A 210,979-nucleotide genomic window follows, 5' to 3' on the forward strand; every position below is an offset into this window, starting at 1 on the left:
CCTCACAGCGCCTTACCCGTCCAGATACCTGTGGTGACCAGAGTGACTCTGAACGACCGCAGTCCAGGCTGCCCAAACCTGTGTGACACACGCAAGGGGTCCTGCTTCTAAGCTCCCCGCTCACCTGTGCCTCCCACGGACCAGCGCGCGTTCTTGAGCCAGATGACGCTGCCCGCAAGTCGGAGAGAAAGCCCCCAGACCCCTTCCCCATCACTGCGGCCTGGCTTTCCTGACTTGTGAAGCCAGAGGGCCCAGAGGGCTCGTGAACTGACCCAGAATGTTTTTGTTTATGTTTTCTCCTTCCTTTCTCAATCCAACCTTTATATCATCACGTTATTCGCAGAGTACTAAAGACCTATGCTATGGGTGTGCCATCTGTCCCTGCAAGGGCACTAGGCCTGCGGGGGTGGCGGGGGGCGTCGGGTCGCTGGCGGCGGAAATGCGCTGCCAGGGGGAGGGGTGCCCGTCACGCCCGGTAAGGCTGGGGGCTGGGCGATCGGTGGCTTGAGAAAGTGAGGATTCCAGTTGATTCCGCCCGTGGCCCTGACTCCCTTTTAGATAAGTGGCCGGGCGGCGGTGCTCTACTGCGCCGTCCCCCGCAGCTGGAAGGGAAAAGGCGGTCACGCTCCCTCGGTCCCGGGCGGGGTCCCCGCTACCTCCCGGACACCGCCCGGCTCGCATGCCGGGGCGGCTGGGAGAGGCCGCCCGGACCCACCCCGCCCCGCGCGAACTGGGCCGCACCCACTTCCCCCGGGAGGCGGCCCGCCGCGGCCGGGGCTGACGTCACAAGGCACCCAGCTGCCAGCGCCCCGCGGTGCGCGCCCCGCGCCGGGACCCGCCGCCCTCTCCGCGCGACAACTAGGCGCGCTCGCGCGCGTGCCCGTGCCCGTCCCCGCCCGCCAGCGCCGCCGAAGATGGCGAGCCCGGCGCCCCCGGAGCCCGCGGAGCAGGGATGCCCGGCTCCCGCAGCCGCCGAGCAGGCGCCGCCGCCGCCGACGCCGCCGCCCCGGGCACCCCGCGAGGAGCAGGAGGGGGAAGCGCAGGAGGAAGGGGCGGCAGCGGGCGCGGGCCGGCAGGTGGAGGAGGCCGCCGGCGGGGCGGCCGCCGCGGTGACCTGGCTGCTGGGGGAGCCCGTGCTGTGGCTGGGCTGCCGCGCCGACGAGCTCCTGAGCTGGAAGAGGCCGCTGTGCAGCCTGCTCGCCTTCGTCGGGGCCAACCTGCTGTTTTGGTGAGAGCTCGGGGTGGGTGGGGACGCCGGGGAGGGCAGGTGACCTTGGGGTGCTCGGGGGCGGGCGGAGGGCGCGCCCAGGGCCGGGGGGGGGAGGTGCACGCCGGACCCCGCGGAGGAAGGTGTCAGTCCTGGCCCACTTTCTCGGCCACCTTTCTCAAACAGGTAGACACACACTTCAACTTTCCTCCAGACCCACCTCCCTGTAAACAGTTATCCTCCGTGTGTGTATGCAGCCTCGCGGGACAGGTGGTGGGCTGAGCCCACGCACCTGGACCGACAGGTGTGCCCGGAGTGCACTTGGCCTTCGCTTTCCGAAACTCGCAGGTCTTGGCCTGCTCGCCCAAAGCCTGCCAGACCACGAACACTTGAACTTGCATTCGTTCTTGCACCCAGAGCGGGCCTATCTGGACCAGCTTCGGTACACGCTGAAGACTGAGCCTGTGTCCGTCAGCCACCTGAGATGGGCACTGAATGATTTGTTTTTCCGTTCCCTGGAGGGTTGGGTTTACTGTCTTTACTCCCTGATGAGAAAACAGGCGGCAAACAGGTGGATTAGGTACATCACCGCGCCCCGCAGGTGTGCAGTGTGGAAAACAGTCGTGTTTTTAGCTGAAGAACAGAGAGAATACACAGGAATGTTCTGTGAAAAGCCCCTGATCAACAGGTTTGTCTCTTCAAAAAGCACCCTTCACCCCTAAAGACAGGGGAAGTGTGTGGCTCCTTCATTGAAGGTTGTGCCCTGTTATCTGTTACCAGTCTGATGGAGGGTGGAGAAAAACCTTCTTTGTCTGCGACTGTGTCCTCATAACAAGCCTGACCCACACACTGCAGAATAAGCAGAGCTTCAGCAGTGGATACTTGTTACAGGACATAGATTTCTTAAGCGTAAAGTGAGGAAATAAATGACCGAAACAGACACAGCCTGCCACTTTCTAGGTTAGCTCCTTTAACCTGAAGGTTTTTCTGCAGATCTGTGCTAGTCCTGGTTTTTCTCCTGAAATGAGCTGTTTCTTTCTTTCTTTTTTTTTTTTTAATTTATTTTTTTGGCTGTGTTGGGTCTTTGTTGCTGCACGCGGGCTTTCTGTAGTTGCAGCGAGCGGGGGCTACTCTTCGATGTGGTGCACAGGCTTCTCATTGTGGTGGCTTCTCTTGTTGCGGAGCACGGGCTCTAGGCACGTGGGCTTCCGTAGTTGTGGTGCGTGGGCTCAGTAGTTGTGGCTCATGGGCTCTAGAGCGCAGGCTCAGTAGTTGTGGCGCACGGGCTTAGTTGCTCCGTGGCATGTGGGATCTTCCTGGACCAGGGCTCGAGCCCGTGTCCCCTGCATTGGCGGGTGCTTTCTTAACCACTGTGCCACCAGGGAAGCCCGAGCTGTTTCTTATTAGACCCCCGAACGTGAATTAACCACACTTTGGGTCTCTTAGCTATCAGTGTTTCTAGAGTTTATTCCATAGTTCTGCAGCCTGTTACGAAGTTACAGTGGGCACTCAAAAGAAGGACGATATAGTGTCTGATGCTATATTGGGCAACAGTCCCGTAGTCTTAGGGCTGGGTCTCCCTCATTTTACCAATGAGGTAAAATTCTCTTTCTTAATTTTAAATTTTATTTATTAAAAAAAATAGCCAATAGCCTCAGAGTTCAAAAGTTTAAAGGTACAAAAAAGGTTAAACACTCTGTAAATCTTTTTCCCATGCCTGTCTCTGGCTACCCACTTTCCTACCAGAAGCAACCAATGTTACGAATTTCCTGTGTATCTTTCCAGATAATGCATATTTCAGCAAATACAAAATATTCTACGCAAATTGTGGAATACTATCAGGACTATTTTTCTTCTTAGTGTACTTTGGCGATCACTTCCTTGTTCTTTTCCAGCTGCACAGAATTCCACTGTATGGATGTCACGGATTAACCTGTCTCCTACTGATGGACTAAGATTGTTCCCAACTTTTGCTATGACAGCATTATAGCTAATGGCCTAAACATGCATTATTTTGCATATAAGCAAGTATTGCTATAGGATGAATTGCCAGAAGTGGAATTGTTGCATCAGAGGGGATGTGCACTTGTAGTTTTTTTTTTTTTTTTTTTTTTTTGCGGTACGCGGGCCTCTCACCATTGTGGCCTCTCCCGTTGCGGAGCACAGGCACCGGACGCGCAGGCTCAGCGGCCATGGCTCACGGGCCCAGCCGCTCCTCGGCATGTGGGATCCTCCCGGACCGGGACGCAAACCTGTGTCCCCTGCATCAGCAGGCGGACTCTCAACCACTGTGCCACCAGAGAAGCCCTTGGCACTTTTCTTGATGTTATTTTTGGGGAAATGAACTTTTTAAATGCGTATTTTTGATTGTTTAGTACCTGGTACCAGCACTAGCGTTCAGGATTTTGAGCCTGGGTTCAAAAGCTCTAACATTTATTACCTGCCCATTATCTGCAAGATTTTAGTGCTGTGCACTGAGAGCATAAAAGCTGAGACTTGGCCATAACAAATGGGTATAACTCAAGGCTGAGTGGAGCGAGTGTGGTAAAGAGTCAGAGAAGGGATCATTCGTTGATGCAGTTTTTTGGGGGGAGGTGGCATCCTGGCTAGAAGGGACTGTGGAGTCTTCATAAGGAGATCATGCTCGAGTCAGATTTGGATGGACAGGCATGATTTGGGTAGATCTAGTATATGGTCGACAGCTTTCCAGTCCTAAGGAATTGTACTTAATGTTTCAACCAATATATTCGACTGATGCAATGCCACATGAGTTGGTGGAGAAAAGTAGGGGAGATGAGAGTGGCTGGGTGTTTTGGAGACACATCTGGGGGCAGTAGTTGCTTCGAGTGTCATACTTTGTGTTTGGACCTGTTTTTTTCTATAGGCAATGGGGACCCAAAAATGCCTTGTAAAAGTGCTCATGAATATTTTAATGGGCAAGTAAGTTGTGGTACATTTATTCCTACCATAAAATAACATATAGAACAATGAAAATAAACTACAGCTGTAGGCAACAACACAGATGAGTTTTACAAACGTAATTTTGGGCCAAAAAAAAAAAGCACACAATATGTACAGAATGATTTGGTTTTTTGAAAACTATGCAAAACTAAACAGTATTGATCAGGGATATATTGATAGAAGACATTCTTACCTGCAAAATCAAGAGAGTAGGGCCTCCCTGGTGGCGCAGTGGTTGAGAGTCCGCCTGCCGATGCAGGGGATACGGGTTCGTGCCCCGGTCTGGGAGGATCCCATATGCCGCGGAGCGGCTGGGCCCGTGAGCCATGGCCGCTGGGCCTGCGCATCCGGAGCCTGTGCTCCGCAACGGGAGAGGCCACAACAGTGAGAGGCCCGCATACCGCACAAAAAAAAAAAAAAAAAAAAAAAATCAAGAGAGTGATTATCCCTGGGAGGAGGGAGAAGGTTTGATGGCAGAGGGCATGTGGAAGGTTTTGCAGTACAGGCAGTGTTCCGTTTTTTGACTTCAGTGGTGGAAGTTACCTGGTGTTCAAGTTATAATTATTTTAAAACTATGAGTGTGTGTGTGTGCATTCTTATCTTTGATATGTTTTTTGAAAAATACTAAAATACTAAATAATGCTTAAAAAATTGGTATTCACTCAGAGCTCAGAGGAGTTTGATAAAATACAGACCATATAGCACCTGTCTCAAGGAGCAGGGTTTCCACAACCTGAAATAGATTGCACAACAGTCTAATAGTCCTAGGGTTGGGTCTCTCATTTTACCAATGAGGGACATGTTTGTGAATTCTTTTTCTTAATTTTAAATGTTATTTATTAAAGAATGGTCAATACAGCCTCACAGTTCAAAAGTTTAAAAGTATAAAATGGTAAACAGTTTGAAAGGCTCTTTCCGACACCTGTCACTGGCTACCTGTCTCCTTCCAGGGGCAACCAGTGACACCAGTTTTAAGCACACCATCAAACAGAATGAACCCAGTGAAACAGAAAATACCCATTTGCTTTTGTTTTTAAAGAATTAGCTGCTGCTGTTTTTCCTTCTTATCCTGTTGTGCGTGAATGTTTTTAAGCTGCCTGATTGATCGAAATGAGTACAAATAAATGAGGTGTATCATTATCACTAGCTGCTGGAATACAGTGATGACTGAGACACATTCTGATCCCTGGTGAGAAGCACAGATTAGTAAGCAAGTAATTCTCAGGTTATGCTGCGAGCACTAAATTATCATACATGGGCCAAGGTGAACCAATAGGATTTCCTTAGGCAGCAAATGGGGGCATGGAGATTGGGGAAAAGACAGGATAATCAGTATGGAAAAAGTGGAAGAGGGGCTTCCCTGGTGGCGCAGTGGTTGAGAGTCCGCCTGCTGATGCAGGGGACGTGGGTTGTTGCCCCGGTCTGGGAGGATCCCACATGCCACAGAGCGGCTAGGCCCGTGAGCCATGGCCGCTGAGCCTGCGCGTCCGGAGCCTGTGCTCCGCAACGGGAGAGGCCACAACAGTGAGAGGCCCGTGAAACGCAAAAAAAAAAAAAAAAAAAAAAAAGTGGAAGAGAACTAATACATATTGAGTAGCTGTTATGTGCCAGGTACTCAGTTAACTGATGGAGGCTTGAACAGGGCACACAGGAGCACTCAGAACTATTCATTTGTATAGAGAGAGAGGGGAAGGGAAGGGGAGAGGAGGGGTGGGACAGGTATTTTATGTTCTAGAGGGAATATCCACAGGTGAGTTTGGGAAGAGAAACATTGGGGTCAGTTTCTGAAGAGTTTACTCTTGGATTGTGCTAAGGAATTTGGACGATATCAAATAAGCCGTCTTTGTCTATTACTTTTATGTAAGTGCCATCATATATATGCCGTCATATAGCCATAGTCCCTTTCTCTTAAGACCTCCATTCAAAAATTCAACAAATATTTATTGTCTACTACATGCTGACACTGTTCCTGGTGCTAGAGATGTAACCGTGGACAAGAAAGCATGAGACCCCTTTTCTCATGGAGCTTATATTTTTGTGGTGGAAATGGTGGAAGAAAGACAGTAAACAAATGCACAAAATGCTGGGAGAAGCTAGGTGCTGTGGAGAAAACCAAAGCAGGGACAAGGGACAGGGAGGGACAAGGAGGTGCTACTTTTCTGGGGTAGTCAGTGCAGGCTTCTCAGAGGAGTGACTGTGAGCTGACGCCCCAAGAGCACATTACGGAAGGATCCAAGCAGCTACTTCTGCAGCAGAATGCTCCAGGCAGAGGGAACAGGGTGTGCAAAGGCCCTGGGGTGAGTGGGCTGGGGGTGTTTCCAGAACGGCACGGAGTCCAGTGTGGCTGGAGCTGGTTGAGCAAGCAGGAGACACCATTAGTTTTAGCTCAGAACTTCATGCAGCAAGTGTGCCAGACTATGCTTACCGGCTTTCCATCACCCCACCCGCCCCGGGTGAATGAGGGGAGTGAGAACCTGGGGCCAGAGGTGGGGCAGGACACCTTTGCAGGAACACACGGTGGTGAAGAGAGGCAGCGGGGTGGGGAGACTCTGGCGATACAATCAGGACGACTGAGTGATTTCTTGGATGGGAGAAGAGAGGGGGTCGGGGAGTGACTCAGCCTCCGAGGGTAAATGAGGAGTGGCTGGTGTTAACCATTCTGAGGGTCCCCCAGCAGGGGACAGGTTGGGTTGAAATACAGATGTGTGTGTGTTGGGGGTGGTGAAGTTTCCTAGGGACCACCTGCTGGGCTGTATGAGAAGAGAGCCTGGGGAGAGTGTGAGGAAACCGACCTCAGCAAGGTGGTGATGAAGGAGCATCTTTGCAGGAGGGTCAGAGCGCGGCGAGTCCCAGAGAGCGGGGTTCCCCGGGAGCCAGGTGAGGTCTCAGCCGGGTCCGCTGGGGTTCCATCGGCAAGTGCCCCTTCCTGGCCGGCATGAGGGCCTGGCCTTCCCAGTCACACCAGAAGGGGGACCCTGCCTTCCTCGCAGCCCCTCACCACCTCCCCCTGCTGCAGCATCGTGGCTCAGTCTCTGTGGAGGACAGAACTCCCTACCCTGCCCTCCAGGGCCCCTCTGGGATTTGGTCCTCAGGCCAGATCCTGACTTGGCCAGCGGGAGTTCAGACAGTTTAGGAAATCCGTTCTCTCCCCAGTGCCTGCCTTTCATGCCTACCAAGATAGCCGATTTTGAATGTCAGAAGCATTCTATTGTTAGCTGTTTCTGTTGAGTCCAGCTGTGGAAGAAGGACCTTGGTCCTTGTCTTTGAGGAAGGAATTCAGCAAAGGGACCAAGACTGTGAAATAGAGACAGTGCTTATTAGAAGCAAAGTACATGTGGAAGAACACACAGGCAGACTTGGAGTGAGTTGCGTGCAGTAGGGGTGGCTTAGGTTGCTTATATGGGGGCAGTTTTCCGGGTTGTCTCTGGCCAGTCGTCTCACTTGTGCTTTCACCTGATCCAGGCCCAGTGCTCCTGCTGGTATCTTATCTCGAAGTATCAGCAGGAGACCAGTTGCAGCCCCTCAGCGTGGAGCCAATCTCCTACCTCACTGTGTTCACTCCTTCTGCAGAGTCCTGAGCCCGCCCCCATGCCGTTCTCCACCTGCTCTGCTGATGCCCGACGGGTCCTCTGACAGGTGCTGGCATTTGTGAGGATGGGGGAACGGAGAGGGAAGGGTGGAGACAGGGGAAGGGACGAGGGACAGCAGGGGGCTCTGGGGACATGGGGGCTGGGCTTAGAAGGACACCTCCTCCTCTGACACCTGAGGACCAGGGGGACAGGTGGGCACACCTGGAAGGCAGGTGGCTAGGGGGTCACCTGCCAATGGCAGCTGATTTCTCTTTGAAGGAGGAGGATGAGTTCCTGAGATTGAGCAGGTTGAGGGCGGATGAGACTGGCTGTCGCTTTCGTGGGGAAGGAGATCCGTGTTTACAAGCCCTTTCTTGTACAACTCTTTTGCTGTTGCTCTTAGCATTTTTTTCTGTTCGATCTTTCTAACTCTCCAACATTTCTGGAAAATTCCTTTTGATAAACGTCAATTCTATAGACCCACACTTCAGTTTCTCTTCTCTTTCTTTCCCTGGGAGCCACCCTTCTTGGAGTCTTCCTCCCCCTGTTCTGATCTAGTCTGATTGTCCCCTGGGTCTGGTGTCCCTGCAGGACATCTGCATCGTCACCCCATTCCCCCTCTCCTGTGTGAGAGCCTCTGTTACTGAGAACGGGGTTAGGAGAGTCAGCAGCACCCATTTCTTCTCCTTGAGATTATTCATGATGGTTTAAGGTTTAAGGTTTTCTTGTGTTTGCTCTGAGTTCTTTGCGTCTGTCTGTTTTGTTACTGGACTCTTTCTCGGTGGACTCTTTGGTATCGAGAGAGTACATCCTCTAGCATGTTTTGAGAACTTGTGTGCAGAAAATATCTGTTTCCCACCCTTCCAGCTGATTGCTGGTTTGGCTTGGTTTAGAATTCTGGGTGGGGAATAATTTTCCCTTAGAATGTTGAAGCACTGCCCTCCTTTCTCGCTTGCTTCCAGTGTTGCTTTTCGCAGATGGATACCTTTCCAACGCCTGATCTCTTATAGATGGTCTGCAATTGGTCCAGCTATTGGTTTATGATTTCTGGTATTTGGGTAAGGAGTCAGTCTGACTGCTGTGTTATTATAGCTTGTGCTTTAGATCTTCGGGGCAAGCTTAAAGCATTTCTTTTTGCCTTTCTTACTTCCGGGACTCAATGTTTTCTTGCCATGTAAAGGCTGCATCTGACTTCCGTGGTCCATTCTCGAGATGGATGGAACTGAACACAGGGCTTCTGTGTGCCTCCAAAGGTGACTCACGCAGAAAAGAGCCTGAGTGGCACCTCCCCGCCCCCCCGAATCGTGCAGGGATGCTGCCCTGGCTGGCTCCCACGGGCTTGGCTGAGTCGTGCCCCGGGGGGTGGGCGTCAAGCCTGGCACCTGGCCCGGCTTTGCGGGAACTTGCGATCCTAGGATAGGCTGGGCCTAATTGAACTAAAAGGCGGAGAGAATTCATACCTTGACCTCATTAGCACAATGCTCAAAACAAGTAGTGTCCTAACTTGTCATAGACCGGGCCCCTTAAGTCTAGAGTGTCACTGTTTACATTCGAGGTCTGGTTTGGAGCCAAATGCTACGTTGCTGCCCCTTTCTGCTTGTGTGCTTCCAGAAAGCCACACTGGCACTTCTGGGTGTGTGTTTTGCTGATCTGTGTAGCACTGGATGAAATGGACATCCAGAGTCTCAGATTTCAGCCCAGGAGTCCTAGCATGAATCTATTAGAATCACCTAGGACCCCGAGCTCCCCAGTTCTTTGAAGGTATTTCAAACAACTGGGGAAGAGGCTTATTTCCGTGACAAGGTTACACTCACTCTGACCTAGTAAACTGTGCTGTGTATTTTGTTAGCAGCTAAAACCTTTCAAAAGAAGGCACCTGTGTGATGAAATAAAAAGTAGGGAATCCTTGCTTTAGTTTTACCACCTCATTTTATAGATGAAGAAACTGAGTCCCAAGGCCCCACCATGAGCTGGTGACAGCGCGACCCTTTTTGAAAACTGCATGCCACCAAGTGTGGAAGCCGTGAGCACGAGGAAACTTAGGAAGGTAGAATCACAATGTTCCCAAGGGCAGAACTGCCCGCCACGTGATTTTAAGGCCTGTGTGGAGACTCTGCTGAGTGGTTCCAACGACACCTCTGGGGTTTTGAGCGTCTGGAGTTGGTGTGTTGACAGATCTCCCCAAGGCTCAGCAGAGGCCCCTCCAAAGCTCCTAGCCGTGAGCTTCAGGCCTTCCCCCGAGACTTCACCCTCCCTTCGTCCCTGCTGTTCACATAAGCCAGAGTTTGTAAAAGTCACTGTTGACAAAAGGAGACTTTCTACCGCCCTCAGTACTCATGGCTTGCGTTTGACTTGCACATCTACTCAAAGCAAGATGTTTACCGTCCAGCTCATGGAGTACCACCTTCTTTCAAATGATGAGGGTAACTCGATCCTGGGAGACCTTTCCTCGGGAGGATTCTTGTCACTAGAAAATGTATTTATGTTTCAAAGGAAATATTTTTATATGTTCCTGAGCTACAAATGGACAGTTATGTTTGCTCAAACGCCACCAAGACCTGTTGAAATGAACATCGACCCGGTCCGTTTAATAGCTGTACTTGTTGTCAAAGCCAGCTTAAGGGCTTTTTTGTTGTTAATAAAATCTCTTGAAAAGAGCTGTTGATCTCTTCTCTTCCAGCTCTCCTGTAGCTGGTACACATAATACGGGGTGATCACAGACAAAAAACATGCATGCCCTCAGTGTTTAAAAAAATGCAAGCTTTCCTGGGAAATAACAACAAAATATAAAAGCAAGGACTAAAGCTATCCATTCAAACAGCAGGGTTTAGGGTCGGTGGTGTGCAAGACTGCAGCCGCTGCTGACTTGCCCATCCCAGGTCTCCCAAGGAGAATTTCACCAGGAGTCAGGAGGCAACCCTGTGGTCTCTAGCCCTGGGGCTTGGTTGCTCATGAATTTTACAAAATCCAAATCCATCTTTGTATATGGAGGAAATGGCTCATAAGCTGGAGGAAGGGACATTATATAAAATTCCTCTTGCCAGCTGAGCTCCTGTTCCATGAATGGATATATCTTGGGGGTATTGACTGTAGTTTGGAAACCTTACTTCATCTATTAAATCATCTTTTTAGGAATGAATATATATTTTCTTGGCATACCTTATGAATTTAACTTCCAAATACCTTTGGCATAAATTCAAAACAACAGCTTGCATTGTCACATCGTGTAGAGTATCAGAAAGCTTTGGTGAGGGACTTAAACCAGTTTATTTTCATAGTTTATGAAAAAAAATGGTACATATGTTAAATTTAACCATTTTCTTATAAATGAATCTAAATATTTAAAGATATTGGACAATAAAGTTTCACTTTTGCCTCAAGTTCTAAGTTCATTAGAATAGATTTTAAAATAGAATCTAGTGGCAATGGAAAATATGATCCTAAAGTTGCTTTTTCTGTTTTTTAATTAACTAGTATGAATGAATACTAGCTTTCATTTATCAGCGTGGAAATGGATAATTTCCATTAAAATGTTTCACTTTTAATAATATCACTGAATATTTTAGCTCTGATGTTGCCCGTGGAATCTCTGCTGTGAATGGGTTTGCCTGGCGCAGAAGGTGGATGTCTTAAGGCTCATGAGCCCATGAGTCATGACATGCTTGCCGCGTGCCTGTGGCATTCAAAAGCATGGCTGTTAACAAAAGAACCATGGTTGGGTATTGTCTTTAGAATGTCAGTGATGGTCTTTGGCTTCTAGTTAGAAGAACTCCCAGATGTGTAGAAAGAAGCCCAGACATGTATTGTGTATGGGTGTGGCTTTCACATAAGCATGGCTGCTCCAGTGATGAGGATGCCTGCATCGGCCAGGGCACTATCCTCCTTGACCTGACCAATCACATCGATATCACAGTAAAGCTCGCAACAGGGCTTTATTCAGCATGGTGGCAAGTTGGGAGAGCCAGACTGACTTCCCTTTAAAGAGATACAAATTAACTTAAGCCGAGGTCCCAGGGCCATCATGTTATCCGTTGCTTCTCAAAAGGTCTTCAAAAACTGTGCAGAAATTTTCACGCTCCTCATGCAATTCCCCCCCCCATTTTGGCAAGCTGTTACTGTTATGATAGTGTGCTTTAGGAAGTTCATGATTAATGATGACGTTAATTGCATGCATGATTATTTAATTACGTTAATTGACTCATCCATTCAACAAACATGGAATGAGCCACAGTGCAAAAACGCATTACTGAGCACCTGCTTTTGGCCAGGTGGTGACCTCATCCGGGGGTGATGCTGGTGATCTGGACAGAGTGGGTCCTCCCCTCATGGAGCTTACAGTTTGGTGTCAGCAAAGGATAAACAAGTGAACAAGCAAATGATATACAGGTGGGAATCAAGATGAGTGCATGAAAGGAAAAAACGTTTTTCTGGGGAAGCAATGGGATGACACAGCTGATCACAGTCGGCCAAGGAGACAGGTTTTCAGGGTTGTGTTGCTACTGAGTGTGGCCCCAGGGCAGCGTCTTGACCTCGTGCCTTTACCAAGCTTTTGAAATGCCTTTTGCCAAAGAACTCCTGTCCTCGTTCAGAATAGCCAGTCCCTTTTGGGGAAAGCAGGTTTGAAGTTCTGATATAGCTGACTGCATGGTTGGGGTCATTCTAAAAAGACATGTTAAGAACTGACCAAAGGCACCTCTCTGTCATTTGTAAGCAGCGTTTTACCTCACATTCACTTCTCGTCTGATTGAAATGCCAGCTTACGACTGAAATGTGGATCCTATTCAGTGCCAGGGTCCTGGTGCCTGCTCTTTGCGGCTGCGTCGAGGCGTTTTCTTTTATTGTTGGTGTTTAACGCCAAATGTTACAACCACAGAAGCTGCCTCGCTCTTTTGGAGAGCTTAATGAGAAACTGTCGCCTTTGCTCATCACGTGTGCGTTTACTCTGCTTGCTGGCATTGTTTTTCACGGGTGTTGTCTGTTTGTTTGGAGAGTTAATTTGGCCCTGGGAATCTCAGATGGAATTCTCAGGAGGACATTTGTTTTCCTCTAGAAGTTGGTTCGGGCTGTGCTAAGGGATGGCTTTGTTTCCCTTGTTTAATTAGAGAGAGCTGTAGGGCTGTTCCCGCTGCCCTCGGGTGTGCACGGGAGGGCAGGCCTGTTGGTGATGCCCCCACCTTCTAGCACAGCCATGGGAGTTTGGAAACTGCGGGTGTTGGAGGGGGTGGCATTACCCCTTCTATAACACTTGCAGTCGCTATTTATCTTGTCTTCCTCTTTTATTGCTCCTTTTTGGCAAATGGTGAAAAGCATTAAAAACAAACAAACATCCCAAGAGGTTCACTTTTTTTAACCATTTTTTAAAAATTGAAGTATAGTTAATTTACAGTGTTGTGTTAGTTTCTGGTGTGCAGCAAAGTGATTCAGTTTTATATATATATATACACACACATACACATATGCATACATATATATGTATATGTATCTGTTCTTTTTCAGATTCTTTTCCATTATAGGTTATTATAAGATATGGAATATAGTTCCCTGTGCTATACAGTAGGTCCTTGTTGTTTCTCTGTTTTATATATAGTAGCATGTATATGTTATCCCAAACTCCTAATTTATCTCTCCCCCATCCCCTTTGGTAACCATAAGTTTGTTTTCTTTGTCTGTGAGTCTATTTCTGTTTTGTAAGTAAGTCCACTTGTATCATTTTTTTTAGATTCCACATATAAGTGATATCATATGATGTTTGTCTTTCTCTGTCTGACTGACTTCACTTTTCACAAGTCAGGGTTGCATTGTTCAGATCATTATTGCGGCTCCCAGGCTCTCAAAGTGAGCTTGGGGTGGTGGTCTGTGACCTTCACTGCCTCGCCTACACACTCGCTGTGTTTTATTGATTGATTCTTTTCATATTAAGAACATAAGGAAATGTTCACTCTGTTAGTGTGCCTTCTTCTATTGGGGTGAAAAAGGGTTTTCCTAATGATGAAATATCAAGTTCTTACCCCAAAGAGGTCTTCTCAGGACCAACTTTGTGGCTGTCATTTTGCATCTCAACTCATGGTTTGAATTCCTGTGGGCTAAGCTGAAACCTGAGTAATCGTCTTTTATTTTCTCTTTGCCAGTTTCCTTATCTTTTTGTATTTATTCCGTGTTATAGTGGACATTTAAGCTCTCTCAATTGCTTTTTGGACTGAGATATAGTAGAAATAAGTGCTCTCGAAGGCAGGCTAGCGTGTGTGTGTGTGTGGTGGTGGGGCTAAGGAGGAGGTGAACTAGAGGTGAACTAGCTTCTAGCAAGATGAGCCCAGTTAAAGGACTTAACCTTTCTGAGCTTCGGTTTCCTCATTTGTCAAAAACAGTAAGAATTGTGGAGCGAGCTGCCTCACGTCTGTGGCACCCCAGCTGTGAACTCACTCGGGCCAGAGCCCTTGCCCTGTGGTTCTTTTTCTGAATCATAGTTTCCCACTTAAAAATGTTCCATTAAATTTTATATTACTACTTGTGTGTGCTATATACTGAAAGTTAGTTTTAAAATCACAAATTGTAAAAGAAGACATTAAAATATTACTTTGAATAAAAATAACTTCTTGGGCTTCCCTGGTGGCGCAGTGGTTGGGAGTCCGCCTGCCAATGCAGGGAACACGGGTTCGTGCCCTGGTCCGGGAAGATCCCACATGACGCGGAGCGGCTGGGCCTGTGAGCCATGGCCGCTGAGCCTGCGCCTCCAGAGCCTGTGCTCCGCAACGGGAGAGGCCACAGCAGTGAGAGGCCCGCGTACTGCAAAAAAAAAAAAAAAAAACCCAAAAAAAACCTTCTTAGGTGCTAGAAGCCTGATTTGCGAATTGCCTTGCACTTCCGGGGCCAGGCTCCACTAATCCACCGGACAGGGCGGTTTCGTTAGAGGGGGAGCTCGTTCCCTCCCGTGTGTTCACACACGCCCTCCATCTGAGTTGGTGGGAGGGGCTCTGCTAGGTTTGGTCCTCAAACCCTGCCCAGGGGTACTGGAGGTCCTGGGCTAGGAGTCGGGGACCCTGAAGAATTGACAGCCATCAAAGGAGATTCATTCTCATCCCAAGTTTACTCTTGGTTTGGAATGTTCCAGAAACACAGTCTGGGGAATTTCGAGGACTGGGGTCCATGAGGCAGCTACCAGTCCTCTCTCATGCCTTGTGCACGGATGCACAGGCATCTCTCTCTCTCTCTCTCTCTCTGTATTTCTGTCTCCACTTCTGTTTTCTCTTTTTGACTGGACCCATAGGAAAGAACCAGAAAGGGTTTTCCGACCTGGATGACACAACCAGTCTTGGGCCTTGAGGTGGCACTGCCAGTCACAATCCAGCTGGACAGTGGCCATTGGCATGTGGACCCAGAGTGGGCCTTCCTGAGTCAGAATACTGGTGCCCAGATATTTGCTGTGCTTTCTCCTGCGCCTCAGATTTGGAGGTGGAGTTTCCAGGCGTCGTGGCTCCCCGTGTACTGGAGTGATGACCTGCGTCCCCCGCCCTGTGCCAGCGACTAGGAGGACATCCAGTGGACCTACACACACCCTTTCTATTTTTACTCAAGTTTTGAAAACATTTCCCGCCCTGTGTTGGTCAGGCAGCCACACCAAGTAAGACTGTAATCTCCAGCTTTGACTGACCTGTTCCTGGTGTTGCCTTTTGGAGGGACGGACGCCCACGTGTGTCATCACTGTTCTGCCCGCTGAATGTATCTGTGGAAACTGTGACGACAAGAGTCCACATCCCGTTCTGGGTGTTATGTGGGTTTGGGGGAATATTTTGGCATCAAATAAGAAACGTAGGTGATGTTCTTCCTGGGACAGCTACTGGATATGGTGTCCCTGAGAGTAAGGGAATGTTTGTATGGGGAGGCTGCTTGCCCATGTCTTAGGGAGCCTGTGTTCATAAACGGGGTGACCCTGGGTCAGCCCTGCTGACCCGCACGGCTTTGGTACACTGATAAAGGACACTTGATCTTGGCCTTCCGATAAGTGGCCCTCCCAGAATGGCAGAATTACTAACTCAGTGCTCAGTCTTGATGTTTTGGACATTTCAAACAAATTAGATAGCTGCTTCTCTGCATTGTGTGTTTGTTTGGATCTTTAGTGGGTGAGTGTATAACTTACTGTCCAATCCTAACTACGCCAGACAAGGTGTCAAGCAGGATACTGTGGTCTCTCTGATCTGAAGTCACCTGTTTGTTCTAATCCACACAGTTTCTTATAGTTTGTTCAGCTATTTCAGCCTTGGTCTCTTTGGCAGCCTGAGAGAATGTCTCATTTTCTAGCAGGGAGTTTAGGAGAGACAGGATGGTCCTCAGCTCTGCGGGGCTGACCGGGCCAGCTGCAGGCTCGTGCACCTTGATGTAGAAGTGGACCTTGTGGTGGTCAGTTCAGTCCAGACACTTGGCTCAAGGGGTGTAGAAGCCTCAGTCCTAGTTCTGGAACATCGTGGCCTCAGACTGGGAGGGAGAGGGTCTGGGCTGTGTGAATCTTGTTGCCAAGCCTAGGATCTTGACAGAGAATGGTCATTCCAGGAGGCCCATATCTATGAGCCCGTGATCTTGGACAATGTGTATTAGAGTGTGATCGGGGTTCATTCACCTGGAAAGGGATTGGCTGGAGCTGGGGAGGCACAGCCCTGGCCGGGCTTCCCATAAAGAGGGGGAGGGTAGGGTAGGGATGGGCTGGACCAGGCCAACCCACAGGGCAGAGCCAAGGTGGGGGCGGGCACGTGGAAGCAGCGGGGCTGAAGTCCAGTTGCTTGCATCCTTGGGTTTTCACAGTGAAGGAGCTGGAGGCACAAGAAGATCATCGACAGCTGTGGCAACGCTGCCAGTCTTGGAACTGCACAGTGGCTGAATTCCTTTTGGGGGACCCTGGACAGGGTCAGGTGCATTGGAATGGGGTCCTGAATGGAATGTGGATGTGAGCTGATGAGTGGGTGACTACAACTGAATGGGCATTTAAAAGGCAGGAGGGGCTTCCCTGGTGGCGCAGTGGTTGAGAGTCCGCCTGCCGATGCAGGGGACGCGGGTTCGTGCCCCGGGCCGGGAAGATCCCACATGCCGTGGAGCGGCTGGGCCCGTGATCCATGGCCGCTGAGCCTGCGCGTCCGGAGCCTGTGCTCCACAACGGGAGAGGCCACAACAGTGAGTGGCCCGTGTACCGCAAAAAAAAAAAAAAAAAAAAAGGCAGGAGCCCATATGACAATTGCTCTTTCAACCCTGCTATCTAGAACATTCTGGTGCTTTAGATTGGTTGGTTAAAGTGGGATGCCAAGGGACTCCATAAATGGTGTGTAAATAGGGAAGTGGACTTGGAGTCAAGAACACCCAACTCTTTCAATTAGAGGCTGGACGGTTTTAGACAAATTGTTCTAACCTAGTCTATTTTTGAGTGTATAATTGCCACATATTAACTTCATCGGGTGGTGCAGGAGCATTAAATGAGATGAAGATGTAGAAAACAAACTTATGGTTATCAAAGGGGAAAGGATGGGGCTTCCCTGGTGGCGCAGTGAGAGTCCGCCTGCCGATGCAGGGGACACGGGTTCGTGCCCCGGTCCGGGAGGATCCCACATGCCGCGGAGCGGCTGGGCCCGTGAGCCATGGCCGCTGAGCCTGCGCTTCTGGAGCCTGTGCCCCGCAATGGGAGAGGCCACACAGTGAGAGGCCCGCGTACCGCAAAAGAAAAAAAAAAAAAAAAAAGGGGAAAGGAGGGAGGGATAAATTAAGAGTATGGGATTAGGGGCTTCCCTGGTGGCGCAGTGGTTAAGAGTCCGCCTGCCGATGCAGGGGACGTGGGTTCGTGCCCCAGTCCGGGAAGATCCCACATGCCGCGGAGCGGCTGGGCCTGTGAGCCATGGCCGCTGAGCCTGCGCATCTGGAGCCTGTGCTCCGCAACGGGAGAGGCCACAGCAGTGAGAGGCCCGTGTACAGCAAAAAAAAAAAAAAAAAAAAAAAAAAGAGTATGGGATTAACAGGTACAAACTACTATACACAAGACAGATAAGCAACAAGGATTTACTGTATAACACAGGGAAATATATTCAGTATCTTTTAATAACCTATAGTGGAAAATAATCTGAAAAAATATATGTAACTGAATCATTTTGCTGTACACCTGAAATGAACACCTGAAACTCACAATGTTGTAAGTCAATTATACTTCAACAAAAATTGAGAAGAAGATGTGAAAATATCTAGCAAATGGTAAATCCTCATTACTCCTTTCTTTCTCAGGCATGCCCGTAATGGTTCATTGAATTCATTACTGTATGTCTGGCCCCCCACCCCCTACCCAAGAGCTAGTCTTCTTAGAAACCTCTTTAACCCCTGCCGCTGTGTCTTGTACCCAGTGTATGCATTTATTTATTTATGAAGGAAGAGGCCCCAAGTTCAGCTGGGATTTGGATCAGTTGTGAGGTATTGCTTCTAGGTTTACGGTTCATGGACTCAGAGAATGTTTGGATGGGAAATGCCTGGGGAGATCATTGCAGCTCAGTGTTTGCAAACCTAGCTATTAATACGTAGATTCCTGTGCCTCACCCCAAGGATTCATCTCTCCCAGGTCCAGAATGGAGCCCAGGAATCTGTGTCTTGAAAAATGTCCTGAGTAATGTGATGGCCAGTCAGTTTGGGGAAGGACTTATCTAGCCAGTGTCCACTTTACAGATGAAAATACTGAGGCATAGAGAGGAGGAGGGAGGTGTTTCTCACCAGCTGTGTGATTGGGGCCAAAACTCAAACTCTGCAGGTGCCACTGGGCAGACACACAGTATATATCTCATTGCCATTTGCATACAAACCCATGTAAACCAACCGGGCTGCCATGACAACAGCTGCTTGACCTCGTATTTCTTTCTTTTTCCCCCTCTGTGCGTCTGGGTTTCACTGCCCCTTTTCTGCACACCGCCACCCCGCCTTCGTCCCTCTTCTCCTCCTGTGCTCCACTGCAATGCGTGACTTTGATCAGATCTCTTCTTTCTTTTTCTAGCTCTGTTCTGTGATGGAATCTTGGAGTTAGTATTTAACTTACTGGTAACTCAGCCGAAAGGGGCAGCAGAGGTTGACTCACCCAACCCTGCTTGGAAGTCGGCTTCTACTGAGCTGCAGTGACCACCTGGGACAGGTGTGAGGCAAGGCGGATGGGCAGACATTATACACTAAGTGGCGCTAAAGAGCCCACCGCATGGCCCGGTGCTCCTGACTTGATTTGCCTGTGGCTTTTCTCTTAATTCCGTTGCAGAGCTGGGGTAAAGCAAGCCTGATTTCGCCTTGCCTTGACCTCAGATGGACTTGGTTCCACTCCAGCTGCGCCCTTGCCCCTCCCACTCTCCGGGCTCAAGAACGCAAACTCCCCGCTGCTCCCCACCACTGTCTTGTGGTTTGTCCACCATGCTTTGCTGAGCTGGGCACGTTCCCTGAATTCACTGGATTATCGCCACTGGTTTCTACTGGAGCCAACCTGACTCGGACCCTTTCTGGTTGCTGCAGTCTGACGCCTCCCTTGCAAAATTTCTCACCTCCCTCTGTAAAGAAGCTCGCCTCTTTATGTTTCTTCATGCTTCTCACCTCTCTTGCTTCTAATTCACTTCTCTGGTCATCACAGCTAAAGAAGTACTTATATGGTGAAAAAAAAGAAACGCTTCCGAGTTTAACTTAGTCTCTGGTTTGCAATGAATCGAGTCATTATCTTGCTCCATTGCATGATTACCCTCTTCTTTCTCAATTATTTAAAATCGTATATTTTGTTGATTCCTAAGAAATATATCCCCCTTCTCCTTGACATACCTTCATGTTTAAACAGGTATAAACAGGTATAGTGGTGTATAGTTCAGTTTCACATCGCATCTTCAGACAGTATTTTTGCAGGATCTGGATAAAAGACCAGGAAAAATTGAAGCCAACTTCAGTGAAGATTCAGAATTTTGCAATATTAAGGAAGATGGCTGCCAGTATGCACTTGAGAAGATGACAGAATTATTTTCCAGAAAAATGTGATCTGAACTTTGAACAGTGTTGGATAAATCATATGAGATCCTTCTTTTATAATTATAGCCACCATAATATTAAATAAAGCCAGTGTACACGAAGGACTCTATCTAGGCAAAGTCTGTGGTTCTATATATTTCAGTAAAGGAGAACTAAACCTCCTTTTTAGATCTCTCTTTTGAAAGAGCTACAAAGCAAACACTACAGATTAATTCCTGCATGGGAACTATGGAGGGTTCTAGTGCTTTTGTCCATAGACTTCCTTTCTCTGAAGACAAAAATGTGTATTTTAGCTGTTGACAGCCTTCATTTCATGGTACAAAGTGGGTTATGCTTTACCCAGAAATGAGGGTTAGGTTTTTACACATGGGATTAGCTAAATATCCCATGGGATGTCCTTTTCATCCCTTACCAGAGAAGTTGCTCTGTTTGTTTTTGTGAACTATCCCTTTCTTTGCTTTTACAAGAAATTTATCCTGTCGAGCCATTTAATTTGGCCTTGCAAAACTTATCATGAAGTAGTGGAAGATTTAGTTAGGCTTTCCTTGTGTATCAAATAGATACACAACTAGTCGAAAAAAAGCTTTTTAGAGATTTGTAGTTCGCCGCGGAGCGGAGGTCCACAGAAGGTCACTCTAGTGCTTTCATCTCCTTCTCCATCATGTAAATTGTCCATATAGCCCATCCCGGGGCTTCCTTCCTCCAATCCCAAGCCCCCCACACACCTGGCATCCTGAAACCAGTAAAGGGACCAGGAAAAGCTGTGGCCTTGAATGATGCGTGCACAGAAAGCTGAGACGATGGGTGACCTGAGTGTAATTTAGTTCCCAGCCTGTCATTTTCCTTGTTGAGCATCTTCGTGGAGTGGGTGTCTAGCTCTCCTGTCCGTGGCTTATGGGCAGCGAATGCAGACTGGTTTGATGTTAGTCAAAGCCCATAATTTTTTTAAATTAATTTATTTTATTTTATTTATTTATTGTTTTTGGCTGCATTGGGTCTTTGTTGCTGCGCACGGGCTTTTCTCTAGCTGCGGTGAGCAGGGGCTACTCTTCGCTGCGGTGCACGGGCTTACTGCGGTGGCTTCTCTTGTTGCGGAGCGTGGGCTTCTCGTTGCGGTGGCTTCTCTTGTTGCAGAGGACGGGCTCTAGGCGCATGGGCTTCAGTAGTTGTGGCACGCGGGCTCTAGAGCACAGGCTCAGCAGTTGTGGCACACGGACCTAGGTGCTCCACGGCACGTGGGATCCTCCTGGACCAGGGCTTGAACCCGTGTCCCCTGCATTGGCAGGCAGACTCCCAACCACTGCGCCACAAGGGAAGCCCCCAAAACCCATAATTTGTTAGGAAACTTTTCTGCTTAAAATCACAGCCCATTCCAAAATGGACATCATTTGGGGGTTCCCCAGTCTCCTCTATTTTTTTTCTTTTACAATTAGTAGAGGGTTTACCCTTACAGTTGTTTAGATTTTCTCTGGATCCCTACCTGTTTTCCTTATATCCTCCCTTGGCTCTGAGCATACAGTTGGGTCTTATTTCTTAGCTGGTCCAGGTAGCAGAGTAGAGACTAGTGGCATAAACCATCCCAACAATACCAAGTGGGTTCTGGCTATTGGTGACTTGCAAACTAGATTAAAATTCAAAATGATGTAACTGAACCAAAGAATGAGAGAAGAAAGTGTAGAAGAGAGAAAAAACAGGAAGAAAAAAGCAAATAGACAAATGTATCCAATATAAAAATGAATCAGAAATGACGCTATACAAGCATGGCTAGAAATCATCCGTGGACTGTAATTATCACAAGGTAAACATGAGTCAGCTGGGTAACGTGGTATTTTTTTTTTTTTTTTTGCCTGCACTGGGTCTTTGTTGCTGCGTGCAGGCTTTCTCTAGTTGTGGCGAGCAGGGGCTACTCTTCGTTGCCGTGTGCGGGCTTCTCATTGCGGTGGCTTCTCTTGTGGATCACGGGCTCTAGGCGAGCAAGCTTCAGTAGTTGCAGCACGTGGGCTCAGTAGTTGTGGCGCATGGACTTAGTTGCTCCACTGCATGTGGGATCTTCCCGGACCAGGGATCGAACCCATGTCCCCTGCATTGGCAGATGGATTCTTAACCACTGTGCCACCGGGGAAGTCCCAATGTGGTATTTTTTAAAGCAGTCATCCCACTGGGATATAGAATTGGACACAACTTGCTAAAAGAAAGTACACATAGCGAGTTGCAGAACTTTACCTTCCCAACAGCAGCTAAACCATACAGTATGTATTTATAGGACAAATGGGTATTCTTATATACATATGGTTTTATATGTGTATGAAACTTGTATATAATTTTATATATTTATATATAACATATAATTGTCATATGTAATGTTTACCTGCCATGATATGTATGTGTATATTATAGTTGTCCTACATAATGTTTACCTGCCTTGGTTTCCGAAGTCTTGATTACCCCTTGTCAGATAAATGTTATCTTACGTCAGCTAAAAAAGTACATGTAACTGTCTTAGTAAACAGAAATGGTATTTTAATTTAAAATGGTATTTTAATTTAATTGGTTATAAAAAGCCCATCTAGCTGCAGAAAGATATTTACAAAAACTGGAAGCTTGGGAGTTCACAGTGCTTCTTAATGTTCTCCCTTCCAGGATCTGTTGATGCAGTCACAGGTCCCTAGTCTAATTTGGAGAAAGGCAAGTGTCCATGGCCTTTTTATTGAACTAAAAGTGATTTTAAGGAGAAAAAAAGCCTTTATAGGGCTGGCTAAATGGACATGTGAGCTCTGCAGTCGCACAGAGCCTGGTGCTCAGAAGGCCTGCACTTGGGGATTAATGCTCTGAGGCCGCCATCGTGTAATTCTTAGTACTTCCATCGTTGAATATGTTTTGTCAGTGAAGCTCAACAGGACGATGACGCACATGCTGGGAGCGTGGGGCCTCAGCTCCCGTGTGAGGCCTCCTCCCCGGGATGGGGTTCGGGCCGCCTCCACCCAGCCACTGGGCACCAGCCCTGCCCACCCTCCCCATCTCCACCCCACCCTGCATGACTGCCCTGGGTCCAACGCCCAGGGCGGTGGCCACGTTGCATCGGTAGGGGGGGGCTTGTGTTCCACTGTGACCGCCCACCCCTCGCTGGGACCTGAGCACAGGTGTGAGAAGGGTCCTCCTCAGGCACAGATCACCATCTTCGCCCCGGCCAGCAGCGCCTTGGTGAGCAGAGTGACGAGCGGGCAGGGGCCTCTCCCACCCCCATCCCCCGCCCCGATCCAGGTCCCAAACACGCCCTAGAGTCGAGGCTGCAATATTGTGGGGGAACTCCTGTTTGTTGTGGGTTGGGCCTGCAGTCTGGTGGGGAGGGGAGGTTGACTTCTGCATCCCCAGTGAGGTCTCTGCATTTTCACCTTGCACCGGACCTGGAAAATTACATCACCCCCCTGAGTGAGAACGATGCCTGTCCACAGCCACCCGTCTTCAAAGTCTGTACTTTATCATTCTGCTTCCCATGACCTCATAGGCATCGTGCAATGGGACCCCAACCCGTCTCTGAATAATCGTTCTGCAGCATTCAGGAATCCTCTGGCCACCTGTGTGCAGCCACTTTTGCTTCAAAATTCCCCCCGTGGGTGAGGGGGTCACCACGTGTTTCTGTGAATTCTGTGAATGGCAGATCGGCAAGGTCACCCCGGGGCTTGAATCAGGCTGTGCCGTGGGATGTGCATGGGCAGGTCCTAATGGTGTTTGGTCCTTCTCCTGAGAGCTCTTCTATGCCTCAGCATAATTCTCAGCGTCAGCCAAGCAGGTCAGCACTCACAGGCACTCAGAGATTAGGAATGCAGCAGGTTTCAACAAGGTGTTTGAGAAAATCTCTTATTATGGCTTTATGGGCAGGATGGAGTAACATGGATGGAATGTAGCGGCAAACTGGATGGCCTGTCACATTCATAAAGTGCTGATTAATAAACTAGATCACTGTGGGAGTCCCAGGGCTCCAGTACCGATCGGTCTCCATCCACCTCCAGTAGTGTGGACGAGGACAGATGACACGCAGATCTCAAATGTGTGGGTGTCATGATGCCAGACAGGAGAACAAATGGGACTGATGGCACCATTAAGGGCTGTGGGTTTGAATGATGGACCATGTCAAACAAGAACCAATGTAATAGGACATACTGAGATTCAAAAGTCGCATCAGAAAAATGGAATGCTTGAGGGTTTTAGCTTCCTGTAAATTCAAAATAAGCCAGTATGCTGATAGAGCTGTTAAAAAAAAAAAAAAAGGCTGCGCCCAAATGAGTTAATCAGTTGAAAACCTAATGACCGCACAAAATCCTGCACACACATTTTTAGAGCAGTTTTATTTATTTATAATTGCCCAAAATTGGAAGCAGCCAAGATGTCCATCACGAGTTGAATGGATAAACGGTGGTACATCATATGACAGGATATTATTTGATAATAAAAAGAAATGAGCTATCAAACCGTGAAAAGACAGAGGAACTTAAGTAAATACTTAGTGAAAGGAGCCAGTCTGAAAAGGCTACATACTGTATGATTCCAAATAAATGACATTCTGGAAAAGACAAACTAGTAGATACAGTAAAATGATTAGTGGTCACCAGAGTTTATAGGCAGGGAGGGAGGCATGAATTTGTGGAGCACAGGGATTTTTAGGGCAGTGAAAATACTCTGTATGATACTATAATGATGGATACGTGACATTATGCATTTGTCAAAACCCGTAGAATGTATGACACAAAGAGTGAGTCCTACTGTGATCTATGGACTTGGTTAATAACATATCAACATTGGTTCATCAGTTATAACAAATGCAAGATGTTATAACACGGAAGCAAGATGTTAGTACTAGGAGACACTGTAGGGGGATGGGAGGATGGGGGAGGAGATATATGGGAAGTCTTTGCACAATCTACTCAATTTTTCTGTAAACCTAAAACTGCTCTAAAAAATACAGCCTATTGGGCTTCCCTGGTGGCGCAGTGGTTGAGAGTCCGCCTGCTGATTCAGGGGACGCGGGTTCGTGCCCCGGTCCGGGAAGATCCCACATGCCGCGGAGCGGCTGGGCCTGTGAGCCATGGCCGCTGAGCCTGCGCCTCCGGAGCCTGTGCTCCGCAACGGGAGAGGCCACAACAGTGAGAGGCCCACGTACCACAAAACAAACAAACAAACAAAAAAAAACCAGCCTATTAATTAAAAAAAAAAACTGTATAAGTAGAGCTATGGAGTCCAGAACAAATGGATTTAAGGCCCCTCCTGGTCCCCCCCACTCTGTAGGGACCAGATGCCAGTGGGAGCATTTGGTCTGAAAGGAGTCACACCTGGAGCCTGGCCAGAGGAGGGATGGGACGCCTGGGGAAGAGGTGAAGGGACCAGGGATGTGTGTCCTAAAGAGGTGTGAACATAATCCTCGCTTTCTAAGTCTTGGTGGTAGTGGCTGGTGTCTTCGAGGAGCGCTCCTGGCATCTCTTCAGTCAGTTCATCCCACCCTGAGCAGACATACTCTTGAAAATTGGTGACAGCCCTTCCAGCTATTTTCCTGTGATAACAGGAGGTGGAAGAGGCAGGCGCTTGTGTCTGGGAGGTATTTAGCAGAGTGGTGAGAGAGTTGGCTTAGAGCCAAGCTGTCTGGATTCCTGGATCCTGGCCCCGCCTCCCCTGATCTTGGGGCCTTGGGCAAGTTTCTGAACCCCTCCCTGCTCATCTGCAAAGTGGAGTACCTTCCTCATGGGATTGTTGTAAGGATGAAATGAGGGAATACATTAAATGATGTCTAGAACCGTGCTCGTGCTCACTAGACATCGGCGGTTTTGTTCACTGCGTTGTGGTCTGGAGGGCAGAACTAGACGCCGCCGGGCCAAGGGAAGCCGGCGTTAGGGGCACCTTCTCACTCTTCTGTTTTAGCCTCTCGCACTCTTGCTGTTCTCTGTGCTTACCCTGTTCCCGACCTGGAAGGCCTTTGGCGCCTTCCACCTGGCAAAGTCTGACTGCTCCAGGGAGGCAAAGCTTAAACACCCACCTTCTCTCGAGAGCTCACTCTGCCTTCCTTATGCAGCTCTCGGCCCTCTTTCCTGTTCCCACTCCCTTTTGGAAAGTATTGATACTTGGGTTAAACATAGTTGTTTACTTGTCTGCTTCCCGGCTTCACAGGGTTTTAGTCATCAGTGTGTCCCTGCCGCTAGCCCAGTGTCTGTTAATCACTGGTTATGGAATGAAAAGGGAATTTCCCCTTCCCCCAGTAATAAAAGGATACAGTAGGCAACTGGATGCCGAAGACGTGCTGAGCTCCCCGATATGAGATGTATTTCAGTAGAGATGGGTGATTCTCACTGAAGGAATCATGGGTTGGATGAAAGTATCGTCTTTCTCTGAGTGGTGCCACAGAACACCAGCATCAGAATTGCTTACGGCACGCAGACAGGGATTTTTTTTTGATGTCCTATGAGACAGTTTTCATATAAAAAAAAAGATTGGTTTGAAACAATTCTGTTCAACTACCTTTTTTTTTTTTTTTTGCGGTACGCGGGCCTCTCACTGTTGTGGCCTCTCCCGTTGCGGAGCACAGGCTCCGGACGCACAGGCTCAGCGGCCATGGCTCACGGGCCCAGCCGCTCCATGGCATGTGGAATCTTCCCAGACCGGGGCTCGAACCCATGTCCCCTGCATCGGCAGGCGGACTCTCAACCACTGCGCCACCAGGGAAGCCCTGTTCAACTACCTTTTAAAAAATAAATTTTGATTAAGTAAGGTTGAAACCCTTGTTTTTCTTTGAGCTTTCAATGTTAGCTAATATAACTTACTATTTTGTTTATAAATCGATCAAACTTGAACAAGCATTTTCAAGAGGGTCTTTGGTGAATGACTGGTTTTATTAAAAAGTTTCACTGTACTCCTTTCAACATTTTAAACTGCATTTGTAAATTTTATATTTCCCCTGTCCCTTTAAAGTACTTCATTATCAAAGGTTACTAAGGTTATTCTAAGAGACTCAGAAACCAACCTGATTACGCTTCCACCAGCCAAGATGGGCCACTTGATGGTCAGTAGGGATGAGACTGCAGCGGGCTGGAGCACATCATTCACAATAACACTAAAAAAAAAAGTAATGACCCAAACCAACTTTGTTGCCTTTAGGGGATACTAAGGAACTGTCTCATTATCTTGAAGGCTGGTAAATAAAGAGAAAGAATCAAGCATTGATCCTGCCTTTCCCATGAGATGCGTCTCTTCCGGTCAGTTGATGAAAGGAAGTTTCTCTTTATAGATGTGACCCAGCTAATACCCGTAGCAAGAATGAAGGGCTCCTACCCCTGGGTAGTCCCTGAGGAATTAATGTCAGGCAGTCATCATGAATGGCTGCTAATGTCACAAAAATAGAGACACCAGACAGTATGTGCCTCCTGATGGGAACACACACCTCCACCTATCATGTAGCTCTATAGGAAAAAAAATTGAACCTAAATCTGGTCAAGACTCTAGATGCAACTGCCAACTTTTACAGTCTGCAGAAGAGGTAAAGGAAAATGTTAAACTAAACCACAAGGGTACAAGGAGTGATTCTCAGACTCTGGAAAACTTTATTGGACAAAATGAGTCTGTTTCTTCCACAGAAATTTTAAGCAAAAGAAATAAATAAATAAAAAAGAGAGAGAGATAGAGAGATGGGGGGCGGGCAGGAGACCTATAAATTACAGGAAACTTAAAACTCACATCTATCCGTTTCAATGTATGACTTTTTCAGATTCTGTTTCAGTCTTTTACTCTGTGTGTGTGTGTGTGTGTGTATATGTCACGTGTGTACACATGTGTAAAAGATGACTGGGAAAATGTGAATGCTGACAGGTATCTGATGACACTAAGAAATTAAAGCAATTTTATTAGGTGTGATAGTGGTATTGTTGTTAGGTTAAAAAGTGCTTTTTTGTTTTTGAAGATAAATGACAACACTTACAAGTTAAATTATATGATGCTTGATATTTGCTTCAAATAATTTGGGTGTGTATGTGGTGAGGGGAGCTTGGTGGGTGGGAATATAGAAGAAACAAGATTGGCCATGAATGGAGAATTGTTGAGGCTGGGTTTATTATACTTTGGTCTCTCTTTTTGTATATATTCGAAAGTTACCAAAATAGAAGTTTTTTAAAAAATGACTTTGTCTAACAACCAAGATCTCCCAATATTAGGCAGTTCCTGTAAAATAAATAAACTCATAGGTATTCCTAAGATCTTTATTTCAAATCACAACTCTAAATTATACTACATATTTTAAATTGGAACCATGAGACGAATTATCGTAGGCAGTAAAAATAATTAAAATACCAAATACATGCAGGTTTTTCTAAGTACAAATTATTACTATTAGGACTTAGTTTCTCAAACATGTCTATGCTTAATTCTTGGGCTTCAAAGATGCTCATCTACCAAGGAGACATGCAGTCCCATACAGGTATGGCATTTCCATCCCAAGTAGTTGTTGGGTTTGCTTTCTCATCTGGCTGAGGATTCTTAATGACCAATGAGACCCTTGGGCAAGATGCCAACTATACCCTGGCCCAGGGAACACGGGGGGTGGGCATGCCCAGTGCTCTTGGGAGTTGCTATGGCAACGTCCTCTAAATGAGGGCTTCCGGCAGCCAGGGCGGTGGGTCAAAGTCCTGTCATTCCCTAATTTTTCTATTCCTGGAAGATTGTAATTTCCACTAAAAGAATAACTAATGACCTTCATTGCTTCAGTTGGTTTTGCATTTCTCTGGTTTTTAAAAGATACTTAAATGGCTTCCTGGCTAGCTCAAAAGACCTTTAAACTTGTGGGAACTTTCTCTCCTAGGGTTTTGCCTGACTCTGCAAAGAAGGCCATTCTAATGAAACATACTAATCTAATAGTTGCAGATTCCCTGTGATGCCATGTGAGTCACACTGTGAGTTATAACTCGCTTGTGGAGTCACTTTAGTGAGCCAGAGTCGGCATTTAAAAATATAATGGAATTGGAGGAAAGTATCAGAAGGCATCACACATTGTAAGGATAAATATTATTTTTGAAACTTTGGTTTCATTTGTATGTATTTAGAGATAAATGAATTTCTTATGGTGGATCACTATCAAAACTTTTGAAAACTGCCACTTCAGTGTGAGGTGGGGAAAACAGAGAGACTGGCACACAGACAAGCACAATAATTAATCATAAACTGACAGCCAGGAGGTAAGCCAAAAAGAAAATAAATACCAAAAAAAAACTCCGGTTAAAACAAACATAAGAGCTCAAAAACAGAGCAAGTGTTAGACCCATAGTGGAAGAACCAGTTATTGTTACTGAAGATGTGGATGTTGGCATTGTGGGTTGTCTTTTAGGTCTGCTTCTTACTCTGCATATATTGTTCACCATTTATTCCTTTTTGGTAGCACAGTGCCTGGCACAATGTAGGCCCTCATACATCAATGTTTATTGAATGTAAACACTAGTAATTAGACCACCTGTTTCAGAGGATCTGGTGGGGGAGGACCCTGGGGTCTGGGAATCTGTATTTTAACAAGCTTTCCAGGCAGCCAACCTGCTGGCAGTTGCAGACCAATATTAAAGAAGCACTGACCTATTCTACCCACTCTGGCCCAGGTCACACACATAGGTAACATTAGAACCAGACATGGAAATTGGGTTGTCCGCATGCTGGGAGAGGTCTTACCCACAACTTCACCAGCATCTCACGTTGACCACTTCTCACCAAGCACATTGCATAACCTTCTAGTAGACGTCCTGGCCTCCCTGCTTCCTCTCTACTCCACCTCATCCTCTCTGCTGCCCCCAGGCATCTCCCTAAACCACTCATCATTTCATTTACCTACCCTATACCGTTGGCTTTCTCTCTGTTGTCAGTAGTGACGGCTAAACTCCTTACATATCCTTCAGGGCTTGCCGTAGTCTGCCCCCAGCCTCGCACCTCAATTTCTTCTCTCTGCCAGTCTCCCAACTCTCTTGTTGTTTATCCCTCTGCTTCCGCAGGGGCCATCCCAGACCACTTGCATGCCCCAGGCACACCTCACCCTTGCCTGACTCTTATCTTCCGCTCATGTTGTATCCTCCAATTGGAACAGCTTCTGTTTTCCTCTGAATTGCATCCATCCTCCCAGACCAAGTTCAATGCCACTTTTTATAAATCTTCCCTGATTTGGAGCTAATCATTTCTCCTCCTTTGCTTCTCTTGCTCTTTGCTCACGTCTTGCTGTAGCACCAAGACTCATTGCCTTGGACTTGGTTAGTGCAGCCTGTGTTCATCTCTCTGATGAGGAAGTAAGTTCCTAGAAGGCAGTATTCATGTGTTCTCTGCTTCTTTATACATCCCACACTGCCTTACAACTAGTATTAAATGACATTTCTGTTAAATTGATTTTTCTAAGTTATGATTACACCAAAGTCAATATTAATTGGTAGCTTAACCAACTAATTTATGTAGAATGGGCTTCAGCCTCTATATGAAGGCTCAAAGCTCCTTGTGACTTCCTTGCCATTCCATTCCTTTATAAACCCAATCAAAAACAAAACAAAACAAAAAGTACTGTAGGGTTTGTGTGCTGTTCATGATAAAGAATTCTTTGTTTCCCTCTGGAGACGAGGTGGGCAGATAGACAAAAGGGCAGTGATCTTAGAAAGGGCTAGCAAATTGGATCCCTAATAACTGCTATTTTTAAGAGATTGGTGGGGTGGGGGGTAGGAGTTAAAGAAGTGGATGTGGCATAAGAGAAAACCGTAAGACAGAGGACAGCAAGTAAAGGGCATCTACTCTAGCTTCTCTTGTGCGTGAAAAAACCCTACTGCTCTGCCTTTTTAATTTTAGCCCATCATAATTCTGCTGCAGGTCAGTTCTATTCCATCTGTTAGCAGAGTGATATTTGGGCCATACCCAAAATAGCAAATCTTCTGCCCAGATTGGAGGTTAGAGCAGAAAGCCTGGCACAAAAGTACACATGGCTCCAGTGCTTTTATTTCCCTGACTTTGATGCCTATTAAGTAACTTTCATGTGGTCACGTTGAGGGTGCTTTTGACAAGTGAAGTCATTATTGAATGTATTTTTTTGTTTCTGTGGCAGAAAGTAAACCTAATTTTTAAAACAAGGTACAATCCTCAAGTTGAAATAATGATTTGTCTGTTTTTGCTGTGATAGGTTCCTTGCACTGACTCCATGGAGAGTGTATCACCTGATTTCTGTCATGATCCTTGGACGTGTTATTATGCAAATAATAAAGGATATGGTTTTGTCTAGAACAAGAGGTAAGAAAACTCAGTATTCATTTTTATGGTATTTAATTTTCTAGACCCTGAAGGTCTGACCTTTGTATAGGCAGATTAACTGAGCGGTCTTTGAAATGGAGCAAAATAACAGATTATATAGGCACTGACTATTCTATTTTGAATGTTTGTTAAATATTATTTTTAAATTTATTAAACTTATTTACTACCTATTATTTATTTAACTGATGTTGTCCATAGTCATAGCTACTGCTGCTGGGCAAAAGGTTTGTGTGTGTTGGTTTCTCCTTTGGCTCTAAGTGCTGTTATTTTAAATACCATTTTGGTATTCAAGTAGGCTGCAGTGAGGATAACAGTTAAATATTTATTACATCCCACATGATGAAACTGGGCCATTGGAAAATGGACTAGTTTATATAAATTTTTTCTCTGCCTCTGTGGAGAAAAACAATAAGTTCAGGGCTTAGAAACAAGTAACGGTTAAATTCATTTTTAAAAATGAATTGAAAAATAAATTCATTTTAAACACCAAATTTTTCAAAAAATTCAAGTGAGAACTTGAATTATTAAAAAAAAATGTGCTTAAGGTTTTCTGAGTAATTTAACTAGATCATAAATCTGAGTCAAGCTTTTCCGTCCTTGGAGGAGCTTCTTTCTACCAGGGTTTGAGCTAGTTTTTGTAGATAGACAAGAATCCCTGCTTGGAATAATTGAGCCCCATGAAATTAAGTGAAAGAAGATTGATTTGATCAAAAACAGCTAAGAGGGGGTTACAGTGAAGCAGTTGATTCCACTAAATGTAACCCCAGATGAAGGGATAATTTTGGTAGGGGTCCATATAGGTGGATGCACAGAAGAACTGTCCAGGGTCCTAGCCCTGGCGGGGATACTGAAGCTGCTTGTGAGAGGCACCCTTTCCTCCCTAGCACTGACCCTGGGACCAGGGATATTAAGTTGTTATGGATGTACCATCATCTGTTATGGATGTACCATCATAGTGTTCTATGGTGCGCTTTAAATCTGGTTTATATTTTAAGTCTTTATGGTTCTTAAACTAACTCATGTGTAAGCCATTTAGAAAGATTGTTTTACACGGGTGTGTTTCAAGGTTTGAAGGTGATTCCTTCATTCACTGTTCTGGGAAGGTGAACAGGTGGGTTTTGCCCGGATATTGCTTTTCTTGAATCTGTAGATTTAGTTTATATTCTTGTACACATTCTTCCTTCTCTCCCTCTCCTCCTCCCACCCACCTCTCTTCTGTTTCAGAGAACAGACACCTAACTCTCTGCCTTCTAACCCTAACAGGCACCTGGCCTGCTACTTTCTATTTACTCCAGATGTATTCATTCTGCCTAGAGGTGGGACATCTCCGAGCTGTAGGGCTTTGTGCTGGGGTTGGTGAGATCAACGCATGGCGATACCTGTGTTTCTGCCTTGATTCATAACTGATAAGAGGAGAACCTGTTTCTCTCAAATAGACTTGGTAACATTTTCACCCTCTAGGAGCTCCCTCCGAGGAATCTTAGAAGAAATAGCCACTTAACCTATTTTACCTGCAGTCATTCTAGCTCAGTAGGGCAAGGGACCTCACAAAGCAAGCTGAGCATCTCGATGTTTTCAGTGGTGTACAGATTTGGTCCCAGTCTGGGCACAAGTTATAAGGAAGGGAAAAATGGCGGGGGGGGGGCAAGGATGAAGTGGAAAGACGTCGTGACTGTCCTTCTCTCACTCTCACGAGGACTGTTCCCTGCGTTGCCTCACCAGCTTGATGTTCTTGCAGGTGTGCAACTTTCATATTAAGTTGCAGGAAAGCTCTCCACTACAAAGATTCAGTCCTTTAAAAAATTAGGGTGGTAGGGTGGGAAGCATACCAGTCTTCTAGAGCTAGTTGGCTCCATTTCTCAGCTGTGGAGAGGCCCCGTCAAAGACCGTATTGGTTTCCTATGGCTGCGGTGACCAATTACCACAAGCTTGGTGCCTCAATACAGCAGAAATGTCTTCTTTTACAGTCCATAGTCAGTACCACTGGGCCAAAATCAAGGTGTGGGCAGGGCCGCGCTCCCAGATTCCTTGAGCATCCAGCTTCTGCCAGTTCCTGGTATCCTTGGCTTGTAGAGCATCTCTCCAGTCTGTGCCTTTGTGGTCCCATCGCCTCCTTCTCTGCCTGTGTCAAATCTCCCTCTGCCTTCCTCTTACAAGGACACTTGTGATTCCATTTGGGCCTCACCTGGATAATCCAGGATGGTGTCCCCATTTCATAGCCCATAACTTCGTCACGTTTGGTAAATCCCATTTTCCGTATAAAGTAACGTGTTGCAGGTTTCGGGAATTAAGACCCGATACCTTTGGGGGCCATTATTCAGCCTCCTACATAATCCGAACCTCTTTATCCTGTGAAATGGCAAATCCTCCTGATACCACAGGGTTGTCTAAGGGTCAGACAAGAGCATGAAATAGAAGCACCTCAGTCAGTAACGGGCCCCTCTCTCCAGCTCCGACCTGCGGCCGGAGCAGCACGGGTCTGTTCACCCATCAGTCGGCCCGTGTTGAGCGCCTTCCTCTCACCAGTGCCTCTCTGCCCGAGTCCACCTCTCACGCTCCAGTCCGTAGGGTGGGCATTTGTCACAGGCCAGTCTTTCTGTCTGGGTTTTCAACAGGGGACATTGCTCTGAATACAGTGTTTCTACTGCATGAGGAAAAAAGAAGCAGGACTCCTGGCTGTGGTCTCCCAGCGCTCCCGGTCTGTGGCCGAAGCATCATGGGTGCCAACGTCGTCCTCTGCAGTCGAGTCTTTTAGGACAAAGGCCCATTGAGCCCCATGCGTGGTCGGCAGAGCCTGGCTTTGCAGGCCCTTCAGCCCAGGGCCCTGCAGTGATGACCTGATCTCTGGGAGGCGCAGAACCAGCTTCAAGTTGGATCCAGATGCGGGGATGGTAGCTCCATGGCTTCATCCAGAACTGCCGGGCTCTCACAAGCTACCCCGGCCCTATGGCAGGAGCAGTGAGGAAAGGACCCCCAGGTCATCTGGCCCCTCGCCTCTCCACCAGCTTCCCGGCTTCCCACAGCATTTTTGGCTGAAGGGATTAAGATTCTCTTGTTAAGATTTAATTGTACCCCTCCCCTCCCTTCATCATATCCTTAATATCGTCTTAGGTACTTAATATGAAATAGGTGAGCAGAAGTGTGGCGATACCTTCTTGGGACTTACTCGTTGCGAAACCCAGGGACCCCGTGTCTCTGGTTTCTGATTCACCGGTGTGGACGCCCTCGGCCGTGATGGATTTCTCTCTCACGGTCTCGCTGTTGTGCGCTTGACTGTGTGCTCCCCAGAATTAACCCCTTCCTCTGGGCTCTGGGGATGCTTCTGCGGTGTGGGAAACTCCTCCCGCGGCCTTCAGTTTTTCTCGACCACCTTCTCCTTCTCTCTCTTTGCCAAAGAACCAGTAATTTCCGCACCCCACTGTCTGTGAGATGCTCTTCAGTGACTGCACTGGGCAGTGGAGGAGGGCTCAGCAGGTTCCTGCATGCCACCTGTGGAGGCATCGCCAACCACTGTCCCTTTATGCCTTTCCTCCTGCCAAATCTACACCATCCATTTGATGCCGCCTTCCGGTCGCGGTTGAACGTGGACCCACCTGCATTCGTGACCTATGAACTGTAGGCCTTTGTGCCCACGCCACGCTCTGTCATTCCCGCTTGTGCCCTGATGGCTCGTGTGAAGCCCGTCTTCGGTCCCCGAGACCATCCCTGTGCCTTTGACCTTAGCCTTTGCAAGTTCTGTCTCCAGCCCCTGCAAGGCTGGCAGTCAGTCCTCGGTGCTTCCTCCCGTCCGGCCCCACCCCCCGGCCCCTCACTCCCATTGCACTTGCTCCGTGACTCCAGTTCAAGCGCGCCCCTGCTCAGCCTCTTACACCCCACCGTCCTCAGCCCTGTGCTGCCCGGCCCTGGTCTACGTTCAGCGATTACGGTGCTGCTGTCCTCACCATTCTGACGTCCTCGCTCCCTTAGCCAGCAACTGTACTCATTTTTCCAATGCTTTTGTTATAATTAACACGATATTATTCAGATTTCAGGTGTCCCACATAGTGCCTCAATATTTTATACATTGTGAAATGATCACTGCAGAAAGACCAGTTACCATCTGTCACCATACAGAGTTGTTACAATATTATTAATTAGATGCTGTATGTGTGCATTACATCCTCATGACGTATTTATTTTATAGCTGGGAGTTTGTCCCTCTTAATCCCCTTCACCTGTTTTGGTCTATCTCCCCACCCCCTCCCCTCTGGCAACTATCAGTTTGTTCTCTGTATCTATGAGTCTGTTTCTATTTTGTTTCTTCACTTGTTTTTTTAGATTCCACATATAAGTGAAATCATACAGTATTTGTTTTTCTCTGTCTGACTTATTTCACTTAGCATAATACCCTCAGGTCCATCTGTGTTGCCACAAATGACAAGATTTCATTCTTTTTTATGGCCAAATAGTATTTCATTGTAATATATGTATACACTACATCTTCTTTGTTTGTTCATCTAGATAGAAAGCAAAACCAGATCCATGGCACAATTCTAATAATCTGATAAAAGGATGCAAGCAGTTTGGAGAAACTTTTTCCTGCGGCTGAATTTTAAGAAGAATTTATCACATGCATCTTTACTAGGGGACACTGAAGAACAAAAGGGACAACATCTTTGGCTTTTGTTCGATGGAAAAAGCAGAAACCACCTCTTGGCCATTTCTTTTCTTGAACTTCATTAAAGCTGGTAGCGGGGAGTATAGTGTCAAGGCATAGTCCAGTGAAGAAAGTCATTGGAGAATTAAGAAAGCAAATGAGATCTAGGTGTATGTGTGTGTGTGTATATAAATGTTGGTTTCATTTGAGCATAGATATAGGCTCAAAACACCTAAAGAATGAACAGATAAAAATCTCCTTTCTCAAATAGCGGTTGTTTCAGTTCTCCTTTGTCAGTACCATTTCAGAGTTCCCCTTGAATACCACCCCTGATATTGCTGCTTTCTTGACCAGCCACATTTTCTCTCCACCCTGAACTCCCATGGCTTATGTTTCTTGTAGAGTTCCTACACCGCCTACCTCGGTTCAGATTTGCTTGAGTGCGGGTTCGGTCTGCCCCATTGGACAGTACAGTCCCCGAGGCAGGACCATGTGTTACACGGTGCTCCATCTTCCGTGGTACCTATCCAGGTGTTTTGCATATAGTAGAATCTCAATGGATATTTGTGGACAACTTCCCTGAATGAGTTATGGTAGCAGAAGTATACGCTGTATGAACTGATCGTTTCTAGAGTTTTAAGATCTAAGCGGTCCATTTCAAATAGCTCAGAATATTTCTAAGTTGAGAAATGCCTCAAGAGGAAAATAGCTCCATTAACCTTTCACATTTACTTCTCCTATTGCAGGTGCACAGTTGTGGAGAAGCTTCAGTGAAAGGTAGGGAACCTTCTTTTCATGTTATGGCTAATGGAGGGCAAGTGGGAGAGGTGACCGGGCCGCCAAGATGCATCTCTGAAACCATAGTTTAGTGACAGGATTGATCATAGTAATCTACAAGAGTGGGAACATAAAGAAAAATACAGTCAAAGTGAGGCCAAGGATAAAATCAGGACTCGTTCTAGGAAATGGTTCACGTCTTGCTGTAATATTGGGCCATGTGCACGCGTGAGAGTCATAATGTGTGAAGATAGGTGGGGGAGATGGGGGTGTTTTCATTGGGGATTTCCTCTCAGACCTCATTTTGGGGCCTGAGCAGCGTGCGGTAGTGGGGGAAGACCAGGGCAACCCCATGTCCTGGAACTCTGCAGGAACATTCCCGAAGGCTAACCAGGCTGTCGGTTCAGAGAACTCTGGGGTAAGGAGACGAGGAAGAGGGGTGAGAGGCTTGTAGGTGGGAGGGTGCAGCGAACATCCACAGGACTCTGGGTTCCTTGTGCAGCCACAAGCAAATGAGCCCCCTTTTCATTTGCCATCCCCCATCCTGAAGTAAAGGCTCTCTTCTCACATGGAAGAGAAAAGAGGTGGGGCAGGTGATGAGAGGATCAGAATTCACATCACCAACTGTGCATATGAGAAGTGGAAAAGTGAAGAAAATGTAAGGGTCAGTATTCCAGTAAAATGAATTTTTGTAGTTATTTATTTGTTTAAATTCTGCTTTAAGAATACCCTTGTAGGACTGAAAGAGGGATGGTTCGGTGCTCGACTTACATCAAAGTGGGCAACGTGCACAAAGGAAACAAAGTAATGCCTTTAAAAATCCATGAAAAAAACCATAACTTGGTATATAATGTACTCTTTTTTTAAATAAATTTATTTATTTTGTTTATTTATTTTTGGCTGCGTTGGGTCTTCGCTGCTGTGCGCGGGCTTTCTCTAGTTGCGGCGAGCGGGGGCTACTCTTCATTCCGGTGCGCAGGCTTCTCATTGTGGCGGCTTCTCTTGTTGCAGAGCACGGGCTCTAGGCACGTGGGCTTCAGCATTTGTGGCACGCGGGCTCAACAGTTGTGGTGCACGGGCTTAGTTGCTCTGGGGCATGTGGGATCTTCCCGGACCAGGGCTCGAACCCGTGTCCCCTGCATTGGTAGGCGGATTCTTTACTACTGTGCCACCAGGGAAACCCCTATAATGTACTCTTAGAAGCTGTGCTCGTGAAAATAATGCTTACTTCAGGTGTAAAGGCTAATTTTATGACGAGTTTACTTCTGAGTGCTTGTTCCTTCATTTTGGAGCCCAGATTTTCATGGGCAGAATGTAAACTTGCCAAAAACTCAGCAGAGGGAGATATTAGCTATAAGAAGGGAAACCTGATCCTCCAGACACAGACCCACCCCTGGCCTGACAGTCCAGGTCCTGGCTTCTGTCCTGCCCCTGCAGACACACTGGGCCTCCTTGGATAAGTGTCTTAAGCTTTCTCTGCAGGTGTTTCCCCATTTGTCAGGTGAAGAAATTGAGCATGCTCCCTAATTCTGGTTGGAGGAAGAAGATCTGACCAAGTGAGTTAGTGTAATTTCAAAGAAATTTTAGGGCTTCCCTGGTGGTGCAGTGGTTGAGAGTCTGCCTGCCGATGCAGGGGACACGGGTTCGTGCCCCGGTCCGGGAAGATCCCACATGCCGCGGAGCAGCTAGGCCCGTGAGCCATGGCCGCTGAGCCTGCGCGTCCGAAGCCTGTGCTCCGCAACGGGAGAAGCCACAACAGTGAGAGGCCCGCGTACCACAAAAGAAAAAAAAAATAAATAAATTTTAAAAGCTCTTCAAAGCAATACTCTTTCAGATTTACTGATATTCAGTTTGACCCGCCAAGGGCTTTGCTGAAGCCCTTGCTGTCCACAGCCCTTCTGAAGTAGTTATAAGTTGCCTGGGAGAATTCCCAGTGTGCACTTCCTCTTAACATAGAAATTATGGGAATGTTTGATAAGGATCTGGAAGAAATATTAGCTATTAGTGAGCACAGCAGGACCAAGGCTCTCACTTTGCCAATGTTGGGTTTGGTCAGGGAGTGAGTAGCTCCTTAGAATGCGGCTTTTTAAAGATTTATAATATTCCACTTGTTTGGGGAGCTGCCTCTGTACCCCCAGAGAAGCCATGATCATGGAAATAATAGCCTTTTTTTAGGGAGGGTCTCATTTACTTCAGGATCACCCCGATGGATGTTCAGATGCAGCTCTTTTTTTTTTTTTTTTTTTTTTTTGCAGTACGCGGGCCTCTCAGTGTTGTGGCCTCTCCCGTTGCGGAGCACAGGCTCCGGACGCGCAGCCCCAGTGGCCATGGCTCACGGGCCCAGCCGCTCTGCGGCATGTGGGATCTTCCCGGACCGGGGCACGAACCCGTGTCCCCTGCATCGGCAGGTGGACTCTCAACCACTGCGCCACCAGGGAAGCCCAGATGCAGCTCATTTTCCATCCTGGTCCCAACCCTGCAGCTAGTGATCTTGCCAAGTTCACTTATCTCTTGGCCTCAGTTTTCTTATCTGCTGAGTGAAGAGGTGAGAGAGAATCATCTTGAATATCTCTTCCAGCCCTAAGAAGTCTATGATGTGATTTGAGGGGGATTAGTGTTCCTTTCATATTGTTATCCATTTACCTTTTTGTTTGGCCAGTGCCTCTTTCAAAGTGATTTAATTCACACTAGAAAGGATACTTCCCAAAATTTCTTCACTGCACTTTCCATTGTGTAATTTCATTCTGATTTGTTGTTCACGCTGGAGATGTGAAATTGAAATATGTTTTCCTCTAGTTTCTTTGACGATGATTTGGTTTGTTATTTACAGTGACTCTTGGCATCTGGTACTTGCTAGTGCCGTGTTTTTAACATTGAACAATTCAAAACCACCTTATTTGAAGAATAAAATACAGTGCTGGATAGGAGGATCTTTGCAGGCAGGAGGAGGTGCTGTTTTGCTCCTGTGAGGCAGGTGGGATTAGGATCTTTCCCCTTACAAGGTCTGAGGTGCTTAGCTCAGAAATCTCGCCCTCATTTGGCGGGAGTTAGAAATCAACATTTCTAAATCCTAAAAATGATACAGTATGATCTCAACTACAGTACCTTGCTAAGTGGGTAAACCCTAGGCATACAGCAAAAGAAGTAACATCAGTGCAAACACTTTCCACCTTAGGAAACTAGATGTTTCTTCTTTTCTAATATACGGAAATTCTCCTTAATTACTGGTGGGAATGCAAAACGGTACAGCCACTTTAGAAGCCAGTTTGGTGGTTTCTTACAAAACCAAATATGTTCTTATCATACAGTCAGGCAGTCATACCCTTTGGTATTTACTCAAAGGAATGAAAACTTGGGTCTACACAAAGAGCAGCACACAGATGTTTATAGCAGCTGTGTTCATAACGCCCAAACTTGGAAGCCACCAAGAGGTCCTTCAGTAAGTGAATGGGTAAATAAACTGTGGTCCATCCAGACAATAGAATATTAATCAGCACTAAAAAGAAATGAGCTCTCGGGCTTCCCTGGTGGCGCAGTGGTTGAGGGTCCGCCTGCCGATTCAGGGGACACGGGTTCGTGCCCCGGCCCGGGAAGATCCCACATGCCGTGGAGCGGCTGGGCCCGTGAGCCATGGGCGCTGAGCCTGCGCGTCCAGAGCCTGTGCTCCGCAACGGGAGAGGCCACAACGGTGAGAGGCCCGCGTACAGCAAAAAAAAAAAAAAAAAAAAAAAGAAATGAGCTATCAAGCCATGAAAAGACATGGAGAAACCTTAATCATATTACTAAGCAAAAGAAGCCAATCTGGAAAGGCTACATACCCTATGGTTCTAACTGTAAGACATTCTGGAAAAGGCACAATTACGGAAACTGTAACAAGATCAGTGGCTGCCAGGGGCTTGCGAGGATGGGAGGCATGAATAGGCCGAGAACAGAGGATTTTTAGAGCAGTGAAAATAGTCTGTATGTTACTCTCATGGTAGATACAGGTCATTACACTTTTGTCCAGACCCATAGAATGTACAACGCCAAGTGTGACCCCTAATGTAAACTCTGGCTTTGGGGTGATTATGACGTGTCAGTGTAGGTTCATCAGTTGTAACAAATGCAGCACCCTGGTGGGGAACACTGATGAGGGAGGAGGCTGTGTGTGTCTGGGGGCAGAGGGTATATGAGAAATCTCTGTGCCCTCTGTTTGATTTTGCTGGGAACCTAAAACTGCTTTAAAATAATAGAATCTATTTTTAAAAAGTTAAAAAGGGAAAAAAAGAGATCAGCACTTCTCCCCCTCTCCCCCCTCCCCACCCCCCATTACAGCCTGCACAGCTGGGATTCCCAGGTCTGTCAGCCAGGCTTAATTGTCCCTCTTCCCAGCATCGCGTTAGTGGTTTGCTCTCAGGCTCAGAGTGAACCAGGCCTTTTCTCTGTAGGGCTTGTTTAAGGGCCGTGAAATTCACTGTTCAAAAGGTGGATGCAATCATGGACCACTCTGCCTTCATTATGCTGTTGTAGAGCTTTTCCATTAAAAAGGGGCTCCTTGGGGCTTCCCTGGTGGCGCAGTGGTTGGGGGTCCGCCTGCCGATGCAGGGGACGCGGGTTCGTGCCCCGGTCCGGGGGGATCCCGCGTGCCGCGGAGCGGCTGGGCCCGTGAGCCATGGCCGCTGAGCCTGCGCGTCCGGAGCCTGTGCTCCGCAGCGGGAGAGGCCACGGCAGTGAGAGGCCCGCGTACCGCAAAAAACAAAAAACAAAAAAAAAAAAAAAAGGGGGCTCCTTGAAAAGGGAACTCTGTGCACTGTTGGCAGGAATGTCCACTGGTGCAGCCACTAAGGAAAACAGTATAGAGGTTGCTCAAAACACTAAAAATAAAACATTCAGACGGTCCAGTAATTCCACTCCTGGGTCTAGATCCAAAGCGATGAAATCACTGTCCTGAAGAGATGTCTGCACACACCTCCCCCATGTTCACTGCAGCACTGTTCACGATAGCCAAGACATGGAAACAACTCAGCATCCACCAGTGGATGAACTGATAAAGAAAACTGGTATATATACACAATGGAATGTTACTCGGCCATTAAAAAAGAAGGAAATTCTACAACATGGATGAACCTGGAAGGCGTATGTTAAGTGAAATAAGTCAGACAGAGAAGGACAAATACTGTGGGATCTCCCTTTTATGTGAAATCTAAAAATGTTGCTCATAAAGAAACAGCAGATTGGTAGGTGCCAGGGCTGGGGGTGCAAGTGAGGAGGTGTTGGTCAAAGGGCACAAACCTCCAGTTATAAGATGAATGGATTCTGGGAAACTAATGTGCAGCATAGTGACTCTAGCTAACAATACCATATTGTGTGATTTAAAGTTGCTAAGACAGTAGATCTGAAATGTTCTCACCCCCACAATGACAAAATGGTAATGATGTGAGGTGAAGGAAGTGCAAACTATCCACTGTGGTAATCAGTTCACAATATGTACATCTATCAGATCATCATACTGTGCACCTTAAACTTACACAAGGTTATATGTCAATTTTATCTCAGTAAAACTGGAAAGGAAAGTAATTTTTTCCTTCCTATAATCCTAATGGCTTATTTCACAGACTCTGGGAAAAGTTGCTTTGGTCAGCTAAGCTTAAAGCATTTCCTCCAAAATTTAGCACGAAGATGGTGATGTCTATGTACAAGAAGGGTATTCACAAGTACAACATGTTATACCTAACTAGTAAATGACAGTAAATCCAGCATCAAATTTCTGATGTCTTCAACAATAAAAATTGGATCATTTTAATCAGATGCCATTCACATATCAGTTTTTGTACCTGGAAAGTTCATTTTGTGCAAATGTGATTCTCAGTGTGTAAGTCCTGAGAAGGGCTGGTGCTTGACCTTTTTCTTTACTAAACAGTAAGCCCCAGCTCTGCGATATGAACAGGATTTATGCAGAGCAGTCTGTCAACTGAACCAAATTAACATCTTCTATGGCTCGTTCCTAGTCTTGGCATGAAACCTGACCCGTGCTATCATGGCTCTTAATCCTCGTGTGACTGTGGCCGCTGACTGAATAATAGCCTCTGTTAACAAAGGAGAAATTGTGCCCATTACCTTTAAAAACATAAAATTGGTTTCAGTTTGGCCTGGTTTTTCTAAGGAAGTATAAATTAGAAAAAAGTACTTTTACTTACGTATATATCGATCATTCAAAATTTCTTTCCCTAATTCTTTAATAGTTTTGTACATTATAATCCAGATGAAGGAGCTCTTCTCATCATAAATCCTGTTTTACTGTTCAGTGTCAATTTACAGAAAATACACTTCTTTCATCAACACTACAGGTTTTGGAAATTACGGCTGAGAACTCTGGGATTTAATAACAGACATCGCCAGAATCCCGATGCCTCAGCCGGTGTCTTTCACAGGAAGTGGGGAGTGGCTTTCCAAGAATGTAACAAGGGCATCAGATCTACTTTGCCTTACCTTGAGCTGACTCTTGGGGTGGGCACAGCAGAGAATTAACAAACGCAGTCTTTCTAGAGCCAGCAGGAGTTAGCAGGAGTTGTGGGCTTTTTGCCTGCAGCTTGGTCAAATCCTGGGACTCCTCCTCTGAGCTATCTCTCTCTCTCTCACCTGCTCTTAAGAGAAGCAGTTCTGTGGCCCTACTTGGTGAGATGAAATGCCTTTTTGTCTTGTCAACTTCCAGATAATTGCCAAAGTGTTCTGTTTCTATTTTTTTCTGGAGAAAAGGAGCCAAGAATTGTTGGTTGAAAAGCACAGTCCCGATCTTGCCCCAGCTCATAGGCCCAGAACCAATGTGGAAACTGGAGCATGTAGGTAAGAGCCGTCTAATTAATTAAATCCTTGAGCGCAGCACCATGCTTCCGGTAAAAGTGAGAAGTCATCTAGCATTTGCTAACTTGTCTCCTCTGAGGAATAGAATTTAGTATGAAAACTGCGTATTCTATATTTATGAATCGTCATCACTCATCAGAATTCCACAGACGGGATGAATCACCAAGTCAAAAGCATTAAGTAGTCACATGGCAGCCTAAAAAGTTTTCTTTCTTTCTTTGTTATTAGGCACAGCAGTAATTCTGACTCACGCATTGAAACTACTAGATTTTACAGTTTTAGTATTTTCAAAAGTGTCTAAAGTCACCTTATAACTTGTATTTTGTAACCTTTCTGAGAAGGCATACTATTTGGAAGCTTTATTTTTTAACTTCAGCCAGAACAGCGGTTAGGGAGCCACATCTCCATGAGTTTTAAAAGAAAGTCTTGCTATGAAGGCTACATTTGATTGGATTAAATGAAAAATTCTTTTCCTCGGAAAAAAAAATTCACTTAAATTCAGAATATGCTGGATTTTAACACAAGCATATCTGGGCTTGGGGAGTCTTTGGCTGGAGATGCCTGGGCCAGCCTGGAGGCAAAGCACCACTTTGAAAGTCTCTACCCTGCCAACATAAAAATCCGAATAGGCCTTTTATTCATTTTTTCAAAAATAATAATTGAGCACAATTCTGTAGTCATATATCGCACAATGGAGAGTTGAAGCCCTTTTATTCCTCTCTCTCCGGAAAGAACGGACCCATTCAGCCACCGAGAGATGGTGAGCTCTTAGGCAGCACGGCTGCGATGTGGCTTAGAATTCTTCACCCAGATTCCAATCTGTTGTGTTCATTTTTAAAAGTTGTACTTTGACAATCAGACCAGTTGAAGACAAGCGCGGAACAAAGGACTACAAGCCGTTTTGAAAGCTGTTTGAGGACGAAGGGGACCATTCTGCTTCTTATCTCTTCACCATCAGTGGGGTCTCTACATAAAAAGTGTTGACTTCCTAAAAATGCCTCATGCTGGAACTTTAAGGGCTGTTTTTTCCCCTCAGGAGCCCCTCAAGCTAAAAGCCCTCCCTGAAACTGACGGCCATCTTCACAACAGCAACTGATCTATTTCTTAGGTGTTAAAAATAAAATGAAACAGGAAGTACAAATTATTGTGTATAAAATAAATAAGCTACAAGGATATATTGTACAACGCAGGGAATATAGCCAATATTTTCTAATAACTGTAAATGGAGTATAACTTTAAAACACTGTGAATCACTACGTTGTACACCCGTAACTTACATAATATTGTACATCGACTATACCTCAAGAAAATCAAGGAAGAAGATGAAACAGGAAGTACATTTCATAGCCCACTGGCTTCACTGACAAGGGAGACAAATAGTTAGACCTGTTCCTGGCTGTACATTGCTTTTATGAGTAACGTGTTCTCCTTATATTCAAGCAGATTTATCAAGTCAAAACGTGGGCAGGAAACCAGGAGTCAGGCTCTCAGTGAGGCTGGGAGCAGCAGCCGCCTGACTTAATACTCAGGGCTCCTAAGTAAAATGCACTCAATATTATATTTTATTATAGTTTATAATTTTCAGTTTTGATAAAATGGGACATTTCTTAAAGTTAATGTAATTCCATAATCTGATTCAATAACGAGTCCAGTCAGCTTTTTCCCCCCATTATTTTAGCTCTATTTCATCTTTGCTTAATTAAAAATGTGTGTACATCACTGTTTTCTATGGCTTCACCATGGCTGTCTACAGCCACTTCATAAGAAACAAAAATTGCAGCTTTGATCATTTTAATCTATGTTTTCAGATTCTCTTAGGCTCCTTGCTTATTAGGTTTGATTAGGTACTGGATCCTGCATTACTAAGGATTCGAGAATGTAGTTCACTTATAAATATATCAAGTAATTAAGCTAGACTAATTGTTACCTAGTAGCATTCTTGCTTCAATAAACTTAAATTACCAAGAAGGAAGAATGGTTAGTAGTTAATACTTCTCTTAACTTTCCCTGGCCTATGCTGTGATTATTTGAACATAAATTAAGACTTCACAGGTATTTGAAACTTTTTGTCCTCTGTCCGTCTGTCTTTCTGTCTCTTTCTCTTTCTCTTTGTCTCTCTCTCTCTATTGTTCCTAAACAATATTTATAGTCATATTTGCCTAATAGCATTTAAAACATAACTTTTTTCTTGATTTTAAAAGTAATACATGCTAATTTAGAAAACTGAAAATATAGGGAACTTATTATAAAAAGGAATACTCAAACCTTATAAACCCATCGCCCAGAAATTAAACTCACTTTCAATTTTATTTTTTCCAGTCTTTTTGTAAAATTCTATCTGATTTTGTTCATTCATCGTTTCAACAAATATTTATTGCGTGCCTTTATTGCCAGTACTTCTAGGCATTAGTAGAATTAAACAAAAAGCAACAACTCTGTCCTCCTGGAGGTCACATTCTAGTGAGTGAGCCAGAAAATAAATTACTACAATTTATAATGTTAGGTGGTGAACGATGTTTAAGGGAAACTGAAGCAGGAGAGGGGATCAGGGAGTGTGAGGGTGGGAGGTGAGGGTCAAGTTGTATTAAAGTGCTCAGGAAAGCCCTCACTGAAGAAGAGTTTTGAGCTAAGACTTGACAGAGGTGAAGTTGTGAATCATGTCTGGTTGAAGAGTTTCTAGTCAGAGGGAACAGCAAGTGCAAAGGCCCTGGGGCACGGTGATTTTTGTTTTATACTAGTAAGTTTTTTTTAATGCAACTGTAGTAACTAGAATAAATGGAATATTATGTAGCTAATTAAGATCGTATTGTGAAAGTATGAAAATGGGATATGAGATATGAAAATGTATCATTTATTGCTAATTGTAAAAAAAATTGTAGATTTAAAGCACTGCAGCGAGGTATAATGCACAGTACCTTACAGTTATGTGTTGAACATGTCTGGTAGCTCTTGCGAAGGGAAGACAGGTGGTTTTTGTTTTCTTGATTTTGTTTATCTTTATTATCAATACATTTTACTTCTATAATGAACATGCATAGCCTTTAACACGAAGAGAGACGAAAGATACTCAGTAAAAGGAGAGAGCATCCCGCCAGTCAGGGTGAGGCCTGTGACTTTGGACATGGGAGATGACACACCGCTTCAGGTATTCAGTTCACGTAAGGGCTCCGGCTCCTGAGCTGCTGACCGGAAATGGGGCTCTGGTTACGCAGAAGGCACAGCCCAGGCCTTGGAAACAGGTCAGGGTCAAAGTGTAGAGAAGCAGCGGGGCTCAGAGGAGGGGCGGGAGCCTCAGGAATACGTCAGAGACATTACAGGGGGGCCCTGGCCAGCCCAAGTGTCACTTGATACTGAGCTTCATAGGATTGGGGCAAAGCAAAATGACTAACGTGTTACTGAGTAATACATTAAAAAGATGAATTTCCAAGGTTAGGTGGTGTTCGAGGGGTGGGATAAAAGTTCTTGATCCCTTCCTTTCTGAGGCTCAGTGACAGGTCCAGGTGAAGGGCCTGCGTGCATATCCTCATGATTTAGATGCCCCCAGAAAGCCTATCTAAGTAAAATTTGGAAACTCTTTGTATCCTCCAGAGGAAGATTTATATCTCTATCCTTATACTCCAAACTGTAGTCTTTGGGCAATTCAAACAAGAATGAACCTGGGAAGACAGTGTGTTCTCCTCTGAACATCCCATCCCTGGGTTCTGTAGGTCAGCCAGCCAGTCGCTCTATCAGCTGTCAGTTGTCCATCGGTCAGCTGTCAGTCTATCCAACCTACCTACCTACACATGTTCCTAAATTATCTTTTAATGATCGGGTTTTTTTGTTTTGTTTTTTTTTGTTTTTGCGGTACGCGGGCCTCTCACTGCTGTGGCCTCTCCCGTTGCGGAGCACAGGCTCCAGACGCGCAGGCTCAGTGGCCATGGCTCATGGGCCCAGCCGCTGTGCGGCATGTGGGATCTTCCCAGACCGGGGCACGAACCCATGTCCCCTGCTTTGGCAGGCGGACTGTCAACCACTGTGCCACCAGGGAAGCCCTAATGATCGTATTTTATATATTGAAGAATATATGTAACATACACAGAAGTTGTAGTCATTATAATAAAACAGATAATCATGAACTTTCCCCCAAACAGGACTGATGCTCCTGCATCTCCCTTACCTTCTCCTGCTGCCTTCCCAGGCTAAAAGCAAGCACGGTCCTGATATTTGTGTTCTTTGTTCCTTTGCTTTAAAAAAAATATGTGTGTGTGTTTGTATACACATATAAATATATGTATATGTATTTATATGTATATATGTATATAAATGTATATAAATATATGTGTATGTATATAAATATTTGTATATGTGTATATATGTATATAAATATGTGTATGCATACAAATATATTTAAATTACATATACATGTATTCCTAAATAAAAATTTCACTTTTGAGGTCTATTAAAAATGGTTCCATATTTATGTAGTCTTCCAGAACTAATATCTTACCACTAAACTTTTACAAAAAGATAAATCCATGTTGCTGTGTATAACTGCGGTTCCTTCTTTTTTGTTGCTGTATAATATTCCATCATGTGACTATACCTCAATTGATTTATATGCTCTCTTTTCATTGGACTTAAGAACATTTTTTACCGGACTGTCTACTGCTCCTGTGAGTTTCTGAGTTTACTCTATGACAGTACCAACAATCACAAAAAGGGAAAAGGCAAATGCCTAACCCATAAAGTGAATGGTTTTCTAAGCCAGAATACTGTATATTTGAAAGCCTGTGTAAAGACTGCATCAACACCTGGGCTCTGACAGCTGGAATGATTTCCTTGCGCGCTTGGCAGTGTTCTAGGGCTGGCCGCCACTAGAGGGTGTGGGAGATCTGGGCCGTCAGCGTGTTGGAGCGGCTGAGGATAACGTGCCTGCTGTTGAAGCCTAGCTGCGTGGCACCAGTGATTTTAGTACGTGCACATTTCAGCAGGACAAAAACATCAGTGTCGCTTCAGTTACAATAAGAAGATCCAATTAAAGGTTACATTTCTATCTGTACAGGTCTGTGCCAGGTTACACACACATTTTAACGTAGGTGGGGTGAAAAAATGAACAAGGATGAAGAGTAGTGATAGGCTGCATCAAAGGAGAGTAAGACAGACTGGGTGGGGAGGAAATTCACATACAAATGGCCCAAAACAATGACAGATGACTCTGCTTCTCAGTTTAGAAATAGGCTGATGTTGGAGGCCTCCAAGAACTCAGTAGTATTTTGAGTGTATCGCCCTGTTGACTGCATATTTCTATCCAGTGTCTCAAGAAATCTTCTGAATGTTCTTTATTACGTGCTCTCCAAAAGTCTCCTTCCCTTGCTGGTCCCTGACTTAGTACTTTTCCCTCTCTTGGAAATGAATGGAAACCCATGGATTTTTCCCTCCCACAGAGCTCTAAATAACCTTGAATCAAGAATCCCAGAAAATGTCTTAGTTTGCAGTTTCATGGAGAGAGAACTTCTTGTGAGTTGTTTGTCCCAGGCCAGCAACTGACCTGTGAAATATTGAGGGCAAAGGTCCCTGCTTGTTAGAAACGTGTAGGAAAGAAAGGGCTGCCAAAGTATGTCCTAGACCAAATAATCCCCCTACCACCCACCTAGTGCTCAGCACCTGTGATTATATTCCTAACATGGCAGAAGGAACTTTGCAGATGTGATTAAATTGAGGATCTTTACGATGGGAGTTGATCCTGGATTATCCAGGTGGGCCAGTGTAATTATAAGGGTCTTTGTGAGAGGGAGGCAGGCAGGCAGGCAGAGAGGAGAGAGGATGCTGATAGCTTTGAAGATGGAGTGTGGTTCCATGAGCTAGGGACAGGCAGCCTCTAGAAGGTGGAAGAGCCAAGGAAACAGTTCTTCCCCCAGAGCCTCTAGAAAGCATGCAGCCCGGCAGACCCATTTTAGATTCTCATCACCAGAACCGTAAAATGATAAATCTGTGCGGTTTTTTTTGTTTTGGTTTGGTTTGGTTTTTTGCAGTACGCGGGCCTCTCACTGTTGTGGCCTTTCCCGTTGCGGAGCACAGGCTCCGGACGCACAGGCTCAGCGGCCATGGCTCACGGGCCCAGCCGCTCTGCGGCATATGGGATCTTCCCGGACCGGTGCACAAACCCATGACCCTTGCATTGGCAGGCGGAGTTTCAACCACTGCGCCACCAGGGAAGCCCCTCTGTGCGGTTTTAAGCCACTAATCTGATCATTTGTGTAGCAGCAATAGGAAACTCCCATAGTGTTCTTCCTTATGATATGAAAGACCCGGCTTGGTTTGAAAATGTCGAGGGTGGGTTTACCAACTCACATCTCCACCCACTGAGGAAAGGCAGTTGGACCCCCCAGTATGTGGGAGAACTGCGTCCTGAAACGAGGGTTAGAGTGATGCCAGGCGAGGTGACGAAGCACCGGGAAAGGACAGGGAGCCCAGGGTGGCCTGGGGGAATGTTCCCACTGGCACATAAGAGAGCTTGCAAAGAAAACACGAGGTCAAGATGGTCCAAAAGAGTCCTGAAGACGCCATCCTTGGAAGCCAGGGGCAAATATTATTTCAAGAAGGAGGCTATTAACAGTTTCCAAGAGCAAATTTTATTAAAACATCTGTAGAGACCTTTGTAAATAGTTGGCCATGCTTTTGTTTACGTGCAGAGGAAGAGGAGGTCTTTGGGGGTAAAAATACGAATTCAGGGGCTTAAGGATGAGATGAGGGCTGAGAAAATGGAGGTAGGTCGTGTGAACCATGTATTAGAAAATATCAGTGGTGAATGAACGCAGAGAGATTCAACAGTGGCCAGGAAAAGCAGCAACTTGTCTTTTGTTGTTGTTTACATTTTTTTATTGTGGTAAAATATACATCATGTAAAATTTACTATGAGTGACATTTAGTACATTCACAATGTCATGCAGCCATCACCACTGTCTAGTTCTAGAACAGTTTTGTCACCCTCAAAAGGAAACCCCATAATTATAATCTCCATAATCACTTCCCATGCGCCCCTCCCCCTAGCTCCTGGCAGCCACTAATCTGCTTCCTGTCTCTGTGGGCTTTCCCTATTCTGGATATTTCTTATAAATGGAATCATACAATATGTGGCCTTACTGTTCCTGGCTTCTTTCACTTAGCATGATGTCTTCAGGGTTCATCCATGTTGTAGCAGGTGTCAGTTCCTCACTCCTTTTCATGGCTGAATAATATTCCGTTATTTGGATGTACAGTATTTTACTTGACGGACACTTAGATTGTTTCCACTTTTTTGGCTGTTGTGAACAGCGAACAGCTTGGTTTTCTCTTGTGTGGTTTTGTTTTCGTGATAGAAGGGTGTGACCGTGTGGGAGAAGATGGGGAACACAGCAGGGCGGGACTGCTATGGTCCATGCTGCCCGGTCACTGGGTAGAACTTGCAGGGAGAGTCACTAGGGGGCAGGATGATGTCCAGGGGAGAGGTGGACCTGGGCAAGTGATTCTCTTTGCTTTTCATCCATAACTCTCCTCTGGAGAATTGAAGGTGGTATAATATAACTCAGCAAATGCTGGAATGCCTGCTGGGGAAGCTGGATTCTAGGCAGCCTCCGTGCCTCCGGCAGCGAGAGCACTGCTTCTAAAGGAGGAATCCAAGAATGTGCCCTTCACTTGTCATTTTAGTCATGTGTCCTTTTAAATTTTTTTTGAAAGAGAAGGGACCATACAGGAAGGAGGGGAATGGGAGGGTACCTTATGATTTAGAGGTACATCGTAAAAGGAGGAAAAAGGCCATTTTGTCGTATCCTTTATTGGGGTAGATTGCATTACTCATGTGCTGTTTCAGTTTTTTTGAAGGCTATTCTTGCTTGTGCCTGTTTTTAATACCTGGACAACTGGGAGAGAGAACTTATAATCCTGCAGTCATTTGGCTTGTATTCTTAGAAAGTATTTTTTTTTTTTTTTTTTTTTTTTTTTTTTTTTTGCTGTACGCGGGCCTCTCACTGCTGTGGCCTCTCCCGTTGCGGAGCACAGGCTCCGGACACACAGGCTCCGCGGCCATGGCTCGCGGGCCCAGCCGCTCCGCGGCACGCGGGATCCTCCGGGACCGGGGCACGAACCCGCGTCCCCTGCATCGGCAGGCGGACTCTCAACCACTGCGCCACCAGGGAAGCCCGAAAGTATTTTTAAACTCAACTTTCAGAGCCCTCCAACGTCATTTAAAGCACAGGAAGTGCTTTCAGTATTCAGTTCTCCTAAAGTGCAAGTTTTAGATTTTGAATAGGAGTTTTACTTCCACTGAAAACACATTTCAACATATCTTTTCCTTGGTGTTTGGGGTCTTTTTCGGGGGGAGGGGTCAGTTGTTATCTTTTTAAAATGAGTGATATTTTCAATCATGACTCAGGAGTCATCTGCTCTGGAAAGAAAACTAACTGAGCTCCAAAGCTTATCAAGCTAAACATCCCCAAGTCAGAAATGGATGTCTATTTTGAATAAATCACACTTCTAAATACTTTTTTCCCCCCCCTGGGGCTAAGCTGGAATGAAATCATCTTCCTTTAAAGGGCTTTTAATGGCTGCACCATGCTTGGAGTATGTAGTGAAACCTCAGTCATTGAGAGGATTTTTAAATGAAAAAGAAATTTGTATTTTTAAATTGAGAAATGGATCTGAAATTGACACTTGGGGTCACAACAGGATTGTCCCAATCTAAATCCTCAGTAAACTGGACTAGGAAAGAGTGCCCTTCTCCACACTCTTGCCCAAATGTGAGCTGTTCCATGGATACACAGGCGATTGAGTTGGACCGCTTCTGCTTCCCTAATGGAAGGGGAGAAGTGACCCTAGTTTGAGGAATTTGTTTATGCTCTTTGGGTAGGGCACATAGAAAGTTAGAGATCGACCTATAAGTTTGTCTCCGTTCCTTGTTTAAGGCATGAAAGTCCTCCAACAGTGAAAGAAGAATACAAGGCTTACAATAAATGAATTTTCTCCTGCTGGTTAGAATATGAGATTGATAATTTAATCAATCAATTTTAGCTAAAATCCTAGAGAAAGCTTTTCAGCATTTACTTACTACCTTCTTATTCTTCTGTCTTTGAAAACCAGAACAGTTTTAAGCAGTAATAATTTCAGGATATGAAATTGTTGGAAAACTTGACATGATGATGCCATATTTGTATGTATTCATATAGTCAGAGCTAAAGGGCTTTGGAAAACCTGCTGTTAACAGAACTGAATGTATTGTATACCTTTATTTTTTATGGAAGGGTTTCATTGTACACATTGAAAGGGGAACTTGGAAGAACCAGAGATACCCTTAGGCAAAATCATCCATCTATTTCTGTAGCCGAAATTAATGCTGCTGAAGCAAGAGTTACTCTTGTTTTGGGATCAAAAATTAAGTTCCCATTGTTGGTAACACAACCATGGTTATTATTCAAAGAAAGCTAATAGAGAGCCAGGCTCTGCGAGAGGATGGTGGAAAGTGAGTGTGGAATGTATTAAAAATGGTTCTTTTATTCTGAGGAAACCCAGTTTTCCTGTTATTTGTTGAGGAGGTCATTAACCCTCTATGCTTTCCCTCCACAAAATCTCTTTCATCTCGGGCCTGACTCTGAAATTCTTCACTTGAAATTCTTCACTTGAACTCCTTGTGGTATTTGTAACAGGATGCAACACTTTACAAATGTCAATCTTTTGGGTTGTGAATGGAGATGGGGAGGTGACAGTGTCCCTGGTCACCCTCTAGGTCTCTATAGGGCTGCTATTTTGGATTCCTGCTGAAACCCTGGGGCCACTTGCCCTGTTGGTGTCTTGAGCTTGAATCCATGGCTCCATTCTTCCAACATTTAGTAGATGCCTGCTGTGTCTAAGGCATTCTGCTGGGTGTGTGGCATAGAACCTCATATTCTGTCAAGATTTTATTGTATTTTCCTTGATGCTGGAACAAGGGGTAAAGTTCTCAGACATCAGAGAGGTGGTACAGATAATAAGAGAACTGTGCATTATCAGGCACGGTTGAAGCTGTGTCAGTTCACCTTTAAATAATTCTAAAAAGAGTCCATTGCTGTTTGCTCTACGTAAAGGGAGAAAGCCAGTGGCACCAGAACGAAAATGGCTGTATTACATCATCAGGAAAAGCTTTCATTGGTACATTATGCATGGAGGGGAGGAAGTCTGTGGTTATATTTAGATTGATTCTGTTTTGCTCACTGAAACGGTAATTTTAAGACAAAGTAAGAAAAAGGAAAGGGAGGGATACTTGAAGAAATCCACCAAATTTATTTTGTACACATTGATTAATATGATATTAATTTTTATGTATACTGAATCAGCACCCTATTTTATTCCTGTTTTCCAATCACCTGTTATAATTATATATCATTTAAACTATAAAAGCATCTTTGAAGTAACATGTTGCTTCTACCAATGCATCTTTTCAAATGTCGAATGTTTCTTTATCAAGAATATGAAACTTCCAAAAAAATAAAAAGAATATGAAATTTCAAGATTTCTGCCGTGGAAAAACAGAGGTATCAAAGGAAATTTTTTAATTTTTTTTTTCCTCTTGGGATATCAGTCATTTGACTCCCATAGCTTTGCCTTTTATGACCTGTGAAGACCAGACTTGTTTCTATGCTCTCATTGAGGGATAAAGGTTTTTAGCTCACTGCCTGTATGATGCATTTTGTTATAACCCAGCAGTGCCTCTGGCCCAGCACTCCTCCCGGCACCCCCGCCCAGGGTAACAGTGACCCCAAATGACCCAGAGCAGCGCGGTGGACAGCAAGAACCCACGAGTCTGGAGATGCTAATTTACCTGTCTTTCCAAGGAAGCTTCTGTGCTAACAACAAACAGAAACCCCTCCATCCAGCGTTCATGAGGGAGGGATTATTTATTTGGACTCAGTATCACATGGAGGCTGAAACCAAGAGATGTAAGGAACCAGGGGTTGGAAAGTGACCAGAACAGAAGTAGCTAGAAGGTGCCCCAGGAATCGGAGGGAGCTGGTGGGAAGCTTGGAGTACAGTGCAGGGCAGTTGAAGACGGGGAAGGCCCCAGTGATCATGCTGGTAAACTGCGGAGAACTCTTATCTGTTAGTGCCTGATATTTGCCAGGCGCTGTGTTGAATGCTTTCAGCATTACCTGATTTACCTTCATGACAGTTCACGAGGCAGGAAGTATTAGCTCCGAGACAAGGACACCACAGCCTGGTTAACGAACTTGACCACAGTGATGGAGGGAAGATTTCCACTCACATCGACCTCCCCTCCAAAGCACTGGGTTTATCTCGACGTTCTACTGCGTCCCTTACCAAACTGCTTATGTTTCCTCTTCCAGAACGTAGCTTCTTAAACAGTATATTGGCAAATAAGGGTAGAGTTAAGAATTTTAAATGTTTTCATCACGTGCCAACAGTGAAGAAGCAAATAGAACGTGGGTGTCATCAGTGCACAAGGGTTAGAGGCGCCGTGGCGGGGGCCTGAGCTGGGTGGAAAGGAGCCCTGACCGGGCAGTGGAGTGGGAAGGGGTCTCTGAAGTTTGGAGAGTTATGCTTCTTGTGACTGAAATATATTTCTTTGCTCTTGCTAAAAATTTATTTTCCATAGTTTTAAGCCTTGTTTTCATCACAAAAATGAGACTGTATTGTAGTAAAAATATGTTGATTTCTGTCATATCAACTAATTATTTTTTTGGCATAGAATTTCTCCTTACACGTAAAAGAATTAAATCTTAGGAGTTAATGTGTCACCAATGGAAGACACTTTAAGCAAGTAAGGTCAGCTCTTGGCCCTCAGTTTTCCTTACTGGCTAAACAAAGTGAACAGGCTTATTTTAAAGCTGTGCTAATCAAGGCAGAGTAGAGAGTCCAGAAATAGACTCACACAAATATAACAACTCCTTTTCAACAAAGGTTCAGAGGCAATTCAGGGGAGAAAGGATGGCTTTTTAACAAATAATGCTGGAAGTGTTGAATATCCGTAGGCAAAAACATAACTTTGATCCATACCTTGTACCACACACAGAAATTAACTTTAAGAGGGCATTAAAACATAGGCCTAAATATAAACCTAAGTCTGTAAAACTTCCAGAAGAAAACATAGGAAGTCTTCATAACCCCGGGTTAAGGAGGGAGTTTTTGGATATAATACTATAGACATGATCCATAAAAGAGAAAAATGATAAACTGGACTTCATCAAGATTAAAAAACTTTTGTTCTTTAACTGACACTGTTAAGGGAATGAAAAAATCGAGGCACAGATCGACAGTCTTCTGTAAATCATGTATCTGACAAAATATTTGTATCCAGAGTCTATAAAGAACTAAAACTTAATAAACAACCCACTGAAAAAAAGCTCAAATGATTTGAACAGATACTTCAACAACGATAAACACAGGAGAAGGTGCTCATATCACCAGTCACTAGAACTGCTCCTGAAACCACAGTGAGATACCCTCACACCTATCTGAATGGCCAAAATTGTATTTTACTTTATTTTATTTTTGGTTGCACCACACAGCTTGTGAGATCTTAGTTCCCTGACCAGGGATTGAACCCAGGCCATCGGCAGTGAGAGCTTGGAGTCCAAACCACTGGACCCCCAGGGAATTCCCTGAATGGTCAAAATTCTAAAAGACTGAACATACCCAGTCTTGCGAGGACGTGGAGCAGTTGCAGTTCTCATATTCTCACATTCATATAGTCTGAATGAGTGTCAGACTATATACAACTGTTTGCTAAAACAGCTGGGCAGTTCTTAAAAAGATAAACATATACCTACCATGTGATTCAGCCATTCCACTCCTAGGTATTTACCCAAGAAAAATGAAACGTGTCCACACAAAGCCTTGGACATGAATGCTCATAACAGCATTATTTGTTGTAGCCCCAAACTGTCCATTGACAGGTGATGGATGAGTGAGTTGTGTGTATCCATACAATGAACCCTGCTCTACAATGAAAAGGAATGAATTAATGGAGCAACATGGATGAATCTCAGAATAATTATGCTGAATGGAAGAAGCCAGACGAAACAGAGTACGTGCTGTATGATTCCATTTGCGGAAAATTTTAAAAATGCCAACGAATCTACAGTTACAGAAAGCAGATCAGTCCTTGCCTTGGAACAGAGTGGGGGGTACAGGGAAGGGCGAGAGGGAGGGAGTACCAAGGGCACCAGGAAGCTTGGGGAGGGCGATGGAATTGTTTATTATACCGATTTTGGAGATGGTTTCACAGGCATGTACACGTGCCAAACGTTATCAAATAGTGCTCCTTGTTTTTTACTTATTTATTTTGAAAGGCCCAAGTGGGGCCGTATGCTTTATTTATTTATTTTTATTTATTTGTTTTGCGGTACGCAGGCTTCTCACTGCTGTGGCCTCTCCCGTTGCGGAGCACAGGCTCCGGATGCGCAGGCTCAGCGGCCATGGCGCACGGACCCAGCTGCTCCGCGGCATGAGGGATCTTCCCAGACTGGGGCACGAACCCGTGTCCCTTGCATCGGCAGGCGGACTCTCAACCACTGCGCCACCAGGGAAGCCCTGCTTTATTTATTTATTTTAATTAATTTATTTATTTATTTTTAACTGCATTGGGTCTTTGTTGCCGCGTGGGGGCCCCTCCAGTTGCGGCGAGCGGAGACCACTCCTCACTGCGGTGCACGGGCCTGTCACCGCGGTGCCTCTCCCTTTGTGGAGCACGGGCTCCAGGCGTGCGGGCCTCAGCAGTCGTGGCACGCAGGCCCAGTAGTTGTGGTTCGCGGGCTCCAGAGGGCAGGCTCAGGAGTTGTGGCGGACGGCCCAGCTGCTCCGCAGCACATGGGATTCCCCCCCGGACCAGGGCTCGAATCCGTGTCCCCTGTATTGGCAGGTAGACTCTTAACCACTTCCTCACCAGGGAAGGCCCTCAAGTAGTGCTCTTTAAATAGGCACAGTTTATTATATGTCAAGTACACATCCATAAAGCTGTTTAAAAGAAAACAAAGCGGATAGAGCAATCGATACCAATACATGAGTGAGAACACAAATAGAAGTAGGAGCTGTTCCGTTTAGACGCCAGCAGGAATTTTCTAAAACTTTCTACCGGATGATTCCGGAACTAGTTCCGACACCCTTCCACGTGGCTGAGATGTCCCTTCACATGTGGTGTGTGGCATGTATTTCTTTTAGCCGAAATGATTAAGAGGTCCTTTGACTTTTGAGAATAATGTGTTATACATTTAAAAAAGAAAAGAAGTTGCTTTCTGGAGGCACAGTGCAAAGACAGACAGGGTAGACCTGAATTCTGAGCTGTGTTCGCTGGGCTGTGGCTTTCCGCCTTCTCATCTGCATGTTGTAAAAATATTTGCAAACGAAGCAACTGACAAAGGATTAATCTCCAAAATATACAAGCAGCTCATGCAGCTCAATATCATAAAAACAACAACCCAATCCAAAAATGGGCAGAAGACCTAAATAGACATTTCTCCAAAGAAGACATACAGATGGCCAACAAACACATGAAAGAATGCTCAACATCACTAATCATTAGAGAAATGCAAATCAAAACTGCAGTGAGGTATCACCTCACACCAGTCAGAATGGCCATCATCAAAAAATCTAGAAACAATAAATGCTGGAGAGGGTGTGGAGAAAAGGGAACCCTCTTGCACTGTTGGTGGGAATGTAAATTGATACAGCCACTATGGAGAACAGTATGGAGGTTCCTTCAAAAGCTAAAAATAGAACTACCATACGACCCAGCAATCCCACTCCTGGGCATATACCCTGAGAAAACCATAATTCAAAAAGAGACATGTACCAAAATGTTCATTGCAGCTCTATTCACAATAGCCAGGACATGGAAGCAACCTAAGTGTCCATCTTCAGATGAATGGATAAAGAAGATATGGCACATATATACAATGGAATATTACTCAGCCATAAAAAGGAATGAAACTGAATTATTTGTAGTGAGGTGGATGGACCTAGAATCTGTCATGCAGAGTGAAGTAAGTCAGAAAAACAAATACCATATGCTAACGCATATATATGGAATTAAAAAAAACGGTACTGATGAACCTAGTGGCAGGGCAGGAATAAAGACGCAGACGTACAGAATGGACTTGAGGACACAGTGAGGGAAGGGAAAGCTGGGAGGAAGTGAGAGTGGCATGGACATATATACACTGCCAAATGTAAAATAGATAGCTAGTGGGAAGTAGCTGCATCGCACAGGGAGATCAGCTCGGTGCTTTGTGATGATCTAGAGGGGTGGGATAGGGAGGGTGGGAGGGAGATGCAAGAGGGAAGAGATATGGGAACATATGTATATGTATAGCTGATTCACTTTGTTATACAGCAGAAACTAACACAACATTGTAAAGCATTTATACTCCAATAAAGATGTGAAAAAAAAAAAACACACCAAAGAGGGCTGGGTGCTTGGAGGACAACAGGTTCTACTGACTCTGAGACCGCCCCCCACTCCCAGGGCCTATCTTCTGTCTTTCTAAAGCCCTGTCACCTGCTACTGTTGTATATAGTTGACCAAAATAAAATATACTTGTGCTTTAACACCCCACCCGCAACTAAAAAGCCTTGGGGCAGGAGTCAGGTGGAGTTCCTGTTTTCCTAGAACCATTACTAATCTGTAGTGACAGAAAGCCGAGCAGTGGTTGCCTGGGCCAGGGTGGGTAGGTGCTTTGTAGGTGGGCGTTGGAAATGTTCTCTATCTTGCTTCTGGTGGTGGTTCCACGGTGTAATCATCTGTCAAAACTCACCCCATTTTATGCTTTAAACGCATGCAGTTTATTCTCTGAAATTATATCTCCATGAAGTTGTTGATTTAGAGCTCCATAGCTTTCTGCCCTCAGCTTTAGAATATAGTGGCCCCTGCACACACACCCTGATTGCGCGTGGGGTTTTTTTATTATTATTATTAATTATTTATTTATTTTGGCCGCGTTGGGTCTTTTGTTGCTCTGTGCAGGCTTTCTCTAGTTGTGGTGAGCGGGCGTTACTCTTTGTTGCAGGGGCTTCTCATTGCAGTGGCTTCTCTTGTTGCAGAGCACGGGCTCTAGGCACATGGGCTTCAATAGTTGTGGCTCGCGGGCTTCAATAGTTGTGGGCTCTAGAGTGCAGGCTCAGTAGTTGTGGCTCGCGGGCTCTAGAGCTCAGGCTCAGTAGCTGTGGCGCGTGGGCCCAGTTGCTCCGCAGCATGTGGGATCTTCCCGGACCAAGGCTCGAACCTGTGTCCCCTGCACTGGCAGGCGGATTCCCAACCACTGCACCACCAGGGAAGCCCCAGATTGTGTTTTAATAAAATAATCACATCATTTCCTCCCTAGGTAGTTCTTGAAACAAGAAACCACAGGCATGTATATTAGTTTTTATTGTGAAACTTGGATACTCTTCCTTTATATCTGTGTTCCTAAGGGCAAAGTCAAGTGTGAAATTGAGGCAGTTTGTTTTAGCTAATGAAATATGAAAGAGAGTGGTGATTAGTCTTTTCTCTTCAAACATGTAAGCTCTGGGACAGGACAGGGACAAAGGTGATGTCGGTCCTAGAATCTCTCAAGCGCGGTGATACCACGTAGTGAATGCGTACTTGTTTACTTGTCACTTGACTGAATGGATGCTTTTTTCCCCTTCAGTTGTTCCAAATCATCCCTGTTACACAACTGCTCTTCTCCCTCTTCCCCCCAAAACACACACTGGACGTATTAGCCAACCAGGAACAATGTCTTCCCAATCACTTGGCATCCCCGGTTCTGTGCTCAGAAAGGTCATTTCTGTCTGGTTCCCTGGAGCCTCGGTGAACTGATGGATGTGAGTGCCCAGCCCCCGTGCTTATCAGGCACAGACCCCCGCTATCCCTCTCCTTCCCTTCCCTTGTTATATAATCATCAGTTAGTTCCAAGTTATTCATTAACCAGCCTAAATCTTTCCCAGATTTGATTTTCCTACAGCGACCCAATGAATCATTCACAGGTATGTGCATTTCCTAAAGGGATCAGAATCAAAGAGTCTCAGATTCTCAGGGTTTAAGATCCTTTCGGTAATAACTGAATTTGTGGTAGAAGCAAACTCATTGTTTAGCCCTGGCCTGTGTCTGCAGAGATGGGGGCTTCTGTGTGACAGAAACATTAATCCTGAGTCCACACGTCAAGCCTCATCAGGTCCCACTGCCCCCCTCCTTAGGCTGGTACACTTTGTCCTCTCAAGTTTGATCCCTGATTGACTTCACAAATAACTCTGCTCATAAACAAACATAATGAGGTAATTGATTTGTTCTTAAGAAATTTACAAGTGCTTAAAAGGTATCAGTTAGGATAGAGGCCAGTGCCCTGGGAACTGAAACTTACCGTGTTGGTCATTTTTAGTTGGGGGATCCAGTTTGCACTGAGAAAGTTGTTCAGTTTGGTCCGATAGATCCCAATCAAAAGGAGTTCCCAAAGAACCGAGTTTCATAAATCTACTCACTGAACGTCTGTATTCTTGTTAGCAGCCACATCCTTTGTCCTAACCAAAAAGCAATCAAGAGTATAAAGAAGATACTCGTAAGTTTTATGTTAAAAAATTATTTGAATGTGCACTTTCCTTGGGCAGAATTCTTTTAAAAGTGTCATTCACATTCTCTACTCCGAGTAAATGTTACTTGGAAAAGAAACGTTATTTTACAACATGTCATTCAATTCAGGCATATTTGATACACAGAGAATCCGGTACCGGTAATTACTTGACATCTAAATGTATGGGGAATAAAATACTTACTAAATTTTGACAGTTACTCAAAACAGGTTGAAGGCCCGTCGAGGTAGCGGTGAGATCTGCCTTCACTGCTAGTGGAATGACATGGCAGGACACGGTGCCAGGACAGTCGGCTCTGCTGGTGGTTGTTGGGAAGGGACCTGGGGGCTCAGGGACAGGCAGCAAGCAGGGGCAGCTGCTGTGAGGCCCCGGCAGGCAGGAGATGAGGCCAGGTGGGAAGGACCAGCGGCTGGTCTTGACCTTTCCTGTCTGGCTCGCTGAGTCCCAGCTCTAGATTACGAAACATGTTCTGGAAATTATTTCCAGCGGGCACACATCCTTTTGGTGACAGCTTATTTCTGGATTCCCAGTGCAAATGCCTGTGCCCTGATGACATTCAGGGGTGTGCGTTATGGCCCATCACCTGATTAGGCACTGAATTCTGAGGACTCTCCCTGCTGGTGTTGGGACACAGCACATGAGTGCAGGACAAAATAACTTGTTTATTTCCTCCAGGCTCCTCCTAACAGACCATGAAGTCAGGGCCTCCCCTGCCTCGGTGTCCCCTTTATGGAGGTCCCTAGCCGTGTGGAAGTGAAGTGCTGGGGCCTTGCCCTGGGAAGTGGCCTGCAAAACAGATTTTTGAGCTCCTTAGAGGGATATTTCGAAGTTTATGTCTGAAGACATGATTTCAGTCATCTCTGAAAAATTTTGGAGCACAAAGTGAGCCTGTAACTGATTCTTACAAACCATCCTCAGTTTTCCTTTGAAGAAGAGTGCTTTCATTCCTTTTCAGTTCTAAGACGGGGCGGGCGACCTTGAGGGCAGTGTGCAGGGCGTCCTGGGAGGTCAGGGTCCTGGTTACAACAGACTTGAGTTCAGACCTCTTCCTACCTCACTACCATGTGTAAAATAGGCAGCTAGTGGGAAGCTGCGGTATACAGCTCGGTGCTCTGTGATGACCTAGATGGGTGGGATGGGGGGGAGGGAGGGAGGTCCGAGAGGGAGAGGATATAGGTACACACACAGCCGATTCCTTTCACTGCACCGCAGAACCTAACATAACATTGTAAAGCAACTATGCTTCAATAAAAAGATAAAAATAAATAAAACGGGTATAGCGACAGAACCCCCTCCCAGAGCTCTGGAAAGCCTTGACAGAGCAGCTCTGTGTACAGCATCGAACACAGAACGGCACGCACGTGGCTCGCTGGAGCTGTCCCAGCTGTTGTTATTTGTGACCATTTCTGCGAGGAGTACAGGAGGCCCCGATCTGAAGCCACTTCCCTGCTCAGAACACGCCTCCCCAGGGGGCCAGGAGGCACACTAATGAGAGCCGTCACCTCACAGGCTCCTTTTGTCCCAAGGGGTCTCTTCCCCTTCCCCTGAGGTTGGCGGCTGGGTCTTCAGCCTGGAGCCAGGGCCACCTGCTGTGGTGACGGATGGCCGCGGTGGGTGTTAACTTTCTGCCTCCTCTCCGGGGCCCGGGCTGCGCTGCAGCTCTGGGTGTCTTGCTCTGAGCTGGGCCCTGCTAGAACTCCGTGTTTGTCCCCGCAGACGTCAGTAAAATGAGCTGATCCCGGGCTTCCCTGGTGGCGCGGTGGTTGAGAGTCCACCTGCCAATGCAGGGGACACGGGTTCGTGCCCCGGTCCAGGAAGAACCCACATGCCGCGGAGCGGCTGGGCCCGTGAGCCATGGCCGCTGAGCCTGCGCGTCCGGAGCCTGTGCTCCGCAACGGGAGAGGCCACAACAGTGAGAGGCCCGCGTACCAAAAAAAAAATAAAGAGCTGATCCGAAGTCCTTCCTGCCAAGATCTTCCTCGAATAGACGTGAGAGCTGAATTGCTCCGTATCCTGTGAATATACTTGGGGGCTGAGAATTCCTGCGCTTGATCTGCTCCACGATTTGCTCCCGAAACAGCTGAGTTGCCGGGCGGGGACTGCGCTCTGCTAGCGGATAAAGGGCCCTGGGACGTGGAGTCACCACGTGGCCACCCATATCCACGCCTCACGCCATCCTTTTCCCTTTGAAGAACTAAAGCATTTGTTTGATCTGTGGTCATAGCCACACACCACGTAAACCCACCCCCAAGCCCCACAGTTTAGCCGCTGCAGATGTTGGCAGCTGGCAGCCCGGCTGAGGTTCAGATGTCCAGGCAGAACAGGAGAGGCATTTACAGAGCGGGCTCCGAGGCCCACTGCCTGGGGTTTCAGCCCAGCTCTCTTCGCAGGCACCTGGCCCTGGGCAAGTTCTAAAACCTCAAAGCCTCATTTCTTCACTTCTTAAAAGTTTTTTGGCCGCACCCCGCGGCATGCGGGATCTTAGTTTCCCGACCAGAGATCGAACCCTTGAACCCACGCCCGCTGCAAAGGAAGCGCGGCGTCTTAACCACTGGACGGCCAGGGAAGTCCCTCATTTTTTCGCTTTTGAAACATGGGAAATGCTATTTAATTCAGGGGTCGTGATGAGGATTAGAGCACGTGGAAGCTGCCAAGCGCCCGACCCCTCTGTAAGGGCTCTGGCACAAGAGCGGTTGTCTGGTTTGTGCAGCTGAGCAGGGCAGGGGGTCGGGCCCCTCCAGGGTGTTGGCACTGGTCCTAAGGGCCAAGACAGGCAGAGTGGGATGGGTGGGGGGCCCGTCAGAGGAAGAGCAGGTAATAATCCGGAAGGACAGTCGGCTGAGGTTGGATCTTTTGCCATCTTGGGACTCTTGTGGCCTGAAGCCCTTTCTTGTTTCCCATGGATATGCTCTCCCCGCTCGGAGGGCTTTTCTTGGGGGAACCCTCAAGCAGGTCTGTATTTGAAAAGTATTCTTCTGGCCTGCCAGAAAGCTCCCCCAAAGCAGGAGTCTGAGGTGAACGTGGAAGCCCATCAGCGATAAAACATTCCAACGCTAGCTTTAATCTGTCAAAACCTGCACAGTCTCAGGCATGCTTTGGCCTTGGCACCATCAGAAGTGCACACCAGCCCCTGGACGAGCCGTGGTTTTCCATCCAGCCGGCTTTGACACATCTGTGCTGTGACTGTTTCCTATCGGGTTGGGATGAGGGGATAAATGTCAGAGTGCTGAGGACATGAAACGGGAGACCCGTGTGTCTTGGTGGCGCCTTGGGAGGGGGTTAGAATCTGTCAAAGTGCCGGCATGTCGGCCCCAGGGGGGGACCAGCTTGGCGATTTCATGTTTCGTGAGGTGATCCTCTTACGTTGACTGACTTACAATCCTTGCCTCTCTCGTTGGCACTGTGGGCAGTCGGATTCTTGTTGCTTGAAGACATAAAGGAGTGCATTTGGGATCTGTCAACATTGTCCAGCTTCGGGGCATTTTGTGAGAGCTTCTCCCTGGGAATGAACAAGAAGGCGCATGGATTTCAAGGCAGGCTTCTTCGCTGGTGAAAGCGGGTCAGAAAATTGTCACCAATTCCAGCATTTGGCTGGTGCAGTCGAGCAAGAGACGTGAAATGAGTGGGCATGGGAGGTGGGCTGCAAAGGAGACAAAAGGACGCAGAAAGCTCTCGTGCGCTCCTGTGCGATTTTAGATGAGGCACTGACGCATGGCAGACAGCTCTGCGACAAGCCCGATGCAGCCTGCATCCCAAACCTACAGCTCCCACCGTGTGGAAGGGGCTTCCTGCACTTGTCACCACTGAAATCAAGCGAGCCCTCAGCTCTCCTAAGGACTGATGCCAGCTGAAAACATACTTGTGCACATTTGTGGGGGGTGGGGGGGCGGAGGAAAAGCAATATAGGTGGTCTGGTTTAAATCCTTCCTCATTAGAACCCAGCTTCTCTTAGCTCTTAACCAAATGGGCCTTTGTATTGTTGGTCTGTGTCTTCACTTGTTTCATATCCAGCTTCTGTACCACCCTGGGAGCTCCGTAAAACAGAGACCACGTCTCCTGGATCTGCCCCTGTGGCCCCAGGGCCTAGCACAGCGCCTGACACTTAATAAGTGCTCACTAAAACATGTTTGACGAGGGAATGAGTGACCTGAGGCCGTCATTTCCAGAAGAAAAGTGGTAGCAGAAGACATCGCCTTTTCGGGAGTTTAGCAGGGATATTTTAGCGATGCAGCAATCCCTGGTACAGAGTCTAATTCTGACGGGACTTCTACCCTGAGCAAATTAGGAAGATGGGGGTTCTGAGTGTCATGTGAAAAGCGGCTAGTAAACGCTCAGCAGAGGAAAATGAGAGCTGGCTGGAAACGAAGTGTGAATGTTGCTGGGAATGCAGAAATCCCCGGGCCACCCCTTCTGATTCATTCACACATTATCACATGATTGCCTTGGCCTTGATAAGGTTGGCTGAAATCCGCAGGGCAGTCTCTCCTCTCCAACCACGCTATACGTCTGTGCTCTCCAGCGGGGCTGGGCAGGTGTGGGGCAGTCTGCACCCTGCACGATGACCTCGGGGAGCAGTCCTTTACACGACATCAGACCAGTGGGGACCTCATATGTCGTGTTGTAGAGTATGTGTGGACAGTACAGTTCTCACACGGAGTCAGGGCCTCAGCTACTCGGAACATACTCTAATGCTTGGGTTTTTCATTGTTGTTGATAAAGTGTTCATTATTGTAAATTAGTGGGTGTAGAGAAAATGTGTCATTCCTTTTGGCTGCCAGGAACTTTCCTCTAAAGGAGAATTTTCTGCCTTATAACTTCAGGCAAAGAATTCATGCTGTTATCTTCTTGTTCAGGTAATTTATAGAAGTTTCTTCAGAAATATGCAGATAATACAGGCACGCTTGGTAAAAATGCTAAAAAATGTCATCTAGGTAATTGCTTTAGTCTTTCCCTTTGTTGTCTGCTTGGAGACCCAATGTGAGGAAACAAAAAGAAAAAAAAAAAGAAAAAGAAAAACTTTTTGAACACCGATGAGTAAATTGAGATGAAACCTCTGATGCCCTCGAAAACTGCATCACCACCCTGATACCCACAGGCTTGAATGACAGACAAGCTACTGATATTCAGTATCACCGGGTCTCCATTGGATATCAGGATGCATCGTTTGATCTCAGTGTCTGCCGTCCTGTGACTGTTTTTAAAGGAAGGTGTCTAAGGCCAAGGAGGACATGGTCCATGCCCTTCATCCCAGCAGTCAAGGACTTTAACAGGGCAGCAGGGCCCTGGAAGAGCCAGCGGTTCGCTGATGCTGTCTTAAGGGTGCCGCTTCCTCTGGTGTAAAGGAACCTTGCAGCTGGAGGAGGAGTCCAAACCTTCCTAATCAGTTTGCTGGCTGCGTGGGCTATAGGAGAGCCCCGGTTCAGGCTGTCCACTGCCTAATTTGTTGAAAGAAATTCTGCTTAATGCTTGGGGGACTTGTTCCCCCTGCAGTCCTCTCTAGCCACGCCCCCTTCTCGGTCCCCAGCCGAGCAACGAGTTGTCTTGTTTCCACCTGGAATCCCCCATCTCAACCGCAGCCCATCCTTTAGCATCACTAAAACGTCACCTCAGGGAAGCCTTTTCTACTCGCCGCAGACCCCACGCCTGTCTCCTGTGCTCGTACTGCGCCTCTCTGTCCTTCTGTATTTTCCCTGTCCTAACAGGGCCCATCATGTTGCTTTGTAATTGCTTCTTGGTTTGTCTGTGTTCCCCACAGACAAAGTCACCGAGACTTAAACTCGGTGATAACAGAGGAAACATCTCTAATCTTTGCCCTCCCCAAGTCTGGCCTACAATTGCCATTAATAGACAGTTATTAAATGAATCAGTCATTTAGCCAAACTATGTAATTAATAAGCACCTGTGATGAGTCTAGAACAGTGCTATGAGCAATGGGTGATTCAGAAGAAAAACAGCCCTGGCTCAGCCATTTCCAAGCCTTGGCAGTGGCCTTGGGCAAGATGCTTTGCTTCTCAATGTCTCTTCATCTGTGAAAGGGGATTAGAACAACACCTTCCCCAAGATGTTTCAAGGATTACATGAAATGATTAACATAAAGCACTTGGTACAGAGTAAGCAATCCTTGGTGCAATTATTATTATCTTTCATCAAGAGGTGAGCTGGCCAGCGATAATGAAGGATCGAAAGTGAAGGAATAGGAAATCAAAAACATAGTTTCATTCATTCCTTACCTGGATATTCTGCTGAACATTAGAGGAAGGAAAGATAGTTGTGATTGGAGAGAGCACCATGGAAAGCGTGAGGCTGAATCTGTGTCTCGTGTGTTCTTTTTAAGCCAACACATAAGTAAGACAGTCAAGATGCCTGCTCCGTCCTTGGTGTTTTGCATATGATGACATTCTCATTCTCTAATCTTACATACTTAATCTAATCCACTTACAACATTTACATATGCCTTAAGTCTTCACAGCAGCTGTTCCGAAGTGCCATTATCCCCATTTCACAGACGAGGAAACAGAGAGGTTAAGTCACTTGCCCGAGCTCACCCAGCTGGTGGTTAGTCGAACAGCATCAGAACCCAGGCAGGCTGTCTGCAGGGGTCACTCGGCAGAGCTGCGCCTCGGAGCATGCAGTGTGCCTAGCACAGTGAGAGGACAGGACACCAGAGACGGCCCTTCGGCAGTTTATTGCTTAGGCAAGGACTTACAGTCGCGTTGAGAAGTAAATAACACTTGGCTACAGAGGAGAGGACAATGGCCAGGGTGGGTCTCCTGAAATGGACTAGGGGATGGAGATGAGCTGCAGCGTGTCTGTCTGGATAAACACCTGGGAAGGGGGTGCAGGAGGAGGGGGCAGACCTTCTGGGGCAGGGAGGACGGGATCGGGTGATCGGAGACAATGAACCTGACCGAGTGCCGGATAAGGTGAATGGGAGAGCCTGAGGGCGATATCCGTGCACCACAGGACACTTAGGGTGAAATTTCACCCTCCACCCAGTTCCCCAGCTGGTGGACTAATAAGATACACAGTGATGCAGTGAAGGACATGCAAAAAATCAAAGTAGCTGAGACAGCTGGGAAGTCCTTAAGATGTTCCATGTTCTCTCAGGTTCTGCTTGCTATTGAAAAATGCGGCAAAACAACCCTTCTGGTGTCTTCGGTGGGATGGTGATACTATCAAATCGGATGTGGATCCAGGAAGAGAGTGTTGCTGGTTGGTTCAGTTACCACATTAACAGCAACTGCTGCTGCTTTGATTTGCCCCTGATATGATAAGAGGCTAATTATATGACAGGGTGACCCACATGGCAGGATGATTTCGGTTGTAGCAACACAATATTTACCTGGATTGCAGACAATCAAGCTGCTAATTCAAGATGCAATCTTTTCCAGAGATTCAGCCAGTGTTGCGAAAAACAGCCTTCCCCATTCCTCACATAGACTCTCTCCAGTTCTAGTTTCAATTACCGATTTAGAATTTATTTACTGATGACCTTTTTCAAAGTCTTTTTTTTTTTTTTTTTTTTTTGCGGTATGCGGGCCTCTCACTGCTGTGGCCTCTCCCGTTGCGGATCCGGACGCGCAGGCTCAGCGGCCATGGCTCACGGGCCCAGCCGCTCCGCGGCATGTTGGATCCTCCTGGACCGGGGCACGAACCCATGTCCCCTGCATCGGCAGGTGGATTCCCAACCACTGCGCCACCAGGGAAGCCCTCAAAGTCTTTTTATATTAAAAAAAAAATCTCCATTTGAAAGTATGATCAATGACAGGACACCAAAACACCAGGCTTTGTTTTTCTTTGTAGATTTTTAAAGATAGAATTTCACACTTTTGGGGGTAGATTTTATCTAATTACAACAAGAGTACATATGTGGGGGAATTTTAGAAAATAAAAACCATAGAGAGAATCGCTATAAATATTGGGGTACATAATTCCTTCCCGATGGTTTTCTTTAATCAATTACAAATAGCGCATGTTCTTTTATAATTGGTGGAGTGTGTGTGTGTATAAAATACAGAGGGTGGCCACCCGTGGCCCACATTCATTCCTTTACATATTGTCTGAGCTACAGCAGTGGAGTTGATTAGCTGTAATGGAGACCATATGGCCCACAAATTTGAAACTATTTAGTGTGGGTCCATTTTGCAGAAAAGTTCTCCAACGTGTTTTAATATGTCAGGTATCCCAGGCCGTTAGCTGTTTGTTAAAAATGTGCTTTTAAGGACTGTGGTGTTCAGGTGAGTAGATGGAAGCCGTATGTGATTTCACCTTGTCCCTATTCCACACGTTTAGTTCATCAGTCAACCTGCTCAGCTGCATTTGCAGAATGTGGCCTAGACCCTCAAGCCCTCACTGTGTCATCATCCCCTTGGACCTGGGCCAGGTCTCAACCCCTAACTGACCCCCATGCTTCCTCTTGGCCCCGAAGAGCTGGTCTCTACAGAGCAGCCAGGACTAACTATTTTGATGATTTCTCCTTCCACTCGGAATACACTTCATACCCGATGTAAGGGAACCTTGAATGTGTGGTGAGGGCCCTCCTTCCCATTGCCAAGATCCAGGAAAAGCTTTCGCCCACCTTGAATATATCGGCTGCGGGGAATGTAAATATAGAGGGTCCAATTTTCTACTCGTACTAATTGTAACCACTATAAAATCACTGTTAGCGCACTCTGTTGATAGATATAAAATCACAACGTATTTGCGTAACGTATTAGTTTTAAAATGCCGCTTTTCCTGTTCTCCCTTCATGTCAGTTTTATTAAAGTTAGGGCCACTTTTTGACCCTAACACATTTTCCAGAACAAGTTATTTCATTCCTAAGTTGTGATAGAGGACTTTACATAGTAAATTCACTGGAAATTGATCCAAGCTGTAAACAGCTATTTCAGTCAATCTTTTTTTCCCCTCAATTTTTATCCCCTCCCCCCAGTTTTATTGAGACATAACTGACATATAACTTTGTATAAGTTTCAGATGCATAAGGTAACGATTCAATACATGTACATGTTGCAAAATGATCACCATAATAGTTAACACCCACTACCGTACAGCTAGTTTTGTTTTCTTGTGATGAGAATTTTTAAGATTTACTTTCTTAGCAACTTTCAAATATACAACACAGTATAATTACCTGTAGTCACCACGCTGTATGTTACATCGCCAGGACTTACTTATCTTCATAACAAAAGGAGTTTGTACCTTTTGACCACCTTCGCCCAATTCCCCACCCACACCTCCACCTCTGGAAAACCATGTGGCTCCATCTTTATCACACGACCACTGAGGACAGTACTTCGGGAAGAAATTTGGGCAAAGCTTATTTTATAATAGCCTAGCCCACACCCACAAGTAATTAAGGAATCTGTGATATATGTCTTTCTCTTTCATTAGTATTGTTATTATTTTTTACCCATCCTATCAGGTAGGCTCTGTGACATCTGAAAGCTTCCCAGACCAGCACTGAGTGATGTCACTTCAGCCATCCTTCCTCTCCTAGTACTTTGCTCTTCAAAATTTTAAAACTGAATGCACAGTCCTGGTCTGTGACAGATTTGGTAAGATCATAAACATGTGACCACATCCTCTTCTGGAGGGATAATTTCAAGCAAAACGAAGCAAAGTATGTTTTAAAGGAACCTGCCCGTTCGGGGGCCTGTGGACACGCATCCAATGAAGCCTACTTCTCAGGGCGACACCCCCAAGAGGCGCCTCAGTTTTGCCTTTAGAGTTTGTAATCTCATGTCATTGGAAAGACCCTGGGAACAGCTGTTTCTCGTTGTGGGGGAGGCTCACTGTGATCCCCTGCCATGAAAGCAGTGGCTCTTTGATGGGAAGAGAAGGGGACCCGCTCACTCTGGGAGACACGTGTAAGCATGGTGTCCCCTCCCGCACGCCTGGCTGCAGCTGGTATGGAAACGCATGTTGTTTCCTGGCCTCTGTTACAGCTCCTGACACGGCCCGTCCCTTGCTCTTCACTGACTTTGGAATGAGGCAGTGTTTAAATTTCTACTGCACACGCTGAGCACAGAAGCTGGATCGGGGAGTGGGGGGGTCTTCAACTGTCACTGCCCTCTCCAGTTTTCAGTACAGCTTATGATTTCAATGAAAAAATGTAAAGTCAAGTTTGATATAAAAATTCCCATTGGTTATAAATAAGCAGATTGAAAGCGGCGTCTGGCGGCGTGAATCCACTGTGAAAACTTAGGATGAACTGTGTGTACGACATTGCCATGGTTTGATGCTAAAAGTAGGTGCAGGTGAAGTAGCCAAGTCTCGTTTCCATTTTTAAACTGTGCACTTCCTCTGTGCTCACAACAGGAAGGAAACATGAAACATCAGGACGCATGGCACACATGGAAAGGAAATTGGAACTTGGTTTCAAACCTGGATATTTTATCAGAGTAAGGAAAAAGGTGGCAGGTGGTCACGCTTTCATAGGAACACACTGGTGTGCGGATGGCTCACCTCCTTGCACACTGCTCACGGCCTGGGGCACCCCAAGGGGCGGGGCACACGCAGCGCCCCGTCTCTCCCATGTCCCTGGAACTGGACGCATGCGGGTGGAGCACAGGCCTTTGCTCCCACATCAGCCTGCCTCTGACTTCCAAATTCGTCCTGGTGTTGCCCCGTGGCAGGTGCTGACACTGGCTGGGAAGGAAGCGAGGTAATCTTGGGGCCTGGGCACACTGTGGTTAGCCCCGGGGTCGGCTGGAGAGTGGAGCCAGCCAAGTGCAGCAGAAAGGTGGCCTCTTCAGGGGTCTTAAGGGGCTGGAGGAGGGGTCGTGGAAGAGGGCAGGGTAGGCAGAGTTAGTGGATGGAACAATCTGCGCAACAAAGTCAATCATATAGGGCTTCCCTGGTGGCTCAGTGGTTGAGAGTCCACCTGCCGATGCAGGGGACGTGGGTTCATGCCCCGGTCCGGGAAGATCCCACATGCCGCAGAGCGGCTAGGCCCGTGAGCCATGGCCGCTGAGCCTGTGCGTCCCGAGCCTGTGCTCCGCAACGGGAGAGGCCACAACAGTGAGAGGCCCACATACTGCAAAAAAAAAAAAAAAAAAAAAAAAAAAAAAAAAAATCAATCATATAGCACTGGATTATAACCCAAACCCTAAGTCCTTACGAGTCCACAGAAGTCCTTATTGATGTAAATGATTGAATAGATAAGTCACTGAGGGAAGGAGGAGAGACAAGGCTTTCTGACAGAAGAATTCTGAGTAATATAAGTTGCAACCCCTGCATTCAGCAGGTGGACCTGTGTCCCTGGGCACCATCATCCCCCACCGCCCTGCCCAGAATGAGGGTTGGACTTAGATTTGCTTTCAAAGACTAGAGTATGGAAAGGGAAAAGTAATAACTTTGCCATGGAGAAACCTGGCAAACACTAGGAATCCAAGTCATCAAGTGACCATCACCAGGGAGAAGTCATGTGGATCTCAGGGAACCCCGGGTGTGATGAGAAGGGCCATTCTCCTCCATGGTTGTCTTCCCCCAAACCTGTAACCTCAGTCTAATCATAAGAAAAACATCAGACAAATCCAAATGGAGGGCATTCTATAAAATACCTGATATCTACAAAATACTCCTCAAAACTGTCAAGGCAGGAAACCAAGGGAAGACGGAGCAGCTCTCACAGACCACGGAGACTAGGCAGGTGTCACGACGGAAAGCACCATGATGCCCCGGATGGGATCCTGGAAGAGAAGAAGGATGTTAGTGAAAGTAACTACAAGTAAAGTCTGGAGTTTAGTTCATAGTAATCTACCAATGTTGGCTTTTAGTTTCGACAGACGTGCCGTGGTAACGTAAGATGTTAACCCTGGGGGAAACTAAGTGAGGGGCATACTGGAGCTCTGTGTACTGTCTTTGCAACTCTTCTGTAAATCTCAAATCATTGCCAAATAAAAAGGTTATTACGAGAAGACAAGATTGTTAAGCTTATAGGAGAGAGATGCTGGGTGCCCGAGGAAGCCCCTCCTGAGGGGTTATTGTGGAGGCAGGTTAACCCTGTCTCAATGCCCGGTTTCTTGGCTAAGGCTCTTCAAGGGTCACATTTCAGATTTGTTTCACTCTGTTTTTAAAGCTCATTGCTTTTTGCTAGTCATTGAAAGGGTTTTACTCATACCTGCTAGAAATGAACTCACTCATGGTCACCTTCAGATTGCCACCCCACCTTGGGGTGGCCTGCAGGAGACACACCACGTTTCTGAGAGGCTGGGTTTATTATCAGACAGTCAGACAGTGGTCGAGGCGGTATGGAGATGCTGGCCCACCACGTCACTGGAGGCAGCTGCCCGGCTGCAAGAAGCAGTTACAGGTCTCTGAAGTGAAGGCTTTCTTCTTTCCCACCCGATCCAGGCCAGCAGATACTCAGCTTTTCCCGTAGCAAATGCTTCTAAAAGGGCTGGCTCCTTTTCAGAAATGCCTGGAGGCTGTCGGATATTAGCAAGCCCTGGAGCACATTCCCAGGAAACACCCTTGCCTGGGAGGGGGGTGGCCCTTTCAGTGTCTGAGATCTCTCATCCCTACCCAAGGCCGGGTCATCAGGTGGAACTCATCCAGCCAAGGCCACAAGGGTGTCAGATGATGCATGGCCAAACGGGACTAGAAAGAGGCTTTATGGTACCCTCAAAACTAATAATGATTAACTATTACAAGGCTGTGGAGCTGGAAAGTCTCCATTTCAGTTTGGCTTCTCCACAAAATCCTGGGTAAATGTATAACCAAGAAGCATTTTATCAGGTGCTATTTAACGAATGAAAAATACTTTTTAATACTGACATAAGCAACACCTGATAAGGAAGATTAACAGATAACAAAAGTATTGTGTAATCCTTAAACATAAGTTGCAATTGCCCAATGTTTTGCATTGTAGTTTTAAGTGCAAGAGAAAAGTTTTTGTTTGAGCTGCGTGCCACTCTTGTGGGAGCCACTCCCGTCTTTACCGGCCACAGAGACCTCTGTGTCTGTGATCTGTGGCCTTAGAAATTTTCCATTTCTTTATGTTTGCTAAGAGCAGTGGGACCTGCCAGAGCTCTTTCTCTCCTGTGGCTATTTGTTCTGACTTTCTTGGAACCCAAGATTCTCTGTCAAGGACCTTCACCCCTGAAATACACATAGAGCCTTAAAAGAGAGCTTTCAGTAACCAAGAAAGCAGGATTCTTCAGAAACAAGATTAGTCTTCTTCAGGATTATTCTGCGGAGGGAAGCTTGAGCCAACAGTGACATTTCGCACCGTTGGGGATTTGATTTCTACCAGTCTCTCTACTCCTGCGGTTTTGTAGACGTTTTTTTTTTTGTCGGGGGGAAGGGTTTGGGAAGGATGGGAGGGAGAAGAGAGAAAGAGACAAAGACCCCCTCTTGATACAGAAGCACATCCACAGTTTTCTAAGGAGAGAAGGCATGAGGCAGTACGTGGGAATGAAACTAGTCACTGGTGACCAACAGGTCCTCAGAGGGGGGCGTCCCAGACAAGAGTTTGTAGAGACCCTGTTTAGCACAGTGACGTGGGTCTTGGTAAACACAGGACACACACACGCCAACCAGGCCAGTGATGCACGCTGGTGTGACTCGGGAGGTCCCAGCTCCTGCCGGTTTCCTGCAGTCCTTTTCTCCTCGCTTCCTTAAGCAGCTGCCAGACGGCCTCTTCTTCCTCTCCTCGTGTCCCGTGGCCACTCCTGTGCCCCTTCCTGCTGCTCTGCATCTGCCGCTCCCCAGCCGTGAGCCCACTGAATGAGTCAGCAGATGGGTTATTTGCGGTGTTTACACTTTGCTTCATGGATTCAAATGGTCATGAACTCCTAAATATCACCATTTAAAATTTAACGACATATAATGAACGTTTATTAAGAAACTCGTAAGAGGGACTTCCCTGGTGGTCCAGTGGGTGAGACTCCGAGCTCCCAGTTCAGGGGCTGTGGTTCGATCCCTGGTTGGGGAACTAGATCCTGCATGCATGCCGCAACTAAGAGTCCGCATGCTGCAACTAAGACCCGGTGCAGCAAATAAATAAATAAATAAATAAATAAATAATAAGAAACAAGGACCTACTGTATAGTACAGGGAACTGTATTCAATCTTCTTGTCATGTATATATATAACTGAATCACTTTGCCGTACACCTGAAACTAACACAACATTGTAAATCAACTCGACTTCAATAAAGAAAAATATTTTATTTAAATATTAGGACATCAAATATATGCCACAGAGATCAGCATGACAAAGACGCAGCTGGTACAGGGTCCACCTCTTGGAGGCTGTTGAGTCTTTCACGGTGCTCCCTGCCGGCCCCCCTGCCCCCCAGTTTCTCTCCACTCCTTCCCACCCCTCTTCCCCTTTGGACGTTTGCTGACTCTTCTCCCATATTTTGGTCTTTCCACTCCTGGATGCTGGCTTCTTCAGCATCCCTGGGGCAGCTGCACCCACAAGTGTCCAAACCACACTTTCCAGACAGCTTCACTCCAACAATATCTACTGTAGGAGGGGACACAGTTCGACCCAAGACGACAGGTCAGATAATGGGTATAGCATGGACTGGACTGGAAGGGTGTGAGAGGCACTCCCTGGCTAAACTGAATGGTCTGTGGCACAGATCTGGCTCCAGGTGGGAGTCCCTGCTGAGACCATAACAAATTATGTGATAATCAAAACAGCAATCTAGCACACGTTAGCAAAATGGAAGTTCTGACAAATAGGGGGAAGAACATGGTAATGTATTGGGTTATCTTACAATTGATGACCTAAACAGGTATACTGATGAGAGTGAAAGGGGTCTGTTATTAATTATACCAGGACAAGAGGTGAAACTGGGGACTGTCCCAGGCTGGGAAGTAGGTTGTCTACAGTGCCACCTCCAGCAAAAGGAAGGAGAAGGTTGACCAGAAAGCTAGAGGGGGGGTGGGGGGTGGGGGTACTTCAGAAGCTCTGTGCGTTGGTTGTAGAGTGCCAGCTATGCTTGGATGAAAAGAAATTTGAGGAAAACACTTCGTAACTCTAAGCTTGAAAAAGATAAAAGGATAAAGAGAGTAACTGGGTCGCTTCTGTTCTATTTATTAGAGAAGAGACTGGGAAAAGAAATTCCCACTTTCTCTTCCTAGCCGTCCAGATGATCCCGGTCACAGTTTTCCAACTGTAACTTGTGTAACTCTGGGTTTCCAAGGATCCGATTCAAGGGCTGCCTTTGTGCAGGACTGAGGCCACTTCTCAGTGCCCTGCTCCCATTTAAACCTGAATAAGTCTTTTGGGTTGTTTTGTCTTTTATATACTGAGGTTTGTCATAACATAGCATTTAGGAAAAATAAGTTTTTATTGCTTGAAAAGCCACCAGTCTAGGACAAGTCTCAATATGATTCCACCAACCAAAAAGCAAGAGAGAGGGACCATCTCTCTCAGTGTAGCACATCATGATTATTCATCACATTGTCACTACTGAATGGCATCATTCACATCATTTACATATATAATCATTTGAACCTTTTATTTCTTTTTAATCTAAGGGAAAAAAGATGTCCTTTTCCACTTTGCTCCAGAAAGACACTGGCTTTGATACTAATTTATACCCTTATTCCACTTTTGCAAAGTGCATAGTATATACTCTGAATTTTCATGGGAAAAAAATTCTGTATTGGCAACACTGGAAGTCTTCCGTGGGATATGAAAAAAGTGGAGAAGGGGAATTCTTATCCTCTCGAGTCAGTGGGTGGAGGGAGGGCTTGCTTCTGTTTTCTTTCTCTCATTCTTTCAACCAACACGTTTCTTTCTAAGTGGTCAAATCCTTGAAGGTAGGAACTCTTCCTGGTCTGGTTTGAGGGAAAAATCCTGAAGACCAAATGAAAGAATAGGGATTTTTTTTTTTCCTTTAGTGAGAGGAAACCACAGAAAAAGTTTTCCCCTTCCATTTAAAAGTAACCTTTTTTCTTTTTCATATTTTAAGAACATTTTCTTTGCTTACCAAAAGAGCAATTTGTATTTGTTGCTGAAAAATTGAAAATACAGACAGGCAAAAAGACTAAAATAGAAAATATTCATTGTTTTCTTAAGCCAGAAAAGAAAACCACCATCAATACCTCAGTGTGGGTCCTTTGAAACACTTTTCCTTTCTCTCCTCTCCCTCCCCTCCCCCCTTCCCCTTGTCCTCCTGGTTTCCCTTTCTTCATCCATATCTTTGCTGAGGTATTTTCATCAATATGTAAATGTATATTTTTACATCAATGGGATATTATACATTTTGTTTTCTAGTTTCTTGTTAAAGTTGACCATATTATGGAAAGATTTTCATAATAATCTCATCCTTTTTAGCATAGGATTTCATGGCACCGTACTTTAATTAATTCCTTGTTGATAGGGATTGTTTTGGTTTTTCTGCAGTTACAAAGAATGCTTATGTTTATTTTATCTCTACATGTTTTTATTTTGCATATGATTTATGAAGCACATACAGTATTTACAGGTCATATTTGTACACTGAAAATATATATGCATATAATGTATAAACGCACAATGTATTTGGACAGTGTGTCCTGCTAGGGGTGCTTTATCACAAGTATTTGGTGGCCCCTAGCCTAGGCAACAGGTGACGCTGGACTGATTGAAGACAATAACCACAGAAAGCACAGTCTCAGGGGTGGTTACAAGCACAGCTCAGTGCGTCAGGGTTGATGGCACTTGGTGAGAATCTTCTCTGGCTGGTGAGCGAGAGGGAAGAATGACTATAATTCCCATGTTTTTGCCTCAGTTGGCCATTTGGAACCTTTTTTCACTTTACTGATGTAACTAATATTGACTAATAGTATCACCCTAAAATAATACGGTGTGGGCTGTTCTAGGAGCTGGCTCTACCATGCTTCGTAGTATTGTTGGGAAACAATAATGAACAAGAAGATGAGGTCCCTGCGTATCTCCTAGTGGGAAGGAGGGAGGGATTCCCATAGCTGACATGTCAGCAAGTAGTGAAGATACATTGAGATGTTGCTAAATTCATTGAAGAAAATACTTGAGAAAAATGGGATTGAGAATGATATGGAGAATTATTTTTCCAAAGAAAGAAAATGAAGAGAAGAAATAGGAAAGGATAAGGGAGAGCAGGTTACTGAGAGTTGGTGGATCCTCTTTGGGCTCGTTTTTGGAGATATTTTTGGGACTTCCAAGTATTAAAAGAGAAACTGAGGCATATTAAAAATTTTAAGAGTTTATTTGAGCAAAAATCAATTTGAATGTGGTGGCACCAACCAGAAGTGGTCAGGATGCTCCATTGACAGGAGCTGGGGATGAGACTTTTTTCTTTTTTTAAAAAAATTTTTGGCTGCGTTGGGTCTTCGTTGCTGCGCCCGGGCTTTCTCTAGTTACGGCAAGCAGGGGCTACTCTTCGTTCCGGTGTGCAGGCTTCTCATTGCAGTGGCTTCTCTTGTTGAGGAGCATGGGCTCTAGGCACATGGGCTTCAGTAGTTGTGGCACGTGGGCTCAGTAGTTGTGGCTCACGTTCTCTAGAGCGCAGGCTCAGTAGTTGTGGCACATGGGCTTAGTTGCTCCGGGGCGTGTGGGATCTTCCTGGACCGGGGCTCAAACCCGTGTCCCCTGCATTGGCAGGTGGATTCTTAACCACTGTGCCACCAGGGAAGTCCGGGATGAGACTTTTATAGAGAAGATGCGGAAGCAAAGCGAGGAACTCATCTGGTTGGCTGTAGCCCAAGCGGTTGCCCTTATTTGGGAAACCCTGGTTGGATGCTTGTGGTTAGTTGTCCTTATGTTTCGGTTTCTGAACCTTGAGGCATTTGTAGGCTCAGGTTTTGGTTTGCTTATGTTGGCTTCGAAGGAATTAGAACCACCTCCATCTAATGCCCTCCCTATTTAATTAATTTCACACAGGTTAAGATGTCTAGTATTCAGTGTTGTATGGGTACATTTTTTTTTAGTTCTTTTTTAAATTTTTTTTATTAGTTTCTGCTTTATAACAAAGTGAATCAGTCATACATATACATCTGTTCCCACATCCCTTCCCTCATGCAGTATGGGTACATTTTTAACAACTGGCTCGGGGTGAGTACGGGATAACAGCTGATCTGTAGCATTTGCCAATTTTCATGCTGTGGCTGGTTGCAGACTAGCTCCTTCACAGCACTGAACGTGGAGTGGAAAGAGGTGGTAAGAATTTTCATGAGCGAGTCAGAGGCAGCTCTGGTGCACCACAGCTAATGGGTGACAGAAATACAGAGCCACCTCGACTTGCAATGGGGTTACATCCCGATAAACCCAATATAAGTTGAAAATGTTGTTAAGTCAAAAATGCATCTAATACACCTACGCTACTGAGCATCACAGGTTAGCCGAGCCCACATGCTCAGAACACTTCTGTGAGCCTACAAGCGGGCGACGTCATCTAACACGAAGCCTGTTTTATAACAAAGTGTTGACTATCTCATGTAATATATTGAACACTGTACTGAAAGTGAAAAACAGAATGGCTGCCTGGGTACAGAGCGGTCGTAAGTGTATGGATTATTAATCCTCGTCATCACAGGGCTGACCAGGAGCTGAGGCTCGCTGCCACGGCCCAGCATCACGAGAGAGTGTCACACCGCATCTTGCCCAGGAAAAGATCAAAATTCAAAATTCCAAGGGCGGATTCTACTGAATGTGTATCACTTTCACACCATCGTAATGTGGAAAAATTGTAAGTCGGGCACTGTCTGTATAGGTTTGGAATTCTGGAGAGTGTGTGACGAGCAATATAGATTTGGGCGTGGAGGTCAGAGTTAAAATTCTGGGAATAGAGAGGTTTCCTAGAGAGATTGTATAGCATGAAAAGGAAGGTGGCCAATGTTGGAACGCCAGGACTGGGCTCTCAAAGGGTGGTTTCCCCCCCGCCCCCCACGAGCAGCATCTTGGAAGCAAGTTCATGACCCATCACAGACCAGTGGAAGTAGAGAGTGGCTGAGGTTGGGACCCACTACTCTGTGTTGTTTCAGGTTTGGGAAGGCCGGCCCTAGAGATCACCAACGCTTACGACTGAAGAGTCAGGTAGAAGAGAGACACTTAGATAGACCAAGAAGGACTGTTGAGAGGAGTGGGGCTGGGCACAGAAAGTGGAGTCTTGGAGCCCAGGGTGGAGAGAGTGTCAAGATAAAGGCAAGCGGGCAGCCACGTAGGGCCCCACAAGGTCAGGGCAGATTAGATGGGAAGGAAGCATCAGCTGCATTTGAAGAGCATTGTCATAGGGCCATGGTAGGCGCAGAAAGCAGGCTGTAATTGATGAGGAGTGAGTTGAACATAGACTCCTGGTTAGGACCTTGGGCTGTAAAGGGCAGACAGAGGTTTGGGACTAGAAGAAGATGTATGGTCAGTGGTGGGGTTTCTGGAAAAGGCCTGCATATGTCTGTGGGCTGAGGGAAAGGTAGAATTTGGGAGGTCAGGAACTGGCAAGAACAGGCTGGGATACCTGGTGGTTTAAACCAGAGATGAGAGGAGGAAAGGGAATCAAGAACTTGGGATACAGCCTGGCCTTGAAGAAATTACTTATGGGCTCTTGTCTTCGGAGGCCAAAGGGAAGCAAGGGTGGGAGAGGGTTTTGGATGGAGAAAAGCAGAGGCCAAGATATGGAGGGAGAAGATACTCAATGGACTCTTCTCAGTATCCATTAACTGTCCTGTTAATTGCCTTCTGTAATTTGTACCCCTTTCCCTTCTGACTAAAAGTGATTCTGGAAATGTTTTTGAAACAATTCTTAAGATTGTGTTAGCCAGTGAGCTCTCAAAGGAACTTCTGTTGTATGTTTAGGCCAGTTTGGGCAGAAAAGTAGAAAATTGAGGCTCTAGAGCTATACAGGCCAGTGGAAACAGAATGCAGGCTACATATATAATTGTATATTTCTAGCAGCCATGTTTAGAAAAAGTAAACAGAAAGAAGTGAAATTAATTTTAATAATACATTTTATTTAACCAGTGTATCCGAAATATTATTATTTCAACATGTTATCAATATAAAAATTGGTAATGAGATATTTTACATTCTTTTTTCCTATTCCATCCTAAAATTCCAAACTAGCCACATTTTAAGTGCTCAATAGCCAGGTGCTGCTAGGGGCTACCATACTGGACAGTGCCCCTCTGAAGGGGCCATACATTTTGTAACACTGAGTGCTAATTTCAAAAAAAATTTGAAATGTGCCTTGTTCTTAGGAGGTGACAAAGACTCTCTCTTTGACCAAACTAGTCAGGCTCCTCTGGGCTCATTTCCAACTAGGCCCTGCCCTTGGGTAGGTCCTCGGGAACCCAGTTTTAGCAAGAAATTTGTCAAGTCAGTTTATCGAGAACCCTCTGCCCTTGATATTTGATCACCCTTAATATCTAACCAAATCCCTCATGTCTCACCATCCCCATCAGGTAATAGCTGATCACCCTGGCCTGCCTTCAGCAAGAATTCTGTTAGGTCAGTTTAGCAAGGAGTTAACCTACCCCTCTTAATAATTTTCTCTCCACCAACGAACCCCACCCATTTCTTAGCCATTCATGCTAATATTGCCCCGTAACCTACAATAGAGGGAGGGTCCCTCCTCTTGTCTCTGAAAGTTCCAGAGCCTCAGTCAACGCTGCCATAGGAGAGATGGAAAAAAACAAAACTCTTAGGCCAATGATTGTGTGAAGAGAAAAAAGGGCATTCAGAGAAGTGGACATTTAGCTTTGAAATGGCAGTTATTTTCTTAGGCCATAATACTGATGAAAACTGCAAGAGAAAATAAAAATGTTCACTTAAAGTATACTACTAAAATTAAATGCATACAAAGTTTGAAAGAGTATGGGTATAAGAGAATGTAAACCGTGTACGTGTCTGGCCGTATGTATGCACTTTTGCCAGAATGAGTGGGTTCTGCTCTCTGTTTGGCTGCAGAGAAGAAAAGAGCCCTCCACTCCTGCACTGGAGGCTGTTCCTGGCTCTGCCCCCAGCAGGTCACCTAACTTTGCTGGGCCCCCATTTCAGTGTCTGAAAATCTTGGATGGCTATCGTGGCCCTCAGGGTCTTTCTCACGGCTGTATTCTGTGAGTCCTTAAATTTGGGATGCCCGGTGGGTTTCCGGTCAGGGATGATGAGGGAACCCTTGGCACCCTAAACCCCCCGCCGGACCGAAGCTGTCACTGGAGGGAGGAAGCCACCCACCGTGTCCTACACCTGGCTTTTGTTATCTGTGCCATCCTGTTTTCCCTCCTTGTCCTTGGGAATTTCAGAAGTTAACACAAATATATCTAAAGGGGAATTTATGGTTGGAGCACGTAATTTTAAAATGCATGAAGGCATGCTTAAAGGAAGTATTTTTAAAGGAAATATTTTATGGTAGTAATGGGTAATTCATCTCTCACACCGATCAGTTAATTGTCCTTTAAAATTGAGAGGCAGATTTCAGGGATACAGTAGTCTGGTCTGTAGTCATCAGCAGCTAAGTTCAACAACAGTGGTACTCAGATATTCAAGAAGTAGTATAAGAGAAGCTTAAAAGAACAAAAAAGGTAAAATCAATGGGATAGGACTGTTAGAACTGAGAATTAGACCATAGAATTAGCATTGTTGTTGGTCAAGTGAAATAGAGGTGGTAAAATATTCTCATGGATAATATTTTCAGCGTCTCAACTTTTCACTTCATTAGGCCTGGAATTTCTAACAAGACAGCACGTTGCTCCAATCCTGAGAGGCTCGGGCACACCCTGATCTTCAACTCTGCTTATGACTGTTTTCTTTCAATGTCAACAGTATTTGAGTTATGTGTTTGAGCAGCAACTTACTTTTAGACTTTGAAGTCTAGAACTTTAGCTCTTGTGTGGAATACTAAAGAATTGTCGTGAATTGCGACAGGCATGTGCTACAAAATAGCTAACAGTGCCTCAGAGAAAGATAATATTTGTTTAGAGTCTTCAATTTTTTATTGCTCCAGAAATCACCTTAACACATATAAATGTAAAGTATACATTGAATATAGAGATATTGCTAGGATTAGCTATTACCAATCTTGTGACAATGGAACACACATTTTAAAAAGAAAAGTGGAAGGGTAAGCTGGGACAAAGTGAGAGAGTGGCATGGACATATATACACTACCAAATGTAAAATCGATAGCTAGCGGGAAGCAGCCACATAGCACAGGGAGATCAGCTCAGTGCTTTGTGACCACCTAGAGGGGTGAGTTAGGGAGGGAGACGCAAGAGGGAGGATATAAGGGGATATATGTATGTGTATAGCTGACTCACTTTGTTATACAGCAGAAACTAACACACCATTGTAAAGCAATTATACTCCAATAAAGATGTTAAAAAAGTGTATTGTTTCTTTTTTTAATGTTTTTATTTTTTATTTTATTTTTTAGTTTTAATTTTCATTGGAGTATAGTTAATTTGGAATGTTCTGTTAGTTTCAGGTGTACGGCAAAGTGAATCAGTTATACATATACATCTATCCACTCTTTTTTAGATTCTTTTCCCATGTAGGTCTTTACAGAGTACTCAGTTGAGTTCCCTGTGCTATACACTAGGTTCTTATTAGTTTTCTATTTTATATACAGTAGTGTGTATATGTCAATCCCATCTCCCAACTTATCCCTGCTCCCCCCCTCCTTTCCCCTTTGGTAACCATAAGTTTGTTTTCTACATCTGTGACTCTATTTCTATTTTGTAAATAAGTTCATTTGTACCATTTTTTAAGATTCCACATATAAGCAATGTCATATGACGTTTGTCCTTCTCTGTCTGACGTACTCCACTCAGTATGACAATCTCTAGGTCCATCCAGGTAGCTGCAAATGGCATTATTTTGTTCTTTTTTATGGCTGAGTAATATTCCATTGTACATATGTACCACATCTTCTTTATTCATTCATCTGTTGATGGACATTTAAGTTGCTTCCATGTCCTGGCTGTTGTAAATAGTACTGCAATGAACATTGGGGTGCATGTATCTAAGAAAAGTATATTATTTCTTAATAATTAGATCTTGCTTACAGCCTTACTTGACTTTCCCAATCAGGAAAAAAAAATGATTTCAAGTTTTTCTGCAAAGTTTTCAGGTTATATTCCTAAAGGGATCTCAGTAATGTTTCGTCCAGCTTTTTTGAAAGCAAGAAGTGAAGTGATTTTCGTCCTGCTATTAGAAGTTGCAGGGAATGAGGGTACCTGGTGATTGATGACTCCTAAGTAATGATGGGCCAAGCTATCAGAACATCTCACGCCCACAGCTTGGCCGCATTCCAATGTCAGGCTGGTCCCTGATGACAGAGGGAAGTCCCTCAGAAGAAACCGAGGGACAAAACCGTTGCCCCAAGGAACACATGGACTCGTATTTGTGTGCTTACTTCAGAGTTGAGAAATCTAGACCCAAAGGAAGATTTTCTTGCCAAACAATATCTCTCCAAACACAATTGTTTATTGGCATTTTCCACCTTTTTTTTGTGAGGAAGGGATCTTTTTGCTGAGTAGCTAAGCATTTCCAGAACAAACAAACCTCTCAGCTCTTGCGGTCCTGCCCACTTTGCTCTCCACCCTCCAGCCCCTCCTGTGAGTTGGAGATCTGATAGCCCAGGCTGAAGTTTCAAGCTCGCTGCCCTTTGGGGGTTCCTTGTCATGCCAGGAAAAAGCAGGAAATAGAAAGGGTAGGCTGGCTTAGGTGAAGTCATCCTGGTAAAGGTTAATAGCTGGGTGGTGACACCTCCTCATAGGACTGGAGCAAAAAAGCTGGGCAGCTGGGCAGCGCTTGCTCCCAGCTGTCTGTCACGGTCCTGGGAGTAAGAGGTGACCTCTTTATTTTTAGAAGGGGACAGTCATAATAACCCGGCTCCTAGCTTCATTCAAGGCAGGCCGGGGCTTCGGAAGTTTGTAAACACCTACTTTTCTGGGTAGGGGAGGAGTGCTTTTACTCCAAAAAGAAAAGAACTTGACTACTGGGGTTTTTCCCGCCTGGTAGTCATCGTTAGCGTGGAGGAGACACTGTCGTAGCACAAAAGTGCTGCAGCCTTCTCCACTTTGTTATTATTTTCAAAGGGCAGAAATGCCTGAAGGTGAGGACTTTGGATCAGGCACAAGGTAATTATGATACACATTTACTTTTGCTTGAGTCTATTTCGTTTGCTGGTTATCTTTCTAAAAATACTGTGACTAATTTAAAAGGTAGTTGAAATTAAAATTTAAAAAGGAGTGCAATCCCTTAATTCCAGGAAATAGAATTTTCTTTAGCATGAAGAGAGAGACATAAAATTAACTGAATACACCCGTAGAAACATATGCCAATAAGTGTTTTTCTTGAGTGAGGAAGTGACGGCCGGCCTGAAATTATCAAAAAGTATTTCTTCCTACATCCTGTAAAGTCTACTTGAGTTTTTTGGTGTTTGATTTTCAACTTCAGATGGTAGTTGTTAGAAATCGAAGCTAGTGAACATTTTGTAAATTGCTTGCATTTTAAAGACTTGAACATTTCTAAAGGTTAATAATTAGACCAATATACCCGTTTTGGTATTACAATACTTTTTTTTTTACCATAGATCTTATCTTTGAAAATGTGATCATTGGGCCCCCATATGCAGTACATTAACTGTATTAATGTTTTCTTAATATCTGGCTCTAAGAAAGGGGGATAGAGACGGGAAAGGAAGCAGGCAGTTATTTCTATTAATATGAGCACAACTTGTGTCCATACTGGAAGTTTCCATCTCTAGCCCCATTGCTGTGTTAACAAAATTTATATAAATCGGTGTAATTGGAATTCTAATTAGGGTCATTGAAATTCAGATATGAAGATGTAGAAAGAAAGTTGTTTAAAAAAAGGACAAGAGGTGGGCTTCCCTGGTGGCGCAGTGGTTGAGAGTCCGCCTGCCGATGCAGGGGACATGGGTTCGTGCCCCGGTCCGGGAAGATCCCACGTGCCGTGGAGCGGCTGGGCCTGTGGGCCATGGCCGCTGAGCCTGCGTGTCTGGAGCCTGTGCTCCGCAGCGGGAGAGGCCACAGCAGTGAGAGGCCCGCGTACCGAAAAAAAAAAAAAAAAAAAATAGGAACAGGAATACCACAATATTTTTTTGTCCTTGTATAAGCATTCCTTTTCAGCCATGGTGGTATGGTGTGTTTGTGTGTGTGTGTGTGTGTGTGTGTGTGTGTGTGTGTGTGTGTTGACTATAATCAGTTGTAATCATGTCCTTAAAAGCTACTTTTCTCTTTAGTTTTCTAGTTTTCATTTTCTTCCAAATTCCTTCCCCGTCCATCAAAGGGGACGTTAAGTTCACATTTAATTGAATAATGAAAGAACTGTCTATATAAAATGAGACATTAAATCAAGTGCTTGAAGATGACATTCACACAAGTGCCTAGATTTAGGACATGGACTAATTAAATAGTTGAGAAAACACTTTCAGAGAATTTTAGATGTCAGTCCTAGTTTGAGATGATGGGTGATCTACCCATATTGTACGTATCCCCCTTATGACATTTGAACATTTCTGACTTTTTCAGGACTTTTCTCTTTTTCACTTTACATCATGGCATTCCCACCCACTCTCTGCATAGAATTTTGCACAGAATAGGCACTTTTATAAATACTTGTGAATGGAAAGTATTTATAAACCATTTTAACACCTGAAGTAAGTATCTAGGGGGCCTGATCATTTTAGAGACTGAAGGGAGAGACTTGGAAGAAATGTAATAAGGGTTGCCTTAATGAAATGGAACATTCCCACAATTAAATTAAATCATAATTAATTGTGGATAATTATAAATATTTTGAACAAGTAGTTTATGATGTAAACTAAACAAACAAAAGTTTTTTTCTAAGAATGTTTTACCGGTTACAAGATAAACAGACACGAAGGAGAATAAATAAATAAGTAAATACACATGCACATACGCACACACACACACACACACTATACACATATCTAATAATAATTATTATTACCAAAGACTAATAACTTGCTGAAAGTGGGAAACGCCCTCTCACTCCTTTGAACTAGGCTACCCCTGCCTCACCTTTTTTATTCTGATGAGATAACTCCCAGCTCTCAACAGTTGGTAGTTTTCTATGGAATATACTTTGCTCCATACATTTGTTTGTTTTTTTACATATCTGTGCAGAAAGTTAGAAAGGGCACCCCAGACAGGGGGAACATTTAGAGCCAGGCTAAAAGTAAAATATTACATTTGAGAGGGAATCTTACTCTTGCTAAATTTGAGATTACATGCCATTGGACACATCTTTTGGTGCCACATCTAAAAGAGAAATAACTATTATTATAAGTCTCGAATCTGCTGGCCAAACATGTTTTTCAAGCTTGATTGCAGCCGGTTCTGGGTGAATGCCACATTCAGGCTTCTTCCTGTTACTTTAGTCCCATTTTGGAATTTGCTGAATCAAACAGCTCTGCAACGAGCAGTGAGTGAAATCTGAACTTAATCAGTGGAAAGCAAATGACGGGAGGCTTCGTTAGGGTATCCGGGTGCGTGCTTAGGGCACCTCACGGGCTGGCTGCTTCGTGTGCTGTGGTCCAGTGGCCCCGACGCACCATTTCATATTCACCAAGTGGACGAACGTGAAGACAGCTGCCTGGGGGGCCGGGGGAGGCGGAGGAGAGACCCTCCTCCTTGCTGTTTATCTCGTTGCCAGTAATAAACGCTCTTGGTAAGAACCTCCAAAGACTCTGCGCCAGTGTCACGGTCAGGAGGTGAGGGAGAGGGTGTGAGAGAATGCCGTTCTGACGCCGGGTGAGGAAGGCAGAAAGCCAAGCAGGAAGCATCGGGTGCCAAAGAAGAAGGAAGAAAGTAGGAGCCACGACCCGGGAGGCAGACAGGATCAAGAAATACGAGGAGAATCATCTCCTGGCCAGGGGCCTGGCTCCCTTGGTTTCTCATCCTGCCTCCCACCTCATTTTGGACCCCACCTTGGAGGCAGCAAGTGGGCCCTGGGATGTCTTCAGTAGCCCGATTTGCGGTGGTGGGGGGATGGGGACAGGTGAAACATCGTCCAGTCCTGCTGCCTTGAAGCAGGTGGACCCCAGGCTACCTGGACTTAGGAGACTATTACCCAAGGACAGTGTGCAGTTTTAGCATTTAAGAAGCAAAATGTTGGCTGCTAACGCAGGACTCTCTGAAGCTTGTTATTTGACGTCCATATAACATAGTAAAGATGCAAAAGTTTGAAAAAGGCCACTGAGCCTCTAAAACTAACTCTGTAACAGCCGTCTCGGCTGCTCTGCCCTGCCCTGGAGTGGAGAGGTTGCCCTATATTTGGGCTCTGGATATACAAAGGGCTATTGTATTTAAGAAGACCAAAGCTCTTTAAAAGCACAGTGGCCATGGGGCTTCCCTGGTGGCGCAGCGGTTGGGAATCCGCCTGCCAATGCAGGAGACACGGGTTCGAGCCCTGGTTCAGGAAGATCCCACATGCTGCAGAGCAGCTAGGCCCATGCGCCACAACTACTGAGACTGCACTCTAGAGCCCGCGCACCTAGAGCCAGTGCTCCAAGACGAGAGAGGCCACCGCAATGAGAGGCCCGCGCACGGCGATGAAGAGTAGCCCCCGCTCACCGCAACTAAAAAGAAGGCCCGCGCGCAGCAACGAGGACCCAACGCAGGCAAAAATAAATTAATTTAAAAAAATGTATTTACATTAAAATTAAAAAAAATAAAAGCACAATAGCCTCTGTAGTATTTGGAAATGGCATTAGCAATCGCACTGAATTCTAGTCTTGGAAGGTTTAAAAGAAATTGATTTAAATGTATTCTTTAATCCAGATGTTTTAATGATTCAGGTTGGCCTGATTATAGGCTTAATTTCACCTTGTGGATGAAGCCTATGCTTTGATAATACTATTTCTTTCATATATAAAGTGAGGCTAAGAAAAGCCTCACAAAGAAGTCTGACCAGCATGCCCCAGCTCAAGCTTTGTGTGTCTGGACGTTCGGTCGAGATGGGTTCCCACAGACAAGTGTATTTCAGCTTTCACAGGCCTGCCAAAGTCCTTATGCTGCCGTTGGTTTTGAAATAGGCACAGAGAGGTGAAGTGAATAAATAAGCCTGTGCAGACAGACACGTGTATCGTTATACGGTGGCGATGCACGAGGTGGGCTCGACACCCAGAAAGGTCAGTGCGGTCAGCACACAAGGAGACGGGAGAGCCTGGCTGGAGGTGAGCGGGGGCGGTGTATGGGGACCCCTCATTGGGCCTTGTAGGCAGTGGTGTGCTGGTAAATGTCTAGCAACCAGCTCTCTGCTCTTTGGCATTCTTGATTTCTGTGGTGTAAATACATCACTGTGGTCAATTTCAGGCCACCGACATGAGGTCAGTGAAAGCGGGGTTCAGAAGATATGGGAAAAACTGGTTCTTGCAAACCCACAGGGGTCAGCCCCAGAACCCAAGTGCTGTGGACTGGGGCAAGAGTTTGTGTTTAACTCTAAGTGTGCTCCATCTTCTCCATTTATACATCCCTAAGGCATACTAGACACTCGGGAAAGGTTTGTCGAAGGAATGAATGATTTATTTTTCTTCCACCCTCTAATGTGGTCGTGGAGAAATCTGTCTCAGGCATAGGCAATGTTTACCACTTTTGAAATCCTACTCTGACCCAGATGGGCTAATATTTGAAATTGATTAAGAGCATGGAGAATAACACAGTCTATCCTTGTTGCAAGAGAGTGTGTTTAGTGTGAGATAATCTTAATCACCAGTTAACAAGCAACGTGCTTCCCAACCCTTGTGGCTCCCCAGCAAGCTTCTGGTAAGCAAGCCCTGTTAAAGCTCATTTCTATTTTATCAACACAGGGTGACTAATTCTTTGCCATCCCTAAAATGTGAGGAAGGTGTCTTTGCTTTCCAAAGCCAAAGGAGGGCTGCAGCTGCTGTGTGGTGGGCCATGGAGAGGTCTGTCCCAGGGCTGCCAAGAGAAGCTGTCCCTGACAGAGGGAGAGCCCACTCAGGCAGGCTGCCCTACTCCTAGCCTTTGGTCTCTTCGTGGGCAAATCCATGTCTGGATCCACTTGGGGTCTCCTCACTATGGAAATCTGTGTCCCACAGAAGGTATGTGAGGGCACAGGCTTGCTTACCCTGAGGGTCAAATCTCGTACACAATGGTGTTTTCCCACTAAAAGGTGTTATGACTGTCCATTGGGGGAAACAAAAATAGTGTAGAGAAAAATGAATATAAAGAAGAAAGGATCAAAATAAATAAAATAAAATTCAAGGAAAAAAAAAAAGAAGGCAGGATCAACTGTAATCTTACTACCCTAAAAAAAGGATTATTATGTCTTGTCTTCTAGTACTTCTTTGGACAAATTTTCTTGGCAATGTTACAATACTTATATATGATACATGCAATTTTGTATGCTGCTTTTTCTTCTCATAAGCATTTCCCAATGGCATTAAACATTTGGGGAGCATTTTTATTTTATTTTATTTTACTTTTTTATTTTATTTTATTTTATCTTATTTTATTTTATTCTGACCATACCCTGTGGCATGTGGGATCTTAGTTTCCCAACCAGGGATCAAACTTGCGCCCCCTGCATTGGAAGCATGGAGTCCTAACCACTGAACTGCCAGGGAAGTCCCCTGGGGAGCATTTTTAATGCCTACAAAATATGCTATCCTTTGGATTTTTCCACCTATATTAATATTACTCTATTATTCCAGATTGTTTTGCCACTTTAATTTTTCTCATTAGGGTAATCATTGCATCAAAGGGTATGAAGTATGAGCTGGCAGTTTCCTAAGGCCTGGGTCCAGAAACTGGCCAAGCATCATTTCTACCATGTCCTGTTGGTCAAGCAGTGAAAGAATACAGATTTGAGGGGAGAGGACATGAACCCCTTTTTTCCTGAAGAACGTCAATGAATTTTGGGGCTTTATTTTAAAACTGCTAGAGAGGGGGGCTTCCCTGGTGGCACAGTGGTTGAGAAACCACCTGCCAATGCGGGGGACACAGGTCCGAGCCCTGGTCTGGGAAGATCCCACATGCCGCAGAGCAACTAAGCCCTGTGCCACAACTACTGAGCCTGCGTTGTAGAGCCCGTGAGCCACAACTGCTGAAGCCCACGCACCTAGAGCCCGTGCTCCGCAACAAGAGAAGCCACCGCAATGAGAAGCCCGCGTGCAGCAGTGAAGACCGAACGCAGACAAAAATAAATTAATTAAAAAATAAATAAATAAAACTAGTAGAGAGAGAAAAAATGTTTACTATTTTTATAAAATTTTATCACATCGTTTGGAAGGATATTGATGGTAAAACTTACCATTTGGCTCCTTCTCCTGTTTTTTTTTTTTTTTTTTAACAAGATGTTGGGGGTAGGAGTTTATTAATTAATTAATTAATTTTTGCTGTGCTGGGTCTTTGTTTCTGTGCGAGGGCTTTCTCTAGTTGTGGCAAGCGGGGGCCACTCTTCATCGCGGTGCACGGGCCTCTCACTATCGCGGCCTCTCTTGTTGCGGGGCACAGGCTCCAGACGCGCAGGCTCAGTAGTTGTGGTTCACGGGCCTAGTTGCTCCGCGGCATGTGGGATCCTCCCAGACCAGGGCTCGAACCCGTGTCCCCTGCATTAGCAGGCTGATTCTCAACCACTGTGCCACCAGGGAAGCCCCTCCTTCTCCTGTTTTTAAAAAACCTTGCAGACCAGTGACATCTCTTCCTAACAGAGGAATGCTCCAGTAGTCTTGATGAACTTACCTATATATATTAATAACTTCCTAGTTAGTTGAAGCTGACGTCTTTAGGCATAAACACCTAACTATTTTAACTGTTCTTTAGAGTGACTGCAGACATGGTCTGTGGAATGATGCAAAGCTGTTTCCAATCCTGGCGGCAAATCCCAGCCTCACCATTGACTAGCTGGGTGGCCTCTCTGAATTTCATTTTGTTATCAATAAAATAGGGATAATAATACTTCCTTTATAGGTTTGTCCTATAGATTAAATATAGTATTCCACATTAAATATTTAGCTTAGTGAATGGCTCATAGTAAGTCCTCAAAAAGTAGTTAATAATAATAATACTTACATAAGTTATACACTTCCTTAAGCAGCACAGAATATATGATAATACGGAGGATATTCAGTATGTGTAATCCATCCAACTCTCTAGACGGTGGGCTCAGCCACGGGTGTGTACAGAGTTGGTGCGTTCCTGGCTGGTTTGGTCTAGATGGTCTGTTTGGAAAGGGCCACAAGGGGTGTGTGTTTGGTTCACATTGTTTTGATCCTTTCTGTAATTGATTTAACCCAAGTGAGCATGGGTGTCATGCCAGTGACGTGTGTTGAGTCAAAGTATTTACGTCTTCTCTGGGGAACAAGGATGTCTGCCCAATGCATCTGACAGTGAGCTGAGTACCCACAGGAGGGAGTTCACGGCACACGTTGTCTCTTGTCTGATTGGTTTGTTTTAATCTTATGGGCACCATGAATCTTCTAAATGATCGTATTTCTATCTCTGATTTAGCCATTTGGGGGTAAAATTACAGCTCCCTTCTAGATAGTATATGGGACCCTCTGGATGCACTTCTGGATGCTCTTCTTCCCCTGGGCTTTCCTATTTTCTCTCCCATCAGGCCTTTTAGACTTGTTCCTTTGTAGGGCCACCACCCCCGTGGTGGCAGGGGATGTGTACAAGGCATCCAGCTGAGAGAGCCAGTGGGGGGTTGGCGTCCATCGCAGGCTCTACCCCCAAGCCCTGTGCCCTCGTGAGGGGCGGCATCTCCTGGACAAGGTGCACCATTTTGTACAAATACATCCTGTGGACTAATAGGCTCCGCTCCCTGAGGTGTTTATTTTAGCCCTGTTATCTATGTACTTTTATAAGTGACCTCAAACCCTTTCTGCACCAGAGTGAGATAAAGTGATTACCAAGAGAATAGCCACGGCTGCAGGCAAATCCAGTACATACATCGGTATGAAGAAACAGAAAATGAAGTGTCCCCCTCAGCTAGTTTTAAACTTAAGACAAGGGAACAAAAAGTGATTCAATTCTAGAGAAGGTCAGTTATAGGTTGGAGTTAAGGTGAAAGAAATTCAATACCTCCATTTTGTGTTTGAGAAAATGGGGCATCAGCTTGCAGTGTTTAAAGAAAGGTTGCTTTGAAAATCAGAAATTTTCTTCAGTAATCACACTTCTCTTTCAACTAAGGTCAAGGGATTTCAGTTGGTTTCTGGGGCTGGTTGGCCACATGGCAGCTTAGTAAGAATGTATAATAAGAACCAGCCCAAAGTCAGAGGAAAGACCTTCAGGCAGAAGTGAGTTAAAACTCTGTTTATGTTTCTTCAGCCGTTCTTGTGAAACCGCCAGTGAACTCTGAATACGGAGATAGACATGACCTCCTGGGGGCGTCCTGGCTTCTGGCTTTTTGGCCAGAGTAACCTCATCTCATCCAGTGTTTTGCGAGTGAGACGATCAGGCAGGACGTTTCTACCTGAATTTTTTCTGATTTCTCTCTCATCCTCTCCTGCCTCCATTCTCTCTCTTATATCTTCCCCCTGGTGCCTTCACACCAGGAACTGGTTTCTTACCCGTGGTACCCGCCACCTCTGCATCCCACATTGGCAAAGGCGAGGGGATACCTGCATGTAGCAACACATGGCAGTACATCTAGGTCACAGAATGTCCTGATGCAGACTTTGGGAAACAGTGGGGTAGGGAGTGTCCTGGCTGTTCCAGGGAGACACACACAAGCTCAGTGCTCAAGAGGACAGATGTGTTACCCTTGGGAGGAGGCTCCCGTGAGCCTTCCAGGCCAGAACACACTGCCCACCCCCCCACCACCACCGCCAACAGCCTCATTTTTACAGGATCAGCCTGCCCTGGGCGTGATTGTCGCCCACTGGGACAATGCCACCGAGGGCTATTAAAAGTGTTGCTCTGTGGCTTCAGCAGCATCTGGGGAGGAGTCACCAGATGGCAGAGTCTTCCTCTTGGAGGGGGGCTGCAGTTGTGAGTGCCTGATATGGAAAGAGGTGAGGGAGAGGTCGGACCCCCAGATGCCTCCTCTCCCCCGTAACTGTGACTTATGACGGGTTGCTCTGTTTCTAGGGTGGAGACTGGTCCCCCAGAGCTGGGCAGACACCCACTTGTGGTAGTGCTCAAGAGGTGCCGCAGAGTAATTACCAGCGCGAGGCAGCCTCTTTGCTAGCTGTGAACAGAAGGAGCGGCTGTGCACCAGTATGACCCTGTGACTCAGGAAGTGACATCTCCTGGTGGGGTTTTAGTTGAACTCTAAGCAAGTGTTTTATTTTGGAAAGCAAGCCCATCTATCAGTGGAGCATCTTCACATTATGCCTATAGAAGTTATACCTATAAACTTCATCTTCAGACAAGATGAGGGGATTACAAATGTGTTTCTATATTTTTGGACATTACTAGTGTCTACTACTGAGAGAATTCTATGCAGGGCTCACTAATTGTGTGTCATATGTATGTTTAAACGTGGCTCTCTTCTCTAAGAAATTAACTCAGTGTTTCTGGAGTAGCTTGGAACGTAAGTGGTGGATAACCTTCCTTCCAAAGTAATTAAACTGAACGTGAATTCTAAATAGTCATAATTTCCCCATTTTGTAATACTTTAAAAACTTCCTTTTAGAAGCGTATTTGTTTGTATGAAGGAAGACTTTGAGACGTAGATTTCGTAATAAAAGGAATACACACATCAATAGATTATAAACCTAGAATTAATCGACTTGCTTGCTGAAACAAGAAGAGATTTGTTCAGTAAACTAAGATACGACAAATGTTGGCGGCGACAATAAAGGAAGTAATCGATAATCCCTTTTTTGGGCACAGCAGAGGGGAAAATGGGAGACGGTTTGTTCCATAAGTGTTGAAGGTTTGATGGCAGATGACTTCTTTCTTTCTTGCCAACTCCTATAAACTGGAAATGGTGCCTGGAGCTCTCAAAGGGTTGTGAGGCCTCGTCAGGAAGGTTCTGGAAAGAGTGTGATGGTCTGCCATACCTGGGGAGGGTGGAGTGCTTATGTGGGTGAAGCCCACTGCACTAGGGTAAGAAGTCGGGGTGGGAGGTGGAAGGGGTGGGGTATAATCTTTGTTTATTAAGATAAACTTTGAAAGACCCTAAAAGTTTTCACTGACTTTGATGGCACCTTGACTTTTCCCCTTCCATTAGATACCAATGTTCTGAAGCTTGAGACCTTAGCAACTCTACCCAGGAAAAATCTGAAAGTTAGATGCCTTTTGCTAAAACCTGGATAAACTTTTAGGGCAAGGACTATTTTAAGATCAGAGGAAAACTTTCTCATTCTAATACTTGACAAGTCAAATCTGGCATACAACAGCTTCTCCAGCAATGTGACAGGAAATTGTGTGCTTATGTTTCATGTGTTATTGGCAAAAGGACTGTTTTTCTAACCACAGGCTTGGGAGGCTGGTGGGTTGGAGCTGGAAAGACCTGGGTTCAAATCTGGGTTTTCCTGGTCGTGTCTGCTTTCTCATCTGAAAACAGGAGCATTTTACCCACCTTGTCTGATTGTTGAGAGGATTAGAGAGAATATTATAAAGCTCCGAATGTAGTTCCTGGCCCTTGGTACATGCACAGTAAGTGAAAGGTGTCCTTAGACTAAAAGCTCTTGGAGTGGTTCCCGGTTGGCTTGCTGGGCTAATCAGTGATCCCCGTCACCGCTGTATAACCATATGGCTGAAGCCCATGACACCCTGAACCCAGCAGGTCAGTGCAGCCCGGAGGCCAAATCCACCCCACAGCCCGTTTTTATAAATCAAATTTTGTTGGAACGCTCTTCCATTTGCACATTGTCTGTGGCTGCCCTCACACTGTAATGGCAGAGTTGCGTACACGGACTGTATGGCCAGCAGAGCCCAAAATATTTGCCCTCCGGCCCTTTAGAGAACATGTTTGTCTCCCCGACTCTAGTGTAGAACCACTTCCACCGTTTGAGTCGTGTGCTTACTGAGTCAGAGCGTTCATTCTCAAATCTCTTAAGGCCCATTGCCATTGCTACTGTAATTACATAATTTTAATTATAAATTATGTAAACTGATGAAATAAGAGATCAAAAGGAGTATTGTTGTGGGAGCGTCTACTGGTTGTTCCCAAATACTCGACTTCCTTTCCTTCGATAGTAGAATCTCAAGTTTCAGCCCAATGATGGCCACCAGCAACTGAATTACATTTCCTAGGTTCCCTTGCAGCCAGGTATGACCATGTGACTACATTCCAGCCAATGGGAGGTGGGTGAAAGCTTTGCATGCAACTTGCAGGCCATGACTTCAAGGGAGAGGAAGTGCCCTCTGCTTCCTTTTTCCCCTCCCTGCTGGCTGCAGTGGTCCATGGGATGACTGTGTGATTTGAGAATATGGAGTATCAAGATGGAAAGAGCCTGGGTCTTCAACACTATAGACATCCTGTGTCAGCCCTGGACCACTGTGCTCTGCTGTCCATGAGGGAGAAATGAAGTGCTCTCTTGTTTAAACCCATCACTTAGACCTTTGATACAACGGGCAAACTTATATCTTAATACATATAGTTGTTTATCCCTAAGAAAACTGTTGAATGTATTAGAAAGAATCAATAAGGGCCAGTTGCTGATAAATAATGCTTTTTGAAAAAAGTGGACAAACAGCTAAAAAGGTTGGTGGGGGATAGGTATAACAATTGAGAATGATCCTTTATGTGGGTTGTTTGATTCGTCATTAAATTCTTGCTCCTCTTTAAATAAATGAAACTAGAAATCATGAGTAATTCATGGGGATGTGTTTTATGCCAGAACGCCAATCTTTGTTGCAAGCCCTAACTCAACTGGAACTTTTATAACTCCCGCAGCACGTATTCATAAGTTATATTTATTGGATTGAGTTGACTGCCCCGAGGGTGTACTGCTTGGTTTCTTAGTCTCCAGTCAGCATTCAAGTTCTACCCTGAGTCTAAGAATATTCATGCCAATTACTCATTAATATGGTTGAGAATTAATCACCTATACCAGCCCAGATAAGGGAATAGGAAAGTTATCTAATACTGAAAAAGCAGCTTAAAAGTGACCACTGTTTGCAACGGATGGAGATAGACTGTGATAGCTCTTTTAAAGCCCACGATGAAAATCTAAGAAAGGAAGTTGAATGACTCTCAGGTAATTAGGCCCTGACAGGTAGGAGTGCCCATTGTTTCTGGTAAATTTGCCTTTAGCTTCTGACCCCCATCTCTTTGGTCTCCTGCTCCACTGTTTCCAATGAAATCACGGGTCCCTGCTTTGACCAAACACAGAATTCCAGGAGTCCAACTGACTGAGCCTGCAGAAGGCAGGCCAGCTGGGCATCTGCTCTGGCCTTGCAATCCCCAGGGCCTGGAAATCAGCAACCCGTTGCAAAGCAAAGATGAAATTCCTTATATGGCTTTAAGTTTCTCCATTACAGGACCACAGATATTGACATTTTACATCTTTAATACCCTCACAGCCTCAGAAAATGGAAGCAGACTGGGCCTTCTCAGCTTATTAGGAGGTCTGTTTGCTGGGAACTGCTTTCGGCCTGAGATCTGACACTTTGACATCAGTACTTGAAGGGTCACTGAGAGCTGCTGGCTGAGATTCTCTTTCCCATCAGTACCACCAGGGATGTGTTAAGGGATATTGCCAGCTTTAAGTATTCCTCTCTCAAGTTAATATCAATTTCTAAATCAACTCTTTATAGGAGAAGATAAATGTTTATTTCATAAAAGTAGAGGACATATTTAGAGTTTTCCTCAATTCAGCCTTTTAGGTAAACGTGAGTGGGTTATAAAATCCTCGAGCAGAAGGCATCATTGATTATCGAATCCAGCAGCACTCAAACCGGGGCCCATGGACCCTCTGAATTCCCGAGGTATTTTGAAGGGGGCCATTATCCAAAAACAGTTAATATCCGATCTGGTCCAGCTCCTTATTTTATAGACTTGAGAAACCCGAATTCCTCCTGTGGACTAGTCAGAACAGCCTCCCAGGGACTTCTGTGGTTGCCGTGCCACTGATCTGTGGCATTCTTTCGCATAATTTGTTAAAAGAACATTAATTTCATTACCTCTTAGTATTCCAAAGAGTCAATTCAGAACAGAATTCACAGAGTTGGTTCATTCCTGGCCTCTTGGACTATATAATCGAAGTGAACTGAATTTTTAAGTGAACCTAATCATATTCTTAGCGTCTGGGGTGTCTAGTGGCTGTGGTATGTAGAGGAATCACTCAGATCATGTTGGCACTGGATAGTTTTGTGGAAGATTACATAGACTAGAAGGTATGGGCTTTGTTTGTAAGAGAAACAAAGGCAGATATCTGTCTTTACAAACAATTACCTTTTCTAGAACCCAACATTTTGATGAGCCATTTTTTCCATTTCTTGAAAATGCATTGTGGTAGCATGAGCTAGGGAAAAAAAAAAGCAAGAAGAATATACATAATAAATTAAGTTCTGATCAAAATACAATTCTAAACCTAGAACATCTTTCAAGACAATGATTAAAATAAATCGGGTTTCCCTGGTGGCGCAGTGGTTAAGAGTCCGCCTGCCGATGCAGGGGACACGGGTTCGTGCCCCGATCTGGGAAGATCCCACATGCCGCGGAGCGGCTGGGCCCGTGAGCCATGGCCGCTGAGCCTGCGTGTCCAGAGCCTGTGCTCTGCAACGAGAGAGGCCATAACAGCGAGAGGCCTGTGTACCGCAAAAAAACAAAAACAACAAAAAAAAGATATCTCACTCTGTCTCTCAGTGAATGTTTGTTTAAAATCGTCATTGTGTTGTTTAAGTATAGGTGATTTTCTTTGACCATTTGGCCCCATTGGTTCCCTTCTGGCTGTGGTCAGTTTCCTGAAGACTCATTACCTTTGTGGCTCTCACCTAGGATGATGAACTCACAAGGAGCTCAGGATGAAATATTTAGCACCACTTAATTGATCTACTTAACTGGGTGGAGACAACCCTTGGAATGTCCAGGCCCAGTTAAATGCCATTTCACAGTACTTTTGTCCTTGTGGTTCTGGATTGTTCTCACATGGGAAAAGTATTGGTTTGGCCAAAAGTTTCGTTCGGGTTTTTCCATACCATCTTAACGGAAAAACCTGAACGAACTTTTGGCCAACCAAATAAATGATTAAGGTTGATCAAAGAGCTGTTTCATCTTACTATATAGGCTCTTATCAAGTCTGTTTCATGTTAGTAGATGATCGTGTTGGGGAGGAAGAAATTTTCCTCTACCCTTCTAGGTTCTTCTGGCTGATGTAAGAATTAAATTGACACGAGACAGATTAACAGGAGAAAAACAAAAGTTTAATAACGTGTACACATGGGAGAGACCTAGGAGAACTGAGTAACTCTCCAGAATGGCCAAAACCCTCACCTGAACTACCATCTTCAGCTAAAGACAAAAGAGGTGTTGAGGGTAGTGGTTTGGAACTTCAAAAGCTAGGAAGGCAATTGACATGGAGATAGAAAAGCAAATGTTTGGTAAGTAAAGGTTTGCTGGGCCAGGAAGAGACAATGGGACCCAGAGTGGGCTCTGATCTCTAGGTCCTGCTGAGTTTCCCTCACCACACTCACCCCATATTCTTCGCAGATGTCTCTGCTGCTAGCTTGCTTCTTGGAACAAGCCCTCTATCTGTTGATACATTATTTTAGGCATTTAGGGGGAAGGTCAAAGTTTCTTCCTGAGTTTTTTTGGGCCTTGATTGTTTTCACCTCGAAATAATATGCATGCCAAAGAGACAACTTGGGGTGGCAAATTTTGCATCCCTACACTAGAGTACAAGTAGAACATGGGATAATAATACATTCTATATGTGTATAAAAACAAGAAGGCATTTAACATTTTACTGACTAGCCAATCCAGTAGACAGTGACCTAGAGGGAGAGGAGAAAGGAGTATGGATGTAACCGTGCGCCCCGGAGAGAGCTGCGGGAGTTGTGAACACACAGGCACTTGCCTAGGAGATTTGATTCAGTTGTCGGCGGCTTCCTGGAAATGGCTAGAAGATTGGGCAAGCAGATGATCTCCAATACGCCGGCTTGGCAGTTTACACATACAGAAAGCGCGTGCGGCAGCCGTTAGATTCTCCTGAACACCACGGACAGGAACTTGGACTCTGGGGGCAGGTGTGAGTGTCTGCAAAAATGAAGGAGGATGGGGGAGGTGGCAGGCGCCTCTCTCACTGGCATAAGGTTCAGCCTAGATCATTCCAACCTCATTTACTTTCACTGAACTTCACTGCACAAGGGAATACAAAATTTTAAGAAAAAGTTTTCCTGAGCGAATTTATAATGTGAATGGAAGTGAAATGTCAGAGGAACGCTTTAAGTAAGTGTTTGCAGGAACCCCTTCAGTCTTCAGGTATAAAATGCACAATGACGGTTATCAAGGTGGTGAGAAATGCACTGAAGGCAACTCCTTTTTAGTTAATTATCGGCCAGATTTTTATTGCTGTTCTGTGTGTATGAGAACGTGGGGGAAATGCAATCCCGTATAAACTCACTCTCTAAAGCAGACAGGCTCTATTCATTACTTTTTAGAATTTTGTTTTCCTAAAGAAACCATCACTAGGAGAAACACGTTCTTTTGACATTTGTCCTCACTCCGTAGCATCAACCACTGCACACCCTCCCTGGGCAGGAGATGCCTCCTCGGTAACCTGTGCCCAGATCCACTTCTCCCTTGCCTCCACACATACTCCCTTCTAGTCCGTGCCCTCCCCACTCCCAAATACATCCCCACCTTCCCCCATGCTGCTGTTGACTATTACATTATTTACCATTAAAACATGCAATATCCATACAATAGCTTATTGTTAGAAATCTGCTTTTGAGGGAGGCCGATGGCCAGTTTAGCAAGCAGTAAAACATCATAATGCGATTCTCATTGTTTTCTATGACTGACAACAGTGATCCTCTTGGTAAGGGTATATGTTCCTTTAAGAGTCACCCACATCATTCACTGGCTTTTAAATGGAGATAAACGGGAGATGCAGTCTTTAAAGGACTAAGGTGGAACCGTGGCCTATGATTTAACAATGTAGCCTTTTGAATAAATATCTCAATGACTGATAGTCACTGATTCCAGGTTTGCCATATTCCAAGGTACCCCCTTCAACACAAAGGCTGACAACAAATTCTCCCAACAAAATTAATTTTAGGGCTTCCCTGGTGGCGCAGTGGTTAGGAGTCCGCCTGCCGATGCAGGGGACACGGGTTCGTGCCCCGGTCCGGGAAGATCCCACATGCCGCGGAGCAGCTGGGCCCGTGAGCCATGGCCACTGAGCCTGCGCGTCCGGAGCCTGTGCTCCGCAACGGGAGAGGCCACAACAGTGAGAGGCCCGCGTACCGCAAAAAAAAAAAAAAAAAAAAAAAAAAAAAAATAATAATTTTAATTGGCCTTCATTTAAAAAGCCCTCTGGAGGAACTTTATCATCGTTCAGTCTGTTTGGGTTGTATATACCTGTTCCAGCCCAGTGTGATGGGTAAGGTCTCTCAAAAAACAAAATGAGGAACTATATTGTTAAAGAAAAATTTTTGCACCATAAGAAATACAATCTTCGGAATTGTCACAGAAGCTTAGGTTTCATGTAACTAGGCCAGAGGTAAAAAACAAGAAAAAAAAGAAAAAGAAAAAAAGGCAAGGAGAGGACATTTCCTTTTGATTCCAACTGCAGTAAATCCTGGACAGTACTTCATTGGAAATTGTGGATCCGAAACAGAATGCAAAAGAAAGGCTTATATCTGAATTAGCAAACTTGCTTTACAAGAACAATTTCTGTTTTCCTTGGGGAGCGTTTCCTGGTTCTCAGGTATTATCTGTCCTTCGGGGATAAAGTAGAAACCTTTTCTTCCCTCAGGGGTAGTGATTAAAGCAAACCTCCGTGTTCACAAATGAAAGGGTGTTTAATCTCCTGCAGGTCTCAAGTAGGAGCTTGTTTGGAGCTGGTAATGGAATTTAAATTGTTCATGCCCTGGGCTTATGGAAGTCTACTTGTTGAAAAGTTAACAAAATTGAAAACGCTGGAAAATAACTTCTACTGGCATCTATTCATGGAAACTAGAATCATATAAGAAGTAACGTGATGGGGGCCTCCCGGTGGCGCAATGGTTGAGAGTCCGCCTGCCGATGCAGGGGACATGGGTTCGTGTCCCGGTCTGGGAGGATCCCACGTGCCGCGGAGCAGCTGGGTCCGTGAGCCATGGCCGCTGAGCCTGCGCGTCCGGAGCCTGTGCTCCGCAACGGGAGAGGCCACAACAGTGAGAGGCCCGCGTACCGCAAAAAAAAAAAAAAAAAAAAAGAAGAAGTAACGTGATGGGCAGCTGAGTGCCAGGCTTCCAGGTGATCTTGGCAGATTGGACAGTTGATAATCTCTGCACCCAGGGAAGTGGCAGGGCAGAGACTGAGGTGGAAGGAAGCAAGGGGCAGTTTCACAGAGTGACTGATCTCTAATTCATTTGAGACTTGGTCTAAAAAGAACGAGAGAGCTCTAAATAAAACACCAAGTTGCCCAGAGGGCGGTGAGGCTCAGCTTCTCAGGGCAGGAAGAGCCAACACTCAGGTGGCGCCTCCTTGTCCCTGGCCGGGGGAGACGTTGTCCACGTGGTTAATTGGTCTGAGAAAGTGACAGCTTCACATTGAGTGGTCTGTAATTTCTTAATCTTGTGTTTGCTTATTTAATCCTCCAGTTGACATATCTTATTGGCTTTGTCACGGTTCTAATTCTGTGCGTGTTTGTGCAGGGAAACAGGATCCCTGTTTTTATTTCGTTGCTCTGCCTACACACAGTCACACGCGAACACGCCTGCACGCGGAGGAACACGACATGGGTCCAGAGGATTAAAAACAGTTCTAACACATCGCACTCAGAAATGTTCAAATCTGTAACTGGAGAATGACTGACCTTTCTAAGAAAAATTATGCAGGAGTTCATATCAACAGATATTCACTAGCAACAGAGAACATGAGACCTTTAGTCACCAGCCGAGAATGACAGGCAGCGAGGGCTCCCGGCCAAAGCATATTTATAGGTGCGATGGGTGAAGCAGCTGTTTGTCCCGGTTGCTAGGTGACAGCTTAGGTTATAGCAAATCCCCTTTTACAGAAGTTTGGGATGTTGTCATTGTTAACTTTCTGTAAAATATGGTTTGGCTTCAATTTCCAATTCCTATGGATTAAAAATAAAATAAATTAGTGTAAAATAATGTATTTTCTCTGGAGGTACTTTGACGGTTCTTCTAAACATCTTTGGAAATGGTTATTGCAATATGAGTTCTTAAGGATATGGAAAATCTAAAAAGTGACCAGAAAGGTTGTGTGTGTGTGTGTGTGTGTGTGTGTACGTGCACATGTGTTTGAGAGGAAACAGCAATAGCTGAAAATACTCTCCAGTGGATTGAGGTCACCTGACAGGAACAAACAAGGGACTGATTTTCCCTATCCCGATAGAAGGATGGATATTCATGGAGTTTCACATTCTGGCCAACTTCACAAGCCCCAGTCCTGTCTCCACGGGTCGCACAGGTGCTCGTGGGTCATGTGACAGTAATGTCTACAGAAGATGCTGGATCCAGGGATCTCCATGGAGAAGTCAGGTGTTAGGACCCAAGTTTTGCCAGAAGGAATTCCACACAAAATACTAATTTCCACCTCAGGAAACATTTGAAATAAATGAGCCCTATTTCCTGGTTACCTAATTTCGAAGGCAGTTTAATTCTGCATTTCCAAAGAAAAAAAATAAAGCTATTCCATATAAGTGAAAGTTGGCTTCCAAATTTTTTAGACTTTTTGCCTATGATGTATTCCTACAGATATAAAGGAATACACACTAATTACTGTGATAGGTAATGTATAGAAGCATTCGGATAAGTTCATTAAAAAAATCAATAAAAGTCACTAAACTATTTTTGATTTGTTTTTCTTTGTTTGATATCTGTTCATTGTTTATATCCATTCCTTCATTCGATATTTTATGTGCCTTATAGAAGTCAACTTCTGTCAGCTGCTGAAGACAGAGCCGTATCTGTGAATCCGTTCAGGGCATTTAAGTCTCATGAGGTGTCAACATTACAAAGGAAAGTAACTTCAATTGAAAAATTGCTGCAAAAGAAAATGATGTATTGGTGGAGGTGGGCAGGGCTCAGGAGGAGAGATTCAGGGAGGAGATGCACACAGTTCTTGTGACACAGTGCCGGCCTGGGAGGGCCCAGAGATCAAGGGTATCATTGGCACAGGGTATGGAATCACTTGAGGGTCCTGGCTTGGAAAGAGCTGAAGCAGTGGAGAGAGAAAATAGGAATCTAAACTCCTTGGTCCCAGGCTTCACCTGGGAACCGAGATGCTGTGTCGATATCTCTATTTCTGTAGCTCGGCCTTCAGGGAATCCATAATCTGTCCACGTTACTGCTCTAGTGTTCTTTCCCACTCAGCTTTGAAATGATACCAAGTTCCATTCCAGAGAGTTCTTCCGGTGTCTCAACCTCCCATTATAAGCATTCTCGGTTCCATTTATGAAGGCCCTATTTTGTGTGTATTTGTTCTGTGACCTCAGCAGGATAGTTAATGTATCTGAGCCTCAATTCCCTCATCTGTAGGACAGAATAAATCATAGGACCTCGCTCATAGGCTGACTGTAAGGATGGAATATGACAGTGAGTTCACAACATATAGGATGGTGCCTGGCTCCTGCTGAGTGTTAGCTAGAATTCTTTTCTCACATTGCCTGGAACCCCCATTACTTGAATTTTTCATCAACTGTCTTGGTGTGAAATTTGCACTCTATTAGCATCCTTCCATTCTACTAAAACCATCACCTAAATAGAACTGTTTTTCTAAAAAACACTAATTCTAAAAGATACATGCACCCCAGTGTTCATAGCAGCATTATTTACAGTTGCCAAGATATGGGAGCAACCTAAGTGTCCATCAGCAGATGAATAGATAAAGAAGATGTGGTACATACAATGGAATATTACTCAGCCTGTAAAAGAGAATTAAATTCTGCCATTTGAAGCAACATGGGTGGACTTGGAGGGTATTATGCTAAGTGAAATAAGTCAGACAGAGAAAGACAAATACTATGTGTTCTCATATGTGGAATCTAAAAAATACAATCAACTAGTGAATGTGACAAAAATGAAACAGATTCACAGATATAGAGAACAAACTTAGTGGTTACCAGTGGGGGGGAGGGGCAACATAGGGGGAAGGGAGCAAGAGGCACAAACTGTCAGGTATAACATAAGCTACAAGGATATATTGTACACCACAGGGACTATAACCAATATTTTATAAGAACTATAAATGGAGTATAACCTTTAAAAATTGGGAATCACTATATTGTACCCCTGTAACATATAATATTGTACATCAACTATACTTCAATAAAAATTAAAAAATAAAGTGAAAAAAGTAACAAACGAAACCAGGTACTAAAGACTAAAAAAAAAAAAAAAAAGTGAATAAATTGTCATGCTGATCTCTGTGGAATCTTCTTCCATAACTCTTTTTAATAGTTGTTTCTACCTTACAATTTAAAATATATTCTACAGTTCTGCATTGCCCACCCCCTCCCCGGAAAAATGTAGCACTTTATTTTGTATTGCAGATGCCAGAAACCAAACTGAAACCAGCTTAAGGCGAAAAAGGGAATGGGCTCCACAAAGAGGGCGTCCATGTTTGAATTTGTTTGGGGCTCAGCAGAACCCAGGAACTCAGACCCGACCATCAGGCTTCGTTTGTGCCCTCTGTCTCCACCTCACCCTCCTCTCCTTCTCTCTCCATCTGCTCCACGATTCCTGTCTCTTGTTGGTAATCATCTCTGCAAATCTAAAGCTCAAGAAATACGTGAAAGGATTTGAGCTTTGATATATTAAAAAATCCCTTCTTTTGCTTTGAAAAATTACTTTCAGTTATAAAAATACCTTCTGACTTTTAGGTTGATTAGTATAAGCTAAAAAGATTTATTATCCTGTAAAGTGTACAGTAATGCAAAGAGAGTATCTTATATTCAACAGGCTCTCCTCATATATCCAGTCCCCAGCTTAGTTTTTGAATGTTTTTCCCCCCAACAGCCCTAGATTCAATGAAATGTCATTTTGTAAACGTGAATTTAATATATAACACAAGCGAGAGAGAAATCACTTTGGGGTCGCTCACTGGTAGAGGCTGTGCCTTTAGTCATCGCGAAATCCCTGAGGCGGGACTGGTGACAGACAGACAACCGCACTCAGTGCGTGGTGATTGAAATGAACGGAAGGGAAATGACACTGAGACACGTTATCTGTTCTCTGCCAGGATTCATTTATTTCAGCATAATTTTTGGTTGTGCTCAAAGACACTTGGGGTGAAAGAGATGTAGCAGGCTGCTGGCACGTGTTCTCTCCTCCAGAATTACCGTCTATTTTTAAAGAGCACCCGAGTGTCACATTTCTTAGTCTCACAGAACCCCCTAACGGGGAGAACTGTGTGCTGCACCCTGAAAACCAAGTGCATTCAAGGTTCATGTGTGGAGCCCTTAAGCTGTGCAAAGGCTAATTTGTCTTTTAATATAACACTTAAAGACTGTTTTTGTTAAGCAGATTTTTAAAGAAAGAAGGTACACAATCATGTAAAAAAAGGTACTTTGCTGTACACCTGAAACTAACACAACATTGTAAGTTAACTATACTTGAGTGAAAAAAGGTTAATTAAAAAATTATTTACCCACTGAACTATAGTGTCATCATTTATTATCATGATTAGTTTGCTATTTTCTTGCATAAATACTGTGCAAGGAAATCACTATGCATATATTAAAAGAGTACATCATTCATGATAGCATCAAAACCCATCAGATTTCTAGGAACAAATGTCCTAAAGGATGCATAACCCTCTACACTAAAAACTATACACAAAAGATAAAAGAAAAACAAAATTATAGTTATGTGTTCATACGTGTGTATGTGTGTGTGTGTGTATTCAATAGCGTTTATAATAGGGCTTGAAATATGGTAGCATATGTCTGCAGCTTTATCTTCTTCAAGATTTCCTTGGCTGTTCTTGGTACTTTAAATTCCCATTTAAATTTTAGGATTAGGCAGCCAATTGGCATTATAAATTCTGATGAGATTTTGAATTTGTAGGTCAAATTGGGGAGAATTGATATATTTACAATATGCCAATATGTCTACTCCTTGAACATATTCCTCCATTTACTAAGGTCTTCTTTAGTTTTTCTTAATAATGTTCCATAGTTTTTAGGGTAGAGATTTATACATCTTTAGTAACATTTATTCCTAGGAATTTGGTGTTTTTTTGATGATATTGTAAATGACATACTTTTTAAAATTTCATTTTTGCAAGTTCCTATGCTATAAATAAATGAAAACTCAACTAAGAAAAAAGATAGGTATGAAAGAAAAATTTTAAAAATCATTCAGATCTCAGTTTGACCATGTGGGTTATTTGGTTCATAACAAAACTCACCACTTTTTATTCCTATGTTAAATTACTTAAATCACACAGTTAAATTACTTAAAGTCAGTTGGATCCTTTTGGACGTTGCTTTTAAGACGTGTTAGGACCACAGCAGCATTCAGTCTAGGGCTCATTATTCTCTGCTGCTGAGGTAGGACCCTTGTGAGTACTCTACCCGACGTGTGAATTTTGAGGCTTTCCAGTCTAGTCGGCAGGAAGGATTTCCAGGCATCCTTCGCAGCCCTGTGAGCACAGGACTCTGTTCCCTCTCGTCCTTTCCCATGCCTTGTTCCTCACACGTGCGCCCTCAGCTGGAGGGTCCAGGGGACCCTGCAGGTGGCCAGTGTTCTCTGTGCAGGCTCTACACCCCACACTCTGTCCTTCCAACTCCAGCCTCTTTGGACTGTCACTTCTGATGCTCAACTCAGGTAGTGGCCGGGACCCACCTGGGGGGCACCTCCCTGCTCTGTGGCCTGACACTTTCTCACTGGGTATTTCTTATTGTAACTCTTAGGATAAGAAACACGTGCCTCAGAATCACCTGGGACACTAATTCAAAAGGCAGATTTCTGAGGTCACCCCAGGCCTGCTCCACCAGAGTTTCTGGAGTGAGGCCATGACAGATGCTATTGAAACAGTGCCCTGGGGTTCACACACACTTCCCACGTGGGAACTGCCTAACGAGATTACTTTGGCCACATCTATCGTCTATGCCTGATTGTATTCTAGTAGGGTTATGGAGGCAGAAAGAAGGGGTGTTGGCTTCGGATTCTACTGGGAAGCAGAGCTCCCTTCTGTGCCAAAGCGAGGCTGCTTGTCTGAGGGGCCATCTCTCTAATTCTTATTCCCTTAGAACTTCTCGGACTGGTGGAACCATATCGGTTCTTCAGGAAACAGCTGCTTATCTTGACCATGCAGAGTGTCTCTTGTCAAGAATCTGTCCCTCTAGTTTCTCTTAAGGAGAATGTAACTAAACGGAATCTGCCAGGGCCTCAGTTTGGTAGCTTTTCTGGCAAGCTCTGCACAGCTGCAGATCCTTGGGCAGAGCCCATGTGAAAGATGCCATGGCTGTGGGAAGGTTGGGAGGTGTGGCTTCCCACTGGGAACCACGTGAACTGGATTCTCGGAGAGTCTGGGAAGTTGGAGCTGGTGGTCACAAGGGAGGGACGCTATAGAGGTCCTTATCTCCTGGCTGGAGGGAGGTAGGAAGGAGAGAGAAAACTAGCTGGAAGGGAGGAAGCAAGCAAGGGTAGAGAGAAGGGAAGGAAAGAAAGAAGGACAGACAGACCCACAAAAGGACCTTACTTCCCTTTGAACCTGGAAAATGCATGTTCTCTCTGAAACTATGGAAGAAAAAAACTAAGCCCTGGAATATTCATGCTGAAGCCATTGGTAACTAAATTTCTTCCTTGAATGAGCTTCAATCATAGAAGACTTACACTCTTTGGTGAAGAACTTGGTAAAGATTCACACTGTTTTTCAGCCTCCTTTTCTGTTTGTTGGGCCTTTCGTTGCATGTTGATCAGCGCCAAGGATGGTGGGAAGACAGCCACACACCATGTGAAAGATCTGTTTCCCTAGTATCGTCCAGTATTCACAGGAGATCCTTTCTCTGATTATGTGTTTTGCAGACAAGGCTCTCTAGGAAAACCTAGAGTTTCATTATGGAGCAACTCAGAGCCTCTGTGTGTGTGTGTGTGTGTGTGTGTGTGTACACATGCAGATGTCACTTGTATTAATCGTTGACCAACCATCAAGTATGAATCTTACTTTCCAATAAATATTTGGATTCTGCACAGGAAGTTCTCTTTTTTTCTGGAATGGGTAGGTCTTAAATGATGCCGTGTTGATCCTGGTCAATCACACCTCATTCCTCCTGACTCTAGAAAAGAGTGAGGAGAAGCATCACATGTTCCTTCTTTTTCTAAATTACAAGATGTGGTCTCTTCCAAGATGTCGTTGAATTTGTTCTTCCCTTGCAGAGGGCACATGTTTTAAAGGGAAGAGAACTGTGTTGGAAATCAGGAGCCTCCAGTCAGGCTCTGCCCTGAACTAGCTGAGAAAATGTGGGTTTCACTTTCCTTGTCTAGAAAAGAAGGGAATTTGAAAAGTTGACATCAATTGGCCCATCTTATTCTAAATTACATAACTGCATTATTCAAATATATTATGTAACTATAATACCTAAACTGAACTGTGGTGACATAAATTAATGGTAGACAGTATATAATGGAAGACATTAGAAATGTATGTTCCACTGGTCCTCAGAATTAGTCACTGGACAACTTAAAACTATTATGAAACTCCCGGAGAGTGATGGCTAGGTGCATGTTTTATTTAGAGTGTACATGTAGAGTGACACCTCTTCTTTGCCCTTGAATTCGGATTTTCTTCTTAAATCATACATATTTCCATTAAATTTTATTCAGGACAATCTATACATTTATTTTATCTCAGACATTTACTACTCTTCCCAAAACCCATTTGGTTAGATAATATTTTCATGATTTACACGATGCATTTCTCATTTCTGTTTGTGATGGTAACAGTAATTCAGATGTCATTAGAATTGTTCAAGGCGATTTTTAAAAAATGTTGGCCATGCCACATGGCTTATGGGATTTCAGTTCCCCAACCAGGGACTGAACCTGGGCCACGGCAGTGTAAGTGCTGAGTCCTAACCACTAGACCACCAGGGGACTCCCTAAGGCAATTTTGTTAAAAATAAATATAAGTAACAATGGAATTTATTGTCCCAAAGTACTGTCACAGGAGGTAACACTTGTGTTTTGACTATAGGATGTGAAGTGGGATATACTCGTGTAAGAATGTTACTCATTAAATAAAAAGAATGATTATACATTTAAGTATCCAGGAATTTTAAATCAAGACCATATGTGTGTACATGTATAGCTTTAGGAACAGAAATACATCGATTCTTGTGTACCCAGCACCTAAAAAAGATATAGAACATGACAAATACCCAAGAAGCTCCCACTTGCCATCTCAAGGCTCATTCCCTACACACCCCCATCTTAGGTATCCCCTCTCCTGAATCTTGGGTTTTTCTTTTAATCATTTCCTTGCTTAAATATCTGTTAGCTTAATGTGATTTTGAGCTTTATATAAATGAAATCATGCTGTGTATATACCTCTGTGATGTTTTTCTCAATATTATGATCCTGAGGTTCAGGTATAAACATGGAGTTTGAGTTCCTTCATATCCATTCCATCTTTCTTTTTTTTATTTTAAGGGAACTTTATTATTTTTATTTATTTATTTTTGGCTGCGTTGGGTCTTTGTTGCTGCGCACAGGCTTTCTCTAGTTGCGGCGAGCAGGGGCTACTCTTCATTGCGGTGCACGGGCTTCTCATTGCAGTGGCTTCTCTTGTTGCAGAGCTCAGGGTCTAGGCACATGGGCTTCAGTAGTTGTGGCACATGGGCTCAGTAGTTGTGACTCGTGGGCTCTAGAGCGCAGGCTCAGTAGTTGTGGCGCACTGGCTTAGTTGCTCCGCCGCGTGTGAGATCTTCCTGGACCAGGGCTCGAACCTGTGTCCCCTGCATTGGCAGGTGGATTCTTAACCACTGCACCACCAGGGAAGCCCATCTTTCATTTTTTAACACAACTCACTTTATTTTTTCATTATCCTAATGGAAGTATATTTTAAATTTGCTTCAAAATACAAAATGTTCACCCATTCCTTTGGAATTGTTAAAATAATAATAAAGTTCCATTATAAGTTTTTCATTGATTTTTGTTAGAATTATATTTGCCAGACAGGTTAACCAAATCCTTAAATACTACTCGATATGCATAGAGAGCAGAAATTAAAATCTGTATTTATGTCATACACTGAGCAGTAGAGTAGCCTACCCTTGCCAATTTGTAACAAGTCTATGTTGTTCCAGAAAGGAAGCCACAGTTCAATTTCAGTTTTTACTCTCCTGTACAAAATCTTTTCCCATTAAGCTGACATACTGGCAAGATTTTGTTACAGATAGTGGCCACTATATGTAACATAAAAACTTAGTGTTTCTTTTAATAGATCTGGAATCATTCGTAGGATATGCATAGTGCTAGATTTGGTCACCAATGTAAACAGGCTTGATCAGTGGTTCGAGCATGGGAAGAGTTAATGAAGGCATAAACTGATAGCTAAACGTCCCCAAAAGTTAATTTCTTACAACAGTCGGGAAATCATTTGGCAAATGTCTACCTCGTGGAGTAGCATCAGCCTGGACACCGGGCAGCTCAGTGACTCTCTGGCAGAGCATTGGTTGAGGCTGATAGAACAAAGAGGAAGGACAAGAACTACTTTTTTTTTTTTTTTTTTGCTTTTTTAATGCTATTGCACTCGTTTAAATATAACTTAAAATTTCTATTATAAAGGGAAATTGTATTATTTAATTTACAGTTTCCTTGATGTTGATTTGAAAGTTTATTAAAAGAAACAGAATCTAAATGTACACAATTTCTGCGTAGTTGAGCATCTAAGGGCCAAGGTAGTTTTAATTTGTCGCAGGGCTACTGGAGTTGCATCCAGAGATCAGTCTCACCCTGACACCTTTGCAGTCATAGCTCAGATGACACTTCACTAACAGTGTGTCCTCTACTAGACACATCTGTTTAAAATTGTCTGTGTAATAAATGAATTTGGGTGCCCTTAATAGAACTTGTTTGAGCTGGTATATTTATGTGATGACTTAGGATTGCAAGAGTGGGATTTGAACTTGATGGCATTGTAACTTCAGGAAATGCCCAGTATTTGCATGTCTTCTTCCTGGAGCAATTGTTACTAGTTTTTAGCTCACTACCATTCCTATGGGAAACTGAAGGCGGGGACCCACAGCACGTGCCTGGCACACACACCACATTCAACACCTTCTATGATGATGATCGGGAAAAGATACTCTAGACAAATACGGGGTATTGTGAGATCCTGTTGAGTTTGACAGTCTTCTACTGAGTTGACCAACATAGTCTACGGTCGACCCTTGAACAACCTGGGTTTGAACTGTGTGGGTCCACTTAGAGTGGACGTTTTCCAGTAGTTAATTCTACACTGCAACAGGGTCTGTCGTTGGCTAAATTTGTGGATGCAGAGGAACCACAGATACGAAGGACCAACAATAAATTATACATACGTGGATTAACTGCAGCATTGTACAGGATCAACTGTGGACTGAAAATGCTTTGTGTGTGTTGATGATGAGGATAATGATAAGATGAAAGCCAAGGTTTCTTTGAAGGTACTGTGGCTTTACTACCTTTAACGTTTAAAACATTTCTAACAATCCCACAAGGCCCTGTATGATCAGGTTTCTTCCTACCATCCCAGCTCCCTGCAATGCTATTCTCTGGTTCGCTCTACTGCAGCCATACTGGGACCAATGGTGCTTTAGCTCCTTCTCACAACAGGACCTCTTGCATATGCTGTACATTGTTCTGTCCGGAGCCCTTCCAAGCCTTTATGGTAAATAGTGCAAATCCAGATCATAGCATAAAAGTGACATCTTCAGAGAAGATGTCCCAGAGCCTCCACCCTATATTTTTCCTTCGTTGTGACCAGATAATCGTGGAGCTCATTGCTTGCCTTGGCCTGTGATCTTCCTTAGACAGGTGTCTGGCTTGTTCATCTCTGAATTCACATGGCTCTTCCAGAGAGTGTGGCCACTAGGAGATGCTCAATGAATATCTGCTAAAGCAATAAATGTTGAGTGAATCATCCAAAATTCAGTTAAAAGTTTTTGTTTTCTTTTTCTCTCTTTAGCTGGGAAGTTACCAATTCCAAACCAGATGAAAGACCCAGGCTCAGCCACTGTCTTGCAGAATCATGGATGAATTTCAGCATATTTCTTCAAGAAATGTCTCTGTTTAAACAGCAGAGCCCTGGCAAGGCAAGTTTTCTAGAGAAGAATGATGTGTGTGCTTTAAAATGTGAAATAAACTTGGAAACAAATGAATTAACCTATTTTATCAGCCTGTAAGGGTTCTCCAATTCTGAATATAATGCAGTACGAACACATGCCATAGAAACTGATATTAGCAAGGTTCAGAAATGTTAGTGTTCTTAGCACTAGAAAGCCCGTAACCTTATATTTTGAAATTGGATTGGATTTCTATTTTATCCATATTTATGTAGCTTATTAACTAAAATGAATGATGATTTGTCCTCTCAGCCAGACCAAGGATAAAAACATGTTATTAAGAATTTCAGTTTATATTATCTAGGCTGGTTCTCAAGTCAAAGGAACACATAGCCCTTTGAGGGTGTTTTTGGAGGTAACCGAGTCTCACTTTCAGTCTAAAAAGTGGAGATTCTTGTATGATTTACTTAAGAAAGAAAATCCTTGGCAGAAACATCCACAGTGATTATATAAATGGAATGAGTATTTTTCCAACAAAGATGAAAACCCACGAGGAGAGAGTTGAGTGGTTTGAAAGGGGTTACAAGAAATGCCCACTATAGGGTTTTTTATATGTAGAGGCAGCTTCCACTGTATCTTGACAGCACGGGTGAGCTACAGAACCATCAATAGACCCCTTCCCTTCCAGTGCTATGGAAACGAATGTCCACCTGTAGTTGAAAGGAACAACCTAGGAATGTCTTCATTTAAAATCCCTCTCTTTGTACCATGTTACAGGAAATCTAACTTCAATGAGTAATAGAACTATAATCGGACACATTCTGAGCATACTAAAGTTGCAACATTGTATATGGATAAATTATTTTAATCACTGAAGGTGATTTTTAGAATAGATATCAACATGGTAGCGGGGTGGGGTGACTTGTGTTTTTGATGCTTATTTTACTGAGATGATTAAACACATTTTTAGAAGATTCTGAACTTAAACTTCTGCATTGGGTTGCATTAATATGCCCCAAGTCAATTAACCTAAGATAACGATGCTACAAATTTAGTGGATAATATGAAATCCCTTTGCAAAACTGAATTCTGGATATAGTAATGCTTTTATTTGTTCTTTTAACTTTTATGGTCTTTCCTCTTCCATTTTGCTATTAGAATTCCATATTCTTCAAGGATCCCTGATGTTTGAGAAACAGCTCTTAATTTTGTTTTCCTTTTGACTAGTGAATTTATTAACCCTGTGCCAAGAATGAAAAATCAAAGTTAATCTGAATTTTAGACCCCCTTGCTGTTTCTCTTAATCAGTTATTGATCAGAGTTATGTATCCTTTCCTTGTGTGTCTTTTTGAAATTCCCTTAATGAATTTTCTTGGCTGATCAGTGAAATTTAGTACCATAATTTAAAGGTAAAGCAAAGAAGTACAATAGTTTATTTTAAATAATAGAGTGTGAAAAAGAAGTGAAGACTTTATGGGAGAATTTTTCTGTATTGATGTTTTACTTACTTAAAACGACCAAGATTCTTTTGGCTTCAACTGACAGAAAGAAAATAATCAAATCTCACTGGTGGAATTCAGTTTCATTTGCCGAACAGATATGGTTAAGAAGGAGGATAGTAATGGCCAGTCGATTTATCCCGGCTGCTTATCAGCTGTGCGAATTACTGTTATATTTATGTAAATACCTCTAATTTCTATAACATGTTTTGCTGTGTTTATGACTTTCTGTGGATTTATAGAAACAGTTTGAACCTACAGATTTCGTTACTGGGCTGCGTTGTTTTCAGCGAGTGACCCTGAGTAAAACAAGTTTCTGGGTACATACTATTCTTCAGGTCTCTTGCATCTGGTGATACAGCTGCAGGCATGATTAATGGGAGATGTTGTCCTCTGTGCCAGAGGTTAGCTTCTGGAACCTTCAAAATGATTATCACTTAATGTTAAAGTGGGCTAAGGCTGGTTGAACACAGCAGTCATTAGTCAGATCTAAGTGCAAAGAACACTGTTTGAAAAACATTTGCCTTAACATGATAGATGGCATGTAGATCAATAATTTTGTGTGTATCCTGTGCTCTAAAGTATCTTGATGTTATGTACAACTGTCACATGTTACTTCTGTTATTTTTAGTTTTGTCTCCTGGTCTGCAGTGTATGCACCTTTTTTACCATCTTGGGAAGTTACATTCCTGGGGTTATACTGAGCTATCTACTGTGTAAGTATAGTAGAACATTTGTCTAATTGATGTGACACATATGGTATCATTTAATGGTCTACAAGACGTTCCACAGTTTAGAAGAAGAGGGATGTGTTCTTGATTATAAAGCAAGTTGATTATTCTTTAATTTCCTGCTGTACAAAGTTTCTCCTTTTTCTAGAGACATGTTGCTATTTCAAAATTATAAGAATAGCTGTCAAAAAGCAAGGTTATAAATGATTCATTTTATTTTAAATTATGTCAATAAAGCTGTAAACAAGGTCTACTCTCCACCCCCCACAAATACATGAATACTTTTGCCATTGTGCATGATCTGCGGCTCAAAATATAATTAAAACCACAAGGAGACACCATTATATCCCCGCCAAAACAGCTGAAATTAAAAATACTGACTATATCAAGTGTTAGCCAGGATATGGTGGGTAGGTAGAATGGTACAACCACTTTGGATAACAGTTTGGTAGTTTTTTAAAAGCTACTGTGTGACCAAGGCATTCCACAGCTAGGTGTTTTCCCAAGAGAAGTGAAAGCATACACCTATACAAAGACTTGTCCACAAATGTTCATAGTGGCTTTATTTGTGTTAGCCAAAAACAGAAGACAATTCATATGTCCATCAACAAATAGGTGGGTAAACAAACTGTGGTACATCCATACAATGGATTACTACTCAGCACTGAAAAAGTGATGTATGCAACAGTCTGGATAAATCTCAGAATAATTAGATTGAGTGGGAGAAGCCAGGTAAAAAAAGAGTACATAATGTTTGATTCCATTTATATATAATTCAAACTAATCTTTAGTGACGAAGCACATAAATGGTTGCCTGGGGATGAGGCGGGTAGGGTGGGGAAAGACCAGAGGGAGGGATTAAGAGAAACATGAGGAAACTTTTTGGGGGGGGGTATGGTCACTGTCTTTATCATGATGACAGTTGCTTAGTTGTATGCATATGTCAAAACATCAAATTGTACACTTTAAAATATGTGCAATGTATTGTATGTCAATTTTAACTCAAAAGTGCTGTAAAAAAGTTTCGATTTCCTGCTTCTCCTAAAAAATATAAAGATCTGGCCCTGCCACCTTTAGATGGAGCAGTCGCTCTCCACCCAACCAACCCTCGTATTTCCCTAGTTTTCTTGCACCAGCCTTTAAAATTTACATATACCTCCTTGTCTTCTAGAGATATTTGAGTTTGCAACTCCTATTTAAAAGGTAAATAGTGTCCTGACAACAGCAGAGAAATAAACAGTAGGGAATACAATGCATTCCCTGTGTTGATCTCCATTTCTTTTTGTATTCCTAATTCCTCACATAAAGGGCCAATGGTCAGAGCTCACATCCATTCTCCCAAGTAGAACTCACGTGGAATATCAACCCTTTGATCTGCCTTGTTGAGGAGGGAAAGGAGAAGAGAGCTAGGGAAAGAGAGGCTAATACGGGCAAGGCATTATTCAGATGGTCTGTATTTATCTCATTTATCCTTTCCAGCAACCCCAAAAGATGATGTTATTATCCCAATATTACTGACGAGAGGCTAACAGATAGTTAATAACGTTTCTATGGAGGAATGATCATTTAACAAATAAGTAGAGTTGATACTTTAATCCAGGACTGTTGTCGGGAAAGCACGTAACCTTTGTATAAATGTTGAGGGTAAGAGGATTGAAGGGATGGAGTTATCTGTCTTTGAAAACCATGACTGTTGGATTGTGTGTATATAGGAGAAAATGGTTTCATTACAGGGGGAAGAATAAAAACTATGGACTTATTTCACAGAGGCGCTTCCTTAAGAAAAAAACCCAATTTGTCCGTAAGGGAACTGAAATAATTTTGTGACATACTAAGATGTAGTCTTTGGAAAGTAAGGTCACTTTCCCTAAACTCGCTTCCTCCTTATCTTGCAGTATTATGTGCATTTCTGTGTCCACTGTTTAAGTGTAATGATATTGGACAAAAAATATACAACAAAATCAAGTCATTTCTGCTGAAACTAGATTTTGGAATCAGAGAATATATTAACCGGAAGAAACGTGAGAGAGCTGGTAGGTAACGTTTGAATTTTAGATTCCACGCATGAGATGAGACAGCGGCTGGCTATTTATTATGAAATCACCCTTAATATATTTCAGGGTGTTTTAGCCTTTCACCACATGTTATTACCGAAGCAAATCCCCCCAAAGTAACATAGCTTTTTTCCTCTTTTAGGCTTTTATGCTTTTCTCGAACATACAACAAATCGCCTTTTTAATCCACATTGTCAGGGGAGAGAGAAAAGGCTTCAACACTTCTGTATTTGCTACTTATTATTTATTTTCTCTAAATCGTTTTCTTTGGGAGTGGACGGTTGCAAATAACAAATGACACAGGTGGGGCTGTGTGTGGGAGCCCTGTAAGAGGGGGCCAGTAGAACGGGAAGGAAAAGAAAATAGGGGGAAGACTAATGTGCTCCTTTTTCACTTTATATTTATTTATTTTATTTTACTTTTTCTGCGGTACAAGGGCCTCTCGCTGCTGTGGCCTCTCCCGTTGTGGAGCACAGGCTCCGGACGCGCAGGCTCAGCGGCCATGGCTCACGGGCCCAGCCGCTCCGCGGCATGTGGGATCTTCCCGGACTGGGGCCCGAACCTGCGTCCCCTGCATCGGCAGGCGGACTCTCAACCACTGCACCACCAGGGAAGCCCTCCTTTTTCACTTTTCAACGTGGCTTGTGACCTTACAGATTCTCAAACTAGAGGGAGCATCGGAATTGTCTGAGGAGCTTATTAAAGCTTAGATTGTGGGGCCCATACCCCAGAGTTTCTGATTCAGCTGGTCTAGGGGAGGGCCTGAGGATTTGCCTTTCTAAAAGTTTTCCAGTGATGTTGATGCTTCTGGTCCAGGGGCCACACTATGAGGACCACTGATATGGACCATTTTCCTCGGAAACCAAACAGTTGCAAATACGCGGACCTTGTTATGTGCAAACATTTAATTACGTGGAGGCGTTGGAGAATATGAGGAAGGTGGGGTAAGGATATATAATGGGTAAAATGACACTGTCTAAGCTGGCCAGGAAACTGAAAGCTTCCAAATTTTTTCCCAACAGAAGCAGATAAAGAAAAAAGTCACAAAGATGACAGTGAATTAGACTTTTCAGCTCTCTGTCCTAAGGTATTTTTTGTTTAGTTTTCAATTTGTTCCTGTGTGGTTTGACTGTAAATTTATCTAAATGTACCCAAACTGGAATGATATTCTTAATAGACTCCTCCTGTTTCTCTAAGATGATTGAACAATATTGAAAGGAAAATGTTTCAAAAGATTCCCCACAGAAGTTTGAAATGTGTCACTGGTATTTATATTAACACAGATTAGCCTGACCGTTGCCGCCAAAGAGTTGTCTGTGTCTGACACAGATGTGTCCGAGGTGTCCTGGACTGACAATGGGACCTTCAACCTTTCAGAAGGATACACTCCACAGACGGACACTTCTGACGGTATGCTCACACTTCTAGATGCTCTGATTTTTATAATTATGAGTGCATGCAAAGGTATTTAATCTGTCAACTGCTGACTGGATAAACAGCGTGTGGTACATCTACATAATGGAATCTCACTTGGCTATAAAAATGAAGTACTCACGTTTGCTACAACATGGATGAACCTTAAACACGTTATGCTAAAGTGGAGGAAGCCAGACACACAAGTCCACACATTGTGTAACTCCATTTCTATGAAATGTCCAGAACAGGCAAATCTATTGCAGAAGGAAAATAGATTAGTGGCTGCCAGCGGCTGGGGGAAGAGGGAGTGGTGGGTGACTGGTAATTAATATGTTTCTTTTTGGATGATGAGAATGTTCTAGAATTAGTGGTGATGTTGAACAGCTTTGTGAATATATTAAAAAACACTTAATCATATACTTTAAAAGGGTAAATTTTATAGTATATGAATTATATCTCAAAAGCTATTTTTTGAAGAGTATGAGAAAAACATCTAAGCTAATCAATGTCCAAATCTGCCTTTATTTTGAAAACAAATAATTGACGATGAAAAAAACTTAACTTCTGGAATATCTGGTGGCATTGATTATAGCAGTAATGGGATGGGGGAGGAGAGAAGCTAATCCCATATATCCAGGGCTAGTCCTTATTAAGAGGGACTAAAGCATGGGGGGCAAGTTTCCCAAATCCAAAGCTGATTCCAGGGTTTCTCATATACTTTTTTTTTTTAAAACTAACTTGTTTTTCTTCCAAGTTAGTTAAAAAAAAAAAAAAGCTTTCTTATCTTTTATAATTAGGTTAAGTACAATTTAAAATGAAATTTGAGACAAGTCTTGTGTCTCATTGGATCATTTCAAGTCATTTTTAACAATATACTGAAAATATAAGCAGGTTATAATGGAGGATTATGAATAAATTATTTTATATGTGTCTTTATAAGCAAGAACACACTTTCTTTTTCTAGAGGAAGGAAGAAGGCTGTGTAGTGTTGAAAAAATACAGGTTTGGAGATTGGGAGACCCAAGTGTAGCCTTGCTTTTGTCATTAATTTTACTGTATGACCTTGAACAGGTGACATAATTTCTGTGGATATCAATTTCCTCATCTTTAAAGTGCATTAGAACAAGAGGGTCACTGAAGTCCTCTCAAGCTCTACAAGCTGTAAATACCTACAAGACCAGGAAAACAAACCCTTTGTTCTTAAGCATCCTATCTCCGATTTACACAACAAAGGGAGCAACGATAATCGAACCCATATAGAAGGCTTTCATTAATTAAATTGAAGATTCCAAAGAGTTACTGAAAGATTTTCTGTGAAAAGTGAAAAACAATGAAATCACTGTCTGCCTACTAACCTGACATTGCTTTCAAATGTCCCAAATCTTAAAGCGTTCCTGTATGAATTCAGGACCTATGTTTTGCTAAAACGGTATGGTTAATTTCAGCTATATTCATGGAAAGCTAAATGTTTCCCCATAAGCTCTTAGGTTGAATATGGAATAGAAGGAACAATAGCTTCTTTTAACTCATTGCTTTAAACAAACTCAGTTACAGATACTCAAACAGATCTCCATGAATGAAAATGCAAAGGCTGGATAATAGTCACCATCTGCTGGACCAAAATCTATGAAAACGTCCAAATGAAATATTTTTTATTTTGGACTATACATATCCACACTGGCTTAAGCTAATCCCCTCCCCAGGAGCAGGATGAAATTTTGGTGAACATTTAAACTCTAGTCAGAGCCCCAAGCTGACATTAAGGTTGAATAGTAAGTCATTACACACTTTTTGTGTTTAAGAGGAAAGCTAAGGCCATCGGGGGACATGTAGTGTTTGTGTGTACTTGTGGAGAGAGTGTCCAAGACTTGGGGGGCGGTTCTGATGGGAGGCTAGATGAATGCCAGAGTGATTCAGAGGATTCCAATTAAAAGCAGGGATCTGGGGCTTCCCTGGTAGCGCAGTGGTTGAGAGTCCGCCTGCCAATGCAGGAGACACAGGTTCTATCCCTGGTCCGGGAAGATCCCACATGCCGCGGAGCGGCTGGGCCCGTGAGCCATGGCCGCTGAGCCTGCGCGTCTGGAGCCTGTGCTCTGCAACGGGAGAGGCCACAACAGTGAGAGGCCCGCGTACCGAAAAAAAAAAAAAAAAAAAAAAAAAGCAGGGATCTTTTAGACAATTCTCTGATTTCAAATTTATTATGGTTTATTACAGGGTCTTAGAAACCTTTGACTTTCTATTTTTTGTATATCTGAGATAGTAAAGGTTTATCAATTACTACTTTATAACTTAAAAGTTGAATCATAAAAAAAAAAATTTATTATGGTGCTTAAGCATGAACTTCTGTTCTACCTTTCACAGATCTTGACCGACCTAGTGAGGAAGTTTTCTCTCGAGACCTTTCAGATTTTCCATCTCTAGAAAATGGCACAGGAACAAACGATGAAGATGAATTAAGCCTTGGCTTGCCCACTGAGCTCAAGAGAAGAAAGGAGCAGTTGGACCGTGGTCCCAGACCCAGCTCAGAGAGGCAATCTGTGGCTGGTCTCGCCCTTCCTCTGAGCGGTGACCAAACCTTCCACCTGATGAGCAACCTGGCTGGGGACGTCATCACCGCTGCGGTGACTGCTGCCGTCAAAGACCAGTTAGCAGGTATGCAGCAAGCACTGTCTCAGGCTGCTCCCAGCCCAGGGGAGGACACAGACACGGAGGAAGGGGATGACTTTGAACTACTGGACCAGTCAGAGCTCGACCAAATTGAGAGTGAATTGGGGCTTTCACAAGACCAGGAAGCAGAATCACAGCAAAATAAGAAGTCTTCAGGCTTTCTTTCAAATCTACTCGGAGGCCATTAGTCTGGGAATCAGCTTGTATGACAGAGCACAGATAAACTACCAAAAAAAATTCAAACAAGCAAAAAAAGAAAAAAGAGGAAAAAAAAACTTTTAGAACTGTGAGCTTTACTGATTACTTTAGAATTTTTTTGGCCTTTTTTTTTTCCCCTTCTGCAGTGAGTTAATTGGATATATATCAGCTGACACTGATAGATTGATATTTCTCATAGTTATTTTTACGTAATGTGCATGGAAATGAACTTTATATATATATGTATATATATTTACTGTATTGTCAGAGTTGAATATTAGAGGTTGTTTTTAAAGCAAAATGAAAACACCCGATTATTGAGGTCCTCCCATTAGTATTCCGTATTTTTTCTTCACAATTAATTTTTCAAGCATGCAAAAAGTTTATTGTAACTCGCTGAAATATTAACAATTAATTGTGAAACATGCTATATTGGCTCTGTTCCTAATACTTGGAAACAGTCAAAAAATTTTGGTAGATTTTGATGTAAAAAAACAAAAATGATCAAGGTCACTTTAGTTGAAAGACTTGGGAGGTACTATTAAAATTCATTTCCTAGGAACAATTTTGAAAATATATTTAACTACGTTGGATGGGCTAGTCCATTTCCATGTTATTTTTGCAGTTATAGACTTTAGGCTTCCTTCTAAATGGTGTGCTCCATTGACTGCCAGCTCTAGTCTTGCAACAGGTGGTATTAACCCATCGAAAGCAAGTAATTAGATATCATGTAGGCGATGGTTTCGATGTAAGCAGAGATCGGGCTGTGCTTTGTTGTTCAATTGTCATATATTTGTGATAGGGATGTTGTGAGTACAGATCTAGTCTGCCTGCTCAGAACTAGGTTAAACCTCATCTTTCATATTATGGAAAAAAATCTCTTAAAATTGTGAAACTAGTTCCTGGCATGTTCTGTCAGCGATGTGGTCATCAGCCGGAGAGAAACAAGAACTGTTTTTGTAGTCTGACTCTCCTACAGGAGAGAAACTTGCTTGGTTTTCAAGTGTATTTATTTGCCATAGAAGTCTAAATCTGTAATCTGTTTCTTCTTAGGAAGCTAGAATATATTTTTCCTTTATTTTAAACTTTTTAGATCACTTTTAAATAACCACATTTCACTTAGCTGTTTAACAAAGGACTGAAGAGCAGAAATCAAGCTAATTTTGTTTTTTGTGATAGAAACTTTTAATAGTGTTGAGGGACCATGTCAGCAACTACCAACCATCTCTTCAATCTTCAGGTACAGCTGGCATTTTGACAGACATCTGAGCCCCTCAGAAAGGAAGGATAATCCAAGAATATAGGAAATCTGTGGTCCCCTCCCTTTACTTTATCCCTTCCCTTATATGTCTAAAGAGTAACGATAGGTCATCTGACATTTTAATGTAGCATCTCTTATTTATTTTTTCTTTCTGAGGTATTAAAGTGTCTAGACTGAATTTTGCCAAATATTAAAGGGAGAGACGTTACTGCAGACTCTGAACACTTGCTTTTCGTGATTGACGATGCTTCTGTGTCATTAGTGCCTCTTGACTGTGTTTGAGTCCTTTACTGATACAAAGTGAGCCTGTGCCTTCATTATCTTGCCCATTTCGGTACAAATGAAAACCTGGTGTTAGATCTATGAACTGTGTGGGTTTACAAGTAATATACCTGAATTCTGTTTCAGTAAGAGTTTCTGGACATGAAGAAAAATACAGTCACATATTTATAAAATAGTTTGTTACCAGGTTTATTTTTTTTATGTGTTTGTTTCTTCACTTAAAATATATTCTTGGCCATGAAGTCAGAAAGTTTAAAGGTCTTTTCAGTTTCTTCATTGAGGGGAAAATGAGAAGTTAAATAACTTAAGTAATTAAAGAATGTGTTCCAAGTCACTGGACAAACTTACAAGGAGATAAACTCACGATTTGATGGCATGAACAGTAAAGCTAGAATCAAAGGTTATAAACTATAAATTAAAAGGGGTTTGGGGAGGTTGTTAGCATAGAAAAAGGTGTTACAGCCCTACGGTGGAGACATACCAGCTCTCTGGACAGTAGGATTATAACCACACATGCACTTCAGTAGTATTTGTTCCAGAATATATGTGGCTATAAATTTACACAATGTAATAATGGTACTCTTAATACTATCAAGCTTAGGGATGTCAAGGGGTTTCGTTGTGTGTGTGTGTGTTTGTGTGTGTGTGTGTGTGTGTTTGGCGGGGGGTAGGGTGGGGGGAACATATATAGTCCTGTTTCTGGCTTTAAGATGTACTAACAATAAACCCTGTGATTGATTCAGTACAGTGGGAAACTACAGATTCCTTACCATGAGAATGTATGCAGTCATTAAAATGTGAAGCATGGCTATTTCTTAATTGTACAGGAGCTGTAGAAAGATGTTTTGTTCACTTCCTATAGGAAATGCTGGGCAAAACCATACAGTGGGAAAAGCATCCACTGATCATGCATGTTGATCTGAAGCAAAAAAGCAGGGCTGAAGTTCAGGCTTGTTTTGGAAGGTCAGTCCAGGCTTAAAGCAATATTTATATTCTCATTCTGAACACCTTTACTTTTTTTCTATCCTAGAAATCTTCAGAAGTGATTTTTAAAAAACTGCTCCCTCCCCAATTTAGTAGAATGTTAGGAAAAGAAACTTTTATGAGGTTTGGCAAGTGGCAAGCATCCTCAACGTATTTTGGCATCTCACTCTTATATTTGAAATAAGTGCGACTTTATTCCTTTTTAAAAAGTGGCAAGTGCCGGCATACTACTGACTTTAGGCCAGAAGCAAATCTACATTTAAGAAAAAAACGATTTAAAAGTTTTCCTTTTCTGTTTATACCTTAGGTTGATGTAGTTCCTTATACTGCTCTGGCTATGTTAGTTATGAGATAAGAAACTATTTTGAAAACACTTCCTAAACTACTACCCTTCCTAAACTAATGTGTCACAGGTCATGTGTATCACAATGAAGACACAGTCTCTGAACTATATTTTTGTATATTATTCCTCCTTTTCCACTGAAGCATGTAAGGTAGGATGGGATGTCAGAATTATGAGTTCTGGTTCTGATGTTAACATTATGACCCTAAGACACAATGTCAAGTCACATAGCATCTCAAAGCACCACCTCAGTTTCCCCAAACATAAAATTAGGAAGCTAATTGCTATCCTCTCACACAGGGATGTTTTGAGAATGAATGAAAAAAAAAACAAACTGTCTGAAGCATTTTCGGGGGGGAAAAAAGCTGTATAAAACGAAGATAGTGATCTTTTTCCTATTTCAGCGAAGCCATCTTTTTGATCATTAAAGAAAAGTCAATCAACAAGAACCTGCTTACAAAAAAGACTCTAAAGCTCTTTTAATGGGCCTAGCATGATATTGGCCTTATAATCCAATAAATCCTGTAGAATAAGAGGATAGATAGTGTTGCCAAATTGTCTGTTATTTCATTTGACTCTGAAACATGTGTAAGGTTCTACATTAGTCATTGTGAACGGTTCTAACACTTCCTGGCTGTGGGACTGAAAGTCACCTAACATCTGTACTTGTTTCCTTCACCTATAAAATTAAGATAATGCACCTGCCTCATAGTATGTTATAAGGATTAAATGTCTAAGACTAGGGTTGGCAAATTACCAACCATGGGCCAAATCTGGCCTGCCACCTGTTTTTATGGAATATTTAAAAATATAATTTTCTTTTTCTGGACTTCCCTGGTGGCACAGTGGTTAAGAATCTGCCTGCGAATGCAGGGGACACGGGTTCGAGCCCTGGTCCGGGAAGATCCCACATGCTGCGGAGCAACTCAGCCCGCGAGCCACAACTACTGAGTCCACATGCCACAACTACTGAAGCCCGCGCGCCTAGAGCGCGTGCTCCACAACAAGAGAAGTCACCGCAATAAGAAGCCCGTGCACCACAACAAAGAGTAGCCCCCACTGGCCGCACCTAGAGAAAGCCCGCTCACAGCAACGAAGACCCAATGCAGCCAAAAATAAATAAATAAATTTAAAATATATATATATAAATATTTTTAAATACTTCCAGAAAATCCAGAAGAATATTTTATGACATATGAAAAATACATGAAATTCAAAATTCAGCATCCATAAAGAACGTTTTATTAGAAGAGGGCCACACTCATTTATGTACTGTCTACGCATCCTTTTATGCTAAAACAGAAAAGTTGAATAGTTGTGATGAAACCATAGGCCTACAAAGCCTAGTATATTCACTATCTATCCTTTTATAGGAAAAGTTTGCCAGTCCTTGGTCTAATATGTAGAAAACACTCAGTTACAGTTAGGGTCCTGGGTAATCCTCATGACTACAATTAAGTGGTATTAAGAACTTTTCTCAGAAGGACGGGGTCAAATAAATTGTCCAAAGTCACACAACTACTAAGAGGAAAAGCCAGTGTGACCCCAAAGCCTATTCGCTTTCTAATATGTCACATTACCTAATATTTTTCATTTTTTAAAAATACATTAAGAATGACCATGTTTATGGGCTTCCCTGGTGGCGCAGTGGTTAAGAATCCGCCTGCCAATGCAGGGGACACGGGTTCGAGCCCTGGTCCAGGAGGATCCCACATGCCGCGGAGCAACAAAGCCTGTGAGCCACAACTACTGAGCCTGCGCTCTAGAGCCCGAGAGCCACAACTACGGAAGCCCACGCGCCTAGGGCCCGTGCTCCACAACAAGAGGAGCCACAGCAATGAGAAGCCCGCGCACCGCAACGAAGAGTAGCCCCTGCTCGCCACAACTAGAGACAGCCGGTGTGCAGCAACAAAGACCCAATGCAGCCAAAAATAAATAAATAAATAAATAAATAAAAAGAATGATCATGTTTGTAATAGTTTAACAGAATTTCACTAAATATTAAAGATTGATTTTATTTGACTTAGATTAATTTTTCTTTTTTCAAAGAATCCACAAATCAGCTGATCCAAACTGTTTTAAATGCTGAAATAACCAGATTTTGCTATAAATTTCAATCCCTTGTTAATTTAAGAAAACTTTGCATATCTAGATATCCAAAAACTAAGAGCTAGTAAAATGTTTTTAAATTGTTTATTAAAAATCATAATGCTTTACTTAACATTTTTATAAACACAGAAGTCATAGAAGTTGTAAATCATTTAATAAATATGTTTTATATTCTATATTTATTACCCCCTATAAGTTAACCTCAACTAATCCAATCACCTTCATACTTTTCCCTTTAAAAATCAAGTTGCCACTGCAATATAGGAATGTGGAAAGTAGTATCAACTGACTTGAAGGTGACCTTATTAGTTTTTGTTTGTTTGTTTGTTTGTTTGCGGTACACAGGCCTCTCACTGTTGTGTCCTCTCCCATTGTGGAGCACAGGCTCCAGACGCGCAGGCCCAGCAGCCATGGCTCACGGGCCCAGCCGCTCCGCGGCATGTGGGATCTTCCCGGACCGGGGCACGAACCCGCATCCCCTGCATCGGCAGGCGGACTCTCAACCACTGTGCCACCAGGGAAGCCCGACCTTATTAGTTTTTGTCTTAAATTTTGTAATTATCAACGATCACCATCCCAGTGTCATCCAAGCTGAAAAAGAACATCATCGGGGGTACTGTCAGTTTTACAGTGTGTAGAGTAACTTCAATAATTTGGTAAGTGAATTAGTTTTTAAGAGCTATGTCACAGTATCCAGAAGGAATTCTAATTTCCAGTATTTTCAAAGCTGAAATTTTTTCATGGGCAGACTCAGTTTAAATTCTTTGGAAGACTGATTAATTTGGTAATAAAAATTCTTGACAGTATTATCAGCAGAGTTTAGACACATTAACATAATACCCTAGATATGCCATGGAGAAATTTAACTCAAAGGTCTCTTGTCCAAAGGGCTTGCATTTACCAAGGACCTACTGGCTATAGACCTGCTCCTTTCTGATATTTCTCCAATCAGTTACAGATACTGCTGCTGGATCTATTCAAGGTCCAGTTCTATTCCTCATGCCCATAAAAACTGAAACACTCCTGGAGTCCCTACTGTTCACCAACTGAAAAATGAACAGCAAACTCTAGAATTCAACTCTTTACCCAATGATACCTTAAAACTTCCTAGTCTTCTTTCCCCTATCTTTTGCCTCAAGAAAACTAGACTTGTAGTCTTCCTAAATATGTCCCTTATTTTCTCTTCTAGGTGCTCCCGCCCACTTTTCCACTTGCAGATGAAGTCCTCATTGTCCCCTCTCTCTCAGGACCCACCCATCTGAGCTGTCAACTCCTTAATGAAAACTTTTCTCATCTCCCTAGCTGATGCCATTTTTCTGTTCTAAATACCCAGTGCCCCTTTCTTTGTATTTCATCTTACTTGACCCCATCTTTATTCTATTAGTTAATTGTGTATTTCATACCATCCTTAACAAAGCAGAAAAAAATCCCCTTGAAGACAGATGTTTTAATTTAGAACCAGTAGGATATATATGAGATACTGTGATTTATAATAAAATACAGATATTTGGTCTTCGTCCCATTCTGGGCATGGAGCTCCTAAAATCCTTGGAAGGTCTTAAGTGATGAGAGTGATAAAGGTGTCTTTTGTTATGTTGATGAGGTGACTTTTGCAAAGCCCTTAGGTAGCTAGCGGAGAGGGTGTCACAACCAAAACTCCAGAGGGAGAGAATCCTTGTTTGGGAACTTCCTGACCTCACCTTAGGTGTCTCTTCATTGGGCCGTTCATTTACATCTTTTAATATCCTTTGTAATAAACTGGTAATCTAGTAAGTAAATGAGTTTCCAGATTTCTGTGAGCTGCTCTAGTAAATTACTCAAACCTGAGGAGGGGGTCATGGAAACCTCTGATTTATATCCAGTCAGAAGCACAGGTAAACACCTGGACTTGGCATTGCCTTCTGAAGTGAGGCCAGTCTTGTGGGACTGAGCAGTTAACCTGTGGGATCTGACTTCATCTCCAGGTAGAAGGTGTCAGAACTGAGTTGAATTTGAGGACACCCAGCTGGTGATGGAGAATTGCTTGGTAGTCTGGAAAAAACACCCATGTTCCTGGAGGTAGGGAGCATGGGTGAGAGGTGATAGGAGATACTGAAAACCAGGCGAAGGAATTTAAACTTCTTCTATGGGCAACAGGTAACCATTCTTGAACAAAAGGAGTGACACAAGAGGAAACATGGCTGAGAGGAATTAATGTGATTATCTCTACGTGCTGTATGGTAGACTAAGAGTAAAGTAAAGGCTCTCCAGGAGACTGCAGGAGAATTGCAGCCCGTGGGAAATCTAACAAGGTGGAGGAAATAATGTCCCTTTGAAGAGGAAAAGGAAAGAACCCGTGGAGAGTTCAAAGATGCTGATATGGGTCATGGAAATGGATGGGAGGAGGCAGGGAGGAAATACTGACCTGAAGAAGGAACACATGCTTGAAGAACCATATGTGAACGATAGAGGGAAAGAGAAAACAAAAGTTCTTTACTTAATATAACCATTCTCTGCTTTACTTTTAGAGAAGCTTGAAAATATACATTATTTTGCTTATCCATGTTGAACAAATTACATTTCTTAAGATGGATATCTGTCCACAAGACTCAGCTATTTTAAAACATTTTGTAATCAAAAAATCAAGTTCTCTGGAATAAAAATCAGCAGGAGACTTAACTTGCACTACAAAAGATGTGTTTAACAAATACTGAACAATCTATGTGCCGGCACTGTTCTAGCTTTGGGGTACACAGCAAGGAAAGGAGTCCCTGTTCCCATGGAGCTTGTAGTCTGGAGGTGGATGACTAACCTCTAATGGGACTGACTATCCTGGTTTGCAAATGATGGAGAGGTTTCCTGGGATACAAGACTTTCAGTGCTAAAACTGGGAAATCAGGGACAAACAACAAATGCTCGTGGTGGCCCATTTCCCTAAATGGCCCCCAAATGACACCCCATTCATGCCCTTACAAAGTCCCTCCCACATTAAACAGAGCTGACTTTCCTAAGTAACAGCATATTGTAGAAATGACCCTGTGTGACTTCCAAGGTTAGGTCCTAAAAGATATTGTGACTTCTACTTTGCTTATTTTGAGGGAAGCCAGTAACCATGTTATGAGGACACTCAAGCAGCCCGAGTAGAGGTCCACTCAGTGAGGACCCCAAGGCTCTTGCTATCAGTGTGTAAATGAGCCTCTTCCAAGGGGATCCTCCAGCCAGAGTCAAACCTTCCAGCTGCAGTCACATGATCAGCCCTGTCCCCCTGCAACTTCATGAGACCATGAGCCACATAAATTTCCGACTTACAGAAATGGAAAGAAGCAAAGTTTGTTGTTTTCCTGCTAAATGTTGGGTAATGTGATATGGAGTACTAGATGGCTAGTACAGTGCTACTGAGAAAAGGTCTGCTTAGGAGAGACTGATGAGTTGGGGGTAGGCACTACTGTGAAAAGAGGGTGTGGACAGGCCCCTCCTGTAAACACATTTGGGCAGAAACCTTCAAAGTAAGGGAGCAAGACAGCAATAGTCGATCCAGGCATAATAGTAAAGAATTTCTGAGATTTAGTATGCACCTGAGACGAAAGATGCTTGCTTAGCCTTGTTAGAGCAACATCAAGTGTCAGTGTGACTGAAGTGGGGTGAGCAGAGTGGGGCAGGGGGTGTGACAGGCGGTCAGAGGAGGGGTAGGGCCTCCTAGAATAGAAAGGCAATCCTCTTGCTCAGTTTGTGCTGCTATAACAAAATATCACAGACTGGGTGGCTTATAAACAACAATTTTTTTTCCTCACAGTTCTGGAAGCTGGAAGTCCAAGATCAGGGTGCCAGCATGGTCCGGTGAGGGGCCTCTTCCTAGTCTCAGACTTCTTATTCGATCCCCTTTTGGGTGTCTGAGGCCTATGTGCTCAGAATCTAATCACCTCTCAGAAGTGCCACCTCCTAAAACCATCACTTTGGGAATTCGTATGTCAATATGATTTTTTTTTTCTTTTTGAGGGGGGTGGCACAAACATTCAGACCAGAGCAGGAATGTGTTTGTACTTTATTCCCAGTCAGGGGAAGCCCCTGAAGGTTTTCAGCAAGAAGAACAATGCGACTTAACCTACATTTTAAAAAACGTCGATATCTTCTTTGGTGCTATGGGCCGCTTGGATTTTAAACATGCAATGTCCAATTCTGAAAAAGGACGGACTGGTTCAGCTAGGCTGCGCAGACGAGTGTAAGAACTCCCTACGCCTTTAACATTCATGTTTCCTATAGAACCGGGCTGCTACGCATGACATGCCATAGTTAACTAAGTACAGGACACGAGGCTCCTCTGAACTGAGGTGTGCTGTTAATTGTAAAATGCGCACTGGAATGCCAAGATTTAGTCCCAACAAATGAATGTAAAATGTCTCACTAAATCTTCTGGCTTGATTACATGTTGAAATAATACTATTTTTGATATACTGGCTTAAATAAAATATGGCCATCTTACCTCTCTCTTTCCGCTTTAGTGAAAACGTGGCTACTATTAGATTTAAGAGGACCTACTTGTCTGGGATTCTATTTCTACTGGGCAGCGGCTGGGCTGGACTCTGCGCTCCTACGTGCAAACTATCCATCCAGGAGTTTCTCCTGCGCCCTTTCCGCCCCAGTAAGGCCGAGGCTCTGGCCGGGAGTCTCCGGTTTTCCTGTGAGTTCCCTCAGCCTCCAACCCGAGTCTCCGATCCGACTCCCGGGCTGACCAGCATCCCTGGCTTTCGTGACACCCATTCCCCGGCTGCAGGGGTGCAGGGCGCGGACCTCAGAGAATCCAGACGGTCGGGCGGTCGCACGCATCAGTCCTCCCGGTTCCCCAATCCTCCGTCCCGCACGGTGGTCGCCTTCCCAGCACCACGCCTCACAGCACAGCCAAAAAGGACAGTAACCTGCGGGGGCGAGGCCTGTCGATCACACCCAGCTCAGGGCAACACCCACCTCGGTCGACTCAATGAACACCTATTTCTTCTGGTCGACCCAGCTCACGCGGATTCACCGATCCCACACCTCGCGGAGACCTAAACAACAATCACCCATCCAATCACCACTCGTCTCAGGCTCATCCAATTACCACCTGCCTCAGGCCCATCCAGTCACAACCCTGCTTTCGCCAACCCAATCAACACCCACCTCAGGCCGACTGGGCGGGGCCGGATCCCTCCCAGGCTTCCCCACATACCAGGGGCCTGTGGCCTCTCCGCAGCGGGGGCGTGGCTACAGGTCGGGAGGCGGGACTTCCTGTCCGGCCGGGAATAATTCGATCCAGTCCGGAAGTCAGCTTGCAGTCCGGCTCTTCGTGGGCTTTCAGGTTTACGGTTGGAGTGTGTGGTGGGGTCAGGGCGCTCAGTGGTCGCTAGACTGCTGCCTCGGTTCGCCTCTTATTTACTGGCTGGCGATGGCGACCTACACCTGCAACACCTGCCGGGCGCTGTTGGACGACGCGGAGGCGCAGCGGGCCCACTACAAGACGGACTGGCACCGCTACAACCTGAAGCGCAAAGTGGCCGGCATGGCCCCGGTCGGCGCCGAGGGCTTCCAGGAGCGGGTACGGGCGCAGCGGGCCCTGGCGGAGCCGGAGAGCAAGGGCGCGGCCACCTACTGCACCGTCTGCAGTAAGAAGTTTGCCTCGTTCAAGGCCTACGAAAACCATCTGAGGTCCCGGCGGCACGTGGAGCTGGAGAAGGAGGCGGTGAGTCGGAAAGTGGCGATCCTGAATGAAAAGAACTTGGAGAAAGGTCTGGGCGTGGACAGTGTGGACAGGGATGCGGTGAACGCGGCCATCCAGCAGGTCATCAAGGCCCAGCCGTCCACGTCTCCCAAGAAGGCGGCCCCAGCGCCCGAGGCGGAGTCCCGGAGTCCCGTGACCGTGGCCGCTGGAGGACGTGGGACTCAGCAGCGAGACCCGGCCGAGAAGCCTCCCCGGCTGCAGTGGTTTGAACAGCAGGCGAAGAAGTTGGCCAAAGAGCAAGGGGAGGAGGAGAGTGAGGAGGACCTGGATGCAGATGGTGGGGGCCTGTCTGGGGGGCTTGGCGGGGCGGGGGACGGGGCTGGTCCTCAAGCTTCCAGTTTATCTTTGAGGTTGGAGGGGGGAGGTGTCCGTTTTCAGGTGAAGGTGATGCGTGAGGGTGTTTCCTTGGTTTCAGAAGTGGCTGGTGTGGCCAGCACCCCCACAGGGCATTTTGTGTGTTTAGCTCACTGTGGTCGATTCGGGGACTGAAACCTTAACGGGGGGTGGGGGGCATAGTTACTTAGTAAATATTTGTAGAATGAAGGGATGCCTTCTCTGTTGAAGGAGGAGATTGTCAACGTATGCAAGAGAACATAGTACCCTCACACCATGTGCTGCAGAATGTTTAATTCCATTGGGTTTCCGGTCATGATGGCTTTGCTCTGAGTTTGAGGTGCTCAGAATCGGCTAGCTAACTTGCAGTGTGAGGCTGGAGCCAGCAACCTAGGCTTCTTGACTTAATGAGCTATTTTTCCCTCATCCCCCTGACGCTGATTGCATGTGTTCATATAAGAATAGGAAAGGAGCACGTGCGTCCTCCAAGGGGTTTACTGTGCGCTGAAAAAGGAGGAGGAAGGCATTCCTTAGCCATGCCGAGTGGTGTGTGGTGGATGAGTGGCTGACTTTGAGATCTTTTGCTAACTTTGTTTTTCAAATCTCTGGCTTGCAGACTGGGAGGATATTGATTCTGATGAGGAACTGGAATGTGAGGATGCTGAAGCCACGGAGGAGGAGGAGGAGGAGGAGGAGGCAGCGGAGGAAGAGGCTGGAGGAAGCACCCCGCTTGGTGCCATCCCCATAACGGACTGCTTATTTTGTCCCCATCATTCAAGGTCCCTCGCGAAGAATGTGGCTCATATGACTCAAGTCCACAGCTTCTTTATTCCTGATGTAGAGTATCTTTCAGATCTTAAGGGACTGATTAAATATTTGGGTAAGTTCAGTCGTTTTTTCCTTTTGAATGACAAAATACCACATTATTGGGGGCATTAGTTTGGGGCTTCTCCTCAATCTTGGATTGAATGACAGGCCGATTTTGTGAAAATCAGAAACTTGATGGCTGTTTTTTGAATTGTGGACATCGACAGTGAGCCCTAATCTGGCTGCAAAAAGCTGCTTTCCTGTTTTTTTCTCAACTTATTTTTCCAGGAGAGAAAGTCGGTGTGGGGAAGATTTGCTTGTGGTGCAATGAGAGGGGGAAGTCCTTCTACTCCACGGAAGCTGTACAGGCTCACATGAATGATAGGAGTCACTGCAAGCTCTTCACAGATGGGGATGCGCTTTTGGAATTTGCGGACTTCTACGATTTTAGGTGAGTCTGATTTGTAATAGCGAGTGAAGCCAGCTGATCACATTTGCATTGGATTCGCATGTGCCCCTACCTGATAACTGTCTGTGTCTGGCTCTGTCCAGTATCGTATTCTTCATACGTCTTAGCACACTTCTTTAGGAGGTCGTTATTTCCTCTCATTCTGTAGATGAGAAACTGAGTATCACAGAGTTAAACACACATATCTGAGCCAGAGATCTCAGGCCCAAACCGTCAGTTTGTGTGGTTTGAAAACTTGTTTTTGCTTGTTGTGGTTTCCATGGTCAGAAGTTCAGTTTTGCCAGTTACCTCAGGAACAGAGGCAGGGAAGTTAGGCTTCACATCTTGGTTTCCCTGAGAGCCCTTGAATCACAGGCTGTCTCGTAAGGGACTTGAGCTGGTGGCTGCACCAGGCCTGTCCCAATCACTTGTTGGTGAAATTATTCCACCTTTACCTAGAATCTTGAATATTTCCTACATCATGCAATGAATCCATGCTAGGAATTCTGGAACAGCTGGTTCTTAGTGTCAGTGTGCCTATGACCTAGCACGGGTGTGCTCTGCAAGCAGGTGTGTATAATGACCGTGCCAGGTGTGCAGAGTCCACCTAATACAGGTGTTCAGGAAAGTGCTGGTCTTTTAAGTTGTCCTTTTGCATTTTCCTCCTGATTTGTCATTTCTCATTTGTCCTGACAGAGAGTTTTTCATTATAGCCACTTTGGTGGCCCTGTAGGGGTATCCATTGTGGTTTTAATTTAAATTTCCCTGATGAGGACTGATGCAGTTGAGAACCTTTTTATATATCAACTGGCCATTTGGATATCTCTTGTGCAGAATCTGATCTAGTCTTTTGTCTGTTCCTATTGGCTTATCTGCCTTACTACTAACATTTTAGTGTACATTTCTCCAGTTATTTTCCATGTGTATTTGTGAACAGCTGTAGAAACACAGAGATTCTTCTGGAACTACAGTGTCTAATTTGCTAATTCCTAGGTGTACTCATGTTGCTCTTTTGGTTAATTAAGTAAAGTAAAAGTTTTTAAATTCAGTTCTTCAGTTGCACTCCCCACGTTTCAAGCCCTATGCTTAAAAACAGCTGTGCTTTAAAAGTAGCTACCATAGTGGACACACAGACTGAAAATTTGCATCATCAGAGACTTCTGTTGTTCAGCACTGTTGTAGAACTTGTTTTTGTAATGATTAAATTGAGGAGAGCTGCATCTCCAGCTGTACAGTCTCCTCTCCCTCTGTTGGCCAACCCGCCTAGAGAGAAACAAATACAGAGGTGAAGGAATTCTGTTATAGGTAATTTGCTCACTCTTTATTAGAGCAATTTTAGATTCTCAGCAAAATTGAGCAAAAGGTACAGAGATTTCAAATATACTCCTTACCGAGCACGTGCATAGGCTCCCTCATTATCAGCATCCCCCAGTGGTACATTTGTTACAATTGATGAACCAAGTTGACCCATCAATTATCACTCAAAGTCCATAGTTTAGAGTTCACTCTTGGTGTTGTCCATTGTATGAGTTTGGAGAAATGTGCATACAATGACATGTATCCACCATTAGAATAGCATACAGAGTGGTTTCACTGACCTACAAATCCTCTGTGTTCTGCATGTTCATCATTCTCCTCCACCCGACCCCTGGAAAATAGTGATATTTAATGTCTCCATATTTTTGCCTTTTCCAGAATGTTGTATGATTCGAATCATACAGTATGTAGCCTTTTCAGACTGCTTCTTTCACTTAGTAACATGCTTTTAAGGTTCCTGCATGTCTTTTCAGGGCCTGCCAGCTCATTTCTTTTTTGTATAATCCAAAAATATTCTGCTGTATGGATGTGGCACAGTTTATTTATCTATTCACCTATTGAAGCACATGTTGGTTTCTTCAAGTTTTAAGAATTTGGATAAATCTTCTGTAATTCACGTGCAGGTTTTTGTATGGACAAAAGTTTCTGACTCCTTAGGGTAAATACCAAGCCGCAGGATTGCTGGGTCTTATGGTAAGAGTGTGTTTGATTTTGAAGACACCGCCAACTCTTCCAAAGGGGCTATACCCTCCTGCATTCCCACTAGCAATTAATGAGAGTTCCTGTTGCTCCAGATCCTCACCAGCACTTGATATTGTCATTGTTCTGGACTTTGACCATTCTGATAGGTGCGTAGTTGTAGCTCTGTGTTTTAATTTGCATTTTTCTGATGACATGCTGTGGAGCATCTGTTTTGCATGCTTATTTGCCATGTGTGTATTTACTTAGTGAGGAGTCTATTAAGGTCTTTGGCCCATGTTTTAATCAGGTTGTTTATTGCTGAGTTTTAAGAGTTCTTTTTGCATTTGGATAGCAGTCCTTTACCAGATGTGTCTTCTGCAAATACTTTTTTCCAAGTCTGAATCTTGTATTTTAATTCTCTCGACGTTGTTTTTCACAGAGCAGAAGTTTTTAATTTTAGTGAAGTTTAGCTTATCAGTTATTTCTTTCATGGACTGTGCCTTTTGTGTCGTTTCTAAAAAGTCATCACCAAACCCTAAGTTATCTAGGTTTTCTTCTATATTATCTTCTAGGATTTTTTATAGTTTTGTATTTTACATTTAGGCCTGGGATCCATTTTGAATTCGTAGGCCATTTGCATACTTTACTACAGAGAAAATGCTAACAAATTGTTTTCTCTCCAAAAGCTTTCAATGTAGTCGCTGCAACTGTTAACCCCTCACCCCAACCCCTTTAGTTATCTAGTAGGTTTGCAGTATTTTCATTAAATTTGGGGTCTTGGTCTATGTATTAATGCCATTCCATGGTTCCAGGAGCAGCTACCCAGGTCACAAGGAAGGAGAGGACCCTGATGAGACTGAGGACTTGCCCTCAGAAAGGGCCTTGGAATATGATGACGACACCATGGAGCTGATTCTCCCTTCTGGTAAGTGCAGTTGTCCAAAATACATAGCTGCATGCTGCTGAGATTGTCGGAGAGGCGTGTTCCCATCACTTCCCTTCCACACCGAGGGGAGAGACCCTACAACTTCAAGTGTGTGTTTGTGTTCCCCCGGATGAGGTAAACTCTGCCCCGTAGCTCTGTCTTGGCTGTTTTGTTTAAATTGCATCAATGTTTTTTTCACTTTTGTTGTGATTTGTAATGCTTTAATCAGTCATTGCCTTTCTTTTCAGTACATAGACCTTTTGTATTACCTGTTTTTTTGGCCCCATCCAAGTTTTTCTTATTAAACTTGACTTCGCTCTTATTCCTTGAACTGATTCCTGTTTCCATGGTGGCTCAGACTTGCACATGTTAGTCTGGCATGGGTGGATCTGATTGACAGCGCCCAGGTTTCCTGTCCGTATTCTGGATGTAGGGGGAGGCTTGGAGTTTGAATTCTACCTTCTCCTTTGGGGAACAGGATTCATAATGGCAGGATTTTGTCCCAGATATGAATAGAAGAAGGAAAGCCATGAATGTGAGAAGTATGCAGTATTGCTTACAGTTATGCTTAGCTAATAGGAATGGGGGCAGCGACAGAAGACGCATTTAAAAAGGACAGGGAATGGGATGATAAGATAATAAGACCCTAATAATACCTCGTATTTTCTGAGCAGTTAGCACATTCAGGCAGATATATTATTTTATCTTTACATCAAGCCCTTGAGTTAGATTCTATTATCCTTATTTGACATACGAGCCAGCTGAAGCTTAGACAGGTTGAGTAATTTACCCAGGATCATGGACCTCGTCAGTGAAGCCCTTTCCCCACTTCTCTCCACTGCCTGGGAGATTTGCAGTGATGGTGGGAGCAGGAACAGCCACATTGCCAGTGGAGACGTCTGCCATGAGGAAGCCACCCTGGGGTGCTGCTCTCCACCTGGAATATCACGGCTTAGGTATAGAGAGCCCTGCTTAACCCAGAGTGACAACCTTCTAAGGCTAAAGGCAGCTTTAGACAATGACAGTGAAAGGAAAATGCAGGCAGAACCTGTCTTGAGGATATAATTCTTCTACAGTGGTAGAAGATATTCAGATATTCTACATATATTGAATATTCAGATATTCAATACAGAATATTCTGTAATGCAGCAGAATATCGGGGCCTGTACAATATGCAACAGCAACACAGGCCTAAATATATCACAGAGGACCTAGTCCCATCTTCCCTTGGTGAAAATACTGATGCAGAATCTCAGAAATAAGCTTAATAACTTCTTTTCTAAGACTGTTTATTTAGCCCCTAGTTTCATTAGCTCCCCCTTCCTTAACTGAGACTGAGATCACAGTAGACCTTGAGAAAGTGAATGGAATGGTCCCTGACAGCGGCGCCTGGCGTGTAGTAGGATCACTAGGAACGTGGGCTTCATTTTGCAGCAGCGCTGCTCTCCAGTGAGCTTATCCTATTTTAGAAGTAGAGAAATTTTCATCTGGACTTAAGACGTCTGAAGCTTAAAGACCCCTTAGCTATCTAGACAACACATTTGCGCAGAGCGATCGAGTTTCCTCAGGTTCACCAAAGCCAAACCTGGGTGTCTTCTCAGGATCCGCTCTTCCTCTCCCACATCCAGATGGTGACTAATTGCAATTCCTAAATGGCTTTTGAATATTTTTTCTTTTTTTTCCTCCTTATCTGTGTCACCATGAAAGTTTCCAATCTGGTGTCCACTTGACCACCAGAAGGTACTTTCTAAAACAAACACCAGTCTATCTTCCTTTCCCTCTGGAATTCCCAGGGGGAGCCCTTGCCTTCAGGGTCACTTTGTCGCCCAGGTGTCTGGCGACCGCCCGCACGCAGTCTCCCTCCCCCGGGCCTTTGCCTGGGCGCTGCCTCTGTCCTCCCCCTCCCCGTCCTCGTCCTCGTCCCCGTCCCTGTCCCCGTCCTGTAGGGCTCACGTTGGGCCCTGCCCCAGGAAGCTGTTCTGAGCTCAGCGCCTGCCCTGAGTCAGGAGAGTCTCCTCCGCCCCTGCCCAGCTGTCATGTGTGGCTCTAGCTCCGCTGTGCCTGTCAGCCGGCTTGCCTTCTGCCCCGTTTCTGTGAGGACAAAGCTGGCGTCTTTCATCTCCGCGCAGTGCCTCAGGCACACAGGAGCCACGTAAATGGCTGTTGACTGAGTGACTGGCAGGTTGGAGGTGACTTTTATTTATTTATTTATTTTTGCGGTACGCAGGCCTCTCACTGTTGTGGCCTCTCCCGCTGCGGAGCACAGGCTCCCGACGCGCAGGTTCAGTGGCCATGGCTCACGGGCCCAGCCGCTCCGCGGCATGTGGGATCTTCCCGGACCGGGGCACGAACCCGTGTCCCCTGCATCGGCAGGCGGACTCTCAACCACTGCGCCACCAGGGAAGCCCTGGAGGTGACTTTTATTTTATTTTTTTTTCTCTTTTTTGAACGGCTTTATTGAGATACAACCCAAATACTCTATAATTCACCTATTTAAAGTCTACAATTGAATGGTTTTTAGTTGATTCACAAACGTGTGCAAGCACCACCACAGTTCAGTTTAGAACATTTTCATCCTCTCAAAAAGAAACCCCGTACCTTTCAGCCATCACCCCTCCATCTCCCCAGCCCCACTCAAGTCCCTAAGCAACCATTAACCTACTTTCTGTCCCCACAGATTTGCTTATTCTGGACTTTTGTAGGAACAGAATTGCATACTAGGTGGACTTTTGGGACTGACTTCTTCCACCTAAGGTTTTCGATGTTCATCCACGTGGTAGCATGTGTCAGGATTCCATTCCTTTCACGGCTGGATGGTATCATGTGGATACACACATTTTGGTCACCCATTCATCACTTTGTGAACAACTGGCTTGTTTCTACCTTTTGGCTATAATGAAGAAAGCTGCTATAAACGTTGGCATACAAGGTTTTGTGTGGATGTATGTTTTCTATTCTCCTGAGTATATACCTAAGAGTGGAAGTGCTGGGTTATACGGTAACTGTGTTTAACCATTTGAGGAACTGCCAGACTGGTTTCCAAAGTGGCTGCACCATTTCACACTCTTACCAGCAGTGTATGAAGTTCTAATTTCTCCACATCCTTGACAACGCTTGCTATTATCTGTCTTCTCAATTATCACCAACCTACTGGACGTGAAGTAGTATCTCACTGCGGTTTTTTTTTTTCTCTTAATAATAGCTATCATTTTTATTAAGTCCTTAAAATAGCCTTGTGAGGAAAATTTTTTTTTATATATCTTTATTGGAGTATAATTGCTTTAAATGGTGTGTTAGTTTCTGCTTTATAACAAAGTGAATCAGTTATACATATACATATGTTCCCATATCTCTTCCCTCTTGCGTTTCCCTCCCTCCCACCTTCCCTATCCCACCCCTCTAGGTGGTCACAAAGCACTGAGTTGATCTCCCTGTGCTATGTGGCTGCTTCCCACTAGCTATCTATTTTACGTTTGGTAGTGTATATGTGTCCATGCCACTCTCTCACTTGGTCCCAGCTTTGTCCCCCTCCCCATATCCTCAAGTCCATTCTCTAGTAGGTCTCTGTCTTTATTCCTGTCTTACCCCTAGGTTCTTCATGACATTTTTTTTTCTTAGATTCCATATATATGTGTTAGCATACGGTATTTGTCTTTCTCTTTCTGAATTACTTCACTCTGTATGACAGACTCTAGGTCCATCCACCTCACTACAAATAACTCAATTTCGTTTCTTTTTATGGCTGAGTAATATTCCATTGTATATATGTGCCACTGGAGGTGACTTTTAAAAGGAAAGCAAGGTGGCTTCCCCGGGCCTGCCACAGTGCAGGAAAAGCAGAGCAGAGGGGGGCCACTCTGGGCTGCGATGTTGCCTTGGGGGCTGAGAATCGTATTTGCCTGCAGTCCTGGGCGGCAGATTGCTCTGCCTGTTCGTCATATAGTCAAAGAAGAAAGTGCCATGAGATTAACTTGAAGGTCCAGTTTCTTGTGTTTTTAAAGCATGAGTTTCCTTGCTCACAGCTACGTGTCCACGTACCAAGTGATGCTGTTTTAAAGTACTGGATGATAACCTCAGGGCAGCTCTTAAGGGAGACTGGGAAGTAGTGAGTAAGCGGCTTGGTCTTGGAGTACTGGGCGATATTGTACTGTTAGACTCTGGAGAGGCCAGACCAGCTGCCAGGTGCTGCCTTACCTCAGCGTTCGTCACTGGCTATGCACTTTTTCTGAGTGTGTGCATTTTCCTGGGGAAACGCCGTAACAACATAAAGTCACCTGTGTGGCCACACAGCTTTTTAAATTTTTTAATTATTTTATTTATTTGTTTTTTAATTAATTAACTTATTTTTTGGCCATGCTGTGTGGCTTGCGGGATCTTATTTCCCCGACCAGGGATCGAACCCGCACCCTGGGCAGTGAAAGCGCGGAGTCCTAACCATTGGACCATGAGGGAATTCCTCCACACAGATTTTTTTTTGACTGTGAGGGTAAGTGCACTTTTTCTGGGGAAAGGCTGTAGTTTCTGAAAAGCATCTGTGACCTGGAGGAGATTAAGAGCCAAGAATGGAAAAATCTAAATAAATGTACAGCATTCGCTGCTTTCCTGGGTCTTCTTCACAGATGACTGGCTGCTGAGACCTGATAATAGAATTTGTTTAAATAACAACAGAACATAGCACTCTTAGTGAATCAGAAGCTACCACCATTTGGAAATTTCTTCCAGCTATACAGTTACATACGCTTTTACCATCTCACTTTAAAAACCAGTCCTGCTCTAGTCAGTCTTGGTTATAATGAGACATGAGTGTTTCGTCCATTGGTTTGCCTCCGTGTCTCAGTGCTGACTTGGGGATTTTGTAATGAACCAAGAAAATAGGGAATCCCTGAATAAACACTGTATACATGTGTAGTGATATTACAACAGTGTATTCAGTCACCTGGTTATGTCTTTTAACAAATTTACCGTTCAGAAACTTCCTTGATTATGCTCAGTTATATGGCTGGGTCAGCGTGGATGTTAGCATGAAGCTGACTTGAGAAGGATTCTAATGTGGAGCGCCTAGTGATACTTAATCAACTACACTTAGCAGAGTCTGCTTTAAACCGGTTTCGAAAGCAGTGGGTAGTTGTGATTCCTTAAATCTAGTTGCTTCAGGTCAAGTAGATGATCCCAGAGGCAGTGACATAGAGCATCCGGTAGAGGGCGCTATGAGCATTTATTTAGAAGACTGTGGTCTGGCTCAGTTCCTTCCCTCTTTGCTCTTCAGTTCCTGTGGAGTAGGTTGGTGTGAAAACACATCCAGTTAGTTGCTGACTAGCCAGATGAATCTGTTGCTGGATCCACGAAAGGCACGTGATCAATCTTATTAGGAAACTTACAGTTAGAGATATTTTCTTTTTCACTGTCTAATTTCACCCAGTGTTAGGCTATTTGTTAAGTAAGAGTGGAAATTTTTAAAATACATTTATTTATTTGTTTGTTTGTTTATTTATTTTTGGCTGTGTTGGGTCTTCATATTCTTTTTTGTATTCTTTTCCATTATGGTTTATTACAGTATACTGAATATAGTTCCCTGTGCTATACAGTAGGACCTTGTTGCTTACCTATTTTATATACAGTAGTTTGTATCTGCTAGTCCCAAACTCCTAATTTCTCCCTTCCCCACCTCCTTCCTTTCCCCTTTGAGAACCGTAAGTTTGTTCTCTATGTTCGTGAGTCTGTCTCTATGTCCGTGAGTCTGTAAAGAAGTTCACTTGTATCATGTTTTAGGTTAGGAGTCACAGTCTTGTAAGCAGTTCTTACTGTGGAGAAAGATAGATGGACAGGTTGTGGCTGCATCATAACTCATACATTACCCATCTGTTATTTATGGACAGGCACAGCGTGTTCTATAACGAATTTTCCTTGATGAGGGTCTTGCAGTTGAGCTGTTCTCAGCACATTGTACTTGGTGCTTAATGTTAGGTGCTCACTGTCATTGCCACAGGACAGGAGTAACTTTAAACGCTGAATGTTTAGAGTTCTCCTGTCAGGTGTCAGAAACCTTGGCGTTGATTAATGAAACCTTTTCAAGCATGTTTTAAAAGCCAACCTTCAATAATAACGTATTTCTAAATGCTGCTTACGAATGTAAATAAATCGATTAAGTACTAATGACCAGCAGCATTATCATTTAATGATTTTGAGGAAATCATCATTGCAAACTCAGAGCATCCTGCCTACCTTATAAATAGAAAGTCATAATCAGCAGTGCTGGGCTTTTCTGCTAGAGCCTCGATTTAAGAGTGAGTCCTTCTCCATCCACTGTATCTCACTTATTTCTTGTGGTTTAGGAGCTTTGTTAACTCTTCTGCTGCCGGAACAGTCAGGTCCTGGGAAACATCTTTTCATCCATATTAGTATCCAGAGGCCACATCATCTTTGACTTGAAAGTTTCTTTTTGTCATCTGTTGCGTCTGATCACCAATCGGTCAACTGGAAGTAACCACTTTTCCATATCTGTGTAGAGAACAAACTGTTTCCCAGGTAGCTTGCCAGGTATAGGGACTTGAAACGAAATAACCTGACAGAATTTTTTCTTGCAAGTTAAAAATCTAGGTCCTGAAAGCGAATATAGCCATCTACAATAGTTAACAGTATTCTGTTCATGGTGTCTCTGCACAAACTATTCTGAAAGAAATGATTTTATATATGTAAGTGTAAAACTTCCATAGCAGCCATACACATGGTTCTACCTGGCTGTATTTCCTTAATTCATTTTCAGTGGAAATAGCTGTTCCGTGCCTTGTGTGTATGCTGTTGTTAAATTTCTGTGCGTTGATGTCTCTCTGGGAATGCATTTGATTGCTTATGTTCTAGTTAATATTCTTGTGAAAGTATAGCCTGGGTTTAGTAAGCTCTCAGGTGATCTCATGCCGGTGGCCCCGGAGCACTTTTCGAGAGCCAGGGCTCTGATGGAGCCTGGAGTGAGTCATCCCTGAAGCCCCCCCCCCCCCCCCGCCCCCTTCACTTTCACCTACTGTGAAGCTGAGATCCCGGGGTCAGCACGCTTTTGCTGTAAAAGAGCAGACAGTCCCAAGAGTTCATTTCTGAAAGCGTGATTGACTGGCACGGTTGTATCAGATCCTTCTCAGTAAGTTAAACCTGGAGAGAGAATTCGTCTTCGTCATCTTTTAAAATTACGGTTCACCAGGCGACTTCCGTCATTTAGAAAGCAGTAGGGCAGGGTTTCTCAGCCTCAGCACTGTGGACGTTTGGGGCAGATAATTCTTTGTTTTGGGGGCTGTGCTGTGCATTGTACGCTGTTTAGCCGCATCCCTGGCCTCCCCCCACTAGGTGTCAGGAGCCTCCCTCTAGCTGTGACAGCCAGAAATGTCTCAGTCATTGCCACGTGTCGTCTGGGGATAAAATCGCCTGTTTGAGAACCACCGCAATAGAGAATTTAAGCAAAGGAAAAGTGGATTGGTTTCTATTCTAGACTCAGACTGTGGCTTGTAGACCTAAACATCAGGGCCATTATCTGTGCTTAATCTCTTTTCTATTAAAAAAAAAGTTAAAATTCCTTACCTCCTAGGATCCTATTATCTGTGTTAGTTGGGGGCAGCTATGTGAATTTCTAGGGAAGCGTATTGTCAGTACAGATGCTGAATTTTTCACCTGACGGTGACTTGCCATTATCTCTGTTTTTCAGTGTCTCTACTCTTTGGTTTTCCTTCTTTCATTGTTTAACATGCAGCTTCATCTTTCTTCAGCAGATTAAAGCACTGTTTCTTCTGGCACACCCATTTTCCACCTAGATAAAAGTGAAAATTCTGATTCAGAAAGCCTTTACTTTTACAGCTCTGCCTTGAAAAACTATCCAACTCAGTGCTTCAATATTGTTCTTTTGAAAAACAGGTGCCAGAGTGGGTCATCGCTCCTTGATGAGATACTACAAACAGCGGTTTGGCTTGTCAAGAGCTGTGGCAGTTGCTAAGAATCAGAAGGCCGTGGGCCGGGTCCTCCAGCAGTACAGAGCCCTGGGCTGGACTGGCAGCACAGGTACGTCCATGTGGACCGCAAGGCCCAGCCCAGGAACTTGCATCACACAATGGGCCTCGGGTGAAGTGTTTTTTTTTTTTTCTTTGTCATTGTGGGTCCTGTCTAGGGGAAACTTACCGTCTTGGCTCTGGGGGCTTCTGTGACCACTTGAGACATTTATGGCAATAAGCCCAAAGCTCCATGACTTAAAAGCTTTGTATTCCCTAGCACAGTAACTATTTTAAAACTCATATAAACCATTACCTTTTTCAGGAGGTATAGTTACAAAAATAATTGTTTAGCAATTATCAAAGGTTGAAATTCTCCTGGAGGTTATACAGAGGAATTAAATATCCTTGTGGCGATAGTTTGAGCTGTGAAGTCAAACATGACTTACCTGATATACTTGTAGGTTCTTATACAATGAGTATGAGTAATTTAATTGGTTGAAACCTCTGTTTCCTCACTTATAAAGTGGAGATGATACTAATAGGACCTACTTGTAGAGTTGGGCAGGTTGACTGTCATGATGCATGTATGACATAGTACATGCACATAATAAAGGCCAGCTGTCAGTTCTTCCTTTTGTAATTTTTCCATAGAAAACTTAGTAAGACTCAGCTAGAGCAAGCCACTGAAGTTGTTAAGCTTTGAAACATCATCAGAATGAAATTATTTAAATCTATTCTGATATGTCTGCTGAGTGAAGCTCATTATGCTTGGATCTTCAAAGAGAAGGTCAGTCTACTGAAAACAGTATAGAGAGAAGGGAGAGAGCTGCCTTCTGATGGCCTGGAAAGCTTTGGCACTGGAATGCATTGTAAATGGCTCTGTGTTAATATACACGTAGGTTCCTTCACTAGGGCTCCCTGTGAGCTGAGTTGGGTTTTTATAATTAATTAATTAATTGATTGATTAATTAATTAATTAATTTTTGGCTGCTTTGGGTCTTCGTTGCTGTGCGCAGGCTTTCTCTAGTTGCATCGAGCGGGGGCTACTCTTCTTTGCGGTGTGTGGGCTTCTCATTGCGGTGGCTTCTCTTGTTGTGGAGCACAGGCTGTAGAGTGCAGGCTCAGTAGTTGTGGCATGTGGGCTCAGTAGTTGTGACTCGCAGGCTCTAGAGCGCAGGCTCAGTAGTTGTGGTGCACGGGCTCAGTTGCTCCACGGCATGTGGGGTCTTCCTGGACCAGGGATCAAACCTGTGTACCCTGTATTGGCAGGCGGATTCTTTTTTTTTTTTTTTTTTTTTTTTTTGCGGTACACGGGCCTCTCACTGTTGTGGCCTCTCCGGTTGCGGAGCACAGGCCCTGGATGCGCAGGCTCAGCGGCCATGGCTCACGGGCCCAGCCGCTCCGTGGCATGTGGGATCTTCCTGGACTGGGGCACGAACCCGTGTCCCCTGCATCGGTAGGTAGGCGGACTCCCAACCACTGCGCCACCAGGGAAGCCCGGCAGGCGGATTCTTAACCCCTGTGCCACCAGGGAAGTCCCTCTGACTTGGTTTATAGTCTGCCTTTCTCTGTCCCTTTTGGTCAGTGGGGCTTCACCTTTTGGGCTTATAGACCTTTTCAGATGATGAAAACTAAAGAGGCTCATCCCAGAAGAATGTATATAGAGAGAAGTTCTGGTATGCAATAAACCCCCAAGGCCCATTGGATAGAGACCCCAGGTAATAACTCTTGTTTAAATATCAGAACTCACTTACCCGAAACTAGCTTTGATTCTCTGCCAAGTTGGGTCTTCTCCCATCACAGGTCACAGACCTTTGCCTCATTTCTTATCCCCTTTCCAACCCCAGGAGCAGCTCTCGTGCGCCAGCGGGACATGCAGTATGTCCAAAGGATGAAGTCAAAATGGATGCTGAAGATGGGGATGAGGAACAACGCCACCAAGCAGATGCACTTCAGGCCCCAGGTGCTGTTCTGAGTCGGCCAGGGATTGAGTCATCATCCGTCTCCTGCACAAGTGTCCTCCTTGCCTGGGGACCCGTGGAAGCCGGATCGGACAACAGACCCTTATGCTGCTACTTCTCCCTGTACTTCCTCTGTCCTGACCTGATAATAAAAGTCAGAATCATATTGGCTCTCCAGTGTAATTTTTGGACAGGGTTGAAATGTCGTGTTTTTACAAAGTGAGTGCTGTGTCAACTGGACGCAGGCCCTGCCCTTCTGAGAATTGCTTTGTTGTCTCGGCTTGAAACTGATTTAGGGCTGTCAGAATAGTGTGGGGAATTCAAGAGCGGCTTGTCTGCTCCAAACCTGGTTTAATTTTCAGAAGAACGCCTTACCATATCATGGTGCTGGGACCTATGTAAGGGGGCTTTGAAGCTTCTGGAGGAGCAGAGTTGAATGTCCCTCTTGGAACGTTGTGGCTCCAGAGGTGGTGACAGTCTCTGGGCACTTTCATTAAATCCAGGAAAGTAAAAGGGCATGTCAGTGGCTTGCTGTCAAGGGTCTTCATTTCTAAATGTGATTCCAGAAAGAATGAGTGAGCTTCACCCTGAGACTCAGTTTCCAGTGCCACCTTTCGAGTAGGAAGAAAATAAATGTAAAATGTGTAAATTTCATTTTAGAAACAAAAATGACCTCAGGGTTCAATATCTGAAGAGATGCTCCGTTTAGGTGGTTTAGGGGGAAGGCCATGATATATTGGAAATGAAAGTAAACATGAAGTTCAAATCCATTGAGCTAACTGTCTGTCTTTGGAAAAGTGGCTTGGTCTTTGAAATCTGTGAAATGAGGTGTTTATTACTTCACCGGTTGTGCGGTTAATTAAATCAGCAACGGACCCGTCCCTCGCTCAGTCCCCAGCACAAAGTAAATGCTTCAAGTTCTCTCTGGTGGGGCGGGTGCCCCTCTGAGGAGGGGGATGTCTGGTCAGCGCAGTGGTCTTTCTGAGGGGTGGATTCAGGGATGCCTGGAGATCGTGTTTGCCCTTACCATGCATTCAGCAGCCGTCGCTAGCTGGAGACACATCTTTTTCCTTAAGTTTTGGGTGCAGAATGGAATGAATTATATTTCATTAGTATGTGGGTTCACCGTCTAACAGTAGAGGGCTCCCTAGTTTAGCTTTACTCCTTCGTCCTAACATTCTTGTCACACAAGTACCCACCTTCTTGTGTGTGACATCGTTGAATCTATATCCTGAGAAAACGATATCGTGCTTGGCATGGGGTGTGTTTTTAATCTATACTTAACGTACGGGACATTGTGCTATATTTCTTGTCAGTTGTTTTTCTTTCAGTATTTTTTCACTCGACTTGGTAAGCCTAATTCATCTTCTGACTGCTGGGAGGGGTCCACACTGTGTTCTCCACACAGAACTTCCCTCCCGCGCAGCTGACCCCTCCTCCTCTCTAACCCCCCAGTCCCACACCAGCACCGCACTGTTTGAGTGCCTCGTTTATATTGGTGCGCTTTTAATTTTGAGGCCTTTTTGTGTGTGTGTGTGGTACGCGGGTCTCTCACTGGCCTCTCCCGTTGCGGAGCACAGGCTCTGGACGCGCAGGCTCAGCGGCCATGGCTCACGGGCCCAGCCGCTCCACAGCATGTGGGATCTTCCCGGACCGGGGCACGAACCCGTGTCCCCTGCATCGGCAGGCAGACTCTCAACCACTGCACCACCAGGGAAGCCCCTTGAGGCCTTTTCACCTATGAGTGGCGATGAGGATAGCGTATTTGCCGACCTGAAAACATTCCATTTATGTATCATCTACTTCTTCCAGGCTTCAAGAGACTCGTTCTGAGTTAAGTTTGTGAAGCAATCCACTGTCACCTCTATCCACGTCATAACTTTTAAAAATTCAGTTTATTTGCCTTTCTGGAGTAAAGCTCTACTTGGGAAAGAAGGCAAAGAAAAACGATTTAAACAACTCCTCTAGTTGAAGAAACAAAACAGCATGAGAAATGAGCTTGTTTTGGCAGGGTGGACTTCTTTGTGGTTCAGGAAAGTAGGGAAATGTCTGATACTGGATTTCCTTGTCATTCTCTCCTTTGATGTGTGTCTATTTTTCATCCTCTGGGTGCACTGCGCCCCACTCTCTGACTTCTGTAGTTGGGATTCCTGGGGCTTCCTGGCCCATTCCCACACAGCAATTTGCTACCAGATCTCCCCACTTTGGTCCTTTCAAGGCTGCATATTCTTGACCTGATGTCACGCCCATCACATTGGAGAAGGAGCAGAACCTGTCAAACTACCAGCTTAGAGCCTAAGGAGAAGCTCCCATCCTTAACTTCACACTTGATCGTTTTTAATTTCACTACTTACAATATATTGTTGACATAGTGCTTTTTTCTTTCTCCACTTATTTATTCACATGTTTTAAATTAAATATGTATCCAAATTAACCCCAAAGTAAATTTTTATTAAATCCAAATTTTTAGTTTAATCCTTATCAATACTTCCTAACACCTATTATCTGTAAGATAGTTAGGTGTCTAAACTGACAGGAGATACCAAAGTAATCCTATTAAAGTGTCTGCATTAGGACCAAGTTAGCACTGGCTGCTGTAGCTGTGAGGACTCTTTTCTCCTGGGAGTAATCCCAGGATCAGATGGACCTTGCAAGTTGATTCATCTGTCTTTGGTTGAGACGTCAAGACTGGGATCAAAAGTTCCCAGAATATAATCTCGTTCCCTCTCTGTGTATTTTACCAAAGCCCCAGGCAGCTTTGCTGATTGGTTGCACTATCCATCTGCAGACTAGATGATGACTCGATGTATTCTTTCTGCTCTGTGGACTATGAATTTGTGTTTTACAGAGTACAAAGTGCTTTATTGTGCCATTTTTTTGTTTCTCCACTGTGAAGTGTAGGTAACATTCCTATTTCACACATGAGAAAATAGATCTAGGGAAGTTCAGTAACCTTTGTAAGGAGACAACAAAAGGAAGCCAGAGATTTCTGATCCAGCGTTCTTAATGTTGCAATATGTTCATACAGAATTTTCAGCAGCCTCTCATCCTAAGGAGTGTGCTCAGTGGGGCTGTAAACATCTATTCAAGTCCCTTCTATTTGTAGCAGCTATGAAAGAATCTTGTTCTAAATTGAGAAACACATGGAATTTAATATGTCCTTTAATGTTACATACATGATACATACATAGTTAACATAAATGTTACCACATAAAATATCTTTTCTTGCCTAGAATGTGAATGAATTTGGCCGTCAACCAATCCTGGTCATTTGTGGATTCTTAATATTAAGTTGCTTTCCTCTGTCTGAGATTTTTCAAAACTCTGTTAAGATTCCATTGGACATGATTAATTTGGAATTCACAATAATTCATCTGTAGGAGACCAGATAATTGCTGTGTTTCCAACTCTACAAGCGGGCATTTTTGCAAGGGAATGGCTTGTAGTCCTAGAGAAATTTATAAGTGCATTGAAGAATACCTGTCATTTAATTTAGACTCATTTGCAGTTGGCACGTTAATTATGAATGCCACTGAAACTGATGGAGATTAGGAAGATTTGATTAGCTTGTTAATGCTGCAAACATTTCAATGTTATAATAATAATTTATTGATTATTTCTGGGGCTGACTGTTCTTCTGTAGATCTATTCTTTCTTCCTGGGCACAGAGCTTCCCAGCCAGACTATCTTTCGCAGCCTCCCTGGTAGAAAGGTGTAGTTATGTGACTAAATTAGGGCCAATGGATGTGAGCAGAGGTTGGATTCAATCTAAGTACAGGTCATCTCCAACTTGGAGACAAGCAGCATTTTTACACTCAGGCTCTTTTTCCTCTGCCCACCTGGAGATGAGGTGTTGCCACTTTCACCCATGTTGCCACTCTCAGAGGACAGCAGAGTGATTGAGTGAAAGGAACCAGGGTCTCTAAATGGCATCATGGCGTAGAGCTGCCCTGCTGACCCAAGCTGGCTGGGCTATTATGTGAAATAAACGGAAGCCACTGTGTTGTGGAGTTTCTGCTACAGTAGCCTCGCTTATCATCTAATAGAGTAAAACCCCAGGGTAACGCTAATGTGACCTGTCATAATGCAACAGTGTTTGAGATGCAATTGTCAATTTCTGGTTGATAGCTTTCCTCTTGGTCTTGTTCTCAAACTGAGGTGGGCTAGAGCCTTCTCTTTACGCAGGATTGGGGGACAGTTAGGAAAAAAGTGCCTTACGATCATATGGGAATTTCCCAGGTCAGTATGTTCACAATATCTCTCTTTTTATTCCTTCAGAGACAGTCAGAGACAGTAGAAGCTGAAAATGAATATTTGTTATTAACCTTGAATGGCAGCTTTGCAACATGCTGCTAATTCTTTGACCCTGTTCCCATGGAGAGGCAGGGTCTCTCTCCCCTTCCATTGATGCTGGCCTGGCCTTAGTTGACTTGCTCGTAACCAATAAAATGCGGCAGTAGTGATGCTGCTGACTCCACAGACAGTCACGTAATGCAAGTCAGCTCCACCTTGCTTCCTTGGCCACTGACCACGTAAGAAGTCTGACTCCCTCAAGGAGGTCAGGCTGTACAAAAGCCCGGGTTATGGGGAAAGGTCACTGTAGGGGCTCCGGTTGATGGTCCCAGGTGAGACTCCAGTCAGTGGCCAACACCAACTGCCAGCATCGGAGGTCACCATCTTGCACGCCCAGCCCAGTCGAATCTTCAGATGACGGCAGCGTCCACTGACGTCTGACCACAGCCATGCGACAGACCCTAACCAAAAACTGCCCAAATGAGATTTCCCCAAATCCCTGGCCCACGGAGGCCGTGAGCATAATAAAGCAATTGTTGTACACCACTGGGTTTACACAAGCAGTAGTGACTAGTACACTTTGCCATTATACCATCACCTGTTTTGCACAGTTGGCGTTTTGATTTCCACTTGCCAACTTTTGGTGCAGTTTTCCTGTCAGTATGACTTCAAGGGCAAGGACTTTACAAACGTTCCTTATGTTACTTACTCTTTACGACACCCTGACCAAGTAGATGTGATTATTATTCCCATTGTACAGCTCAGGAATCTCAGGCATCATTGGCCAGGGTCTTGCTGCTCTGCCTCACTGCGCTATCATCTCTGCTGCTTGAGTCATAGAACTTCAGACTTTGGTGACACATTGAACTGACCCAGATCAATTTCCACCTCCCACCTCTTCCTTCCCATCTGGGTTACATACAAGAACCTGGAGGCTTAGGATGGTGTCACATGACTCATCTGTGGGACACGTCAGTAGTTGACAACAAGGGAAAACAATTGTCTCCATGCTGGGCTTGATACTCACTATACTACTCAGCAAAGTCAAACTTTTTTTAACTCCTTCGAACAACCTTTTAGTACAAACTATTTTCTGAGTAAACATGATGCATCTCCTTGGAGGAAATGAATGCACCTATATTTAGCATAGACCTACAAATATATTAAAAGTGTTCAACTATACTAAAACGTCAAATCTGTATTTGTTAAAGAAATCTACAATTTTGATTCTATTGAATAAGACCTCTAAATCTAAGGCATTCATTATTATGTTACTGCATGATACTCTATTATTAATGACCACATTTGGTATTGCATCAGCAAATACCATTTTTACCTTGGGTGATGTGTCTCTGACATGTTGTCCTGACCAAGATCATCCATTTTCTAGACCCAGCAACTGCAAATGTGGAAAATAAGACTCTGTCTATAAAAGTGATGGATTTTGGACCAGGAAATGGGAAAGATGGCGACTGCTCGGCGACGTTGAGGCCGCGTTGGGCAGTTCGGACTCAAGAGTGATGGCAGGAGAGCTGGCTGATAAGAAGGACCATGAGGCATCACCTTCCAAGGAGGAAAGGAAACGATCTCGGACTCCTGACAGAGAACGGGATAGAGCCCGAGACCGGAAGTCTTCCCCATCTAAAGACAGGAAACGGCATGGTTCAAGGGAAAGGCGTCGAGGAGGCAGCCGTTCTCGTTCCCGTTCCCGTTCCAAGTCTGCAGAAAGAGAATGCCGGCACAAAGAACGAGAGCGAGATAAGGAGCGTGATCGGAATAAGAAGGACCGAGATCGGGATAAGGATGGGCACAGACGGGACCGCAAGTGATCCAGTTTATCTCCTGGCCGAGGAAAAGATTTTAAATCTCTGAAAGACAGAGACTCTAGGAAGGATGAAGAGGATGAACATGGTGATAAGAAGCCTAAGGCCCAGCCATTATCCCTGGAGGAACTTCTGGCCAAGAAAAAGGCTGAGGAAGAAGCTGAGGCTAAGCCCAAGTTCCTCTCCAAAGCAGAACGAGAGGGTGAAGCCCTAAAGCGACAGCAGCAGGAGGTGGAGGAGCAGCAGAGGATGCTTGAGGAAGAGAGGAAGAAAAGGAAACAGTTCCAAGACTTGGGCAGGAAAATGTTGGAAGACCCTCAGGAACGGGAACATCGGGAACGCAGGGAGAGGATGGAGTGGGAGACCAACGGAAATGAGGATGAGGAAGGGCGGCAGAAGATCCGGGAGGAGAAGGATAAGAACAAGGAACCGCATGCCATTAAGGAGCGTTACCTGGGTGGCATCAAGAAGCGGCGCCGGACGAGGCATCTCAATGACCGCAAGTTTGTCTTTGAGTGGGATGCATCTGAGGACACTTCCATTGACTACAACCCCCTGTACAAAGAACGGCATCAGGTGCAGTTGCTGGGGCGAGGCTTCATTGCGGGCATTGACCTAAAACAGCAGAAACGAGAGCAGTCACGTTTCTATGGAGACCTAATGGAGAAGAGGCAGACGCTGGAAGAAAAGGAGCAGGAGGAGGCAAGACTCCGCAAACTTCGTAAGAAGGAAGCCAAGCAATGCTGGGATGGTCGGCATTGGTCCCAGAAGAAGCTGGATGAGATGACAGACAGGGACTGGCGGATCTTCCGTGAGGACTACAGCATCACCACCAAAGGTGGCAAGATCCCCAATCCCATCCGATCCTGGAAGGACTCTTCTCTGCCTCCACACATCTTGGAGGTCATCGATAAGTGTGGCTACAAGGAGCCGACACCTATCCAGCGTCAGGCAATTCCCATTGGGCTACAGAATCGTGACATCATTGGAGTGGCTGAGACTGGCAGCGGCAAGACAGCAGCCTTCCTCATCCCGTTGCTGGTCTGGATTACCACTCTCCCCAAAATTGACAGGATCAAAGAGTCAGACCAGGGCCCTTACGCCATCATCCTGGCCCCCACTCGTGAGCTGGCTCAGCAGATTGAGGAAGAGACCATCAAGTTTGGGAAGCCGCTAGGCATCCACACTGTGGCTGTCATTGGCGGCATCTCCAGAGGAGACCAGGGCTTCAGGCTGCGCATGGGTTGTGAGATAGTGATTGCTACTCCAGGACGTCTGATTGATGTGCTGGAGAACCGCTACCTGGTGCTGAGCCGCTGTACCTATGTGGTTCTGGATGAGGCAGACAGGATGATTGATGTGGGCTTTGAGCCAGACGTCCAGAAGATCCTGGAGCACATGCCTGTCACCAACCAGAAGCCAGACACGGATGAGGCCGAGGACCCTGAGAAGATGTTGGCCAACTTCGAGTCAGGAAAACATAAGTACCGCCAAACAGTCATGTTCACAGCCACCATGCCGCCAGCGGTGGAGCGTCTGGCCCGGAGCTATCTTCGGCGACCTGCTGTGGTGTACATTGGCTCTGCCGGCAAGCCCCACGAACGTGTGGAACAGAAGGTCTTCCTCATGTCAGAGTCTGAAAAGAGGAAACAGCAGCTGGCAATCTTGGAGCAAGGCTTTGATCCCCCCATCATCATTTTTGTCAACCAGAAGAAGGGCTGTGATGTTTTGGCCAAATCCCTGGAGAAGATGGGGTACAATGCTTGTATGCTGCATGGTGGAAAAGGCCAGGAGCAGCGAGAGTTTGCACTATCCAGCCTCAAGGCTGGGGCCAAGGATATTTTGGTGGCTACAGATGTGGTGGGTCGTGGTATCGACATCCAAGATGTGTCTATGGTTGTCAACTATGATATGGCCAAAAACATGGAAGATTATATCCACCGCATTGGCCGCATGGGAAGAGCAGGCAAGAGTGGTGTGGCCATTACCTTCCTCACCAAAGAGGACTCTGCTGTGTTCTATGAGCTGAAGCAAGCCATCCTGGAGAGCCCGGTGTCCTCCTGCCCCCCAGAGCTAGCCAACCACCCCGATGCCCAGCACAAGCCAGGCACCATCCTCACCAAGAAGCGCCGGGAAGAGACCATCTTTGCCTGACACAGCGCTCTCCCTGAGGTTCAGGGCTGTGCCCTGGAGCCTGTTCTTCAGGACCCTCACATCTCTTCCCAGGTCTGCACTCTTATGGGGGCTTAGGAAACAATCAGACTCCCTGGCCCAGACCCTCAGGTCTGAAGGCCTGAGTGTGGGGCTGTAAGAAGAGAGGAAGCTAGGAGGCAAGGAGAACAAATTACCCTAGGTTTTGGCCCAGCCCTGCCCCTCTGGCGGGCTTTGGGATTGCATTGGGCCATCAGCTCTTGCCAGGTATGGGGGCAGCCAGTTGGCACTGCCCTCCTAGACTGAACAAAACCTGGCTGCCGGGCTGGGACTTCTTCGGCACAGACGTGACTGCGTAAGCTGCAGCACCATCACTGCCCTAGATGACCCAGGGGATCTGGCACTGAGGAGTATGGATCTTGGACTCTTACTGTCATTTTGACAGCTGTTTGCCCTTTCAGATGATAAAACAAGTGGAGAGCCTTGTTTAGAGTTGTGCACGGCCCCTGTGCCAAGGGGTACTGTGCACTCTAGGCATCCCTCACCCAGGGAATTTTTTAGCAGGTGTGGGGATGGGGAGCTGGCTGAGTCCTTCTTGAAGTCAGAGTGAACTTTCTGTTTTCTATTCTCTGAGAAGAGTTTGTATGTTCTGAGAATAAATACACGAATATTAAAAAAAAAAAGTGATGGATTTTAGTTTTTCTGAAGAGATTTGTATTATGCTTAGTACTGGTCGATGGGAATATGCAATTGACAGTAAATAGAAACTCTCATAACATTTATGCTTGAAGCATAACACTCCTTCCAGGATGTCCTTCCTATTGCTAATTCAATGAATGAAATCTATTTGGATAAGTTGGTAGTGTCTTCTTTTTGTTCATCTTGAAGCATGGTGGAGTTTTTCATGATATAAACACAAAAATGTATAACGTAAAAATTCATAGCAGTAAAAGCTAAAACAAAGAGCTTATTATGTGCCAGACAGTGCTGTGTGCACTTTTAGATGTGTTAGACCATTGTGTTCTCAAAACAACTATGCAAGGTAGGTAATATCCCCATTTATCCAAGTGGGGAGACTGAGGCACTGACACCCCTTTACACTCGACCAAAGCAGTGAGGACTCTATAAAGAGCTTTTGGGTTTGTTGGGTGTCTTTATTGATATAAAATGTGTTAAGAATTAAGACTGAAAAAATTTAAATGTGAATCCTTTTAAAAATACTAAAATCATCACATATTAACATTAATACATTTTTAAGAAAATAAGTATAATTCCTCCAAATACTGCAATGTTAAGAGTGAATTTATTTTACCCCTTTTCAAATGTCTTTCACATCCAGCATGAACAGACGACAACGGGATTTTCCTCTCTGCGTCTGCACTCAGTCTACTGTACGACACACATCACGTAGATGGTGCAAACTCCCTGTAACCTGATGGGAGAACAAGACTGAAAAGGGAAAATAACATCTTAATATTATTATGAAAATAGCAACCCCCCTGAAACGTTCTTGGTGACAGGCAGGGGTCCCTGGATCACAGTTTGAGAACCACTGCCCTACACTTTCCTGCCTTTTGGTGCACAGGGGAGATGTCTTTCCTTAAGAAGTAGTGTCCTCACGTAAACCCGGGCCTGGAGTGTAGTAGGAGTAGGACCTGTGTGGTCAGAGGCTGCGGTGCCATCCAGGTTCTGCACCTGGTGCTTCTTGGCCTTCACTAAGTTACTTGTTTCTCTGTGTCTCAGATCCCTCATCTGAAATAGGGCTGGTCATGTATCCCTTCCAGGGGCATTGTAGCCATTCCAAAAGCTAGGTGACAAAGTACCGAACAGGTGCTGACACACAGAGAATGCCTTTATAAAGGGTAGCCTTTATTTCAGATTGGCCAGTGATGGCGAGGAAAGGAAGGAGAAGGGGCACACATTCCTACTTCTAGAGAGGACCGACTCCACTCACGCCAAGCCTAGAAGTAGCCTCATGTCTGTTCAGGCCAGGTTTTGATGCCACATGATTTACAAAACATCATTCAGTGTTCAGAGCTCTGGGCATGTTTGGACAGATTGTGGGCTTTACCAAATGTTACTGTGCCAGCACCAAGCTACGGATCATGCCGGTGCAATTTCATTCAATGCTCTCCACTCCATGACCAAGAAGCAGACATCTCAGGATCCAGAAAGATCTTTGCTACTTTTTGCCTTTCAACCAGATTTACAGGATCCCAGGTTTGCAGCAGTGGCCTCTGACTTTCTATCCATGCCTGTTGCCTGTAATTAAAAGGCTAAACATTGGGCTTCCCTGGTGGCACAGTGGTTGAGAGTCCGCCTGCCGATGCAGGGGACACGGGTTCGTGCCCCGGTCTGGGAGGATCCCACATACCACACAGCGGCTGGGCCCGTGAGCCATGGCCGCTGAGCCTGCGCGTCCGGAGACTGTGCTCCACAATGGGAGAGGCCACAACAGTGAGAGACCTGCGTACCGCAAAAAGAAAAAAAAAAAAAAAGGCTAAACGTTTATTATATTTGGGTGGTGAGAGAGTTAGACGTGCGGAGTATGTATGTGTGCACATATGTGTGTTTCAAAATGAACCCAATGGCAGTCACAGATGAGTTAAGGAATGCAGAGAAAGTTTATATTTCATTTGTTGAAAATCCACCTTAGCCAGGAGCCCAATTTCCTGAAGAATAAAGATAAGGTGAGATGATCTGTTTTACATACCGATAAAACCCTTTACCTACTACACTCATAAAGATAGAAATTACACACAAGGCCACATTAAAAACATCTGTAAACAAGAGCCCAAACTGATTATTTCAGGTTCATAATCTCTAATTTACAGAATTTCAGGGAGAAATCGACCCTGAAGTTGTTTGAAGATAAAAGTTCTGGCTATGAATTAATGTTGAAAAATATGAAAGGATTACAGGTACTTGGAAGGAAACGTCTGAGGGATTCATCAGAATTTGAAACTGTACAAATATATGACAGAGCTTGGGGACCTTGAGAAACCACTTCACCATTGCTTTCTGTTGGATTTTATAATTTGCAGCTTCAAAGAAAAAATAATTTTAAATGATTTTTTAAGCCTCTACCTACATTATTATTCCAAGTTTAGAGGGAAATAAATTTCATTTATTTGGAGATCGTACATGCCAAAAATGTAAGCACTCTGTTCCATTGATTCTTACTTAAATACATCTATACATTTGAAAGTATATTCGACGTCTTTAAGTTTGCCACTGTCAGCATCGTGGTATTAAAATGTCCCCTCCTCAACCGTTTCAAAATTCAGCAAGTATTTGTTAAAAGGCTAACTTTTTATACTACTTTTATTTAAGTAGATTTTTATTTAAGTAGATATGGCTGCTGCAGTGAGTTGGGAGGACTTGATTTTTCTCCTTTAATCTCCCTTCCTTCCTTCCTTCTCTCCTTCCTTCCTTGATGTCTTCCTTCCTCCCTTCTCTCTCTGTCTCTTTCTTTCTTTCTTTTTTCTTTCTTTCTTCCTTTCTTTCTTTCTTTCTTGTTGTTATGTTACCCTTCAAAAGTGGATTTTAATGTTTCTATGGACAGTAAAACACTGAAACTTCATTGCCTTCATTATCTAGAGTTCTTTTAGGAACAACAATTACAATCACAACATTTAGCTGAACCCAGGGCTTCTCCCAAGATCCCTGGTAACGAGGATGTGACAGGAAACCTGGGCTCATGGATGCCTATCTAATTTCGTTACCGTGGATACACCAACTCGACCACTCAAACCTGTGTTGTAGTGGATGCTGTGGTGTGCTGCCTGATCACCCCTCCAGGACTGAGGCACTCGTTCACCCACAGGTCAGGAGAGCTGGCCTTTGATGCCTCGCTGATGAGCCCCTCTCCGGGAACAGCCCTTAGCAGAAGGAAGCCGCCCTGCCCAAGGCCACACCCCCTCTGCATCCAGTGGCTGGCCCCCTTGCCTAGATCAGGACAACTCTGACAGCTTTCCCATCTCCAGAGCTTTCCGTGGGACTGCTTAAGGCCTTTATTGCAACTGCATCATAGTTCAACTTCTCCCTATGTGGATTCCCTTTTCTCTCACTTGCTTATAGGTATAGATCCCCAAAGCACTCCCCAGTAAAAAGTCCTGAATGTAAATCTCCATCTCAAAGTTTGTTTTCAGGGAAGAATAACTAAAAGCAACGGTGGCAGGAAAGACCCAAGGAAGGAGGCTCTTACATGGGATCTGGTGCTGGGTCACCAGCTGGCTGCAGTCAATGAGGGCACCATCTCTGGGGGTGGGTGGAGTACTGTTAGCCCCCAGCACGCTGTAGCCCTGCAATTGTTAGTGGCGAGACAGCTGGGAGGGAATGCAGAGATGGGTGCAGGATCTGGGCATCTGAGACATTCAAGGGAAGTGGTGATTGTAGGGACAGTGGAATTGGATGGTTGTTGCTGAGCACTATACAATGACTTAGAGAAAGGCAGTGAAAGGCTGGAGTGATTAATCACCAATCTAAGTCGAAGTGTGAAAGCCAAAAGGCTATGGAAGTTTATAAAGAGACCCTTGCCTCTTGCAGCCAGAGGCAGAAAAAAATGCCAGAATTCAACCTTGGACTTAATTGGAAGGCCAGCAGAGCTCCAGAGAAGTTTGAATTTTCAACCCCAGCAAGTCTGCTATGCCAAGGTCAAGGCCCTAACTGGGAGTAAATGAGGTGCTGAGACTTGGGACGCAGACATCTGTGTTCATGCACTATTAAATATCTCGAATCACCAAATGCCCTTGAACCCTCTGGGCCTACTCTTCCCTATGAAAAACTAGTGCTGCCCCCTTGCTTGAAGATGAGGGAGAAGCCTCTTCATCATCAACAAAAGACAACAGGCTCCCAACTCAGGGTCCGCCCCTAACTCCATCCCTCGACACTAAGGATGGAGTTAGGGGCACTATCTAGAATGGGGATCGGCAACTACAGCCTATGGGTCAAGTCCAGCCTGTAGTCCGCTGTTTTGGACATAAAGTTTTATTGAAACACAGCTATGCCCATTCAGTTACATATTGTCTATGGCTGCTTTCATGCCGCAGTGAGAGACTTGAAGAGTTGCAACAGAGCCTAAAACATTTACTACTATTTACTGGCTCTTTATAGGGAGGGTTTGCTGACCTCTGAACTAGAGTCAAGTCATAATAAAACCCAGCAGGAGAAGTGCTGGTCCTGATCAGGGAGTAAAGAGAAAATACACTAAAGAAGATGAAGGTCCTAGCCAACAAATACTAGCAGAAGTGGAAGAGTGCTTATGGGATTGAATTCTGAAGGGCCTGGATTAAGGAGGTTGGATAAAGGAGAGTTTCTCCATATGAAAGAACTCTCCTGACATATAGGGTTTAACAGTCTCTTGGTTGGCTCTTGGAAGCTTAGGAAAACAACGACCACGTTAAGTGGAGGAGATATGTGAGCAACGCCTTGACAAACGCTGGAGAAAGAGATTGAAATTCTCCAAGAAGCAGGCACGCTAGGGTGGATATACTCTGTACGACTGGAAAATCCACCAGTTCACTGTGTTTCATAGGAGTACCCAGAGGACACTCCATTTACCAAAGCTGTAAGGAATGAGCTGGTGAGAGGGGCATCCTCTTACCTGAGAATCATCATGAGACTGTCCTCTGCAGGCAGGGCTGATGCTATAGACGATGCTGATATAGAACTGGGATCCCTGAGAACAAAGAGGACGATAAGATCCCAGATTGATAGGGGTCAAGTGGCAGAACTGAAACACTGGAAGGAAAGAGAATGCAATTATAATGAGAGTGGCAAGGGGACCCTCCCTCACAGAGAGCCATGGAGATGACCAATAGAGCCCGGTGGTGGTAAGGACAGGTAGAGGGGTAACTCACAAGGATAAAACTAACAAACCCCCCACTGAAAAGTCACAGCCAATTTCCAGACCCGAGCCAGTCCTTCAACCCCTAAAATGTTGCCTAAAGGAAAGGTTGGTTTGAGGAAGGATCCTGCTATACCAAGGCAAGTGCCTATGGTAATAATTTCTCTGGTCTTTACCCAAAGGTCTGTGACCATTTCCTTGGATAACTCTGCAGTGGTTTCCGAGATATTTCAGGGACTCCTGGACAAGACAATCTCCATTGATACTCAGAGATTTTTATGTTTCATCATGGCTCTTTACTAACCTTGGGTCTTATGAGGGGTAGGTAGTAAAATATCCAGGCCCAGCATTGTTCACAGTGGGTTCTTTGGCTCCAGGGATCCATCTGGTGATCATTTGTTCAGTCTCTGAATGTGTCAGGAAATGGATGTCCTTAGTAGTTGACAGAATCTCTTTATTATTATTATTATATTTACATCTTTATTGGAGTATAATTGCTTTACAATGGTGTGTTAGTTTCCGCTTTATAACAAAGTGAATCAGGTATACATATACATATGTTCCCATATCTCCTCTCTTTTGCGTCTCCCTCCCTCCCACCCTCCTTATCCCGCCCATCCAGGTGGTCACAAAGCACCGAGCTGATCTCCCTGTACTATGCGGCTGCTTCCCACTAGCTATCTACCTTACGTTTGGTAGTGTATATATGTCCATGCCACTCTCTCACTTTGTCACAGCTTACCCTTCCCCCTCCCCATATCCTCAAGTCCATTCTCAAGTAGGTCTGTGTTTTTATTCCCATCTTACCCCTAGGTTTTTCATGATATTTTTTTTTCTTATATTCCATATATATGTGTTGGCATACGGTATTTGTCTTTCTCTTTCTGACTTACTTTACTCTGTATAACAGACTCTAGGTCCATCCACCTCACTACAAATAACTCACTTTCATTTCTTTTTATGGCTGTGTAATATTCCATTGTATATATGTGCCACATCTTCTTTATCCATTCTTCCGATGATGGACACTTAGATTGTTTCCATCTCCTGGTTGTTGTAGAGCTGCAACGAACATTGTACATGATTCTTTTTGAATTATGGTTTTCTCAGGGTATATGCCCAGTAGTGGGATTGCTGGGTCATATGGTAGAGTGAGCTATTGTAGTGCAGAAGGCCACATGGAGGACCCTGAGACTTTCCCACTACAGTTGAGAGAGTAAATAAAAAACAGTATCACATTCGGGGAGAACAGCAGCAAGATCTGTCACCTCAACCACTCAACACTGCAAGGGTGGTGGTCCCATCATGCCTCCATTGAATTCCACACTCTGCCCCATTTAAAACCAGGATGCTGATAACTGAGAACAGACTTAGTGTATCTGTTACCACTGCTATATATCCAAACTGCCAACACAGAATCCAACACTGAGGCCTCCATACAGCATCCTCCCCCGAGGAGACTAACCAGTTACTTGTTAGCAACTTGATTGCATAGGATCCCTTTCAATCTGCAAGTGGCAATGAAGTATCTAGACCAGAACTGACACATATTCCAAGAAACTGCTTTGCCTTCCCTGCCTAAAGGATTCAGTCATCCCTGCCATCCATGAGTTTATAGATTATATGATAAACTGGCATGGGATTCTACATAATGTAACCCTGGACCAAGAATCCCATTTTATAGCAACCAGGTCCTACCTACACCAAACCACACCACCCAGAATCCTCCTGCCTAACAGAGATTTTGGAAAACACAGCTAAGGTGACAGCCTGGAGATGATGCCCTTTGAGGATGGGTTGGCATTAAATCAACGCCCATTATATAGTGCTGTGCTCCCAATAGGTGGAATTGATTGGTCCATAAAACAAGGATTGGAAGTAGGCTTGACCCACTTAAACATTATTCTCAGTGACCTGCTTGGGGAATTTGTGCTCCTTATCACTGCACATTTAGTCTCTCGGGCCCTGGTTTTCAGGGAGAGAATGCTTCCATCAAGGGACATGGCAAGAATTCCATTAAACTTGAAGCTACGGCTGCTGTCTAGTTATAGCCACATCCACACACAGGGATGCACTAGGCTGTTCCTTGGTACTCCCTCGCCGAAGTTTGAAGGTAAGTGAGCAAGTACCATAGCTATGGGTTGAATTTGGCCATTTAGCACCACAGGCATGTCCTCCAGGTGACCTAGGGCGCTCAGAGCCCTCAGGGATGAGAATCTGCGTCACCCCACCAGGTAAGCCAATCTGACTAGCCATAGTGCTGTCTGAGGGGATGGGGACTCTAGAAAGGAGAGTTGAAGAGGGAGATGGCGGTACCGGCTGTAGTGGCAGGGGCTACTGTAGTACATCCCAATAACCTTCCGCTTATAAGTTTCCCAAGAAAAAGAGATCATGCAGAATCCCATGGAGCTATTCTCAGATGGGATGAAATTACTGTACAAAGGAACTGGATTTGGAGGGCTCGAGGGGTGAACTGTAATGGATCTAGGGGTCTCCCCTTCAGGACGAAAGCATTCATTGCCCAAGCAGTCAGAAGACTTGACTCTGACCTCTGCAAAGGCACTCACCAGTGAGACCCACTCAGGAATGGCCCTTGGCCAAAAGGTGTTACCTTTGTCAAGGTTAGAGCCAAGTTCCAGTGGCATCCGGAAATGGGCCTCTGTGAGGATACAAAGGCCTGGCACCCTTGCCTCCATTTTGGCCTCTGAAGGGCCATGGCCGCTTCCTGTCTCCCTGTGGTATTTGCTGAGGCTTCTTCTGCAACTGCAGCCCGGCTCAGCTTCTCCCTGTGCCCCATCCTGTCTCCTTCAGCCCTCATGGTGGGTATCTGAGAGCACCTCCCCCCAAAAGCCCCTGCATGAGACCTTCCATCTCTGAAGCTGGTTCCCAGGAACCCAAGACTGGGCTCTGGTTTAGGCATCTTACAAATGCATTTTCCCAGCTGTTGTAGCTCTGGGGTTAAAACAGACCTGTGAGTGAGAGTAAATAATTTTCCCTTACAAATTGAAAATTAAAATATTTAGTAGTTTCATTCAGCAGAAAACATTTTGCTGAACACAAATGGCTTTGTTTCGATGGGAAAGCAATCTCCACATAACATCTCATCTTTCAATGAGCTTTTGGTGCTTCAATTATTTATTTTTTAATCAAGTTTTAATCCACTGTTTGGGTAGATGTTTCTGAAGTATTTTTTAATGTAGTAAGTTTCAAAAAAAATTAGATCTCCATCTGTCATTATATAGAATGTGTGGACAGATGGTGAATGGAATTATTTTTAACCCCTGAATGCTATTAGCTTGCTTCACGGTCTCCTTGGAAGAGAAGGGCTGTTATGATTGTACTTTTCCTTCCTCCACTCACAATTAATTTTGCTTCACTTTGGAACCTTTAGCATCAGATTTTGGGGAAAAAGTCCAACCATCACCTTAACCTCTTTAAAGAGGATCACAGACAACTGATCTGCAAATTTATCTTCTCTTCGCATCTCCAAATTATTTCTTTGCAAAGAGAAAGACATGTTCACTGAGCATGTCATAGATCTTTTAATTCACTGAATTTCTTTCTTAACTTGATTGTTTTGATGCTCTTTCTGTTGAAATGGTGGTAGCGTTAGGTGCCCAAAAGAACGTAGAAGGTGATCGATCTTTTTTTTTTTAATTATCAATTTGAAAACTAATCAGATAATATTTGCAGTGATTCCATTTCAAATATAGATAAGAAATCAATATACGGTACATGGAGCAGGTTTTTATGAGAGTTTTTTTCCTCAGATTATTTATTCCATGACTTTCTAGACCTTGGCATGTATGGGATTTCATTTCTATATGTTTTGATGTCCTCTTAAACATCATTTTTCAGTGTTAAATTTTTTTGTATTAGAGAATTTCCCAAACATACACAAAGGTAGAGAGAATAGTATAATGAACACCCATGTACCCATTGCTCAGCTTCAAGAGTTATCAACATTTTGCACATCTTGTGTATTTACCCATCTCTACCTCCTCCTGCCTGTTTCCACCCCCCCTTTTTTTCCTGGAATATTTGAAGAAATACCAGACATTGCACCATTTTCCTCATAAACTATTTTATATGCATTTAAGTAGTAAGACTAAAAAAATATAACCACCTGAATATTATTATACCCCCCAAATAACGATATCTTAAATATTCTAATACCCAATCTGTATTCAAATGTCCCCAGTTGTCTCAAATTTTTCTTTTACAGTTGGTCTATTCAGATAATAAGTATCAATAACGTTCATAAACTGCATGGTTGTGTATCTCTCAATTATTTTAGTCTACGTGGTCCCCCCTCCCCTCTCATGCCATTGAATTTGTTGGAGAAATCAGATTATTCATCTTTTATAGAATTGTGCCCATTTCTAGAATTGTATGATTGTATTTCTGTGATGTTTTTAACTCATTCCTCTGTTCTCTGTATTTCCTGTAAACTGGTAGTGAGACCTGAGACATGATTTAATTAAAGTTCAAATGTTTTTTCGGTCATAATAGTTTTCTTTTTTTGGAAGGGAGATAAAATCTTTTATTGTGCTTTGCCAGAATTTTGAATCAGTTCAGAAAGTAATACTTTATTTTATTCTTTTTAAATTTTTATTTTACATTGGAGTATACTTGATTAACAATGTTGCATTAGTTGCAGGTGTACAGCAAAGTGATTCAGTTATACATATACATGTATCTATTCTTTTTCAATTTCTTTTCCCATTTAGGTCATAATATTTCTTATGTTGTGTACTTCCTGTAGAATCATATCAAGAGCTTATGAAGTCTGGTTGCCCCACCTTCAGAAACGTCACGAATCCGTCCAGGGGATGTCAGAATGTCCTGCGAGTTTCTTAAGAACATTTCACCTATAATTTTAAGATCCACTGACAACCATTGCTTAGATCCAGAGTTTCATTAAGGATTGAAATGCAATTCTCTTATTGCCATTCTTCTGCATTAGTTAGCCATAATTCTTGTATAAGGAATAATTTATTCTCGTCAATTTTTTGGCTTCTCTGAAACAGAGTTTGTATAGGAAAGGCAGACCAATTCTTTATTCTTTCCATGTATTTATCAATTTCCGAGCAATGACGTAGTGCCCTTATAACATCCAATGGCAACTAGTAAGTTTTTAAAAAAGTATCCTTAGGAACTCATGAGTTTTATACATATAATATTTTAATTGAGTGTGATTATCATTCTTCTTATAGTCATACTGGGCTATTTCGGCTAATGGGATCTCTTACAAGTTGGCCTCCTTTTGACAGGATCTATTTAGTCTTTGATAGTTTCTTGCTTTTATGCATTTCAAGACATCCCAGGCTCATCTTGTACATTTCACATTCCATATAGATCCTCAAAAGGTAATTTACTGGGTCAAAAGGAATAACTGTTGTTTTTTTTTAAAAATATTTATTTATTTATTTATTTTTGGCTGTGTAAAACACACCAGAAATAAAGTAACAAAGATGGCCCCCATTGTGTGTTTATCTGTATCATATAATTTCATCCATCGCATCTGCATTGATATTAGTGAAAAAATAGAAGACAGTTTACCCATGTTATTTCTATCATAAAAAAAAGAATTGTGTATTTCTGACTTAATTTAGCATTTTGTTAAAGGATTCAAAATGTAAGGTCTTTACTTTTACAATAGTGAAAAAAAACAAAAAGGAAGATTAGTGTTCCAACCATCTTATAGCCAAGAAATTCTTCAAATTTATTTGAGTAATGCATCTGATGAAGTGAAATATGTTACTCATCAAAATTAACCTGCCTTTTACTTGAAATTTTACTTGAAAGAATAATATGAGGTTAAAATAGAATGAAAACTGAGTTTGAAAATGAACTTCAAGAATACAGGACACCCAGCTGGTAACTGTCTATCAACCCAGTTATTTGAGGAGAGGCATTTCTTTTATTTTTTTAATTTTATTTTTATTTTTATTTATTTATTTATTTATTTTTTATTTTTAGTTTCCGCTTTATAACAAAGTGAATCAGGTATACATATACATATGTTCCCATATCTCCTCTCTTTTGCGTCTCCCTCCCTCCCACCCTCCCTATCCCACCCCTCCAGGAGATCACAAAGCACGGAGCCGATCTCCCTGTGCTATGCGGCTGCTTCCCACTATCTATCTAACTTACGTTTGGTACTGTATATATGTCCATGCCTCTCTCTCTCTTTGTCACAGCTTACCCTTCCCCCTCCCCATATCCTCAAGTCCATTCTCAAGTAGGTCTGTGTCTTTATTCCTGTTTTACCCCTAGGTTCTTCATGACATTTTTTTTTCTTAAATTCCATATATATGTGTTAACATACGGTATTTGTCTTTCTCTTTCTGACTTACTTCACTCTGTATGACAGACTCTAGGTCTATCCACCTCATTACAAATAGCTCAATTTCGTTTCTTTTTATGGCTGAGTAATATTCCATTGTATATATGTGCCACATCTTCTTTATCCATTCATCCGATGATGGACACTTAGGTTGTTTCTATCTCCGGGCTATTGTAAATAGAGCTGCAATGAACATTTTGGTACATGTCTCTTTTTGAATTATGGTTTTCTCAGGGGATATGCCCCGTAGTGGGATTGCTGGGTCGTATGGTAGTTCTATTTTTAGTTTTTTAAGGAACCTCCATACTGTTCTCCATAGTGGCTGTATCAATTTACATTCCCACCAACAGTGCAAGAGGGTTCCCTTTTCTCCATACCCTCGCCAGCATTTATTGTTTGTAGATTTTTTGATGATGGCCATTCTGACCGGTGTGAGATGATATCTCATTGTAGTTTTGATTTGCATTTCTCTAATGATTAATGATGTTGAGCATTCTTTCACGTGTTTGTTGGCAGTCTGTATATCTTCTTTGGAGAAATGCCTATTTATGTCTTCTGCCCATTTTTGGATTGGGTTGTTTTTTTTTTTGCTATTGAGCTGCATGAGCTATTTATAAATTTTGGAGATTAATCCTTTGTCAGTTGCTTCATTTGCAAATATTTTCTCCCATTCTGAGGGTTGTCTTTTGGTCTTGTTTATGGTTTCCTTTGCTGTGCAAAAGCTTTGAAGTTTCATTAGGTCCCATTTGTTTATCTTTGTTTTTATTTCCATTTCTCTAGGAGGTGGGTCCAAAGGAACTTGCTGTGATTTATGTCATAGAGTGTTCTGCCTATGTTTTCCTCTAAGAGTTTGATAGTTTCTGGCCTTACATTTAGGTCTTTAATCCATTTTGAACTTATTTTTGTATATGGTGTTAGGGAATGATCTAATCTCATACTTTTACATGTCCCTGTCCAGTTTTCCCAGCACCACTTATTAAAGAGGCTGTCCTTTCTCCACTGTACATTCCTGCCTCCTTTATCAAAGATAAGTTGGCCATATGTGCATGGGTTTACCTCTGGGCTTTCTATCCTGTTCCATTGATCTATCTTTCTGTTTTTGTGCCAGTACCATACTGTCTTGATTACTGTAGCTTTGTAGTATAGTCTGAAGTCAGGGAGCCTGATTCCTCCAGCTCCGTTTTTCGTTCTCAAGATTGCTTTGGCTATTCGGGGTCTTTTGTGTTTCCAAACAAATTTTGAAATTTTTTGTTCTAGATCTGTGAAAAATGCCAGTGGTAGTTTGATAGGGATTGCATTGAATCTGTAGATTGCTTTGGGTAGTAGAGTCATTTTCACAATATTGATTCTTCCAATCCAGGAACATGGTATATCTCTCCATCTATTTGTATCATCTTTAATTTCTTTCATCAGTGTCTTGTAATTTTCTGCATACAGGTCTTTTGTCTCCTTAGGTAGGTTTATTCCTAGATATTTTATTCTTTTTGTTGCAATGGTAAATGGGAGTGTTTTCTTGATTTCACTTTCAGATTTTTCATCATTAGTGTACAGGAATGCCAGAGATTTCTGTGCATTAATTTTGTATCCTGCTACTTTACCAAATTCATTGATTAGATCTAGTAGATTTCTGGTAGCATCTTTAGGATTCTCTATGTATAGTATCATGTCATCTGCAAACAGTGACAGCTTTACTTCTTCTTTTCCAATTTGGATTCCTTTTATTTCCTTTTCTTCTCTGATTGCTGTGGCTAAAACTTCCAAAACTAGGTTGAATAAGAGTGGTGAGAGTGGGCAACCTTGTCTTGTTCCTGATCTTAGTGGAAATGGTTTCAGTTTTTCACCATTGAGGACGATGTTGGCTGTGGGTTTGTCATATATGGCCTTTATTATGTTGAGGAAAGTTCCCTCTATGCCTACTTTCTGGAGGGTTTTTATCATAAATGGGTGTTGAATTTTGTCGAAAGCTTTCTCTGCATCTATTGAGATGATCATATGGTTTTTCTCCTTCAATTTGTTTATATGGTGTATCACATTGATTGATTTACGTATATTGAAGAATCCTTGCATTCCTGGAATAAACCCCACTTGATCATGGTGTATGATCCTTTTAATGTGCTGTTGGATTCTGTTTGCTAGTATTTTGTTGAGGATTTTTGCATCTATGTTCATCAGTGATATTGGCCTGTAGTTTTCTTTCTTTGTGACATCCTTGCCTGGTTTTGGTATCAAGGTGATGGTGGCCTCGTAGAATGAGTTTGGGAGTGTTCCTCCCTCTGCTATACTTTGGAAGAGTTTAAGAAGGATAGGTGTTAGCTCTTCTCTAAATGTTTGATAGAATTCACCTGTGAAGCCATCTAGTCCTGGGCTTTTGTTTGTTGGAAGATTTTTAATCACAGTTTCAATTTCAGTGCTTGTGATTGGTCTATTCATATTTTCTATTTCTTCCGGATTCAGTCTTGGCAGGTTGTGCATTTCTAAGAATTTGTCCATTTCTTCCAGGTTGTCCATTTTATTGGCATAGAGTTGCTTGTAGTAATCTCTCATGATCTTTTGTATTTCTGCAGTGTTATTTGTTACTTCTCCTTTTTCATTTCTAATTCTATTGATTTGAGTCTTCTCCCTTCTTTTCTTGATGAGTCTGGCTAATGGTTTATCAATTTTGTTTATCTTCTCAAAGAACCATCTTTTAGTTTTATTGATCTTTGCTATTGTTTCCTTCATTTCTTTTACATTTATTTCTGATCTGGTCTTTGTGATTTCTTTCCTTCTGCTAACTTTGGGGGTTTTTTGTTCTTCTTTCTCTAATTGCTTTAGGTACAGGGTCTGGTTGTTTACTCGAGACATTTCCTGTTTCTTATGGTGGGATTGTATTGCTATAAACTTCCCCCTTAGAACTGCTTTTGCTGCGTCCCATAGGTTTTGGGTCATCGTGTCTCCATTGTCATTTGTTTCTAGGTATTTTTTTATTTCCTCTTTGATTTCTTCAGTGATCACTTCGTTATTAAGTAGTGTATTGTTTAGCCTCCATGTGTTTGTATTTTTTACAGATCTTTTTCTGTAATTGATGTCTAGTCTCATAGCATTGCTGTCGGAAAAGATACTTGATACAATTTCAATTTTCTTAAATTTACCAAGGCTTGATTTGTGACCCAAGATATGATCTATCCTGGAGAATGTTCCATGGGCACTTGAGAACAATGTGTATTCTGTTGTTTTTGGATGGAATGTCCTATAAAGATCAATTAAGTCCATCTTGTTTAATGTATCATTTAAAGCTTGTGTTTCTTTATTTATTTTCATTTTGGATGATCTGTCCATTGGTGAAAGTGGGGTGTTGAAGTCCCCTACTATGATTGTGTTACTGTCGATTTCCCCTTTTATGGCTGTTAGTATTTGCCTTATGTATTGAGGTGCTCCTACGTTGGGTGCATAAATATTTACAATTGTTATATCTTCTTCTTGGATCGATCCCTTTATCGTTACATAGTGTCCTTCTTTGTCTCTTCTAATAGTCTTTATTTTAAAGTCTATTTTGTCTGATATAAGAATTGCTACTCCAGCTTTCTTTTGATTTCCATTTGCATGAAATATCTTTTTCCATCCCCTTACTTTCAATCTGTATGTGTCTCTAGGTCTGAAGTGGGTCTCTTGTAGACAGCATATATATGGGTCTTGTTTTTGTATCCATTCAGCCAATCTGTGTCTTTTGGTGGGAGCATTTAGTCCATTTACATTTAAGGTAATTATTGATATGTATGTTCCTATTCCCATTTCTTTAATTGTTTTGGGTTCGTTATTGTAGGTATATTCCTTCTGTTGTGTTTCTTGCCTAGAGAAGTTCCTTTAGCATTTGTTGTAAAGCTGGTTTGGTGGTGCTGAACTCTCTCAGCTTTTGCTTGTCTGCAAATGTTTTAATTTCTCCATCAAATCTGAATGAGATCCTTGCTGGGTAGAGTAATCTTGGTTGCAGGTTTTTCTCCTTCATCACTTTAATTATGTCCTGCCACTCCCTTCTGGCTTGTAGAGTTTCTGCTGAGAGATCAGCTTTTATCCTGATGGGGATTCCCTTGTGTGTTATTTGTTTTTTCTCCCTTGCTGCTTTTAATATGTTTTCTTTGTGTTTAATTTTTGACAGTTTGATTAATATGTGTCTTGGCATATTTCTCATTGGATTTATTCTGTATGGGACTCTCTGTGCCTCCTGGACTTGATTAACTATTTCCTTTCCCATATTAGGGAAGTTTTCAACTATAATCTCTTCAAATATTTCCTCAGTCCCTTTCTTTTTCTCTTCTTCTTCTGGAACCCCTATAATTCGAATGTTGGTGCGTTTAATGTTGTCCCAGAGGTCTCTGAGACTGTCCTCAGTTCTTTTCATTTTTTTTTCTTTATTCTGCTCTGCAGCAGTTATTTCCACTATTTTATCTTCCACGTCACTTATTCGTTCTTCTGCCTCAGGTATTCTGCTATTGGTCCCATCTAGAGTATTTTTCATTTCATCTATTGTGTTTATAATCGATGCTTGATTCATCTTTAGTTCTTCTAGGTCCTTGTTAACTGTTTCTTGCATTTTGTCTATTCTATTTCCAAGATTTTGGATCATCTTTACTATCATTATTCTGAATTCTTTTTCAGGTAGACTGCCTATTACCTCTTCATTTGTTAGGTCTGGTGGGTTTTTATCTTGCTCCTTCACCTGCTGTGTGTTTTTCTGTCTTCTCATTTTGCTTATCCTACTGTGTTTGGGGTCTCCTTTTTGCAGGCTGCAGATTCATAGTTCCCGTTGTTTTTGGTGTCTGTCCCCAGTGGCTAAGGTTGGTTTAGTGGGTTGTGTAGGCTTCCTGGTGGAGGGGACTAGTGCCTGTGTTCTGGTGGATGAGGCTCGATCTTGTCTTTCTGGTGGACAGGTTCACGTCTGGTGATGTGTTTTGGGGTGCCTGTGGGCTTATTATGTTTTTAGGCAGCCTCTCTGCTAATGGGTGGGCCCGTGTTCCTGTCTTGCTATTTGCCTGGCACAGGGTGACCAGCACTGCCGCTTGCTGGTCGTTGAGTGAAGCTGGGTGCTGGTGTTGAGATGGAGATCTTTTGGAGATTTTCGCCGCTTGATATTATGTGGAGCTGGGAGGTCTCTTGTGGACCCATGTCCTGAAGTTGGCTCTCCCACTTCAGAGGCACAGCACTGACTCCTGGCTGCAGCACCAAGAGCCTTTCATCTACCCGGCTCAGAATAAAAGGGAGAAAATGTAGAAAGAAAGAATTAGTAGAAGAAAGAAAGAGAGAAAGAAAGAAAGAAGGAAAGAAAGGAAGGAATGAAGGAAGGAAGAAAGAAAGGAGGGAGGGAGGAAGGAGGGAAAGAAAGAAGGAAAGAAAGACTGGAGGGAGGGAAGAAAGAAAGAAGGAAAGGAGGGAGGGGGGAGAGAGGGAGGGAGGAAGGGAAGGTAAGAAGAGAAAGAGAGAAGATAAAGTAAAATAGAATAAAGTATGATAAAATGTAGTATTGTTATTAAAATAAAAATGTAATTATTAAAAAAAAACGGACGGATAGAACCCTGGGACAAATGGTGGAAGCAAAGCTATACAGAGAAAATCTCACACGGAAGCATACACATACACATTCACAAAAAGAGAACAGGGGGAAAGAAATCATAAATCTTGCTCTCAAAGTCCGCCTCCTCAATTTGGGATAATTCGTTGTAAAAAGAGGAAAAGGGAAAAAATCTTAAATCTTGTTCTCAAAGTCCACCTCCTCAATTTGGGATGATTCGCTGTCCACTCATGTATTCCACAGATGCAGGGTACATCAAGTTGATTGTGGAGCTTTAATCCGCTGCTTCTGAGGCTGCACAGAGAGATTTCCCTGTCTCTTCTTTGTTCTCACAGCTCCCGGGTCTCAGCTTTGGACTCGGCCCCGCCTGTACGTGTAGGTCGCCGGAGGGCGTCAGTTCTTCGCTCAGACAGGACGGGTTTAAAGGAGCCGCTGATTCGGGGGCTCTGGCTCACTCAGGCCGAGGGGAGGGAGGGACACGCAGTGCGGGGCGAGCCTGTGGCGGCAGAGGCCGGTGTGACATTGCACCAGCCTGAGGCGCGCCGTGTGTTCTCCCGGGGAAGTTGTCCCTGGATCCCGGGACCCCGGCAGTGGTGAGCTGCACAGGCTCCCCGGAAGGGGGGCGTGGACAGTGACCTGCGCTCGCACACAGGCCTTGTGGTGGCGGCAGCAGCAGCCCCAGCGTCCCACGCCCGTCTCCGGGGTCCGCGCCTTTAGCCGCGGCTTGCGCCCGTCTCTGGAGCTTCTTTAAGCAGCGCTCTTAATCCCCTCTCCTTGCGCACCAGGAAACAAAGAGGGAAGAAAAAGTCTCTTGCCTCTTCGGCAGCTCCAGACTTTTTCCCGGACTCCCTCCCGGCTAGCCGTGGTGCACTAACCCCTTCAGGCTCTCTTCCTGCCGCCAGCCCCAGTCCTCTTCCTGCGCTCCGACTGAAACCCGAAACCTGGAAACCTGAGCCTCAGCTCCCAGCCCCGCCCGCCCCGGCGGCCGAGCAGACAAGCCTCTCGGGCTGGTGAGTGCCTGAGGGCACCGATCCTCTGTGCCGGAATCTCTCCGCTTTGCCCTCCGCACCCCTGTGGCTGTGCTCTCCTCCGCTACTCTGAAGCTTTCCCCCTCCGCCACCTGCAGTCTCCGCCCGCGAAGGGGCTTCCTAGTGTGTGGAAACCTTTCCTCCTTCACGGCTCCCTCCCACTGGTGCAGGTCCTGTCCCTATCCTTTTGTCTCTGTTTATTCTTTTTTCTTTGGGGTATGTGGGGAGTTTCTTGCCTTTTGGGGGGTCTGAGGTCTTCTGCCAGCGTTCAGTAGGTGTTCTGTAGGAGTTATTCCACGTGTAGATGAATTTCTGATGTATCTGTGGGGAGGAAGGTGATCTCCGCGTCTTACTCTTCCGCCATCTTCCCCAATCCAGCCGAGGAGAGGCATTTCTTAATACTAGTTCGGCTTATCTGTATATATATATATATGTATATATATATATATTTAACATCTTTCGGAGTATAATTGCTTTACAATGGTGTTTTAGTTTCTGCTTTATAACAAAGTGAATCAGTTATACATATACATATGTTCCCATATCTCTTCCCTCTTGCATCTCCCTCCCTCCCACCCTCCCTATCCCACCCCTCTAGGTGGTCACAAAGCACCGAGCTGATCTCCCTGTGCTCTGCGGCTGCTTCCCACTAGCTATCTATTTTACGTTTGGTAGTGTATATATGTCCATGTCTATTTCTCACTTTGTCCCAGCTTACCCTTCCCCCTTCCCATATCCTCAAGTCCATTCTCTAGTAGGTCTGTGTCTTTATTCCCGTCTTACCCCTAGGTTCTTCATGACATTTTAAAATTTTTTCTTAGGGGGCCACTCTTCATCGTGGTGCGAGGGCCTCTCACTATCGCGGCCTCTCTTGTTGCGGAGCACAGGCTCCAGACGCGCGGGCTCAGTAGTTGTGGCTCACAGGCCTAGTTGCTCTGCGGCATGTGGGATCTTCCCAGACCAGGGCTTGAACCCGTGTCCCCTGCATCGGCAGGCGGATTCTCAACCACTGCGCCACCAGGGAAACCCGGAATAACTGTGTTTTAAGGTGGTTTAACATAGTAGAAAGTGGCTTCAGAAGTGGGTAGATCAGGGTTAGAATCCAAGCTCTATTCCTTACTAGCTCTGGGGACCTAGAAAAGGCTTTATCTCACAACATGAGGATAATAAGAGCTCTTATAAGGAAGAGGAATTTATAATAACATACAAAATTATTTTATTATAGTGTTAAGTGGAAAAAGCAGGATTCACAATTTTATAAAAAAACATAGAGAAACTATTGTGATCAAATATGCTAACATGTCAGTAGTGGTGTCTTTTGATGGTGGGACTGCAGGTCATGTATTCTTTTCTTTCTTTTTTTTTTTGCGGTACGGGGGCCTCTCACTGTTGTGGCCCCTCCCGTTGCGGAGCACAGGCTCCGGACGCACAGGCTGAGCGGCCATGGCTCACGGGCCCAGCCGCTCCGCAGCATGTGGGATCCTCCCGGACCGGGGCACAAACCCGTGTCCCCTGCATCGGCAGGCGGACTCCCAACCACTGCGCCATCAGGGAAGCCCCCGTGTATTCTTTTCTTTATGCTTCGAACTATACTGTTTCACATAACTTAGAATGGAAAGAAATAAGATGACTTCATTAAAAGAAAAATAAGCCTTTGCAATAAATCCTATGGTGTGGATGAAAATTCATATGGGATATGATTTGTTGCATACACTTTTTGTATCTCTTATGGTCAATTTACCCCACTTGTCCATTAATAGAATTGAATGCGACTTCTATAATTAAGAAAAATACTGATGTACCTACACTCTGCCATCTGCTTTCTTTCTCTATGCCATGTCCTACTGATTTTAATAGACCAGGTCAGAGCTGAGTGTGTCCTGCTTTCAAGGATGACCTCTGAAGGCCTCATAATCTCTGTCTCCTTGCTCCCAGGGGACAGCTTGTAGGTTCTGGGTTGACAGCTGATGGCAGAGCAGTAAAAACAGGAAGTAAAATAAAATCTCCATGTGACATGCTTCTAAATCAGTTTTCCTATGGGACAGAATTGTCAATGTTGGTGCACATTGAAAATGGTCCTATTGCTTAGAAAACGAAACCAACTGGTTCTTTATTCATCTGAGGATTCAGATCGATTCAGAGTGACTTGTCAAGGATGAATTCATCTGTAACCCTTTAAAACTAGGGCAAATGATAAAAACTTGTGTGGAAGATATCTGCAGAGGTTTCTAATCTAGGATTCAATCTGCCTTTCAGGAATGATATTTTGTTCTTATAGTTAAGGGTCATAATTTCTTCTTTTCAAATGAGTGATGAAATTCTACAGATCTGAGGTTTAAGGGAGGATGATAATATTAGGTAACATTTTTCTTTATAATTTTTTTCTATTTAAATATATCTTATTTCAAAAGAGAATTCTTGATTTTAATTTTGAATCCGTGTAGGCTAAGTCTGAAATCAGGGAAACTTGACTACCGTGGTCAGATCAATAGATTCTGAGCAGTGAATTGCCTTGGACAGGTCTTTAGGTGGCTGTGTAAGAAGAAACATGTAAAATGAAATGTCCTGGTAATTGGCAATAACTGGGAAGGGTGGTTTTTTCTTTTTCTTTTCTTTTCCTCTATGTTCCCCTCATCAATGAGCTGATTTAGATGCTGACCTGTAAAGGAGTCAAACCCAAGTATTTAGCATCTGGACCGTTGTCACAAAAAGTGTTGCTTCCTTCAACAACACATCTTTAGTGAGCCCTTGTTCCTGATGCAGATTCTCCGCTGAATGGTAGAAATGCATTGATGATGGAGATGCAGTGCCTGCTCACAGAGACCTTACAGCCTAGCGAGCTGGACTGGACATACACACACCTGGAAATAAGAGATTAGCATTGGCTACACCAGGTGTGATGTGTGTTCTGATGTGTGATAATACCCCAGGGTGCTCCAAGGAAACAAAACCCAGGCACCTCTCAAATTTTAAGGAATTTGTGCATGAGGTTGTGGAAGGCCGGCGAGTCTGGCATCTTCAGGGCAGGGTGGCAGGCTGGAGACCCAGGGGGAGTTGGTGGTGCAGTCTTAAGTCAAGTCTGAAGGCAGTCCTGAGGCAGAACTCCCTCTTCCTTTTTAGGGGGAATCTCAACCTTTTTCTCGTAAGGCCTTCAACTGATTGAATGAGGCCCACCTACTCACTCTTATGGCACAAATTCACGATGCAAAATGGTGCACAGTGAAAATGAACATCCCTCTCATGCCTGACCTCAAGCCACCCTAGGAGCTTCCCCAGACACAGCAACTATCACCCATTGTTGATTTCCTTATAGAGATATTCTATTCACCTATGAGCAAATGAGTATGGATATTTTAAAACAATATGCCAATGATAACATCTTGCTTTTTTCCTAGTTAACAAAATATCTTGGAGATGGTTCCACTTGAATTTAAAGCTGCCTTTATTTTTTTATAGCTATATACAATTCCATTGTATAAATATACTATAATTTATTTAGTTGGTCCCTCAACTAGATTGCTTCCAGTCCCATGCTGGTACAGACAATATGGCCATAAATATGCTTGTACATCCCCCTCCCTCCATTCTTTAGGATGAATTCCTAGAAGTAGAATTGCTAGGTCTAAGGGTACGTGCATTTGAAATTCTGAAATATTAGCAAATTTTCCTGCAGAGAGGCTCTGCCCGTTAACACACACCTACAACTGGTTCTTTTCAGCTCTGACTTACAGATGCACAAACATAACATTACAGGCATTATTTTCAAGGGTGGTGATGGATTTTGGCTGATCCGTTCTCTCCTTTTTCCTCCTGATCCTGGTCCATTCACCAGCATTTGGGAGTCGGCTGCCTGGGTGTAGCCTGAGGAAAGGGAACAAAGTGAAGGGAACTGGCCCATGGAGACAGCAACACCAGAGCTTCACATGATGACTATTTGGCTTTGATCAGTTACAGACATGTAGGTCTCCTCCTGGTGACCACTCAGCTCATAGGTGTCAGGAGTAGAAGTTGAACTCATTCAAGTTCTTGTTCAACTCTTAAACGTACAGTTACCAAGGCTGGTGGGGGAGTGGAATGAGCTGGGAGATTGGGACTGCCATATATACACTACTATATACAAAATAGATAACTAATGAGAACCTACTGTATAACATAGGGAACTCTACTCAGTGCTCTGTGGTGACCTAAGTAGGAAGGAAATCTAAAAAAGAGGGGATATATGTAAACGTATACCTGATTCACTTTGCTGCACAGTGGAAACTAACACAACATTGTAAAGCACCTATACTCCAGTAAATATTATTTAAAAATACATGGATTTTGAAAGAAAGAAAAGAAAAGAAATGGGGAAAAGAAGAATAATTGAAAAAAGTCCTGCTTATCTAAACTAAAATCAAATTCATTAAAAGAGTATTTAGTCTTTGTTTATATCACCTCAAGTTGTAGAGAGAATGAAAGTATGTTATTATAAGGAGTGATTCTGACACTGGAGACCACCAACATATGTTAGGAGATTTGTAAGTTCTCTATGAGAAAGTAAATATTTTGTTTTTATTTCAAACACAATCTTTTTTTAAAAATTGAATTTATTTATTTATTTATTTATTTATTTTAACATCTTTATTGGAGTATAATTGCTTTACAATGGTGTGTTAGTTTCTGCTTTATAACAAAGTAATACATATACATGTATCCCCATATCTCTTCCCTCTTGCATCTCCCTCCCTCTCACCCTCCCTATCCCACCCCTCTAGGTGGTCACAAAGCACTGAGCTGATCTCCCTGTGCTATTTGGCTGCTTCCCACTAGCTATCTAGTTTACGTTTGGTGGTGTATATATGTCCATGCCACTCTCTCACTTTGTGCCAGCTTACCCTTCCACCTCCCCGTATCCTCAAGTCCATTCTCTACATCTGTGTCTTTATTCCTGTCCTGCCCCTAGGTTCTTCATGACCATTTTTTTGGTTTGTTTTTTAGATTCCATATATATGTGTTAGCATATGGTATTTGTTTTTCTCTTTCTGACTTACTTCACTCTGTATGACCGACTTGAGGTCCATGCACCTCACTACAAATAACTCAATTTCATTCCCTTTTATGGCTGAGTAATATTCCATTGTATATATGTGCCACATCTTCTTTATCCATTCATCTGTTGATGGACACTTAGGTTTCTTCCATGTCCTGGCTATTGTAAATAGAGCTGCAATGAACATTTTGGTACATGTCTCTTTTTGAATTATGGTTTTCTCAGGGTATATGCCCAGTAGTGGGATTGCTGGGTCATATGGTAGTTCTATTTTTAGTTTTTTAAGGAACCTCCGTACTGTTCTCCATAGTGGCTGTACCAATTCACATGCCCACCAGCAGTGCAAGAGTGTTCCCTTTTCTCCACACCCTCTTCAGCATTTATTGTTTCTAGATTTCTTGATGATGGCCATTCTGACAGGTGTGAGATGATATCTCATTGTAGTTTTGATTTGCATTTCTCTAATGTTAGTGATGTTGAGCATTCTTTCATGTGTTTGTTGGCTGTCTGTATATCTTCTTTGGAGAAATGTCTGTTTAGGTCTTCTGCTGATTTTTGGATTGGGTTGTTTGTTTTTTTGATATTGAGCTGCATGAGCTGCTTGTAAGTTTTGGAGATTAATCATTTGTCAGTTGCTTCATTTGCAACTATTTTCTCCCATTCTGAGGGTTGTCTTTTGGTCTTGTTTATGGTTTCCTTTGCTGTGCAAAGCTTTTAAGTTTCATTAGGTCTGATTTGTTTATTTTTGTTTTTATTTCCACTTCTCTAGGAGGTGGGTCAAAAAGGATCTTGCTGTGCTTTATGTCAAAGGGTGTTCTTCCTATATTTTCCCCTAAGAGTTTTAAAGTGTCTGGTCTTACATTTAGGTCTTTAATCCATTTTGAGTTTATTTTTGTGTATGGTGTTAGGGAGTGTTCTAATTTCATCCTTTTACATGTAGCTGTCCAGTTTTCCCAGCACCACTTATTGAAGAGGCTGTCTTTTCTCCACTGTATATTCTTTCCTCCTTTATCAAAGATAAGGTGACCATATGTGCGTGGGTTTATCTCTGGGCTTTCTATCCTGTTCCATTGATCTATATTTCTGTTTTTGTGCCAGTACCGTACTGTTTTGATTACTGTAGCTTTGTAGTATAGTCTGAAGTCAGGGAGCCTGATTCCTCCAGCTCTGTCAAACACAATTTTTAAGGAAGAATATAAACATATAGCCTTTAAAAAATTTATTTATTTATTTATTTTATGGCTGCATTGGGTCTTCATTTTTGTGCACGGGCTTTCTCTAGTTGAGGTGAGTGGGGGCTACTCTTTGTTGTGGTGCACAGGTTTCTCATTGTTGGTGCTTCTCTTGTTGTGGAGCATGGGCTCTGGCTGCACGGGCTTCAGTAGCTGTGGCACAAGGCCTTCAGTAGTTGTGGCTCACAGGCTCTAGATCACAGGCTCAGTAGTAGTGGCGTGTAGGTTTAGTTGCTCCATGTCATGTGGGATCTTCCTGGCCTAAGGCTCGAACCCATGTCCCTTGCATTAGCAGGCGGATTCTTAACCACTGAACCACCAGAGAAGCCCCTAAACATATAGTCTTAAAAAAAAAAGTTCTTGTTCAACTCTTGACTTCCTGGCATCATAGATACGTGACCATGCCTAAATGAGCTAATTCATCTGCATCATTTATGAGCAAATTCATATTCATCCTTTAAGAGCTGGTTCATGTGTGTCATTTATGATCTGGTCCATGTGAGTCATATATGAGCTGATCCATGTGCGTCATTTATGAGCTGATCCATGTGCATTGTTTAGGACATGGTGAGCACTCAACAAACATTAGTTATTATCTAGTTATTATTGTCCTTCTGGTTCCTTAGGAGGTGGGTGTGGAATGGGTGGGGTGGGGGGCACTGGAGGAGACTGAAGGAGTCTGGATGCTGATGGGGATGAGGCTGGAGCACCACAGGCAGGTGCACCAGGATGCCCTCCTGGTCCTCCCAGCTGTGTAATTCAAGCAGCTCCAGCTTGATAGCAGTTTTTGAGTCATGGGGACAGAGGAGAATTTTTCTTAATTGAGCAGGAGCTAATGAGAGCTGTATTTCTTTGAATCTTCCCATTGGATGAGAACAAACATTAATTACCACTGGGCTGGAAAGGCCAGATACAATTTGCCAAAGAGAGGACATCTTCCCCATCAGTTATAAAGCAGTGTGCAGAGGACCGGAGCACATTCAAACAGCGACAATCCATCACCAGCTGTGGCGTTAAATACAGAACAAAAGCCCCATAAACGGGATCCATGTGTGAAGCAATTAAACGTGGGCTGCCCCGGCAGCCACCTCTGTTAGAGCTTTCAAGGCTCAGCAACTTGTAGGATGACTGAAGAATAATAATGCTCTGGTTTTCTTTGTGGCCACAAAGAAGCCTACAGAGGGGGAGCTGGTATCTCCTAATTGCAGCAAGATTTGGATGATGCTATCACCTGTCCCCAGGGAGGGTGGGGCTGGCTCTCCCCTGATGCCTCCTGCCAGCTCCCTCTGCCACAAGGGACCCCATGGTCTGCTGGTGGCTGCAATTAGGCACACTCGACACACTTGGCAGGAAACCCGGGCTCCAAGGAAGCAATAGAGATGTGGCTGCTGCTGCTTCTTTTTAATAGTAAATGCATCCTACCATTTCACGTTGCACAGCTCCCGTCCCACCAAATGCCAGCTTCCCTACTCCAGTTTGGGAGCCCAGAGGGCGTTTCTAAGTCATGGGGGCTCAGTGAAGTGGGTGGTTGTCCTCGGTATGTTTCTGAGATGCTGTAGTTGGCTGGGTTTCTGGTAATAGCTAAGTCCCTTCATGTTATGCCAGTCATTTGAGGCACTGAGGACACCACCTTAACCCAGGAAGGACAGGCCAGGATTAGGTCTAGGTGTGGAGGGAGGGTAAAGGAAGTGCTACGGGGTTTCTCTCTCTCCTCTTCATGACCATTTCCTTCAAGAGCTGGGAACTTGAATCCCGTTGGCTCCAACAGGGTGTCTCCAGAGCAGACCCAGGACCTGCTGGACCCTGGGCGTGTCCAGGTGTGTCCAGGTGTGCAGCATCTTCTGACTCACCCTGTCAGCTCCACCCTCCTGGTCAAGGGGCCACTGCAGTCCCTGCTCCAAGGCCTTTCCAAGATCCTGCTCTGCTTCATGTCCCTGGGTTCCTGGGAAGATGGGGGCAGGTTGTCTCTGGTCACCTGGGCTCCCAAAGCATCGTTGCCTGTGGAGCTGAGGCCGTGTGGCTCAGTGGTTAAGAGTTTGACCATCTGTGTTAGAATCGTGACTGCATGTCTTACTGTGTGTCTTTGAGGTAGATGCTTACCCTCTCTGTGACTCGGTTTCCATATCTATAAAATCTGGACAATAGCTGTACCTACCTCAGGGATTGCTGTCAAAATTAAATGACATCATGTATGTAAAGTGAATGGAATGGTGCCTTCTGTGTAAGGAGCCCCCGGTCCCTGAACATAGCTACCTCATGCTTTGACCTAAGACCTCCTCCTTGGGGCTCAAATCTAGCCCCAAGAAGTCTGGACTTGGGTGGATGGGCAGATGTGGGAGGGCACTGCCATGTTGTCCCCATCTCATCGTCACCTCTTGCTTTTGCACAAGCAACTTTCCCCTCCTCGTTCTGGTACAAAAGAAATTCAAAAGCTCCCAGGTACATCAGCATAGCAGCCTGCCTGTGTGAACCAGTCTGGCCCTGTGAACAACATTGGATCATGTGGGGTGTCCTCTGTAGGCCCACGTACACACTCTGACGGTCCTTGGGACTTTCTCACCCATCTTGCCACTTAAAGCCCATGGGTCACATTTGAATTTCACTCCTAAGTGTGTTGCCATGATCACCAAGATGACTTGGGGTAAAGACGGGCATTTACAAATATTCTCACCCCTTAGTTTCTGCTGGACGCTGTCAGGCCAAACCAATATGTATCAGCTGTGCCTCCGAAAGGCAGTTCCCCTCCTGAAGAACTACACAGCCCTCAACAGCAAGGATTTCTCCTGGGCGCTGGGTGGTGTTACTACCCTTCCATCAGCAGGAACTCCTTCTGACCTTCCCTCTGTTAGGAGGGAACTGGGGGAAGTTTTGTTCTGTGTGTGCTCCTGGCTGGGCCCGAGCTCCTGCACTTTGACCCCAGGCATTTTCTAGCCCTGCTGGGCTTTTTGGGGATGGTGAACATGAGTTATTTCCCACTTTTTGTGTATGTGTGGATGTCAGTTATGATTTACATTTTTATTAAGCAATCTCGATGCTTATTCCCTTTCTTTTCATCTTCAAATGACTATTTTAACCCCTGTTTCATCTTTTCCTTTTGACTTATAATTGCTTTTCCCCGTCCTTTTAAAAAATAGTTTTATTGAGGTACAATTGATAAACAAAGAAGTGCACATAATTACTGTAGACAATTTGATGAGTTTGAACATCTGCGAAAGATCACCATGAGTGAGATAATAGTCATATCCCATATCTCCCAAAGTTTCCTTGCGTTCCTCCAACCCCATCACCCAGTTCACCCAGTTTGTTTCATATGGCAAGAAAACGTAATCTTTTTTATTATGAGGTTCCCTCTCTTTCTACATTAAAATATTTAATGGCAATCGTTTGACAGTATTTGGACTTTCAGTGTTGTTCAAAAAATAAACGAAGGCACATGACAAATTTTAAGAGTTTATTTGAACAAACACCTATTTGAATCAGGCAACATCAAGCCGGAAGTTGTTAGGAATGCTCCACTGACAGGAGCTGGGGAGAGACATTTTACAGAAAAGGTGGAAACAAAGTGCGAAAATTATTGGTTGGCTGTAGCTTAGAATCAGATGGCTGTTTGTGATTGGTTGTCTTTAGGTTTTGATTTCAGAACTTGAGGCACTTTCAGGCTTAGAATATGGTTTGCTTACATAGGCTGCCATGGCATTGGTGCCACCTCTGTCTAATGGCCTCCTTGTTTAATTTAAAGGTAGCAGTTGAATCAGGTTGTTTATCAATTAAAATTGGACAATAATTTAACCATCTATATTTATTTAAAAAATAAAAATACCTTTTGTTTAAAAAGATAGAAGTTTATTGAAGGACTAAAGTAACTGTTAACTAAGCACAATCTCTGCTTTAAGGAGGTGAGTCCCACAATTTGGAAACCAATGATTTAGGGATAACACCCCTAACCCGTACCCGCCCCCCACTGACTCTCTACCCCTCTCTATCTCTCTCTCTTTCTCTCTCTCTCTTTCACACACACACACACACACACACACACACACACAGTAACTGATAGACTGATATTAATCAGTGATTGTTTTTTCCAGCTCAACTGAGGTTCTAAGGTAGAGATAAAAATATGGTCTATGGGAATCCCAATATTTGGACTGGCTGCTCTCACTAGCAACATGCCCCTGGGGGATCCATTTGGTCACTCTGAGCCTGAGTTTCCGCATCTTTAAAATACACAAATTTGACTTCTTATTCTATAAGATCACTTCCAGTCATTTCACCAGAAGAGCTCCAATTTACAGTGGCCATTTATCCACAAGCAACAAAGGCAGGGACTTATTTGCATACAAATAGAACGCTAATCAGGAGATGCAGATAAAGGCCCTCACAATCTGGATGGGCTGTGAGGACATCATACTTCTGGAGGTGCCCAGACAGGGCCAGTTCAGGCAAGAGAAATGAGCCCAAGCTGGAGCAGCAGCATGCTGTCAGTTATCGGAGGCTCCAGGTGCACAAAATGATCTCTGACTCTCCAGTACTTAGCCTGCGGGGGGGGGTGGGGGGGTGGAGGCCTTATTGCTCCAGCCCTGGAATTTGGAACCATTATCTACCAGAGCAGCGAGATTAAAAATAATGTCTGGGCCTGAATGACAGCAGCTAGCAGTCCACCACGTGATGACCTGATTGCTCGCAGAAAGGCGTCTTTGGCAGAGCAGAAGCCAGGAGACCAAGGTAGATGATTTGTGACCTCTAGCAGATCACCAGGGGCACTTCAGGAAAGTTCCTTCGACTCTCTGCAACTGAGTTTTAGTCTTCATTTTGAAAATAGTTATTATTCGACTTCTTCTTATCTCACTGTGCTGTTACAAGAATAAAATAGAATAACATGGCAATGGTGCTTTGGAAAATTAGAAATACGTTCCATGTAAAGTGTCAATTTTCAGGCAACCAGTATTAGCATGTATTATATGCACTATACTGTGAACGGTAGTAACAGCCAACATTTGTAAAACACTATGGGGCAGCATTGTTGTGGGTGTTTTAAATAAATCAATGTACTTAACTCTTACAACCTCTGAGATAGGTATCACGATTATACCCATTTAAGAGATTAGAACATGGAGGTAAAGTGATTTGCTCAAGGTCACATCTAGTATGTGGCTGAGCTGAGGCTGCAACTCCCTCTAGAACCTGCCCTTTTAACAAGGTCATATGCCCCTCAATAAAAATCATGGTAATGAGCCTCTTTAGAAATAAATACAATCTTTCATGTGATATACATTTCACTTATTTGAGATAATATTATAGTCTTGATATATATTTCAGTTAATACTATATAAATATATCCCATGTCTTTAAAAACTATTCCTAGACATAACTGAAGGGTGCATATCATTATATTGAAAGGAATTACTATAATCTACTTAACCTGTGGTTCAATGTTTAGTTTTTTTCCATTACAGATAATCTTAAAATAAACATCTTTGTCTATAATTTGTGTCATTTCTCAAAAGTGGAGTTTTTGTGTTTAGAAAGCATATATGTGATTTTATTTAAAAATTATTTTATGCAAAATTTCAAGTATATCTAAAGGTAGGGAGAATGATCTACTGAGTCCTGGTTTCCCATCACCAGCTTCAACAGTCATCCACACCCAGAAAATCTTGTTTCATCTCCCCTCCCCATCCCAAGTTATGTTGAAACAAGTCCAAGATGTTATTTCATATGTAGATATTTCAGTATGAATCTCTAAAGGACACAGATTCCCTTAAAAAACACCTGTACTATCATTGTCACATCTAAAATTTTTAACAATAATTCTTTAATATTGTCAAACATCCTGTCAGTTCACATTTCCTTGATTGTTTTACATATTTGAATCAGTACCCGAGTTAGTTCCCTACACCTGATTGGGTAATAAGTTGTTTAGATCTCGTTATAGCTGTCTACTCCTTCCCTCCCTCCCTCTCTCTCTCTCTGCTCTATTTTCTTCTGTTGGGGAAACTAGGTCCTTTTCCCTTAGAGTCCACAGAACTTAACATGTTCTTTTCTCCCTCAGATCTCTTATAGGCTGGTAATTAGCTCTAGAAACTTGATCAGACGCCTATCCTCCCAGATGGAATCTTCTTCCCAAAGCACCTACCTCTCAAGTTGGAAGGTTCACTTTGAACAAACCTGAGTTAGGTACTCGTACAGACCAGTCAAGCTCGGTGACCAAAATGATGGAATTATTCTGATTGGTTTGCAGGGGAAGTGGGCACTCATCCAAACCACCTGGACTGCTAAAGGTGTGTGTGTGTGAATCCTCAAACAAAATTGGGGCTTTCAAATATAGATTATTGAACATGGTGTGATGGATGCTGTGATGGTTAATTTTATGTGTCAACTAGACTGGGCTGGTGGAAGCCCAGAGAGCTGGTCAAACATTATTTCTGGGTGTGTCTGTTGAGGGTGTTTCTGGAAGAGATGAGCTTTTGAATCGGTGGACTGAGTGAAGAAGATCTGTCCTCACCAGTGTGGGCGGGCATCATCCAACCCGCTAAGGGCTGGAAAAGAACAAAAAAGCAGAAGACGAATTTCCTCACTTTTCTAGAGCTGGGACATGCAGCCTCCTGGTTCTCAGCCTCCAGTCTCAGACTGAATTATTCCACCAACTTTCCTGGTTCTCCAATTGCAGCTGGCAGATTGTGGGACTTCTCGACTTCTGTAAGTGTGTTAGCCAATTCCTGTAATAAATCTCCTCTAACATACATATCTAGATATGTCCTATTGGTTCCTCTTCTCTGGAGAACCCTGACTAATACAGATGCTAAAAGGCCGAAAACAGTAAGTGCTCACTATAGTTATTTTGGAGCCCAAACTGTAGATCTCGTGCCTGAGGGGTCAGCTCACCACAGAGGAAGGTACCTATTTCTGATGCAGAGAAGGTGTGGGTCACGTAATCATTGCACATTTCAGCTAGAACGGACTTAAAGAAATTTTTGTCCAAATCTGCCATTAGATAACAAAGGAAACTAGAATCCCACAGAGGCTAAGTGCCCTGCTCAAATGACACTCCTGGTCAACTGTGGGACTGGAACGTGGATCTTTGATTCCTTGGTCAGAGTCCCTTCCTCTGAACCATTGTCATTCTTATCTTAAGATATATAACACAGTCCTGCCAGGACTGACCAAGAATGAGGACCGTCTAGACAAGGAACTTAGAATGTTCCCAATGCCATTTTCCTACTAATAATTTAGTCTATTAAGTAACTCTATACCTGCCAGGAAATTGTAGATAACTTAAAAAAAAAAGAAAGCAAATAAAGCATGTATGTTCATGTATGTATGTGAGTGTGGTTTTAGCCGATTTATTCACTAATTTTTCCACATATATTCTAACAGCTCAAATATCATTTATCTCTACATCTTCTCCCTTTCACCTCTAAAGAATTGTGTCTATTGACCATCTTCATTTCAGCCCCATTTCCTTTAAAGGGGCACGCATACCTTCCAAATTATTTCATTACAGAGGAATTCACCTTGATGCTCATGTAGCCACTGGCCAGTCACCACCTGATGGAAAAACAGGCAACATTCATTCTGTCTGGCTTTTTGATGCAATGAGCCACATTAATGAAAAAACGCACATATGTCTTTATCTCATGTCATCCTTCTCCTCTTCTGTCCTGTGTTTATTCTTCTTTGGTGTCTCCCAGAATTTCTCAGGGATGTGAACACAGGGCAGACAAATCTCAGCATCACTCGGGTGTCTCTGGGTGGGCAAAGAGAGGGAGGTGGGAAGGACACTGTAGGTAGGATTTTTCACATGAATGTTTATTCAGCTCATTCACAGAAGCACCTGATTGTATTGAGGAGCTCTGAGTGGGAAGGTGCTGATTTAAGGATTTCTTTCAAAGTTAAAACAAACCTTTGAATTGAAATAAGAAAATAAAAAGCAGTCCCTGGCATGTGGGAGCTGGCCTGATGCTCACAGCTAGACGCTGTGTTCCGCTCATGTAAACAATCTCACACTGGGATCTCACACTGGACGTGTCAATGTCAGACAAAGTCACTCTGAGACCAGGATGAAGTGAGACCAAAAGGCCACTGTGCACCCAGCAAACACCACACCTCCTCTCTCTCAGCTAAGATGAGTGAGTGCTGCTTCTTTACCAGTTACAGTTTATCCTTGTTCCAGCCCGCCCTCCCTGTAGTAAGCCTTTGAATATACCCAAACATAGAATGCTCCCACTTTCTGACAGCACCCAGTCCAGACCAAACCCCTGTTTCCTTAGGACTTTCTTCCCTCCCCTTACCCACCTCTCCCTTCTCATAATTACCCAAGCAGAACACAAAGTCTAGAATAGCTTCCTTCTACTGCTTCCTTACAGATGTGCCCCGTGGTTCCTCTGGGTGGGCATCCTCCCTCCCTGCTACGAAGAATAAACCCAAGTTCTTCAAGGGTGCTATTTCTGAGGTCTTTGTTGGAGGGCATTGACAGAGGGTCCATTTGTAAAACATATCACTAACTTTTATTAAATCATTGACTGATGACATTGAAAGAAAGATTTGAGAACATCCATGCTACTAGTTTTTGTTTTGTTTTGCTTTGTTTTATTATCAACCACAGAGCTCTTTATTCAGAGACAACCTTAGGTGGTGTCCTAGCATGTAAAACAGATCAAAGGGGAATGCTTTGGTCCCAACATGGCAGCTCCTGAGCCCCATTGGCTTGAGTGCCCCCCACTGACACCTTAAGGCAAATCCACGTATCAGACGGACCCAGGTAGAAAACGTCTTGTCTCGCCTAAACCCCTCATATTATAAATTAGCAGCAAAGACCCAAATATTGTACGTTCCTGAAAATCACACTCCTGGATAAGGATACATCTTCGACCAAGATTCTATTTCCTAGGCCAGAGCCAGAATTCCATGGTGGTTCTTTTTTGTTCATGGGAGGCCAGTGCTGGCTCACTTGTGCTAGTGACCTGTGCCGTGCTGTTCATGTGGACATCACAGTCTGACTCTTTCCCCATAGACTCCCACTGCATCAGCACTCTGGCCCCTAGCAAATGTCCAATACTTCTGCTCTTTCCCTTCCTTCTTACTTGACCAATGACCGCCATGATTATCATGGTCGTGCCATGATTATAATATAGATTCCCTTTGATGCACACTTTCTGGGAAGAGCTCTATCCACTGGGAATGGGATTCCCAGTTAAAAGTGTTTGGTCCTTTTTGCTAAAGATCTACCTGAACTCTAAATACATGAATCCTTGAGGCAAGAGCACCAGTGAAGAAAGCAAGATGGGCTTGGGGCATTAGTGAACAGAAGACCAAGAATCATGGCCTCAGTGAATAGCTTGGACCACCTCACTAGGCATGGAGTAGATGAAGTGTGAGTTTCCTTTACACAGGGTCCTCACTTATAAAGTAGAGGAAATAATGTCTCTTCTTGGCTGATGTTCTTCTTGAGGATGTTGTAAAGATAGATGGGTATTGGAAAGGGATTTAAACTCACTGAAAGAAAAGGGGTGCAGACATCAGAGGGATCATGCGGAGAAGTGACTTCGGCGATGTTTGTTGCAATGCCCATCACGTTCAGAAGTGATGTCTGTTGTGGGTGGCTGGGATGTAACATGAAGCGAGAATATTTTCTGTAGGTCCCAGCTCAGACAGGGGCAAGGGTCAGCGCTAAGGAGGGGGGTGGGACTCAGGAAAAATAAAAAAGGCCATAATGACTTTGCTCTGTATTTATGATGAGTATTGAGATGGAGATGGATGACCTGGCCAAAAGTTTTCCACCTGAATTTCAGCTGGTTCCATTACCTCAGGCCATATGTCTTTCTGGGTCAGGAATGGCACAACTCATGCTATTTTCATGCCATTCTGACCTTTCTGTTATTTACAGTGTGAAGTAAGTGACCCAGAAACACCAGGAATAGGGATTTGTAAATGGGTTTCCTCACCAGGCCACTTAGAACATAACCCTCAACAAAATTTATTGTAAACATATAATTAATGGATACACTGTTGCTTTTAAGCTTAAGGAATTACAACTATAACTGAGCATTTACCAGTTGTCAGGGAATAGTAACCAGGGCTGGAACTAGGTGAGATGAATAAGGCACTCACCTTGGGCACAAAATTTAAGGCGGCGTCAACAAATTCAGTAATCAAGATAAATAACATTTAGATGCGATATTAAAAAAAATCGATTCAACAAACTCCATCCCCGCTGTTATTGACAGTAAAACTTTAGCATCTGACTGATGCCTATGAGTGCTCTCTATACATCAACGCCTTTCATTCTGTTCTGCTTCTGTGCCTTAACTCATTGTCGTTGTCAGCTCAGGCTGCCATAACAAAGTACCATAGACTAGGCACCTTAAACAACAGACACTTATTTCTCACAGTTCTGGAAGTAGAAGTTCCAAGATCAAGGTGCCAGAGTGGTTCTGGGGAGGACTCTCTTCCTGGCTTGCAGATGGCTGCCTTCTGGCTATGTCCTCACCTGGGAGAGGGAGAGACAGAGAGAGAGAGAGACAGAGAGAACTCTGGTCTCTCTTCCTCTTCTTAGAAGGACACTAATCCCAGCATTGGCACCTCGCTCTCTGGATCTCATCTAAACCTAATCACCTCTCAAAGACCCCACCTCTAAACACCATCACACTGCGGCTTGGGGCTTCAACATATGAATGGGGAGGAGGGGAGACACAAACATTTAGTCCGTAATACTCCTTGCATTCTTACACCAGTCCAAAGAGGAATTTACAATAATCCTTTTTGCCCTTTCTGTGTCTGTTTAGCTCTTTCTCGTGTGAAAATTTGGGCACAGAGATGTTAATTCACTTGCCCAGGTTCACAGTTAACGAGTGATAGAACCAGGATTTGAACCCGGATGCCCTGACATTGGAGCTGTCACTTTCATCCACTCTGGCTTTACTGCCTCTAATACAAAAGAATGATATTTTCCCAAGAGAACTCTTGCCTGAGCTACAGATGGAACAGATTAATGATTTTAGAGACAGTAGAAATCTTCCCACATTTGAATCTCTTGCAAGTAGACATAGGAAACCCCTGTAAAATGCAAGTACCAACCGGGAGATGGGAGATGGGAGGGGACGTGTGGGGGTACTTCTTGACCTGGAATCAATTACCAGCATCTTAGCTGGACAGCATTTAAGTGAAATGTCAGTCCCAGAAGCCATGGTATGCAGGGGAGGTAAGTTTTCATGAAGCACAAAGATTACAGAAGAGTTAGGACATAGACTATAGTCCCAAGAAGGCAAAGAGCTTCAGGGGTCCAGAGAACAAACCTGGGCAGCCCCTGACCCTATAAAACACCAGAAACATGAGGGCTGAGGGGAAGGGAGAGAGAAAGACTAGGAGGGGTGTGCAAGGAGGGCTAGTGGGGTTCAGGAGACCCCCCTCTCTTCTCTGTAGAAGTAGCACCACCATGGAAGTTTGTAGAATGGCAAACACCGTTGTGTCTTGCCCAGTAGTCGCTTGTGTCAATGAGTGTGATAGTACTACCTTTTGTGCAGCCTGAGTTTGCCCGTGTCCTGTCTGTGAATAGCCCGTTTCCTCTCCCTGCTGGCTCAGAACATGCCACACATTGTTTAAACAAGGTTCCAGCAGACCCACACTGTCTGGAGTGCCTTGTCCAAGGTCACACCATGACCCACAGCCAGAATTCGGACTCAAGCCCATATTCTGACTTCTAAGCCCCTGCTTCAGCCATTACTTGCTGACATTCCTTAATTCTCCTTATCCATAAGTTTGCAGACTTCACAAGAACGAGGGTGAAATTCATTTTTGTAATGGTGACTTCACTCTCTTTCCTTCAGTTCAGCTACCCTCAGTGGAAACTTGTCCACCACTAACCAAAAGCTGAGCTGTGAGTCTAGGCACTGGCACCCACTTGTTTCTCCTCTTTTCACTTTGGCTTTGCTGTGGACTGAATGTTTGTACCCCTCCAAAATTCATGTTGAGATCCTAAGCCCCAAGGTGATGGTGTTAGGAGATGCAGACTTTGGGAGGTGATTTGGTCATGAGGGTAGAACCCTCACAAATGGGATAAGTGTCCTTATAATAAGACACCTGAGAAAGATTGCTTTCTCCCACTCTGCTCTCCACCGTGTGAGGACATAGCAAGAAGACTGCCACCTGCAAACCCGGAGGAGGCCTTGCATCAGAACCTGACCATGCTGCCCTCTGACCTGGGGCTTCCCAGCCTCCAGAACTGTAAGAAATAAATTTCTGTGGCTTAAGCCTTCAGTTGGTGGTATTTTTGTCATAGCAGGCTCAGCTAAGCAGAGCTTTACAGAGCTTGTTTCTATCTTTTGAATACACTTAAGAATATAAAGTCTTCCCAGGTTTCTCCTGGTGCTGGAAAAGATACAAAATGCCTTTGATGTCCTTAAGTAGTGACCCCAAATGGTGATGCCTGAGTATCTGGACCTTTTTCTCTGAGGTATGTCTAGATACGTGGAGTGATAATTTTCAAAGTGGTACCAAGAGGGACCATCCGAGATTCAGGCAGGAGAATTCTTCCATCCTTCTCCTCATCTGGTCCTGAGCCCCTGGAACATCCGGTGTTTGCTCTTTACCCAACAGCCATCCTATCCCTGTCTCTGCCCCATGGCTTCTTATTTCCTGGCAGATCCATCTTTCCACCATGATATACACGTGCCAGATACGTTCCTAAATTCTCTTGATGATTCTCTTGAAGCTAGTCCTGGCTAAAGGGACCTAAGGGGGAAGGATGCTGTATGTATATGCGAGGGATCTTAAGAAAGGTTGATTTCCTAATCAAAAGAGACTCATAGGAGGAATTACCAATATTTTTCACTGGATGTGGTCATGATGATAGGTGATGCCTGGCTCTGCAGCAGTGTTCTTACAGTCCCATGGGTGGACATTCCTGCCAACACTGTGAAGTGCAGAGTAAAAGGGTGGAAAGAGCCTGATTGCTACCATTGAGCTCCTGCACCAATCTGGGAATCACCCTTCCTCTGGTCTTCTTGCTTTATGACATAGATGTCCTTATTGTTCAAGCTACTTTCGGTTGAATAGGTAGGAACCTGCATCTGAAGACATCCTGGTACTACACTCTTTGCCCCAGCTTCCACTGCACACTCAGGCTCCTTGATTCTGTGCCCAAGGCAGCTCTCTGTTCACAAACACAGACATAGTTCATAGTCCAGGAAAATTCCTTTTGGCACCAGGCTTAGGACTGCACAGACACACACACACACACACACACACACACACACACACGGTGACTTGATTCATTACCTTTCACTTCAGTGTGTGTGTGTGATGTATTTAAGTGCCCAGGGAATATTGATGAAAGCACAGAATCCACAGATATGAAGTGACAGTGACAATGAGTGACTCTGAGTCAGGCGGGTCTGGGTAATGAGTGAGATGCTCTATAGCTGTGTGGGCGGCGTGTCCTTTTTATTCAGGGATTGTTCATGCCTTTCCTGAGGCTCTTGCCAAGGAAACATTTGTATTTCCGGCATGAGCAGGAACATCCAAAATAGGCTGGACTTGCTTTTAAGGGCTAAAGATGATGCCTGAAGAGTGGGTTCCTGATGAGGGATGGAAGGCATTTCTAATGGCATCAGGAAAGGGAAACTGGGTTTGCATGACTAATTGGATGGATTCTTGATGTCCTGCCAAGGACAGAAGCCTTGGGAGGAAGTAGCCGTGGGATCTTGGAGTAAGAGTTAAGCATGGGATCACTAAACATAGTCAGATTTGCACCCTGGACATTAGGAAATCAGATGTCTAAGTTCCAGGGGAAAGAATATGTAAGAGGCTAAGGTCGTCTTGGCTTATGGAAAAGCTGGGCTTGGATGAAGAGGACTGGACAGTCTGGGAAAGGCAGGGCTGGGCACAGGTGTGAGGCAGTGAAATGGGAAGAGATCGACTCAGTCAACTCCAGGGGGAGGAGAGCCACCATGGAGTCTTCTAGAACATTACTGGTCACCAAAACGCATGGCCACACAGAAAACAGGCATTTGGGCCAATGCTCCTCACAGGGAAATAGAACTTGAATGCAGCCCAAGCCTGATGACACATCAGAATTATTGGATGGAGAAGCTTCTGTAAAAAATGCATGCAGACCCTCTGAGTCCATCTGTTGGAAGAGGTCGTTGAAAGGACATGGCCACTGGTTGACCCACGAGCTGGATTTGGGTCATCCGAGGCTCCTTACCACCTTTCCTGTCCTTGGAAGGTATGTTCTGTCCACTGTTCCCATAGTGGGAGCTGTCTTCAAGGACGCAGCCTGTGTGCAGGTGAGACCATCTGGGCTGTGCACGTGACTGCACCCAGTTAAGGCCTCTGTATAAAGGGTTACATTCTGGTGAGCATGTGTGGAGATCTACTGGTCTTGCAGATGCCCAAGACAAGCCTTGTATGTGAGTTCCATTTCTTATTAAACTCGCCACTTCCCAGTCTGGACGGGCTGCTTTTTTCTGTCTCTCCTTGTCCTCAGCGTGGGGATCAGCTTACAAGCCAACACCACTCTCCTTCTGCCCCCGGGATTCCAATTCAGTAGTTTCACAGATTCTAATTTAATTGGTCCCTGGAATTTCTATTTTGAGGGAGATTTACAGGTGATTCTGAAGGTCAGACAGGTTGGGAACTTGAAGAATTCGCAGTAAAAGTGTGGACTCGAGGGTTTGGAGCAGGTGAGGGATATACTGAGGTGAAGCAGGCAGTCGGCCTTGGGGATTGGGGTCAAGGATATGAACTCCCCTCCCAAGAACTTACAGAATCACCCACCCTGGGCTGGACATCAGCAATCCTGGGGAAATCATTACGAGCTATGTACTGGTGTCCCTATTGTATATCAGATGAAACTGAGGTGCAGAGAGGATAATAGATTTGCCCAAGATCACAAGTCCATTAAATGGAGGAAACGGGAAGTGGACCCAGGATTTTCCTTTAAGCAGTGTCTGTGGGAGGGACCTGGCCACGTGCACACAAAAGAAACAGAAACCGGAGAGGAGAGAAGAAAGGAAAGAGGAAAACAGTGGACTTGATTAGAATGAGAGCCAGGAGGGGGAAGAGAGGAAGGTATTCCAAATGAGAGACAAAGCTCTCATTTTCTGAAGTTGGCTTTGTTGATTCGTCATTTCTTCGTCACCATTTCCACAATTACAGCTCACCCCCTTCACTCACGACATTCCTCTGAGTCCTCACTTCCCAACTGTGGGAAATCCTCTTTCTTTCCCTAAACCTGACTGATTCCTTCTTCTCATTCCCTTTCCCACCATCCTCTTGTCACTTGGCGGGATGTCGTGTAATATAGCAGCTCTTCAGCTTTCATTTTACAGAAGCTTCTTTCCTTCCCGATCCCCCAGGGCACAGAGAAAGTAGAGTGGGCTGTCGCCTTCTAGAAGGAGTTATGAGTCATTTGTGGGGTGTTGGCTTCTTCTATTTTGTAAATGATGCCTCTTCGGCAGCCAAATAGAGAAATCACCCACTTGTCTGAAACAAACAAATCCAAAACGAATTAGTTTTTATGATGCTTTTTGGATATCCTGAAATGCTGTACTAAGAACCATGGAAACACTTACGGCTCTAAAAGGGTCAAATACAACATATCAATATATACTTACAAGAGCCAATGTGCCTTTTGAAGCATCTGCCTTTCTAACCATGAGGACTCCAGGACAACTGGTCTCAGTGACCTTTCAAAGGAAGGAGGAAAATGCCATTTGTTATGGATAGTTCAAGCGCACCTTAGAATCCTCTGTCATTCAGTTAGAGCATAGGAAAAATAAATGCTGTGGCTGGTCTTCTTTCTAGAGTTTACCATCAACAATAAGGTCTATGTTCTTTAGGTTTCTGCAATAGACATTTTGGGCAGCAATGCATTAAGCCTTAAATTAAAATAGTAATTAAAATATTATGCAAAGCATTCCTTTATTTATAACATATGAATTTATTGTAAAGCAGTTTACTTTCCTCTATGGCCGAGTGTAATGAGTTTCTTTCAGGAGAACCATAAAAGGCCTGCTTAGACAAAGGGTACTGTGCTGTTTTTAAATAAGCAATGTAGCTGTCAGCAGATGGTATGAAGATGGATGACTAATGCATTTTAATGCAGATAATTTATTAGATAATAGGGGTTTCCTCCCTCTAAATTTCCAGTAGGAGGAAATCATTGAGTTTTTCCATTTTAAATTAAAGGCTTTATACAATTGGTTTTTCATGAAGCCTTGCAATGTATGATCCAATTCAATCACGTAACAAACACACTTAGGATGAAGCCCACTGCTGATGCTTCTCCCTCATCCTTTTATGTGGGCCTGAATCCCCACAGACCTCCTGAGAACAAGAACCACATACAAGCCATATACTAACCAATGCACCTAGTAGAGTGTTACTAGTGTATAGTAAGTGCTCCATAAACATTTGTTGGTTGAACGATGTGTATGCTGTTGTTTTTATTGGAAACACTAATTCATAGATTCCTTCTGCTGAAGACATGGGTCCTGAGCTTGTTTCTCTGTGATGGATTGCTATCCAATTCACACTGCTTCCTGCTCTCTGTGTTGTCTCTAGCGGTCAGGAAGGGGGCAGAAGCAGAGCCAACTGTGGACTCAGGTCTCTGTGCTCACAGACGTGGTTAACTCCTTTGCCTACTTGGGTTAAGAATAAATGAGCCCTGGTGGTGCAGTGGTTAAGAATCCGCCTGCCAGTGCAGGGTACACGAGTTCAAGCCCTGGTCCGGGAAGATCCCACATGCCGCGAGCAACTAAGCCTGTGTGCCACAACTACTGAGCTCATGTGTCACAACTACTGAAGCCTGAGCACCTAGAGCCCGTGCTCCACAACAAGAGAGGCCACCACAACGAGAAGCCCGCGCACCACAATGAAGAGTAGCCCCTGCTCACTGCAGCTAGAGAAAGCTCGCATGGAGAAACAAAGACCTACTGAAGGTGGCCAGGAGTTTAAGATGACCAGGGTGAAACTCCATAGCAACTCTTCTTAAACATATATCTAATAGCAAAGAAAAGTAAGTTTAAGCAGAATTGTCTCTGGCAGAGACTGGGGCACCTAGCCCAAAGGGGTTTATGGAAAGGAAAACTTTTCCTTGAAGTCTTATTTTATGAGACTCATTTAAAAAGTGGATGCAAGTTCACATTGTAAACCATAAAGTGTTTGTTATAATAAAATAAAACAAGGTAAACAAAGCAGAAGTTTCCTGCCCATCTTTGGTTATTACTGAATTGAGCATAATTTCTGGAAAAGTAGCCTGAGTTTCAACTGACATGATGCCACATTTTCAGCCATAGTTTGTGCAACCTGGGTAAGTGTCTCTTACTGAGAGGTTAAGCCACTTGTGTCACGTGGTGGTCAATTTTCTGTGTTAAACTTAGCTAGTCCCTGGTACCTAGATTTTTGCCAAACATTATTTTAGATGTTTCTGTGAATTTATTTTTTAGAAGAGGTTAATGTTTAAGTCAGTAGACTTTAAGTAAAGCCAATAACCCTCCATAATGTGTGTGGGTGGGCCTCATCCAATCAGTTGAAGGACTTCTCCCTGGGGGAAGAGGAAATTCTGCCAACAGACTGCCTTTAGACTCAAATTGCAACTCTTCCCTGGGTCTCCAGCCTGCCTGCCTACCCTGCAGACTTTAAACCTGCCAGTCTCTACATTCAGGAGAGCGAGTCCTTTAAAATAAATGTCTCTCTCTCTATGTACGTATATTATTGGTTTTGCTTCTCTGGAGAACCTGACTCATTTAAGTTGTGATAGGTCATGTGTGGATGGAAAGGGTAACTGATTTATTGGTCATCAGTCGAGGAAATAGGCATCAATTCTTTTTCAGAGAAGAAAAATGACTACGGTATTCTCTATTTATGCTGCAATTTTTGAGGGCAAGCATTTCAAAGGTTTCTCTTAAATAGTTGGTAATATCAGTGTCCCTGGAGATGTGTGATAGACTTAAGGAGGTCAGGGGAAGCATTTGGAGTCATTCTCAAGGCCAGTGGCCTTTGCTGCCTGTTCGGTTATCCTCAGGGTTAAGGATGGGCTAAAACAAAATACCTTTTGAACTAGGATTCAAAAATGACGATATTTGTGGATTTATAAAGCGGGTGTGTGTAGTATACATTAATGCGTCCAGTTAATTAAAGGGCTGAAGTCTAGAGAGACAACAGAGGATTAACAATTCTGTCTGTTAGTCCCCATAAACATAGCAGAGATTTCAACTAGTCACCACTGCAACTAAAGGAATTCATTGTGTGAACCCTAGACTAGATGGTTCTTGTTTACACATCTTTAGATGCCGCTCAGCCCCTTGCCCAGTGCCCTGTACAAGGAGATCATCAATAATAATGGTTGACGTACTGCCAGCTGCTTTCATTTGTACAAATTACTGAAAAGAAATGTGAGGTCTATTGTAACAGTTCCTTTGTGTGTGCTGTATATACCGAGAGATAGAAGCTACTATGATTTCAACATCCTGGAAATGCATTGAAACAGACACAAAAGTTATCTCACTGCTCAGGCTGCTCTTCTGCAAAAATAAAACCATAGTGAAAGTTCATTTAATTAGCAAAATGCAAATAGGAAAGACTTAGCTGGTGAAGACAGCAAATACAATAATCTAGAAGAGATAATGGGAAAGAGCAATAGAGCCATGGAAGGTCCTTTGGAGGGAGGAGTATATTTCCACACCAAGACTAGATAGGGTAGCCAGTAGAATTTGGGAATAAAAGAGAAGTAGGGGTCTTAAATGACACCAAGGTTTTACTCAATGATATTGGTTATTACAGTGTGGGAGTGAGGATTGGAAGGCAATTCGAGAAATGCATAGAGAGGGTTTCAGAGACATTCTACTTGTTGAGCCAATCTTGTTTATGATAGTATTATTTTTTAAATAATAAACGTGATAAATAAATATAAGTTACGTTTTTTTTTTTTTTTTTTTTTTTTTTTTTTTTTTTTTTGCGGTACATGGGCCTATCACTGTTGTGGCCCCTCCCGTTGCGGAGCACAGGCTCCGGACGCGCAGGCTCAGCAGCCATGGCTCACGGGCCTAGCCGCTCCACGGCACGTGGGATCTTCCCGGACCGGGGCATGAACCCGTGTCCCGTGCATCAGCAGGCGGACTCTCAACCACTGCACCACCAGGGAAGCCCAGTTACAGTATTTTTATATGTACACTAGATGTGATGTATTTTGTAATTATAAAAATTTTAAGATTGCCCATTGAAATATCCACTCAAACATTAATTAATTTATTCCCAATATACTCTGAATACCCGTTATGAGAGGGACACTGGGCTTAGTGGATGGAAAATAGTCCTTGTCTTCGAGGAGCTCAAAATCCCCAAAGGAACAGAATTTTTGCCACTAGGATTCTGGACTCTGCTCGGTAAGATGGGATTTCTTTAGGATGTCATGGCATCCAGGTATGTGTGTGTTGTGTAGCTCCTGGAGTTGAACTTTGGTACAGATCAGACCTTTCCTTCATCCACTGTGATCACCCATAGCGCCTCACACGCCCTGGCAAACACTATGTGCTTAATGGTGTTTGTTGAAGGGAAAGAGGCCGGTGGGTATGTGGCACACCCACTGGAAATCACAGAAGTGCCTGGACAACAGTAAGACATCCCTGTTGGCTGGTGTCCCCTGTAGCAGCCGGGTTTCCTCTGTCCTTGAGTGCTTTTCTTTCCCTTGTTTCTCCTCCCTAGTGAAGTCATGAGAGGCTCTTTTTTCCCTCACTGCTCTCTGGGGCAGCCATGCTGAGGACATGACAGTGACCTCCTGAGAGGTTAAGAAGACTGTGCCTTACTGTCCTCTTCTCCTCTCAATCCTCAGGCAATATTTTCTTTCCAAAATCCTCAGCTACCCTCCATATTCACTTAAGTTTGCTTTCTTAGGGTGTCGTAGCCAATGAATGAATTTAGAAATCAGCCAGAGAGTGCAAACATCTGACACATAACAGGTATGGTCTTCATTTGAACAGTTCCCTGAGCCCAAAGATGAACTTGAGCTTCCAGGTTCATGTTTGAAGTCATTTTAATTCAAGTATTCATGTTTGAGGTTATGTGGCTGAATTAGGAAAGGAGTGTTTTCTCCTTACATAGTGACCTTTGGTGATTAGTCAAGGTGACCCCATGACTAAATTGGTATCAGATTACAGATTAGGTCACATGTCCTTTTGAATCATCAGTCTGGAGGGGATATAATTCTGATGTGAAAACGTGGTTATATAAGCAGCTCCTTTGCCTCTTTTCTGTTTAATCATCCTTGTTTTCTTTAGACCTTAATCATAAAGATGACATCATTAGGTAACACTTAACTTAGCTCTTGATTTCTGCTTTACTAAATATACACAACACCTTATCTAACCTGCTGATTCCTTTCCTGGATTAGGAGAAGAATGAAGAATTAAGTAGAATTAAGGAGAATTAACTTAATGACTTAATTAACTACTGACTGACCCTCTACTCCTAGCTTCCCCTTAGTAAATTTACAGGTGGACCTCATGGGAGCAGGAGGACCGTGCAGGTGAAAGAACATCCAACTGCAGGCGGACCATGCGAGCAAGACAGTGTCCCTAGGAAGATGAGGAGAAGTCTGCAGGTCTAAACTCAATGGAAAGATGACCAAGAATCTGACCTCCTGCCTTAATGATTAACTGAGACTGTTTCTCGTTTTTCCCTTTAAAAATCGTCATGGCTGAGCAGAATCTTCGGAGTTGGTCTCTGGATATAAATTCACCATCTCCCCAGATTGCCGGTTTTTCTGAATAAAGTACCTTCCTTCTCTACCTAAGCTTGCCCTTCGATTTGATTTATTGGCTATTGAGTGGCAAGCAGCCAAACCTGCATTCGGTCACAGAATTATTGTGGATTTTCCAGCCGTTTGGAAAACATGTTGATCCAGCAGGCTCTTGGACTTCAAGTTCTCATTAGCTTGTTTTCACTTGTGTCTGTAGCCAAGTTAAGAGTGACTTAAGCAAGAAATTTAGAGGGCATGATTTCATCCCTAGAGATCTACACCTGGCCTTGGCAGGGGCATTTGTAAATACGTAGCCTACATTCACTTGACCTGCTCTAAGCGCATGGTTTATTTGAGAATGCACTTTGACACTTAAAAATCCTTTCCTTTCCCCCTTTCTTGACTGGACAGCCATTTTCCTCTCTTTTCTACTCTTCAAATAGTGAAATTGGTAGAACACATCTGCATGAAATCCAGTTGCTCTACTGGAGGGACGTACCACCTGCTGCCTTCAAGAAGAGACGTTTCTATGATACGTACACTGACAACATTACTGTTGTTCTTTCTGTTTAATGATTTTATTGTCAAAGTACGTGTTTCCTTAAATTAAAAATATTTCGAGTACTTACTGTGTGCCAGATACTGCACTAGGGGTTTTTATATATTTTAATTTCAATATTTGATTTGTATATTTCAATTTTTATCCTCAAAAATATCCTGTAGCATATTATTTATCATGTTTTACAGAAGATGGAACAGAAACTCAGAGAGCTAGAGTAACAAAGTCACGTTCAGTGCTCAGTCTGGTGTTCAAGTTCAGTCTGAATCCACCGACTGTTCATTCTTTGCCATGCTGGAGCCAATCAACTGTTCACTCATTCGCTTGGCCTAATTCTGGTCTGATCTTAAAACCAATCAGTCCTCAGTCATACGACTTAGCCACGTTAGAGAGACATAGGCTCTGACCATTGAAGGAGAACAGCTAGCAATACTTGAGCATCTATATTTACTGGGCACTGTGCCATGCAGTTCCATATGTCATCACAACCGGGTGGTGTACATTCGGGAGGGCTGGGAAAAAAGAAAAAAGAAAAAAAAAGATAAGAGGTTTCCTGAATTGTGAAGACAAAGGTGTAACTCTTGGTAGATCGGCAATAAAAATTTTTTAAATTGTCAAACCGTTTCCTCCGTGTTTCTGAACGTAGGCGTTTCAGGGAGGGGCATCATGCTAAGAATAAAGCGTTCAGTCCTGTTTAGTTGGAATCGTAGCATCACCCTGAAAAATAACATGATTCTGGTGGTCTATGTCAGAGATCAGTAGAGATCTTTAAACAAGAAACCGCTGCCGCTCAGGAATGATCATTTTCTTCCTGACCACTTTCAGTGAATAGAGTGAAAGTTAAAAGCATCAAAGTCATGCAAAAGCTTTTATGAAAACGTACATATCAAACAAATGGATCTTTAAAAAAATTCGAGCGCTGATGCACGCTAATAATATTAGCTTCCATTATATTTAGCCTTTTGCAAATCGATGAGACGACTACTTCCATTTCCGCTCCCCCCCTCCCCACCTCCCTCTCTACCAGGAATGACTCATGGCTTAGTCTGGGGTCCAAACAGCAAATAAAGGGATCAACAAAAGAGCCAAAGGAAGATGGTGCCTCCGGCTCCTTTCCTCTCTAAGCGCTGACATAAAGGTCCCCAAGGGAGCCTGAAATTGGTCAGGATGTAGAATTCTCTCTATCTGGCAAATTTCATTCTTTTATACTTATCGTCTTCCTCTCCCAGTTGTCATTCTCTGCGATTAAGTAAAAATAAATGTTAACACCATTAGGAAACTGAGATAATTCCGCGGAGTATACTAATTCTCCCAGGTCGTCTGCAATGTGTTTCCAAAGGCTAAGCCCAGCTCATTTCGTTTCTGGATCTTTAGAAAACACTATTTATAACATGAGTTGTCATCCCATTGGAGACACTTTCTGTAAGTGCTAATGAACCTTGCTGTGTTTATACAAGAGGCTATGACTCAGTAAGTCAGAGGTTTCTCTTTGCATACCATTAAGGTATTCCAGCCAGCCTGCAATACCTGCAGATTGGGTGAGAGAAGGAAAAAACAGGTTGCAGATAACTAACCACAGAGGCTTCTTAGTTTGTTTGAATCAATCACTTGTCAGAGAAAATTATGTTGGTAACTTTCATGCAGTTACATTGATAACAAATGAACACCCCCCATTGCTGTGTGCATTAATTTGTAGTGATGCCAGTCCACTTTCCTGCTGTTCCTTAATATCCATCTGGGTAATAATAATTTCCATCATGGAGCCAAAACAATAGGGAGGCCTCTCTCACCCTTCTGGAAATGGACACCTTTATTTCCCGATTTTCCATTTTTATTCCCATCCTGGCTGCCTGGCTGCAGTGTCTCATAGCCGTTTATGACATAGCTACTGATTACAACATAATGACCCTTCATTGATTACATGCGGTGTACCTGAGTTGTGGGAGATGGCTGAGAAGGCAAACAAATAGAAATTGTAACCGCAGTCAGAGCTTGGGGTGAGCAGATGCAAACTATTGTGCATAGGGTGGGTAAACAGCAAGGTCCTACTGCAGAGCACAGGGAACTAGATTCAATATCCTGTGATGAACCATATGAAAAATACAAAAAAGAATATATATAAGTATAACTGAATCACTTTGCTGTACAGCAGAAATTAACACAACATTGTAAATCAACTACACTTCCATAAAATAAAAAATTAAAAAAAGAAATTATAACAGCTGATGAATCGTAGGTCTATAAGCTACCTTTCTTGGAAGGCAAAGGCAGGATTCAGAGCAGCAATTTAAGCCCTACCTACAGGGCTAACTTGTTGTTTTTCTATAATGAATTAGCAGTCAATTCAAACAACTGGTTTAATGAATTTGAAAAGTTCGAATCAGCTAATCTAACCAAGTGAGTCTGCAAATGATCAAGCTTATTCTTTATGTCACCATAAGCTCAAGAAAAAAAATTTTTTTCAGTGATGTCTTTATCATTTTGGTTTTATTTATAAATCAAAATGACAGTTACTTTGACAACTGTAAACTTAACAGCTTGGCAAAGAACCCCTGTCTTTTCAGGAGTTCTCCTCATAAATCTGCAAAAAGGACTCAGCTAGTAATTGCATGTGTACAAAACCAAATTGTACTATCCAGAATATTCCTGGTTAACAGTTAAAGTCTAGCCCCCATCTCCTCCCACCATGACTCCATAATGCAGGATGAAAGCAAAGCTATTTAACATTTTTTTTAAAACTCCCAACATATTTGAAACACCTCATACCAGGAAATGTGACTTGGGGTAATTTCATATCACGTTAGCTAACTTGGAGGTGAGAAAATATTTTGTGTTTATTTTTGTCTTTTAATTTTGTGGCGCTTAGGCTTTTGTGGGAAAAATTGATCAAAGTTGGGTGCATGCCTAATGAATTAACATATTGAGTTAAACTAACGGTACCATAAGAACATATGGAAAATAACCCACAGACTAAGGAGTTGGTTCAATTCCTGGCAGATGATTTGCTGTAAATTTGTGGGCAGCCCTCTTGGGGGGCGGGTAGAGGAGGGGTATGAGTAGGGCAGACAATGAGAAAAAGAATGTCCAAGAATCCAATCACCCACTGCAATACATATGGAATTTATGATTATTTGGTCAAGAGGCAAGGCTGAAGTTTATGTTCATATATTAATCGCAAAATATTTGACTAGGATACTGAAGAACATGAAACTGTTCAAGTTGTTAAAATTAAAAAAAAACATTTGAAATCACTCATTCTACAGAAATACTTGCTATGTCCTTATTATATGTGATTCTTTTTCTTTCTTTTTTTTTTTTTTTTTTTTTTTGTGGTATGCGGGCCTCTCACTGTTGTGGCCTCTCCCATTGCGGAGCACAGGCTCCGGACGTGCAGGCTCAGCGGCCATGGCTCACGGGCCCAGCCACTCCACGGCATGTGGGATCTTCCCAGACCGGGGCACGAACCCGCGTCCCCTGCCTCGGCAGGTGGACTCTCAACCACTGAGCCACCAGGGAAGCCCTATATGTGATCCTTAACTGGTCATTAAAGCAAAGTCACTGGGACTTCCACTAGCCTATATGCGTTGGTCTCTTTCAAGTGACTGCATGTCCCTGAAACACAGAATCTGGGCTTCTGAAGTCTTCTGAAATCCAAGCTTGCCTTTCTCCCCGACTCATGTGTATTATTGCATTTTACCTTAATAATTCTTCCCTGGTCCAGGATTGGGGTGGAGCAGACCTCGGCCCATCTGTTTTGGGTCGACTTCCACGGAGTTCTGGGCTCCATTCCACGGGGTCCTCCTATAGGACCAGAGGGAGAGCTATAGGGAATTTCCTTCCGAGGCCACTTTGCCACATAACCACTTCACATCACTGTAGGAAGTTTCCAGGGTTTCCAGGAACATCTTAAAGACTCTTTGCTTCTCAGTTTTTCCCACGTCTTGATGTTAAAATCCGTCTACCAAATGTGCTTACTTATCACCACATCATAATCTGCATTAAACTTCTCAAGTCACGGCCACGTCCTCAAGGTACCCAATCTTCCTGTCTTCACTCCCTGCCTCCCCTGTGCAAATTTACTGGCTGGTCTTCCTGCATCTTTTCTGCCTCTTCCTAAACCATGCTTTTATTCCAGCTGTCTCTTCCTCCCATTGAAATAGTACGTCTCTTCGGACAGCACTTAAAAATTTATAGCCAATTCCCTACCACTCCAAGTAAAGAGGTTAGGGCATCTAAAAGGGGGAAGCGTGGGTCAAAACCAATCATCTCCTTTAAGTCAGTGAATCATTGCCTGACACATCATATAGCATCGATTCCCCTGCATGAGGCTAAATGAATTATTTTCATTCCTCAAACTACAGTTTATCCATGTGCTGATCAAAAACTACACCTGGCTGCCACTCAGAGGATGAAGCTTTTTTGAGTTTGCAAGCAAGGTGAGCCACGTGTACTTAATACTTAAAATCAAATCCAAAATTATTGTTAGAATAACATTCTGTTCTCACTAAGAAATCTTGATTTTTTTTTTTTTTTAAAGCAAAAATACACAGTAAGTACATTGAGCAATTCCCAAGCTTTGGTCTTTTTTTTTTTTTTTTTTTGGCCCTGCCGTGCAGCATGTGGCACCTTAGTTCCTGACCAGGGATGGAACCCATGCCCCCTGCAGTGGAAGTGCAGACTCTTAACCACTTGACCACCGGGGAAGTTCCCCCCAGTCTTTGGTCTTAGTGCTAGAGCATATAGTAAGTGGTCAGGAAATGATAGTCACTATTATTACTTTACATTTATTATTTTAATAATTAATAAAATAAATGGTTAATTTCTTTTATCCTCACAACTACCCTATGATGGGGATTCAGTACTATCCACTTTAGTAGATGTATTAGCTCCCTAGGGCTGCCATAACAAAATACTACAGCCCGGATGGCTTAAACAATGGAAATTTATTTCCTCACATTTCTGGAGGCTGGAAGTCTGAGATCAGTGAGTCAGCTGGGTTGGCTTCTCCTGAGGTCTCTCTCCTTGGGTTGTAGATGGCTGCCTCCTCACTGTGTCCACACATGGTCTTCCCTCTGGGCATACCTGTGTCTTAATCTCCTCTTCTTATAAGGACAAGTCATATTGGATTGGGTCCCACCTTAATGACTTCATTTAACCATAACTACTTTTGAAAAGACCTTATCTCCAAATATAGTCACATGCTAAGGTACTGGGTGTTAGGACATCAACATCTGAATTTTGGAGGGATGTAATTCAGCCCATAACAGCAGATGGGGAAACTGAGGCACTTACAGAGCCACGCTGTGGTCTAGGCAGTCAGGCACCTGGGGCTGTGCTCTGAACCACTATACTGTCATGTGCTGAGTGAAGTGTAATGCCAAGATAAGTGCTCTCGGATCTTGAATTAGAGATAGTATATTTTAATTTGTATGTAATTGGTATTAATTAAAATCATCAGGAAATTAGGTGTCTGAATTTTCTTTCCTAGTTCATTAAGTATTGATCATAATTATTTTTGACTTTATACTTGTTTTAAAATCTTCTAGGCTGCATTGCTCCTTTCTTTACTGTATAGATTTTGTGACATTGACCAAAATCTTACTTTGTGATTGAGGACTTTGTTTTACGACTTGTGAACAAGGTGAATTTTCTGAGTATTACTCGAATTGTACCGTGCTGCTGTTGCAGAAGATGTGAAAGACTGAATCAACCCAAAGACGTCACATTTTCTTGTCACTGTGTCTTTCACACAGAATGAATGTGTCCATATGTACACATATGTGGTTAATTGAGGCTGTTGGTAGGTTAATCCTAATGTGAGGATCTTTGTCTTATCTGAAAATTTAGATTTGGGTCTACAAATTATTGCATATTTTAGTCGATGACATTTTTTTTGCCAACTGAAAAATTCTCATATGCCTAGGAAAGGACTAATTATTCTGTAGTCATGGTAATAAGTAGCCACCAAAATGGATTTTAAAACAGCTTATTAAAAAAAAGAGAGGGGCCTCCCTGGTGGCGCAGTGGTTGAGAGTCCGCCTGCCGATGCAGGGGACACGGGTTCGTGCCCCGGTCCGGGAGGATCCCACATGCTGCGGAGCGGCTGGGCCCGTGAGCCATGGCTGCTGAGCCTGCGCGTCCGGAGCCTGTGCTCCGCAACGGGAGAGGCCACAACAGTGAGAGGCCCGCGTACCGCCCCCAAAAAAAGAGAGAGAGAGAATTTTATACCGTGGAGCCAACAGAACTATTTTTAAAACTATTTTTAAAACTATTTAATCAATCAGCAATTCATCCCAGTGAACATGCTTCTGAAAGCCAACTAGTCAGCACCAGCCTTTCGCTTTGGAAAATCAGCCAATAGGGACTATTGGATGCGCTCCAATAAACAGACTTTTGAAAGTGAACCCATCAACAAGTCTCACCTGAGTAACTCTGCTTCTCCAGCTGAGGTATGCACACACCTGCTTCTGAAAGCCCACCGACCCCTGAGGTCCACACATCCCAGATACTAGCCTATGTCAGAACACTTACCCGCTCTTCTCAGAGAGACTGTGCCCATCCAGCATAATTCTCCTTACTTAATGAAGTAATAAATTCGGCTTTGTGGTCTGTTGTTTTTTGTTTGTGTAAGACATTGAGCAATTGTCTCATCCTTTGACACTTTATTGCTTCCTAATAACACAAAATTATGGACTGTCTCTGGACCTCATTTATGTCCCTTTGTGGTTGACCATGTGGAACAAATGACAACTTGGCTTCCTTAACTCTTTTATTCCAACAGTCTTCTTTCTTTCTTCTTTTAATTAATTAATTAATTGATTTTTTAATTGAATTATAGTTGATTTACAATATTGTGTTAGTTTCAGGTGTACAGCAGTGATTCAGTTATATATATTCTTTTTCAGATTCTTTTCCATTTTAGGTTATTATAATATACTGAATTTAGTTCCCTGTTCCATACAGTAGGTCCTTGTTGTTTATCCATTTTATATATAGTAATGTTTATATGTTAATCCTAAACTCCTAATTTATCCCTTCTCCCCCACTCCCTTTTCCCCTTTGGTAACCATAAGTTTGTTTTCTATGTCTATGAGTCTGCTTCTCTTTTGTAAAGAAGTCCATTTGTGTAATTTTTTTTAGATTCCACATATAAGTGATATCATATGATATTTGTCTGTCTTTGTCTGACTTCACTTACTATGATAATTTCTATGTCCATCCATGTTGCTGCAAGTGGAATTATTTCATTCTTTTTATGGCGGAGTAATATTCCATTGTATATATGTATCACATCTTCATCCATTCATCTGTCGACGGGCATTTAGGTTGCTTCTGTGTCTTGGCTATTGTAAATAGTGGTGCAGTGAACACTGGGGTGCATGTATCTTTTCGGATTAGCAACTGTCTTCTTTCTTGATTGATCATCTCAAACATAAGGCATAAGTAAATAATTGATCTTCCTTGTGATGGTATAAGACTGTAGCTCTCACTTCCAATTTCTGCAAAGTGGCAGTTAAGATGTTCAGAGGGACCTCTCTCAGTACAGCACACCTAAAAATGCTGTATAAAAACTCAACCTCTAGGGCTTCCCTGTGGCGCAGTGGTTGAGAGTCTGCCTGCCGATGCAGGGGACACAGGTTCGTGCCCCGGTCCGGGAAGATCCCACATGCCACGGAGTGGCTGGGCCCGTGAGCCATGGCCACTGAGCCTGCGCATCCGGAGCGTGTGCTCCACAACGGGAGAGGCCACAACAGTGAGAGGCCTGTGTACCACACACACAAAAAAAACCCCTCAACCCCTAGCATCTTTTATAATACATGGTGAAGCTCAGAGAAAGTAAAATAATTTTTCAGGATTTTTCTAGAAACCTCATGAAAGTTCAAATCCAAAAGAGCAAGGTAGAGCCGGAGCCAGAGTTTGCCCTGGAGGTATGGGGTAAAACTTGGTGCTTATTTCCTGGGTTTTAATGGGACAAAGGCACAGGGACAGGAGACAGAGCTTGGGCCTCAAACAGGAAAAGGGGGCCTAGTCAGAGTTCCTGCATAAATGTAGCACCCCTAAAGTGGACAAGTAGAAGAAACTTACCCTGTTGATGAAAATCTTGGAGACATATATTGGAGATACATCCTGTCTCAAGCTTTTCTTTCAGTGAATTGGACGAAATTTCCACTTATAATTTCTAACCACAAGCCTGCTATCACTAGGGTTTGGGGCCAAATTCCCTCTGCCTGTTTGGCTGTAGAAAATTTAGAGTAGTCTTGGGTTGGTAGTGCCCCTGCAAGACTGGCAGAGGCAAATGCAAATACTCTTTAGAGAAACACAATTAAAACAGTGGACTCAAAGAATTCCCACAGCTAAACTTCCAAGAACATGAGCTCATAATTTAAAAAGAATAAGCAAAAACAAGTCTCTAGAAACAAAAGTCAGCACTAAAAAACAAAGCACAGAATTAGACTTGCAAAGTGGTAGATGTGAAAATGATCAGAAACAGTGTGAAGTGGGTGTGTTTAATATATTTTAATAAAAGAAAGTATAGGGGGCTTCCCTGGTGGCGCAGTGGTTGAGAGTCTGCCTGCCAATTCAGGGGACACGGGTTTGTGCCCCGGTCCAGGAGGATCCCACGTGCCGCGGAGCAGCTGGGCCCGTGAGCCATGGCCGCTGAGCCTGTGCGTCCGGAGCCTGTTCTCCGCAATGGGAGAGACCACAACAGTGAGAGGCCCGCGTACCACCCCCCCCAAAAAAGGAAGTATAGGGACTTCCCTTCAGTGGTTAAGAATCCTCCTGCTAATGCAGGGGACACGGGTTCAAGCCCTGGTCCGGGAAGATCCCACATGACACGGATCAACTAAGCCTGTGCACCACAACTACTGAGTCCACGTGCCACAACTGCTGAGCCTATGCACCTAGAGCCCGTGCTCTGCAACAAGAGAAGCCACCACAATGAGAGGCCTGCGCACCACAACGAAGAGTAGCCCCCGCTCACCACAGCAGCAACGAAGACCCAACATAGCCAAAACTAAATAAATAAATGAATAAATTTATATATAAAAAAGAAAGTATAGAAAATATGATGAAGAGACAAGGGATTGATGGACTTCCCTGGCAGTTCAGTGGTTAAGACTCCACACTTCCACTGCAGGGGGCACGGGTTTGATCCCTGGTCAGGGAAGATCCCACAAGCCACGCGGCCAAAAAATAAATAAATACATAGAAACAAGTGATCAAATTTTACCAGGTGGATCTGAAAAGAACCAGTCACACCTGAGCCCTTCCCACCCAGATACATAGGTTAGCAAACCAGGCATCTTGTAATGGAGGTGACCAGCTCTGAAAGATCCCTTGTCTTGCCCTTGTAATACAGGCCACTAGAATGATTTCTTTTACCACATTACCTTACTGTATTTTACCTTACTACCAGAAAATATGCCTATTGTCTTTTGCTGGCTGTCCCTAAAATTGCATGCATTTTTTTTTTTGTGTGTGTGTGGTACGTGGGCCTCTCACTGTTGTGGCCTCTCCTGTTGCAGAGCACAGGCTCCGGACGC

The 210,979-nt window shown here is 44.0% G+C and overlaps 4 protein-coding genes across 6 annotated transcripts; all 4 read left to right on the forward strand.

Annotated features, from left to right (window-relative positions):
• Positions 1 to 811: 811 nt before the first annotated feature.
• RETREG1 (reticulophagy regulator 1) lies at positions 812 to 127,953 on the forward strand. Of its 3 annotated transcripts, XR_014294099.1 has the most exons (10): positions 812 to 1,228; positions 30,905 to 31,011; positions 36,415 to 36,445; positions 113,030 to 113,156; positions 115,257 to 115,341; positions 117,252 to 117,389; positions 118,433 to 118,497; positions 118,694 to 118,820; positions 121,188 to 124,197; positions 127,860 to 127,953. XR_014294099.1 is itself a non-coding variant. In XM_082621444.1 (9 exons), the coding sequence occupies exons 1-9, from the start codon at positions 915 to 917 to the stop codon at positions 121,679 to 121,681; spliced, it is 1,488 nt and encodes a 495-aa protein (XP_082477570.1). In that variant the 5' UTR covers positions 812 to 914; the 3' UTR covers positions 121,682 to 125,045. The 3 variants fall into 3 exon arrangements, 2 of the variants coding, with proteins under 2 accessions (XP_082477570.1, XP_082477571.1); XM_082621444.1 differs by lacking the exon at positions 127,860 to 127,953 and having other exon boundaries at positions 121,188 to 125,045; XM_082621445.1 differs by lacking the exons at positions 812 to 1,228; positions 30,905 to 31,011; positions 36,415 to 36,445; positions 127,860 to 127,953 and adding an exon at positions 84,561 to 84,909 and having other exon boundaries at positions 121,188 to 125,043.
• A 3,978-nt stretch (positions 127,954 to 131,931) lies between these two features.
• ZNF622 (zinc finger protein 622) lies at positions 131,932 to 147,009 on the forward strand. The gene is made up of 6 exons (XM_082621446.1): positions 131,932 to 132,678; positions 133,351 to 133,614; positions 133,830 to 133,992; positions 136,800 to 136,912; positions 144,809 to 144,952; positions 146,730 to 147,009. The coding sequence occupies exons 1-6, from the start codon at positions 132,069 to 132,071 to the stop codon at positions 146,855 to 146,857; spliced, it is 1,422 nt and encodes a 473-aa protein (XP_082477572.1). The 5' UTR covers positions 131,932 to 132,068; the 3' UTR covers positions 146,858 to 147,009.
• Positions 147,010 to 152,656: 5,647 nt separating this feature from the next.
• On the forward strand, positions 152,657 to 155,793 carry LOC309803779 (uncharacterized protein; the record flags this gene model as incomplete). The annotated part of the gene is made up of 1 exon (XM_082620495.1): positions 152,657 to 155,793. The coding sequence occupies one exon, from the start codon at positions 152,657 to 152,659 to the stop codon at positions 152,963 to 152,965; it is 309 nt and encodes a 102-aa protein (XP_082476621.1). The 3' UTR covers positions 152,966 to 155,793.
• On the forward strand, positions 153,030 to 155,793 carry LOC309805418 (putative ATP-dependent RNA helicase DDX23; the record flags this gene model as incomplete). Its single annotated transcript, XM_082623318.1, has 2 exons — positions 153,030 to 153,047; positions 153,086 to 155,793. 2 exons carry the CDS (start codon positions 153,030 to 153,032, stop codon positions 155,111 to 155,113), a joined length of 2,046 nt encoding a protein of 681 aa, XP_082479444.1. The 3' UTR covers positions 155,114 to 155,793.
• Positions 155,794 to 210,979: the final 55,186 nt, after the last annotated feature.

Source organism: Mesoplodon mirus, assembly GCF_964341445.2.
Source record: "Mesoplodon mirus genome assembly, chromosome: 5".
NCBI classification, from domain to species: domain Eukaryota; kingdom Metazoa; phylum Chordata; class Mammalia; order Artiodactyla; family Ziphiidae; genus Mesoplodon; species Mesoplodon mirus.

What these genes read in the sequence shown, in the direction of transcription:
- ZNF622 (XM_082621446.1), top strand. Translation starts at nt 132,069, where the DNA reads ATGGCGACCTACACCTGCAACACCTGCCGGGCGCTGTTGGACGACGCG. An exon ending in GGGACTGATTAAATATTTGG is followed by an intron (nt 133,615 to 133,829) that starts GTAAGTTCAGTC and finishes TTATTTTTCCAG; the next exon opens with GAGAGAAAGTCGGTGTGGGG. An exon ending in GGAGCTGATTCTCCCTTCTG is followed by an intron (nt 136,913 to 144,808) that starts GTAAGTGCAGTT and finishes TTTGAAAAACAG; the next exon opens with GTGCCAGAGTGGGTCATCGC.
- RETREG1 (XM_082621444.1), top strand. Translation starts at nt 915, where the DNA reads ATGGCGAGCCCGGCGCCCCCGGAGCCCGCGGAGCAGGGATGCCCGGCT. An exon ending in AACAGCAGAGCCCTGGCAAG is followed by an intron (nt 113,157 to 115,256) that starts GCAAGTTTTCTA and finishes TGTTATTTTTAG; the next exon opens with TTTTGTCTCCTGGTCTGCAG. An exon ending in ACAGACGGACACTTCTGACG is followed by an intron (nt 118,821 to 121,187) that starts GTATGCTCACAC and finishes TACCTTTCACAG; the next exon opens with ATCTTGACCGACCTAGTGAG.